The sequence below is a fragment of the Ptychodera flava genome, chromosome 5 (genome assembly GCF_041260155.1).
Source record: "Ptychodera flava strain L36383 chromosome 5, AS_Pfla_20210202, whole genome shotgun sequence".
In the NCBI taxonomy this organism is placed as follows: Eukaryota; Metazoa; Hemichordata; class Enteropneusta; family Ptychoderidae; genus Ptychodera; species Ptychodera flava.
The window spans coordinates 41,107,628-41,389,834 of record NC_091932.1 but is presented as its reverse complement, the minus strand read 5'-3'; the positions used below and the strand labels follow the sequence as shown (position 1 = coordinate 41,389,834).

Sequence of the window (282,207 nt, the reverse complement as noted above, 5' to 3'; positions counted from 1 at the left end):
ATGACAAAGTTTTTTAACTTGCTGTTCACCTCTCACTCCAGATAGAAAACACATTATTACGGCGAGTTCCACTGTTTAGAGTTACATGCAGTAAATTCGACATTGTTACAGTATCACGTGCAACTTTCAAGTCATTCAAAGCTGTAAACTGTGCAGATTTTTTTTTGTCTTGATAGTTATTACTACATCAGTTGGAAACAAATCAGTTTATTTTTAGCACAATCTGTCTGTAAAACATTGTAAGTTCACTTTCCAAAACTTATAATATTTGGTTGTCAAACAACTACTGTCGATTTTGACAGTACCGTGCATGGATGGCATGGTTTCTTTACCCGGCAGTCCAAGGTAATTGTTTAGAGATAAACACTTTGCCTAATACCTAATAAGGGTGAACAGTTGATATTAGGGAAGGATAGCCAGAAAAAGTGGGAATAAACAACGTTTCACAATATTGATGAAAGCAGCTGCTTTTCCCAAGTGTTCAGTGTTAAATGTTTCGCCTGGTTATGGCAAAGAAATTCCTTCAGCAAAAGAATTTTTTTAAATTAACACAGTAAATGGTTCATAGATATAAATAAAAATACCCATTTTAGCATATTAGTGAAAGCTCATTCTATTTTGAAATTTAGCAGATAGTTGTATTCTTTCAATAGGTACAGTGCAGATTTTTATGACAATATCAAGTCATGGATGATGATGATGATGATCTTGATGATCTTGATGATGATGATGCTGAGGTCAAGGTGACCTCCCCTTCCAAGGCATTGTGTACTGAGTAGAGTGGTAAACCTATACTTCCAATTTTACAACTCTCCATGAGCATATGGAAAATTCCAATGTTTTATTATCCAAGTTGTTAGCCATCCTGAATAGGATATCTGACAGAGCAGACTTTGAAAGTACAGGGGGAACCCAGTGGGATGCTGAGGGGGAAAGCGTCAGAGGGGCTGTTCCCTATACTGTATTGCATGGAAAATTTTGAGAACTTGACAAATGCAATGGTTCAGTCTGGTGCAGGCTGAAAGGTGTTTTCAATGTGTATTTTAATGAGTAAAACTGTTAGAGCACCCCTCTCGCATTGAAAATTTTGAGAAATTGATGTGTGAAATGGTGCAATCTGAGAGGTGTTACATTCATTTTGTACCAAAAATTGAGTAACCCTCCTTCTTTCTCTCCACATTTTGAGCAACCTCCTTTGTAGCTTTCAATTTTTTGAGTGACCCCACTCCCATTCCTCCGACCCCGGGTCATAAATAATGACAGCTCCCTTAGTACCTGTTGATTCTGATAGGCAATGTTACACAGACTCCCCTTTCTATATATCCACAATCAACAAAAGCTAATAACATTATGTGGAACACTTTGTATATGTTGATTGGCTAAATGAGTATCAGCTGAATGTACTGACAACTTGGGCCTGTACTGACAACAATTGTCTGATACATTCTGAAAAAAATTTGATTTCTTGTGAGATTCACAGTGACAGGGCAAAGGCAAGTCTGATGTTATATATATTGTTGTACCAACGTATAACCCTTGAGAATATATGTTATTTACATGACATTCAAAGTTGTTTAAGCCAGCTGCTGGCTATATTGATGACCTAGTAGTAAAAATTTCCCAGCTATTTCCGGTGCTGCTTCACCTACTGTAATTTAATTGGCTGTAATGTTGTGCATTGAATTGAATTAAAGCTGGTGTTGTCAGGCTCTACAAACATCTAAACTACAATCAAGCTAAAGAGAAAAAAACGTTTTCTAAGGTCCACGACTCAAGTACTCGGGATGTTTTATGTTCATGTTTTGTACATTTTCTATTCCTTCGGTAATTTTGGAAGGTCTGGTGTTCAGCTTATCACCACAGCCTGTATCTCAATGGCGATTTTTGTCATCACATGCAAACAAATTTGTCTTTCCCATTTTTCAAGGCATAAGAATACATACAATTGTTCCAATATGTGGTTAAATTTTCAAAGTTTTTCTCACCTAGGATACCCCTCCATGCCACCCTCCCTCAAACTAGCAAGCTCGGCACCTTTTTGTCTCCCTGTGCCACCTTTACAAAATATCTTTAAAAATCCTCAAGCTAGATAAGGTTACACTTTTTTGACAGGTGAGGGGAAGTAACCTAGTTTGTCATTTTTTTCCATTTTTTTTCACAGATCAGTTTTGCTTTTTTTTACGAAAAGAGGTGACAAGTGTTTTGCCATTTGCAGAAAATTGACATGTGTAGTGTGCCACCACCTCTGTGGACCAAATATATCAATTATATTTTGGAAGGGAGACTTCAAGATTATTGTTAGTTGGCAGGGGACTAAATTTTTGATTTTATGACTGGGTGTTTTTCAAAAAATCATTGAATCTACAGTGGCTCCGTACAAGTATTCGTGAATGAAGCCTTATATACTTAAAAATAAACTTGGAATTGGTCCTAAACCAGCAGTTCTGATATATCACACTGGCTAACAGTTATACAACATGGAGAGAAAATGAAAACAGTATTAAATTTGTACAAAATTTGTATGAATTTCACCATGATGACTTGCTTGTTGGCACTTTTAGAGATGCTTATGAAATCAGCCACAGAATCCAATCATCAGTGAAAAGATACAGGTTTGGAACTACCTTTAATATGAAAATTAAAACATTTCCATGGCATTTTGCATTGTATTGTAAAGCTGGTAATAAAGACAGAGTTTATTTTCAGTCTTTTAATTTTTTTCTCATAATGTACACATAGACAGTACAATGCAGGATTATTGTTAGAGTTTTCACTAGATCTGTTTCTTCTCTTCATTAATATATAGTTTTGTATACAGACGAAATAATATATGTCGATATTTGTGAATTGCCACAGTGGATGATTCTGATATCTTCAAACTCATGAGTCATAAGATTTGTAAAGTTATGCTCTAAGCATTATTCAAAAATAATTATATTCTCATGATCATCATTTAGGTATGATGTAAATCAACTGACTACAACATTAAACTGAGTTTAATAAGTAAATGAACTTCTAATTTTCAGAACTAGGGAGCCACTTCAGATTTGATTATTTTCGACAACATCAGTAGAAAGATCTTCATTTTGTCAACCATAAGTAGAATTTTACAGACAGTGAGAGCTGATCTTCAGAAATCATAAGTAGATCTTTGATGCACCATTGCAAAAAGGGCAGAGTCTGATTAATTTGCAGGATTTGAAAAAAACACGACCAGCGGAGTTTGTCATATAGTAACAAAATTGCACTTGGTAAATCATTTGCAATTAACTCAAAGTTCTCAATAAGCACTACACTGCAAACTACATCTATAGATTTGACTGTTGATTTTAATAGGCAACCGTACACAGGACAGATTTTTGGTTTCTTCATGTTGTTTGATGGATGTCTGAAGTGATGTGATTTGTAACAGAGACATCCATGGACGAACTTTGACCTCCAAACATTTGAGTCCTGCAAGAAACAATAATAATAGTGATATAAACAAAATATTTTTCAAGAAAATCTATTTTTTTATCTGTGCTTGTTTCAATTGATTTCTGCCAAATCTTTGCAGAATTCACTTATTTCACAAACGTATCCATATAAATATCATTTTGAACAAATTGATAAAACTTATGATGGATTCTCTAGGGCTATAACTCTTTTGTGTTGACTTAATTCTACAAAATTTAGATAAAAACCAGCGAATTAACTGAAGACAATTCATTGTAATCCATGTTGGCAATGATACATTTAAACTTTAACTGATCATTGAAGCCGGGACATTTTCGATTCATAGACCCATATAGGACAATATCGTTGTTGCCTTCAATAACATCAACAAGTCATTGACAATGACATAGTCCCCACTTGTAATAGGAGTATTAGTCTTGAGGGGGCAGGGAAATGAGGTCATTAAGAAGTATCACTAAAGTGTATATGTTCAGATCTATGGACACATAGGTCTATGTCATTGTTCCCAATTTGAAACAAGAGGCATGTCTAAGTTCTGGTTCTAAATCGGGAAAAAAGATCAAACCTCTAGCTGTATTGGCCAGCCAAGAAATACATATGTGCATAATAAATGAGGTACAAGATGTGACATCTTAAGGTCTATTATCCTATCAAAATTGAAGCGTAAAGAACTTGTGATTACTGAGTTATGCATATATATGCATATTCAAGGTCTAAGGTCATCAAGGTCACGTGACATTTTGAAAAAAAACATTGTATTGCTAATTAATCCATATATGCCAAAATTCAGACCTCTAGCTCTATTGGCTTGCCCACAATTATATATGGGCATAATTAACGAGGTAAGGCATGTGTTGTCATAAGGTCTCCCATCCTACTGAATATAAAGGACATAGCACTTGTGGTTACTTATTTATTGACATAATCGTGTATTTTAGGTAAAAGGTTATCGAGGTCACATGACATTTTGTCAAAAATTTCTATCCTATAGTCTATCCCTATATACTAAAAATCATCATTTACCTCTATTGGCTTGTTCAAAATTAGATATGCACATAATGAATCAGGTACAATATGTGGCGTCATGAGGTGTCCCATCATACCAAATGTGAAGGGTGTAGCACTTGTGGTTCCTGAGTTATGGACAAATATGTATATTTGGGGTCAAAGGTCACCGAGGTCACGTGACATTTTGTCAAAAAAATTGTATTGCTAAGTTATCCCTACATACCAAAAATCAGACCTCTAGCTCTATTGGCTCGCTCAAAATTAGATATGCACATAATTAATGAGGAACAATATGTGGCGTCATAAGGTGTCCCATCATACCATATATGAAGGGTGTAGCACTTGTGGTTACTGAGTTATGGACAAATATGTATATTTGAGGTTATAGGTCACCAAGGTCACGTGACATTTTGTCAAAAAAATTGTATTGCTAAGTTATGCCTATATACCAAAAATCAGACCTCTAGCTCTATTCGCTCACTCAAAATTAGATATGTGCATAATTAATGAGGTACAATATGTGGCGTCATAAGTTGTCCCATCATACCAAATATGAAGGGTGTAGCATTTGTGGTTACTGAGTTTTGGACAAATATGTATATTTGAGGTCAAAGGTCATTGAGGTCACATTACATTTTTTCAAAATAATTGTATTGCTAAGTTATCCCTATATACCAAAAATCAGACCTCTAGCTCTTTTGGCTCGCTCAAAATTACATATGCGCATAATTAACGAGGTACAATATGTGGCGTCATAAGGTGTCCCATCATACCAAATATGAAGAGTGTAGCACTTGTGGTTACTGAGTTATGCACAAATATGTATATTTGAGGTCAAAGGTCATTGAGATCACTTGACATTTTGTCAAAAAAATTGTATTGCTAAGTTATCCCTACATACCAAAAATCAGACCTCTGGCTCTATTGGCTCGCTCAAAATTAGATATGCACATAATTAATGAGGTACAATATGTGGTGTCATAAGGTGTCCCCATCACACCAAATATGAAGGGTGTAGCATTAGTGATTACTGAGTTATGGACAAATATGTATATTTGAGGTTAAAGGTCACCAAGGTCACGTGACATTTTGTCAAAAAAATTGTATTGCTAAGTTATCCATATATACCAAAAATCAGACCTCTAGCTCTATTGGCTCGCTCAAAATTAGATATGCACATAATTAATGAGGTACAATATGTGGCGTCATAGGGTGTCCCATCATACCATATATGAAAGGTTTACCACTTGTGGTTACTGAGTTATGGACAAATATGTATATTCGAGGTCAAAGGTCACCAAGGTCACATGACATTTTGTCAAAGTGTCTGAGATATCTGCGTGAACGGATGGACTCACGGACTGACATGACCCAATCTATGAGCCCCCTGGACTTTATCTGTGGGGACTAAAAACTGTGTCACTGCATCCTTTTTGCAATATGAATACGATGAGAAACTAAATTTTTATTTATCTTGGCCTTATACATGGGAGCCTATGTACTGCCTTATAGATGGGGTCTATGGACTGCCTTATACATGGGAGTCTATGGACTGCCTTATACATGGGAGTCTATGGACTGCCTTATACATGGGAGTCTATGGTCTGCCTTATACATGGGAGTCTATGGACTGCCTTATACATAGGAGTCTATGGTCTGCCTTATACATGGGAGTCTATGGTCTGCCTTATACATGGGAGTCTATGGAGGTGAAAACTAAAAAGTCCTCTACCACGGCCAAATTTGATCGCATTGTGAAACAAATCGACGTGCATCTGTATGAGGTATGGTACTATCCTTGTACCAAGTTTGAACGAAATCGCTCAAGGCGTCTCTGAGATATCTGCGTGAACGGACGGACGCACGGACGGACGCACGGACATGACCAAACCTATAAGTCCCCCCAGACGGTGTCCGTGGGGACTAATAAACCATTTATTTTATTTACTCCGATCAGTAAGAGCATGAAGAAAGGAGAGAAAATGATAGAGAAAACAGTGTGAAAATCTCAGTAATACTTTATGGGTCGCCTGTGCTTATACATGGGAATCTATGGCTGCCTTATACATGGGGGTCTATGGAGGTGAAAACTAAAAAGTCCTCTAACATGGCCAAATTTGATTGCATTGTGAAACAAATCGACGTGCATCTGTATGAGGTAGGGTACTATCCTTGAACCAAGTTTGAACAAAATCGCTCCAGGCGTCTATGAGATATCTGCGTGAACGGACGGACGCACAGACGCACGCACGCACGCACACACGGACGCACGGACGGACGCACGGACATGACCAAACCTATAAGTCCCGGACGGTGTCCGTGGGGACTAATAAAGTACATTAAGTTCAGGAAATGCGAAGTTGAGAAAAACATATTGATGTGGTAATATTCTACCTTCATTATTGCATAATGATATAATTTCTAAATACAAAAACTGAATGTAATTTAAAGGAGATAGTGGAAATAAAACTCTGTCTTCATTCAAAACAGATTGTTTAGCCTTGTTTATTTTTCTTGCTGTCCTGTTAATGACTCAACAATAAGGGTTACACAAACAGACTGTCTAACAGATGTTACAATAAGGTAATGTCCCTTTAAGACAATAATCCTCTAGAAAAGGCAGCTCAATATCTGAGTAGGACTGTTTAAACTTTCTATATCTGCTGGGATAAACCATACTACATTGCCACTACATACTTGTTTAAGATTGTCAGTGGGGCTGGCCTTTTACTTGTCAGGTGATTGTATTTGGCGGATGAAATTCAAAGTGTGAGTTTAAGTTATCTTGAGTTTGAATTGTTGACAAAAGCGTTTAAATGCCTTTAACACTTGTTAGAATAACAAAAAGGAAACTTGCATGTAGGTTGATATTCTAGACTTTCGCGCAGCCGCTTCGCTGTTGCTGCGCCACAAGCATTGGGGTTGTGACTAAGTATTGCGTCGCGAAGAGATTTTTCTCCACTTGATGTAGCAGTATCAGTTGATGATAGATACTTCATGACAGACAAAAACAACAAACAATGTGTCTGACTGGGATGGACTGGTTGAAGAACAAACTGACAAAGATGGACACTGTATTAGAAAGTATAAGATGGCAAGTATATCAAATCAATTTGTAAATATGGTGTACGGTGTGGTGAATTAATGGGACCATGGAACATAGTTCATGATAACCAGGGGATGCTGTTTGCATCAATTTGTAACAATAGCCACATACAGGTACCCAATGCAGATGATTGTGCAGTTCCTGTACAAATTTGGAATTCCAGGGAAAGGAGATGGTCAGCTGTTTGGACCATGTGGCGTATGTCTTGACTCAAACAGATATGTTTATGTTAGTGATTACAGTCATCGCATTCAGAAATTTGACTGCAGTGGAAGATTCATATGTCGTGTTGATAGAAAAGAAGATGGATTGAAATTCCCTAGAGGATTGATGATAACTGACAGTGTTCCAATGAAGATACTTGTTGCAGACAAAGACAACCACTGTGTTAAAACCTTTGTACTCTGAAGACATTTTGCCACCTCGAGACCCTCGTGAAAACGCCGGTCTTCTCATGGTTCAGGCTGTAACAAAAGGAACAATGATGTAAAATGAGAAAAAATTTACTTTGAATCACAATCAAGGAAATTTTCACACATATACACGTGCAGTAGCATTGAAATGCAGACTTATAAACCTCAAACCATATAAGATCAGTCTCCTTATATAAAGCTGCAATATAATGTGAGTTCAAAAGATTTTCTTGTATTGTACCGTGGAAATACAGAACTTGTCAAATATTTATTGAATATGCAATTTTTGCAAGTTGTGATATGACAAATTTTGCGTGTGGCAATTCCAACCCTCACTTGAGATAAGACTCTGTGACATGGAGTTGCACGGTTGACATTAAGTTCATTCAGCATTATATTACCAAGCCCTGTTCATCGCATTTTGATTGGACGAGCTGAACCACGTGACTGCCCACAAATACACAGTAATGGTTTGTTTACATGCCCAAGAATATGAATAATATCGTAAACATAGTAACTTTACAGCTAAAACAAAATTGTGATTTGTACAAAGATCATAATCAATCACAAAATAAAATGGAGCACTTGTGGGCCAAGTTTTAGACACTTTTTCAAAAAAATTTCCGGATTGGCAAAACATTTGCAGTGCGCACTATGGGCCCCGTTGTCATTCGCACAGTAAATTTTCATAAATTTTGACTGTTTTTTGGGCAAGAGGAAAGCCAAAATTAACGGGCTCGGCAAGCCTCTCCCATTAATTTTTGGCTATCCTCTCGCCCTTGCCATAAATAAACATTAATGGTTAGCGCGTCGTCGGTTATTTCTATATTATTATAACATTGCATGCACGCTCACTTATTCGAAGGAATATACAATGTTTGTAGAGATTTCTGTACTATTAGATGTAACCAAGATCATCTTATGTCTCTAATAATAGAGACATATTTGTTTTTATGGTGTTCACTGTTAGATTTTTCATCAGGTACAATGTTGAACAGTTGGGATCGATGGCAATGATATTTTAAACACACCCCTAAAAATTCTTGCCACTGTTTGGTGGAATAATACCAGATTGATAATGTGTCTTATCTTATTGAGCTCTGGGTGCATGAAGTATTAGAATTAGAAACACAAAGAGTCAAAAAGAAAATCAGTGTTTCAACAAATGTCTTGAGAGTATGAGGAAAGAAAACGGAGTACAGAAAGAGACAGGGTTTGTGGGCAGTTTATCCAAAGCTGAGGGACCAATGTAACTGAATGATCTTTCTCACATTCCCGGCTACTAGGAGTGCGGGATCGACGGTGTGGGACAAATCATCCCAGTGTGTATAAATGCACATATATGAAAACAGTATATTATTACATGAACTCTGATTGGATAGTAAATGGCCTTTTGCTTTGTGCGCAAAATGTTATCACATGACGCGATGATAGAGTTGAACACGGACCAGAACTACAAAGTAAGCAGTCACAGTGTGGTGACAGACAACAGCGTTTTCACGATTTTGGATAATGTTGTACATCAGTGGTGACAGAATCACAACAGATGGTCAAATTTTCCAAATATCAAGTGAACATAGGTCACTTGGAACATATCACCAATATTCCTGATTGATATCTTGTCCGCAGCAGAAGTTGAAATATCGGCACTGAAACTCGCAACAGAGTTCGTGTTAGGACGCAGAGTAATACATGGCCATAAAGTAGGATAGTCACTGAAAATGTTAAAATAATCAATGTTTCCAGTGTGAATTTAACGCATTTTGTGGTCATTTGAGAAAAAGAATCTCACACACCAAGGGCCTGGGATCAGATTTCTTACACTCGTTGGGGATATTTTGTCTCACATTCGCCTACTGTTGGAGCTTTTTTCTCCACCAATATAAACATTGGTTAAATTTACCACATTGTGTAATAATAAACACACAGATGGCTAAAGAAAAGCTTTTGCATATATTTTCTACCACACAACTTCATACATGTAACAGAAAAGCTGTGGCTGTTCTTCCGCTAAATGTCCACATTACTTGCTTGCTTCAACTGATATGAAAACAGACTGCTTAAAATGACACCATTATCCACATCTATATCTCGGACAACACGTGATGGCTTGTCCATTGAAAGTAGATGCATTTAAAGTAGACTGTCGGTTTTCTGCTCAAGAAACAACAAATTTTCCCTACAGTTAATTTCCCGATAGACACAGCATTACAAAAGAAGCCCTCATGTGAACTGAGGGGAAAAAATTTAGCTGGCATAATTGTATAAATTTCTAAAAATTTCCATTTCACCTTGGTGGTTAGCTGATTCTCTTGCACATGGTTATGAAAAATAAAACCCACAAATCATTCATTTGAAAATGGTTTTAATGATTTAATAATTTGAAATTTATCAACCTTTCCAGGCATATTGCATTCTATTGAAAAACTGTTTATCATGACAAAATATTAACTTTCACTGTACTATGTTCTCAATACATAAAACACAATACCAATGCAAGGCTGTATAATCTTTACTTAATATATTTTTACTCTCTTCAAAATATTTACATGATCTTCACTTTGTACACAGAGTTATTAATTTTGCCACTTTCAAACTCTTTTGACAAAAAATTTTCTACAATAAATGATGAATCAAATTTTGTTGAACACCATTTAGATGTGATCAAAAATTCTGACAGCTATGACAGTAATTAGGCAAAACAAATAGTATGCCAATTTACATCCACTACTCTGGGATGGAGCAAATTAATTATTATCAGATGTATCCAATTATTTGAAGAGAAGTTTCATGTAGCATTTCAAGAAGATTAAGGTCAGTGTGAATTAACCCTTTGAGCGCTGTGGTAGTTTTCTCCCACCTAAATTTTAGTGCAAAATTTTACCAATTTTTATGAATTTTTCTGTAATTTTTTGAAAATTTTTGACCAAATGGACATCACATTTAATTTGCTACAGTTTTTTTCTCAAAATTATGGCAAAAATCTGAGAAAAATTGACTGGGATTTATTTTATAAAGGGGACAAAAATAGACTTTGGCGCTCAAAGGGTTAAAACAAATCCCCTTCCCGAATTTATCCAGCTCGGACTATGTAAAATTCTGGTCACTATCAAATGTGTGTGTTTTAAGTAGTTTTCAAGAAGAAAACTACAAGATGTTCAATGGTACAACATTACAGTGTCAAAAAATTTTTGAGTACAGTTTAAAGTAGTATTTCAAGAGAAATTGCACAACAGTGTATAATTACATTACAAGTCATTATTCAATGTATCTGGTACAGTTTCATGTAGAAAGTAGAATTTCAAGATGTCCATCAATATACAGTTAAAAATAGTGGTAATTATCAAATGTATTCATTTTAAACTCAACCTACACTTATCTTAAAGTAGCTTTCCAAGAAAATGTAAAACAGTATGAAATTTAAATACTGGTCATTATCAAATATAAAAATTTAAAAATGTTTTTGATGTCCATGCATCTTGTAAAACAGAGACATTCCTTGATTGATCTACAAGACCACCGATAAGATCTCTGGAGCTGAACAACTTATAGATGTGTTGTCCTTTAGTTGGTCAAAACTTTAAGAAGAGATTGGGAGTGTGTTCAGTGCACTTGGTTTGTTTATGTACACACAAAACCTGTCTTAGAGATAACACTCACAGAGAGGTCATCTGTCCATGATGGTCAGTTCCAGGCAGTCCTGTTGGATTTTACATGTTACAGACTGACACTCTAGAGAGCAGCCAACTTGTAAATAGTCTAATTTAGTGGAAACATCAGTATATCCTATATGAAGGTCAACATTTCTGACTGAATTGCACACATCATTGATACTGACAGCAACAGATTGCTTTCACATTTTTTAGGTTTCCACATGAATGTTGCTCCAGAAATGAAATATCGCAGTTTTACAGAATTATGATACTTATGTCTGCGAGTACAACAAGTACTTTTCCATATTTATCCTGGAAGTAATACCACATCCATCCATCCCTCTGCTGAACGGAAACCTCCACTAACAGGTAACTCTCTATTCTTGAGGTGACCATTATACGCAGGTTGGACTGTTTACATACAATTTATAGGTGTAAGCATTGTTATTAGAAAACCATGTAACTCTAGAAGGGACTTCATTCATTGTTGTTTGATGGATGTTTGAAGTCAGTATGTGATGCTTGCAGTGATGTTCCTGCTTGAACTGTAACCTGCAAACACTTGCATCCTGCAATAAAGAAAATATAAGTGAAATTGCAGATGATTTTGGAAAGTGTTTTTATTCATATCACTACAGCACAATAAGTGAGGTTGCCTACAAGTCTCCTTGATTTGTGCACTCAGATATGAACATCAAAACAATGCTGTCAGAATGTTGATATATGGAAAAAGCTGTTCTATGTACCAAAGAAATAAAAGTGATCTCACGGTATAGAGCAAGGTGAATTGTTGGTAAAATCACATACTGTGTAGAGGTGATAATGGTAATGATACTTCAGTAAAAGATGGGACAGTACAAACCAATTATGGCTTTGATGTATTTATGGTGAATCATCAGAATAGCAACTGAAGTGAGTAAACAAGTCACACACTCTGGTCTGAAGTTCAGCAACAATGTAAACCAAAACAAACAACAATGAATTGTAGTTCCCTTGCATTACACAATTCCTTACACTATTGTGGAAATGCTGAAGAAAACAGGACAACATACTATTACTATGAAGTATCGGGAGTTGGATTGGGCTAAGACACATTCACCTGTGAAACAAATTAGCAACAATGGCCTTCTGATGACTGGTATTCGGCAGGTCCATTGCGAAAGGAGATCAACAGCTTGTATATGAGAACACTGTACATTCTCTACAAATTGTAATACAGTATCCACAACATCCTATACAAATTGTTACACTGTATTTGCCATATCCAGTACAAAATGTAACACTGTATTTGCCACATGTACAAATTGTAACATTGTATTTGCTGTATCATGTACAAATTGTACACTGAAATTATCCAGCGTGAAGCAAACAGTCTGCACGATAACCCGGCTTTTGAGGTGTGGCCGGTACCATTGATTTGATTGGGTATTGTAGGGTGATTGGCATGTGCAACATCATGTCAGAAACCATTTCTTTCATGGGTGGGTTCAATCACTAAGGTATAAATAACAATTGATATTTGTTATCACATGAAGATATTTTACAATAATTTGATATTATTTGTAATTTATTTAATTACCAGATATGAACTGAAAATGCTCACGTGTTTCATACAGTTATGTGTAAATTTGAACCTTTGCCACATGTTTGCAACTTCATTGAAAGTATTATGATCAACATAATGAACAATAATCACCGCCGATTAATTCTCAAAGGTCATGAAGTATACAAATATGTAATTAGCTGAAATAAAAATATTAAAGTTCTTTGACTGCTTTTATTGTATCACATTTTATATAGCAAGTGTAATTACTGTTGGCCATGTCCTTCAAGCCATATATGCCGAGCTGTGAAAGCTCATTAGATATGCAAATTATAAATTAGCTGACATGAAAATGTGAAATGACTTTCAATATTATTTTAACCAGGTATAATCATCAATGTTGTCATGTTTTGCCAACTTTGATCAAGTAAATCCCGGTATACATCCCTAATAAGCAAAGTTCATTAACCCTTTCACCACCATGGTTTGTCCCAAATCCATTGTTTTCTATGGTAAAGTTGGACCTGTATACAGGGAACTGGGGGTGAAAGGGTTAAATATGTAAATTAGGAATTAGCTTAAGTAAAAATGCTTAATGATTGTCAATAATGTTGTATCATACTATGTGTAATATGTGTAGCAAATTTTGTCAACTTTGTCAATTCAGTCAATTCAGATATATATCTCTAATTAGGAAAGTCCATTAAACATGCAAAGTAGGAATTGGCTGAAGAGAAAATGCTTAATGACTTTCAATAATATTGTATTACAGTGTCTGAAATGTACATAGCAAGTTACATCAATTTTGATCGAGTCAATTCAGATGAATATCCCTAAGTATGAAAATTCATTTAATATGAAAATTAGGAATTGGCTGAAGTAAAAATGTCTTTGACTTTCAATAATGTTATATCACAGTATCTTTGATGTATATAGCAAGTTTCAATGACTAAAATCAAGTTAAATTGTGTTGCTAAGTTATCCCTATATACCAAAAATCAGACCTCTAGCTCTATTGGTTGGCTCAGAATTAGATATGTGCATAATTAATTAGGTACAGGATGTGATGTCATAAGGTCTCCCATCATACCAAATATGAAGGGTGTAGCACTTTGGGTTACTTAGTTATGGCCATATATGTATATTTGAGGTCAAAGGTCATCAGGGTCACATGACATTTTGTCCAAAAATTGTATGCTAAGTTATCCTATATACCAAAAATCAGACCTCTAGCTCTATTGGCTGGCTCAGAATTAGATATGTGCATAATCAATGAGGTACAGAATGTGATGTCATAAGGTCTCCCATCATACCAAACATGAAGGGTGTAGCACTTGTGGTTACTTAGTTATGGCCATATATGCATATTTGAGGTCAAAGGTCATCAAGGTCACATGACATTTTGTCAAAAAAATTGTATTGCTAAGTCATCCCTATATACCAAAAATCAGACCTCTAACTCTATTGGCTGGCTCAGAATTAGATATGTGCATAATTAATTAGGTACAGGATGTGATGTCATAAGGTCTCCCATCATACCAAATATGAAGGGTGTAGCACTTGGGGTTACTGAGTTATGGACATATACTCATATTTAAGGTCAAAGGTCATCGAGATCACATGACATTTTGTCAAAAAATTTGTATTGCTAAGTTGTCCCTATATACCAAAAATCAGACCTCTAGCTCTATTGGCTAGCTCAGAATTAGAAATGCACATAATAAATGAGTTGCAGGAAGATGCCAAGGTCAAAGGTCAAGTGGAATCCCCAAAATTGTGGAGAGCAATTTGGTCCCCTACTGGCCATTGTCCAATAGAAGCTGGCTGTCTTGGACTTTAACATACGCCAGAATAAGCCATTGCCATAGCTTAGCTGCATAGGTATAGGGGAGGTCAAAGGTCATAGAAAAATCAGAAAAATAATACTTTAAAAATCTTCAAAATTGGCAAGACCTGTGACTTTGATATTTGGCATGAAGGAGCAAGGCTATAAGGTCTAACCAGGGTTAGGTTGGTAGCGGGTCGAGTTGACTGGGGTCGAGTTGGTTAGGGGTCGAGATGTCCAGAAACCATGGTCATCATGCTTCCCATAGACTACCATGTATCACAAAAATTAAAACTGTGATAACTTCATTAATATGCAAGCCACGCCCACCAAAACCTTTTCAGTTCTAGCCATTTGAATTCTGAAGATGTCTACTGAATTTGACTGAAATACGTTCAGCCGTTTTTGAGATAATGGGGATACAGACACACGGACACACACACAGACACACAGACAGACATGGCTAAACCATATGCTCACGTGTGTGAACACGTGAGCAAAAAATAACTATTTTCTTGATGATTTGAAGACGTTGAGAACCTCAGTATGCACGTGTTCTATGACAGTTAAATTTCCCACCCTGCGCATAAATGGTTGACACTTCGACGAGAGTTGACCGCTGTCGATGCTATAACATCAAAACATTGAACAAGAAACTCACACGGTTCTTAAAGTTACGGATCAAATTTAAAGCTAATTATCTTTCTAGAGTAGAAATGAAGAAAGGTACAAAATGGCTTTGCTGGAACGAAACTAGATTGAAAGGTCTAAATATAGCGATCACAAAACTTCCCGACCGGTCCAACTACCCGTCGACTGCATGCCGTATTGTCAAGATTCGATGTCTAAACACCAAAGAGCTGCTGTTTAGCCCCTGCTGATGTGTACCAGCCCCCAAAGAGTACTGCCACGTTTATAGAAAGCTACAAACTATATGCGTCTGTTTTTACTCACAATGACTGAATCCTGTCTCAAAGCTGTCATCAATATAATTTCCTGACGGGCAGTGTGTGGATACCGGGATACGATCATCGTTGCATGGGCATACCACAGATGATTGTTGACACTCGCTGGAAAATCGACCTCTAGGACTATTATTTTGTTTGGTTTTACAGAGAGTAATGGGCTGTGGTACAGAGATATCGACTAATTACACACATTGGAAGGTAAATTGCCTGTCGGGCAGTGACGGGCGCAGTATGACCCTTTGATCGAACACTTGCAACACTGCCTGCGATCACAGACGTAACGTAGACCAGTTGTGAGATCGACAGAAATTTTAGTTGTCAGGATTTTTTCAACAAATACGGGCTACCAAAAGTTACCTCTGAATGCAGTTGTAATTAGCAACCTCTACTACAGAAAATGTACTCATACGCTGACGAGTTATTCCGTATTGTGCAAGTTTCAGAAGTTTCGTGTATTTCGAGTGGCTCGCCGGTGGAATGAGCATGCACAAGCGAGTAATACACGACAGCTCATTATGCATGACCTCATTATGTCTAGCCTCTCAACCAATAGGCGCAGCTTTGAGATGTCATGTGATACTATTCATGAGCATTTGTTTACAACATATGCGATTTTCCCGCCACGTCGTTAGCCTGGGTTTTCTTGATTATCTACGCCTATTTTACCTTATTAAGGCATAGCTGATGAGTCATACTTTGAGGGCAATAATAATCAGCTAAGCTGCATTCAAGAAAGTGGTAAGGGATTGGCTAGTACCGCGCTTCGCGCCCTTAAAACTGGGATTTGACATGTGTCAATCAATGGTTTTCACTGCAAGTTACTCGAAATCGTGTCAATCAGAGCAATTACCGACGAGGGGGCAAGCCCCCGATGAGTAATATGAAGCTGTATGTTGCCAGGAGTAAACCATTGCCGATTGGAGAGGTTTGCATTAGTCTGACGGTACTTAGGTGGAACATAATCGGCTTGAAAATTTTAGGGTTTTTCATTGTTTCGCTAAAAAGTTAACAGTGCTGAGAACACATTTTAATGAACCACAGTAACGATTAATCATTTTTAAACAATTAGTAATACCTAAAGGCCTTATTTTTCATACTAGATTGTCTACATGATTTTTAGACCAAAAATTACAAAGTTTCAAAGAGAGGTCCTGTCAACCCTATAGAAAATGTACCCTCCATTTCTTCGTGCAGTGAGGTCACCAGCCGAGCGGGAGGGACTTTAGCACCCGTTTACTGTATTGTGGAAGCTATGCTAAAAGTGACACTTGTAGCCTTTTTCAAGCAGCGTCGTCCTCAACAGCAGGATTATGCCAAAAAATTGACAAAATTTTCATATTTTGCCGTATATTCACACACGTGAATTCGCTCCATTTCTGCCGACGATCGCGTGCCTAGTGAACCAGAGACTTTATTTTACGTTTACATTGACAATGGGGTGCGTTTAATCGGCATAGTTTGGCGATTGTGTCTTTAGACCAAAAATTACAAATTTTGAAAGTTAAGTTCGTTCAAATCAAGTCATTTTAGCTATCCGATTGAAAAGTGATGAAATTATATTTTAAAATATGTATATTGCCAAAATATTTGTCGACAATATTCTTCAGTCCTATAGCCGACACTTACCATCTCAAAAACAGTGAAAATATATCTCAGTTATTAGAAAACCACGTCTTTATTTTGGCGATATTGCTTGCTTTTGTTTACTTTCAATGACGCCACTGAAAGACGCCATTCTTGCCTAGATTACCCGTCATGCAATGGTACCGAAAAGCCCGGTCATCGTGCAGACTGAAACTTTTTACAAAGAATTTGCTATACACATCAACTGCAATAATGTAACATTTCATTGTTTTGTTTACATTTTACATTGTATTCAATCAATGTTTACTGTGTAACAGAGTATCCTGTTAACCTAATATATAACTGGAAAACTGGCTTATCCAAACCTATAACATAGAATTTGTTACATGAACAAACTGAAACAATGTATTTACCCAAATGCAAATTCTAACAATTACTTAGTTCACATTGGCAACCCAACTGAAATTAGGGCGGACACAAAATAATTGTCCTTTTGGGATTAAATTTGGTCCGCGTCCGCACTTACCGGTATCAGAATTAGGGCCGACGTAACTTTACCTTCCTTGTGATCTCTGACCCGTCAAAGTTCAAAATGGCGCATTTGAATAATGGCACGCTGTTTCTACTGTTCATGATTTTCCTGCGTTGTTACGCACTAGAAGGGCAAATATGACTACCACTCACCCTTTTAATCATCGGAGAGATCTTCACTATTTATTGGATGAGCGTATGGTATATATAAGACGCGGTGGAGAAATAACCAGTGCGCCGCATTTTTGACATGCCTCTCTAGTCTATTACGTGCACTGTGGAATCGAATGACATGGTCTCGTTTGCAGAACAAAGGTTGGTGGGAAGTTCTGCGTACATGGGATGATATTAAAATGTAAAGACTGGATTGAAAACTTTCAATAGGTGTAAACTTTAGTTTCAAACGTCGTTTGTTTTGTGCGAATAGGGTGACTAGTTCAACCTCGATCCATGGCGGAGGCCTGGTCAACTGGGACCAGGGCCGACGCAACGTGTCCACACAGGCAATTTGCGTCGGACCAAATTTTGCGTCGGCCCTGCACCCCCCCCCCCCCCCCCCTTCTCACCGGGACCAAACTGTGTCGGCCAAAGGCCGACGCAGCGTGTCCACATTGGTTTTTTACGTCGGCCCCGGCCCAGGTCCGGCCCTACACCGACGCAAAGTGGTCAGTCTGAACGGGGTAAATGAAATCTGTGTATTTGAAAAACCTGTACTTACTCTATATGTAACTTGGAAACTTTATTTGCTAATCATATGGTTGATTGGGAAACTAGCTCAATCAGTAGAAGCCCTCTTTTTTCATTAGGTTGCCACATTGATCCATAAACTTCATTCAGGACAACTTCAGCTCTGTTGAAAAGCAGATCATTTAAATCTAAGACAAGATGAAATGTACTTTATTGCCATTTCTCGTTCAACTACATTCCTGCCAGATTTTGGTCTGATGTAACACTCTCTCTTTCGTAAATCAATCTGAAAGATTCATGAAGACTGAGGATGTCCATTGTAAAACACTTTCTTCACAACCATCTCAATTCAGTTTAAAAAATTTGCATGAAGATAACTCATGCCTTCCTCCCTGGCACTGTCAAAATGTGAAGTGCACATTGTTATAACTGCCATTGTACGCAATATACACAGGGTCTACAGGCAACAAGTAAGCTTGGCACAAGCTAATTCCAATTTTTTCTGTTAATGTAAAACTTTATTCTTCTGTCTGCACACTTTGTTTTATATGTTGTATGGTTGAAGCTGGTTTTAATGGTTTATTGCATTTGGGTTTCTTCATGATACAAATAAATGATTTCAAAATGATGTACTAGTGACTGCTTTTGAACAGTAATCATGAATTCAACAAGAACACGGGAAATGGTTTGCTAGAGAAGATTTACAGAAGTCATACCTGCAAGATATGGTTTCCATGTATTTAACGCAATCATAGCATACAGAAATGCTGGCTGCATATACCATTATACAGGTCATCTTGGATTTTTTAAGCAGCAGAACCTGCAGGAAATACAAAGCATATTAGAGTGTGTATACTTATGATCCTGCTTCACATTACGTTTACAACAAAAGATGAAAAATTGAGAAAACTGCATTGCCTCCAGTGTTTCCTCAGATTCCCTGCTAATTTGGTCTGGGACACATGGTTTCCCATTCTGTGGCAGGAGCAATAACAATGAAAAAGTGATGATGGCTTTTGTTGCAGATATTAAAATTTGAGATGCCTTGCTGAAATTTAAGCTCAGCTTCATAATTCATGAATTCAGTATTTTGCAGCACAATAGCATTCAATAGAGCAATAGAAAGATGGAGCAAAATCAGTAATAATGATGAGAAAAAATGAAAACCATCAAATGCTTTCGCTTAATATATTTTCTAAGAATCTTGGTACTTCAGCATACGAGTATCAGAGATTTCTCAAACTGTGAAATTTTGTTGAATGAGTTCCATTGCAGAAACAATTTTTACAATACAAGATTACAAAAATAAACTGATTTCAATACTCCTTCCAAGCAGTCTCCTGTCTGTTGTACATATGTCTGGTATATGCCTTGATCAACTTCATGCTTTCTATCATTTTCCTTTATGTATTTTCTTTCACCTTTTACTGCAATTTCATTCATTTATGATTTGCCCACAGGTTCGATATATGGAGACAATGCAGTTATAACTGATTACCAAAATGCTATCGGTTAGTCAAAATGACTTTAATCAAGTCATGTTAAACTAGCAATATTTTGGTTGCTTGCACTCTCCTACAAGTACTTGAAGGTTCAATACTGTTTATTTGAAGCACAGCTGCTAGTTCTCATTGTAAAATTATCTTGTCGTCCCCCATTTAAGAGCAATCAATAAACATCAGAAGCAAACTTCTTCTTAGAAATGTAATATCGAGATTTTAATAGAAGCTGGAAACAATGCGAACTACTGTCACATTCTTGGAAAATTTTTATATCCTAGATTATATTCAGAACAATATTGGCAAATGAACCATTTAAACTTGCACGATAATATATATACAGCTATACAGCTTTAGGGACATTTATGGAGATTTATATTCACATCTAACATTACATGCCACACTAACTTAGAATGAAAAATACCATTATAAAAATGTACATTACCTTTAGTAGTTATACCTGGTACCTGGCCTCATGAATTTTAAATCAATGTCTGTGACATGAGTATTGTTCACTGGTGTGAATTAAGTCCATTTATCTCTTCTTGAAATGACTGCTTCACTTTTTAAGGACCTCGGTTAGTGCCTTACGGCAAGCTCCCTCAGCATTAGGAAGTTTATATTTACAGCATCCATTAGCATATTTAATGCAGTATACATACAGCATTTCATGGGTGTTCTTTCTACATTTACCAGATAACAGTAAAGTATGGCTAAAGCTACTCTAACACACAAACATTTCTGTGCATATGTACATGATTCATTAACAGACAGGGTTGCCACAGCATATCATATTACACAGGCCATTCTGCGTGAGTAAACAGGATTCTATTTGGGGTCACATTTTCAATTCAATGTTAATTTAAATTTACTGTCAAAACAAAAGATATTCTAAAAGCATCAGTGCCCTTTCATTAAATATTGCAGAAATAAGCAAATGAAGATGGATTTGAAATATTTGTCACATTAGAAAGGCAATGTTATAAATGATATGCGGGGAAAAAAACGTGTGTGGTTTGAGGTTTTAGGAAAGTGGAACCAGATTCTTCAGGTGTATTCCATATCAATGGTTATATGGCCCTCTACGTTCTTCGTAATTCAGATCACTTGACTGCATTCAAAGAAAATTGCAGTCCTTTTCACATATTAAAATACATGCTTTTTGAAGAGAAAAAATGGGTAGCACTTTCTGTCTTACGAAAAAATCCAGGTAGCACTATGTATCTTTCATCTTGCACCAATGTTTACATGTAACAAAGCTTGAAACCCACTATTACGTGTCACCGAATTCACTTTTACCAGAGTACAAATTGTACTGGCGCAAAAATTGGCTTTGGAATGCATGTGGGACTTCAACAAAAAATCCACATTTTATGCAACAGCAAACTGTTATTACCATATGGCTTTCGAGAAAAGTATATTTCAAGAAACCTCTTTGACAATTTAATTGTATGGAAAAGATAGCCTTACAAGTCTATTCAACAGAGTATTAAATTTTTATGATATGACAGCATTTTGAGTTCTTCACGTACAAAGGAGTGGAGATAACAAACATCAAATTTGTAGGGTCTCATTTTTCTGAACCAAGAGTTGATCTTTCAAACTTCTGAGGCCGAGGAGACAAAAAATGTACCATGTTCAGCTACGGCAGCATAATAGGTTTATCATATATGTTTATAGCCAAAGGCATGAATAACAAGATGGATGTTAACCTTGTCATTAATGACAGCAATCACAACTATGCTTAGGAGGCACACTTTGAATTAATTGGAAGGACGTCATTATTACATTCAATTAAGAGGCAAAGTATATGGCAAAACGGCTTTATTCATATTTCACACAAAAGCCAGAAGTTGGAGACAAGTAAAAATAGACATAACATCAAGTGTGTGGCAGTTTATACATGTACTATTGGAAAGGATTCTCAATGCATTTATTTTATGTTCCCTCTAAGTTCATGAAAAAGTAACTCTTTATTTTATGATAACAGACAACATGTTCATGTTACATACAGAACAATTAAAATTCAACACTGGTTTATCTTTTTTTCAGGGCAAAGCCCTACTGGCCTAATCTGTGATGAAATTATTGAAATATCAGGGAGATTAAATGTGACAACAATTTAGACAACACATGTCTCAATGTACCAAGGTCATGAGATGAAACTAAGTTCGGTCTAACTTGCATATGAATTTTCTATCTGTTAACTACAATACATTTACCACCTTTCTGAAAGAAAAATGTTGACATGATTTAAGATTTTTATAAGATTTGAACTCTTGACCTAGACACTTTTAACCTAAGTGAGAAATAAGATTATACAATCAGTGGTAAGTATTACTTAATGTTATAAAAGATTACAAACACTAAATGGTCACTTGAGGGGTTCAACTTGACAGTTATCGCCATATTATCTAAAATGTAACATTTAAATATCCTACAAAAACAAAAATTTTTCTTAGATAAAAATACATGTAAAATTTGTGATCTTCTCGTTTTTCAACTCATTAGGACTACCATACATATGAAGTACACATTTCACCTCAACTTTACATCTTTAAGTTAAAATATGCTCACAAGACAAATTTGTCAACAAACATATCTACTTTTATGCATTTCTAATCAACGTTATAAAATGTCGGATACATTCAAACAGCAAAAGGATTTTATCTCTCACTTGTTCAGTTTATGATGGTCGATGTTACAATGTGGTTCAGAGCTATTAGTAAAGCTGTAAAGAATCAGCTTGCCATGAAATGTTTTGGATGGATGAAAAAGCTGTAAGATATTTTCCGTGTCATCGTTGAGACACTGTCCACAGATGGAAATTTACAGGTTTGGAGGCAGTTATTCAGGGTGTTAAAAACCTTTCAGCTTACTTTAGAATCGGTAAGGGTGACTCCTGCCCACACCATGTTTCATGGCTGGTGATTTGAAACGAGAAGGCCCACCACTGGCTCCACCGGTTGAAGTGCCACCACTGCCCCATCCTTGGTTGCCACCACCTACAGAAAAACATGATATCATGAATTTAGTTTGTATGTCTGAAGTGGCTCTCACTCTTACATCTTTCAAACACATTATTTCAATACCAAAATTTTATGTTACACTTTGCCATTATGCACAAAACACGTACTAAAAGACAATTTTTTAAAAGTAAACAATATACATCTCACCTTTTGTTATTCGACATACACAAAAGTTGCTTATTAGTTTTTCATGGTAGTAAAGTAGATTATTTTATTATACTGACACCTAGAAAGAAGACATCCAAGCCCCATTAGCTACAATAAGGAGGGCGCACAGTGCTTTCTTGTAGCACTATATAAACTTGTGAACACTGGACAGATAGTGCCACTCCAATTTTTGAAGCTCAAGCTCTTTAATGACTTCTACCGGTAGTTGTAGTTCCTGCGAAAACACAGTGTGTACTCACAGGAACTACAGTAATGACTGTTTAACACTGGATGACTGTTTAACACTGAGGACTTACCAAAACCTGATCCATAATTTCCACTGTTATCCCCTCCTGTACCACTGTAGTCTTCGTAATATCCTTCATTACCACTGAAAGACAACAACAACACATCAATACAGCCCTGCATGTGTCATTTATCATCATGATTTACAGGACAATGGGACCAAAGAAAGTACAAATTTATTGTCTGATAAAAAGGTCTGGTTTTCCTGGACCTTTCCTGACTGGATTTACTCCATGAATAAAGCCAAAATGAGAGTTACTCACCCACTGGTGTCACCATATGACTGATCATAGGACTGGCCATAACTCTGATTGCCATAGGATTCATCATATCCCTGAAAACAATGAAATATTCGTCAATCTTCGTCTAATTACAGCAGTTATTTTTTATTCTTATAAAATATCGAACATTTTGAATGATTTATCAAAAATCATTGATGACAATATGGCCATGCGTCAAATCTGGAATTTAAATGGACTCAGGCAATGAAAATAACAACATGCAGACATACCGTATACCTAAGACTATGTGTATCATTGCACGCATACTTATCCATATGCATACCACATCATCAAAGTTGGAGAGCAACATTTGATTTTAGAATTTACCCAATATCACAGGGTGAAATGTTTGGATGCATATATTTTATCATATCACGTTACTTGTAAAATCTTCTTACATATACTGAAAAATACTTAATTGAGATCCTTCCATAATCTTTTGTATAAGATTTAATTTACTGATGTAACCTACTGAAATTTTACTGCAAGGATTATTACAAACAAATGAACCAGTTTTTTACTTACATAAGATTCTTGATCCATCATCTGTTGGTTTCTTGCACCACCTGTGTTATCAAACTGTTGAGGGCCACGCTGTCCCCCTCCCATACCACCTCCCATACCACTTCCTCCTCCCATACCACCACCGCCTCCCATTCCCATACCTCCTCCCATACCCATGCCCCCTCTGCCAGATCCAAAGCCTTGTCCCCTTGGTCCTGATTGTGCTTGACCCCTCATGGCCATGCCTCCTCTTTGGCCTTGCATGCCTCCTCGGCCCATCATTCCACCCCTTCCTCTCATACCCTGACCACCAGGGCCACCTCGTCCTCGACCTCTTCCACTCGGTGGTGCATCTAGTGTACCATTGATGACTGCTAGCTCTCGTAACTGTTCTTGCCTGATTTCATCATTATTGTCCTTCAAGAGGAAAATCAAAGTTATTTCAGACTTTTTATATTTAAGAATTTTTGGGTCATCACTAGGGACGTGATAGTTACGTGACATGTGATAGTTCTACTACCGTACTTTGTGAAGCTGAAATAAGGTTACCAAAAATGGAATTCAATAGTTTTGATCTTGTGCACGTACGTTCATTTGCTACAGAGAACAATGGTTACAATAAGACCTCGTATGTATAACACTCAGAACACTGAATAATATCAAAGTTCCTGCTCAGACTTCTCCATAAGGACTTAGATGGTAAGACCATACAGTGTTTTCCAGAAAAGAAAAAAATAATAACCTGACACATTGAGAGAAGTCAATGAAAGTTATCCTTCCTATGTAAATTGCCCACAGGTGTTTTTACTCTTTGGGAAAACTGAGGGGCTTCACATTTACATAACAATGTATAATTAGCATATCCCTTTGATGTGAAAGGATACTCTTTTATATGTTTATTCAAATATGAACAGATTGCTTAAAAATAGCGCCAATGGCACTTGATCACAACTGGCACATTGTGAAACTACTCTATCTCTGGGTACACCTGTACATGAAATACTGAATGGGTAGGTGCTGCGGGTTTGGAGTTTGTCAGTAAATGCACACAGAAAACAAAGTCCCGAAGTAGCGAATTCCAGCCATTTTCAAACCACACTGTTTGTCAGTGGGGTAAGCAATATTCGCAAAAATCACATTTCCAGGCTAATAGACTATGTTTTACGAAATCACACGTCCTTATTACAAAATAAAACAATCTTTGTCTAACTGCTGCTCCGTTTGGCTCCATTTTTCGGAATCGGAACCTTGGAATTAGTCTGAATATCTCTACCAAATATCAATGCAGTCTGTTCAGCGGTTTTTGACTTTTTGTCGTTTACGGAAAATGGACACTGTCCACCACCGGTTGAAGCTAACCCTATATCACAACTTCCAGATGTGATAATGACCTATGGTCATTATGTTAAAAAAAAACCCGCCAATGGCGCTTGGACATAATGACTGCCTAGTATTATCGGCATTTATCAACAACCACACTCACTGTGAATTAGACAGACCACGAAGTCAATGAGCAACATATAGCTGAAAGACTATTTTTCACATTGCGATTTTAAGCTCATTTTTATGAGAAAAGAGACATGTATATGTATATGGAGAAAAAGCAGAAGACATATTTGTAAATTGTGTTATGTAGGTCATTTCCCCCACACTCATCATGACCTGAGTTCAATTAGTCTAGAACATTCTCAAGGTCACTGCCCTTAATGACCTCACAACCTTGAATTCAATTAGTCATGTTTGGAATGTTCTGGAAAGTTGATTAGTTGTGTAAGGAGATAATTTTAGAACAGTAATTAGCATGTCAATAAAAGTTCTAGATTGTTCTTATATGCCTTTATAAAAGGGACGTGCACAGCTTCCAGTCAGACTTTTGGGATCGTGTCTCTTGTGTGTTACTAAACTCCAGCAGTAGTCATTCTCAAGACTTTTCAAGACCTTCACTGTCAACGCTGGATTTATACTGTGGTCTTTGTGCAGCTTCAAGCCTGCAAGCCAAAGGACTGTTCATTCATCCGACTGACTGTTACAACTCTGAGACTGGAGCTTTGCCGTCCCAGCTGAGATAAGTAGTCTGTACACTTTTAAAGCTTGTACTCTATCCCTGACTTAGCAATTAGTTTTATTTTCGTAATAAATTTTGTTTAAACGTTAACTGCTGAGTTCACCCTTTTGTTCGTTTTCTCTGCACGTAACAAATTGGGGGCTCGTCCGGGAGACGAACATTTTGAGCCGTTTGACAACATTTTGCCAGCCTTTTTAAAACTACTGTATACTGTGAACTCAGCGAAATTTAATCATGGCGGAATTTAAACCAGAGGAAATGGATGACCTTGATCAGGACACATTTGATTCCCTCAGAAAAGACAACCTCATAACACTGGCCAATTTCCTTAAAGTAGATGTCAAAAGATCTATGCGCAAGCGAGAAATACAGTTCAAGATTGCAAAACATTTAGTTAATTCAGGCCATTTTGAGGAGTCTGCCTTAAAAGATTATGAACCTGAGTCTTCCTTTGAACTCAGAAAATTAGAATTAGAAATGCAGACAAATTTGGAGATCAAGAAACTAGAATTACAAATAGAAAAAGAAAAAATACAAATGCAGTTAGAAATGGAAGAAAGACAGAGAGAGAAAGATAGGCAGGAAAGATTAGAAATGAAACGTTTAGAGCTTGGACAGTCAGGAAAATCCTTCCCTTCACACGGTTTTGACATCACTAAGCATTTCAGGTTAGTCCCCCCTTTCCAAGAAAAGGATGTTGATAAATATTTCCTTCATTTTGAGAAAATTGCTCAGAGTCTGAATTGGCCTAAGGAGTCCTGGTCTATGCTTTTGCAGAGTGCTTTGGTGGGTAAAGCCAGAGAAATTTACATTCAGTTGTCAGTAGAGCAGGCTTCAAATTATGATTCTGTGAAGGAATTAATTCTCAAGGGCTATGAGTTGGTGCCTGAAGCTTACCGTCAGAAATTTAGGGATTGTGAGAAGGCGAAAGACCAAACTTATGTTGAATTTGCTCGAACAAAAGAACAACTGTTTGATCGTTGGTGTTCTTCTGAAAAGGTCAGTCAGAATTATGACAAATTACGACAACTTGTTTTGATTGAGGAATTTAAGAGGTGCATTCGGAGTGACATCAAGACGTTTATCAATGAACAAAAGGCAGATACATTGGAGGTTGCTGCACGTTTGGCCGATGATTACTCATTGACTCACAAATCTTCATTTCTCAGCAAACCATCCCAGTCCTTTTCCTACAGAAACAATGCAGGTAAATTTAACTCCTCCTTTTCATCCAAGAATTTTTCAAAGGAGAGTAGAAAATCAAATGACATCAGTTCACAGAGTTAAAGTAACACTTGCACATCATCAGATCCCAAGTCTCAATACCCATCTGGCAAACAGTTTGGTACACTTTCTTGTAATTATTGTAAGAAAGACGGCCATTTAATGTCAGAGTGTTTCAAATTGAAAAGAAAACGTGAAGGTCAAAGTGGTCAAAGTGGATCTAAGCCAACCGGCTTTATTTCTTCATCAACTCAATTAGAGTCTAATAATGTGTGCAACACATTTTCTGAGGTTAAACCCCTCTTATCCCCAATTAATGAGGTCAAGGTCAATTCTTCTCAAGATAGCATTATGGGTATTTTCGAACCATTTATTCATGATGGTTTTATATCACTTTCTAGTGATTTTTCTTCCGCTACCCCTGTCAAAATTTTAAGAGATACCGGGGCTTCCCAGTCTCTTTTGTTGGCAGATACCCTGCCGTTTTCTGAAAAGTCATTTTCAGGTTCTAAAGTTCTTATTAAGGGGGTAGATTGTAATGACTACATTCCTGTTCCTCTCCATAATGTCTATTTGTCTTCGGACTTTGTTTCTGGACCTGTGGCTTTAGGTATTAGGCCTTTTTTGCCTTTTGAAGGGATTCACCTTCTTCTTGGAAACGACCTTGCTGGGGACAAGGTCATTACTAATCCACTTGTGACTGATAATCCTAGTTTAGATCAGGATCCAGAGCCAATTGAACAAGAGATACCCGATTTATTTCCTTCATGTGCCATTACTCGAGCCATGTCAAAGAAAACTTCCGAGAATCAAAATACTCTCAAAAATAATGTCACAGATGTTGACTTAAATGACACCTTTCTCAGTCAGGTGTTTGACACGGATCATTCCGTTATCCCTCGTGGATTTGAAACTTCCAGTAAAACTTCTGCTGACCAAAGTCAGACATTTTCTAGATCAAATCTCATTGCAGAACAACACAAAGACCCAGATATTTTGTCTTTGTTTGACAGGGTAGATGATGAAGGTAAAACTTCAGATAGCTCTGTTTCCTATTATACAAAGTCTGGTATTCTCATGCGTAAATGGAGACCTCCAGATGTTTTGGTTGATGACGATTGGGCTATAAAACATCAAATTGTGGTTCCAAAGCCCTACCGTGCTGAAATATTGCGCCTGGCCCATGAAACGCCCTGGGCTGGTCACTTAGGAGTCAGGAAAACTTATCATAAAATTCTCAGTCACTTTTATTGGCCTAATCTCAGGCAGGATGTAGCACATTTCTGTAAAACTTGTCACACATGTCAAATGGTAGGAAAGCCAAATCAGACCATTCCAAAGGCCCCTTTACAGCCAATTCCTGCATTTCAAGAACCATTTAGTAGGATACTAATAGACTGTGTTGGGCCCCTACCAAAAACAAGATCAGGAAATGAGTACATGTTGACAATTATGTGTACATCAACTCGGTTCCCAGAAGCCATACCACTGAGAAACATAAAGACAAAGACTATAGTGAGAGCTTTAGTCAAATTTTTTCACTTTATTTGGCCTCCCTAATGTGTCCAGTCCGATCAAGGCTCCAACTTTATGTCTGGTATTTTTCAACAAGTAATGGATCAGCTAGGCATTAAACAGTATAGGTCATCCGCCTATCATCCAGAAAGTCAGGGTGCTCTTGAGCGATTTCATCAAACTTTGAAAAACATGATTAGGACCTACTGTTTTGACACAGAGAAGCAGTGGGATGAAGGAATTCATTTTCTGCTCTTTGCTGTTAGAGAGTCAATTCAAGAGTCTCTTGGTTTTAGCCCATTTGAGCTTGTATTTGGACATACAGTCCGTGGCCCACTTAAGCTCGTTAAAGAGAAATTCCTATCAGACGATGATGATTGTCTGAATATTTTGCAATATGTGTCAGATTTTCGTACAAAACTCTCTAAAGCATGTGAATTAGCCAGAGAAAATCTTGAGTCATCTCAGCAGTCAATGAAAACCAGATATGATAAAAGCACCTCAAAACGGAAGTTTGAACCAGGTCAAAAAGTTCTTGTTCTACTTCCAATTCCTGGCAAACCACTCCATGCTCGTTACTTTGGGCCATACCTAATTGATAAGAAATTGAGTGATTTAAATTACATCATAATAACACCTGACAGGCGAAAACAAAAACAGCTATGTCACATAAATATGCTTAAGCCATATTTGGATAGGGATAATCCTACTATAACTCAGCCTGTCAGTGCAGTCAGTTCAAACCATTATGAAGATAGTGATACTGAAACTGACTTGAGTGAAAATACTCTAAACTCAAAGCTGGGCTCGGTCAAGCTTCAGAACTCAGAAATCCTGGAGAAGCTGGAGTCTACAAAGTTGGCACACCTCCAGCCAGAACAACAACAACAGGTGAAAGAACTGCTCCATGAATATAAACACCTGTTTCAAGATGTTCCAACGAGGACAAACGTCATCTATCACGACGTTGATGTTGGGGACAGTAAGCCTGTAAACAACATCCATACAGACTGAATCCAACAAAAGCGAAATATCTCCAGGAAGAAGTCAAATACCTGCTGGACAATGACTTTATTGAACCCAGTAAAAGTAACTGGAGTTCGCCGTGCATACTTGTTCCCAAATCAGACCACAGTTATCGTATGTGCACGGACTTTAGGAAGGTCAACACTTTAACAAAGACAGACACTTTCCATCCCGAGGATTGATGACTGCATCGACCGAGTGGGAAAAGCCAAGTATGTGACGAAATTTGACCTACTGAAGGGATTTTGGCAAGTCCCTCTGACGGATCGTGCTCGTGAAATATCCGCCTTTGTTACACCAGACGGATTGTTCCAGTACAAGGTGATGCCATTCGGAATGAAGAACTCTCCGGCAACGTTCCAACGGATGATCAACGACGTCATATCCGGGCTAGACGGGTGTGCAGCCTACGTTGACGACGTCGTCCTGTATAGTGACACCTGGGAGGAACACATCAAGCTCATGCGGAAGTTCTTTGAGAGACTGAGCAAAGCAATGTTGACTGTCAACCTTGCCAAATCTGAGTTTGGTTGGGCAAGGGTAACTTACCTCGGACATACTGTAGGACAGGGTGATGTAAAACCTGTTGATGCCAAAATCAGTTGCCATTTCAAGTTTTTTTTTTGTTTTTTTTTTTTTTTTTTTTTTTTTTTTTTTTTTTTTTTTTTTTTTTTTTTTTTTTTTTTTTTTTTTTTTTTTTTTTTTTTTTTTTTTTTTTTTTTTTTTTTTTTTTTTTTTTTTTTTTTTTTTTTTTTTTTTTTTTTTTTTTTTTTTTTTTTTTTTTTTTTTTTTTTTTTTTTTTTTTTTTTTTTTTTTTTTTTTTTTTTTTTTTTTTTTTTTTTTTTTTTTTTTTTTTTTTTTTTTTTTTTTTTTTCTTTTTTTTTTTTTTTTTTTTTTTTTTTTTTTTTTTTTTTTTTTTTTTTTTTTTTTTTTTTTTTTTTTTTTTTTTTTTTTTTTTTTTTTTTTTTTTTTTTTTTTTTTTTTTTTTTTTTTTTTTTTTTTTTTTTTTTTTTTTTTTTTTTTTTTTTTTTTTTTTTTTTTTTTCATTTTATTATTTAATTAATAAAACCTGTTGATGCCAAAATCAGTGCCATTTCAAGTTTTCCATACCAAACTGCAAACGACAACTGATGCGCTTTCTCGGTATGGCTGGTTACTACAGAAAATTCTGTCCAAATTTCTCCACAATTACTGAGCCTTTGACTAACTTACTTAAAAAGAAAGTAAAGTTTGTTTGGTCAGAGCAATGCCAACAGGCATTTGATACACTTAAAGCCATACTGCAAAGTGCCCCAGTGTTGTCTGCACCAGATTTCACTTTGCCATTCAAATTAGCTGTAGATGCTAGTGATACGGCTGCTGGTGCCGTTTTATTGCAAGAGGATAGTCATGGTGTAGATCATCCTGTTTGCTATTTTTCACGCAAATTTAACAAATCCCAGAGAAACTACTCTACAATTGAAAAAGAGTGTTTATCTTTGATATTAGCTTTACAGCATTTTGAAGTTTATGTTACTTCTTCAAATCAGCCAATAGTGGTTTATATTGATCACAACCCTCTTGTTTTTCTGCAGAAATTTAAAGGCAAAAATCAGAGATTGCTAAGATGGAGTTTAATGTTACAGGAGTTTAATCTTGATATTAGACATATCAAAGGCAGAGACAATTTAATTGCAGACTGTCTCTCTCGTATTTAGAGTTTATTGTTGTTCACTTTCAAGAAATTTTACTTTAGAAAAAAAAAAAAACATTTGAGTACTTAAATCTTTTTCAAGATTACATTTGTAAAAGAAAGATTTTTCTTTGAAAATTTTCTTTTTTTGAAGAGGGGGTGTGTTATGTAGGTCATTTCCCCCACACTCATCATGACCTGAGTTCAATTAGTCTAGAACATTCTCAAGGTCACTGCCCTTAATGACCTCACAACCTTGAATTCAATTAGTCATGTTTGGAATGTTCTGGAAAGTTGATTAGTTGTGTAAGAGAGATAATTTTAGAACAGTAATTAGCATGTCAATAAAAGTTCTAGATTGTTCTTATATGCCTTTATAAAAGGGACGTGCACTGCTTCCAGTCAGACTTTTGGGATCGTGTCTCTTGTGTGTTACTAAACTCCAGCAGTAGTCATTCTCAAGACTTTTCAAGACCTTCACTGTCAACGCTGGATTTATACTGTGGTCTTTGTGCAGCTTCAAGCCTGCAAGCCAAAGGACTGTTCATTCATCCGACTGACTGTTACAACTCTGAGACTGGAGCTTTGCCGTCCCAGCTGAGATAAGTAGTCTGTACACTTTTAAAGCTTGTACTCTATCCCTGACTTAGCATTAGTTTTATTTTCGTAATAAATTTTGTTTAAACGTTAACTGCTGAGTTCACCCTTTTGTTCGTTTTCTCTGCACGTAACAATTGTTTGTTAAGTGACAATCATATATGCATCTCTTGAAATTTTGTGGTTATAAGGTATAACAGTAGTGTAAGAATAATGCTAAGTTAATGCTTTTGATGCCCAAAAGACCATAGAAATCTCTTATACTTCGAATCAGCCATCCTGCATGTTTCTAACATTCATCAAAACCTCATTTCTGTTCAATAACTCATAAAACAGTCCACATTGCAGGATTGGTGTACATTCCAAAACTACATATATGAAAGACCCCTAAAATCAATTAGATAAAAAGGGGGGTTAGAAATTTCCCAAAACTATCTAACCGGCGCTCCGTTTGGCTCCATTTTTCGGAATTGGAACCTTGGAACCAGTCTATGTATCGGTATCAAATATCAACGCAGTCTGTTCAGCAGTTTTTGACTTTTTGTCGTTTACGGAAATGGACGACATCAAACACCAGTTGAAACCACCTCTATATCACAACTTCCAGTTGTGATAAAAACAGAGGAGTTACTAATCTCTAAGAATCCTCATGGAAAACCATGCCACTCATGAACTTTTCAAGCTATAGTAAACTGAGTACTTACTGGTACAAGGTATTTCTTGATTTCATCAAGTGCATAGCCCATCCTGGTATGTGCTTCACCAGGCAAGGCGTAGACTTCAACCATCACATGCAAATCCTCATTCAAATGAGCATACTTGGATGAACTGTCTTTCCGGAGTTCATCCTCCTGTTGGTTGACATAGTAACAGTGCATTACACACCCTAATCTCACTTTGAATTTATGAACACTTTACAGGTACAGAACTTTTTTACATATATGAATTTTGGGAGTACTTTCCTATGCAATGTTCCTTTTCCGAAAAGAAGACCTGGATTTTGAGATAACCAACCTTCTGCAATTTTGTTTTCAATGAAGCAGCAAGAACACTTTCAATCTGTTAAAGAGTTGACGTTTTTCAAAATTTCCATAACTTCAAGCATTTATACTTGTACAAAGATTCTACAAAAAACTTAATTCCTATACTGCATTTTCTGTTGCAGGTATGATTCAAACACTTTTCAGTGCGTGTGCCTTTCCCTATCAACATGGACAAGACATAGACAACATGGAAGACACCAACAATGTGCCTTGAAGTATGATTGCCTTCTGATGGGTGATGTTTCTGTGATATCCGTCAACATAATATGAAATAGATATGAAAGATTAAATTCAGTGTGATACCCATTGAAAGGCAATCTAAGTTTTAACAATAATTATCTATAAAACAATCTCTCACTCTGTGAATTTAAATCAGTTTCAAGTTATTTATTCTAGCTCAGTTGCTATTGGATTTTATTATGTCATAAACTTACTTTGCTCTTGTCCCTCATAGAACCTTTACCCAAAATAGTAATTCTTGATCCGGTATCTTCTTGTAACCTTTTCAGTGAGTTTCCTCTTGGACCAAGAATCTTTCCTACAAAGTTAAACTGCAAAAGACAAAGAAAAAAAAGTATTAATGAGGAAGATAAGGGTTTCTTCCTTAAAAAGGCTGTTAAAACCGATGTACTCTCCAAAAACTAAAAGCTCTCACGATCTTAACATGTTCACCTCCAATTGCTAGTAAACAGGTCCACAATCACCATTGACAACAATAGGTTTGGGCCACACCATGGTGGTGAAAGGGTTAAGCAAGTACACATACCTTAGGATGGTCTCTGACAGGAAGCAAGATCTTTTCAACAAGTTTCATTGGCTTGTCTTTAGTCAACTCCAAAAACTTTGATTTTGCCTTCTCTGGGTCTTTTGCGTCTTGCACTCTTGTCATTTCTGTGGAATAAATGAAATGTCACAATCAACTGCATTACTACTGGTAATCATGAAAGTTTTGGTGCAAGGCTGACAGCTAATTAAGAATTACAAGCTAATGTTAGATTAAAAATCAGGCCAAGTTGTCATGGGAACTGGTTAACTTCAACACGGAACAATCCAGTTACTTATGTAATCTCACTTCATAAATCTGGTAGCAAAACATAAAAAATATGGAAGACAGACTTCAAGGAAGCCCTTACCCCACCTTGATTTCCCAAAGTGTCTTTTGCAGGAAGGACAGTGTGTGATGTTTATATGCACTGCATTAGTTCCAAATTCCCGAGTGGGTAGGTGCCCCCCCCCCCTCCAAAAGTAATGCCCCTCAATATTTCAGGAGGGCTCTAACATAGAAGAAAGTCTTGACAGGGTGTGGAAGGAGATGGCGGCTTCTCGCATTACAGGAAAGTCTTGCCAAGACAGGATGTGGAGGGCAAGTAATTTCCTATTTCCGCCGCTGTCATAATTGCTGCAATAATTGTAGTCCTATGGCCCAGTGGGCATAGCCAGTGCTGGTCTGATAGTGATAGGACTTCAATTACTTTAGCTACTAATATTGTGCGGTGATATGTTGTAGTTGAACATTGTGCATGCACCTCGACTTTCATAGTTGCATATACATTACATGCACAGCAACTTCACAACGAATTGAAATACTGGCTACATATGTCAATGGTGCTCTAACGACATGTTGATCTACGCTGCTTCTGAAACACTGCAATGCCAGTCCACAGTACAAGCAGTGGATTTCTGATACATGCAAGTTAGTTGCTATTAAAATCTGGATAGCACTATGATGGAAACTGTTTGTAGGAACACGGAGTAAACTAAAAAACTCGACATCTTTGAACTTTATCATCACAGCACGCTCCATAAATATCGGATGAATAAATCGCGTAAACAGTAAATTGTTGGCACGTGGTCGCCATCTTGCGTACGCCATTTTACATTTTGTTAGGTTAGAATCATCACAGAAGACCTTCATGGTAGTATTGACGCGAATTTTGAGTTTTCCCCCTTACTTTCATCATTACTAGTTCCGGTTGTACAGCACTGGGTACTGCTTCAAAAGTATAAAGTCTTTGATTTCACAGGAAATACGACCGTGTGCAATGAGACAAAGAACGCAGTGCTTTACCTTCTGTGACTAGCTTTGACGCATTTGTGTAGCCCGCTTTGTCTAATTCCTCTTTCTCCTTGAACAACTCTTCCAGATACTTTGAATCGTCTGCCATTCTTGTAATTATGTGAATTTCTCCCTTATAAGACGATATATTACAGACGGTTACCGTAGTTCGCTAAACTGTCCACGAGTTGGGGCTTGATAGGTAGTCCTGCACGCACAACTGAGCTCACAAGCCGGTCTGACTTATGATCCCGCTTTATTCAATTTGTCCATCCGCTCAGTACAACTTGAAAATGTAGTTCGATATCACATGTAAACATATAATTTAAAATCTTTTTCTTTAAAGAAGATTCTGGTCCATCAAAAGAAAATACAGATAAGGGCAAACTGTTTTCATAATGATATATTTATTTCATCCATCTGAACTTGATCTTTGCTAATTTTAAACCACGATAGAACATGGATTCATTAAATCAATGCGCGATGATGACACGAGCTGTCAACATGGTCACCGGGGGGGGGGGGGGGGTGTACTCCCATAGAAAAGGTATACGGGTATGTGCCGCCCAAATGGGTCACTTTTTCACGAAAATATCCCTAAACAAAGGTCGATTTTCATCTGGAAAATCTCTAGACATTCGTTGATAACAAAGCAATTAGGCCATATCCCCTGCTTTAAGAAAACCGTCACATCTAAAAGAATAGAAGTGAAAATTCCCAAAATTTGTCAAAGAAATCCCTAGCGATGGGTCATATTTTTGTTATATTCATGGATGATGTTTTCAACTTGGTTACTTCGGCGGCACAACCCCATATGAAAATATCAAAGTACCCCCCCCCCCGAGTAGTACTCTCAGCTTTAGTAGCTTTATGATATAGTCCTTATTTCAACAGTAATACCAAAGAGGTGTCAGCAATTTTTCGAGCAAATAACATCATAGACAACATTAAAAATCATTTTACTTAAAGTTCCTTATAGTTTTATATGCATACACTGTATCACAGGCGCGTGGAGTGTTCAGTGTAGAGTCAACGTAAAAAAAATGATGTTTCTGATTGCAAGGCAGAATGACGTACAAAATACTGAAAAAGAAGTACGGCAGAAAACAGATAAGCTCAAAGAATAATTGTGCTGGCCCAAGACAGAAAAGTTGAAAAGTTACTTCCACAGCAATCCAACGAAGAGTATTATTGATTGAAATTCTGGATGGATTTTTGGCGTGGTATGCAAGACACTCACAGCTAGTAAAAAATAAAGACTATATGTTGTGCCGTAGCAAAGCTGGAATCTGTAGGCCCCTACTGATGATAAGCTTACCGGACTGTTATTCCAAAAAAAAAAAAAGAGTTGAACGAAAAATTTCCTCGATTATTAATTGTAAAAACAAATATTATCGTGAGGCTGATACATGTCCATGGTCGTCGGTATTTCATCTATGACGTTTGTAACTCAATATTCATAAAGAAGAAATAGTATGTTTGTAATGTTCTAAGTGATTCTTACCTGTGAAATCAGAGATTATGGACAGATTAAGTCAGAAATAAAGTCAAATAAATAAACAAAAAGGTCTTTTTAACTCCTGTCAAACATAATCTGAGTGCGTAGTAAAATATCTGGAAATGTCTCTAAATATAAAATCCATAAAAAATCTTGTAAAAATATATTTCAGTATCACAAGTACATCGACCGAAGAACACCTCTTCCCCATTTCTCGTTATAAGCTTAGGGACCGTCGATAATAAAAGCTGACGCACAAGAAACGTAATTCCTTCGTTTTACTTGAAACCCCCTCCCTCCCCCTCAAAACGAAAGTTCTTATGCGAAATCAATTTCGTATTATGATGCCGTTTCTGACAAACCCACACGCACCTCTCCGACCCGCACGCTCATTAAAAAATTACGGAAGTACACATTAATTAATAAACCTCCCTTTTACGCGTTTCACTTTTTAAGACACAGAACATTTTAATGCATTTCGCACGTAGGAAAATATTTCACGTACATGTTTCACGTTGAAAAAGCATACAGGTTTTTATTTCAAATTTATGTCTTTTCGTTGTCTTTTCTGTCTCCGTATTTTGTGGTCATTCTGTTCTCGATGAACGCGAAGGTAGTATTGCGTTCTCGCTGCAAAGTTGCACTTCGAAAACAATAGACGAAAATCCTTATGCGATTTTGACGCACACAAAACGAAATGAGCTTTTACCCCCTCCCCCCTAAACGAAAGAATTACGCGTCAGCTTTTATTATCGACGGCCCCTAATATGCTTCGCTATTTTCTGCGAGTGTTATCTAGCTAGTAAGGCACTTTCATTTCTCTTTAGACTTCAATTTGCCATGAGGCAGCGAATACCAAGGTGTGTGTTATTGGCAATGAGCCCTTCCTTGACTTACAATTACATTCTGGTATTTTTTATGAGAAGGAGAGTTTCAAAGTAGTTTCCACAAGAAAATGTATCTTAGTGAAAATGAAAGATTTCAAGAATTTGAAAGAGAGTCGTTGCTGCAATTCAGTGAATATGGTTGGAATCTGCCAACAATGGAGAACAAGTAGAAAACATCACATGTGGTGAACTCACAAATGAACAAAAAGCAGAGACGATCTGGGAGAAATATCTTTAAATCTTTTGAAACTGTACAAAACAATCACATACGAAAGCAAGAACTTTACTCTGGTGACGATGATGCACATATTGAAAAGTAACTGGAGCACAATTTCCGAAGAACTATAGGCCTACTTTCCAAGTTTACTACTTTGACGTATGGGTGCATAACAAAGACACATGTAAAATGTTAGTGTAACACTTTTTATAAATATGAACATTGTTGATAAGAAATATTATCAGATTATATTTTTCTGTCATTATTGTACATGTAACATAAGCACAAAATTGAGGCTGCACTGGATTCCAGAATGGTGCACATGTTCAGACTCTAAGGCAAATTTGCGCAATTAGTAGCACAGGTCGTAGGAAAAAAACGCGCGGTGTACTGCTCAAATAAACGGTCAACAACGTTTACACACACACACACACACACACACACACACACACACATAAGCTTATATGAGGTAAGTTTACGTTTCTAGCTTTATCAGATTCCTACGTTATGATATAAACATTATTTTTGGTCATTATTGAAAGGAACAAAAGAAAGATCCTGCACAAACTGTAATACTTGATCAAGAATCAAACCTTTTACATGAAAAAGACAAAGTTAAAAATATTCTTGTAAAGTACTGGCAACGTTTAGGAGAACGAAGCAATCAAAATGGTACTTCAAGCGATAATTTGTACCAAGAATCAAAGAATTTTGTGGAAAAGGTAACCTCATCTGTAGGTAATAACACAGATACAATACAAGTGAAACCATCAGTTGCATAATTAGAAATCTTAAAAATAATTTGGCATGTGGTCCAGATGAAATAACACATGAAATCATTACATGTGTAAAGGTGGTGGGCAGGTGATAATTGACTTATTGATTGCACTTTTTAATCTTTGTACAGTTTAGAAATTGTTCCAATAGAATTGGGGGAAAAATCATTATATCACTACATAAAAGGGTGACACAAGAAATCTAAATAACTATAGAGGTATTTCATTGAGCTCAGTTATCGGAAAAATGTACAATAGAATCATAGAAAAAAAGGTAACAAATTAGTTGAATCAATGGATATTCGAACAATTGACCAAATTTTCATTTTAAAAGGATTAACAACGATTAGAAAACATGAAAATAAACACACCTATCTCATTTCTTTTAGGCTTCAGGAAAGCTTATGACAGCGTTTGGAGATATGGATTATGGTAGCATTGTGGAATAACGGAATCAAAGGATATTGTGTGATATCAATAATAGAGTATATATAATAATTATATACACAACATGTAGTAACTTTCGCCGTACACTGAAAATGGGTAATAGTGTCACTTGTATATTTTTGCATAGATTGTGAACTAAATAGAGGCTTCCAGAGGGTTGTTTACATAAGCAGATTGCACTGTGTAAAGTATTATTTTTTTAATCAAAATCATAATTATTAATAATCATAATTATAATAACAATGGGGTTTCCAGAAGGTATTTACAGAAAATAGACGACTTTATTGTAAGAAAGCAAGATTTTATTATTCTGTAACATTCATATTAATAATTATCAATATTCATGATTAATTTTTGATCATAACTGGAAAAATCAACACAAATAATGTCTAATTAGCCTGTGCATAAAAGTAAGATTACACATGTAATCGCATACTATGTTGTAGGTAGGCCTAACTGTGAGTAGAAAAAAATAAAATTAACATTTCTTTTTCCTTATGCTGAAAAATGTCGTATCCCGTGACTTTGATTGTTTTGTTGTAAATTAAAGCCGGTCAAAGCGACATGGACATCTTATCAAACTTTAAGTATTGTCATTTACTGTCAGGTAGGAACCTAAAGCTTTCCATATTATATACTTTACTTTACTTTACTTTACTTTATTGCTCAACAACACACTCAAGGAGTGTGGTAAGGCAAAAATTACAAAACTCAGCAAACACTGGATGAAGCTGCTGCTGGGGGAGGAACTAACGTACACGAAATAAATTTGGCAAGATGTAGTTTATCTTCGTGAGTAAAGATATACATGAACTTTTCTCAGTCATTCAAATCAAGAAAGCCAGGATTATACAAACTTATGGATGAAAATAGACTATCTCGATAAGCTCTGTATTTTGGACATTCTATTACAAAGTTTAAAATATGTGAGCCGTTTTGAATGCAAAGATCAATAAGTTGTCTCCCAAAGGAATTGATAGTACAACTATCATTATCCATTGAAATTCTATCGTGTACAGAGTCAGGAATATAATCATTAGGTGTAGGACAGTGATTTATGTCATGTTGAATATAATCTTGCAAATTGCCTGTCCTAGCATTAGAGTTTCCTACTAAAATTATGTCTCCCAAACTAGAAAATTCAAGAATCTCAGAATGAATAGTTTCAAAATAATCGTTATTTACATGCATTACAGACCCTTGTGGAGGTAAATATACACAACACCTACTAGTACTAAATGAGAAAAAATCCTTATCAAGTTCTACTCTGAGTAAGTCTGAAATTTTTGATTTTATCTTATGAATACCTGTCTTAAGGCACGACTTAAATACAACAGCAGATCCCCCAGCAGCACGTTTACTACGTTAATGTTGTAAACTTCTATCAGATCCAAAATAACTATCATCGCGCCGAAAATAAAGGATATCATGAAAAAGGGTAGGCCCACACAAAAATGACTGAAAATAACTGTCGGTGTGCCATTTCTTACTTCATGTCCGCTTAAATTGTTTTATTTTTTTCTACCTTCCTTGACTAGATTTCTTTTCATAGGCTCTCTGTTGGAATCCCCCCCCCCTCCCTCAATCTTCCAGTCGCCCCCATAGGATATTAAATGGTCTACCTCTCACCCAGTGCCTCTTACCGATGGACTATTTACATGTTGAACCGCAGCGGATGGATATATTGAATAGAGTACTTGTACGTCGGCTGGCCAAGCGGAGAATCAGTTTCCGTTGGACTAGCGTGAGTGTGCTTGGCTCCGTAAATCTTGGCAAAGTTTATCGTACTTAAGACAGCATCGACCCTATCACAACCGTTAAGAATGGCCGACGAGTCAAAGTATCTCGAAGAGTTATACAAAGAGAAAGTGGAATTAGATAAAGTTGGCCACACAAATGCGTCGAAACTAGTCTCAGAAGGTAAAGCATGTTCCTTTGTTTACGGTGGTAGTGTAGATTTAGTGACTTTAATATTTCCGGGAAAATCAAACACGTAGTGATCCAGAAAAACTGCCCCTTGCAACACAGTTGGCATTTTTCATGATCAAAGACGGAAGGAAAGAAAGATTTGCGAAATTTAACACTTTAGAACGTAACGCGGATTATAAACAAACAAAATTAATTTGAAATGGCGGATGCAAGATGGCGGCCACGTGTCAACATAAACAGTCAACGCGACTCCACACGACCCATACCTTTGAATTTATTGAAAGTATCCCAACCTTCTATCGAACGTATCTTTAGGACCTTACATAATAAATGTAGCACATGTTCCTTGTTGCTACAAACGGTCTACACATGACATCAACACTTTCATCAGTTGCTGCAGTCATGCTGCAGTGCAGTAGCTCGAGGATTTGCTTGGTGTTTGTGGATTTTGACGGCAAAACCATCCGACCAGCAACCTTTTGCCGAACGTCGAACTACTGTACTGCAGTACTGTACTGCAGATCAGGGTTGTCCGGCTAGCATGGATATGCATATCTGCATCCGTAGGGGTACTACACCCATGATGAATCAAGAGACCTTAGGTAGCTGTAGTTTGCTGTGGTTTGCAGCAAGCCCTGACAGTGGAGCGGAATGGGGTCATTCAGGGTCATGTCCACAACAGTTAATCTGCTGCTGCCTGCTGTCAGTATACCATGAGACTGAACTATTTCTTGGTTAAACTTCAAAAACAAAATTACCAATGAACAAAATTTCAGCAATTTATACCCGCATGATACCATACTAATAAATTCTCATCAATTTTCTCCAACTACTTCCTGAAATAAATTAAAACATTCCTGCACTTGGCTGGATGAAACTGGGCACAACTAGAGATGACTGAACACAATAGGTGCCTGCACTTTATAACAAGTGTAAAGATTTTGAGGTTTTCCTTGTAACTAGCTGCAAACTTCTAGCTCTACAGTGAGGTGGTTGGTGATTTTTGCCTTTGCGACCTCGCTCACCAGTAGCTACAATGCCAAAGGGCCTGTAGACTGGAAAATAGGCGCAGCATCAGTGTAGCGCACTCAAGATACCAAATATATTTGTTCTACTGTTTATCATTGCACCTATCCATCAAAAAAGAACACATCAGAATCGTCAACAGTAACCTTTTCGTTTTGGACGCTAAAAATCACCTGCAACATCGACACAGCAATCGCACTCGACAAAGATCACTGACAAAACAAAACATTACGCGTATATCCGCTTTGCGTTGAACACATCCTGTATCTGCATATTGTACAAATGGGTGCACTACACTGATGTCATGCTTATTTTCCAGTCTATAGGGTCTTTGGCATTGTAGTGCTACTAGTGACCCAAAAATACTGAGCGCCTCATCGTAGAGCTACAACTTGCCAGCTACCTTGTGACAAATGACATGAAATCAGTGGAGAATCAAGCAGATTTTGGCCTGTTGACAGAGTATTGTGCATGGGATTTAGGTTTGAATGAAAATAAATTAGCATCACAGATTGATGAATTGTCTATAATTTTCAGTGAAACTATGTATTTTCCTTTACAAGAAAATCATTCAGCAAGCATTAAGAATATATTTGATGGAAAGATTGAGGTCACCATATAACATTGATGCTCAGCGTGGTGCAAAAAATTTACAAATGTACTATACTAGCTCTAAGATTGTCGTATTGGTCCCAGATCAGCTGAATGCAGCTGTTGATGGGTACTGAAGTGGTCAAAAACATTGACAGTCTTATATTTTATTTAAAACTACAGTCTTAAATGTTGAGAGACCAGCTACAGTGTAGACGTCAGATCTGTTTCAACTAGAGGCACATTTGTCTCTGTATGAGTGTAAATTTAATTAAAATCTTGTTTACACACTTCATTTTAATAATCCATCAGTGATACATGTATGAACAATAACATGAGATTTAAATGGTGCAGTTCAGAATTGCACTGTATCACTCACACACAGCAATGTTATGTTGTATTGCTTTGAAGGCAGTGTCATTTGTTATCTACTCTGAAATTCTTACTCAGCATTGCAGCAATGTAATCTTGTACATAGTCTTGCTTCAAAGGCAATATCGCTTGTTATCCACACTGAAATTCTGATTCCCGGCATTGCAGTAGTATTTTTGTGGTGTTGTAGTCAGATGACTTTTATGAATGAACCTCATCAAGCTAGCCCAGTGTTGAGAATAAGTTGTTCATCCTAGATGTGGTCAAACATCTGGGAAGGTATTTATTGGTATTGCAAGCTTTCATTGGCATATAATGTACAGCCTAAATTACACTTAAATTTCTCTCTACAATTATCTGTGTTAGTGCAACCAATAAAGACACTGTATTTATTCCTCAGAGATCAAGAGGGTCCAGGAAGGAAAAGACCCAGAGAAGGCAAAATCCAAGTATTTGGAGTTGACAAAAGAAAAGGCTCTAAAACTTGTTGAAAAGATCTTGATTCCTGTCAAAGAATTTCCAAAGGTAAGTGTACATGTTTAACCCTTTTCCTGCCGAGCGCCCTTGTCCGTTATTCTCCCAAGTCAGTAGAAAACCGCCCCATAATATGTGCCTGCAAAGATTGGCTCTCCTGCATGTTATCCTGCCAGGCATTTTGGCAGAAATCGCCCATTTTCAGGGTAGTTTTAGCCGTACTTATACGTGTTAGACTTCGATAATTTCTACATGCCCGTAGACAGGGGAAGGAGCTCAAGGGTTGCTGCAGAAAAAAATTGAGGTCACCGGCTTTGTTTGCCCCTGGGAGTGCGTCATTTTATTGCCGTTTCATGTTTATTTTTTCGGAAATAAACTCCTTCAGTATTACGCACGTCCGCTAGGCACAAACATCACCTCACTCGTCTGTTAGTCAGAGACCCTGAGGGTCGTGCTAGGGGTGCAGAAGCACCGTCAAACCTGTCCTGTTTCCCCAGGGTAGGGTCAATTGAATACGTACCTTAAACGACTTGGTAGTGTAGCACAAAAACTACGTTTTTGCCGTTGTATTAACGACATGGCTGAGCCATTGAAGCACAGCTCAACGTACTTTAGCCAGCTCAGTTGGGAGTTGGCTTACGAGTGTTACCGTTCATTACTGACTTAATCGAGTGGTCCTCAGTCAGGTACGGGTTTGTACCGACATGGCTTGGGCTGCAGCTAACCAGTGATAACCAGTCACTACACCCAAGTCTTCAGTTCACTTTTGCGATGCACGGGTGCAACGCAATATGCTTCCATTGTTCTAGCCATCGACGCGACGTGTCCACATGCCTGGCAGCCATATTGTACTGCTAGCTGGTTTGCATAACAAAAGCAGTCCCTGCTAACTGCAGGCGGTATCCCCGTAGCATATTGACCTTATGTCACCTTTTGAATTCTCTGTACGCAAACAGCGTACGTAGTTACTAATGCGTCGGCAAGAGGATACGTTTGCCTGCAAACCAGAGCCAATACTTCGGACGATGGAATAAATAAAAATCCAAAGCTAGTCCATTGAATGGCAGGCCAAGGCGGTGAAGGACGTTGCCTGGCTTGAACTTGCAGAGCTGAAGCCCAGCTTAGTACGTCGGACACCAGTTTGTAATGGTATTTCCGAGTCGTTCATATCCGTTCCATCGGAGGAACAAGTCGAGCCGTCCCGTCAAAAATACGTTCTCATTTTCAGTCACGCACAACTGAATAAGTGACTTTCGTCTCGCACCATCGGCATATCTGCCAAGTCGTTTGCAAGAGGTAGCCTTCTAGATTAGCATTGCCGAGTTGGTCAAGTTCGGCAGCAATCTCTATAGTGCCAGGCAGCCAAGTACGTCCAACTCTGCCAGAAAACGTCACCATGCTATCCTGCCAAGTCCGCTAAAAAGCGGTAAAAAAAAACCAGCCCCCCTCGGGTGTGGGGGACTGGCGGACAGGTTTCTGCACCTTTCCCTGTCTATCGACTCCCTGCGAACCCATTTCGAGGGGAAAAGGCGTTCCTTGTCAGAAAACCTCTCCTCGGATGACCCCTAAACGCACAGGGGATAGCAAAACGTAGTGCCGTCGACTTGGCAGGAAAGGGGTACCCAAAAAGGGCCCGATTTCCACCGGGTTGGGAGAATAACGGTCACCAGTGCTTAGATTCTGGCTACACCGAATTTCAAGCGGATTTTCACCGACTTGGCAGGAAAAGGGTTAAGATTGCAAACCTTTTTTGTTTTATGATAATGTTAAAGACCACAATAACATTGACAGCTAAATGTTTATGGTCTCCAAATGTGACTGATTTGTTGTACAAAATGAATGGGGAATCATGAAGGGTTTTTCATCTTACAAGGCTTGATGAAAACAATGCTTACTGACAACAAATTATGATATCAGAGTAGTTATAAAATTTCATTGTGTTTCTTGAAAAAAATGTGGAATGATGTGAGGGCAAATGGTTTCAATCGGCAGAAAAACCCTGATATTACTGTCATAATTTTGAAAGTAGACTTACTTAAAGGCACTCTTTGTGATCCCAGGGATCGCCTTTGTTCTAGTCTGTAAGAGATTATGGAAGTGTAATACACTTTGTTTTCCATTGCAATTGTAATCTGGTGGGTAAATTTTTCTGATGAGACAATCTGGTGCCAACACAGGCCTTTAAGATTAGATATTGAAGGTTTTTGTACACATGTGAAGTAAGTTGTTGAATCACAGGGGAATGAGACTTAAGGTTATCATTGGATATTCTGCTGCCATCATGTTTTCAGAATGTATGCAGCACTCATTTGATCAATGAGACAAACTGCTCTGACGTTCTGATGAATAAAGATAAACCATAAATACAACACAGAGATTTCATTGTCAACTCAGGGCCAGACTTATGCTTCTGTAGACTTACACAAAGATGATTGCTCACAGTGTTACTAATGATTAACCCTTTTCCTGCCGAGCGCCCCTGTCCGTTATCCTGCCAAGTCGGTCAAAACCGGCCCCCTTTCCGTGTCTACAGAAGATAGGCTCTCCTGCACGCTTTCCTGCCAGGCATTTGGCGGGAAAATACCGCATTTTCGGGGTACGATTACCGACCATATACGTGTTAGACTTCAAAAATTTTTGCATGCCCGTATAGAGGGGCAACCGCTGATGAGGTTGTGTCCAGAAAATGACGAGGTCACGGGCGTTGTTTGCCCCGGGGGACGTGCACTTTTATGCCCTTTTCTAGCTTACTTTCGCGGAAGTAAAGCTCGTTCGCCGGCACGCACGGCCACACCGGGGAAACGTCACCTCTCTCGTGGGTTAGTAGAAGACCCAGGGGTTAGTACTATGGGTGCGGGAGCACCCTCAAACCTGTCCTGTTTCCCCTGGGTTGTGTCACTTGGCCACGTACTTTGAACGACTTGGAAGAGTCGCACATTGCAGTCTGCTTTGACGTAGTGTCAACGACATAGTTCCGCCATTGAAGGAAGGCGTGTACGTAGTTTGGCCAGTTCAGTGAACACTTAGCTCGTTAGTGTTACCGTTTCCTAACACGTTAGTTGTGCAGTTGTTACTAAGGTGCAGTTTTGTACCACCTTAGCTCTGGACAGTGCAACTGCTCTATGCACTAACCCCAACGACAGATGGTTGGTACAACGTCTACGTCGCACGAGCACAGCCTCCGTTGGGCTGTGCCCCTCCCACGTGATACAACGCACGTTCATCCATTACTATAGCGTCCTTACGGATCTGCCAAAAACGAAAGTGGGGGTAAAAACAAAACAAACGAAAATATGCGATCCATAGATAGTATTTTATTCGGAATAATTTACATTATGCCGAACAATAAATCTCGGAGTCTGTCTCGACGTCCGAGTGCATGGTCCGTGTTTCAAAATTACAATCGGGATGGCAGATCCGTGTTTCAAAAATTATAATAGGGGGAATTGTACAAAATAATCCGTCTAAACAAAACAAAACAAAACGAAAATATGCGATCCATAGATAGTATTTTATTCGGGAATAATTTACATTATGCCGAATAATAAATCTCAGAGTCTGTCTCGACGTCCGAGTGCATGGTCCGTGTTACAAAGATTACAATCGGGGGATTGTACAAAATAATCCGTGTTTCAATTTACAATCAGCGGGATCGTAAAGCACAAACAAACGGCACAACCGTGCTCAAAATGTGATCATGGTCCGTGTTCAGAATACAGTCAAGCCACTGTTAGGCGAAGCTGTCCCCTGTCCGTTATTTACGTCGGGTTCTCTTGCTGATGGGTGTCGTCGGGGCTGTGTGAGTAGAGGTCTGCACGCCAATGCTCCTCTTACCTCGTAGCATCATGCGATGATGAAAAGCCGCAAAACACTCGCCCTCGTGAAGATGAACCCCGCACAGACTACATCCTTTGGACGTCTCAGACAGTCGTCCGCTCGCAGTGGTCTTACCCTCTCTGCTACATACTTTACAGCATTTCTGCCGCCCCTCCAAACGGCTGACAACGTGCATCGGCTGATTTTGTGGATTGATGTACGAGGCAAGAGAAACAGTGGCCTCGACCTCTCTCACACTGGGCTGCGATCGCCCACAATAACCGCCAATGAGTTGTTTCCGACACGCAGATGAAACATCTTATGGGTCAGCTTACTATCAGGGTGTACATGCTTGAAGCATATATATGCATTTACCAGGGCAACATCAATCAGGTAACATGCCAGATATGTCCACCATCTGTGGTTCTTGCGCCCAATGTGAAAGTACTTGCGCTTCTGGTTGGCTCGGTCGACGCCTCCCATGTACCGGCGATAATTATACAGCGACAGAGGCACTTGTCGCCGCTCGTCTCCCTCCCCCACTGGCACGCACTCCAAGGGTGGATAGACCGTATTCAAGATCAGCACCTGAGCGTTACTATCCTGATAAGCAGTGATGTTAAGACGAGAGTCCGTTCTGGTCGTGGCTTTCATATCCCCAACAGACAGAGGAAGGCGCTTCCTCTTACCCGGCGGAATTAATTGAGGGGGCATGGTGCGACGATTACGGCGGTTGAAACTCCCGACCATGTAGATCCCGGTCTCCATCAGCTCTCTAGCAGTAACGACCGTGCTAAACAGGCTATCACAGAATAGGCTGTGATTATATCCACAGAATGGCTGGACCAGCTCCATCGTAATTCTTTTCACCACACCTCGCTCCTGCCGTCTCCCATCAGTCCGATCCCGATATTTCACACCTAGGTACGGTGCAAAGTTAGCTATGTATGCAGTGGTGGAGTCGCACAGCTGCCATATCTTGAAACCGTCTCGATCAGGCTCTATGCGGTAATCTCTGCTTAAATTTAGAACGGCCCTTAAATCGCACCATGCCCTCGTCGATGGAGATCTCTCTACCCATCTTATAATTATTTACGCACCCAGTGTTCTCCCAGAAATTTCTGAAACAGGATTGGCTAATTTGCATAACAATAACTATGTAAATTTTATGTTAATTATGCAATACACACATCACTCCATGGCATCAGAAAAAATCCCACAATAAAAGGATAAAGTAAGATCTTTCATGCACTTTAAGCACTTCATATATTACATCCATATTTTCATTCAAAGTCTTCCAGTTCTTTCTAGAATAACATTCAAAATCACACGTTTTATGTGAATCCTCTGTAAATACCGGTACATGTTTGTCTGTAGCCAGATTGCTGCTATTCTAAAACCACGGACGTCTTTTTAACTCTTTAAGTGCCCCATAGTATATGTAGAAATGCCAGGGGTCTATGGAACACTCAACTAATATTCACCACGGCACAAACAGGGGCTCTTGGTATGCAGACACGGTCTTTTCATCCCAGACAACCTATATATATTCCAAGAGGGCAATAACTAAATTTTCAGAATTTCCCCTAAAATATGTAAATTAGCTCAAAATATGCAAATTAGCTCTATTTGCATAAATTTGCAAATAAGGACAAAGTTGTAATTGAAAGGCTTTCAAACAAATTGGGAGCAGTTTTTTCATGTTTATTTATAACAACCATTTATTATTCACCCATGTATTGATGAACCTTTCAAACTTTTCACCAAAAATATGTAGATTAGATGGGAATATGCAAATTAGCATTCTTTTTGTATAAATTAGTTTCATAGGAAGCGTTTCAAACAGAAATGATGCACAATTGCCGTTTTTCTCTATCACAACCATTTGTTATCTGACGCATGTATTGAACTTTTGGACTCTTTCCAAACTATGTGATTAGTCAAGAATATGCAAATTAGCAATATTTGCATAAATTTGCATCATAAATAGGGAGCTTCTAATTAGAACGCACCTTGGGGACAGACATTTGGCCTCTCAAACTTTACAATTCTCTTCTGATATACCACATGTGGGGTTCATTTTAAAGCTCTTGGTGAAAGAAAACTTTCACTGGCTTGGTTTTCAAAATTCAAAAATTTTTATTTTTCTCCATAGAGTAAACACAGAGATGGCGGCCATTTTGAATTTCTAATATCTGTAAATCTTGGGTAATTTGTTTCTCTTGTACCAAAATTTGCACAGTGACCCCTATTTTTATTCTTGATTTTGAAAGGGAATGATTGAAAGATTCCTTGTGCCAGGAAAGTTAGAGCAAAAGTTTAAGTCTTTCACTTTCGAGGTGCATACTACCTTTATGGAGACATCATGGTTCAGTGGTTAACGTACTGGACTCACGATTGGAAGATGGTGAATTCGAGACCGGCTAGGGTAATGGACTCACATTTTGAGGATGGTGAGTTCATGACTGGCTAGCATACTGTGCTCATGATTTGAGGATGGTGAGTTCAAGACTTGAGCATAGCCATGATGGTGTGTCCTAGAGCTTTACTTCACTTCTCATTGCTTCTCCCCTATAAATATCCCTATGTATATCATGGGCCATTAGAAATATTGCAGTGCCAGTAATTTCTGTAGCTGTTCTGTATCCCACAAGCCTTCAACAAATTTGATGATCCAAGGTGGAGGTAATGATCATCCAATAAAGTAACCACACATTCCCAAATTATTGAACATATGAAATTCAGACTTTTCAACATCCATACCGGTCTTGAACTCACACTTATGACAAAATCTATTCTGAAAACTGAACAGTACATTTACTATTTCACGTCTGTTTTTATTTGACAATATATTCTGGTATATGCATAATACAATGTCATTGATAAATATAATAAATATTCATTACAAAATTTTTGTTGACTTGGTCATTTATATTATTTCAATAAATATCAGGAAAGTTGTAAAATTTGTAAATATCTAAATCATAATAAAGTAAAATAATAAGCAATGATCCAATGAAAAGTGATAACTGAACAATTTCTTTGATTTGTTCTCTTGAAATATTTGATATATAAAATCAATGCTACTTGACAATTGAAAATCAAAAAGATTCTGAACTTTGTGTGCATTGCAGCTGTTATGAGAAATTGGCTTCAAGCAAAAATACAGTAATCATATAATAGCAAGGCTAACCATGACTCTCCACAAGGAAAGATTTTTTCTGCATTTCACATGTAATGATGCAGGGCTATCTCAAATCCTTGTTAGAAGGACACAATGGCCAATTCTTGTATATTTTCTATAGATCAAGAGCACATACATCAAATTCTGTGTCATCACATCTTTCAAACACTGTCAATTATATGGCCAGGTAAATCAAAGTACACAAGTATACCGTACTAATGCAATTCATCCAACAAACAGAAGCAAGTTGTCCTCTCAATAGTTTCTAACAACCCATGGCAAAAAGTTTACTTATTTCTTTCATATTAAAATAACCAATATACACTGCCTGACAATGCTGATTGCCTTATTTCATTTCTTTCTCTCCATACTTTTTGCCAAGTTTGAAAGAAGTAGGAAAAAAGCCTGTTAAAATATGATTTTAGCCAGGAAAAAATTGAGACAAAATGGCTTCCGGCGACATATATTAGATTGTATCATGAAAAATTCTGTGTGTATAGGTAAATCATGGCATGTAAATTGTACATGTACTTTTGTTGGTTTGAAAGAGATGGTCCAGGCATCCCTGAGTAATGGCATTGGACATGAAAAAATTGGTATAAATAATGGATGCCTGGTAGTCATATAGTGGATTGTATCGTGAATTACAATATCATACCAGTATATTGATGGTGCAAATACAGAGATCTGATTATTCGGATTAGATTTGAAAAACATCCATTGAATGGATGAAAAAATAAATAATAAATAGATATACTATAAATACTTTGATGCATAAGTGAAGTGACATATTTGCTGATGAAGCTGTATTGTTTTCTCCATTCTTAGAAATTGTACTTACAATTACAGTGAAATGGTTTTACACAGGGACCACTAGAAAAATGAGTCATAGGTCTAGGACAAGCTGGGAAAAAAATCTGGTCATGACTTATTCTGTAAATCAGTCTGTCTAAATGTTAACTGAAAAATATGAAACTGCTATTGCCCAATAGGAAGCCTCGCTATAAATAAAAAATGCATTTTCTAAATGACTGTTTGTACATTTTTGAGTGTGTGATTGTCAAACAACAAATACAAATTGTCACCAGTTTCATCCTGAAGGAGTGGTAACAATGAAATGTAAATGTACAAACGCCCCTACAGATGGATTTTGCAACAATTTAACATGAATCAGACAATATATGTTTCACTGAAAGAACATGGCAAGAGCAGAAACATGACTGGTAACCACAGGCAAATTTAATACAGAATATCAATGTAGATACTAGATGATGTCATCACATGCACAATATTCTGATAAAAATGCTTGAAGGTATAGTGTGGAGGCACACATTGCCAGAACTAATACCATGAAAATTCAAGATGCAGCAATGTATGTGGAATATTGGAATGTAAAAGGAAAATTCATATGTTCACTTTTCTAGAAGAGCATATGCTTTTGAAAGAAAAGAAAAACAGGAACTGGGTCACAAAATGGAGATTGCTACAACAAACAAGTATAGCATAAATTTACATTATTTCACTGCAATGAGTGTATGACAGAAAATACTGGCATATCCATTAAATGACTGATAACTGCAAATCAGTCAGAAATAACCAACATAACTGTGATGAGAATTGGTGATCAATGAACGTGGTGTTTGTCAATGCTGATCAAAAAGTGACACATGTGTAAGGTCAATAAACTCACAAATTTCCATGACTTTTGAAGTCATTCAAATTTTTCTGCTCAACAAACATCAAACATAGGGATAGTACTGATGTGTGTTAAATTTATATCAGGATGAATAATTAGACAAGGAAATTTCTGAAAGATGATGATTTCATTTTGTTTTTAATTATGGTTTTTCAGCTGTTGCATATAAATTTCAGACCAGGCTCACTAGATCAATTTTCACGAAGATCCTTGGACCTAAATTGATTTTTCAAGATCTTTCAAAGATTGTATGAACCCTGTACATGTGATGACACATATTATGGCATGTCAATGATCTATGATGGTCAATTATCCATGACAATTATGACGTGGAATGCAGTCTCTGTGCAGTCCATTATTACAATTAGTGCAAACAGTCCTTGATCGATGCCGGATGCCAGTAGGACGATTGGAGCATACGCAGCAATCTCGCTCTCTGTGACCTGGCAGTCTTCTCAGTTGACCCATGTTGTTGTTGTTGTTATTGTCATTGTTATGTTCTTCATCATCACCATTACGAGTTGCCATGTGCTCTACTACTAACGCTTCAATCACCTCCTTGTAGAACTCTTCACGGGTAAATATGTGCTGATCAGTTGTGTTTTGCTTGTAGATAATGTACGCATTCAGCATCATTCTGTGAAGAATGTTAAATACCATCTTCTTCCAGTATTTCATGGATTTGCGTTCATCATTGTAAGCAAAGAGCATCATGTCACTGATGTCTACACCACACATGTACTTGTTGTATGTTGTAACGATGACAGGTTTAGGAGGGTTGTTATGATCTGGGTCATTCTGAGCTGGCTCATGAGTTGACAACATCAGTACTGGTTTGGGTTTGATAGCTTTTCACGGTAGGCAGCACATAAGACCTCACCCTGTCTGGCATACACTGTTTCACCAACCTGGGGACGGGCATTTCTTATCATAGAAGGAATGAATCTTCTATTATGGCGAAGCGTTCCAGTCAGGTAGGTTTCCATGTCGAGCAGGTCTCGTGCGAGTGGAACACTAGTATAGAAGTTGTCGACCACTACATGATGAGATTTCCTCAATAACCGAGCTTCTCTGAGTAAATCAATGACAACATCATAGCCTAATCCATTTTCTCCACCTCGGTCTCGCCTGGCACCACCATATGCACGGAGTTGTAAATTATACCAGTTGACGCCTCACATACTACCCATAATTTCATGCCAACCTGTGATGATGTTTGTTTGGCATAAACTGGATAAGGTCACATCGATTTCTACTACCAACCATGCTTTCATCAATACTCAACATTTCCCTTGGTTTGTAGTGTTGTTTGAACTTTCTGTTACAGTGGTCAATCAAGTTCTGGAATTTATTTCGTGGATCGTGTCCAACTTCACCTCTGTCAGGAATTGCACGATTGTCAACAATGGAAAAACTTCAGCAAAAGTTGGAATCTGTTTCTTGAAAAAATCTTCCGGATCCAAGGTGTTGATTGAGAGCGGTACTTTACCTCCCAGTAGTCGGCAATTCGATTTTTCTGAATCAGACCCATGTCCAAAATTATTGCAACAAATGCTTTGATTTCACTGACCGTCGTCGTACCACCAGCACGTATCCATCGCCAGACTCTGGATGCGTGGCCCAATGCTCCCTGATCGCGCTCGATAAAACTGGCAGCATAACGATTGGTTTCGATTACAAATGATCTGACAAGTTCAATTGTAAAGAATAGCTCAAAGTAGGCAAGAGGGCTGGCATCTCTCGATGGTGGACGGACGGGGCCCGTAGCTTCTTGGAAAATTACATGGTCACGAGCTGGCTCAGGCGGAAACACACGAAACCATGGATTGGGAGGCCTTCGATCAAATTCCTCACCTTCTGAATCAGTATCGCTGGGTGCCTGTAAATCTAAGGCGTCACTGACATCGCTTTCCGAAGACATTCTTATCGATGAAAAAAGAAAAACTGCACCGGCGAAGCAGACTACAAAATGTCAGCAAACCGTCGCCATGTTCTCTGAGTGACGTCGTATCAACCCGTGACCCCTATGACCTCTCAGGTAAATTACATATCTGCGCACGTTCCAAGCCCCAAAAAATCACAAAAACGTAAATTTAGATGAACTTTGCGTTTATGAAGGGAATTTCGCCGTTTTAGACGAGGAAATCCGACATTTTCACAAAACTGCACTTCATTACAAGGACGTTGCAAAGGTCGGCCGATCGATCGGCCCGTGGCAATTTGCATAACAACAGTGGGCCGATCGATCGGCCCGGGGGCACTCAAAGTGTTAACGTCCATGGCAAACAGTCACACGGACAAGATCATACGGGACTGAATATTGCACTTACAATTCTGAGTCAGAGGAGCATGCCTGCTGAGAAATATGTTGACTTTAAAACTCAATTCATAATAAAGAGAAGCCCGAAAATATTGATACCGGGTATTTTCAAGAACAAGATTTGAAATTGCATCGACTTCTACTTCGACAAACGTACGAAACTTTGACAACTGCGTAGCGTCGGCCGCGGCCATGCATTGTGTGGAGCACACTTGAACACACGCGACCTTTGAACCTATACTGTATACCCTAACCGTACGTACATAGCTGCTGTATTCAGATGATCACACGAATGATTATTTTAGCTCATGTAGTTCCTTTTTATTTCATTTCATGCTGCCTTGAATATTGTAAAACGGGTCATGGGTTTTGAAACTGGATCAAGTGCAATTGTTTCATAAAGTCAATCGAACAAATCCATGCAAGTTACGAATGCGTGACACGAGGTCACACACATGGCTTCAACGTCATGTTGACGTACTGCTACACAGATCTCGAAATGGCTAACTCGGACACACAACGATCTGAACACGCGGCAGTACCATACATTTTTGCATCTGATTTTTGTCTCAATCAATCGTACGATTTCAGCCACTTCTGATCGAAATCACTTTTCCTGACCTTCAGATTCTTACCAGTGCGAGACATTGGTGGCAACGGCAGTTCAACCAGTTGCCTATAGTATAGATGTTTTGACCATGGATCTACCTCCATGCTTTGATTGAGTGCCCGCTGGCAAAGATGCAACACCGAGCCTTTCGTTGAGTATACTCGATGTCCGTTGTATAAAATGGCCGTTATCTGTACGATCGGCAGCGTAACACATTTCATGCTTTTTTAATTTTAAGTTTCATCCGTCTTAGCCGATGTTCATTTGCAATACGGCCGGCCTATTTATTCTCCTCGCGGACAAGCGCGACTTTGGGTGCTTTGCACCCGATAATCCTGCCTTATTGTGTGTAAAACACCTAAAGCATCGACATGAAAGGAGAACAGTCTAACCATTTCACACATTTTGGCGATGGAATAAACCTTTTAATCATCTGGCACGTCGTGTTATCGCCACATTAGAACCGTTTCACACTTGATACGCTCGCTGAAATAAAAGTGACAAAATCGCCGCCGAGAAACAATAGGTCTTCAGCCACATTTAAAGAGAATAAGCGGACATGAAACAGGGTCGGCATGAAAAATAAAGGATCGGGCGAAAAAATAAAGGATCGGGCGAAAAAAATAAAGGATCGGGGCCGATCCTGTTAAACGGCCTGGGGAGAACACTGACGCACCGGTCAACTATGGGCTCCATCCATGGATTGATTTTATACAGGGGATCCTCCTGACACCGACGTCGGCGGCGTGCCTCATCAGGATCACGACGTGGATCGTTCTCTGGGTCTGCCAGATGAAAGTATCGCATAAGCTGCTGAAAGCGACTGCGGGTAATCACAGTAGAAATACCCTGGTTTCTCAGAAAGGGATCGCTAGACCAATAATCCTCCACTGATGATTTACGGTCGATACCCATACAGACTAAGACGCCAATGAACGCCTGCACCTCTCAGTAGTCAGCGTTACGCCAGTATTTATCTATTTTCCTAGCGATATGTCGCTGGTGGAATTTGGCGTATTTATTAGTCTCGTCCTTGGCCAATCTGATCAGTGTAGCTGGAATAAACTTAAAAAAGTAATCGAGCTCACGGGCGTGGCTGGCAAGGTGAAAGTCGGTCCTCTCTCATGGTCAAAATCGGTCTCCTCAAATATATTAGCATCGGTAGTCTCCGACATACGCCAGACAGGAGGTGTGTCGTCCTCCGCCAACACAGCAGCAGCGTCATCATCGTCGTCAGAGCTTGCCTCACCTACGTACTGCCTGTCATAAAAGTCATCGTCCTCTGCCGCATCCTCGTCAACCTCCGAGTCGGACTCAGCGGTGATATCACCGTCGTCTGGGCGTCTGGGCCTGAACTCGCCCGTAGCGGCATCAAGGATCATATCTGGCTCAAAATCAGGTGGGCTATCCTGATAACGAACCCTCCGCACTATCTTTTTCGGCGGGGACATCGCAGCACACGAAACTATGGCAGGAGCGGGCTCGGCAGCCTCTGCTGATGACGAGGACTCAAGCTCTTTCGCACTGGGCACAGGAACCTCTCCTGACGCAGGATGAGGGCTCATAGTAGCAACAGGTGGTGTCTCTCCCGGAGCAGCCGGGGGAGAACCAATGGCATCAGCCGTCTCATTACTCACTGTCTCACTAGCAGCAGCAGACGTAGTCTGTGCAGGTGAAGTATCTCCCACAAGAGCAGATGTAGTCTCTGCAGGTGAAGTAGTCTCTCCCGGAGCAGCCGGGTGAGAACCACTGGCAACCGGTGACCCGTCATCATCCTCATCGGCAGAACGATCGGTCTTACGTTTACGCTTACCACTGGTTTTTCAGCCGGAGATGGCTTCGCCTTACGGGAGCGTTTCTTGCCCGACTTCTTAGAACGTTTACTAGGGACATCACAACGATCGCTACCACTACCGCCCGAGACTCTGCATCTTTGAGCTTCAGTCGTCTGCTCGCCTTCAGAAAACTTTTGCGGTCCGTCAAGCTCATGTCTGGAACAGTGTCGACAGACTAGCAGGTCCCTCCCTTTTAAAGCCACAGGGAAACAAAGCCCTGGACATGATTGGACGCAGGGGTGTTAATATATGCATCCACCTGTTATTATAATGGACCTACGGCAATCAGTCCACCAACCGGCGCTGACATTCCTACCCGTCATGTAAATTGCCTGCCCGCACCATTTGATATGCTAATAATACTCATTTGCGATGCAAATCAATCGAGCACTTAGCATAACATAGTCAATGTCATTAGCATCTCACTTGACATTCCGTCCAGCTGGGTACGTGGCATGCGCACCTGCCACCCAAGGACGTTGCCCCAAGCCCATGTTTAGTACGGGTGGGAAACCCGTATCTTTAACCTCATGTCCCTTCTAAGTACGCCTGCGCAGGGCGTATTGTCATCCAAGTCGGTGACAAGCCAACCCGACAGATTGCCCATTAAGCAGTAATGGACTGGCCGTCTCGTTCTTGTACGGCAATGAACAGTGCTTCAGCGGCTTGTTTAGGTCATAACCGTCGCCTGCCGAGCGGCTTACCCAACTAAGGCGGTCAAAGATGAAGGATGCCAAAATTGTCAACGGCTGTCTCGGCCTCGTCCGTTGGGCAAACATGGCTCCTTCAAATAACGTGGCCAGCACGTCTACGTCATCAGCGGTGATGACGACCCGTCATTGACGCCCGAGTGCGTAAAACTCGGAATATACCGACAGGTACCTCTACCTGAGTCGGTCATACTACGGTATAAACCAAACACAGGTCTGCCAACTCCCGTTAGACTCGGCCGTTAGCCGAACTTCACAGGGACAACATATAGGCGTAACAAGTCGGTGAACAACGGTTCACGCACCTAACCGCAGCCGCCAAGTCGGTGAACAATGATATCAAATTTTGAGGCCATGTTCCTGAATGGCAAGGCTGAGGCGGTGTGTTTCGTTGCACGGCTTGAACGTCTAGAGCCAAGTGCAGCCGACAACGTCCGACATCTGAGTGGGTAGTCTTTTCGAGAAGGTAACAAGTCGGTTAAAAGCGGTGGTTACCCTTCACAAATGTCGCTCAAGTCCGTTCGGATCAGTTCCATGTCAGGGACTAATCAAGCCGAGTCCGTCAAATCCGTCCGCACTTCCCGTCAATCAGGACCAAGTCCGTGATTTTCGTCTCGCACCATTGGCACAAAAATTGCACCGCCAGCTGAGGCGGTCTTAGGCGGTTGCCTTACAGATTAGCGTTGCCGAGACGGTCAATTTCGGCCGCAATCTATGTAGTGCCTCAGAGCCAAGTTACCCCAAACTCCGCTAGAATACGTCAACGTGCTAACCTGCCAAGTACGCTACTCGTCCCCCCAAAAAACCAGTCCCCCACCGGGGTGGGGGACTGGCTGGGTAGCTTCCGCACCTTTCCCTGTCGTTGGACTCTCTGTGAACCCATTTCGAGAGCAAACGCCGTTCCTCCCCAAAACCTGTCCTCGAACGACCCCTAGCGCGAGCAAGGGTTTGCTACACGTAGTTCCGTCGACTAGGCAGGAAAGGGGGTACCAAAAAGTAGCCCGATTTCCACCGCCTTGGCAGGATAACGGCCGTGGCTGCTCAGATTCTAGCTACACCGAATTTCAAGCGGATTTTCACCGACTTGGCAGGAAAAGGGTTAAAGTAATGCCGCTGTAAATCTGTAAAATATAAAAAATGTTGCTGCTGATTTTCTGATGTAATATGCAGCCTTGAAGTTTGGTCTGACATGACGATAGTTAAACAAATTGTGCAGTTGTTTTTTGGACATCGCACTTTGCAAATTTGTTTTAAATTTGTAAAATATTCAGTAAGAAGACTATTATAAAAAAAGTAATCTTATCAAATGTTCAAAAAAGAAAACAAATAAAATATCCATGATAAAACCATTTGTCATGACTTTGCCTTTATATGTAGTTCATTATATTCCTGTCAAGAAATTGCTGTCCCTACAACATACCAGAAATAGGCCGCCAATCTTACTCATTAATGGTATTCTTCTTTCTCTTTTGCAGTTTAATTTCGTAGGAAAGATTATTGGACCAAGAGGAAACACTCTTAAAAGATTACAAGAAGATACTGGAACAAGAATAATGATTTTGGGTAAAGGTTCTATGAGGGATAAGAACAAAGTAAGTTTATGACATAATCAACTCAAACATCAACTGCAAAGCTAGAGTAAATAACTTGAAAATAAACATTTCCTACCACCAGGAAAGCTAACTTGAAGGCTCAGTTTCAGATTTTTAGCTCCGCTGTCAGCGACGCGGAGCTTATCAAATAGGTTGATTATCCGTCGTCGTCCGTCGTCGTCCGTCAACAATTGCCTTCTCCTCTGAAACCACAAGTCCAATTGCTTTGAAATTTTATATGCAGTTCACTTGGGGTGACCTCACTTCAGTTTGTTCAAATCATGGTGAAATTTGCATATTTGTATTTTTGGGGCATTTTTTGGTGTTTTGGTAAAAAAATCTTCTTCTCTGAAACCGCTTGTCCGATTGCTTTGAAATTTGATATGCAGTTTGCTTAGGGTGACTTAAATCAGATTTGTTCAAATGGTGGTGAAATTTGCATATTTTATATTTTAAGGCAATTTTTGTCATTTTGGGTAAAAAATCTTTAAAATCTTCTTCTTCAAAACTACTGGTCAGATAGCTTTTATATTTGGTACATATGTCCCTAGGGATGATCTATTTCAGATTTGTTCAAATTGTGCAGAAATATGCAAATTTGCATTTTTAAGGCAATTTTTGCCATTTTTGGTCAAAAAATGTATTTCTCAAAAATTACTGGTCTGATAGTTTTGAAATTTGGTATACAGGTTTCTATAGATGAACTAAGTAATATATATTGAATTTCTGATGAAATCTGTAATTTTGTATTTTTGGGGCAATTTTTGCCAGTTTTGGTCAAAAAATGTGTATTTCCAAAACTACTCATCTGATAGCTTTGAAATTTGGTATAGAGGTTTCTACAGATGAACTAAATGATATTTATAGAGGTTTCTACAGATGAACTAAATGATATTTATAGAAATAATGATGACATCTGCAATTTTGAATTTTTGGGGCAATTTTTCCCATTTTTGGTCAAAAAATGCGTTTCTCAAAAAGTACTGGTCTAACAGCTTTGAAATTTGGTATACAGGTTTCTATATATGAACTAAGTGTGATATTTTGAAATTATGATGAAATCTGCAATTTTTATTTTGGGGGGCAATTGTTGCCATTTTTGGTCAGAATATTTTATTCTCAAAAAACTACTCATCAGATAGCTTTGGTTGACATGTTCTTAGGGATGATCCAATGTGATATATTCAAAGTATGATGAAATCTTCAATTTTGTATTTTTGCAGCTTATTTTAGCCACTTTTTTCTGGCCAGTGCATTGAGTTATCAAAGATTTCCACCTTCTTCATCAACATGTGTCAAAAATAGTTATTCTGTACATAAACACAGCGGAGCTATATCGGCCGCTAGGTCGCTTGTTTTATATGTAAACCATTTGAAGTCTTACATGTCAAGGAAGTAACATATATTGAAGAGTGTGCCTGAACTCTACCCAAAACAGAAAATGGCATACATTGCTAAATTCAGACAGTATGTGCCTTGAAATTGAAAGACTTAAACATTCGCTAAGACTTTCCAAAGAAAACTTTAACCCTTTCACCCCCAGTTCCCTGTATACAGGTCCAACTTTACCATAGAAAACAATGGATTTGGGACAAACCATGGTGGTGAAAGGGTTAAATAATTCCCAGTTGTAGTCAAGAATAAAAATCAGGGGTCACCATGCAAAAGTTGGTACTAGAGAATCAAATTACCCAATATTTACCAAGCACCCTATGTTACCTGTACCTCTACGGGGCAATGTATGAAATTTTTGATTTTCACAAAACTTATCGGGTGAAATCTTTATTTTCTCCGTGCACTGCAAAATGAGTCCATACAAGAGGCAGATCAAAACAATATTGTAACAGTTTCGAGTTCAAATTTCTGTACCCTAGGTGTATTCTATCATAATCTGTGAGCTATAAAAATGTTAAAAAATCTGTGCCTTGAAGGTTTAAATATATTGAAAGTAAGGTAAAAAATGTGTATTCATAGCGTTGATCATGATTTTAGGTTTGTTAAGTACTGAATATAGCTTCATGCGCACAACATCAGACAACGTTGCCTAAAGTTTAGACAAATTTTGTTGTTGCATGTGCTGCATGTTGTTGCAGCTTGTAGTGTGAGTCATAAATTTATATGAATTAGCACAACTTTTAGTAGCCATTGCAACACTAGCTGGGGGTATTTTCATCATTTATGTGGAAAATGCAGACAAATATTTATTTATACATATTAATGAAAGAGAATAGTCACATCATTTGCAATCAGAGCTATTCATAGTTATTTTGTCACCCAACAGGAAGAGGAACTAAGGAAAGAGTCTTCGTCAAAGTACGCACATTTGAATGAAGATTTGCATGTGATGGTTGAAATCTTTGCCTTGCCTGGTGAAGCACATACCAGAATGGGCTATGCACTTGACGAAATCAAGAAATACCTCACACCAGTAAGTAAACTGTTCTCTGCTGTGTGAAAAGATCAGGTGGTTTGGTTATTGTCATGGCGATTGAAATTTCAGTGGACTGATATTTTTGTTACAGGAGTAACGACTTAAATGTGTGTGACTTTTCTCTTGCTAGGATAATAATGATGAGATCAGGCAAGAACAGTTACGAGAGCTAGCAGCTATCAATGGTACACTAGATGCACCACCTAATATGAGAGGTCGTGGAAGAGGCGGCCCTGGTCAGGGTATGAGAGGAAGAGGCGGCATGATGGGCCGAGGAGGCATGCAAGGCCAAAGAGGAGGGATGGCAATGAGGGGTCAAGCACAATCAGGACCAAGGGGACAAGGCTTTGGATCTGGCAGAGGGGGCATGGGTATGGGAGGAGGTATGGGAGGTAGGGGAGGTGGTATGGGCGGCATGGGGGGAGGAACTGGTATGAGAGGGGGTAGTAGTATGGGAGGTGGTGGCAGTGGCATGGGGGGAGGCATGGGAATGGGAGGTGGTGGTGGCGGTGGCATGGGAGGAGGAACTGGTTTTGGAGGTGGTATGGGGATGGGAGGGGGACAAAGTGGTGCTCAACAGTATGATAACACAGGTGGAGCTATGAACCAACAGATGGCAGATCAAGAATCTTATGTAAGTAACAAATATTTTACAGTTTGTAATGTATCCTTTGATAGTACAGTATCTACAAATATATCAACAGTTACCATATTGGTGAAATTATGTTATCTCGAGAAATCAGGACTTAAACTAAATATTGAAAGCATAGCAAAGCGTTGAAAGATGTTGAGTGATACATAAAATCGTATTTGAAAGGTTACTGTGTGATCTTCATGCAGTATTTCATGGTACCATATATGTACACTGGTTTCGGGGATTGTGTTTTACATGGAGAAGAACTGGAATCACTCAAGATTGCATTTGATAATTGACAGTCTTGTTCTTAATGAGTTTGCAAAATCATTGGAAAAGTTTGTTTGAAGTGAAAAAATGTTACTGTAGTGAGATGACAAGTGACGAATATTTCATTGTTTTCAGGGATATGATGAATCCTATGGCAATCAGAGTTATGGCCAGTCCTATGATCAGTCATATGGTGACACCAGTGGGTGAGTAACTCTCATTTTGGCTTTATTCATGAAGTAAATCCAGTCAGGAAAGGTCCAGGAAAACCAGACTTTTTTATCAGGCAATAAATTTGTACTTTCTTTGGTCCCATTGTCCTGTAAATCATGATGATAAACGACACATGCAGGGCTGTATTGATGTGTTGTTGTTGTCTTTCAGTGGTAATGAAGGATATTACGAAGACTACAGTGGTACAGGAGGGGATAACAGTGGAAATTATGGATCAGGTTTTGGTAAGTCCCCAGTGTTAAACAGTCATTACTGTAGTTCCTGTGAGTACACATTGTGTTTTCACAGGAACTAAAACTAGAAGTCATTGAGAGTTTGAGCTTCAAAAATTGGAGTGGAACTATCTGTCTAGTGTTCACAAGTTTATATAGTGCTACAAGAATCCACGTGTCACCATAATTGTAGCTAGTATCGAAAAACCTAAGTACAAATGTTGTGCACAGCGAATAACAAAGAGTGAAGTATAAATTGTTGGAATAAGTTTGGTTGGTGGATAGGATTATAAGCAAGCCTTTAAAGGCTTTATTCATAATGTTGTATGACTTTGATTGAACTTGCAAAATTATACCATGGTTCTGTCAAAATCAAATTTAGAGATTGGATTTGTTATATAATTGTCAGAGAAGAGACCACAACATTTGCTGAAATGAGACCCTCTAGCCTTTAAATTGGGTAATTATTCCAGCCAATTTATGTGTATAAGAGATGTCATTCCTGTCAAAATAGTGTTACCTTATTAAGATGTGCAACGTTTTCCATGATTGTTTTTTCAATGGTATCACACAATTTGTACCTAATTGCGAGGTGTGACGTTAATTGTTGGTATTAAAATAATGTGTTTCCAAGATCTTAAAGTTACTGTAGTGCCACTTTAGACGAATACGAACTAAATTTGTGATATCGTGTTCTTCTGTAGGTGGTGGCAACCAAGGATGGGGCAGTGGTGGTACTTCAACCGGTGGAGTCAGTGCACGTGGTGGGCCTTCTCGTTTCAAATCGCCAGCCATGAAACATGGTGTGGGCAGGAGTCACCCTTACCAATTCTAAAGTAAGCTGAAAGGTTTTTAACACCCTGAATAAACTGCCTTCAAACCTGTAAATCTCCATCTGTGGACAGTGTCTCAACAATGACATGGACAATATCTTATAGCTTTATCATCCATCCAAAACATTTCACAGTTTACTAGTTCTCTTCACCTTTGCTGACAGCCCTGAACCAGAAAAATAACTCGTACTGTCATAGACCAAGCAAGCGAGATATAAACCCATTGATGTTTGAATTTATTGGATATTTGATAACTCTGACAAGCTCTACCTAAAAGTGATGTTTATTGAAGTATTAGTTGTGTGAATAAATTTTAAAAAGAAGTATGTTCAGCTGAATGGTGTATCTCATATTCTCTGTAGTCTCCATAATTTGAAAAATGGAATGATCACAAAATCATTTGTGCATTTTTAAAAGAAACTTTTCAGCATTTAGGATGTCAAATTTGTTAGTTGTATGGTTATATTTGTCAAGTTTAATCCATAAAATGGCAGTAGAGAGTATGTAATCTTTTATAACTTTTAAAATACCTACCACTGATGTGTATTATCTTGTTCTTCATTTGGGTTTAAAAGTGTAGTAGTCAAGAGTACAAACATAAATCTTAAATCTTTTCAATGTTTTTCATTTCAGACAGGTGGTTAATGCGCAGTAGCTTAATGGGTTACAAACACTTAGTTTGATATAATAACCATGATAAAAAAAGTGAAAATTGCATTGTTAAAAATCGTTGACATCAAGATTAATATTTCTTAATTATGAATCTTATGATAATCAGAAATTGAGTCTGTGCATTCAACCCCTCGAAAAAATGCAAACTTTTTGTTGATTTTTTTTATTGTTCAATGTGCAACATGAATATGTCATGTATTATTATACAGAATTACTTCTTTGTATATCAAAAACTTCATGAATTTAGAAAGAACGAAAAGCAGATACATTTAATATCTTTTGCAGTAGTACTTAGTATAAACTGCTACACACTTGATGTTTTCTTTTTATCCTGTGATAATCATCTTGCTTTTGCTGGAAAGTTGAATAAAGTCTTTTTGCAATATTAATATTTTTGCCTCTAAACTGAATGTAATAATTTATCATGAAAATCTTGTTTAACTTGTTTAGCCAAGTCTGCTTTCTTACTTGTGGTTATTTCCATGACCTGGTTACTTTACATAATTTTTAGCTCCCATCTTATCATGCCTTGACAATCAGACGGTGTCTGATAGGTGGAAAATTCAGTGTCTGTATATCTGTGTGTGCGTATGGCAGGCTTTCCCTCCATTACATAAAGCTAAATTACACCATGGGATAATAAGCTCCTGTTGTTAAAATAGAATGCAAATCTCAAAAATAGCATAGAGGGAGTGAAGTGACCCACCTGTAATTGTTGTTTAAAATTGTTCAAATAATTATCATCAATAATAATATAGTTGAATTTCAATTTTGAGATTAAAACAAAACTTTGCAAGATTATATTCTTTAAATTATTTGATGTAATTTTTAATAGCAAATTAGCAATAATATACTGGAGAATGTTAAAGTTTTTGTGTAAATTTTCCTTCCTGGAATCACCTGCTCAATTGCTTTCAAATATGATGTGCAGTTTCCCAAGGATTGTTTGACATGTGCTCCTTTCTAACTCATGACAAATCTGCCAAAAGTTTTCACATGCTGTTAAAATGTATTTTAAGCTTTATCTCCCAGCAGAACAGGCTGTGTAAAACATACTTACTATTTTGAGTGTGAATGTAAGAAAATACAGTTCAAGTCAATCACCAGATTCTGATTTTAATGCCCTCTTTCATTAATAAAATTGTTTTCTTGCTATGTCTGTATCTTAGCTAGGTAGAATGCATGCCTTATTAGTCCCCACGGACACCGTCCGGGGGACTTATAGGTTTGGTCATGTCCGTGCGTCCGTGTGTGCGTGCGTGCGTGCGTGCGTCTGTGCGTCCGTCCGTTCACCCAGATATCTCAGAGACGCCTGGAGCGATTTTGTTCAAACTTAGTACAAGGATAGTACCCTACCTCATACAGATGCACGTCGATTTATTTCACAATGCGATCAAATTTGGCCGTGTTAGAGGACTTTTTAGTTTTCACCTCCATAGACTCCCATGTATAAGGCAGTCCATAGACTCCCATGTATAAGGAAGTCCATAGACTCCCATGTATAAGGCAGTCCATAGACTCCCATGTATAAGGCAGTCCATAGACTCCCATGTATAAGGCCAAGAAAAATAAAAATTTAGTTTCTCATCGTATTCATATTGCAAAAAGGATGCAGTGACACAGTTTTTAGTCCCCACAGATACAGTCCAGGGGGCTTATAGATTGGGTCATGTCCGTCCATGAGTCCATCCGTTCACGCAGATATCTCAGACACTTTGACAAAATGTCACATGACCTTGGTGACCTTTGACCTCAAATATACATATTTGTGCATAACTCAGTAACCACATGTGCTACACCCTTCATATATGGTATGATGGGACAGCTTATGACGCCACATATTGTACCTCATTAATTATGCGCATATCTAATTTTGAGCGAGCAAATAGAGCTAGAGGTCTGATTTTTGGTATATAGGGATAACTTATCAAGACAATTTTTTTTACAAAATGTCATGTGACTTCTAAAACCTTTGACCTCAAATATACATATTTGTCCATAACTCAGTAACCACAAGTGCTACACCCTTCATATTTGGTATGATGGGACACCTTATGACGCCACATATTGTACCTCATTAATTATGCGCATATCTAAACTTAAGCGAGCCAATAGAGCTAGAGGTCTGATTTTTGGTATATAGGGATAACTTAGCAATACAATTTTTTTGACAAAATGTCACGTGACTTCGGTGACCTTTGACCTCAAATATACATATTTGTGCATAACTCAGTAACAACAAGTGCTACACCCTTCATATATGGTATGATGGGACACCTTATGACGCCACATATTGTACCTCATTAATTATGTGCATATCTAATTTTGAGCGAGCCAATAGAGCTAGATGTCTGATTTTTGGTATATAGGGATAACTTATCAAGACAATTTTTTTTACAAAATGTCACGTGACTTCGGTGACCTTTGACCTCAAATATACATATTTGTCCATAACGCAGGAACCACAAGTGGTACACCCTTCATATTTGGTATGATGGGACACCTTATGACGCCACATATTGTACCTCATTAATTATGTGCATATCTAATTTTGAGCAAGCCAATAGAGCTAGATGTATGATTTTTGGTATATAGGGATAGACTATAGGAGAGAAATTATTTGACAAAATGTCATGTGACCTTGATAACCTTTTACCTAGAATACACGATTATGTCAATAAATAAGTAACCACAAGTGCTATGTCCTTTATATTTAGTAGGATGGGAGACCTTATGACAACACATGCTTTACCTCATTAATTATGCACATATATAATTGTGGGCAAGCCAATAGAGCTTTAGGCAATACAATTTTTTTTTCAAAATGTCACGTGACCTTTATGACCTTTGACTTGATTATGCATATATATGCATAACTCAGTAACCACAAGTTCTTTACACTTCAATTTTGATAGGATAATAGACCTTAAGATGTCACATCTTGTAACTCATTTATTATGCCACTATGTATTTCTTGGCTGGCCAATACAGCTATAGGTCTGATCTTTTTTCCCGATTTGGAACCATAACTTAGACATGCCTCTTGTTTCAAATTGGGAACAATGACATAGACCTATGTGTCCATAGATCTGAACATATACACTACAGTGATACTTCTTAATGACCACATTTCCCTGCCCCATCAAGACTAATACTCCTATTACAAGTGGGGACTATGTCATTGTCAATGACTTGTTTCAGCAGCATCAGTTTGAAATACCAATTTTTAGGTATAGAAAAATTTGTGGCTCTACTTAAATTCTTTTGATATTTTAACTTCTTTCCATTATCTTCACTTCTTATATACTCCCATTAAGAAGTCAAAAATTCTTACTGATTGATGAATATTTCATTACTGTTGGATACGTTTTGAAGGCTGTTTGCCAATTAAACATCAAATTTAACTGTTTTAAGTCCTCGTTTAACAAAGTCTGTCCTGCGTGTCTGTGTGCGTCTACACTGATATCTCTGACATGCCCTACCAGCTTTCTTGTAAAATTAGTACAAGGATAATACACTACACCATACATATGCAAGTTGATTAGTTTCATAATATGATCCAATATGGCCACCTGGCGGCCATTTTGTTACCATTTTTTTAGCTCCGCTCTCAGCGACGCGGAGCTTATCAAATAGGTTGATTTTCCGTCGTCGTCGTTGCCTTCTCCTCTGAAACCGCAAGTCCAATTGCTTTGAAATTTTATATGCAGTTCACTTGGGGTGACCTCACTTAAGTTTGTTCAAATCGTGGTGAAATTTGCATATTTGTATTTTTGGGGCATTTTTTGGTGTTTTTGGTAAAAAAATCTTCTTCTCTGAAACCGCTTGTCCGATTACTTTGAAATTTGATATGCAGTTTACTTAGGGTGACTTCAGTCAGATTTGTTCAAATCGTGGTGAAATTTGCATATTTGTATTTTTAAGGCAATTTTTGTCATTTTTGGTAAAAAAATCTTTAAAAATCTTCTTCTTCAAAACTACCAGTCAGATAGCTTTGAAATTTGGTACATATGTCCCTAGGGATGATCTATTTCAGATTTGTTCAAATTGTGAAGAAATATGCAAATTTGCATTTTTAAGGCAATTTTTGCCATTTTTGGTCAAAAAATGTATTTCTCAAAAGTACTGGTCTAACAGCTTTGAAATTTGGTATACAGGTTCTATAGATGCACCAAGTAATATATATTGAATTTCTGATGAAATCTGTAATTTTGTATTTTTGGGGCAATTTTTGCCATTTTTGGTCAAAAAATGTGTATTTCCAAAACTACTCATCTGATAGCTTTGAAATTTGGTATAGAGGTTCCTACACATGAACTAAATGATATGTATTGAAATTATGATGAAATCTGCAATTTTGTATTTTTGGGGCAATTTTTGCCATTTTTGGTCAAAAAATGTGTATTTCCAAAAGTACTCATCTGATAGCTTTGCAATTTAGTATACAGGTTCCTACAGATCACCTTAATGATATTTGTAGAAATTATGATGAAATCTGCAATTTTGTAATTTTGGGCAATTTTTGCCATTTTTGGTCAAAAAACGTGTTTCTCAAAAAGTACTGGTATGATAGCTTTGAAATTTGGTATACAGGTTCCAACAGATGAGCTAAGTAATATATATTTAATTTCTCCTGAAATCTGTTGTTTTGTTTTTTTGGGGCAATTTTTGCAATTTTAGGTCAAAAAATGTGTATTTCAAAAACTGCTCATCTGATAGCTTTGAAATTTGGTATACAGGTTTCCATAGATGAACTAAATAATATTTATTGAAATGATGATGAAATCTGCAATTTTGAATTTTAGGGCAATTTTTCCCATTTTTGGTCAAAATATGTGTTTCTCAAAAAGTACTGGTCTAACAGCTTTGAAATTTGGTATACAGGTTTCTATAGATAAACTAAATTTGACCTTTTGAAATTATGATGATTGGTCAGAAAATTTTATTCTCAAAACACTACTCATCAGATAGCTTTGGTTGACATGTTCCTAGGGATGATCCGATGTGATATATTCAAAGTATGATGAAATCTTCAATTGTGTATTTGTGCAGCTTATTTTAGCCACTTTTTTCTGGCCACTGCATTGAGCTATCAAAGATTTCCTCCTTCTTCATCAACATGTGTCAAAAATAGTTATTCTCTACATAAACTCAGCGGAGCTATATCGGCCGCTAGGTCGCTTGTTCATGTCTAAAGCCATAACTAAAACATGCCTCAAGTGATTTCTTTCAAACTTGGCACAAAGACAATACACTGTGACTTACATATGCACATAGAAGTATTTTGAGGTACGATCCAATATGGCTGCAAGGTGGCCATTTTGTTCAATTTTTATGTCTCAAGCCATTACACAGACATGTAATGACTGTTTTCTTTCAAATTTGCCACAAGGACAACACACCATGACGTAAATATGAATGTCTAATATTTTCAGCAATATCATCCACTGATTCTGATTTTTCCGTGTCCAAATCCATGCCTGGACGGATTTAATTTGAACATGGCTAAAGGACAACATATTTAATATGACTCTTTTTTGACACAATCTAATATGACTGCTACGTGGCCATTTTGTTCTAACTTTTTCATACGTACTCTGTTAATATATAGCCACATCTATTGGGCTAATGTGCAGCATCTTGGAAGCTGTTATCCAATTGGTTGGTTGAATCTTACTGTTATCATTGAATTATACACAATAGACTGCCCAAGTTGCTGTGAATAGTGACAATTGACCAATCAGATATAACCTTCCGAGCCAGCTACACATCAGCAGGATCTATTACCCAATTATTACACAAATTTGGCCAAACTAATTCCATTCGTACTCAGTACATCAACAGTTCACATACACATCAATACAAGTTTAATTCTTTCTTGGCTATTCTCCGGATATGCTTTTATCAATCTTAACCCTTTCACCACCATGGTTTGTCCCAAATCCATTGTTTTCTATGGTAAAATTGGACCTGTATACAGGGAACTGGGGTGAAAGGGTTAAACCCAATTTCCTCAATGTTTTCTAACTTTATTAACCAAACAGGGACTGTCATTTTACAATGACGTGTTTTGATTGAAAGAGGTGCCAGGTTTCTTCAGATGTGCTGCATTGCAATACTGAAGTTTGCTGCACACAGCTATATTAACCTGGCAGACATGTAGATCTTCTTGTGAAAGTTAACATGATGAAACAATCTTTAAAACAGTAAATATACATAGCAAATCAGATTTTGAACCATTGACAAAACAGTAGATATATTGGGAATAATAATCGGTAAATGGTTAAAAGTAGTTGTACTTTTTTGTCACAAATACTAGTGTAATTATTGCCCCAATGTAAAAACTGTTAAATCACGGTCCGGGATAGAGGGACGTGGTTAAATGCTAGTACATGTAAATGTATTTTTCTAACATTTTTCTACCTATTTTATGGGTCAATAATGATGTATTTTAACTCTCTGAGAAGAAAGTGATAACTTTTTTGGATGTAATCTTGGAGTGTTAAGAATGATGTAGATCATAGCATGTCGCATAGTGATGGATACAGAACAAACTTGAAGATCCAATACACATGTCCTAAAACCAGAAAAGTGATGCCCTTGAGTATTACCTGCATATCATTTATAACATTGCCTTTCTAATGTGACCAACATTCAAATTTCTTCTTTTATAATATGGCATTGATACATTTGAAATATTAAAATATTCTTTCAGTTACAATGATAAAATTGCAACTTAATAGAATCCTGTTTACTCCCACAGAATGGCCTATGTAATATGATATGCTGTGGTAACCCTGTCTCTTGATGAATCATGTATCTGTTAAGAACTGATGTTTGTTTAAAAGTAGGTCTAGCAATATTTTATGGTTTTCTGGTAATGTGTAGAAAGACTGCACTCGTAATGGTTTATGTATATTGCATTAAAATGCTGATGGATGTCGTAAATGTAAACCTCCTAATACTGAGGGAGCTTGCCGCAAGGCACTATAAACCGAGGTCCTTAAAAAGTGAAGCAGTCATTTCAAGAAGAGCTAAATGGACTTAATTCACACCAGTGAACAATACTCATGTCACAGACATTGATTTAAAATTCATGAGGCCAGGTACCAGGTATAACTACTAAAGGTAATGTACATTTTTATAATGGTATTTTTCATTCTAAGATGTGAACTATAATCTTCATAATGTTCTTATAAATAGTTGTTCAATAATATGTGTGAGATGGTTTTCTTCACCAAATTTACACATGAATACAATGCATGACGTAAAATCTTTCAAGTAGGAGGTAGTAGTTTGTAGTTGCATTCAAATTATACTACTGTGTCCAGCCACTTAGATTTTAATTGTACATTAATGTGCAGGAATTTGCTGCTGATGTACATTGATTGATTGTAATGGGAAAAATATAATAATAATAGAAGCAGATGTGTATAAAACAACTTGTATTGGACATCTACATGTTCATGGACCAATAATGCTATACGCTATAGGCTGTAGCTGATATCACTGTCAATGACAAATCGATATATGTAATAAACTGCTTCGCCTCCCCATGACAAAGTTAAGTTAGTATGTGCCTTGAAATTGAAAGACTTAAAACTTTTGCTCAAACTTGCCCCTTTGAATTTAAGATCAAGCATAAATCATGGGGCAGCATGCAAATTTTGTTACAGGAGAAACAAATTGCTGTACATTTTCAGACATTTGAAACTCAAGATGGTTGCCATCCCCGTGTTAATTCAATGATGAAAAGTTTTCAATTTCAAAACTAAGATGGGGAAATTTTTCTGACTTCAAAACCTTTAAAATTAGTCTTCACGAGAAGTAGACCAGAAAAGAATAGAACAAAGTTGAGTCTGAATATCTGTCCCTGAGGCACATTCTACCTTAAATCTCATGTGAAAAAGGAAATAAGTGAAAAATGTAAAATGTAAAGGCTTCGGTATTTTCTTAATATTTCCATTACTACTATAATACAATGGATAGATTTCAAGAATGGTAAAGCACATGGCTTTTTAAATCATTTATTAGTCATTAAAACATATATTGTAATAACTTGGTGTATCAATCATTAAAATATTATAACATTTTCAGCAAAGCAGGTTTAGAGATCTTTCTATGATTTTTTGAAGTCCTCAATATTACAATGTTGGAAATATTTTGCTGAGTAATTACATGTAATTTATGCTTTTTAACCACATTTTTTGGAAATTCTAATCTCAAAAAGTCACAGTTCTGTACTATCTTGACACTTTTAGATAGCTGACATACTGATTTGAAGTTATAATTCTCGCCAGTCATAATGAAGCAGCAGAAGAGCAATTTATTTATGTTCACTTATCTTCTATTTTTGTTCACTTAAATGATGTATCTGTAATAGGAGTGACATTAAAGACCAAAATCTATCATGCCAGTTGTACATTTATTGCTCCAACCACACCACACAGAATAAAGTACTGGCAGACCAAATTGGAAGGGTAAATAATGGAAATATTAAGGCAATGCAGTTTTTCTTTTATTTAATTTTTTTTACTGGAACTGTGAATTGGGAACATGATGACCATGAGTATCAGGATTCTAATACTCAGTGCATTTTCTGCAGGTTCTATTGCTTTGGAAATTGAGATAGCATGTATTGTGATGTGTGAAGTCAACAGTTATGTGTACTGTGAGATTAGTGAAATACGGAAATCATAACTTGCAATGTGCCAGATGTAAGTATTATCAGTTTCTTGGAAAAATCTTGTCTTTGTTCTTTCAAAATTGTGACAGGTGACAGAAGGGCCGTGAGTAGAAATGTAGTAACAAGTAATCCAAAATATTTGGATCATTTTGCAAAAGCATAAATGCACAAAAGTATAATACAAAATCTGTAGAAAGTAGTTCTGCTCAATCCGGAAAATATTGTTGGCAGTGAGGATTTTATTATTTATGTTACAACCCTATGCTTGTAAATCTATTTGTTTTGGTCCGAATATACTTCACAGGGACATGTAAGTGCTATTATCATCCATGTTCAGTGTATTAGAGATTGTTGTAGAATACTAGTAAGCACTCCATAAGAACATCTCCAATTACGTAAATAGATTCAAAAAAGAGAGTTGGCCATATCGTGAAGGAATACATAAGTTGTCCGATATGTATGAAATACGAGTGATGTATATTATTGTACCCTCCAACAGAACTGAAGTTGTAAATAGAGTTGAAGGACATGAAGAAGCAACTGAGTAAGAGGCTTTCAGTAATGATGCTATTTTGACAAGCACTCATGAGGTAAGCAAATACAGAGATACAATACAGTGAGAAAGTGCAATTTGTCAATCTAAACAAGAAGGCTAATAATGTGACTATTTGCATCTATAAAAAGATGGTGCAGTTGTTGATATAACAATACAATGTTACAATTTGTATATATGACAAACAATGTTACAATTTGTTTTTGACATGATATACAATGTTATAATTTGTACATGACATACAGTGTTGCATTTTTTGAAATGATAGGTCTAATACAATGTTTCATGTTGTATCTGATTTGGCAAGTGCAATGTTGCAAATTGCACATGTGGCAAATACAATGTTACAATTTGTATATGATATTGGGTGATGTGGCAAATACAATGTTATAATTTATATATGATATGACAACTGCAACGTTACAAATTGTATATTTGTAGATGATATGGCAAATACAGTGCTAGTATATGTAAATTGTGTGAGAAATGTCATGTAGGTGATGACTTTGGTGTATGGCTACCTTAGTGGAGTCAGGTAGAGTCAATAAAACCTCTGATGAATTGTTGTAAACAAACAGAAATTTTACAACTTGTCCTTTTCTTGCAGGGTGAAAATGTTTACAGGTTACAGTTCATCCAGGAACATTACTCCAAGCATCGCATTTACTTCAAACATCCATCAAATATGAAATGAACTTTTTCTGGAGTTGCACTTTTTCCTGACATCAATGTGGGGATCACTCCTGTTTGAGTGGTATGCACACATGTTCTACAGTTTGACTCTTTTTCTTTCCATGTAGACTTTTTGACTGTGGAACTTTAGATGAAATGTAGACTTCCAACCTCCTTTTAGCACAACTTTTGACTCCACATTTAGCACTTTTTTTAAAAGAAAAATTGCAGTGCTTTATTGTTTGAACTGCTCAGGGTACAAATTCAGAGCTGAGTGCCACTCCTGGTGCGTAAACGTATTACAACTAACCAGTAACTATCATTTGAGTGATTAGAACTCGTTGTGCATGGTGGCTTGAGAATCATGAAGAACATAACTACTGGTTAACTTTTCCAGATATCTATAATTGGTTTACTGCTCCAGATATCTATTGTAATCTACTTTTGTTGAATGCGCCGACATAACCAGTTGCACTTGTATCAAATATTGAAATTCTACTTTCTACTCAAAAAGGTACTAATAAAATGCATATCTGATAATTATTTTTCTTTCATTTCATACTGTTGTCAGTGTAGAACTTGTCCATTTTAGTAAGGCTCCTTTGTATTAATACAATGTAAATATTTAATTGAAACCATCAGAAATTGATGTAAAGCGTCTTTCCTCGCCAATTATTTGCCAAATTAACAGTGATTGTCGAAGCCTTGTTGAATACTTCAGTTCATGATTTAATCATGCTAGAAGCAAATCTTTAAAAATTTTATGCAAGGGGAATTTGAACAGCAGTTACTCTGGAAATTCCCAAAAGCACATATATGAAAGATTGCTGTCTATAGAAGTAATTTTACTGAAAGAGCATTTTAGTGGAGATCCATAATGGTTATGTTTGGTTTTGAATGGAATGTATGGAAAAAATTGGAGTAGCTGAGAGTGAAAATTTTGTTTTGAGATTTTAGACTAAACTAAATATTTTTAGTAATAAAGAGTTGCAAACCCTATATTTTTAATGAACCGATGATTTGATTCTGTCCTTTTTTACAGAGAACACCACATTAACCCGTCAAGCCTTTTAGCAAAATGCCTAGTGAGACAGGGAGTCATTGGCCAGATAACAAATAAATTGGCGATCAACTTCACTGGTTGGGTACAGCAACTGCAAGCACCAAAATCAGCGGGTAATCTCAATCGGTGTCAATTGTGAATTATTCTTCATTCGATTCAGTTTATTTTCTAAGATACACCATGAGAGAAATGGTTTGTACCACTGTGCGATGTTTACGCAGCCTGTAGTATCAGTATCAATTTTATGGCCAGAGTTGGGCTTCCTGCTGACTTTTGTATTACAATCGCTGTACCAGACCACTGAAGTTGACCACCAATTTACTTGTTATCTGGCCAAATGACTCTCTGTTTTACAAGGCATTTTGCTAAATGGCTTGACGCGTTAATGTGGCGTTCTCTGCCTTGTTTTAACTTCAATGGGTAGTGTCTATTATCTCATATGTCCATGCACTGCAAACTTGATAACTCAGTGTTTATGCACCTCTCAAAGTTTTCCACCAGTGGGGAAGTGCAGGCTTAGCTTAGCAGAGAAATCAACATTTTTTCGAAGCCATTTCAAATTCCCATCCACAGGCTGCAAAAATATGCCAGATATCCAAGAATGGAAGAATATAGAGGCTGCATGTAGATAACTCTGGACTTGTTATCAGTCAAAATTCTGGACACAGTGTGTATCTTGCCAAGACTATCAGTTCCCCATCAGCCGAGCCATCAAGTGGCGGTACTTTGCCAATTGAAAACACAGTTTCTCTAAAAACTTTATTTTCACTTTAATACTTGCCATTGTATGTTATAATAGATCCAGTCAGTAAAAATAATGGTTACGGTACATGTATTTGGACTTGCAGTTAAATGTACACCCTAACACAGTACTATAAATTACCCATGATCCTCTTTGATTTGTACCATTGAAGGTTGCCTTTTTAACGATTTCTTTCCTTCTAAATTTCAACAGCAATATGAGGCATCTAAATAAGTATTTAATTATATCAAATATTAAAGAGTATGTAAAAATATTAAAGAAAAAATGGCAAATTTATCATAAAAACCCAAAATGCCATGGTCTTCAGGAACTATGAATGTTGAGCTTTTATAAATGCAAAATATAGCCAACTGAAGTGGTCATCCACCATTAAAGGTATTCGGTCACCTGTTTTTAATAGCCAATCATAAATTTTACTTGGGTGGCCGCTTTTTAAAAAGGGCGCCCCAAACGACCAGCCATGGCATACTTAGCAGCGTTGTCCGCATGTCCTTTGACATATCGAATATGGAGGACCGAAAGCCACAGGTGTTAGGGGGTTGTACGCTAAGTCCCGCCCCTTTACCATATATGGACTATGCAAATTTACGGTGACCGTGTACCTTTAACAAAAGTTAATATGCAGATTTCCTAAACAGGTGCAGGTCAGTCTCTCTGATTTCCCTTCTACTATTATTCTGTATGGCTTACGACAAAACTCTCATATGATTTTACAAATACGCCTACCCCTTTATCAAGAGATATTGTTTAAGATAAGAAATGAGTAAGTGCTCAAAATTTCTACTACTACTAGTCTGTAAATTTGTCTACACATTGAAGACAGGCCTGATTTCACTGAGAAATCTCTAATGGTACAAAATCAGAGTAAATCATGGAATTTCTCAAGTACTGTGCCAAACTACTTTAAACCAACTTGACCTAATTGTGAAATACAAACTTTGGAGGACAGGGGTTACCAGTCAGCAAGGACTGAGATGACGTTGATTCTGATCTGATGGACAGACCTTTCCCAATAAGGATTTTGTCTGCTCATGATTATGTTCTTAAGATTCCACATGATGAGAATGAGAAACTATTGCATTACCTGACCTATGAGATTATGTCTTGATGACCATACACTTTGAAGAAGTGTTGTCTGCTTGGCTAACTTGACTGCAAGACTGATACACACTAGGCTTATGACAAGCAGCAATACAATAAAAGACTCTCTAGAGGGTATGTTTACATTTATCATAAAAGGCACCCTTAGTTAGCCAAGCGCTGTTCTGCAGCTATCATAAGATTGGACCAGAATTCTTCAGGTGTGCCTGAAGTGGCCTGCCATTGTCAAATGTATTCCTCAATTCAAATTTCAAAAATTCAAAATTGGCAAAGATATCTGGAATATGGAAAGTTTAAAATTGTTAAGAAATTGAATTAAAAAAAACAACGTAAAGTTGGCGTCATCCTCATCCTCATCCTCAGCCTCAGGTGACCTTTCTAGCTGACGCTGAATATGACGCTACTCAGCGTCAGCTTCAGCGTCGTATCCGAAGATTGCCGAAGTTGCGCTACCCGATGACGGTTAAATGATAAAATTCGCCCAAAACTTAAGAAAATAACAACTCCATTCTTTCTCAACTTTCTTTTGAATCGTAAAACTGGTTCGTAGGTAATATTTTATCGTTAGAATATCTAATACAGACTAGTTCTTTGGAATGTTCGTAATTTTCAGTCCATGGATCCGCGGATGTGTTTGTTGGTATCCTCTCAACTCTTGCGTTAAGATTTTCCAAAAATTGGTGCAAAAAAGTATACGTGGTCCGAAATGTGTAAAAATCGCCACCATGAGAGGCAATATAAAAGCCCTAATTATTCAGAGGACATATAAACAATTAACTCGTATAACTATTACTTGAGGCCTGAAAAGTCAACGTATTAAACATACAACCTTTGAACTTTAAGGAAATTAAGGGCTAAGAATATTGCGTTAACTACATCGTGAGAAACGGATATTAAGAGGAGAGGTTACTAAATATTATGAAATACATACCCCACTGTGTTTTGATTAACATTTACAGTGATATGAAACTTGGAGCACATTTTTAAAGTCGTTTTTACACTTATTGTTCCATCAGACGCATTCGGGAATAATCGGATCTGACGCCGGTGAAGCTGACGCTGTAGCGTCATCCTCATCCTCATTTTCGCGTGACCCCTGAGGCTGAGGATGAGGATGAGGATGACGCCAACTTTACGTTGGTATTAAAAAAAGCCTTCCGGCAAACAAGGTCAGAGGGCATAAACAGAGAATTGTGGATAACCTAATTTTATTATCTCATTCACTGGCGAGTAAATTGGAAGAGACCCAGAAACTTTTACAAATTCATATCCATGGCTTATTGGACACATTGTTACATTATTTAGATGTTCCATCATATCATGCATGACATTGGTTGCATGATAACCAGACTGTCATGTACATGTAACAGAAATTTGGAAAAGCAAACAGCACTTCTACAAGTGTAGTCAAAATAACATGTAAACTTTACCAATAACTGTATCAATATCGGTTGATTTAATTCAAGAGTGGTATATGGTAATAGGTAAAGAAATAAGATATTGTAGGGCTTGTGATTCCTACACTGATTTTCAAATGAGAAACCGCTCATTGCAGACAGGGATACACATCCCAAAGACTCTTGGGGACTTTCAAAAAGTTCTATGGTCGATATAACGACATTGTGGCCAAATATGACACCTCAGTCACTCAAATGATTAGCGACAGCATTCCCGGCTTTGACTTATTAAAGTGATTCATATACTGTATCATTTCATACAATATTTAGACAATTTTGGGACCAATCCGGATGGGTGTAGCATGCTACGCTTACCCATTCCGGACACCTGGTACCACCACTAACTGTCAGTGGTTCAGGATGGTCCTACTTAAATTTGTAAATCACCAATGTCCCATGGACCTGGTAATGTATTAACTTGAATGGAAATGATTGGACCAGTTTAATGTCTTATTACACATGAAAATTACACAAATTTTGCAGATTTTTGAGAAAAATGCCAAATTATATGGAAGTGCACAACTAAATCAACAAGTCAGACATATGTGTAGTAATTTACCTGTCGGGAAGCCCTTAATTATCGTCTACTGAACCTTGCTTGTTCAGGTTCTATTTATTAAAACACCGGAACCCAAAATGTTTGATGATGCAAAAATGATTTATTCAATTACCTGGTGACCAAAACAAAGTATCAAGAGAATTTGACATGCACTATATATAACATTACAAACTGGGTAAGTTTTGTATTTGTAATTCATGATTCAAATTGTATATTGAATGCAGTAGTTTGCTACAATGAAATTTGCATCTCATCATAGCAAAGCAACATTGACAAGCAGACTGATGCCTTCTTTAAGGGATCCATAACATTTTAAAGTTTTACCATTTATCAACAATAAAGTCTTTTAACTACTTGTATCAGAGAAATTTCCAAATAATTGATAATAAATATCTTAATTTGGTGAAAATATTTGTAAAATAATATATGTAAAATACAACTTTAATCTTTGGAATAAGTAAGCACTATGTAGCTGATACGCTTGTCATGAATGTTATTTTCAGTAATAATGTTCCACAACTAATCATTGGCATCATGTCTTTCATGGTGACAAAGATCATTTTACTGGTAATATCTGGTACATTGTAGGTTACAGTCGATTTAGAAATATTATGACATCTCAACATGTAATGACAGTTTCAATGGAAATCAAAATGTACTCTTTACAAGGAGGGAAAATTTCAAACATGTTGCAATGTTGATGTAAACTTAATTACAAATTTCAGCAGATACAAAAACCCAATCAGGTTATGGGTGGAGGCCGGTTTCTTAGAAGTCGAAAGCATTTCAATATTATAATACAGATTGACCATGGACTTGCACATATAAATGATAAGATTAGAAGATCTGAAAGATGTATAACTTGATAATATCAGATAGGCATGTCAGCTGGGAGGATAAACAAGTTTTGGAATTGGATTTCAGTTTGCTAAATGTTTGTCAGAATTCTGGTCCAATTGGAATTGGCGTCATAGCCAGGGTGGGGAGGTTGCATGCTCCATGGAGTTCCCTTTCTGGGATAACCATATCCGTTCCACTCTTCAACATTTGACAGGTAGTAGTCTCAGAGCTAATGCTGTTGCTTCTTTGGAATTTTTCATTCTTTGGTAGGAGTGGCTTCAGCAGTTTCCTTTAATAAATAATATAACAACATAAGGCAAGGGTTCAACAGTTGTAACAATAAATAAAATACACCAAATACATGTTTTGGTGGTTACAGCCGATTTTACTACACAGGTTTCAGTTGGTTGTCCATCATATCAATCATGTAAACTGGAATGCACTACTGTACAGGTTAATCCGATACTCTGATTTTTGAAGGGTGAACACTGACCAGATCAGCTGGACAAGGACAGGTTAAACAACAGGGTAAAACTTGCTGTACTATCAGGCAGACTGTTGTATTTTTTAATGAAATGGGCAATTTTAAGGATTATTTTACATAATGAAGAAACTGGGAAAATAAGAAAAATACACCCCAACCCCCTTGGAATGGCTTTGTATACTTTCTCAGTGGAAAATGTAAAATTGACGTATCATATTCAATCTTTAAAGTCAAGTGATTCAAAATTCCTCAACACATGTAAGGACCCTAGACAATTACTATTATAACTAAACAAGTTTCCATTCTGTACAAATGAGAAAAGACTCTTAGAGTCTTTATGGACATTTTTAGTGAAGGGCCCACATTCTTGTGGAGATCAGTTGTTTGATGTTTGTTACAAGTTATGCTGGAATATGTTGTGTTGTTAAGTTGTTAGTGACAAATGAACCATGCTGGAACACATGGCTCAACAGGATAAGGGTTATGTACACATTTTATGAAACAGCTGTTACAGACAGCTGTTTTGCAGGACTTACCAGATTGACTCCGTTGCAATGACGTAACACTTGGGTTTCGGAAAACCATTGAAAGTAGATGCAGCACACAAGGTGTAGGCCCCCATGTCTGCAACAGAAAAAAGTATTGTCTCTCACATCTCAGCTTCATGAATATTGTCACACATTCAGGTGCTTTCACAAGAAATTTTATTCCAATGATTTACATTTGTAAGATCTTTGATATTTATTGTTAATTCTCTTAAAATTATAATGCCTAAAGCTGCTGTATTATGACAGTGATGTCACTTTCAACCTGACAACTTTACTGCAGTGCAGTAACTGCAAAAAACCCACGCATGTCAGCAATTTTACCTGCTATGCAATTCACAAAACCAAGGAGTTGTGCTACAACCTACCTTCAAATACAATCCAATCGCCTACGTCAAGTTCTGGCAACATGCAGTGTTCCATGATACGATCTAAGCCATCACATGAAGGACCCCACACACTGGAGGAGTACCTGGGTACCCCTGGATCAACTTTCTGTACTCAGAAAATGGAAAATATGATGATTTTAAGAGCAGCATGGTATAAGGGGGTGATGAATGCTTAGCTTGTGGAAAATAGAGATAACAAGTCATCGTTGATGACACAGTCCCCACTTGTTAATGGGTACTTTGATTACATGTCCTCAGAGAGGATAGAGTCCTCTTCTTTAGGTCTGTGATAAAAATACTTTTGAATAAATTCGCTTGATACATGTCTGAGTTGTAGTTCAGGACATGAAAAAATCGTAATAAAATGGCCACATGTCGGCCATATTGGATCGTATCACAAAGCAAATCGATGTGCATATGTATGACAGAGGTCAATGTCCTTGTACCAAGTTTGAATAAAATCCGTTGAGATATGCCTGAGTTATGGCTCTGTACATGAAAAAATCGTAACAAAATGGCCGCACGGCAGCCATATTGGATCATATCACATGAAAAATAGTGACAATGTCACTGGTCGCTCCCATATAGTTATCAAAACAAGCTAAAATCAAGCTAAAAGATTTTTTTTATCACAAATAGAAACAATTCCCCCAATAAATAAAATTATACAAATTTCACCAGAATTCGATCAATATCTTACTGACGTCACCCGTAAAACCTCTACACTAAGTTTCAACTCAATCGGACGTGTGGTTTCAGAGTTAAAAAAAATTTTTGATCAAAAATGAAAAAAATAGCCAAAAAATGCAAATATGCAAATTTCACCACGATTTGCCCGATTTGAGAAAGGTCACTCCTATGCACTTCCATACCAAGTTTCAATCAATCAGACTTGTGGTTTCAGAGAAGAAGATTTTTTGACCAAAATGGGAGAAAATTACAAAAAAATTCATGAAAAATAGCAAGTCCAAGATACTGACCCAAGATGTGCACAATCATTTCAGGTCAGCCCAAAGTACTTACATGCTAATTTTTCATCTAATCTGCTCAGTGGCTATTGAGATTTTCAATAAAATGTAAACTTGTAAACATATATACATATGGCTATGGGAGCTAACAAACGACCAATGGTCGACAGAGCTCTGCTGTGTTATGAAGAGAGCAACGTTTTGTGACATATGTATTGATGAAGAAGGTTGAGATCTTTGATAGCTCATTTCAGGATGGCCTGACCTAAAATGGCAAAATTAGCTGCAAAAATACAAAATTGATGATTTCATCATAATTATGTATAAAAATGTATACCAAATATCAAAGCTATCACATGAGTAACTTTTGAGAAACAAATATTTTGACCAAAACGGCAAAAACTGACCCAAAAATACAAAATTGAAGATTTCATCAAATTTCACTATATCACACTAAGAGAACCCCCAGGAACCTGTATACCAAATATCAAAGGCATCAGACAAGTAGTTTTTGAGAAACACATTTTTTGACCAAAAATGGCAAAAATTGCACCAAAAATACAAAATTGCAGATTTCATCATATATTCTGTATATCATATTTAGTTTATCTGTAGGAACCTGTATACCAAATATCAAAGCTGTCAGACGAGCGGTTTTGATGAAATAAATTTTTGACCAAAAATGACAAAAAATTCCTTAAAAATACAGATTTGCTTATTTCATCATAATTTGAACAAATCCAAGTTGGGCTATCCCTAGGGACCTGTATACCAAATATCAAAGCTGTCAGACGAGCGGTTTTGATGAAATAAATTTTTGACCAAAAATGACAAAAAAATTCCTTAAAAATACAAATTGGCTTATTTCATTACAATTTGAACAAATCCAAGTTGGGCTATCCCTAGGGACCTGTATACCAAATATCAAAGCTGTCAGACGAGCGGTTTTGATGAAATAAATTTTTGACCAAAAATGACAAAAAATTCCTTAAAAATACAGATTTGCTTATTTCATCACAATTTGAACAAATCCAAGTTGGGCTATCCCTAGGGACCTGTATACCAAATATCAAAGCTGTCAGACAAGCGGTTTTGATGAAATAAATTTTTGACCAAAAATGACAAAAAAATTCCTTAAAAATACAGATTTGCATATTTCATCACAATTTGAACAAATCCAAGTTGGGTTATCCCTAGGGACCTGTATACCAAATATCAAAGCTGTCTGACCAGTGGTTATGAAGACGGAGATTTTTTACCAAAAACGCCTTTTTTGGCACTAATTTGCATATTTTTGGCAATGACAACTTCATTTGAACAAAATCTCATCTACAGCCAATCATCCATGTACACACCAAATATCAAGATGAAATGTGCAGCGGTTTTGGAGTTTTTGATGTTGACGGACAGACATACAGACATACAGACATACATACATACAAACATTTTCCTAGCCTATAAGAATAGCTTCCATTGCCATATATACATATGGCTATGGCTATGGGAGCTAAAAATTGACGTACCAACTTAGAATAAAATCAGTTGAAACATGCCTGAGTAATGGCTCTGTACATGAAAAAATCGTAATAAAATGGCTGCCTGGCGGCCATATTGAATCGTATCACAAAATAAATCGACGTGAATATGTATGACATAGGTCAATGTCCTTGTACAAAGTTTGAATAAAATCGGTTGAGATATGCCTGAATTATATATAGCTATGTACATGAAAAAATCGTAACAAAATGGCCGCCTGGCGGCCATATTGGATCGTATCACAAAACAAATTGATGTGCATATCTATGACATTGGTCAATGTCCTTGTACCAGCTTTGAATAAATCAGTTGAAACATGTCTGAGTTATGGCTCTGTACATGAAAAAATCATAATAAAATGGCCGCCTGGCAGCCATATTGGATCGTATCAAAAAACAAATTGACGTGCATCTGTATGACATATGAAGTAATCCTTGTACCAAATTTGAATGAAATCGCTCCAGGCATCTCTGAGATATCTGCGTGAACGGACGGACGGACGGACGGACGCACAGACGGACGCACACACGCACGCACGCACGGACATGACCAAACCTATAAGTCCCCCCGGACGGTGTCCGTGGGGACTAATAAAGCTACCATTCTATATATCTAATTTTGCGAATTAGGTGGTATACCATCATGAAAATTCACAAAAATCATTTTGAAAAGTAAATCAATTTGTAGTGCAACAATATACACAAATATAAACTGACAGCTGACAAGCAAGGAGAACATTCTTTGTAGTATTATCTGTCGGTATGCTGTACTATGCTGAGAGACAATGAGATCAACTGAAAGCCTTGTAGGATTCTGTTATCATAACAGGTTTTCATGGTGCAATGCAACTTTCTTTGGAAAATCTACTGTATGAGAATTGCCAACAAACCTTGATAAGTGAGGGTATGACAGTGGCATGGTCAAACAGGAGGCAGTTGAAGGAACCGTATACACCATCGTTGCAGTAATACATGAAAGCTGGCTCATCACTCTGACTTGGTGCAACTGTGTTGGACACTAAATCTGTACAGAATATAAATGAAATCATGTATTAAATGCATTTAATTACAGTACACCACGCATCTATTGCTTCAATACAATCAACGTACAACTAAAGTCTAATTTTGAAGCACACTTTGAGGGTTGGTTGCTAGGAATTGTCTACAAAATTAAAACCATAGGACAACTTTCTATGGGATTTTCTTGAAATGTTGTTCAAGTGGCTTGGAAAGTGTACAGCGTCATAGTACTTCACCGATCTACAAGTTAGCTTGTCATCAGTACTTATTCTTCATCATATATAATTCTAAGTCCAACAGATTAGCATTCATCAACGTAAAGAGAATGAAACGAGTATTGTCTAAGTATGACTATATCTGGCGCAGTCATAATGAACACATGCATGTGGAGCATACTCATATACCTTGAATTGGGCACTACATGTTCAGCATTCCTAACACACACATATTTGGCAAGGTGTCAACATTTCTTCCAGATACAGTAAACAACCACAGAGGGGATAAATAAGTCAATGACCTCGGGTCAGGAGACCCTTACCTTCTGCTCCAGGAACGCAGAAAGTTTTGATGTCGCGAGCAACGGCACGTTTTGCAATAACATTTACGGTGAGTGTGAAGGCAGAAGCTACAAAGTAACGTCCTGGTTCAGCAATAATACGAACACCGCAGCTTTTGGGGAAGTACTCCTCCAGAGCCTGGTTGATGCACACTGCCATCTAGTGATGAAAGAGAAGAAGGAATTACCATCTTATAGGTTTCAAGAATGGCTGGATCTTGTCATTTCTTGTCAATCTTACTTTTCAGGTTCCTGGGTAAACAAACTTACTATCTCTAAAAAAACATCTAACACTTACAAGTTGACTTAATTTGTATGGACATATTTAATCATACGAACAAGGTGTCAAGTTGAACAAGACGGTACACAGTTAATCATAATATATTATAATTACATCAACGATGTTTCAAAGGATGCAAAATTTGTAAAATATTCCGAGCCAGTTTTCTTGCCTGTAATGCAAAGCCTTGCAGCCGCGTTAAGTGTTTACACAACATTGAAAACAAGATTTTTATAAATTTTTTCACCTCTTCAAATGTGATTGCAGCAGATACTTGGCCAGGGTAACCACCGCCAATGTCCAAGAGTTCAAAGTTGAAACCAAGCTGTTGACCATAGTCAAAGACCATTCTAGAAGACTGGATGGCTTCAGAGAATGCTGTAGCCTCTCTGCAACCACTCCCAACATGGAAGCTGAAAAACGCAGATTTCAATCAGTCAGAGCTGGTACATATCTACTGTAACACATGTTACATATCTGGTGCAAATCCAGTACCATGCTGTCAGATTGTGTGTAAAGATTTGGCTCAGAACATATGAGGATCTGGTGAAGTTCGTTTCATTGGTTCATCAATGAGGGCAAGTTGTCATCATAGCCAATCTAAGAAAAAAGTTTGTCTATTTGAACTTTGTATGTCCAGAAATTTTTTGACTCTAAATCCTTAACTGTTGCATTTTTAATCCTCTTTCTCCCAAGTGGTATTTATTTCTATGGTTTGTCTATGGAGCCCGGTAGTAATAGTATTAATGAGTACAACACAAATACTTGGCAATAGCTGCTGTTGGTTTGGATGAAAAGGGAAAAGGTGACATTGTGAGAGGCTCCTTTTGCAACATGATATGAGATATGTACAATGGGAAAACAGACGGACTTTGTAAGGGGTATTGTACTTCACTGAACTTAACATTACAATCAACTGCAGTGAACATCGCCAAAGGATGACGCAGCCTAACAATTACTATCAATAAGGAAAGGAAACTAGGAAAAATTACCTGACGCCCACAACATTGAGCCCAAGTTCCTTTGCAACTTTGAGGAGATGGGGTGTATGATGAGGGTGGCATCCATACTTCAAGCCAAGCTGACATTGTGCAGTGGAATCATCAGTAAGGATGCGTAACACCAACCTGAAATCAATCACATTCCAGTGTCAGATCATCACGTCATCACGACATTTTTCTCTTTCATGCGAGGAAACTATCTGGAGTTAATTTCCGCTGTTCATATGTACACCACAAGGTACCATTGAAAAGTAACACATAGCTCTTCCTGAATGGCTTTAACTGCTGTCACATTTATGGAAAGCTGACATCAAGTGAATATGTCCAGTTGATTAAGGGAAATTGAAATAGCAGAAACACCATATGCCACACAATGCTTGAAATGTCAAAGTTCTAATAATACATTGCCGATAAAAACGGCCTGTCATCGGTCTAAGTACCTTCTAATTGGGAAATGTAGAGAGATCTGACTCAAGGAGTACAAACAGTATTTATCAGTTTTTTATCAGCAAATTATTTATTTTGGAGGTAACTTCAATTTGTCAATTCTTGATGCTCTTCTGGCTATTGTTGTGTTACGTAATATAGCTTTAAGATGTGGGAAAGGGCTAATAATTGACAAGCACACCTTTTTTGGGCAAATCCAACATGTAATCACTGTTGAGGTAATAGATATATATGCTTACTTAGCATCAGGGTAGAGACGTTTCACTTTTTGGAGTTCCATTTCATTGTCAAATGTCATGAGACTGACATCTCTCTCAGCAGCAAACTTCAAATGAGAGTTTGGCTTGCACGGATTAGCATACACGATGCGGCTTGGTTCTACTCCCATGTCAGTCATTGTCTGGATTTCCTTCTGTGAAGCCAAAAAAGTGATAATTTCAAACCCGTTTCTTTGTATTGATGTGACAACCAAAATGTTAATGAAAAACAAGAATAATGCACAGGTTTCATAGGCAGTGCCTGGAAGGCTTGTCTGATGGAAATGAACCAATTTAGAGTACAGTGAAACCTGTCTATTAAGGACACCTTCAGGAATGGAAAAAGTGTCCTTAATATAGAGGTGTCCGTAATAGACAAGTGAAATTCTATTCAAAGTGTAACTTTCCGTTTGATAAACCTGTCCTTAATAGAGAGGTGTCCGTAAGTACAGGTTTCACTGTACATCTAGAAGGAAAAGTACACTGCACGGAATATACTACGCAAGTTCAGATTTTGAAATATTTCTCTGTTAAGACTTAACATTAAGTTAAACAATTTACTTCAGCTATCTGAGGATTACTGTCACTAGCTAAACACAAATTTATTTTTTTTAAAGTCAATTTCTGTCACCATAAAAAATATAATACAGACTATTTTTTTCATATTTTCCCCACTATTTTGATCAAAAACTGTAGGCTATGAAAAGTTATCCATTTGCTCCAAAGTTATCATCTTTAGTTACAAAAAAATGGAAAAATCTTGCACTAGAATTTTTGAGGGAATAATTATAGCACTCAAAGGGTTAAACAATGCAAACAAACTATTTGCAATGGACGTTTTATGAAACAATGTGAACAGAGAAAACTACTAGATCAATAACAACAGATTAAAACCCGCAGTTGGTCTTATTCTGAAAAAAAAGTCTGCTTGATATTAAATTCATTCACCTAAAATAAGGAGACAGAGAAGAAATGACAAGTGAATGTGCATACTCAAAGTTTTGACAATGTCCATACACACAGCTGCTTAGAATGTTTTTTCTTTCAAATTTCATCCCTTTTCCTCCATTTTTTTGGAAACTATATTTAAAGGCAGATTAAGACAACCCTCTGCAGAAGAACATATCAAAGATCAACTCACCTTGCTCGCGCAGTCAAAACCAGTTCCCAAACCAGCGAGAACTTGAAGAACTGCAGGAGTCTCATTGCATTTCACAGCTATTTAGAAGAAAGACAAATAACTCATGTAGAACACTGAAATCACTTTTTAAGGTGAACCTGTATATAAGTGAAAATTACAATGTAGCATTAAATTAGCCTCCTGCTCAAAAACATGGAAAATTTTAAGGCCAGATTTTCCCAATTTTCATAAAACACATGGCAGTCAAAGAAATGATGAACCAATCCTCATCAGTTCACAGGAAGCCTATTTGATCTTCCATGAAATGTATCAGTTTGTTGTCTATTGTCTGATACAATCTGAGAGTACTGACTTGCAATCAGTTGATCTAGAAGAGGTATCTAAGAAACAAACCTAATGCCCCAAAATATGATAAATTTCATGGCTTTATGATTTCAAGTGTCAAATTCATGGGCAGTCATAATTATACTGTTTAATCTTGATTCTGAGTTTAGAGTGAATTGTTAACTATCCTCTTTAAAGACAAAAAGCTTGCACAATCCGCACATCTTTTTACTTCCTTTTTTCAAATGATAATCTGTAGACTACCAAGAGTGGTTAGAAATCCATAAATTGTTAACACACAATGGTAATATTGCAAATTAAAAGGAAAAGTTACCATAGAAAGGTTCCACTCGAGGCAGCAATACCCTCCACTTTTCATACTTTCGTACGATATCCCCAAGGTCCAATACAAAGAAGGCATCATCAGTTTCCTGTAAACATGGACATATTTCACGATGATTTATTCATACTGACTGACAAACTCTTGTTTATCAGAAGTGGAAGTCTTACAAACACGAGTTTACTGATTCTTTTCTCACTTGTGAGTATAGGCCATAAAATGACAACCTCTACCAAAGGTGGTACATTTTGGATCAACAATAACACACCACCTATTCGTATATTCATCTTTGGTATTCATAGGCCCTTCACACACCTCTTATTCAGTTAAAGAAGTATTGTGCTCAATCTTGTTATTTTTAACAGTTGCTGCGTTAATGTCCTCAAATAAACAAATATAGTGATATGCCAAAGTGGAACTTGGGAAATGACACGGAAATTGAGTCTGGTGCAGCACCTGGCCCCTTTCCAATATGGAAACAAGAACATCATTTGCATATCACAAGCTGTGTTGAATAAATATTGCACTTTGGAAATTTATTATGGCTAAATTGGGAAGTAGAAAATTGTTTTATAGTGTGAATCATACGTTGAACTCAACAGCTTCCCTCTTCATGCCTAAGGCATTATATCAGTTTGTCATATATCATTTTCACAATTAACAAGTTTCCAAAAAAAATAGCCTATAGCAGGTACAAATTGGGGGCTTCTCTCATTTTACAAATACAACAAACTCAAATGTATGCATACACACATATAACATTGTAAAAACAATTTTGTTTCTGAACTTAAAGTTTTTATGTTCTTTCACATGAAATTTAGTGTTTTCGAAACTAGAGGGTCAGTATCGGTAATTTTTTTTTTTTCTTTATCTTTGTTTTTAACTACAGTTTCTTGTTCTACTCCCAAAGCATGTTGAGATGCACAGTATTCAGCTTGCCAACCGAATTTGCACACACGTAGATTGCACTATCACTGTTGAATTCTTGTCAGGACCAGACTTCAATGTATAATCAATGACAGTGTGCATATAGGCACTGTGTTGGCAAACTAAATAGTAACTGTTGAACATGCTTTAGGGAAAATAATGACTTGCAATTGACGTATGAAACAAAAATAGTGGAAAAAGTAAAAGGTTACAGCTACTGGCCCTTTTAATTTCAGTAGTGTCAAATGACCCTAAACACAAACTTTATGTTGTCCTCATTAGATACCTTGCATAAGACAATTCTTGCTGTTTGTCTTACCTCCATTGTATGGATGGCCACCTTGTTAGCCACAATATCCCGAACTGAAGTGCAATCACTGGTAACATCAACACCAATATTTTGTCCAATCATATTCTTCATTTTGAGTATTTTAGATGGAAACAAAAATAAGTGGGGACCCTGTCCAGGAATCTAAGAAATACGCAGTAAGCTGGAAAACAAACCAGTATGTTCATTAGAAATATTCTAGGGACAGCTTTAATTGATTTAAAAGCAGCGAACCATACCAGTGTTCATGAAATAGGTTATTTGGAGAGGGGTAGCGGATACAGACATTTCCTAGAGCAAGAAGATTTAACTTTGCACACTTTGCGAAGATCATACATCTGAATCAATTAAAACTTTTAGTTACACTGTTGCAGTTATAAGTAATAAATTGCAAACATGCAAATGATGGGAAACTATTATTGATAAACTATGTCAATGTAATGAAACTACTTACACAGCAAACTCAAAGAGTTGGGTTTTCAGCAAATATCAGCTAGGATCCCAAGGTGCTTCAAAGTTGCAGTCTAGCTGCTCACGGTAGAGGCACAGCCCTTCAGGATGCTTGATGTATAGTTTACTGCAGTGCCCACCCTGGAAAGAAAATGTAAATTTCTTGAAAACCGCATGCTATAGAGTTCTTTGAACTTTGTCAATATGCCCAAATATTCCACATTTTTAATTTTCCCATGTTATACCGATACCAAACTGCGGTCTTAACCCTGCCAAGTTCATATGTCATCTCCAGGTAAAGTAGGTTAAAAACAGTGAGGTATACCAGATCCATTATGATGAATCGAACAGAACTTGAATATCTGTAGGCCCCCTGAATACTTAGTAGATCCTGTTGATTGATTTAACAAACCAAACCTGTCGTAACATGGAATCAAGTAGCTAAAGTACCCCTAAATTTGGCTCAATACCACATTTTACCGACTTGACAGAGTAGAAAGTATTACTGTCTGGCAGGATTAGGGTTAAAGTGAGTTTTTCGATGCATAGCACTGGAAAAAACAGCATATGAAATTCTGCCTTCTTGATAATGTGATCTTTATTCCCTGCTTCAAGAATCCAGACATTTTTAGGTAAGGTGCCCCCTCCTACGTCACATTCCATTGCCTCTTTTAGGCCTCTGCCACGAACTTGAAATTCTGATTCAGAGGGAAGTTATATCCAGGAAGTACATGTCTGACTACTACTTATGGGAAACCCTGTAGCAACCAGACATTTGTGAGACCATGGCAAGTAATTTTTGCAAAATATTAATAAAGTCTTGTATGATTTCATCAGTTGCACTTGTTTGTAATCTCATGGAGAATGGTTTGAAATTCCTTCTCCCAAGTCCACGCAAACGTATTATGCAACAAATCCAAAATACCGTAAATCTACAAGTTTTAGAATGTTACAGTTCCATAATACTTTTTCTTCTAGATTGGAAAGAAAGATAGCCATCTCCTTACATAATTATTCTAAATGCAAGTTACATACTGCATGCTTGTGTTTACCGTAACGATAACAGAGTAGATACAACTCCCAAGTCTTCGATGTAGTACTATTACAGTGGTTATCAGAGAAGCTATGTATGTAATAATGTATTTAATTTGTGTCCACGCCCCCGCCGGGCGAGCACGTTTTGGTTTTGGCTGTAAGCTAGACTCTTTCACGGTATTTCTCTCGGTTGTGAAATAGTCTCAACATCTTGACAAACAGAGTCCCCTCGTTCAGAAAATACTGATGATGTAAATGGGCCTTCACAGTGGCTGAAACATGCTTGGATAAGCGCCAACCCCATGCGAAAGAAGCCTGCACATGCCCGTTCGAAAAAATGGCGTCATGACAGACTCGACAGCGGTAACAGCTTGTCTTGAAAGCTAAGGCGAATTATGGATGATAAAGCTGGATTATGGTAATCGTGCAATGTAATACTCCAAATTTATAATTCACAATTCAAACGTGGCAACAGGACCCCTCTGCTGGTCCACTGATAATGCCAAACATTTCAAGAAGCCATACGAGTATGAAACGGAAAGCCATACAACAAACGACATTCCAATGAATATATCCATTTAAATGAGTCTTTGTCGAAAAAATGCCAAACAAGCCCGTTGATACACTGAATTTGAAGTTTCGGTTACATACAAGTATTAAATATCGTGCGACATTCTCGAGACCGTACAAAAATGAGTATGTCTGCGGTCATGCTTTCAATGAACATGCAGTCGCCACATTTTCCAAAATTTTCAATGGCAATTATAGCCATGTTATACATCATTCAAACTCACCTGGACAGGTAATTCCCGCACTTGGTAGCTCCTTCTGCTTTTCGGGGGAATTTTGGCGAAATTTAAAAGCGAATAATCTTCAAATTCTTTCTGAAAAGATAGTCAGCTATAGTCGCAGTTACACATTGCCGCGGCGCGTAAATGACAGCGTGGTAACGAGAAATATCATGTAGCGCCGATTAGTAAGACAGCTCACTCAGGCGATAAATATTCGTAATACGCGGCATCGCTGTGTGGGAAGAAGACGATTTTAACATTTATTTCAGAATGTATGCTCACCAAAATAATATTTTTATTCATATTAAAAAATCAAGTACTTTGAAAAAATTCAGGTTCATGTGTGTAAAATATATATACCTCGTAATATCAAAACTACTTTTTTACATTGCCAAGTCCGCGGCAGCTATAAATAGCAGCCGTAGCCAACGCCTGTTTTATTTCTGGCGGAGGGATATGTTTCTGTCTACATCTCAAGATGTGGGCAACGGAAAACGACGTGAAACCACGAGATTTGATTTTCTATTGCGTAGTAGTACGTCACAGTTATTTGCGCGCCAAGCTGGGGTCAAGGGTTAATAAAATTATGCATGCGACCGGGGGTCATGTTAGTTTTCAGTAAAAGTGAATAACAATCGTATTTTACACCATATTTTGTTTCCCAGCATCTCTCAACCGCACAGTGGATCGACGTTTCGCAAAAACGTTATAATAATTCCTTACAGAATTTGTTTTGTTTACATCTATATGCAAATTACACAAAATGTTTGCCTACAACCGCCTTTCCCCTACCATACATTCAGCCAGCCTTTCTACACGCGCTTGAGCATGCCGACATCACATGTACACTAAGTATGCCACGCTCCTATTGGTCTAAAGAGACCACCGTCTCTAACGTGATTGGTCAATCCTCTCACACACCCACAAGATACGCGTGAAACTGTTATGAGAGCAATGTGTGTACAAAAACACACCCGATGGATCATGCATCACGCAAATAAAATACTGACATTTCGTTTCTCACAGTATAAACGAGTCACAGCTTCTTTTTATTTCGTGAAGACTACATGGATTTTGTGCCACTATCACCACCACAGACCCCTCCTGAACCTATCTGTGTAAGTATATTTGTCATTTTATCGTAGAACAGCCTCAATCAATGCGTACAATACATTCAATCATTCTTGCGAATTTCTTGTGGCCGAGAGCTTTTGATCAGCTGTATGTGTATGCAGGGCTGCAGTTTAGCCTGGTCCTTTGTTGCTAACATTTTGTCTCGCAGACATCGCAGAAGGAAAATTTGTTTTCTCGTCACTACACGTATGTTTTTGTTATTTTTGACGGCTACTTTGGGCACATGATAACAGAGATGGGGCAGTATGCTAAAGGCAATGCAAGTACGGAAGTGCGTACCTCACAAACAGCTGTTGTGTAAAAGCATCTTCACTGTACACCTTGGTACCTATGTTGTACGATTAGGAAGGGGCGTCTCACCTCAGTAGCCATCATGTGATGATGCAGAAATAATAAGTCAAATAATCAAGACCAACTTTCTTTTCTGTCTGTTTTTATGTAATTTTGTGTGCTACTAGAATTAAAAACCCTTTCCCTTTCTTATATCGATAAACTACTATTATGATTCTGATCAACTCAACACTCTTGAGTCTGAGATAACAACATTATATCTCGCCCCTCGCCATGGTCCCCGATGAAATGACTGACATTTTAGCCAATCAAAATGAAAATTGCGAAAATGATAATATCTATCGAATGTTATCCATATAGCAACAATTAGGAAAGCTTTAATTTTTCAGAGTTTTTTTTTATTTTAGACTTCAATTAACTGTAATTCCCTCAGTTTTACTCTTCGCTGATTTAGTTTTGTACACTTCAGGTGCGCGGATGTCCACATTTCTCACTTACTCTCAAAGGGGGGGGGGGATCCAAAAGCAATTGTACTTTCGTGTTTTTTTCCTCCTTTTGCAACAAAGTCCATTATTTTTCGGTTTGTGTGTTCAGAGACGATTCATCGCCTGCGTAAGCAAAAGCAGTCATTTAAAAAGTGCAAATTGTCGCAAACAGCGGTCATTTAAAATGTACAAATTGTCGCGGAAAAGTATTGTTTAAAACAAATCCAAAATGTTTCATCGGGCCTCTGCATGTTAACATTGCGTTCAGTTTAACCTGACCTTCAACTTCAAAAAGTGAAAGATGAACTTGGAAAACGCAATGAATGGTTGTGACATGTTACCAAGGTACCGCCACACCTGCAACTGCGCACGTAGCATAGGACCGCGTCGCATCCCATTCAGTGATTGGATGAAAGAGAACTTCAGTTCCTAAAGTCGTGGCAGAGAAGTATTTTCCGGCAGTGCGTTATACTTTCTCTTTGCACTTGTGATAAATTTAAAAAATATATTAGTGAATGAATGAAAAAGTAAACAAACATTTTCGGAACTTTTGTGTATGTTCATTGAAAATATTTTTATGGTCATGTTTTCTTTGTTTTTTCCTACTTTTTACGCGTTCATTGTATTCGAACGACCTGTGGGTTTTGTTTTCTAAATATCGAAAAAGACATTTTCATTTCGCAAAACATCGTTAATTAATGCATTTTTCGTATGTTTGACAGGAAAACCCCCCAAAATACTTGTATTACTCACTCAAATAGTAAACGAAAAGATTGTGGTTTGATTTTCCATGCTCAAGGGGAAGTTGGTAGGACATGCATCCATCACATGCATTGTGAGGTGAACCAATTTGACCTTTGGAATCTACATGTTACTATTGTCATGAAGGACTGGTCGAGTGACATCATCGCATATGCTAATAAGTTGAATATGCTAAACACTATTTCAGGGTTTCAGGAAGTCGGAGAGGATGATTTCCGCACGTAGGCAGAGTACTTGTCCTTAGAATTTGGGTGTTTCTCTGCAACTGTTAACATTTTCAGTTGTCGGGAGAAAATTGAAAGGTTAAAACTAAACCAAAAGAAGTATATTGCAGAGAAAATAATTTGGTGTGAATTTTTTCCCACTTTGCAACCTTACATCACAGCATACATGTACATGTGTCCTAGATTTATTTGAACCAATAGTGTAATAACAAAGAGAAGCGGACATTGATAACAAATGGTACTTATAAAAAGTGAAGATGAGAAAATTGCTGGAATTCTAACCGAACTGAAAACTTAGTCTTCGAAGGCAAGAGGGAGAAAAGGCTATTTTTTCAATTGGGCATGATCTTAATGAAATTGTTGTGAGATTGTACGACATCATCTAATGGTACAAACTATGCCTTTGAAATATTGTTTTCTAAAAAATTAGAAAAACAATTTTGGGAACAAATGAATGATGAAATAGAAAGTAAAATTGTGTAATACAGTGCGTCACTTGTTTTCTATTTATTGAAAGGTGTGTGTGTAATCCATGGGTTTTTCCCTTTTTTACAAAAATATTCCTATTGTATGAACGTTCCTTTGTTATTTTTGTGTTGGAGTAAGTATCATGCACTCAGAGTGTGATCACATAGATGATTCAAATATTGAAGCCGTCAGCAGTACAGTTCTAGAGGTTATCCACCCATTGCATGCACCCAAATATATCAGTGACCTCCAGAAAGTTGATTTCATCAGCCCAATGATCATGCTTTGGGGGAGTGATCAGGGCTGTGGTTGTGTACAGCTCCAGGATTGGTTGAAATGAGAAAGGACTTTAATCATGCAGGAAGGGAGTGACTGAATAGGCATTTGTGATTGGATAATCAGTAGGCCAGGGTGAGCACACTACTGAATATTAATGAGTCATGAATCATCAGGCGAGCTGGAGCTAGTGATGGAATTATTGCTGCAGTCTTTCTTATAATCAAAGTGTGAAGAAAAAAATTGCTGTCTGCTGTTTCTAGAACTGAGATGTTCATTTTTAATCTGTTTATGAACAGTTCCAGATACTAATAATGAATATTTTTTTGTACTTGCATAAAAGCTGCATTGTGGAAGTCATAGTGAAGGCCTTACCTTTAGCCAGTGACCGATATATCTCAAGGTGATTTGAGTCATACAAAATAAGTACAGCATTGTAACCACGACTACCAATTGTGTGTGTGTTTAGTTGTGTGTTATCATTTACACATAATACTTGAATGTTCATGAGACAGTCTTTGTTGTTGATTTACTTCTAACGAAGATATTTTGACTTAGTTTTAAGATTTCTTTCAAGTTTTGTTTTTTTGGTATCATAACATAGATATGTCGGTAGCATTATTTTCTAATAAAAATCATATCATATATTTATCCTTCAGGAAGAGGAAGTTATTACTGAATCGGAAGTGATCAGTCAAGTCTGTCCCAAACGACCCAAAATGGACAAATCAGATTATGATGCAGTGAATACTTTACTGTCAATGAGACAGTGGTCACCACAGCGATCTGATACCAGTTCTCTGCCGCCATCACCGGGTTCCCAGGCACCACTGTCACCTGTGTCCCAAAATGGAGACGACACCATGGACAGTCTACCACTCCCTCAACAGAATAATAGAAAGAGAAAAAGATCAGTTTGTATCAATGTAAGACATCATTTTAAGTTTTTTCAATGAATTTGCTTTTGTCTGTCATTGTTATGGATTCTTAAAAGATAGAGAGTCATTTTGGAAAAGGTGGAAAAAAAATACAGAGAGCAGTAGGTGTTTTAGGTTGTCCAATGGAGCAAAGACGTAGACATGCAGACTTTAGACAAGCAGAAACAAGAAAAGTTACCGACAAATATTGAAAAGCTTTGTCATTTTGACTTTCACCACGATATTTCCCTTTTCTGTAAAGAATCGTGAACACAGACTGCCAAGATGGTATATTTAAATATCCTTATCTAAAGGCTAAGGCAATTCAATCCTGTACATAGCTATGTTCTACTGAGTTTATAAATAACTGTGCTTATCTAACCACAGACATTTACATAAGACACCTCTTTTATTTCAACCTGCTCTTTGTATTGCCAGCATACTTTTATGTAATTGAATCTGTTTACGAAACTTTTTGATTTGCACATTTATGTTCAGAAGTGTTGTAAGCTAATTTTTAGGGTTTGATGATTTCAACACCAAAGTTTGTCATGAATTATTGCTTTTGTGATTGCATTACTGCATCAGCTGAAAACAAAAGAATGAAATCCCACTGTAATCCTGACGGTAACTTGGAACAAAATAAAAAATTTAGAGCAATCACAGCAACCAGTGACAATTTGTAGAGCTAATAATCACAAAGTACATGTATCTAATATTTTCGTATTTTTCTTTCTAATTTACAGTCGCCAGAAACTCCTCCAATGACACCACCACCAACTAAAGTGACCCATCAGCTGATATTACCGGGAACAGTGCCAGTTACAACCAATGTTATTCCTCATCTTAGTAATTTACAGATTCCACATCGAGGTCCGTCATCGTTGTCATTGCCTAGTAAAGACAGACCACTGTTACTTCCGTCAAGGAGCAGTAATACACACAGTGCTGTAACAGGAACACCATTTACTTCAACTGCTGTCAATAATTGCAATGTTGTTTCAGCAACACCACTGATGCTATCATCAACTGTTGTTAACAATACGTCAACGTTAAAACTACAACTGCCTTCTCTTAACAAGACTGTACCTTCAAAGAATGGACCAGCATTGTCATTGCCAAGTACGCCAAAGTTCTCACCAAGTGCCAGTACTCAAAGTACTTTACTCGTCAACCGTGGCTGCGTTCCTGTTGGTTCCAAAGCTGCAAAGGTGCCCGTTATTAGCCATGCCAAGAGTTCAACCACTTCAAAATGCATCAATACTTCAGCTGCAATTTCAAAAATCTCTACCAGTGAAACTACAAAGCCTGCAAAAATTCCTAGACTCAGTGTTGAGCAACCGAATACGCAGAGAAACCAACCAAAGATGAGTCCTCTTGCGCCAAAAAGTTCCCCAAATACATCACATATGCAGCCTATTGCACCAGCCATGGTACCAATCACAAGAACAGTTCAGGGATTGCCAATGACAGTTTCACAAATCTCCACTCAAAACACTCCAATCATTTGCCAAACAGTCACAGCAAATGTTCCTTGTGGACAAATCACACAGCCAGTGACAAGTCCCAGACATACGGATATTTTGCCAAAGCCAGTCATGATGACAGGCGCAATTATTCCGCCGGGATCTGTCATGGTGATTGTAAACCCAACAAAACAAGACAACAACGGTTCTCAGATCAAGTTAGCCCAGATGCCGACCACAACACCAGTAATAGTTCCCAGCATTCCTCAAAACCAAAGCGCAGCAATCAGCCATCCTGAATTCTCCAGAAGAAGAAGCCATGTCTGTTCTTATGACAATTGTGGCAAAACATACTTCAAGAGTTCCCATTTGAAGGCACACGTGAGAACCCATACAGGTAGGAACTGTTATCTGCTTTATTATCAGTACAGATGTCATTTTAGAAGATAAAGTAGCTAGTTTCTCATCGAAAATTGTTTATTCTAGCAACAGTTAAAATGATAACCAGCTCTCTCTGAATGCATTGGTAACTCTGTAACTTTGAATGAATTGAATACTTTGACCATTTCACAACCATGGTTTGGCCCAAAACAGTTGATATCAGTGGTGAGTGTGGAACTGTTTATAGGAAATTTTGGGTGAACAGGTTAAGTATTGCATGAAAGGAGAGACTAACGGTATGTTTGTTTTCTTTTTAAATAGGTGAAAAACCTTTCAAGTGTACGTGGGAGGACTGTGATAAAAATTTTGCCAGGTCAGATGAATTGTCCAGACACAAACGCACACATACCGGTGAGAAGAAGTTCGTCTGTCCACTGTGTGATCGCCGTTTCATGCGCAGTGACCATCTCACCAAGCATGCGCGCCGTCACATGACCACCAAGAAAGTGCCTAATTGGCTGATGGAAGTGAGCAAATTGAGCAACATGGCCAATCAGCGTATAGTGCCAGCTCCACAGAATACCTTGAACACCAATCAGTGCTGAACTCTTTGTCAGTAGTACTTGTTGTAAATATAAGTTTTGTCAGAACTGGTTTATCTACATATTCAAACATCAGACTCTTTGATAGTCATCTCCAGTAAGTTTTTTGTTTTCTAGACCACATTTTCTATGGTCAAGTCAGATTTACTACTTAATATTTTGATGTCCAAGTTGCATGTCAGTTTCTTATCTGTAATATATCAAAACAATCCCATGTAGCAAATTGATTATCAAGGTCATTATATGAAAGCAGTTATGATTTCCACTTGTAAAGTATCATGTAGCAATTTTAAAAGACAGTTTTGTAAAGTACTGTACGCACACTTATGCATGTAACATATCACATACCTCATGTATATATATTTACAAACTTTTCAGAACAAAAAAGTAAACCTTTCCACTGTCTTCTTTACATATACAAAATAGAACAAGTAAATTTTCAGCCAATCTGAAATGAGACTATGTAGATATCTGTGAAACCAATCAGGAAGAATAGTGAGACTGAGTGGTTACATCTATCAACCAATCAGGAATGAGATCGCTATGTGTGATTCATTTTGCTATTTAGAAAGAAAATACCATCAAATAAGTAGTAACTATGAATAAGATTTTCTAAATATCAACTCAATACATCAACACACTTTTATAAGATAGTTACAGCTTTGTATCATTCAATATCAGTGTAAGAATTTTGGTATTCTTTTGCTAAACATCAACTATGGCTTGTAAAATCTTTTTCATTGTATATTTTCCATCATACATATCCAATGCAAGAGAGAGATCAAGATTGCTTTAACCAAGATTTCAGTGCTGAAACTTTCATCAGAAAAGCTCTTGCAAGAATTATTTGTATGTTTCTGTAAAAACACTGAATATTTTTATAACTTTTCAGATTCTGAAGCCTTTTACATTGCACTTTTTTGTTAATGTGCAATCATGTTTTGAAACTGTTGCAGCTTCATTTGCCGTCTGTGCAGTCAGTCCACATTTATAACTTTTGTACCAAATATTTCAAATTTGAAGGTTTTATAACTGTCAGTGTCATCACCATCAACTTTTTGCAGTTACATAAATCAGGCAGGAATATGATTAGTAGCTCATGCCAAGAGGTATTATTATCTACTATCATCACGTGATATTTGTATGTCTTGCAGACAAGCAGATAGTATTTTCTGAAGGCTAGTCCCATGACTTTGTACACATGCCAATAGTCCTGAGGTAGTTGTGGAAGAAAGGTCGTGAGGAATTCACCATAGACACTGTCATCTTAAATGTACTGACAAATTGTGTGTGCATTTCATGCAAAAAGTGGAATTTCAAGAATGATCATGAAAGCTGTTTGTGTTATTTTATACTGATATATCCATGACAACGAAATCAGGGACAGGAAAAAATACTGTGGATCTTTGTGTTTGAAGGTGGTGGAATGAAATGATCATGATGTACAAATGGAATCATTTGTATGAATTATGGTTTTTGAAAAAGTCTCACGATGATATGAAAGAATTCCTTTATCATAATGTAAGTTTGGCAGATTAGGAGATGTCTTGACTGGAAGGTTGTTCATGTGAAAAAGTCTTGAGAGAGTACAAAACGATTATGGCAGGTGTTTTGAAAGTGTACTTTTGATGAAGAGCAACTGTTATTTTGTAAATTTAGTTGTATACTTATACATGCTGTATTTTGTTGGTCATATCAGTTGGAACTTCAAAGTTTAGAAACCTATTGTGCAATTTATCATATAGATCAGGATAGGTCTGTAAATGCATTTTTTTGTGGACAGCAAATTTTTCTTTGAAGGATTTTGCCTGTAACTCTTCTTCTGAAACTGGTTAAAGCCAGAGTAGGCAACTGATATTGTCGACATGTTGAATATCATTTTGTAAACTTTTGTAGATTTATTGTTGATATATTTATACCATCACTTGTTATTTTTCACCATTCAACATAAATAAATAAATATCGTCATACTTATTGTAATACTTGTTTGATTTGCCGTTTTTTTTTAAAGGTCTCTTGCAATTACAAGTATACAAATATGAATGTTGGCCTCTACTAATGACTCATGATCTCCTGATTTTCATACTTACATTCCATGATAAACGTTGCAAAAATGAATAATAATATGCCATTGTTGTAATTATTCTCAGTCAACAAAATTACAAATTCTCGTCTTCCAACCTACAACTCTCAGGTATTCAGTTTTCCCATATAACTTTTAGTCCGTGGGCTGGAGGGGCCCACCGTGCACCCCCCCCATAACCTACTACATGGGTATTTTTTTGTTCTTTGGGATCTGCTGAACTAGAAAAAAGATGTTAACATTGGATATTTTGGGATGCACTACCTGTCTGCACTGGTTTTTGATTTGTATGTACCGCAAAAAATGGCGAAAAATGGGTAGGGGTAAGGGGTACTATATCCTCCCCTAAATTGAGTAAACTAGCATGAAATAGCACAAACCTTACATTTTTGGAAAGCTCAGATACTGCTCTTTCTGAGGAATACCAACTTTAGCAAAATTAATTTGTGTACATAGAATAGGACGACTTTAAAATGAATTTTTTTGACAATTTTGAAATTTTTTACCCAAAATACCATGTAACAATTGTGATCTACTTTTTATTAAGCAAAATTTTCACAACTTTTTGTGTTTAAATTATTTATTCCGACATATTAAACAAGAAAAAAGTGTTAACATCAGATATTTAACTATACACTACTTCTCTGGAGTCAATTTTGAATTGCGTGTATCTGTATTGGGTGTGCAAAAGCTAGGGGTAGGGGTACAACATTCTTTCCTTGATGAAGTAAACTGGCTTGAAATGCCATATACCTTATAGTTTTAGAAAGCTTAGATACTGGTCTTTCTAAAATGCATAAGTTTTTAGTAAAAAAATATGACGTCATAGAATTGGATAACTTTAAATCGATTTTTTCTGGTAATTCAGCAATTTTAACCGGAAGAAAATACGATAACTATTGTTTCCTCCCAATGAAGCAAATCAAACAGATTTATGGATGTTATTTACTAATTGCAATGTGCTGAAGAAGAAATAAATGTCAAAATTGGGTATTTACAATCCATTATTGTCCCTGCTCACTCAAATTGCAAGTTTTGCTACATTGGTATATCGTGAATGGCATTGTATGGGCATTTTATTGTTATGCAATGAACTAATGCACAGCCTTAAAAAGAAGATTTTAAAACGCACACACATAGTCATATTGCCATTTTCTCCTTAAGTAAATAGATTGTTGATGACTGTCTATTTTTATAATTTACTTTTTAAATATTTTCTATGAAATAATTTTGATAAGACGTATTTGGAAAATTGTGTATGCCTCCTTGTCTTACTAATACAGCAAGCATTACTAACAATCTATTAGGCCGTGGGCTCTAGGGGGTGTCTACGTGCACCTCCCTTCCCCCCCCCCCCCCCCCCCCCCCCGACCGCACAGGATAACAAACCTGTATTTTTCAGAAGCCTTGGGATCCCTAGAATAAGAAATAGGATTTTAACAGACAAAATATAGGGACTCAATAGCTGTTACGGTCATGTTTTGAAGGGTGCCGCAAAATCACGATTTTATGACCCACATGGATTTTTGTCAAACCTGTCTTCATGTACGTCATCTGCTGAGCTTACTGTTTAACATGACCTGGCTTATGGGGTATCATTAGAAAGGTGATGTACTCTTCTTGATAATGTTATATAGCAATATGCAATATCTTCTATAGTTTTTATGAAATAGGGCCATAATTTACCCCATACCCCAAAGTTTATGTCGCAAATTACTGTCAAAACTAATCTAAATTCTACCATTATTTACCTAGACATAATAAAAAGGGTAATGCTGTGTATTAACTTTGTGTTATTTGCTACAGGTACATGTTAGAAACCTGAAATAAACTTTTGACAGAAAAAATATTGGGATCCTGTAGCTGTAACAGTCATATTTTGAAGGGTTCCGCAAAATCACAGTATTACTGAATCACATTCGTTTTTGTTAAACCTGTCTTCTTGTAAGTCTTCTACTGAGCTTATTTTGAACATAAAGAGGCATATGCGATATCATTTGAAAGTTAATTTACTTTTCTTCAAAATGATATATTGCAATATGCAATATCTTCTATAGTTTTCATGAAATGAGACCAAAACTTACCCCATACCCCAAAGTTTTATGTCACAAGTTACAGTCAAAACTAATGTCAAATTCTACCAATTATTTTCCTAGACACTTTACAAAAGGCAATGCTTTGTGTAAAATATATTTTATTTGGTACAAGGACATGTCAAAAATATGAGTTAGACTTTTAACAGACAAAATATTGGGGTTGAATGACTGTTACTTGCATGTTTTGAAGGGTACCGTGAAGGCAGAGTATTACCGATTCGCATATGTTTTTGTTAAATGTGTCGTCTTGTAAGTCATCTGCTGAGCTTACTTCTTACCATAACCTAACTTATGGGCTGCAATTAGAAAGACAATTTATTTGGCTTTAAAATGACATATTGCAATATACAATATCTTCTATAGTTTTCATGAAATGAGACCAAACTTACCCCATACCTCAAAGTTTTATGTCGTAAATTACTGTCAAAACTAATCTTAAATTCTACCAATTATTTACCTAGACATTATACAAAAGGCAATGCTTTGTATCAAATTGTTTTATTTGATACAGGTACATGTTAGAAACTTGAAATAAACTTTTAACACAAAAATATCCGGATGCTGTAGCTGTAACAGTTATATTTTGAATGGTACTGCAAAATCACAGTATTGCCAACTCGCATACATTTTCGTTAAACCTGTCTTCTTTAAGTCGTCTACTGAGCTTATTTTTATTATAACGTGGCAAGTTGGGCATCATTAGAAAGTTAATTTACTCTTCTTTAAAATGATATATTGCAATATGCAATATCTTTTACAGTTTTCATGAAATAGCACCACAACTTACCCCACACCCCAAAGTTTTATGTTCCAAATTACAGTCAAAACTCATCTCAAATTCTGCCAACTATTTACCGGGACATAATACAAAGGGCAATAATTTGTATTAAATTTAGTTTATTTGGTACAGGTTCATGTTAGAAACTTGAAACGAACTTTTAACAGAAAAATATTGTGATGCTGTAACTGTAACAGTAATATTTTGAAGGGTACCACAAAATCATGGTATTGCCAACTCGCATACATTTTTGTTTAACCTGTCTTATTGTAAGTCATCTGCTGAGCTTTTTTTTAAACATAAGTTGGCTATTGGGGTATCATTAAAAGGTTTTTTTCCTTTGATATAACATATTGTTATATACAATATCTTCTTTAGTGTTCAGGAAATAAGACCAAAACTTACCTCATACCCCTAAGTTTATATTGCAATTACTGTCACTACTGATTTCAAATTCTACCAAGCTTTTACCTAGACATATTACAAAAGACAGTGATTTGTATGAAATTTGTTTTATTTGCTACATAGACATGTCACAAATATGAGATAGACTTTTAACAGACAAAATACTGGGATTGAATGGTTGCTGCTGTCATGTTTTGAAGGGTACCGTAAAGTCACAGTCTTGCCCACTCGTATGTGTTTTTGTTAAATGTGTTATCTTGTAAATCATCTGATGAGCTTACTTTTTACTCTAACCTATCTTATGGGCTATCATTGGAAAGATAATTTTTGCCAGAAAGCGACCGACATATTGTAATATGCAATATCTTCAATAGTTTTCATGAAATAGGACCAACACTTACCCCATATCCCAAATTCGCAAACTGCAAAGTTTTAGAACAGATGTAGTTTGCAAATCAAACTATGGGCTGGGGTGATGAGATGTTTGCTATTTCATTACAACTTAAGATGATATTACAATATTACAATGCATATTACAATATGTCAGTCGCTTTCTGGCAAAAAATTATATCAAAGGAAAAAAACTTTTTAATGATACCCGAATAGCCAACTTATGTTAAAAAATAAGCTCAGAAGATGACTTACAATAAGACAGGCTAAACAAAAATGTATGCGAGTTGGCAATACCATGATTTTGTGGTACCCTTCAAAATTTACTGTTACAGCTACATCATCACAAGATTTTTTCTGTTAAAAGTTCGTTTCAAGTTTCTAACATGAACCTGTACCAAATAAACTAAATTTAATACAAATTATTGCCCTTTGTATTATGTCCCGGTAAATAGTTGGCAGAATTTGAGATGAGTTTTGACTGTAATTTGGAACATAAAACTTTGGGTGTGGGGTAAGTTGTGGTGCTATTTCATGAAAACTGTAAAAGATATTGCATATTGCAATATATCATTTAAAGAAGAGTAAATTAACTTTCTAATGATGCCCAACTTGCCACGTTATAATAAAAAATAAGCTCAGTAGACGACTTAAAGAAGACAGGTTTAACGAAAATGTATGCGAGTTGACAATACTGTGATTATGCAGTACCATTCAAAATATGACTGTTACAGCTACAGCATCCCGATATTTTTTGTGTTAAAAGTTTATTTCAAGTTTCTAACATGTACCTGTATCAAATAAAACAATTTGATACAAAGCATTGCCTTTTGTATAATGTCTAGGTAAATAATTGGTAGAATTTAAGATTAGTTTCGACAGTAATTTACGACATAAAACTTTGGGGTATGGGGTAAGTTTTGGTCTCATTTCATGAAAACTATAGAAGATATTGCATATTGCAATATATCATTTTGAAGAAAAGTAAATTAACTTTCAAATGATATCGCATATGCCTCTTTATGTTCAAATAAGCTCAGTAGAAGACTTACAAGAAGACAGGTTTAACAAAAACGAATGTGATTCAGTAATACTGTGATTTTGCGGAACCCTTCAAAATATGACTGTTACAGCTACAGGATCCCAATATTTTTTCTGTCAAAAGTTTATTTCAGGTTTCTAACATGTACCTGTAGCAAATAACACAAAGTTAATACACAGCATTACCCTTTTTATTATGTCTAGGTAAATAATTGGTAGAATTTAGATTAGTTTTGACAGTAATTTGCGACATAAACTTTGGGGTATGGGGTAAATTATGGCCCTATTTCATGAAAACTATAGAAGATATTGCATATTGCTATATAACTTATCAAGAAGAGTACATCACCTTTCTAATGATACCCCATAAGCCAGGTCATGTTAAACAGTAAGCTCAGCAGATGACGTACATGAAGACAGGTTTGACAAAAATCCATGTGGGTCATAAAATCGTGATTTTGCGGCACCCTTCAAAACATGACCGTAACAGCTATTGAGTCCCTATATTTGTCTGTTAAAATCCTATTTCTTATTCTAGGGATCCCAGGCTTCTGAAAAATACAGGTTTGTTATCCTGTGCGGTCGGGGGGGGGGGGAAGGGAGGTGCACGTAGACACCCCCTAGAGCCCACGGCCTAATAGATTGTTAGTAATGCTTGCTGTATTAGTAAGACAAGGAGGCATACACAATTTTCCAAATACGTCTTATCAAAATTATTCATAGAAAATATTTAAAAAGTAAATTATAAAAATAGACAGTCATCAACAATCTATTTACTTTAAGGAGAAAATGGCAATATGACTATGTGTGTGCGTTTTAAAATCTTCTTTTTAAGGCTGTGCATTAGTTCATTGCATAACAATAAAATGCCCATTCACGATATACCAATGTAGCAAAACTTGCAATTTGAGTGAGCAGGGACAATAATGGATTGTAAATACCCAATTTTGACATTTATTTTCTTCTTCAGCACATTGCAATTAGTAAATAACATCCATAAATCTGTTTGATTTGCTTCATTGGGAGGAAACAATAGTTATCGTATTTTTCTTCCGGTTAAAATTGCTGAATTACCAGAAAAAATCGATTTAAAGTTATCCAATTCTATGACGTCATATTTTTTTACTAAAAACTTATGCATTTTAGAAAGGCCAGTATCTAAGCTTTCTAAAACTATAAGGTATATGGCATTTCATGCCAGTTTACTTCATCAAGGAAAGAATGTTGTACCCCTACCCCTAGCTTTTGCACACCCAATACAGATACACGCAATTCAAAATTGACGCCAGAGAAGTAGTGTATAGTTAAATATCTGATGTTAACACTTTTTTTCTTGTTTAATATGTCGGAATGAATAATTTAAACACAAAAAGTTGTGAAAATTTTGCTTAATAAAAAGTAGATCACAATTGTTACATGGTATTTTGGGTAAAAAATTTCAAAATTGTCAAAAAAATTCATTTTAAAGTCGTCCTATTCTATGTACACAAATTAATTTTGCTAAAGTTGGTATTCCTCAGAAAGAGCAGTATCTGAGCTTTCCAAAAATGTAAGGTTTGTGCTATTTATGCTAGTTTACTCAATTTAGGGGAGGATATAGTACCCCTTACCCCTACCCATTTTTCGCCATTTTTTGCGGTACATACAAATCAAAAACCAGTGCAGACAGGTAGTGCATCCCAAAATATCCAATGTTAACATCTTTTTTCTAGTTCAGCAGATCCCAAAGAACAAAAAATACCCATGTAGTAGGTTTATGGGGGGGTGCACGGTGGGCCCCTCCAGCCCACGGACTATTTGTCCTGCTACCTGTTTAACAGAATTGTATATCTATAAATCATCAGATATCCAAAGATTTAATATGGATTAACCCTTTCCTCATAATGGTTTGGCCCAACCCATTGTTGTCAATGTTGACTGTTGACCTGTTTACAGTGATTTGGGGTTGAACAGGTTATGCAAACCTCTTCAGCTTGCGACACAAATTCAAACTTGTGATTAGAAATCACAGATACGCCCTCACATAAAACTTGATTCTTTTGTCAAAAGTATGAAGACAATATAACAGATTTGGAGTGATAGGATGTTGGAATTGACCAAAAATTGATAAATGAAAACCACCAGACAACTATAATCACTTTATCAGCTGTCTATTTGCTGTGTACATTGTCAATACTTGCTACAGAAAGGATACACACAGCACATGTTAGTGAGTGAAGCTATCAACAACGAAACAAGTCTGAAGATTGAGGGTGTATTTGCCCAAAGTTAACGCATTGTGTTTGATACCTTGAAATGTGTCCGCCGAGCCACACATCTGGTCCCCTAGGTCCCTGTAGATGATACCCAGCCACATATCTGCTTCCTTAGGTCCCTGTAGACAACAAACTCATCTTCGCTGATAATATTCACGGTAAATTATGATTCTTCTTTGAAGGGCGCCCTCAACGGTCATATTGGGCACAAACAAGTGCTCCAGACCCGAGAATATTTCAACCTAGAATTTTGCTCCAAAATGAAGGCAAACTAGGACATGGGTGTTTTGGTTAATCAAACATGTTAAGCTGGTGCACAGGCCAATCATTTTATTATGCAAGCCTAGGAAAACTTATCGTCCGTTTTCATGGGTCCGTTACTTCGACAACAGTCTCCCACTAACTATCTGATTTCTGATTGTAGGGAGCATCCAGCTGCCCGGAAAAGAGACCTTGGCAAGTGAAGATGGGGAAATCTATATTGTTCTCTGCATATTAAAAATTGCAGAAGCAAACTGTCTAATGTATACCCATGGATGAACCACCATGGGTGTGAAATTTTGGTCTTTAAATCAGAAAGGAGTAAATTGTTTGATTAGAATTATCACAGAAATATTTTGAATTTAAGGTAGAAGCACCTCGGGGACAGATATTCATACTCTCAAAATTCAACAATTCTTTTCTGATCTACCATAATTTCCCTCCCCCATAGAGTTAACACACGAATGGCAGCCATTTTGAATTTCAAATATTGCAAAATCTTAGGGAATTTGTTTCGCTAGTTCCAAACTTTGCACAGTGACCCCCAATTTTTATTGTTTTATATTTTTTGGTAGGAGAATGGTTGAAAGTTTCATTTAGGAAAGTTTCAGCAAAATTGTAAATCTTTCACTTTTGAGGTGCATACTATCTTAATGTGCCAAATGATTTAAAATTTTATAAACTTGTTGAAAAAACAAACAAATAAAAAATGACATCAATAAAAAATCCACAGCTTATCTCTTTATTTGTCTCCATTCAGCTACACTTATAAAATTGCATTCATTTACAAATATCTGTATTAGTATGGTATGCTTGATTATTTAATGAATTTTAAACCAGATGATTTCAATGTGAAGTAATTACTTTGCTATAGTTCTGTATGAATATTTCATAAATACATCAACTGAAAGTCACTTTGTTGATTTTCTCTGTCTGTTTGCCACTTTTAAAAGAAAATTGTAAATAGGTGGTGATATTTGAACAAACCACCATTCAAGCTATGGTTCAAAAACACATGAAATTACAACAAACATACTGAAGCAGAACTTTCAACTTTGACCATTTGGCTACTTTGCTTTATGTAAATATTCCGCATTAAATACAACAACTTGCAATGTACAACAAAAATGCCTACGAAATTAAAGGTTTGTATCTGCATGAATTTTTACTCTCAATTCTGAGAAAGCTGTCAGCCTTCCTTTTAAACAACCACTCTTTTTAGGGATACACATCCAACAATATACATCTAAAGTAGCTGAAAAAATTTTCATGTAAGCCCTCATTAAAAACAAAAATATCCAATATCTTCTACCTTTTGTGGGAAAAAACTAATAGCATTGGTATAGCTGTACCACTGCATCGTCTTTGATGTCAAATAAAATAAAATAAAAATACCTCACGAAAAATCAAGTTATTTCTTCAGGGTCTGTCTGCAGATTAAATATCACGTGCTGTAATATTTAGATATTTCTACAAAATGTTCAGTCATTTTGCAACTAATTTAATTTGCACTTGTTCATAAAATATAAATTCCCAGTGGTCATACATATGTTAAGTTGTGAAACTTTGTACTTTCTCAAGCGTTTCGTGATTCAGAACATCGACAAATATATGTACATACACATATACATTTCTTAACAGACATGTTTCAGTATATCTAAGGAACAGCAGATCAAGTCTTACCATACAGGGAAAATCAATAGTTCTTTTACCGGTTCCATGATGCAGTGCGCGCCAGGGTATACAAAGCGTACGTTACGCATAGAACTTTTTAGCCGTAGGGTACACGCAGGGTACGTTACTCATAGAACTCTATGACAGATTACACCCTGACCTATATTTTCGTTGCTGATGGTTAGAATATACACGGGGCATTATTTGGCATTGCAAATTTGTGTCATTCTTCTATAACAATCCGTTGTACAACACAAATCAGCATGTTTTCGCTGTTTTGAGCTTATATACGATGTTTGATAAAGTCACTGCAATGCATTGTGGGATAACCGGGAAAAGGTCTATTAGTCTTATGGTGCCCTTTATGACAAGTGAAGTAGAATCAGACCCTTTAGCGTAATGTTTAGTTGTAATATGGCAGGCCAGGCCAAGTATTCTTCAATCTCGTCTGTCTTTTTAATCGTTTGAAAGTTACAAAGCTATGAAGACTAATGAAACCATCTTAGTTATGATACTTGCATTTGCATATGTATAAAATATTGATGACAAAAATAGCATTATTAATCATGTCCTCTTTATTGATAATATTTTGAGCTAGTTGGATATTGAAAATCTTTTATCCACTTTCAACATTGCACTGAGCAACTTGCAATTAGACAATTAGATCAGCTGTTTATCACTTATGGTTATTTTAAAGCTAATAATATTGTGTGTGCATGTGTGTAAGATTGGTTTGAAAAGTTGTGATCTTACATTCAGTCCCAATAATTTCAACATTTCAATTTTTTCTACCATTTTGTTGTACCATTTTGTTGCATGTTTCAACCAAACTGCATCGTGTTGAAATACCTAGTATTTGGGATGTCATAGCCAGTGCATGCCAACACTGTTACAATACAGTTAATGATTGAATCTACTCAGATAAAGACTAGACAATGTCAAATGAAGAACATCAATGCCAATCACACACATGCAGACTGCATCAATATTGAGTAGATCAAGCAGGTGTTGTTGGTACAAAGAATGAAAATGAAGGAAAAAATAATTGCAAAACTGACATTTAACGGAACATTAAGGAGGGCACAGATTTAATTTACGAGGGTAGAGGAAATTAAATGTCAAAGTTGAATCATAAAAGATGTTTGAGAAAAGTGACAAATTCAATTCATCACACTTACACATTAAACTTTTAAGCTGTGAAGTATATTGACATGAAGTTTGAACTGCTAATGTCTGAAGACAGATATCATGCCTGACTCACATAGTGCAATAAATTTCTAGACCACAGAGTCTAGCATTGACATACAAAACCAAAACAAAGATCATACGATAATTGAATGCCATGTCTTGTCAATTTCGTTCAGCGATCAAAATTTCAAACCCTACTGTTTGGCACAACCCATTGTTTTTGCAGGTAGGATTGGACCCATACAATATTGTATAAAACAGTTATAATATTGAACATCGATACAAGAGATAAAATGACCTGGAAGGTTTTTAACCGACTGATTTAGTATGTACACCATATGTCTTGATATGCAACTCAAAACAGCTGTATATGTTTGTTTTCAAAATGAACTTCAGAAATATGCAGTTATCATTGTGAATACACACAGTCACTGGCCAAGGGAATATTTACTTTTGGACATTGAGAATGATAGATTTCTTGGCTTTGATGATACAGAGTAGATGGTTTGGTTGAAGCTGGCATGTCTAGATTTCCATGTCAACAATCAGCAAAGATTGATGAAAATGCTTTCATATCTGTCATGAATATTTATTATATATATATTTGAGTAAAGTCAATGCTTGATTTTTTCAGCTTGGTGGCTAAAGAAAGCCTCAGTGACTGACACTACTGTTATACAGATAATTGGTCAAGTTAATAGTGACCTGGGTGAAAGGGTTGGCTGAGCGTAGGATCTGGGTTGAAGAGGGCTGATTTAAGAAGAATGGGTTATAGGGATAAGTGATAGTAAAATGTTACAGTGGATGAACGATGGGATCTGGGTTGAAGAGGGCTGATTTAAGAAGAATGGGTTATAGGGATAAGTGATAGTAAAATGTTACATTGGACCAAAGGTAGGATCTGGTTTGAAGAGGGCTGATTTATGAAGAATTGGTAGTAGGGATAAGTGATAGTAAAATGTTAGCGTGGACCAACGGTGGGATCTGGGTTGAAGAGGGCTGATTGATTGGGATTGGCCATAGGGGTGATGGGCTGAATGTTAGCAACGGTTAAAGTAGACCAAGAGGAAGGCTCTGAGTTGAAGCGCGTTGGTTGATGGGAAGGGGGCTGTAGATGTGAATGGATGAGTGATATTGAGGGGTTGTGGCAGACCAAGAAGTGGAATCTGAGTCCCAGTGTTGATATGACTGGTCATGGAGCTGAAGAGGGTTGGTTTGGGAAGGTTGTCAGTTGTACATATGATACTATGGGTTTCAGAGGTGAGGTCTACTTTGCAGGTACCCTGATAACTGGGATAAAATGGGTTTATTGGGTTGTGGTCATTTATTGGGTTGTGGTCATACAGGTCAAGAAGGATAAGTGACAGGTTTGAAACAGAAGTTTGTTAGAAATGCTACATGTATTATGAAGAAGTAAGAAGCTGGAGATGATTTTCGAAGTTCAGTTCTGTACTTCAGTCGTGAATTTTCATCCTTTAGTTCTATTTCAAAATACTTTAAAAAAATAATGAAATACTTTAGCATGTATTCTTCCACTTTCCAGGACACCAACCATCATGGATGGTATTTTTCAGCATTTCCCAAAAGTGTCCACATACAAAAACATACTGTCAGTGTGCAGACTTCATACAAAAAAATGTATGGATACAAACAAGTCTTGAGATTTTTAACATAGATTAGTACAAATTTACATAAAATTTATCACCATATAATATTTCTGAAAATTTCATGAAATTGTTAAAGAATTAGAGGTTGCCATGTCTACCAAAAGTTAGCTACATTTTATGACATTTCAGGCTGTGTACATAATCTCTACTTTTCATTTTGCCTGGTTTCTCAAATTTATGACTGTTACAGAAAAAAAATCACTGAGAAATTTAAATAGTATGTATTTTAACACTTTTGTACAAGTCTGTGATAACAGGTAGAGTTGTTTAATAGAGAAGGATTCTTTTTTCAACGGCTTTCCGACAGATGGGACACTCTGTCATTCTGTCTCCACACATCTGGCATGTACCATGTCCGCATAGGAATATCATATTCTTCAGTCGATCCAAGCAAACAGGACACATGGTCTGAAAACAACAAAAGGTTGCATGAAAGTGAGGCAGCATACAAAAATTTTAGAGAAATGTAAAATTTGGGTCAGTTTTATTTTTTTGTCAAAAAAGTTACCATCATTTAATTATACTGTACATGAAATCAAGATGGAACTATATTTATGTCTGCATCAAAAACATATTTAAGGATTCATGCACATTTTGAATTTTATGGAAGAGTTGAGGTCATATTTGATAAAATTATTGAGCTATTTTCATTGTATAGTTAATATAACACATATTTAGTTCAATGTAACTTTTCAAAGCAAATCAATAGAATCATTTTACTGTCTGTCAAGATTTTACGAAATGAAATGTCCTCCCAAAGGACAGGGATTCCATTTTGTTTAATTAAGCTCATTCCTTTATAAAATATGACTGAAAATATTCAGGACAATGATATATTTTAATATGGCCACTTTTGCTAGAAAATATCGACATTTTGACAGTCCAAAAACATCTTTTAAAAACACAATTAGGAAGCTCACCTGATCTTTGATGTCTTGAAGTTGTTGTTGTAATTTTTGTACATCATTGGCGTTGTTGGGTCGATTCTGGTTGGCGTTCTGCGTTTGAGTATCCTTCGGATGTTGTTGTTGAGTCATATTTACATTAGATGGTCCAACTTGTTGGATATTAACACTGGGAGCTGAGAAGTGGAACACAAGAAGAAATAAAGTCATGACAATTATGGAATCTAAAGGTTATGAAGCAACAGGAGAGGATTAAACTTATTTGGTTTGAAGAGAAGGCATCTTACGAAATAATATCTTCAAAAAAGTTTGCAACCTGGGAGAAACCTAAGATACAAATGCTCAAATCATAAATATATTCATCATTTGAAAATCAGTTGTGACCCACTTTGCAAAGTGACACATATTCATGAATTGATTTTGTGCATGCAGGCTGACTGGGAGGTGAGCATTTTTGCTCCCTGTTGGCTATATCCAGACTTGTCCACATATTCATAGTGTCTCTGATGTTAAAGGTCACTCTGATGTCAAAGGTCACTCTGATGGTAAAGGTCACTTTGACATATTCATACAAACTGCCAGACAAACACCTACCCACATAATAAACAGATACACTGTCACATGCATGTGTCATGGATACATCCACTGATGAAGAACGACATTCATGAACAATAACACGTACACAGAGATATTTGTAAATCCTAAACACAAGCAGTTATACATCTATGAAAGACTGACTTTCCAATGTCTAGAACATCTCCATAGTTTTGGAATGATATCCTAAAACCTACATGTAGCATTGTGCTCTGATTTTCTGTCAAAACCATAAAACTGTTCATGTGACTGTGAAAGGATTCAAGTCTAGAAAAATTTTGTAACTCATATCCCAACGTGACTCATTTAGGCAGAGCTACATAGTGTGCATATGATCAGTATCCAGGAGACTGAACTGTGTATGATAATTGGAAATGGTATATAAGAATGGAGTAACTCCAATGGCATTCATAGCAATTTACTGGATAGACATGTTTAGTGAGTGACTGCAAGGGGATGCAAGTGATATATTTTTGTCTAGAATGTTGTCCTTTAGCAGTCAAATTATGGTCAAATTTATGGCTTAACAGAAAGTCAGTGCATGATGCTAGATGTACATTTATGGGTGCCATACCAAAACTATGAAGAGGTTCTGGACAAAACTTTCCATGACATTGTATGGCACATTCACAAGCAAATGAACACTCTACTCTAAAACATTAAAGTTTACACATTTAATGACTGGCTCCTACCTTTGCCACCACAGCAAACAATAAACGGTACAATTTTGTCAATGTGCGCTCTGCATTGAACACATTTCTTCATCAAGATAGAACAGCCTGAAATCAACAAGAATGATGAAACAATGAATTTCTTCTTAATGAAAGAACTAGTGATGGCAAAACAGTGAACATGAATAATCAAAACCTTCACAAGTTTCCTCAAAAGGAACATGTATACAAATAATAATAATGAAATCTATTTTTTTTTCCTATGAACTATTTTGATGGGTAGCATTATCTGGAGTCCTCTATCGTTCTGCCAATAAATACTTTTGTTTTCAGGAATGCACAAACTACCAGTACTACATTTTAGTTGAAAAGAAAATTTGCCCGCTCTAAGCAATTGGTTTGTCAAAATTTTGACCACACTATCTGTTCAGACAGGCATTGTCTGCTTTTCCTATTTTTGTTGCAAAATGTCTGTATATAAAATATCTGTAAACTTATATAATTACTTATGTAATGTCTGTAAACTTATAGATTGGGGCAATGGTTCTTCAGGTGTGCTGAAAGCTAATACTTACTAGAACATGCACACATATGACCACACGGTTGGAACAGGTGGAATAACGTTGACGCTTTCTTGTCAGAGCAAACAACACACTCTTCAATCTATTTAGAAAACAGAAAGTTAATATGGAAATCAAAAATTACAAAATATCCCTGAGTTGCTTTTGAATGGATACAAAAATGCAAGTCCCACTGCTTGAACTGCTATATATAAACACCACTATGAAAATCTTTACTGGTTCCTCTGTGTAGTTGCATCACTTATAATTTTTGTAAATGCTTTTAAATTGGAGCTTTGTGAAATGGAGATCTGGTTGTTGAAAGTTATCACCAGAAGTCTTCATGACATTCATCATGATGTACCACAAAAATATATTTTTAAATATTTAGTTCAAAAGTTGTTAGCAGTAATAGATTTTATCAGTACTATATTTTTATTTGTAATTTAATCACTTGAAACTGTACTGAAATAATATTTTATTCCTATGATATAGGCTGCAACTATAAACATGGCATTGTGACTTAGTCATGTGACTATCATGTGATGATCTCATGACACTCATGACACTTACCTTAGTTCTTGACTGAACTGGTTCCTTACAAAGCAAACATTTCTTGACTCTTGGGGAACACAGTGAGCATGTGGCTACATGACCACATGGTCCAAATAAAGTATCTCTCTTCATGTCAGAACACACCATGCATTCCTCATAGGCTGACTGGTCGTGTTGGTTGTGGATGTTTGCTGTGTTTGGCGCCACCATTGGTTCACTGGGATCACATGATGTGAAGAGAAAGACATTTTGAGAAAATTAGAAATATTGTTACTGTGCCTAAATTTACAGATTTGCCAGTTTTAGATAAGGTAAAATCATATCTAATATGACTTTGTGAAGTGAAAATAAATAACTAGGTAAATTTCAAATGATTTGTCATGAGATGTAAACCATCAAAATATTTCCTGTTAATTGTGATGCAACGTAATCTTTATCAGAATCTTACAATTTAGTTTGTTCTGTGCAGGATTTAACAATTAATTGGAACACATTAAATATATCACAAAAATTCTAAAATAACTTATTTTAAAATCCATTGGTGGCACCATCTTAGTTTGAGATAACACAGAAGTCATTCTCTTGTACTTCAGGGAAATTTGAAAATTATATTTCTGACTAGAATTGGGAGGAAACGAGTCATGTAGTAAACAGTCCTGCATTTGTCTGTGTGTCCTCTACACTCAGATCTTTCACCACTAGGATGTACTTCACTTACCTTCGTTTTTCCTTGTGACATTTTGCCAAGGCTTTACAAAGATTTGGATCTGGACAGAGATCCAAAGGTGACTGTCCTTTTTTGTTTTTAACGTTGAGATCTGCGCCGTGAGCTGCCAGAAAACATGCAATGGAAGCACTGCTCTTCTTGTCTGCTCCTTGTGTACCAAGACCCATCAACAACTGTCAATATTAAAAATATTTTAAAAGTTTCATGCTTGTTCATTTAAAAATCCGATTGCAATTTCATCCCTGTCAGTATCAATGATTTCATAAAGTCTAGCAAATCTTTCAGTCATATGCTCTTGTTGGATTAAAAGCAATTACAATTTGCAGGTGATAAAAATCAAATAAGATACATTTTTATTTTGATCCAGTAAAAAATTAAGGTGGTATCCTTGGGATTTTGAAATGCAAATAATCTGAACAATTTTCTTCATTTTCAAAACACCTCTTTACAAGTATTCCAAACTTTGGAGAACACCTACCTGATTTTCATCATAAACATTGGAAAAATGGGATAAAAGCAGAATTCAAAACACTTTTACATCTTGCTTATATCCCCATCTTTTCAGTTTTAAGTGAAAATCAGGCAGGTTTTCTCTTTTAATTTGCACTGGTGCAGCATTTTTACCTATTTTTACAGTGTTTTTACCCGTTTTTAAGGTGCTTTTATTGTTCCAAATTGTGGACATTTGAGTGGTAAAAATTTCAAAAACTTCAGAAACTTTGGACTACATATGTTTTCTATATGCAAGTAACTTATTGCAACACATTTTGTTTCTTTGTTTTCACATACTGTAACTTACCTTGCCCACATCTTGCATATCTTGCAGCTGTCTGAGTTGTGACAAGGTATGATGTCGCAAAGCTTCATGCAGCGGAGTATCCCCATCTTTGTCCGGGATGTCCAACTTACAAGTTTCCCTGACCAACAACTGTCAACCAATATATCAAATAAATGAAGACTTTTGTCAAAAAATGAAATGAGATCTTCAAAACACTTCCTCAAACAGCTGTGACAATACTAAGAAGAAAACAGACTTTCAACCAAGATCAAAAGATCACTGGCTTTGTTGCTATTTCGTGCCTGACATGAAGATGAGATACAGCGCCACCTAGAGTCCAAATGGAGTGCAGGCCCACTATCCAATCTGACAGACCAAACAGTATGTCAGCAAGTGGGACTTTGAGAAGATCACTTCAACAACAACAAGGGTCTTTCTTGCAATTTGATTATCTATTCCTTTATTAAAATCTGAGTTTAATCATCTAAAAGACATTATGCCTTTCCTTACCCTGACAATTTGTGTGTGTTGTCTTTCAACTGCTAAATGTAATGGAGTCTGTTGGTTGACATTTTGTAGATCCATGTTTGCATGGCCCTGTTAAAAAAATGTGAGGATACAATATACATAGGACAATTAAAAAATTGAAGTAACATCACGGCAACATTAAAATTTACCTGTAAAACATGACATTATTTGTTTGAATTCAATCCCCACAACATTTTTATATTCCCCTCAAAAACTACTTTAAGTGGGGAAATAGACCCCTCAACTGTAGCATCCTATATGAAATACTGCACACACAACCTCGTGTCAAAAACTGTAAGTAGAGTACAAACTTCTACAACCTATCATGTGTACAATTGTACGAATGTTTAATAACAAATAACTTTCTTGCATAAATAATACTTCAGGATGAGTGGTAGAGCAATTCAATAAATCACTCAACACTGACATATTGAGGTACGACTGCTTCTATGGATGATTTTGTAGTATATTTGTCAGGTTTAGTTCTTCAGACATCTGGTTGGCAATATTTATGTTGACAAAAGAGTACAGAGTGTGTTCTAAGAATGTTTGTAGGTACATATCAATAGATAAGCCTATGCATGTGATTACCTTGTCAGACCCAACAACAGCCTATGGACAAAGCACTGGTTCCTCACGTAATATAGATACAATTATTCTTACAACAACAATCTCGATATTACTTACGTCTCGATGACCACCAAAGTAACACAAGTCTCATTTGTTTGACAAATGGATTTCACATTTGATTTGATTCAATTCCTAACTCTAGGTCTGTTTCTATGGTAGTAGATGCAATATGAAATTATTTTTATCAAGAGTGTCCAAGGATCATCTCAGTTTGTCACAGAATTTTAGAAAACAAAATTTGTTTGTAGATGGGGACTGGGGTTTTGAGCTAAGCTTCAATTTTGCACTAAATTTTGACAGAAATATTTGAAAGAATATACTGCAAATGTACAACAGGGCCAATTTTCTCAGTACCAATGCTTTCAGTGTAACCGATATAAAACCCTTACTTAATATAAGTAAATTTTGTCACCTTGATTGCATGGCAAATTATACTGTAAAATATTAACAATTTCATGATTTCCTAGTGTCATCTTGCTTTCATCCATGACATGACATTCTAGTAACACGGTCTGTTTCAAAAACACACAGACCACGGGGCCCAATATTAGCTCACATCATTCTCTGTCAAAATATCATTAGACTGTGAGAAAAGAAAGAGAACTACAGAGGATACTGCCAGATACTACAGCAGAGACTCAACACCAATCTCACATACTCTCATCCAGTGAAACATTTTTATATACACTCAAACAAAATACAAGTTGCATAGTCATAAATATTTTTGATAAGAAAGGAAAAGCTAAAAGAGAAAACAAAATTATGTAACTTTTTGACATTATTTTACAGTAAATATTTTGTTTATCATAAAAATCCGTCCATTACGTCATTGACTACTCATCATTAACTCTCTTGACATCATTGCATGGTCATGTGTTAGGTATTATTCATGTTTTATATCCAAACTGTTATATTGTGTTCTCTCTGACATCAACTCTCGATCTGCACAGTTGTACTTTCACTTTGTTCTTGACAAGGGAATTCTATTTTCTGAGTTTTTGGACAATCTGAGACAGCCCCATACCAGTAGGTTCCTAGTCTCATTAAGCTTTATGACAGCAAATTAAAATATTTACAAAGTTTTCCTTTCTCAACATCAGCAAGTTGAGATCATAATGTGAGATCCTGTCAGAATATTCACATCTCTTTTGTTGAAGATAATGAAATTTGAACTCTTTCTTGGAGTATTATTGTCAAAGGTCAGGAAGTGTAGATTCCCACTATTTATTTTATTTATGACTGAACTGTGATATCATTGTGTGTAATGTTTCTATGTCGGCTGCCAATTACAATAAAATTTTATTGATTTAAGAAAGGAAAACCTAGACTTTATGAGATATTACTTGTGAATACGTCGGTGAGAGACCGTTTGCGTCTCTATGAAATGGTTTCTCAGACTAATGTGGGTGGGGCTGTTCAGACAGTCTTATGAGGGCGCTCTACATTACTAAAGTCTCCAGCTCACATGCACACAATCACCTTAACTCATGAGGGCACCCTTTATCAGCCTAATAGGTTGTGTTAGAAGAACAGCTAGTTATCAGAAACTTTTTCAGTAATATACTACTTGAAAAAATGAACATTAAATGTCTTACAATAACTCAACTTCTAATTACAATATGGTCAGACTGGGACATCAAACATTTATAAGCACTATACTCTGCTGATACAGTGTGTGCTGTGAAACTCTATTTTATGTAGGAAATCTGGTTTTTATAAGTTAAAGCATAAACAAATTGATAAACCAGTGATTTAAATATATTCGATGATGAAAATCATTCTATTTTTTAATCTATTTTTTAACAGATTTTCATCTATCATGGAAATAAAACATATGATTGTCATATGCTTGTAAACCCAAAATTTGGAGTGCGATGTAATAAAAACATAATAACCAAAACAAGGGACTCTGTATCCTCTAAGTGGGAGACCATATACCCAATGTCAGGAGGGCAAATGGTCACCAGCTGAAGGGCAATTAACTCCTTGTTTGGGCTATAATGTACACTATTCATTTCATTCTTAGACAATTTGCATAACCTGACTGAATATCATGAGGGTATCAATACTAATCAAGAATTTATGTCTTGTAAACAAATTGAAATGGAAAAAGGACAGATATGAAGACATGTTTTTGATCATCCCCATAACTATCAACTTTTCAAAAATATGTAAGTTTACCTGGATTGCAGATAAACTGTGGTGAATTACGTGGTCTTGTCAAGGAAATAGCTATCGTTCAAAGTGTGAAAGAACTTTTGACTTATTGGGCACATATCAACTTTAGAAATGGATAAATACCAGTATCTGGCCTTATGAGAATGACACAGACTATAACAGTTTTAATTTGTTATTTCACAGTTCTGTTGCAGAACTAGAGTCAGTGACACTGAAATTGAGACAATAAACATACAAAATGATTAAAATGCTTAAAAAAGTAAATTTCACTATAATTCCTGATGCAATTTAATTGTTTTGTGGGTCTTTTGGAATGTTTAATGAGACTTAAATGTCAGACAATGAAGATCAGCCTATGTTTCTGATGTCCATTATGTAAGAAGTAGGAAGAATTTGTTGCGTGGCAAAGAAACAAACAGCAAATATGGGACACTTGAATTAATGAAAATTCAGATGTAAGTTCAACAAAATCAAATCCAGGACACCTAATCTCTACTGTCCTATAGATTCAGACTATTTTTCAGTAAAAAAATATACCTGACAGAATAGGATGATTCCAGTGAAAAACATCTATTCAATTGTACTGAATCTTTGCAGTGGATGGTCAGATAACATCTCCATTGTATAATTGACTTAAGTTGTGCCAGCAATGTTGTGAGAGTCATTGTATAATATTTGAAGTGATGTGTGACAAGGGTCAGGAAATAGCTATTGTTAGGCCAAGCGAATGTGGACTGACATGCATAATGTTACACAATGTAGATATTGTTTTACAAACATGAAATCAAACACCCCATCACAGAAGTGAACTATTCCTTGCTGGAGGCAAAAAGGCCTTCACTCTGAAATTGTCATTGCATGTACTTTGTACAATTCTGATGAGGATCGACGACTGAAATATTCACTAAGCATTTACAACCCAAACTGTTCATCAAATGATGATACAAGTACAAATAAAGAATCTTGATTGTCCAAAATATTTGCAAACATCTACAAACTAATAAAACTAAAATCTGCACATATGCAGCAAAATGAACTAATCCGTTCAGGTACTTGCATGGTATTATAATGTCATCGCTTCTTTCTGACCACCATGCTTTTAAATTTGAGTCATTTTGACAAAAATCAACACAACACAATGATGTACGTCGTAGTGAAGTTACAATCTTAATGTATAGACCATAGACAATCAATATCACACAATTATTTACTTCTGTTTTATTCATACATCATACGTGAACCATAACAACCAAAATCACACAAACTGGTCTTTCCCATCAGTGTAAAAGTTATGAGTATCAAATCCTCAATATCTTTGTAACTATGGAAGAATATTCCAAAATCTCCATCGTATCAGCAATCTTGGACCAAAACACTTCACTGGAAATGGTGTGATGAACACAGATGTTCAGTTTTCAACATGTAAATGGAACATCAGTAAACCAAAGACAGACACACAGACATCAAAATGGCTACACTGGTGCCATTGGTTGTGGCTAATATCCTCATGTGTCTCCCCCTTCCCCAAAAAGGGATTGTTCCGGATTCTTGCCATTTTGCAAAAGAGATGTGGTTATGTCATTTTTTTCTTTTTTCCCCTAACCACGTCACTATGAAGTTTTATCACAGTCTGCCAATTATGTTCCCTTGCTGTACAAATGTTGGGTGTGGAGGAAATGCAGCTCCACAAACAGCATCCATTCATTTCAATTGTGCGACTGCCGTTTGTTTGGCAATACTGTTCTCCATGTTGATGATTTCACTGGACACACCATAGATTGAAAAACCAAGTATATAACATGCATGTCTTGAAGTAATGCATGTGACAACCAGAAACATATTGAACATTTTTGGCCTTAGATTTTAGAGCTTCTATCTAGATTTTTGCGATTTTTGTGTCTGCTAGAATTTGAATAACTCTCCATGCAGATCTCAAAGTTCAATACATATCATCAGGATAGTAATGTGGGGCAAAAATCACAATCTTCTCAAATTATTCTGAGAATTGTTTTGTTCCTGATAAGAATGTATTTCTTTTCCTCTCACTGACATTTTACACTTTTATACATTTATATTATGATGCTCAAAACCTTGCACTATGTGCGACATAATGTCTCTACTTTAAAGCATTAATAATTTTTCTGAGATAGTGAACATGTCAAAAATAACATAAATAGCCATCAGCTGCAAACAAGTCTCTATCATAATCATGTGACTGCAACTCATATCACCTGACTATCATGTGACAGAAATTGTAACTTATATACCTGCTATAATGCAGCACCTAGAAGAAAGACAATCTCATGATCATGTGACTAGAGACTATAATCATGTGACTTCCATGTAATGTAAATCTTACCTGGTGCACTAATAGTTCTGCAACTTCAACATGATTGTTGAGAGCAGCTAAGTGAAGGGCTGTGTATCCGTCATCTTTCTTTTCATCCACAATCCATGGCCTTGGAAGATGCGCCAATAAAATCCGCATTGCGCTGTCAAGATGGAGAAAAAAAATAAAAGTTGTGAGTAATCTTGGATGGCTTCCACATACAGCAATAATCATCCTAGTATTTACAGAATGATGAAATAATCCCATTGTCTACAACAAAAGGATTGTTCCATTCATTGTACACATGGGGGGCAAACATAGTAAGACAATACTGAGGCCTACATAAGGTTAAGCTATAGTTAAGTCTAGACACACTAACATATACATATCATGTAAGAGCAACTACTAGGACCCCTGCTGCAATTGTGCTGCTGAGATAATCTTAGGAGGATTTGCAAATATTGAAAATATTTGAAATCCTCTTATTTTGATCACCAGAAATAGACTCCGTCTACTCTTGGTGCAGTTAACGAGGTAAGTGAAATGATAACACACTGTGTTTGAATAGAATCTGTCTTTTACAACACATGACATGTTGTTAAGACAGTCCAGACACAGTTGATCAGTCATTTCGATGGGACGGGCTGTTTGTAATTAGTTGTGTTACGCACAGTGTGCCCACTAGGGGTTTCCAGATCTCATAATCAGGGACACCAGGAAGGACATATATGGTATGGATATTCCAGGGTCAGGTCATCCCTTTGTGAGGCACAAATCATGGGATCTTCTCTGTAAGCTGGACATCTTCGCTTAATAATTTAATGAACTCAACCGCATGAACAATGTCACTCTGTTCTCTCTTAAATGTAAGCAGCTGACTGATACATTGTTGAAGCTAGCTGCAGAAAGAACTAAAACTCTGTCATGTGCAGCCTTTTAAAAACTTTCTGTAAATAAACTTTAACACATAGTTTCTTTTGTTTCCAAATATCACTTGGAAAAAGCTGATCATCCATTTTATCAGCAGAAGACATCTTCTGAACACGAACACTATTTCCCAGGCAGAATTCATGGAGTATGAAACGATTGTCAATATGATAATGGTAACCATAGCAACTGTGTTACAGGGTGAGTTGAAAAGTAGGTCTTGCATGTAATATGTATTACAGCGGTTTCAGATTTGAGAGAATCATAATTTCTAAATAAAATTTGCAGTCCAAATCTTGAAAATGACCTGTGGTGATCTAAACATACCATGGTACTTTTCCACAGTTTTTCCATTTTATCTTTTCTGATGAAGTCTCCACATTGAGTGACCCGTAGAAATACTCTTGGGCAGGTCATAGAGGTCAAAGGTCAGATATGGTGAGTGCTGATTATCACCAAAATGTGTCCAAAAATGCACATAAAGGTTCTTGTCTTGGAATGAAATTTCTTTCTAACATTAGTTTTGCTTATTAACAATCAGAATTACAGAAGCATCGAACAGCTATAGATTGATACCGTAAAGGCATAAACTAGAATTTCTGAACACAAGGCTGAGCGACAATGCCAGAAAATTTGGGATATGTCTTCCGTTAAATTGATAGTGAAAACTTTTAATGCAAAGATTTCAAGTTCTCTGTGGTGATTTACCCACTTGAAGTTTGTTTAAAAACGAACTATGAAACAGGATTTAAGTTGATAAGGGAACGTTGAATCAACCACTCACAATAAGGGGATGCTGAATCAACCAATCAAAGTTAGGGAACGTTCGCTAAATCAACCAATCACAAACTATCAAAAGATTGTCTGCAGACTACAGTTTTCACAATATTCAAACATCTACAATGGAATATCACACTGTGCTAGCTATAACACAGCACACAATAAAATATGTTACAAATGGCACAGTCATTATTTATTCTCATTCTAGTATCTATTTTATTCATTACAGATTTCTTGATAAAATGAAAATCATGATAACACTGGTAAAGATGTTTTGCAGACCAATAATATTTGCACATTACAAAGTAAATAGTTTTTTGTTCTCTATCAATTTACAGCTAGGGCCAGTGTAGATGTAACTTTTGATGATTTTGCACTATTTTTGTAATTAATGTCTACTGCAGATCCTGATCTACTCACCAAAACCTGTTGAGACACAGTGTTGACTTTTTCAACTCAGCCTGTACATGTTTAAGCTGCATAATTATTGTTGACAAATGAATTCTGGTACACACTAGGATTTAAATATAATATTATATACAGTGACAGTGCATAGAAGCTGGATTGGCACGCTAAATAGTGTTTTCAATATTCTTTGGGGAATAGAACAAGAACTTGCAATTGACATAAAGGACAAAAAAGGTGGGAGAAAATCATCCAAAGTTTTATTTTGTTAAGTCCATGCATGGGTCTTGGCTGACATTAACTCAAGATTGGTATACATTTTCACAGCCATGTATATGTTCGTACTTAGTTTCCTGAACAACTGAAAGGAAACAATGATAGAAGTTATTACTGATAGAATCAAATCCCCAGGGGTCTGCATTTTGGGCTTAGGTAAAGAAACAATTAATATTCATAGATGCTAGAAATAGTTGTTATCGACAAAGAATCTGTCTGTCTGTTAAAACTGCACTATAATTGGGTGCAACAAAAATGATTCTAAATACATAGATCCTAAATTTTTATGTGGTTGATGAGACAGCCAGACAGACTGACAGACAGAACTTTGGACAGCACTGTTTTTTATCTATACACTTTGATTCAAACGGGATTAAATGATGAATTTAAAAGATTGACCCTACAGCAATTGAAACCCAACATATCATTTATTTAAAGGCAAAGACAGAGTGAAATATTTAATACCAGAAACTGTATCAATATTGAGAGTATATATGATACATTAGAAAAACATAAAATTGATGTATACCCATGACACATTTGGGAGATGGGAGATATATTTCTGATCAAATCTTTAAGAAACAAGAGAAACTGCAGAATATGCATGACTTTACATCACTCACAGTCAGAGGTCATAGGTCAGATATGACTGGAATGTAAATTATCCAAACTCTGTATATTCAAATTCTTGGAAGAGTCACATTGTCTTTCTGCAGAGATGGGCTATTCCATTTGAAATTTCGGGTGGGTTTTGAACAGATGGAGTGTTTGAATGAAATGTCATTTGAATGTTTACTCACTGAATAAATATAGAGAATTGTTGGTTTATCTGGTCTAAGGCATTCTAAATCTCACAATGTGAACATGTTACTCTACAAATTGAAATTCTGCTCATGTGTAAATGTCATAGATCTCCGTACCATCCTTCAATTTTCAGAGTTTGGTTTTGTCCTATTGGGATGTCTACCAAGATTTCTCTCAAGATACCCTGTGATTGGTCTGATTTTTAAGTTTCATTTTTTGGCCAATCTGTACTCGTGTTAAAAAAGGTGCATAAATCCCAACAGATGGTATACATTCAGACAAGTTTGTGGGTTTGCCGATGACTTTCAGTGGTGTTTTTGGAACTGCATGTATAGAGTGACTCTGAGATGGGAAGACATACAGTAAAAGCATGACAACAAATTTACCAATGTGTGAGTGTATATAGTTTTAGTATTTCCAGTGCTCAGTGCTGTCAGACCCATATATTAAGGGATTGTGAGAGAGTTTAGTTTAAAAATCTTGATACCACGAGAATAACCAGAATAGTCTCATAGAAATGTAGCATCACTCAGTATCAGTTTGGTTGATTCTTATTTCTCTTCTCCACAAATTTTGTCTATCTCTCTTTTGGATGACTTCTGAATTAATGAATAATTATTAACTATACTAATTTTTGAAAAGTGACACAGTAATCAATGGTCTCCCAGTAAAAACTGAACCCTTCCTCTATTATTCTCTATGTCAACGCCCTATGCATCCTTGATATATGACATATGATACGGCTAAACCAAAGTATCTATCCTATAAGTCATGTACAAGGATTAAAGCCAAGCTTTGAAGAAACTGACCGCCAGTACAGCAGGTGTTTATGATGGGATCACATTGCAGAAATATTAAAGATGTACATCTTACAGATTTGTTGGTGAAATCATACAGTTGCTACTCTACTTTCAACATAAATCATCTTAAGAGAGGTCATCGTCTTGCAAATACAATACAATCTACTGAAATTCATTCTGTGTCCGTGGCATCCTGATGATGCCAATAACATTAAACAAAGCTTCAAAGAATCAAATCAACACTTTGATGACACTAACAGATGAGCAATCACTCCACTGTACACAGTTGGACAATACACCAGGCTTCTGCAAATAAAATACCTACCGTAAGTATTGACTTGAATTTGACTGACACTCTGACGATAGCCAGACTTTTTTTTCAAAAGTTTTCAAGTGAGGAGAAATTACTTCAGATAAAATGTATCCTTTTCCATCATTCTAACCTCATGCCATGTACAAAATCATAACTGTTTCAGAACGTGAAAATAATTACGTCCAGACATTGAGTCTTTGACCTCAGATTAGATTCAGTAAGGTTATGAAGCAACTCTACCAATCATTCAACACCAGCCAAGCAATGATCATTTGCTATCTATAAGACATTAGTCTTTAATCCTGAAGAAACACATGGAATTTGTATTCAGTGGTTGACATTACAGACTATTTGCTAAACATGTAGACAGTATCAATGTGTAAGATCATTGAAAGAATTAAGATACATTTCACATTCCTGCGGCTTAGGTTTCCATGTCTGAACATCTAGCAAGGGCAATGTCTCAAAGACGTCAGGACTTCAATTGCCATTTAACACTAGAATTATATTTACATTGTAAAAGGACAAGAGAAGAACTATACAGTACAAACAGTGTCTTGGTCACGCAGAATTGGGAATTCAAGCCGATGTAGACGTAATATATTGTTTTATAGATCAGCACTGTTTTACTGGTGGGGGTTACTGCAATGTTGTGTAATGCAAGTCAGGATAACAGACACAAAATATTAGGGATGCTTTCCATTTGAAATAACAATATTTCCTAACAATTTTACAAACAACTCAATACATGACTAGAATTGGAATGTAAACAATAACAGTGAATTTAACACACACATGGACACCGTAATGACAAACTAGTTGTTTTTCTTTAGCACAATGTTTTGGATTATAAAACACGAACTTGAAATTGAAATTGAAAAACAAAAGAAATATAGTGAAAAAAATCATCAAAAGTTACACCTATTTTATTAAATGAGCTGATTTCATTTACTGGTAATCTTGTCATTTTTTGTTTTTTAAATATCAGACATCCATGGACTGAGTCAATCTTTGTATTATATGTATTTATTGCAACAATCAACCATCTTGGACCAGTGTATGCAATTCAGTATTAATCAAGAAACATAACTGCATGCACAGCCAGGCATGTACTAACAGCTATGATACAGTTTAAGGAATTTGATTTCATGAGTTTGGCAGACTTTTTCCCAATAAAATGTTACTGAACTGTTAGTAAGTTTTGTTTTTGTTTTGTGTTTTTGCTTTAATAACATTGTTTGTATTGCTAGGTTGTTAAAGGGGCACACCTTCTAACTTTAATCTCTTTAACAAATAAATTAATTGAACAAAACTTTCTCAGGAGTAAAATGAACTTGATACATTTTACATGGTCAATGTCAAAACTTTTGATGCAAGAACCAAGGATTGATAACTTTATCTGGAGTAAGTGTCTCAATGTCTGCTGGTGAAACTCCATGGCAGACTCTGACATTTGTAACATATACTTTGCACAGAAGTGAGATCTGATCTCTTTCTTCCACATGGTATCTATGTCACAGAAGACGTGAAGGTCACGGGGTCATCTTGGGCTTGGCCATTATTCTCAAGTACAGTCTGTATTCATGCAGTGTTTTGGTGTCTGAACTGTCCAGTATGCATGCAGCTCTGAGTTTGACATCAATGCCATAGTTTTGACTTTGAAGCCCTCCTTTGGAAATCAAAACTGTAAGGTGTTTAAGGGCTACACACCAGACTAGAATCAGAATGATGAAAATCAAAAACTGAAAACCTAAAACAAGGAGACAGTGCATAGTGGCTTATCAATGTTGACTGTAGATTGACCCAACGACTTTTGAAAATTCCTGCTTTAGGATATCCACACAAACCTATCAAATATAATCTCTGACACCATGGTAACAGACACTAGTAACACAACCAACATTGGATTTCTTTTAAATTGTTTAACTGTGTAAGTCACACTTGGTGAGGTCACAAATCAAATTGACCAATCAGATTGCTTGTCTTAATAACAGAATTGAAAATTTCTCTGAAAGAAACTCTTTTGATTGGTTCTCCAAAATTATGATTGTAGCAAACAAGGATTAGTCTAGAACTTGAACTCTGATGTATGGATGAAGGCAAAAAGACGGACTCTGATGGACTCTTTCACAATTTACTGATCGTATTAAAACTTAGATAAATTTTGACAGGATAATACATGTTTATGTTCTTTTTTAACTGAGAGATTTTCAATTCTATATCAGTTCATAAAATATCTTTTGAAAAGTGACTCAGCAACTACAGATTTTAGAAGATTAATGCCCCATATGTTATACATAGACTGGGTGAAAACTAAAACAGAAAAATTAAAGTAGTTCTGTAGAATAATATATTTGCCAAACAAAGAAACTCAATATTCTGCATGAGTTGGGTCAAAAATATGTTGTCAATTCAGCTTGTATCATAAAATTAGCAAAGCTGTGAAATCTAAGACCAGGATTGACATCATTACAGAGTGGTTTTACATTTGATATCAACATCACAGTAAACTTAGAAGAGCAAAAGTTCAAGCCCTTTCTGGTTGCTAAGAGAAAATGACCCGACAGAAGTGTGTCTGACTCTTCAAGAAGACCGCCCTTCCTCGTCTCAATTACATGATATCTTTCTATGCCGGTCAATGGCGCAATATACCTACATTCATCTCTGCAACTGTAATTTTGGTTCTTGGAAATATTATTCAAATGAAAAACCGAAATATTGCGCAGATGTTTGTGTGTCATAGGGCAGAAAATAGAATTGACATAATAATTATCTTGTCACATGAAGAGCTTAACTTAAATAGAGTCAGATATATTCATAACGTAAAACAGAAAATAGAATTGATGTAATAATTTTTAAAGACAGAATTTTAAATTACTTCTTGACTATACACTTTATATTTTCTTTCTGTTGTGTACTGGTTTGCTATTTTCAAATGCTCGACAGTGTAGTTTCAAAGTCTGCATAAACACTTTTATCAACTTTTATCAATGCCCATAATTAAGACACAGATGTCTGACTATCATTTAACTCTGAGAAGATTCAGTCGGTGTTGGAATGTGAATATCCAGCGACTGCTTAGATCTGCAATCTTGTGATTCATCTGTTGTCATTTTATTTGCGTCAATGCAAACTTCTGAATCTGATGACTCAGCTTGCTTAGAATCTCGGCAACCATTGCTGTGATCTATGCAATACTTTGCAATATCTATGCAATACTATGCAATATCTATGCAATATCTATGCAATATCTATGCAATATGCAATATCTATGCAATATCTATGCAATATCTCACTCCAACTGTGATCTATGCAATATCTATGCAATATCTATGCAATATCTCACTCCAACTGTGATCTATACAATATCTATGCAATATCTATGCAATATCTCACTCCAACTGTGATCTATGCAATATCTATGCAATATCTATGCAATATCTATGCAATATCTCACTCCAACTGTGATCTATGCAATATCTATGTAATATCTATGCAATATCTATGCAATATCTCACTCCAACTGTGATCTATGCAATATCTATGCAATATCTATGCAATATCTCACTCCAACTGTGATCTATGCAATATCTTATTCCAACTATGCTCTGAAAACCAACTCTAAAAGTTACAAATTATGGTTGAAAATGACAAGGCACATATCTCCACTTTAAACTCCAGGAATTACAAGTTATAAGGCCAAAAGTGTCAATCAGATACTACCTCCACTTTCAATGAAGTCTTTACGAAAGTACACAGTCAAGTTTTGAGCCTTGCTACATAATTTGATACATTTTCAGTGTAATATTGTACTCTAAGCTCTGCCAACTATGTGTAAGAAAACTTGATACAATACTGTAGTACACTTGGACACAAAAGTTTTGAGCAATTCCTGATATTATAAACAGCATCTTAGGAAGAATGTGCCTCCGGGACAGATATTTAGACTCTTAACTTTTTACAGTTTGTTTCTTATCTACTGCTTCTGGGCGCTCATTTTGAAGCTCTTGGAGTAAAGTTTTCACTCTCTTAGTTTTGTATAAAATCAAAAATTTCATTGATTAACTGAACAGAGATTGCATTCTATTCTAAAGCCAGTCAAAGTACATTCTTGGCTAGTTTCCCTAATTGATTTGACTTTGGCTTGCCCTAGGTTGACCTTTGACCCAACACTGTAGTCTAGGGTCATTTTTAAATAGGCCTGTGCTCTTCATTTAGTACCACACTGAAGAAACCTGAACCAATTTTATAAGAATTGATGATAGGTTTACAAATGAATTGTGTGGTTAAATGACTGCAAAAAGTACTCCACTCATCTTGTACTCACAGAGTTCAAGAATTTATTGAAATACAGGTTATCATGAAATTATGCTGGAAAATTACTTGTTCACTTTGCTATATTTTGTCAACACAAATCATCAACTGTGGATATGACATGAAATAATCACTGACCAAGGATACTTTTCTTTACAATAAATGCATATTGAGTAATAAAAATGAAATTTCAATCTATGGATCTTTATCATACTTTGTATAAGTGAAGCATGGTCCACAAACATTGAATATTTTCTCAAGTTTTGATGATTTGTGAAATTATCGGTTGAATGATCATAAAGATGTGTCATTTTTCCATTATTAATTTTTCCACCAAGAAGTACCGATGACGTCTATTTGATATTTAACCTGATATGCAGGTCTATTTACGTGCACTGTTCATGTTTGATGACTGCAATAATGAACAGAAAGAAGAAAAGTGTGTTTGATACTCCAAATACAATAATACCCAAATTAATCGGAGTTGTCAAGCTGGAATGTTTGGAGTCAAAACTATACACCACATTTAAACCACAACCAAAAGGTGGTAAAATTTTCCAACGGAAGCAGTAACAGCACTTCAAAATTGTTAGACATTATCTGTACAATCCCAAATGATACTGTTTCTATGACAATGGGTACTTTGTGAGCAAATCATTTCAAAAGCATTGTAGCAATTGTCCTTCATAGTCCTCTTAAGAGATAATCCTTATTACAATATGAGAATATTATATCATAACCAAGTGGGTAACAGCCGACGACATTTTCAAATTCTCACATGTCAAACAATATCAGATGAAATGACTGATTACGACTATGGGTGTACAGCAAAAAACAACTTAACTTGGATGTTCATAATGCTAAATCATGACATATATCGACATCAAATTTGCTGAACAACATTACACATTACTGTTGTTTTCGTGTATTTGAATAACATGCCACATGAGGTCACAGTCAAAGTTCAATGCTTGTATTTACGGAATAATATGAGATAATTAAACTTTGCCTTCCTTTGACAGAGACACTGTGTTTCAGGGCTTCTCTGTAATCAAACGCCAAATCAAATTGCTGTCATCTGCAATCAATCCATAATGTACATGACGTGGAATTTACAATCACACATCACTCTAAGATTATGAGGGATTAACTTTTTTCAAAATAAAAAAATCTGCTGTGTTTGAAACAGCTGTTAGTTTTTCCATTTTACACACTCTTAAATAATTTGTGCTTTTTCCTTGGATAACGCCTCTGCATTCCTATCTTGCATTCTCCTCTGGCACAAACCTCCCTCTCAACATGCCAGTCATGAATAAAACAGATTTACTTATTTTTTAAATTTATATAATAGTACAGCCGACGTGTTGGCAAAAATGACAAGAAATATTCAATAACTGATTTCATCATATTGTGATTGCGATGAGATAACACTGAATCAGTAAAACCTGAGAACATTTAGCAAAAAATAATTAATGGTAAAGGTTGAATTTTCAGTACAGCAGCAATTCATTCATTATTCTACTCCCACACAAGAGCTGACTGACGTTCAATGCCTGGCTAAGTCTGACCACCTGAGGGCGCTTTATATGTCACATTAATGTGATCTACTATCCCTACAGAGGACTTGGTTGGGTCAGACTGAGGCTATGCCTGGCCTGCCATGCTGATATGTAATTTCAAAAGAATAAGCTGTGTGGCTGAATTCATTTCTGTCTGACCAGTTTGCATGGTCAACTGGACAGAACAAATAATCTGATAGTAAAATTTCCAAGGCAGGATAAAATGTTCCCTTTTCCTGTCGATTTTCACTCCGGTTTACCAGCGGCTACAAATATTCATTCATCGCTGAATTTTCATTCAGCTCTACATAGGGCTGTACCATCATTCTATAGGGAGGTTTCAATTCAAAACTGCTCCCTTCGAAGTGTGCAGTACTCCATCTTACCACAGTTTATTGCGTGATTAAATATAAGAGAACACTTTACACAGCTGCATTGTCCTCTATTGGATAATGGTTCTTTCCGATCCTTATGTAAAATAGTACTTATTACCGACATGAAAAGAAGGTGGACAATAGGAGTGCAAGTCTATAAATAGCAACCAATCATAGAAATGTCAGCTCATTAGAGAAGGCAAAGCAGAATCCCTCTATGGAAATATCTATTTTAGCACACCTTAGCTGCTATTTTTGTGTCTAATGAATGGCAGCTAGTGTGTCATTGGCAAACACTCTGTATGTCCTATTTATACTGTGCTCTGTCTAAATATGGTGAAAAACCCAATAGAGGTGTACAGAATGGATGGCTGGTGCTCATGCATAGTTTAAATGCCTCTTACAGCTTGACAACAAGTAAGTAAGAATGAAATAATGTTTAATTAAGAAGGTCAAATTCATTTGCTTACTGGCTGACTGGTCTGTATTATTGAAATCACAGTTTGGTTTGTGTTAGTGTGAGTGCAGTGTCGCGTTGCTCATCACCCTAAACCCTACCAGGCAGGTTTCTTTCAAAACGCTGCATCAACTATACTATGACATTTTGCATTTTTGGGAACCTAGAAGGAGATTTTAGTTTCTGTGTATGCATGCGAGACTCTAATCAGTTGGTGTCAACTGGGGGTTGGCTGGAATTTACTGTCGGCATTCTTTGAATTGTTATTCTGTGCAGGATAGTCTGCTGTCATCATAAGTCATATTCACAAACCAAATACTCCATTCTTGCTTTTTATCCCTCTGTTTCCTTTTTTATAGCATCCCAGGCACATAAATCAGATCCCATCTTATTTTAAATTTTAACAATCTGACAAGCACCATTTCCCCAACCTTTTTCTCTGTAATGGAATCACCCACAGCCCTCCACACAATAAGGTCATACAAAGCATGTAGAATATTGGTACTTCTGTGTTGTCCAAACACAAAAATGGAATCTCACGGCAGCAGTTAATGAAATGCTGAGGCCAACATATGTGGTTCAAATACTGATACCATCTGTGCTATATATCATTAAATTTTAGAGTGTCTTTCAAATGCAATATTTCCGGTTAAAGCTTCAGAGCTGGTTTCACAACTCTGGTTTATACATGATTGGTTTGTGGTTTACGGCAAATGCACCTTATACTATTCCAGGCCATCCATATCCATTTCTGCCCGATTCTTTTTTCCTTCAGAAGACATTTGCAACCCGACCAGTGTAAACCTAGGGGTCTGGACTAGTGACGTACATGCCCTGAATACCAACTATGCCTGGAATTTTAACAGACTTCCAGCCTGCCCTTTTTCGGGATGATCAGCTGGTGTGGACGAGCTGCTGGCATGTTACTTTCATCCGACATACCTTCACTCAGTATTTCAAACACTATCCAGTACAGCTCAGCTTCATTTATCACTTCGTGTTCACAACACCTAACATATCTACCTTATTCCTAAACATTCCCAACTCCACGGCACATGATTTTTTTTTTCCTGCAGTTCTGTTAACACTCAGCTGCATTCTTTTATTTAACTTACACCCTACCATCAAGTCACTTTCCCTTTTGCTTTTTTTCGCCCTTCCTCACACGGCTAGACAGATGACACACTCAGCCATGTGCCTCGCTGGATTAGCGGTAAGTATATACCCTTCATTCATTCATTTCCTTTTGTTGCAGTATTTTGCATGTAAGCTGGCCCCCTCTAACAGGAGATCACGTCAGCTGTTTCATTCTCAGTCTATATTCCATCGCCGGTTTCATAGACATCAAACACTTTAAATGCAGGGCATCTTTCTTCCATCATTATAATTCAACGCAAGGGGATCTCCAATGAATTATTCAAAAAACATATATCAAGATAATTTTTAATCCTGACATGACAGGTTTTACAAATGAACCAATGTGTCTTAAATGAAAAAAGTCCAACTGGAAAGACTGCAGACTTTGCTGGGTGTTTCTAAAGTATTTATGATATTTACCTCAACGCTGATTCATTGTTATATCACTTGTCTATATCCTTCCATCTTGTAAAAATAGACGACCAAATACTCATGAGCGGAATGACTTTTTACTTTCATGTCAGTGACAGGTTACCCATTAGCAATAGTGGTATAATCATGGACGCCATAACCACAGGCCAACTGAAACACAGACAGCTACTACTTGATGATGTCAGTTTTTTAAAAAGATTTAACAAAGCAGCCTGAACCGTAAAATGCAAAGGAAATGTAAAGATACACTGTAGTCGGTGATCTTCACTTAATTATACACGTATATTATGTAAGCTTGCATATTCTGAGAAGTGTAGGCTTCCATTTGCAAGTGAAATGCTAATGCTTTGTAGAGAATAAGATAGTCCTAGCCAGAATCGAATTTCTAGATTTTCACTATTGCCTGTAGGAGATACGACATTGCTTATTCATTTAGAATAGTTTTTGACTAAAAAAAAATATTGTGAATATACCAAGTGTGCTGGGATCTCCCTTTCCAAGGTTAAATTACAGTTTATAGCAGTGGCAGTCATATTGAAATGTACGGTTCAAAAAATGGGCCATGGACTTGAAGCCAGTTTCCTTCCTGTAAGGATCATTAGAGTTTGTAACGTGATAATAACTATGGCATATCTGTCTGACATGTACTTACATTACTAGTAGTTTTAAAGAAGCTCACACAAGATGATCTTCCATTAGGGACAAGATAGCCTCTGATCAAGTCACAAAAGTTACATTTTTGAAATCAAACTGACTGAAGAAAGTGGTTCAAAAATATATAGTCTTGTATCACCTGGTCCGATTTTTTAAATTTTTACCAATTTTCTGTGATCAGGAACAGAATCTTGTCGTGAAATTGAAATCTATCAATTCCTGAACAGTAAGTTGACCTTCACAAACTTGCTGTGGTTTACCGCATAGTTCCGGTGCCTCATAATTTCTGTGTCACACATTCTCCACCAGTCCTACTTGGGGTGACAAAATTTCCCAAATTTTTTCCCAGTTTTTCCCTACTTATTAACTCAAGGATTTCAGCTGTGTGTCCATTGGTCTGTGGAAAATGACATATCTTATCAGTTAATTTTGCCCATACATAGCATTCTACATCACATAACCTCAAGACTGGTATGTGAAATATGCCACTCCAGCTGTCCAAGCCATCTCATATTAGGTGGAGGACAAGCGTAGTCACTTCCATATTCCGGCACAATGTATCCGGCTTGTCAATGTCGGAAAAAAGGACTTTCCATTCTTCTCTTCCAAAGGGTTTACCAGAGTAAGTACAACAGAGTATTTATAATCAGAGTGCATCAGGTTTTTTTACGGATTACAGATTTTACTGAAGGGAATGTACAAAAGCCACAGTGTTGATTCTCATCCAATGTCTTCCCAGCCTGTGTGTTCCATTGGCCTCACAATTCTCTCAATGAAAAAGTCGTAAATTGTAACATGACTGGCAATTGTCAGCGCTTAATTCTAAACCACATGGTGGAAATTAATTTTGAAAATTAATAAGCTGTTTAACAGAGACCTCTGATTACAAAGTAGCTCAACGTTAGATGTAAATTCTCAGCATTTGGATACAATTTATTCCCACTGAGAGTTATATACATGAATGTTAAAACATTGAAAGCAAGCAACCATGAAGTAGATTTGACCATAATTGTCAGCATGAATTGAAATATGTCTGTGGTTCTATTGGTATGATGAGTGTATTGTGATAAATTCTATGTTCAAGGTGTGCGTAATAGGTTATGTAAGAGTTAAATCTAGCCATCCCCACAGTGAATAGTCAAGCCATCCCCAAAGTGAATAGACCGCAAGAATTCATTGTTTCACTAATATAAAACTCTGTGTGTGTATGTGCGTGTGTGTGTGCATGCTATGAATCCAATTCAAGAACCATGTTTTCAGGCTCTAACTCCGAGAGTCCAAAACATGTTGTGTTTGATAAGTCAGGAAATATAAAGTTAAATATTCGTTTGATCCATCTGAAAGTGTCTGATGGAATGTGGATTTTGAAAGATAGGAAACAATTGTGCTGTACTTTCTTCAAATTGATGTTTAGACACTGCTTGTACTGTAAAGCTATCTTTACCGTGTCATGGTTGAAGCATTGCAGAGTTAAAAAAAAGGCTCTTTCTCTGAACACACAAAATCCTCAATGATTTGCTTGTTCAGTTGGGAAGCCATCTTGAAATCAAGAGTGGTCAAATTCTTGAGACTTTGTACGTTTGACCCCAGAGTACGGGGTCAGTATTACTCACAGCATTGAAATGTTCCAAATTTAAAACTTGCTCTTCTGAGAATCAGACGGGACTTTTTGTCAGTAGAAAATTTTAAATAATGTTATCGTGATATGACAAACAGAAGCTGTTTACAGAGATTACATCACTGTTGGGAAATAATCAGCCACATTTTAGAACAGTGTGGAATGCTAGAATGGCCTGAATTTTTGGAAGGCAGCCATCTTGAATTAAAATGTTCACCATCTCTCCATACAAACTGTATGGTACAAATGGTACCGACAATTGAAATTCTACATTATTACATGAAATGCCATCCTGACTTACACAGTTCCTACACTGTGTAAGCTGTGAGAATTTAGAATAACTTATAGTCCTTGGTGCTCCTGGAAAGCATATCAGTTGGAGCAACATATGAAATGTTCTTCATCATTTGAACTCGATGGCTTCATGAAAGAATACCTTGCAAAAAATCCTCTGCTTGTATATTTCTGACACTTTGTGAAGATCCAAAAAGAAATTGAACATGATCTGATATTTGTCATATTACATAATTGACTTGAAAAACTTTGAATAAAATTTGGAGAAGAAATGTTTGCCCACTGTCAGGTATAAAACATCGTACTGTTTCCATGAATAATTTCTGTGTCCCATTCTCGTTCAGAGACTCACCTCTCAAATGTTGAGCCATTATGATTCACCATAAAATGATTCAAATGGTGATTATTTTCCACGACTTTGAATTTAATTTTCAACGGCAATTCTTTTTATGAAGTTCAGCTTTCTGCTAGTCTGTAAAGCTTACAATGGAGTCGCTGGCATTTTCTACCAAATTTTTTTTCAAAATGCCATTTATATAAAGACTCAGTGGGTGAAATGCCACGAAAAGTTTAAAGGGGGTACAAGAGTGAGGTGGAGCTCCAAGTGTCAATCTTGGTCACAGAATGATCCATCAATCTGGATCTGAAGTCAAATGTGAGGTCACATGCTATCAAAGGGTCACAGGTCGTGTAAGGTCACAGGAGCTGTACTTGTCAGCTCCTTTCAAAATGGTCTTTGGTACAGAATAGCTTGGAATGTACCTTCTGCCTGCAATTCTTGTAGTAAGCTTGTGTATGAAAAACCAGATAAAATATTTCATCCTGGCTCCCTTTCCAAACATAACTTGGTACAGTATGGTTGAATCTATCTACAAAGAACAGGGGTTGGAAGACACAGTTTCATGAAGAAATACGATTATTTCCAAATGTTTTCAATTCCTCTGATATTGAGTCTTGCATGAATCTTGATGAAGATAAAATACTCTCCATTTTGAAGAATAGTTACAAGTTTGTTTGAATACAGTGAACACAAGCAGCTTATTAAATGACTCAAGCTTCTACGACCTACAAGTTTCATCGTCTAGAATTTCCATATACATGCATAATACATCTCCCTTATTGCATGTATTGAGAATGCATTTCATTGTTTCAAGCTGTTCAAGGCTGACGCAGTCATTTGCATCAAATATTTATAAATTATCCGGGATTTAGGGAAAGTCCATTTCCCAACATAAATGTCAATGATGCAATCTGGATCTTTCTTTCCTTTCACGGACAAAAAATTCTTGTCTCAAGTTTCTTTGCATGTGAAATAAAGCAAGAGATATTTGAGATATGAACTGTGTCAGATGTCGCAACTCCTTTCCTCGATGGTTCATGAGAAATTAATTACAAAGCTGGATATTTTTCCTGTACCCCAAAAAAAGTATTCCAACTGAAAAACAGACTGGAATGAATATGTAATTATTAAAAACATTTCACAAGGTTTTGATTAGGAAATATTCAAATGATGATAGTTGTAGCGTCCTCAATTATGTTGAAAATGAATTAATTGTGTGGTTAATTCCTGCCCAGTGAGGTTCATCAATTGTATCTTTTATTAACGAACTAATCTCTTATTTTCCTGAGCAGCAGATTAAAAATGCAATTTTTAATGATGATTTCATGTTGTCATGGTGACAACTTTGAGATGGGGCAAGGGAGAAAGGGACCTTACATTCGTGATACCGCAGTGATCTCGGTTATATTGGGACAGATATTGGTTGAATTTGATAGGAATTGGTCACATAGGGAATACGGGTTGAAAATGATATCATTTGTCATAAGTCACTGACTTATATTGAAGCTCCATAGAGAAATATAATTTTGTACGAATGGTTCCTGTTAATCTAACCTTGATTCATCGGAAATCCCCCTTCATGACGATTCCTGTTGTAGAAATATCATGTTGCTTCATAATATTGGGCTCACTTTGTACAATGGTCAACCTGTGATGTTGTGAACCTCAACCTTCAACCCAGTGACCCATGTGTATACTAACTAGTCAAAAATGAGGCTGACTTCAACCATTCCAGGCTGTAAAAACTTTGAATAATCTTATGTCTTTTACTTCAGATGCTTCTACTTTGTTTCAAACCCCTGTTAAAATTATTTCAGTATTGCTTTCACCCCAGCCAATGCACTTTGTTACACAGTCAAGTAGACCTATCAGGCACTGCTAAAATTTTAATGCCATTATCAACCAACCTAACCACTGCCCAAATCATCAATCAACCTAACAACTGCTCACACCATCAACAAACCTTACCACACAATCAACCGACCAAACCACCGCCCACATCATCAACCAACCTAACCACTGCTTACACCACCATCAACCAACCTTACCACTGCTCACACATTCAACCAACCTAACCACTGCTCACACCACCATCAACCAACCTAACCACTGCACACACAATCAACAAACCTAACCACTGCTCACACATTCAACCAACCTAACCACTGCTCACACAATCAACCAACCTAACCACTGCTCACATCATCAACCGACCAAACCACTGTTCACATTATCAACCAACCTAACCACTGCTCACACAATCAACCAACCTTACCACTGCTCACACCATCAACCAACCTAACCACTGCTCACATCATCAACCAACCTAACCACTGCTCACATAATCAACCAACCTAACCACTGCTCACACCATCAACCAACCTAACCACTGCTCACTTCAGCAACCGACCTAACCACTGCTCACTTCATCAACCAACCTTACCACTGCTCACACCTTCAACCAAACCAACCTAACCACTGCTCACACAATCAACCTCACAAGCTCACACCTCCAAATTGCCTACACCATAACATACACTAATACTAATAACACTAATAACACACTAGAAGTACCATTACCCAAATTACTCATGCCTGGACCAAGCAAACCATTCCTAAACCTACTGACTTTACTATTATCCAAACCAATATCCCACCACTGCCACCAGTGTAACATTGACTGACACTAATGTTGTGTACTATACTATTTATACCACCCATCAGACACATGTACCAGTTACCTTACCCACAATACACATGTACCAGTTACCCTACCAATCATACACATGTACTAGTTACCCTACCCATCATGAACTAGTTACCCTTCCCATCACACACATGTACTAGTTGCCCTATCCATCATGTACTAGTTACACTACCCATCATACAGATGTACTAGTTACCCTACCAATCATACACATGAACTAGTTACCTTCCAATCACACATATGTACTAGTTACCCTACCCATCATGTACTAGTTACCCTACCCATCATACACATGTACTAGTTACCCTACCCATCAGACACATGTACCAGTTACCCTACCCATCATACACATGTACTAGTTACCCTACCCATCATGTACTAGTTACCCTACCCATCATACACATGTACTAGTTACCCTACCCATCATGTACTAGTTACCCTACCCATCATACACATGTACTAGTTACCCTATCCATCATGAACTAGTTACCTTTCCCATCATACACATGTACTAGTTACCCTACCAATCATACACGTGTGCTAGTTACACTACCCATCATACACATGCGCTACTTACCTTTCCCATCATACACATGTATTAGTTACCCTACTCATCATGTACAAATTACCCTACCCGTCATACAAGAGCAACAGCTCCCAACATGCAAGCATTTCTACATCAGGTTTTATCAGGAATCCATACTATCATAATGCATGGAACTTGTCAGCTGTCTCTTCAGACATGGTCCACCACACAGACTTTGCAGTTTCCACAGATGTCTGTATAAATTACATAAATCTATCTGTCAAGTGCCTACACCATCAGTCACACCCATATCATCACTGCTACCACCACTATCAACACTGACTTTTGTCTTAAACACCAAACTAATCCACTTCTGTATTTCCTACATCACATCACATTCTCGTTAATTTCATCATTGCTGAGACGTTAATTCCCTGAAAAAATATTCATCAATTTTTCCAATGATGAACATTACAACATTCATCATTGACCTTCAATTTCTCAACCAATACCGAAACAAGGATCACTTTTTATAGATGTTATATCTGTTAAGCCAGATATGTGCTATCCCAGAGTTCTGTTCATAGTTTGTCTTTGACAATGAAGAATAAGTACTTCACCTAAAAGATCAAGTTTTCCTCAAAACCTGCGACTGACAAAACTAGCCACATTTATTCCCTCATTATGCAGTTCCATTAGACGACGGACTCAAAGTCCATATCTATAATGAAACTGGAGAGAATTATTATCTCATGGTTAACTCTAAATAATTACTATGGTTGGTTTATACTGGATATTAGCATAGGACACTGAGTAGATGATAGCTGGGTACATGATATCGGAGAAAGGAGCAGTATGAGGTTGGCTAATTGTATATATACTATAAAAAATTCAGCTAGTGGAGTCAAAGTCACCACAATATCACTTTGCTAAAATCACTGTAAGGTTGTATTTGGGATAATTTTGCCACTTCTCTGTGCGACGCTTTTCAGAATTAACATTTGTGCAAACAAAAGCAACACTCCCTATGGTTTAAAAAATAGTTCGGGGATATGATCAGATTGCAGTGTTCATGTCTATATGTTGGACACACAATGAAATCATTTCTAAAGATATCCTTAACATCGAATGTACACAATGTTGTATTAGATATGATCTACACATAGGTGATGATGAAATCACAATTGAATTATGACACAAAGCAAGTTTTGAACAAAATGAACTGATTACTTGTAAAAGTAAGGATATAAAATTATAAAGCATTAAAATAAAAAAACCTTATTTTTTGATGATAAAACCAAGGAATTACAATACAAGCATTGCAATGAGGTAATTATTTATGGCACATCTGCTTGAAATATAAACATGTTTAAAAATTGACAGATTGTCCTCCATCTTTAACAGAGTGACGATATCTTAGTGAAAGCAAAACTGCAGGAAGAAAGGCTGACAGGTACTATGAATATGTATATTTATGAATTATGAATATGAAAATCAATAATTTCCCATTTTAGATGAATTTAGGCCCTAAATTTATGAGATGTTAGAGCTAGAAATGAACTCATGTCATTATCATTAACCTGAATAGATGGCTTTTGTCGGTGATTATGGTCTGTGAATGATCAAGATCCACTTAATATTTGCATGGGTATGTGAGAGCGTGACTCTGCTGCTCTATTAATAGACTTTTAGAAGTCACAGGAGAAACTGAACTACATCAAACGGAAGATCAAATATACACTTGTACGTCAGAAAGTATTAAGAAATGTACTGGACACGATGGAAATTTATTACTGCACATTATTCACTGATATGTGAAGTCTCATTGTTGGGGCAACTGTGGGAAACGAGTTTGTAATTACAAGTATTGTTCAATTTGTAGTCAGACTATAATGAATGAGTTAACATATGATACCCATAAGAGATAGGGAATTTTCTGCTGGACAGATCTCAATGTATCGAAATTTAGTCCTATAAAATCTTTGAAATGTGAAAGGCATTTTGTCAGAGACACCCACAAGATATTAAATGGCAGTTCCAATAATTTGAAACAATTTTTGCTCAGTTGTGAAAATGTGACATGAGTAATGTACAGATTATAGTTATTCTGTCTGCTTTCTGCTCTGAATCATCTTATTTTCTGTTCAACAATGGAAGAAAATACCTATCATTTGTAAATTGTCTGTTTGTGAAAGTATTGATGACAAACGTCTTCTGAGACTATACGCATTTTTATGTGTATGATGCCTTCTAAGATCAGAATTTTTTTGATATCCTAAAGGACAGAAGTGTCAGTGATTGTCAAAAACTATAAAAAAACTGCAGGTAATGTATCTAGAAATCCAATTCACATATCCATAGAATGTGTCGTGTGAGTTTGCCAATTGTAACTAGACCACCTATAATACATTCTTCATACATTCTTCAGATACAGTCCTTGAGGAATTTGAGTTACACGATTGCTTATACATATATGCTTTTTTTAATTCAAGCCAATGAATATTATTTCCATACTAATGTTTATTTTTAAAAATTGTTCATTTTGATACAGAAATTTGTTCATTAAAAAATTTACAACAAATACAAAGACTAATTTCAGAACTTATTAAAATTCTGATTCGTAACTGTAATGTAACTTGTACAAACTTGACCTAACTTTGATTTTTCATTTATGAGAGATATTTCTGATAATGGTGATTTATTTTAATTGTTCATATCTTCATTATTATATTTTGTTGACCGCTGACTAGTGTATCTTTTCAATTAAATCTCGCACTTAAATTAGAATTTACAAGTTCAAAATTCCTACTTTCTACTCATGTAGAGTATTAAACAAAAAATATGATATCCTCTTAATTGAAGCAAGTTGATCAAATATGAAAATCAAATCAAAAATGAAAGATTTGTATGATTGTCTGTGTTAAATTTCTGTGATGAATTTCAGTGCTATTTTGTGATGTAAATATTCTATGATGGTACAATGGTTGTACAATCAGCCATTACCCATGAAAGGAGAAAAACATACGGTTGTGATAAAGATATGTTTAAAGGTGTTTTGGAATATTAAAATTTATGTGACTATTGAACTTGCGATTGCTGAAGCAATTGAGCGTGGGAAATCATTGTTATGAACAGGAAGGCAGGTTTTGATTGGAGCATCTAAATCAATCCACATCTCCAAGGAAAATTGTAAACATGGAAACTAGCATTTCCGATCATTTCCAAAACATCCTGGAATGGTCAATAGTGTTAGAATCACGTGTAAACAGAACAACATTCTCTTTCTATAAATTACAGGATATTAAGAGGCAGCCTTTTCAAGAGTTGTAAGACTGCTGGAGAGGATTCTCTGCCATTTATGACGACTGCCGTTGATGGTCCTGATTTGACAGATTCACAGGAATTGCCTAAAGCTTTCCCATTCATAGGTAAGATGAAATTTTTATAATTTTTCATTTTATTAATGGAAGTTTTTCAGTCATTTTATCAAACTTTCATAGTTTTCCTGCACAGGTCATATTTTTTTCTGTTAATTCTGAAATACCCTGTCATTCTTAAAGATTATAACACTCTTATGACTAACCTGTCTTCATGATAAAACCCTTGATACGGTAGATTTTGAATTGCTTTGTATGTTTGCAAGCCTGATGATGTTTACAGACCAAAAATTGCACAGAAACTTGAAAACGCTGATACAGAACTTTACCTGGGAAAGATATTGGAAGGATTTATGGCATGTATTATCAAAGTCAGATCACAAGAATGAACTTACACCCTTCTACAAGTGCTTCATTATCTCTTGATCTTGAATAGTTGAACTCTAAAAGTAGGCCATTCTTTGTCAATATGTCACTTGCTGGCTGCGTTACTTTAACACTTCTGATCACATTGAATAAATTCACGGACACATTTTTCAACAGTGTGAATGCCACTTGTGTCATACTAACCTTTTGCTCAATGACATGTGACACAAAAATCACATATTTGTGACATTTCCATCATTTTGTAAGTCCTATATCTGATCAAACCAAGATACTACAAGTTTATTTGGACCTCACAGAAAACTTTGGGCAAATCACTTTCTTATATGCATTGATGGTCTAAAAAACTAGTACAATTTCTACTTCTGTGTAAAACTTTTCCTCAAACTGAAATTTTTGTACAATTCTGTTTTGATCAGCTTTTCACTTTGTACTGAGTGTCATGCTTATCTTTGGGAGAACTTTCTGGAAAGCAACGTGCATTTATTTAGTTTACCTGTAATATTTCCTACTTTGATGTGCTCTAGTAAGCAAAGGTTTTTGAATTACAATGAATCCGTCACATTTGAGATTTTACTGAAGAAATTGCTAGATCTCTGTTCCCAAAGCTACGTACTGAAAATGCAAATTGGTAATGTTAAAGTTTATCAAAATAGCATTAACAATCTGTAGTAACTACCACTGTGCAAAATAATATGGCGCAAACACACTCGTTGTCGTTAGAAGTTATTTCATTTTAAATTTGGAAAAAAAGATTTTGATTTAAGAAGTGAAACAGTCATGACAAACAGAAACTGACAAAGCAGAGGAAAATTAGGCTGATGATGCAATACGCTATCACCCCTACTTTGCTAGTGGTATAGTCTATGTTGATCAGGTAGTGAGTTGGATCGGTTGAACATACATTGGTACACATGTATGTACATCCATTCATACCTACATTCATTCATTTAGCTGGTTTTACACTATCAGCAAGTTCAACTTCAAGTTTATCTGTTTCGTCTTTTTGTCTTCATATTCCAGATACCATACGCAACCACACGGAAAACATTCCACATGAGGTGAGTTGACTTTCCCAGATGGATTTATATGCTATGATTTTCATGATACTTGTTCCTTTTTTAGAATTTTATCTTTCCATGTCCCTCAATACACATAAAAGACTTGATTAGTCGGCGTGAAAGAAGAAAAAAACATGATGGAGTGTTTGAAGATGTATTAGAAAATGTCAGGGAAAGGTTTTTTGTCATAGCTATCAGTGAAATCCACAATACTGACGACATCAAACCCAAGCATTGTAATTTACCACCGCCCACTCATTTTGACCACAAAGTCTGTGTTGCAAATAAAACTGATCTCAAAATGGCAAAATCATTTTCTGCATTTCTCTCTGACGCAACTCCTTCTACCTATGTTATTTTATTATCACTGAATTTATAAAATGAAATGAAATTTTCATGAAGGATTTTCTATTCGGAGACTGTCTCAAAGATGCGAGGAATTAGCTGTGTAACTGACAGTATGTGGATTCAACAGACCTCAAACTGAATGAAATATCACATCCTAGTATCTATGCAGCTATTTCAAACTTCAACAACACAAAATATATCGATGTACACAAGACTAGGAATATCATAATATCAATTGTTTCATTTCCAGAAAACGATATTACTGTAACAGTACATTTTTGTACAATTCAGAAACACAAAGTGCAAAACACACATTAAATGAATAAACTCGTGCTCAACAGAATGTTTTGTAATAGTTTAGAGAATTCTTAACACAAAAAAAACCACTGTACCTCAAATGTCTTTGGAAATGCATTGCCTATAGCACTACTAGCGTTCATTGCAGATAATCTCTTTTAGAAAGTTCTTGTACAGGGAATGACTGAGCTAAAGCAAAGTTAGAACATCAAAAAGGACAAAAAGTACAACTGGTATCAAATAGGTTGAGTGGCTGTTTCCCAGCAAGTCATGTGGAGAGACACCGTACTCTTATCATAGACTCATACTACAGTGTTTGCACAGGACTTGACTGTACTATTTTTAATCTGCCGCTGAGCTATATCAAGCCACAAGTAAGCTATATATAGCAGCAGTTTGTCATTAAAAGTGGAAAATTAACTTGGCTGTATGGCTGGAAAGGTCACCCCATTCTAAAGAATCGATCTATTTCCAGTCACTTTGGGAGGAACACCGGCCGTTGGATAGTGGTGATTTATGATTACCTTTGTGAAATTATCACCATTTGTGTCGTTACATTGTGCATGTTGCCAATGTTCACATAGCTTAAAACTACAAAAAAATTACAAGTTTATTCAACATTTTGTGATTCCGAAAATGCACAACTAAAAACAAATTCTGATATTTTAACCAAAAAAATAGGGATGTTCCCATAAAGTTGTTTTAAATTAATTAGGAAGTATTCTTGGATTTCAAAAGATACATGAACACCAGTACTGTGAGAAATGAAAACTGGATAAGTTATAATAGTAATATGCTGGAATAACGAAATTACCGCATGTCACTAGATCAGCTTTATATACTGAGATTGGTTGATAAAGCTGTATGGCCGTAATAATCCACTCTAATTCTTCACAATCTATTAATATTCAATTAACACAACGCACATATCTGTAGCCAGTCACTGTGAACAGTTAAGTCCAAATTTGAAGTAATAAAATGTCTGAAATTCCATGAAGAGTTTTAGTGTGATTTGGTATAATCTGCAGTGCAGCAAATGTTCAATAAGTGGCTAGCCATAACTGTAGGATTACACAGAGAATTGCCATCTCACATGAATACCAAAAAATAATACTTAAAATCTAAAAAAAAGGTTTACAGTGCTTTATAATTTGACTTGCAGACCAATAACCTATAATTTGATAGTTGGATTCATAACATTATGTATGAAATATTATTGTATGTCATATTTCTGAAGAAGATATAAAATTTGAATTGTTTGAAAAATCATTTTGTAAAATTTACTTAATGATAGCTTAAACAGTCAAGAATGCAAGTTGCTTTCAATTTTTTATAAAGATAGTTCATGAATAGTTTGCTTCACGTTTTATGGCTGTGTAAAAATGGCACTTGTAAACCAGTGTTATCGGCAGCATTTTGGGGTAAAGTACGAGGGGTATATTTTTTTGAGTTGAAAATTACAGTAATAAATGTGTGTCATAACAAAACTGTTTGAAATCACATGAATTGATTATGGTTTGATGACTCAATGTGCAGGGGATAGTCTGCAGACCAAGAAAGCTTCAAAATTGCGACAAGGATATAGCTCATTCTTCAATCTGATAAAAGGAACCACAGGACAACCACCATACCCTTTTTATTTCTGACAAATTGTTCAAAGTCAGACCAGTAATGCCCATTGGTTCATTGTTTCGACATTTCCACTCATGGCATACACAACTTTGAGAACCAACATCGTCATCTGGTTCATCCAAATTACCAGACTTTGCCAAATTTCAAACAAAAATATTGACAACATCATCATCATTTGCCGACTGCAAACTTAAAGTCAGAGTGTAATATGATCTTGAATTGGCAACTCTACTAAAAATAATGAACTCAGCACGAATGAAATGACAAGAAATGAAACTGGAAGACAAGAAAATACGCACAAGAGAAAATACCACTGGCACTAAGAAATTAGTTTCAACAAAAAGTGACCAACAGATGTGACAACAAGACACAGAGATATTAGCAAGCTGTTTGTCAAATGGACAACAGCTGTAATTTTTGATTACATTTTCCTTTCATTTTTCCCTCCAGAAAACAAGTGTTTTTATTTTCTTCTTCCTAAAGTTGTGGAAATACAAAGTATAACCTTTTCAACTAAACAGGGTGTGTAAAAAATTTTATTTCTGACAAATGAAATCTAGCGTAGACATTGATACACAATAACACTCAACATTTACGAATGTACAAAGCTGTACTGATATGTTAAACACAAGACACATGGAGATGATTTTTGAAAGAATAAGAAACAGTATTTCACAGATAGAACAAACTACTGGAATATAAACCAAAATTCATAGCTAACGGAGCTAGGTAAAAAACAAAAATACTTGTGAAAACCTGAAAATTTCTCGGCATTTTTGGAAAAATCAAGTAGGGTCAACTACGAAAATTAATTCCAAAAGCTACGAATATTAATTCCATGCGGTGAAGTTTAGACAAAGACGAGATAATTAAAATCATCGTCCCTACACTTTGTTAGCGTGGGCTTTTCATGGATGACAGCCAGGTTTTCTTTTGACAAATTTTGTCCAAATTTCAAATGTACATTGATGAAGCAATGCTTTAGATTGAGTGAAGCGTGATTCCCTACAAAAGTCACTCTGAGCCAGATGGTGGCACCGTTTAACTATTTGATAAATGACTACCTCTACTAGATTAGGCTATTTCTGTCTGTCTAATTAAACAAATCTATATTCTTCTGGCTAGATATTCCCATTGGGTCCAGTCACTGTTCTCTTATCCACCTGTACTCATTTTAGCTGCACTTCATCTCTTCTTGCAATACAGCTGGCATTTTAATAAGTTTAACATTCACTCGTAACATCCAAAAATAATCCTTCTATTTTATTTACTATCTTTACCAAGATAAATCTTTGCTCAAGAAAAGTTTCATGATATTTTGAGATTCTGCTTATTGTATGTGAGCAGTTGTATTTCCCCTCCAAAATTTTACTGCAACATTTTAGTAATTGTTATGAATTTTTCTGTTATATTTTTGATAATTTTGGACTAAATGGTCATCACATATCATTGGCTCAAGTTTTTTATCAAAATTTTGGCAGAATTCTGAAAAAAATTGACTGGTATATTTAATAAAGGCGACAAAAATTGACTTTGGCGCGCAAAGGATTAAAGTAGAGTCCATCATACACAATATTTTTCAGCCTTTTATATCACAGTGAACAAATTTTAAAACATTTTTCTACAAAAGATTTTAAAATTTATCTTGCAATTTTCTTTTCTTCATCTTTCTTACCGCTCCACCCCTATGTATGAATGCAAAAATCCAAGGAGACTATTTACAACAATGGGATCATTCCAAAGCATGACAATGCTAGAGTTGAAAGTGGCAGGCCTAAAAACTCGATAGCTGTAGAACTTGTGACCGACCACAATCAGACTAAAATTTTGGATGATATTTTCCAAAGCTCAATGGTCACCTCCTTCTTATGATTCCAAGCTGTGAAATTTATAAGACAGGGTAAATGATATTCTACCACGGAATTCTTTCAGAAAAGTGAAAAGAATAATTGATGGTGACTGCTCAGAGGTTAGAAGAGTAATTTTTAAAAGATTTTAAATACCAAGCAAGAAATGACTGACCAATTCTCCTGTCTGTATCTGTAGCTAGTATTGAACCCTGAAAGTTATACCTCATTTAGTGTTTTGTTTTCTTTGCATCGAGATGCTCATCTTGTTGGCCCGGGGAAAAAATGCTAAACCTTGTTTTATAATATTATTAGAAACGCCAGACACCTTTCGTAGAATTAGAATCAAGACTTAATGAATGTTTTTGCAATTTATCCGTGTAGAAAGCAAGAGGCTACTGGAATTCCAATTACGCCAAATCAGCCTAGGTGAATGTTAATGAAACAGACTTGTTAAATAATGACTGTGCTGGCCTTGTTTCAGTCATTACGGATATTATGGAAATACCATCATTTCTGTCTGCAATCAAGTATTCCTTGCAGTCTATACAACGCACAATACGTATCAACCCATCATGATACACTTCCCTGGTCTGTGCTGCCTTGCAATCCCACGATAATATTGCCAGTCTGCCCCGTGAAAGATTTTTAGCAGAAAAGGTTAAAATTGTTATTTTTAAAAAATAATTTTTATCTAGAATTTTAAAATATGCCTCAGCACATTGATATTATATATAAAAAAAATATTGGTAACAATATTTGTGTTTTATCTGTGAATTCAACTTGTGTGAAAGTATTTTCCGAAATAGCCTTCTGGATGCAATACTCTTGCAATGTTAGATGAATACCATTCATGTTATCCATGAAGTATCTGGGATTTCTACTCGGCAACTTGTTATGTTTATTACAAACCACATGAACTAGTTCACAAAATGCTAGTGAGAAAAAACTCTTACGATAAAAATTTTTTACAACATATTGAATCAATCAGTCAAACATCGTCCCATCAAACAACATTCTCACTTGCAATGCTTCTGGCCGTAGGGATAAAATATAGAATTCATAAAAAAAATGAAAAACTGTTCGTAAATTTTTTACAGCATGTTGTAACTTGACAAAGCTATGGATAGGTATCAACACAGCTATAGATGAATTATACCAACCCTGGTATGTTTAAATGAATAAATCTAATTGAGATCAAATTGTCATCTTAAACACTAAATTTCCTGTCTTACAATGGCACAGGAAATCCCTCTCCATGTATCAGGGATAGACCAAATATCTTTGGATGGAAGGACACGCAATCAAAAACTGATCCGGAGATATATATGTCTTCATCTTGCCTAAACACTGTGCAAACGAACTTTGACCTTTCAAAGTCACGGTGTAAATCAATTGCGCTGCAGACAGCAGTTTCAGTCCCATTTGTTTCAGGATAGCTAGTGACAAGAATACGAGTGGTGCATATATATATGGAGAGTGGGCAATAACTCTCCATAGAAGGTAGCTCATTACGGTATGGCTTGTGTGGACTATTGCTGTGCAGTGTACGATGCCAGCACTGCAATGTAACGCTGAAAGTATTCACCAGAGACTGATGGCAGACATCACACATACAGGAGGAACGTGCTCCTCAACACTGCCAAACTTCTACTTGCAGGTCAGCTCTCCTTCAGTCAAGACTCGGCAGTACAGATGGATGGCTGTAGAATGTTAACGGTGCGGTGCGACTCGATCCAGACAGGATCCCAGGTCAGCCAACATCATAGTATACTGAGAATGATTCAAGGCTGCGTCTACACTTGATATCAAACCCTTGGACACAATGCAGCGGTAAAGTGGCTGAGTAGTTTGTCTGTTCAGGAGAGTTTTCTGAATTTAAACCGTGAGTAGTCTGTAGTCTGAGGTAGGTCAGTTTAATAGACTTATAATAGCTACTCATACTATATTCATTCATTTCAATGGCTTTCTCATTAGCTATACTACAGCTATCTTCTACATCTCAGCATCATCACTTTCTTTCTATTTACATTTAAACAGATGTATCTTCCCATTTATATTTGTTGCATCTAAATTGCACGTATTTGGCTAGTTTGTTCTTTCTCTCATATTTTTTTTGCATAGTGCACTTCAAAATAGAATAATGTGTTGCACTTCAAATTAGATGTTCAGTAAATTTGAGCAAAATGTTATTGTTGTAAAACTGTGTGTTAAAATTAATTTCATGAATTTAACACCTGGTGTGATCAGGATTGAGCATGAAAAAGGCATCAATTGACTAAAATCAAATTACAATTATCAGTTGGGACACGTGGCTTACGGCTATGATATCATGACTTGTTCTTTGTCATACTGTTGAAATTCCATTTCACTTGCAAATAACGACTGCGGACTGGATCTGTGAAACTTTCAGAAAAATAATGATCCAGGCCAGCTGGATTGTAGCAGGGAGATTGATCATAGCATAATATCAAATCCTTCACTATAATTGTAAGATGTTCTGTCATTGAATAGTTTTATTAAATGCTCACCTGCTAATGGGAGTGTTAAAATACTTGATTGACATGCATTAAGTGACCTGTGTCATCACCATGACAACAAGTTAAGGAGAAAAAAAGGAGCTGAACATATCCAGTCTTTGACTTTGTCAATGTTGAATTTTGTCAATTTTTGAATTTTATCAATGTATTGTCATTTTGTGAGCACAATTCTTAGGATGGTCAACAACATTAACAATTTATGTATAATTAGGAGATGTGCTCCCCTCAAAATAATGAGAAGAAAATAAAATTTCTTAAAATGTGACCGAACTCATCTGCTTTGCTTAGAAATCAATTATAATCTGAGGATCTAAAATGTGAGGAGTTCAACAATCAAGGAAAGTTATTGTCTATTGACGTATATGCTTACACAGGAGCAGCGATTGCACTGACTGCTGTGATTCATCTTTTCTATTGAATGGTGGCAAGGGATGTGCCCATGGCATTATGACTGTTCTTTATTTTCAAAATGAATAAAATATATCATCAAATCATGAATGCATTAAAATTAAATAAACTGAATACAGGAACATGTTCTAATCAGTGAGAATGACGACTTTACAATCAACAGAACAACCCTGAAAAACTTCTAATATTTCCACAAAATACAAAGATATAAATGCCATGATTTTATTGTAGCCATTTCAAAATTTTTGAATTAAGCTAGTTTGAAAATGGTAAATCTGTGAGAATCAGAGTGGCATTGCTGGTATCAGATAGTGATTTAAAATATTGAACATGAACCTTGAGGGTTAGGCTCTCTTATATTTTATTTGAAAACAATTATTGAATTTCTATTACTTTGTGCATATTCAATGGTCTGCATTTCACAAAAATGAGAATTTTACCTTGAGGAACTTGTGTTTTCCTCTTGGAAATCGAAATAAATAGTTAAAGAACGCTGCTTGTTTAGTTGAGATGCTCCCTGAATTGGGTACAATGTGAAATTTAAAGTCAACTCGAGATACATTGTGACTTCTCTTGTTGCCATAGTAATTAAAGCTCAGGTGACAAACCTGGTATAATTTGCTCAATGATCTCCCCTATTTATCAGATAATTAAATTCCTAACTAGCTCCAAAACAGAATTGGATTTTATGGAGAGAAACTCGGGAAGGTAAGGCTGAGACTGATATTTATGAGGGACAAGATAGTAAATGGATTACTGTGCATTCATGTATGATAATAATGATGGGTAGAATCCTTTCATCAGCATTAATTGATTGCCAGACATTTTCACTGAAATACTTCAACATATTCCTTTCCGCTTCTCCTATTCATAACTAATTATTTTGTAATTGAAATTCCTTTCTTTTCTGCTTTTAATCTCTTGTTCTTTGAAAACTTCACTTTTGCATTCTCTATGTCACCATTCCTGTCTGTCCGTCCACTGGATAGATGGACACACAGACTTAGAGACAAAAACATACAGATCTAAAGCATCACACCTCTTTTCAATCCTTGTCTATCTATCAATTCCATCTGTCTTCACTCAAAGAAAAGAACTTTGTCGTCGCTAACCAACCAATCTCTCTCTCTCTCTCTCTCTCTCTCTCTCTCTCTCTCTCTCTCTCTCTCTCCATCCATTTATTACTTTCATACTCTATCATTCTGCTGATTCCTTGACAAACCACTGACTCATCTTGACATATACTGGTACTGATATTTTACAGAACATACAGCAATTTCCATTTTTAAATAGCAATATTAAAAATCACTCCCTCAGTGTATTTCTGGGTCCTTTGTCAACCTTTTTGAACATCCTGTTTTCCATTGTTTGGACAAACTAATTTTGTTATAATAAGAAATAATTATTAATTTTATTCATTTGGGTGCTGTATGAGTGGGCAAGCTGCCTGCTCAATGACCTTCCTGTTTGCTTGTCAATGCATGTCTGTTGATGTAAATGCCAGCTAGTCTATTTTACCCTTTGCTGTCTGTCTGTTCATTTGTGTCTTTACCTTTGTGTTTGGTTCTTTGTTTGTCTCTGTCACTCAGTTTTCAAAATGGAATGGTGTAATTTTCAAGTTTCAAAATTTGATTATTCATTATCACATCATCATTTCTGATTCTAAATCTTTATCATGTTTCCACATCCCTCCCTCCTCATTCCCCCTCTCTCTCTCTCTCTCTCTCTCTCTCTCTCTCTCTCTCTCTCTCTCTCAGCAGTAATATGTCTGAATAGAATTCCATTAATCATCATTTCATCAATAACTATCTTCTTAAACTTGTTTCCACCCATCGTTATTCTTCTTTCAGATAAGATGAGTATATACATGTGAACCAGATCTCAAAATTCAATCACCCATTGAAATCATTACGTGTTTCATTCATATACTTATAGCAAAAAGCAGTTATCCACTTCAGTGTAACAAGTTAGCTAGCAACCATCCTGGCAACAGATTTTCAGCATCTTCCATTTTTTCTGGTCTGTAGCCTGTATGGGCTACTTTTGAAACCTGCTGAGATAATGAATTTAGCAATTTTTTTCAAAATTGAAAACTTCAATTGCTTTGTAGTTTGAGTCTTATATCATATTATTTCATTCACTTCTTGTAAAACTTGCAACTTACAGTTGAATTCGAGTTCAAAATATTTGATAAATTTACAGAAATTTCTTTCAAAGCTCTTGAAACTAGCTTGTCATGGAAGTTGCTTTCCTTTTAAAAAGTGAAATCATGATTTGACTAATGCCAGGATAACAGATTCAAATTGACAAATAATGAATGTCAAATTTGCTTTTCATAAAGCACACTTCAATCACTTTGTTTACGGTGGAATGGTGTAAAAAACTGTTGGAACAGCACAGATTACTTTTGTCAATTTCACTTCATGTAACACCTGCTACAACTGCTAAAAGTCAATGCAAAATGACTTTTACATTTTCCAATTACACTACAATGATACTGTCCCTCAGGGCTTGACATACATACATTTTATATAAATATCCATGGTTTTTTATACATTATTCCATTTTCCAATTCTACCGACCTTTCCTCTTTGATATGAAAAAGTCTTACAAACTATTTTCAGAGAACTTCTATTTTCAGTCCCATCTGTTTGTTAATTGGTGATGAGTCAGCTGTAATCAACAGACTGGAAATCCTGACATCCTGTCCATCGGTCCTTGTCTATCTGTCACTGTGTCTGTCTGTCCACTTGTTGCAGTATCAGTCTATTACTGTCTGTCTGGATCTATCTCACTGTCTATTTATTAGTCTGCAACATGCATCTGTTACAACAGATTGGCATCTCTGTCTGCCTGTCTCACAGTCTGTCTGTCTCTTAGTCTATTACATCTGTTACATCAGTCTCACATTGGCATCTCTTTGTGTGTGTGTGTGTGTGTGTCTGTGTCTGTCTGTCTTTTGGTCTATAACACCTGTTAAAGTATGTCTCACATTGGCATCTTTTGTATCTGTCTCTCTGTCTATCTATCTCTCTCTCTCTATCTCTCCGTGTATGTGTCATTTGGTCTATAACACATCTGTTACAATATCAGTCTCACATTGGCATCTCTTTTTATCTGTCTGTCTGTCTATCTCCTCCTGTCTGTCTATCTCTGTCTGTCTGTGTATCTGTCTGTCTTTCGGTCTATTACACATATCTGTACAACATCAGTCTATTACACATATCTGTACAACATCAGTCTATTACACATATCTGTACAACATCAGTCTATTACACATATCTGTACAACATCAGTCTATTACACATATCTGTACAACATCAGTCTATTACACATATCTGTACAACATCAGTCTATTACACATATCTGTACAACATCAGTCTATTACACATATCTGTACAACATCAGTCTATTACACATATCTGTACAACATCAGTCTATTACACATATCTGTAACATCAGTCTATTACACATATCTGTACAACATCAGTCTATTACACATATCTGTACAACATCAGTCTATTACACATATCTGTACAACATCAGTCTATTACACATATCTGTACAACATCAGTCTATTACACATATCTGTACAACATCAGTCTATTACACATATCTGTACAACATCAGTCTCACTGTCACCTGTCTGTGTCTCTGTTTCACTGTCTGTCATTCTATCAAAAGTCTACAACATACATCTGCCTTTCTGCCAATCTGTTTATCATGCAATGACTCCATCTGTCTGTCAGTGTATGAGTCAGCGTATCATCATTTCTGTCTGTCTATTTGCTATATATATGTCTCCCTATCAGTCAGCCTATGTGTCTACCAGTCAATCATCAGGTGACCTGCTGACAAGTTGTTCATCATTTTTTACATTTCCGTTTTTAACATAGATCATTTCTCCTCATGGACATGCCTCATGTTTCTTTCAGTTCCATATTGTCAGTCTATCCATTACCCTCATATCTTTCTCTCTCACAGGACCACGCTATCACATAAATTCATCATTACCGTACTCAAATTTATCACATTTCTGATCATTTATTGTCTATTTCCAGTTTTACTTTTAGATTCATTTCATTTTTTCAATTTTTCTAATACAACAAAATTAACATTGTGTTTTCTCTGGTATTCTTTGATATGTAATTTCACAATTCCTGATCAAAATTCGATCTGTGATATTTTTGGAAATTCTGCCTCTTTGAAAATTGTACAGTTTATATACAAAAGAATATCCTAAAATATATGGTTGGCCTTTGCCATGCTGTGTCCTGATGGATTCATTCATAACAATTTTCGATTCAGTTTTACAATGCCGTATGTTAGATGTGTGTCACTGTACATCCGGTGTGGAAAATACAAATATGAATTTGCATAAAAATAACAGTCGGGAAATATATGAATGAACTGGCTGCCACGGGTTCATGAATATTCATCACCGATCATACCATAACGTAATATTCAGTTACAACACGTGTACACTGATACAACTGGGAATTTATGCTTCATAAACGCTGAATTTTTTAATGATATTTTTCAAAGTGAATTAACTTATAGAAAAGGACTTGGCTGGAATGATATATTTCATTTTGAATGTTAATTGAGTCTGTGTGACGATGAAGTATAAAATCTGATTGCTGTTTGTAAGGTTATATCAAATTATGACATCAATGGCTATGAATAAAAGAGGGTACTTTCACAGCACGGGTCGGCCTGTGATAAATCGTTACTCTGTAAATCAAGTATATCAATGAAGCATAACAATCATGAAAACTGTGATCACTAAATCAATATCCTTCAACAATTCCTGAAATTGTACGGTAATTTGAAATAGCCCTGCCACTTGCAGCCAAAATAAAAATATTTCATGTCATTATCTCAATTATACACAGATCAGACTTCATTGGAACTATCACAGAAACACAATATCTTTAAAGTGGAATTCACTATATTATTTTACTCCTGTTAAAAATAATCAACTATTTTTTATGACAAAACACTTGTTTGTGTATTGTTCATTTTGTCATTCAATTTTTTTCCTGTACTTTATTAATTAATATGAAATGTCCATGATAAAAGAATACAGAACGCCACACAGAGAAAGACCGGAGAGTATAAACTATTGTTTCTGACAGTGACATGAAATGTAATTTTCAACAACTGTTCACTTGAGATTTTCCAGTGGGTGAAAGTATTGCAGCTTGAACTATTGAAACTCCTCCGTAGTCGACAGTGAAGCCTACGTTGGAGCAGTGATGACGTGTATCAGAGCAGAAGCGTAGCTATGTGGGCGGATGTAATGACATCATCAATCCAACGGCTACATTCACAATGTTGTTCCAACTCAGCTGAAACAGACGTATTTAAATATCTCTTGCGTCTAAATATAAAGAGGTCAGCGATATCATGTGTAGAGGTGTCACAAACCAAGCTACAACTGCTCTCAGCATATTTTTTTTAGATTTTAAAGGTATGGGTATGAATCTGCCTCTAGATAGTTATTTGCAAATTTTTTGAATGAACATTTTCACGATTGGACGGACATGCAGTACTGATGTATTTTACGAAGGTGGAAAATCTGAAGTCAACCAAATTAAGATGGTTATCTACGGATCAAAGAAATCTACGGAGGAGCGCTCATCCATAGATCACAATCAATGGAAAATTACAGCCAGCTGTCAGAAGAAGATTCCATGGAACTGAGAAGTATCGGAATTGCAAATTTGGGAATGGTACATTATCCCGTTTACAGAACATACTTCCTTATCACTCCATACCTGCTTCGGAATCTGTATGGAATGTAATGAAGTATGTATTGTTAGTCGGGAAGGAGTCTTCCTTGCTTCCCAAGATGGAGTTTAGCCGGGACTATGGAAACCGCAAATCATCAGAAAATTGGAAATTCATTAAAAATCTTGCAAAAATATAAAATAACACAATTATGTAGATCGTTAAGTTTGGTCCTGGGTAGGTATGTTCCAGAGAAATTGATATTATAATTATACAAAACTATTAAAAATGAAAAATTGACAAATGGAAATCGACAACATATGGGAAGTTCAAATTATTAAATACCATCAAAGTCACAGACATCATTGGGGAGAGCCTGTTGAATTTATTATGAACACAGGAAGTCAGATTGTAAGTGGGTGGGAAGCAGTTTGTGGGCTCTGATGTCAGAATAGACGGGGAAAAAAATGGATAGAAGGCAATATGTAAATTACAAACTTAAATTGGCTAAAGAGGTTTTGTGTAGGCGTTTTTTCCAGCAAATGGCAGTACGTTAGGGAAACATGCAGTATCACATGTAGACAGTACGATATCTACTGGTATGTGTGTACACTGTGCTGGTGTAACATGTGTCTGTGCGTAGTGACGCTGCATTTCATTCAATATTCTAAATTTATGAATGAAATAGAGAGAGACTGTAAACAACTGCCGATGACTCTACAACTATACTCTGGAGTTTTAATCTCGTAAGTACAAATTAATTTTTAACCGTAATATTATACCCCAATCTCAGTAGCTTGAGTCCATATGAAATATGCTATCACTGATATTTATCACTCTATTCTTTGATAATAATTAGTTTATGTAAAGATAATTAGTCAGGGTCTATAAATTATTGAAATGATATCAGTAATACATAATCACATCTTTTTTTGAGCGCTCGGTTTTATGACCGGAAATATTATTGACTGTCTGCATTGTTTTAAAATTACATTACAGGTCCCACTCACCATTATATTCCTTTCATTTTGCTTTCCCAAACATCTTGACACAAACCACCAGAGATGTCTGGTGGTAATATTTAATGGAAACTTTAAATTACATTGCTTTTGAAATTCATCATCACATCTTCATACAAATTTAATTTAAATTAATTTTGATGGCGTATTCAAAGGTTCATTCATTGTAACAGAATTAATTTTCGTGTGGATTTTCTTCATTCAATGAAATGAAAATTAATTAAATCCCTATATAAGTGCTATTTAGTGATATTTTGACAAAAATCTTGAGAACTAAAATCTCCATACTAAGTGTTGGGTCTGATCATTTTTCAATTACAAAGTTTCACCTGCATATAAAATGTCTAGTGCGGTAAACTTTACAATGGTGGAACAAATCATTTGGGGAATAGAATCACTTATAAATAGATACACAGAAAGTTATTTTTACGCCACTCGAAATATCAACCATACCTATATTCGTTGCTTCAATATTGATAAATAGCAATTTAAATAAATATATATCTGTACATACATGCGTAAATTTTTCACACAATTATAGCCATATACACAAGTAACATATTTGTGTCGGTACCTGTAAACACATCCACACAAACAGACACATATAAACACATACACAAACACATACACACATGTATAGAAATACTTATGCACAAACCTAATGACAAATTTACAGCTAAATAAAAATTTCCATCTGCATAAACTCCTATTGGTCAGTCCTGTACTCTCTTATCGCCATCAAAATTATTTCTACTGAGCAAGTCTGGTACGCAATTTGAATAATTACCCACTCATACATTAATAATATCATCCCGTGGAATAGTTATACAGGATTTCTGTTTATTGGAATAACACCTTGTGACATCAGTACCACCTGGGGTTCCCCTTAATAACTAAATTGACTCTATGCAAATGAGTATGGTTGTCATGGTTACAGGGAGTCATGTGATCGTAATTGAAAACGTCAGCATAAATGCAACCATATGGCTGGCTGTATCTCAGTTGTTCAACGGCTGTCTGTATCTTTGAGTAAATTTAGGAATGTCCAGAAATTTCTTTGTTCTATATACCCGATGCAAGTTCATTATCTTGGGTCAGACAAGAACTTTTTCTAGTCAGTGATGAACCAATTTTTACAGACTTTTTGACATGTACCACAATAATCATCACCATGTTGATATGGAATAATCAGATCAAAATGTGCAGCAGATAAATATTAAGATGGAAGAAACTCAGAACTTGGTTTTCATGTTCATAAAACCTAGCATTTCTGCATATTTTCATTAAACTACTCAACTTCAAGGTTGGTGAAGCCCTGTTACTTGAGATTGCATTGTAATTGACGTTGTTAAATTATGGTTGGAAGGGGGATAGTGCCAGAAAAGAAGGAACCATTTGGATCGTGGGGGAGGGGGGATGAGGTGTGATGAAAGTGAGGTTGACCAAGGTTAATAGGGGAGGGAGGGGGGTTGTGTGAGGATAAGGAGTCTGATCAAACTTTTTAGGGGAGTGGATACGTACAGGGTATGATGAAAGAATGTTGATCTGATGAACTGATGGGAGAGAAAGGTGATACGATATGAAGAAAAGGAAACTATCTTGGAGAAAAGGGAAGTTGTCACAAATTGTTGGAGAGGGAGGAATTTATGGGCAGTGAGCATTCTCTGTCTGTGCACCTCCTCTATGGACAGTTAGTTCACTGTTTCAAGCACAATTTACAGACTAAGACCTTTTTACTCAGAACCATTATTAATTTATTGGAAGGGTCACTGTGTATTTGTAACCATTCATACTTCATCTGCTTTTCACTTTGTACAATTTTCATGATTTTTAACCATTTTAACAATGTAAATTGTTTTTTCCCCAAATTTTGACTGTTTTTATACCATAAGTTTCTTCTCTTTTGCTTTTCCGGAATTTTACTAAATTAAATGTGTAAAACACACTGAGACACAAGTGTAGTGCATTTTAAAGACATAAATTTATTATTAAATATTATAATTAGGGTATGAAGAAAGATGGCCAACCAACTTGATAGGGGAGGGAGGGCATGTATGAAGAAGGGATGGCTGACCCAACTTGCTAGGGGAGGGAGGCGATAGGGTATAAAGACAAGGAAACTGACTACAGCATGTGTTCTGACATAATAGATTTTCATAACAATATTTCATCAATATTACTTACAAAGCTAAATGCAAATAAATCTCTGACATTGATCTGGCAACCATAACTTTCATATTAATCACATCTTTCACCAAAAATGATCTTATATTTCTCAAGAAATAAATTGTTCAGCTATTGGTATACGACTCAAGAATTGGCTAATTGTAATACAATGCTGTTCGTTAGACGATACCCGTATCTGTCAGACATCCCTTGACTTCAAATCAGTGTCTAATGGACACAAATGAGGTGATTACTCCACACATCCCAAGGCCATTACCAGACATACAAATGATATCGGTGATGGCAAATGATCAAATGAACCATCCACAAAAGGCCACTTGGATTCGTCCCAGAATCAAACCCTTCTTTCAAAATTAAAATGACATAGTTTCAAAGGAAAACTGATTTACATTCAAACTCATGACAATGTAAATTTCACTACAAACTCAAAATGACGTAGTTTAAACTCAAACGGACATGGTTTCAAATGAAAGTGACTTGCTTTCAAACTCAAAACTATGCAGTTTTGAACTCAAAATGATGCAGTTTTAAGTTTGAAACAAGTTCTACACACACGACTACACCTAAACATACTAACTTCCATCAAATGGTTAGGGTCTGTTGGCAAGGCATCATATGTGAATAAAACTGGTATGAATATCTGACTGAATATAATTTCAATCACTGAAGTAAATAGGGGCCACCCACTCATCCAAACATAAAAGGGTGGATGTTTAAACAAACAATTTGATTATTCATTCTTTGCAACTGCTTTGTGTTCTGCTGTCAACTCACATGTATCCAATACTATGAATTATGATAATTGTACCTGCTGAACAGTTATGTATGTTATGGCTTACACGAAAGTATTCGGTGCAACCAATCAGCATGCTGGGCACATAGGGAGTTCAGGGTATCTTTGAAACATGCCATTTGATTGGTGGAATCCCAGTCATGACATGGAAAATATTCACTTTGATTCACTCTCATATTGTCTAGATTCCCATGTCAAAGACACGGTAATGATAGAAATAGTATAGTCAAAGCAGTATTTTACCATTTCTTGTCATTTTTGTATCATAAAATAAGAATGAGAAGGTATTTGAGAAGATCAAATTTATCTGGCCATTGGGTAATCATAGAAGGGCTGAGTAAAATCCAATTCCAAACAAAACATGTGGTCACTTGATGTCACCAGGTTTGCAGTTTTATAAGGGCAGGACATGATCTATAGAACATATTTATTACATGTAACAAATAAAATTCAGACATATGGTATACCAGCCATTTTCAACTGGGTTGGACATGTTTGTCCATTATGTTTGCATTGGCTTGTTTAAAGACCAAGCTAGATTCAGTCTGTGTCATAGAAACCTGTCATACTGGAACCATCTGTTTCTGCAAGAAATTTTCCGTTTATTTTTGGTGAAGTTTTCCTTACGAAACAAGTGTCTCTCTACATAATGACATCATGTAGCATTGCATAAAACTGTAAAGGACACTTCCAAGCCTGACTGGTTGCTAGTTATGCTGGTTATATTTTGAAAAGAATACTGCCAAGTCTGATTGGTAGCTAGTTAGGCTTTTCATATTTTGAAAAAGACAACTTCCAAGTTTAACTGGTCACTAGTTAAGCTGCTTATATTTTAGAAAGAATGGCTGCTAACAGAGCCAGTTGCTGGTTAAGCTGGGTTTGTTATAGTTGGTAAAAATATCATCTGCGGTTTTTTAGTTATTATAACATACCACATTATTCTGAGTCTAGATTTACCAGGACCCACTATGTTAAAACAATTGACATGAGGATATTTTGTAAAGTATTTCCCTAAAGAGATCATGAAAAAGTGTCTGTCATGTGACCATGAATGAAGTATCATCTGTTTCTTTGAAGTGATGTTGGGTGCTCAGAGCACGATGATGGATGGACATCCAATAAAACAGTGAGATTTTGCATTCCTACAGTGCAGAAACTTGAAAAGTTCATTGACAACAAAAAATTCATGAGTTAAACTAAGGATGTCATTCATTATGCTGAGAACATTCTTGCTTCTGTTCATGAAAAAACCGGTACCACTTTGAATGTTGGAAAAAACTTGCTCGGTAAACTTATTGATCATTGGAGCATGTACACTGCAGCAGACAGAACATAAGTATGTGGAGTGTTATGACAGACCTAATATACCTTGTCTTTACTGCGGTTATAGCACCTTTTCTATCACCCCTTGTGGCCGTGCATTCAAGAAACACGTTGCTATTTCCCTCAGTCTGCATCCTCAGGTAACAGCAATGTATTTCTGATAGTGCATGACCCTTCCCATGATACATGGGTGCTATGGCTGTCATTACTGGGTAATAGGATTTCACTTGATACAAAGGTTGTACATGACTATGGTGGTCACGGATGCCACCAACTAATTGCAACCTGTACACTACCACATGAGCCAATTGAACGCCAACAGACTCACTTGTTGTCTCTTTGACTTAATACAATTTTATTGATTAAATGTATCAGTATAGGGCTGACTCAAAAAAATTATAAGATCTTTCCAAATTGACCCGAAGAAAAGAAATATTAAGTTTGAGGGCACACTGTAAATATGGTGGACAAGTACAGATCACCAATGTTGCTAGGGAATAGTGAGCATGCTCAGATACCATTATCAGGTGTAATTATAGATCACAGTGATCGCAAAATATCCTAGTGTCCAACAACACAATATCTGTTTGTGTTGTGAATGTATTCCAATAAAAATGGCATTTTCAACCTGTGTCAATCTAACCCATATCTACAGGGATATTGAACACGGTGACATTTGTTAGAAAATTACAGAGACAAAGTTGAAACCAGAAACCATACTGCAGATTTGAGCTGCCATCTCTATGTCACGACACTCACCTTGGAAGCCCTATTAAATCCACGTGCTATTTTGGAACACCTATTTCAAAAACCTTGATGATGATCATGTGCGTTCCTAAGATTTAAAAAAGTTGATTACTATGGAAACAAATCTTCAGTCTGGATACAAGAAGTAACATGAATTTTACATACCATTTTTGTCTACCTATAGCCACAAGTGTCGGAACCCAAGATTTTTGTCTTTTTGTTACTGAAATTTATTTGTCAAGCTTCCATTTCAACTTTCACCTGATGCTCTTCCTATGACACATGCTACTTACATTAATGTCATGCTACTCATAATAATGCCCTGCTACTTGTAATAATGTCATGCCACTCATTATAATGTACTGCCACTCATTATAATGTCATGCTACTCATAATAATGTCATGCTACTCGTAATAATGTCATGCTACTGTAATAATGTCATGCTACTGTAATAATGTCATGCTAGTGTAATAATGTCATGCTACTGTAATAATGTCATGGTAGTGTAATAATGTCATGCTACTCTAATAATGTCATGCTACTGTAATAATGTCATGGTAGTGTAATAATGTCATTGTAATGTAATAATGTCATGCTACTGTAATAATGTCATGCTACCGTAATAATGTCATGCTACTGTAATAATGTCATGCTACTGTAATAATGTCATGGTAATGTAATAATGTCATGCTACTCTAATAATGTCATGCTACTGTAATAATGTCATGCTAGTGTAATAATGTCATGCTACTGTAATAATGTCATGGTAATGTAATAATGTCATGCTACTGTAATAATGTCATGCTACTGTAATAATGTCATGCTACTGTAATAATGTCATGCTACTGTAATAATGTCATGCTACTGTAATAATGTCATGGTAATGTAATAATGTCATGCTACTGTAATAATGTCATGTTACTTGTAATAATGTCATGCTACTCATAATAATGTCATGGTAATGTAATAATGTCATGCTACTGTAATAATGTCATGGTAACGTAATAATGTCATGCTACTGCAGTAATGTCATGCTACTCATAATAATGTATTGGTGCTGTAATAATTTCATGCTAGTGTGATAATGTCATGCTAGTGTAATAATGTTATGGTAGTGTAATAATGTCATGGTAGTGTAGTAATGTCATGCTAGTGTAATAATGTCATGCTAGTGTAATAATGTCATGCTACTGTAATAATGTCATGGTAATGTAATAATGTCATGCTACTGTAATAATGTCATGGTAATGTAATAATGTCATGGTAGTGTAATAATGTCATGCTACTCTAATAATGTCATGCTACCCTAATAATGTCATGCTATCACAATGTCACCTTGATTGTTACATTGATGCATTTGTCAAGGGATGTGGCAGAAATGTTGTGCCTTCGTATTGCACTGACGCAATTTATAAATAAATGTGGAATGATTATTTATTTTCCATATCAAGTAAATAACTAGAACATAGTTTACTCATGCAGTATGTATGCAAGTCCATCATGATTTTCATTGTGTAATGTAAAGTAATATCATGGCAAAGACAAATATTCAAATAGGGAAGCTAGAGCAACTCTTTCCAAATTTCCTGATGGGTTGGTGACTGGAAAACCAATTTCCCCCAACCTAGGAACCCGCTGGTATTGCGGTGCCCTAAAAGTAAAGACTAAAATCTAAACACCAAGACAGATGCCACACTTTCCACCTTTGCCTCCATCAACTTTGAAATGTTCTGATCATCAGTAGTTGTGTGGACAAGAATGGTATTATATGTAACTCACTCTTTGACCAAAGTCTATACAACATACAGTTCTTTAACCCTTTCACCACCATAGTTTGACCCGAATCTATTGTTTTCTATGGTAAAGTTGGACCTGTACACAGGGAACTGGGGGTGAAAGGGTTAAAGTTTCACTGAATCTGTCAAATTTTAGTCTGCCATTTTCTAGATTTTGTCATTATTCTCTTTGCTTCTTTCACAAAAAACAATGATTGTCACTATGTGTTCTTATCTTGGCCTAATTATTTGAGAAACACCATGTCTTTGCTTTGTGTAATAATGATGTTTTTATAGCAAGGTCTCTTTCATTAATACAAGCAAATGCAGATGTGACCAACTGTGCTTTCATCAATCAGCTTTAATTCAACGATGACGTTGGACCTAAAATGAAGGTGTTCACCAATGTGGCATGGTTAACACCATTGTTTTCAATGGTGAGGTTGGACCTACGTACAGGGAAATGGTGTTCACCACTGTGCCGTGGTTTGAGCCCATTGTTTTCAATGGTGAGGTTGGACCTATGTACAGGGAAATGAAGGTGTTCACCACTGTGCTGTGGAGTAGTGCTGTTGTTTCAATGTTGAGGTTGTACCTACATTAGTATACACAAGAAATAAACGTGTTCACCAATTTCCTATTATTTTGATCACTGCTTAATTTTAAGATGGTAACATTTGGAAAAGGCTTTCATCACTGTACAGGGTGTAAACTTTGCTTTCAGTTGTAATGTCAGCTCTGACCTGTGCACCAGGAACTTTAACCCTTTCACCACCATGGTTTGGCCCTAACCCATTGTTATCGATGGTGAGTGTGGACCTCTTTACCAGGAATTGGGGGTGAACAGGTTAAAGGAGAAAGTTTTTATCAGCTTTATTTCTGAGCAAAATGACTAACTTTCAAATTAGAATAAGGGACTAAAATCACATTAACAGTCAATGTCAACAACCACTAATGTGAGAACCAGGGATTGAGAACTGCGTCTTTAATCGGCATGATACTGAAGGATAAAATAAACGCATACATTAATACTGAAATCATCACGACTGGGTAACTAAATTCCCTTCAAAAATCTGGGAAAGTCTATATTACCTCAATTATAGGTAGGAAGTCCACATATTTGCTATCTATATATTGATCAAGTTTCTCTTCCAGAGTGATGAAATGCAGAACAGAAACCAATCCAAACGCTTACTACATTACAATGCTGTTTATATATTTCAATTTAACGTTGTGCGGAACATTCAGTTTTCGTCATTCATAATTCCAGAAAACATTCCAAAACACTTATTTGTATGTAATCTGTATCTTTTATGAATTTCTCATCCAAAAACTTTAAGAATGATAAAGTTTGTTGCATGAAATTAATGTCCTTGAATTTGAGCTTGGAGCTGACTAAAATCCTTTTTGAAAATTTTAGAAACTACTGTTAGTGTTCCCTTTAAGTTTCTGGAAAAATTCTGCCAAATGTAATTGACTATAATTTACTATATTCCTTTATATACAAGGATGTGTCAAAATTCTGCACAGTGCAGTGGAGTTATATTTCTTACGTTACTGTGAACTTTTAAGAGTGGACAAGAAGTCAGTTAATTTAAACATTTGATTTTATCCTCATAATGTTTGACAGCACATTAATGACCCAATTGAAAAGAGTTGTAATTGAGATTTTCTGTATGTTCAGCAAGTGACAAAGAGACAGAAAAACTTTCTAATTTGAAATTCTTGATCTGTTATTGTATTATTTACTTCTTGGCATGTACAGTGTTCCACATCTACACAACAGATTCATTTTTAAATCTGTGATTAAAATCTTGAAAAAATTCAGCGTTTTTCTTAAAAAAATGAATTGCGGCTTTCAGTAGTTTTTCTATCCGATTCAAACTTGTAACTTATGGTACCTACTCACTTTACAACCAAGTAAGGGTCCAAAAACCACTCAGCTATAATAAGAAGGTGAAATAATATTTACAATAAAAAGGGATTGGCACAATACTTTTTGGGATTGTAAAATTTTACATAGAAATTGAATTTGAAATTTGAAATTGAATATTTAACTATTTACTGTACCGTGATATTCATTTGGATTGTCAATGGGTGTTTCGATTTGACATTTGTTAGAATATTTTACACAAAACCGATACATATGTTCCCGTACAGATTCAATTCTTGTCAAATAAAGCATCCCATTAGATTTTTGTCTAAGATAAGGGCCAAGACCTTTGAAAGAGTGGAAAACTGTGTGAATACCCATCATCCAAATGTTGGACACAATCTGTTACTGATGAACACATTAAAATGCATGAACACCTGGTTTCTACAATTCAGCCATCTGCTCGTCTGTGATATCTATCCATTATGAAATTTGAGAACTGTCAATAATTATGACGTCCAATAATTTGTTCACATCTATGCAAGAATGATGTAATATTATGATTATTACAAAAAAACTCACTTTGTACACAATCTACTTGATGCCGTGGAAAGGAGTCTACATGTATAGGAATCAGAGGGATATTACTGTACATCATGCACTGAACAAATGATCAAGATAGCCAGAAATTGAATATCACGACTGTCATTCAGGAATTCTGTTTAAAGAAAATCGTGGCTCTTACAGGTCAGTTATTTACAATCATCTGTTCAATAGCCACTTCATAGTGATCAAAACTTAGAATTAACCTGTCGATCAGTGACTTCCAAATATGAATTTGTCATCCATTTCAAAAACATCCAGTAGACCACAGTTACATTGATTTTATTGAAAGTCTCTCTCTCTCTCTCTCATTTTCTCTCTCTCTCATTTTCTCTCTCTCTCTCTCTCTCTCTCTCTCTCTCTCTCTCTCTCGTTCTCTCTCTCTCTCTCTCTCTCTCTCTCTCTCTCTCTCTCTCTCTCTCTCTCTCTCTCTCTCTCTCTCTCCTCTCTCTCTCTCTCTCTCTCTCTCTCTCTCTCTCTCTCTCTCTCTCTCTGATCTTATGTACAAATCGGCGCTTACATATGAACATAACAACACAGCCTCACACTTTTATGCTAATGCACAAAATATCATGTACAAAAACTGATAAAAAAAACAAAACAATTGTTAACAATGTGTGTTTTTATGTTCTGATTTTAAAACAATCAGAATTTGCACAGCAGTAATGACCTAAATTTTGACCTACAAGAGTAGGACCTTGAGGCTGTTCTGCTGTGTGGGTTTGAAAACCTGAAAAATCCCACCTTTTTTTTTTGGTTTGATCTGCCCACTCAAAAATTTGGATATACTCTGACATTTGAAAGATCTGTACTTGATGAATTACCAATGTGTACTGTGCTTGAGTTACATCAGACTCAGAGATGACCTACTTTGCTAGGAAGGTAGATACGGAAAAAGGAAATCAGAAATTTTTTCAAAGAAAGATAAATTTGTAGAGTTCACATTTTTCATAAAATGCTTTCTTTCAAAGTCAAACTAACATTGATGGCTCTCCATTTATCATATTGATCGATACAGTCTATAAACTTCAATCACAAAATATCTTTATTTGACAATATGGGTGTATCCTGTTTATAGAAAAAAAAAAACACCAGGCGATCAATTTTTCACTAAATTTTAAATTCTTTGTACAGCTGTAGCCACGTCGCACAAAATTTATGGCATTTAAGCTGTTGAACACTTTGACAATCAGTCATACACAGATTAAATTTCCCTCATGTACAAAACCTGACAGGAGGATTATATATTTTCTGATACTCACATAGTGAATGAAAAAACTTGGCTCAGCAAGAGTATACACTCTCAATTCATATATATATATATATATATATATATATATATATATATATATATATATATATATATATATATATATATATATATATATATATATATATATATATATATATATATATATATATATATTTGGTCTTGCCTTTCACATTTCTTATGTAAACTTTTAACGATTGACATTTTTAACCTTTCGAGTGCCAAAGTCAAATTTTGTCACCTTTATCATATGAACACCAGTCAATATTTTCCAAATTTTTTGCTAAAATTTTGATAAAAATCTGTAGCCAATGAAATATAATGTCCATTTGGTCCAAAATTATGAAAAAATTACATAAAAATTCATAAAATCGGTAAAATGTTGCATCAAAATTTTTGGCGGGAAAAATTACAGCGCTCAAAGGGTTAAGCATTTGGTATTCGCATTACTTCCATCCTTAAACATATGTCATCATATCACATGAATCATTATCTTTCATACAGCATGAAGAACTCTAAAGTCATAAATCATAAGACTATGGCTTTCTTTGCATTGTAACGCTTTCTACAGCTATTAACTTGGACATGAAAGTAACCAATAACTGGTTTATGAAAATGGAAATAAGATAGCTGAGATCATCAGCTGGAACATTCAGAATATTTTTTTGAACATACTGTGAGATATGGATGATGTTCTCTCAGTCGGAGTGGTGTTTGTTGTCCATGTTTACTTTAAATGTGATCTTTCCAAGAAAATGGTCTGGGATCCAAGAATGGTTATGAGACAGCCACCATCTGGAAATTTGTTTACAGAATATTTTACCTCAACCAAGTGCGAACTATGTATCAGTGTTAACCTGGGGGGAATAGGCACTTTGCAGTAAAAGGGATTAGGGTTATTGCTAACAGCATTCAAAGACTGTTAAACGCTGAACACATGCCTAGCCATCAGTCAGCCAATCCAAAATGGAGAGTGACAATAACCTGATGGCAAATGTCAAGAAGTAACGTCTTGAACTCACTAACTTATCACTTTGGTTATTGAAGCACTCTTTATAAAGGCGGGGATTTGGTTTACACTTCTGATGTCCGCGTCTTCATCAGTTGAACAGGTGCTGTACATTGGGAGTTGAATTGAATGAGAATTTTCTGACTTTATGGTATAATACTGGCCATATCAGACTGTGTTGGAGGATGAACTTTAAGAAGAGGGTGTCTTCATGTTCAAAAGCAAGATGGTGTTTTGTGTGTTGTTAGATTGGCCGATGTAAAGTGTGGCATGTTTTAGTAGTTTGCATAATGTAGACAATTTGGAACCATTAATAGATATAAGTTGTTACGTATTCTCATGTTAGGGTAGGATGGCACATTCACATCCACATGTAACCAAGGCTAACAGTCTTTAACAGTGAAATTCAACATTGCACGCAAAAAGGTGATACAAATTTACAATTTTTTTTGCTGACTTTATAAGTAATGTCCACGATTTGAAAGAGAGACAGTGTCCGATCCCTGAGCTGCTATATTGGGACTGATACCTGACATCATTCAGCATCAGAAAATAATAAATGATGTATGTACATTGTCGTCACTGGGAGGTCTGCCGTATTCTTTTGACAAAAACATTAACAATTTTCTAACAATTTCATTGTTCAATTTCACACATGAAGCCCGGAAGTTGTATCTAGATTTGCAATTAACCACAAAGTACACACTTGATTGAAAATGGCGATATTTGTTTGACATTTGGCAATTAAAATATCATCACTAAAATTAAAATGTCTACTCCCACCATGCAGAATGCTAACGTTTCAATGTATTATATTCTTCAAAAGCTTTCTAATAAATTATCTGACTTGTACGGTAGTTGCAAATAAAGCAATTCCATTGTTATTGAATATCATCTATGATCCAAACGTCACAGTACAAGCGACTGTTTACTGTTTCAAAAGCAAAGTCCAAGACAATATCTATCTTAATAAGAGAGAACTTCCAGGACAGATATCACGACTCATAATTTTACAATTATTTTCTGAGTACCACTTTTGGTAGCTCATTTTCAATTCTTGGAGTAACAAAATACTTCATCATCTTCATTTTTAGAAAATCGAAACGTTTTATTTTTCCTAAATACAGTTAAACACACAAATGGCTGCCATTTTGTATTTCAAATATCTGTAAATGTTAGGCAATTTTCTTCTCTAGTATCAAACTTTGCACAGTGTCCCCTGATTTTATATCCTTGATTTGGTAAGAGAATGGTTGAAAGTTTCATTGATGACAGTTTGGGCAAACAAAAGTTGAAGTCTTTCACTTTTGAGGCACATATTATGCTACTTTAAATCATGTGTCTGTATGATGTAAGATGTTTCAAAATCTCTTCAGTTTACTGAAATACTGTACCAGGGTATTACTATCAGGATACACTAATCCGAACACACTTGTTATGACCATGACGTTGACAACAGTAACCAATGTAACACCTTGGTCAATCAACACAGATTTATCCAAATTATTACATGTTTGGGGGAAAATATCTGAAAAGTCTTGCACAATATAAATTGTTCAATGTATTTATCCCAGAAATAAAAAACATAAGAACCTAATCCCAATGACATATTCCATTGCTTAAAGTTGAACTAAATAAATTGGCAACCTGTGGAGTCAGACATGGAACAAAGCAAGTCAAATCAGTGATAGATATCTGATGCACCTTATGGTGCTTTTACAATGTTGTGACATAAAGGGTTTCAAATATATGATAATTTAAATAATATGACAAGGAATTCTACGCACAACAGGCAGTTATATTAACCCACGTACTGACAGAATTGGCATGCATGATTTCACCTTCAAACCAAAAGCGATTTGTTTATTCCATTGTATGTTGATTGCCCAGTTCTGTCTGAATTATGTGTATGTTTGCATGTATCTATGACTCCATGTGTTTTTTTAGAAGTTAGAATTACATTGCTGTATGGGTTACAAGAATTCGTTCCATTATTGTTGACATGCAAGTCACAAATATACACTTACAGCAAAATACTGCAAAATTTGTTGACCTAAAATGATTGATTACGGTGTTGCAGAGTCATGTGAAACTCTATGTTTACTGTAAAGTCATTATTGTTTATACGCTACGACACACCAACATGGCCATACATGATATCAACAATTTTCCACATTTTGTTCAAACAACCGTTGGAAGATTTGCACCCCTTACAGGCTAGACACACGCAGCGCCACCTGGTTACCGCATAGACTAGACCAAGACGCAATTTGTCTAAATGTCCTTGCCTTGTAAGTTCATACCGGTAGTTGACTGGCAGTACATAGAGAAACATCGACTCATTGTCTTTAATACACAGGGAATGACTTTTCCAATTCCATTTACTGTACATCATGTTACCATCATCGGATTTCATTAAATGTCATTGACAGTTTACCAATGACTGCCTGGGTACAACTAGAGTTTACGAAACTATCCCAGGCTGATGCCTAAAAAGTACAATACATGTAAAATTTATCGTGACAAACCATTTGCGCAATAGGGCTGTCCTGGCTGATCACAATTTCAGGTTTGTTGCTAAATATAGCATTGGGCACACTACATAGACTGCTACTCACAGAAATTCAGAAAAATTTTGTCTTTTTGGTCCAGTCTTTTACTGCCACTGTTTGTCTGATAATTTTAGTTTAATTCCTATCAACCAACATTGATTCCTCATCAATGTTGAGGAAGAATCAATTTTGCCATTGATATAAATGCATAATTTCTGAAAATCTTGTAAAACGTACAGCACAAATGTTTATTTTTGCATAATGATAGAAGTATGACTTCACTAGAAAACTGCCATATTGGGTACAGCTTGTTGAGCATCTCAGAGCTTTCACGTCATTTGAAATTCTGAACACCAACTATTGATAAAGGTTAGTCACAGAGGTCAGTTGGAATTTTTTTTGTGAAGAATGCTTGTCAGAAAATGGAAAATACTCAAATATATCGTGAAGTCACTAGTGAAGGAACAGTTCAATGAATTGTACGCTTGTCTCAGGTACCTTTAATTCAGCCCGAGATTTTCAAACCATTTTGTTTATAAGATAAACGAATTTTTGAAATATTAATCTGTCAAAGACCTATTAAACAGTCATAATACTTTATTAAAGATCAGTTGTTGAGAAATTTGAAAAGATGAGAAAGATGTTTCATTCTGCGGGCAAACGTTAACAAAAATATCACTGATTCCAGGTGTAACTGAAACCTAGCAGGTAAATGACTGTACACAAACGTTGACATGTTGTTTGAAAAATGCAACAAATATTTCAAATAATATTTATCATTTATAAAACATCCTTCTCAAATTCAACATAGACAAATTTGTACCTGTATGAATTTCTAAATTTTAATGATGAGAGCAACTCACTGATAAAATTACAAACGGTTATGTCTTATTGCGGGTAAAACAAATTGTGAAATCTTATTTCAACATTCTTGATGGAAAAGGTTGAAGACTGAAGAAGGTTCCTCGGCATCTTGATCCACGTTTTGATAAAATGACGTGACAAAGATTTATGATCAAAGAAAGTGTTGTCAACTGTAACAGTTCAGGAAATTACCTGATACCCATGACATTTCATTGTACAAAGGAATGCCGTCACTGCGGGCTAGATAAATCTTGGGTACAACTTGCATATCATTATATTTGCATATAATTAGCATATGAAAGTTTTTCTGTTTAATTATTTATAGACGTCACTGTTGGACACTGTGCTTCTTTTGTCAAGTTGCTCATAGAATGCATAGAACCTGACAGCAAGGACACTGGCAAGTGACAAATATCAAAACCTATAGAAATTTGTGGCTTCCTTCAATAATGAAGTTTACAGGCAAATCACTACAGACTTGGATTTCGTTGAACAAAATTATTAGAAGCTCAGTGCCTTAAGGACACATGACAGTGATTGGACAAAATGGCCGACAAAGTACCATGGCAACAAGATGAGAATTGCACGCGTCATGAAAGCCGACTGGTGACCAAAATACAACCCTGTCATGTCTCACGAACCTTTTCAATAATTAAACGAACTCATCGTGATCAAGAAAAGTGCCTGTGTACAGTAGTACAGTAACTTTTACTAAATTGTACCACATTCAATAGTATTAACACTTTGCTATCTAGTGTTCTGAAGGACAATAGATAAGAAAGTACAAAAAACAAATGTCAAGTATAGTTATCCTCTAGTAACTATTGTTCACCTTGGCATTTGATAAAAAATATATAAACCTCCAGGCATATTACCTTGAAGTGATGTCAGGTGTTCTGAAAAGGGTGAGCACACTCTGTTTCAGAGATATGAATTCAACAGCTTTGTGGATTCATAGATTTACACCTATTAAAATCTACCTCAGGAAAAGCCACATTATATTCAACTCTTTTCTTTTCCACAAACTACAAAGGAAAAATTTTGTGCACATATTTTGATAAATGTCTGACGATACTTTAATTATTGACTTGACTTGAAGCAGGTTCATAGCAACTCTGGAAATTTCTAATTAGCTTGCAAGTAGCTTATCTCTTAAAAACCTTTTTCATTTGGGGACATGTATTGCATTCTTGAACACAAAATTACTAAAACATAGATACAGGAAATATTACAAGACATTTTAGAATGGAAATGATACTTATCTGTGGGACAAATATCAATGTTATAGCATGTACATGTTACACGGTCATCTTTGTCTGAAATATAATAATGGTTCATGAATTTTTTATTTCTAGTTCATCAAGTAGGATTAAAGATTATCTCCTGGCCAGATTTACAACAATCTTGCCTAACCTCCTTCCCTACTTTATTTAAACATACCTACTTAAAGGTGCTTTCTATCTTACCTATGTTTTTACACCAGCAGTTTTGCAATCCATTATTCTAAATTTGTTGAAATACTGTCTACACTTTCAGTTAATACTCCCTAGGTTAAAGAAATTGTATACTCTACACGTGTTACAATTCTCACCACTTGTAAATTTTACTCCCTAAGTACAAGAATATTTTTTTCCCCATATTGCAAAAATTCTATCAAGATTATCAGGTCTTACTTCCTAAGACATTCTCACAAAAGCCCTCCACTATCCATTCCCGACTACAAGACTACTCAGCCCCCTCAAAACCCCCTCATAAGCCTTACAGACAACCACATCCTTCTCTTAGCCCTCCTCTGCAATTTTTTTCCGAGTTGTTTAGTCAAATAAAAATACAAAATGTTCCACTAGTAGATGCTCAGCTTTGCCCCTCCCCTCTCTCTCTCTCTCTCTCTCTCTCTCTCTCTCTCTCTCTCTCTCTCAAAAGTATAACCAACCAAAGAGACACCACTGGCAAATACCCTTTCTTCACACACAAACAGCTTTGTTGTCTGCATGTTCCTGTCCCCATAAATATATAATATATGAATTATTCAGGCAACAATTAAATAAAAATACCGTCAATGACGCTGTACCTTCTCTAATGTGTGGCTAGGTCAGGTAATTGGTTGTTGGCATGGAGTTGTTGGTAAATACAGTAGTTGATGATGTAGGGGCATGAGGTGGGATATGGACCCAAAGAACCCAAAAGATGATTAAATACATCAATCAAAAAAATTCTAAGCTACAGTATAAACTGCCTAAAGATAGTTCAATGTGGAAAAAAGTTAAACAATTCAGAAATAAGAATTAACAGTCCAAAATAGTAATGACGCACTTCCTTACTGACCTGAGTGCATGTGAAATACACAACCTGGCATCTGTAAATTAAATGTATACCAAGTGATCATTTCCAGTCACTTTTAACTGTTTTTAATGGATTTTCCAAAGAGTCCTGTGGAAATGATGAAAAACGCCTATCTGGTCTTGTGTTTGTATAACCTCATGGCTGATAATTGTCATAGTATTGAAAAAAAATTGAAAGTGAAGAAATTACTGTTTTAATAGGCATATTTTCCTTGAAATACATGACCGTGTAAAGAATATATGCTTAAAGTGTTTAAGAGTAAATTTCTTTTCAAAAATAATTTAATTTGTGACCAAAGGATTTTTATTCTTTGAGTTTACAAATTCAAACATTGCAATTTGTTCAATCATCTTGTGCAGTGCAAAATTTATAAAATGACTGAAAAACAAAAAAAAATGGCAGAATTACAGTCTTTGTGATGTAAAATTATGGGTTGACATACGATAACTGTTAATCTGTTTGAAGTACTAATATACTATAATTTAAAAAAGAAAAATTCATGCAGAAACGGTAAAATATATTGTCAGCAATGTAGTGTTAATTTTGACTTTACATCAAAATATGCCTTTGCTGGATACCAAATGTATAGGGCGAAATATCAGCCATGTTCAGCAAAATCCACACAACAGCATTGATCCTTTTCTAATTTGATTTGATTTGCTTATGTTATCCTTGTATGACAGTCAGTACAATATGGAACTTGAACACAACACAGTGAATAAGTATGCTGTAAATGAAATGGTGTGGCTGCATGCAGCAATAGGAGTGCCTTTGTCTCTCACCCCTCATTTCCAACCTGTCCCATCCCTGAAAAAATAGTTTGGTCTTATATTTATAATGTTAATAATTTCTGTATTTGTTAAAATGTGCGTATCTCAAAAGTTTTGATCATAAACATTTTCATTGTTTTTTATAGCTGACCAATCAGTTAACCTGTTTATTTTGAATATTTGCACATTTTTCCTCAGTATTTGACATTTTCTGAATACCTTCTTATTCAGTTTGTCATTTTCTAAAAGTTTAAATGCTCCATTGTGTGGTCAAGCTTTCCACAAGCATCAAATGTGGTACTTCATATAGGAGGGTCTGCCTCTAGAGGGCGGGCATCATGAACACTCCTGTGTTTGTTGGTTAATTCCTCCACGTAAACTTCTGATTGTACTGTAAACATTGAACATGGCCGACGTCCGATTTTCCTGTCTAAAACTTTCACTCATTTTCGTTCATATGACTCTGAAACTCCACGAAACGATTGGGAAGAAAGGGTTATCTTGAAATATTGAGGTACTCGCCGATATTTTGCAAAATTAAATGAGAAAAAATGCAAGGAAAATGCCGACAGGCTTACACAATGACAGTTTTCAGACTCGGAGGCATTTGATCATCTGCAGATTATGCAACAGGCCCAGATCACGTGAGCCCATGAGGGGATATCCACGCAACTCAGTACCAAACACTAGCGCTCACAGAGTGAGCAAACACAAAGTGAGTACCCCTAACGTCAGCTCAGTAGTCTGTAATAGATTGTAGTCAACTAAGAAACCTTGGAGAAAGGCTTAACACTGTGGCTATGCCGCTAAGTCCCTTTTGATTTTTGTCATAGCTCAAAATCGTTCTCCCACACCTCAACCTGAGCCATGACAACCCCCACCAGTTTATGATATGACCCATCACAATGGCATGACGGCAACGGATCTTGACAGACGGAAGTCTTGACAGACGGAAGTTCTTGACAGCAGCATATTGGTTTTCAACTCTAATACCTTCTCTGTCTATAAATAGACACGAGAAGGTAAAAACCAGTGAATTGATACTCATTTTCAGTGATTAAACCCTTTTATGTCATTATAGCTTGCTCCAATCCAATTGTTTTCAATGATGAACCCCACCGATACAAAGAAGAATGGGGCGAAAAAATAAACATTCAACTAATATGAAAACAGACTGTAGACACTGCAAATGAAATCACCTGCATGAAATGCTGTCTTTCATACTGATTTCCACATCCTTTGGTTTCATATATTAAACATTTCCCATGTGAGAATGTTTGAGACAAATAACACAGATTCAATGGTATGGACTCATCAAAAAACAACAGACATTGACATTCAATGAGTGATCACAAGGTTTCAGTGTTACGTATTTCCCTGTACAGCGAAAAGTCATCCTGGATACATGTTGCCTTTGTCTTTCCATCTGAGTTATGCCATTCTGTGATTTCAAACTGTTTTTTTCAATTTATCCATTCAATACATTTTAGGATAACGAATCATATTCCTGCCCCAAAATTAATCAGAACGTGGTATCATCAAAATGCCATGACAACTGAGACATTTAAGCAATCAGTAAATTCATCTGTTATTTATCCCAATATAGAACACTGATTCATGACACAGTTGACGGTGTATCTCAATTTTTCATAAACTAACACTACTTCAATCTGTGTGAGACAAAAATGCTTACTCTTTGATATTATTCAATTAATTTTTAATAATTGAGGATGAAGGTGCCTTTTAAAAACTGCTATCAATGAAATATGAAAAATCTAAGCTTATTTTATTGAGTTCTGAGGTATTTTTGATAACCTCAAATCACTGTTGTCCCGTTTGCAACAGAAGAACAATGGAATTTCGATTTTACACAAATTGTCTTTTTCTTGTTGATACTTTCATGTCTTTTTGTTATTTATTTATTGAATGAATGAATCAACGTCAAAACACTTTTGAAAGAATGTTAGCTCAATTACGATGCAAAGAACACCACAAACAGGCATCATAAGTCACGAATAAATTATTACAAATCAACTATTTTACATTCTTGTTAAAACTGATTGTCACTGAACATTTTACAAACTAGAGATTGGCAAGTTTGGAATCCATAGGATAATAATTAGAGTCTTTGTTGCCAACAATTTACTGTCAACACTAGATACAAATCAATCGAATGGCATACATACATGGGAAGGATTCATAAAGTAACGTGACATGATGTTTCATTCATCCACATTTCAATCAATTACACCCACTGATTAAACTGTAACAGTGTTGTAAATACTTCCGTTATCAGTTGACCTCCCCCACAACACAAACTCCTACATGTGTAGTTTTATCCTACATCCTTATTGATTTGATATCTGCTTTGTAATCTCTGTATTTTCCACAGCCCTGTGTCTCCCACACCTGATTTGCATGACTTTCCTTTGATAATTAAATAATCCTCTACATTTACAACTCTTCTCATTATAAATCAATTACAACTTTATTCTGATTCTGATTCTGATTGGCATTTTATTCATCTTTTTTTTTTTGAAGAAATTTTGAAGTCCATAACAGATGTGCCCTGTTTTGTTCATATATTCAACCTTTCTCTTGTATCAGTTATATTGTTAGTGACAACTTATACCAGTTAAGGTTATCATAATTTCTGCATACAAATAGTATGTGTCTATTGTTATCAATGAAATCTACCTTGTTCTTTTTCAGTTCGTTATTCATGTCTTCCCAAAAGCTCTTCAGCTTTACAATGGAAACCATACTATAAGCTTCTTTGTTTCTCATGTCATGTCCAAATGCATGACAACAAAGCCTACATGATTGTATGCCTGTCACCCTGCCTCTGTTGTGGATGAATGAATAGATGGATAGATGGATGGATGGTGGATGTGTGTGTGTGTGTGTGTGTCTGTCTGTCTGTCTGTCTGTGTGTATCTATGTATCTCTATATGTACATATGTAAATGTATCTATATACACACGTATCTATATTTGTACGTATGTATGTGAGTACACAAATACATATTTACATATGTATATACATGGAAGTATGTACATACATACGTACATATGTTTGTGCATACAAACTACAAATGTATATATCTATGTATGTACCGTTACTTCTAATGTTTTGTTCTGATTGTATCAATATTTGTATTAAACTTTCATGTTTGCATGAATACACAAAAATATACACGCTATACACACTTTCACTGATCTCATCCTCTAATTCAGTGTCGCTTTTCCGTGGTAAAAACGAACGCATCAAGAAACATTTAGCAGGTGGCAACTCAACTGATCTGTCGATGTATAAATGGTGGCTATATTGCACCGACATAGCTCAGAGTTACTTTACTTAACAGCAATGTTTGTAGTTACATTGTTACGATGTTTATGAAGGAGAGACAGTGAGAGAGAAATGGGAGCGGACAGAGACAGATAGATAGATAGAGAACATTGTGTCAAATTGAGCATTCAAAGCTGTGACTTTACATTGTGGGTGTACTACAGCCTGTGGCTATGTGACTGTGACGTCCAAACTAAGCAGGACTGACAGTAATTATTCGGGAGAAGTTCTACAAAATATGTCTCACTGCTACTTTATTTGCTTGTCACACAATTGTAAAATATAAATTGTATGAGAAAGATAAATCTATACATTCTTGTTTTGTTTAACTGTTACAATGAAGTGCTCAAAATCTGCCGTAAATCAGTGGAAAAGGTAGACAGGAATACATAACAAAATGCTTTACTATCATGATCTCATGGGTAAATGTTATTTTGTATATTGTAGGATTTTAGCCACAAAGCACTAGATGGGGTAATGAATTCAAATATACTAGCCTGATAAGGTGTAAGAGGTATTTGGACAGCATAATTCAATGCATTTTGTAAGTGTTTAACAGTTCTCTATCTGGTGACAATCACAGTTTTCAATCAAGCTTGTCTGACAGTGTGTGGCATTCTTTATGAGAGTTCATTCTGTTTTACTGGTTTGCAATCAGGCATCTAGGTTTATAGCGCTCTGGACACTTTCACGCCTACTGCCCTGAACATTGTGATAATGTCTTGTAACTAGATGTAGCCAGGTTGCGTGTACTTTGTATGAGCACACAGTCCTATGAGACAGGGTTTCAACCTTTCACTGCCAAGTTTTAGGTAGAGCCTAATCTGTTTCAATGCAAATACTGGATTTTTTTACCCTGCTCACCCCTAATTCCCTGTGAATAGGTCCGCATTCTCCATTGATAACAATGTGTTTTGACTAAACCATGGTAGTAAAAGGGGTTAATGGAAAACAGGTGTGAAAGGCTTAAAAACTGAGTCACTAGAACATCCAAGCCATCTAAATGGAATGAGAGGACATTACTCTGTCTGCCTGTCTGATGACCTCATCTAATTAAGATACTATCTTTTTCAACTGCGGCATGGAATATTTTAAAGTGTCTCCCATCACAGTAAAACACTAAATTAATATCTAGACTGCAATTCTCTGAGATATCAAACAATATAGACCACAATTCTCTGAGTTATCAAACACTAGACTGCAATTCTCTGACTTATCAAACACTACACTGTAATTTTCTGAGTTATCAAACACTAGACTGTAATTCTCTGAGTTATCAAACACTAGACTGCAATTCTCTGAGTTATCCAACACTAGACTGCAATTCTCTGAGTTATCCAACACTAGACTGCAATTCTCTGAGTTATCCAACACTAGACTGCGATTCTCTGAGTTATCAAACACTAGACTGTAATTCTCTGAGTTATCAAACACTAGACTGCAATTCTCTGAGTTATCAATAGACTGCGATTCATTGAGTTATCAAACACTAGACTGCGATTCTCTGAGTTATCCAACACTAGACTGCAATTCTCTGAGTTATCCAACACTAGACTGCAATTCTCTGAGTTATCCAACACTAGACTGCAATTCTCTGAGTTATCAAACACTAGACTGTAATTCTCTGAGTTATCCAACACTAGACTGCAATTCTCTGAGTTATCAAACACTAGACTGCAATTCTCTGAGTTATCAATAGACTGCAATTCTCTGAGTTATCCAACACTAGACTGCAATTCTCTGAGTTATCCAACACTAGACTGCAATTCTCTGAGTTATCCAACACTAGACTGCAATTCTCTGAGTTATCAAACACTAGACTGCAATTCTCTGAGTTATCAATAGACTGCGATTCTCTGAGTTATCCAACACTAGACTGCAATTCTCTGAGTTATCCAACACTAGACTGCAATTCTCTGAATATCCAACAATATAGACCACAATTCTCTGAGTTATCAAACACTAGACTGCAATTCTCTGACTTATCAAACACTACACTGTAATTTTCTGAGTTATCAAACACTAGACTGTAATTCTCTGAGTTATCAAACACTAGACTGCAATTCTCTGAGTTATCAATAGACTGCGATTCATTGAGTTATCAAACACTAGACTGTAATTCTCTGAGTTATCAAACACTAGACTGCAATTCTCTGAGTTATCAAACAATCTCAAAATTCAGGCCGTGCATTGTAAAGTGTTTACACCCATTCTTTCATAGGATATTTACTTAGCTTTTTTACGATAAGTTTTTACGATAAGTTTCTATTAAAACATTGTAGATTTCTTTTTAATATTCATTGCAATATGCCTGAATATTTAGAAACTAAATGCATTTCCTGAAGTAGTGCTGAAATGGCTAAATATTGTTTGTCATAGGCCATACCAGTACATGTATGTTTGCAAAATGTTACGTGTTTAACGATCAGAAGTATGATTTTTTTTAATATGGCTAAGGTTATTTTTTTCGGGGACAGATAGTTGGACTCTCAAATTTCTACAATTCTTTTCATATCTAGTAGGGGCCAGTTAAAGCTCTTGGAGAAATAAAAACTTTCGCTGTCTTAATTTTTCGAAAATCATACGAATTGCGGCCATTTTGAATTTCAAATATTGTAACATGTTGGGTAATTTGTTTCCTAGTTCACAACGATGCACAGTGACTCCCAATTTTTGTTCTTGATTTGGTAAGAGAATGGTTGAAAGTTTCATTCAGAAAAGTTTGAGCAAAAGTTTAAGTCTTTCACTTTCGAGGTGCGTACTACTGTAATTTATACTATAAGGAAATTCAAGCCCACATTGGCCAGAGTAAATAGGGACACAGACTTCAAGTCACATTAATTACCAGTAACCTAGGGGGTCTGTACAGTTAGGTTTAGGGATGGAGTATATAACTGCTGAAGCCAGAAGGAGATCCAATTTATTTTGTGTCCAAAGGTTTGTCCACTAGGTAGTGTCCACTTGTCATCAGCTCATGCTTTGATTCTAAGCTGTATAAGCTGAATCAAGGTCACCCCTAGAATTCCCTGTGCATGGTTCAATCCATAACTGGGAAGATTAAAGACAATGATGCCAGATGAAATTATATCCCGGAAAAACACAATAATCTGTATAGGTTTATTATCACAAGTGGGTTAATAAAATATGGCGGCAATGATTGACCCACTAGTTTAGTTGGAAATTGAGACATGGCTGAATGATCATCTCGAATATTTGACACATTTTCTAATGCTTTAAGTGAGTCACAATACAACTCTGTTGAATAAGTGATACTGATCTGAAAGTCGTGCTGGGCAGCCTTCAACCCACTGTGCCACTGTGGGTGGATGAAGTGACTCCATGCCACCTGTTGTAGAGTGTGGGCTTGCACAAACCGGAAGAGATTTTGCCGTCTGACATTTAATCTCATCCAGTGTGTTGCTTTGCGAGTAGGTTTGATGAAATGAAATGTACACAAAAGACAGACTATCATGTACATGATTTGATAGTTGGCTAGATAATGTCTTAATGAGTCACTAGAGTTGACATATCTGGCTAAACAAAAGCCCACCTTGTCCTTTGCATTGCTATCAATGGGGCTTCCTACATTGACTGGGTCTTCCCGCATTGAACTCTGATGATTAATGTTTATTCCGCAATACTGAAGAGGAAAACAGCCAACTTGTTTTGATAAAATACCACCGGATGGAGTTGTACAAGACAGTTTACGACACAGCTACAGGTTAAAAAGTTGTAGGCCTAGAAAACTTCTTAATGAAGACAAATTGTACCATATACTGTTAACTGTTGTAAATCAGAAAAAATGTTCTCTTTTCACTTTATGATAGATCATGTTAAGTCTTGTTTGAGTCAAAGTCATGGATCTAGTTGTAACTTCATTTACAGAATGATAGGTAAAATTGAATTTTTAATTGTGTAACATGAATTTCAATGATTAATGTTATATGATATTCCCACTCTCTCTCTCTCTCTCTCTCTCTCTCTCTCTCTCTCTCTCTCTCTCTCTCAAATCACTTTCAATTTTCCATAAATCTGTAAGCAGACACTCACAGAGGGCACATCAGATATACATGCAATGTCCAGATAATCAGCCTTAACATTCCAGAGTTATTATTAGTGTTTCATATTGACATAGAGGGCATACTAACACTTGTGTCTTCTCATTCCACTTGTACCATGCATTACATCGTCACTGATCAACATCTGCCTCCAGTTCCTTATTTCCGTTTCACTGGTTGTTTTGAATATTTTTCCTTTTGTACCTACGTGTATTTTTGAAATGTCCTTCTGAATATAATTTAGACAAGATGAAGGCTGACTGTACTACTGAGTCAAATGTCAAACACACATGGACAAAACAACTGTGAGACGCTCATCAATAACAAGTCAATTGAGTTTAACAAATACAAAAGTTCAAAGCATCCAAATGATGTCTGTTCAAACTCAAAAGGAAAGAATCTATGGACATCTATAATCTGATGTCCCAGATCTGAAATATAAAAGCCATAATTTTTCTGTTTCCTCATAAATTTTTGAGAAATAATTTTGCTTGCATGTACATGACGTAATTTTGAAGTCACTGAGTATAGGCCCACTGTGGCTAAGGGTTTGTATTTGTTGTACAAATACAATACAACTATTATGATAAACTTTGAAACATGGACAATTAAATAATGATAGTTATCATTATCACCACTGCCATCATTACCATTATTAGTAAAAAACACTGTTATTGTTGTTATTAAAACTTTTACATTATTAACCGAAGAGTGCGCTAATTTTTCCCACCAAAATTTTACTGCCACATTTTACAAATTTTTATGAATCGTTCTGAAAGTTTTTGATAATTTTGAACCAAAGGGACATCATATTTCATAGGCTACAGTTTTTTTATCAAAATTTTGGCAAAAATCTGCGAAAAATTGACCAGAGTATATTTTATAAAGGCAACAAAAATTGACGTTGGCGCTCAAAGGGTTAACCTTTTCTAGCAACAGCAAAGAAACAGAAAAAAGTAGCTTACTTTGGATGTCAGAGTCACATTGCCACATATATCATGACAGAGCTTGACATGACTGAAACAGAAAACAGCTATTCTCAATCTTTCTATATCCTGTGTTAGTTTTACCTGTATGGTTTTCTTACATCCTTGCTTTGTGGATTTATACAATATCTGCAATTTCTTTAATGGAAGAATAATAATAGAGATGTACAGTTTGCAATATATTTGCCAATATTCTCTGTGGTGCTTTCGTTTCCGTGTTTAATACCCATACTAAATATTAAAACTTCGGAATATCAGTGCCGTAAATGCAGAAAAAATAAATTCCAAATCAACAGTTAATTATGCAATGTAAAAAGAATTGTTATACAACATGAAAATATGATTGTGTAGATCTGCGTGCAATACTTCAAACTTTCTCGAACTATTGTGAAGTACTTAATGCATACAGCTTGCATCACTACATCATGCCACATTTTTTAGAACACTATTGCAGTATTTTGCTGTGATGATGCGCGTAAAATTGTTTAAAATTTGTGCTAAGGTTATCTGTCTTAAGGTTTTCATCCCAAAGGCCAAATGACCCTCTTCACCTCTTGCACAGCGGCATTTGGTAAAACGTTGTTTTCCATAAAAGTGTAGGTAGAGACAAAAGAATTATGAAATAAAATTCTCAAAGAGACAAACAATGTGCCACGCGGTCAAGCTGCAGACGTGGTCCTGTTCTGATATTCACCATACATCATATGATCTGATAGTAGCCATCGTTCTCAATAAAAAGCTGAAAACTTTTATCATGATGAAGCCATACTCCACAATCCTGCAGATATATTTCACATTGCCTTGTCTCTTCAGAATAATTATTGATCCACTTTTCATCAGGTGTACTATTTGAATTACGATATTTATAACAGCACCAGATGAGACTTTAAAATAATCAATGTCTTTAAAATTGTAAAAAAAATAATCAACATCTATTGAGCTCCTTCATATTAAAACAGTTCACAGATCATTAAAATGTTTTTCATCAATTCTTAGAAAAAATTCGCTGAAAAGACCAAGTCATACTAAATTGTAGAATTTAAATTTAATACTCCATGTACGGTGGTTGCTGTAATACATAATTCAGAGGAAGTTACAGTTAAGGATTAAACATTTCTATAATTCATTTACAAGCCTCTGATTTTATCAATGTTGGATGCAAACCAGAAAACAGTACAATGGAGAAGAGAAAAACAAGATGGCCAGACAATGATATATTTTTAAAGTCTTTTAAGGGAGGCTTTCAAATACATTTTTGACCGAGTATTGTGATATGATGTGTCAACAAGTATGTATTGGTTTACTTAGAAAATTGATATACCTTCTCATTGTTGCAATAAATTGGTTTTCTTCTATTTTATGGGTTTTTTTCATAAGATGAAGATGCCAATATATGTGATCATATAGCAATATTATCCATTCATTATCTAGATATAGGATAATATAACTGCTTTCGTAGAATTAGAGCTGATCATAATTGACAAGATACAGAGTAATTTGTTGAAAAACACCTTCATGGAATTGCACTAAACTATTATGGTTTTATAGTTTTGTTTATGGCGTTTGTCAGAAATGAAATTAATTTGAAATCTGAGGATAACAACCAAGAAAAGACATACATTTTATATGATAATTGTAAGCAATTTGGGTATCAGAAATGGACTTTCTCAGCAAATCAACATTGTAATAATTTGAAAGGAGAGATTTCCTATACAAAACAAACGGCATGATCACAGTTGGGTTTTACACTGATGTGGCCTTTGTGAAAGTTCTTGCAAACTCTGGGATTATCATCATGTACTACGGTGTGTGTGGGTTTGGTAATGAAGGCCAATGTGTAGGTGAGTTGATTCTGTAGGTGGGATATTAGCTGTTACCTACAATTCATTGGATTTCCAGTTCAGTACAAACTACCTCATTCCACATTCACATGGATTCTCTGACATTTCACATCTACATTTACTATAACACGGTGTTCCATCCAGTGATGACAAGACAAGACCTCCATCCTCTCAGGTGAGATTGATTTCGATTTTCTTCTACCACAAAACTATTTCCTTCTCTCTTTCCAACATTGATGTCCTATAAATGTGGTCGAAAATGTCCCTTAGGAACAATTTTGATTCACTCAAGTGACATACAGAGGAAGTTGAAAAAGATGCAATCGATAAAATTGCAGCTAAATCATCTTCTCCATCTGTTTTGATACACATATAAACAAGAGATTCTTGTGAATACTTTTCTAGCTGAAGTTAATTTTATGCTGCGATCTATCACGACTTCTTGAATGTATATCATCTCCCCTAGCTAATGTCATAATTGTCTCATCGAAATTAACAAAATAAGCACAACAAATTTGTATGTTTTGCAACACTGTACAATTAGCTACATTCAATAATTTGATACATTTCACAATTTGTAACATTTGAATGCTACAATGTAGCCAATGTATACAGTTTGTATTCCTTATAGAGGTAGCAACATTCAGTAATTTGGTACATTTCATAATTTGTAACATTTCAATACAGTTTGAGGTTCCTTACAGAGGTAGCAACATTCAGTAATTTGGTACATTTCATACTTTGTAACATTTCAAATACAGTTTGTAGTTCCTTACAGCTGTACAGAGGTAGCAACATTCAGTAATTTGGTACATTTCATACTTTGTAACATTTCAAAGCTACAATGTAACTAACTACAAGAATACCTAAAGTTAGCATTATGATGTAACAAATAACCACGTTTCATACATTTGTACGGGACTTTGGTCACTTTATCTACACTCATCTCTGACATTGCATTTGAACTCTATCAGACAGTTGCCATGTGCTCATTGCAACAGGTTGGCAGTCTATCCACAAACTGTATTCAACTTTCAAGAAATGTACTTTCAACTAAGAGAGTGAGATGGTACTTCATTATATCAATGAAAATTACAAACACTGTGCAAATCGTGCAGAAGTTATCAGAAGACAGTATAGATATCAATCCTTTAAAATTAAATTCTTGCAGTCTTTTCAAGATTCTGAAATGGTCTTTGTTTACTGAGTGTGTTGGATAGTGCAAGCAACTTTATCAAGCATTATATTGCCCCGATCATTTAATCATCTCACTGTCTTGTCCTTCGATTCTCTTACCATGGATAATTGCTGTGCAATCCGCCATTTTAATTAAACATTGTCACTGCAGTCATTGCCATAATTCAGATTAAGTTTTTCAGTTCTTCCATTTATTGGTCCATTACAAAGGTTGTTACCCATTTACAACCCCACAGTCTTGTGTTCTTTTTTCAAACATTATTGAGCAATGAAGTGATAAATGTAAGTAATGTGAAAAAATAAGCATAATATCTTTTCAAGTTGATTGGTGATCAATCTTTCTTAAACAACTGTAACAATATCAGGAGTTTGAATACATAATATAACTGGTCAAAACAATACATAACTAGCTACAAAGCACAGCTGGCTACAATATGCTTAATAATAAAACATAGTAACTTGCTACCAATATTTTGCTACATGCTATAGCATTTTACTGGGAATGACTGCTGCCATTGTATAACTGGTTATAACTAGCTGGCTACAACCTATAATTAGCTGTGAGTTATACCTTATACAAATTTAACTTGCAATCATTATATGACAGTAGAATATTGCCTTACCTCTCTGCAAAAAATAACTGTCATACACACATGTAACTGTGACCTCCAGACCAAACACAATACTCAAGTTTGATTCTAAAGTTTGATGTCATTTCTTTTAAATTTCTGATTAGCACTCTTACCATTGTTCAATATTACATAGATCATTATACATGATTTAATAAACTAGTAAAAAGGCAAGTACTTGCTAAAATTTCCGGTGCACTCCATGTGCTAATGATTTTTATCAGGAATTGTCACCTATACTGTTCCTGATTGTGAATTTTTTCACACAATGTATCATAGTCAGCTCACAACCCTTTGATATTGCATTATTTGGTAGATCTCAATTGGTGATTTCTAATAACGTACAGAATGTATTGACTGTATCATGTAAACAGCATTTTGCTTGTTTCTATCAAACTATGCAGAGTTAAATTATTCAGTGCCATAAAATTATTGTGAAAAGTTAGTATTTCATGGAAAAAGCAAGACTTATTTTGTGGTCTGTTTTTATTATGTATTGTGATACAATTAACAAGATACATGGTATGAAAGTATGAAGTGATAGTAAACTTAGATCAAATAAATTTGATCACATGGTACTATATTGCTGATTACTGTTACAATTTCCTTACATGATCATCATTGTTTAGTTGGATTTGTCCTCCATTTACTGAAATAAAACCAAGCAATTTTTGTAATGTTATGCATTATAATATTATGATTCTGCAGCTTGTCTGTGCTGAAGGATAATTCTCTAACGTTTTCAGCAATTCTGTTGCCCCTAAGTTCTCGATGCTAATCCATTTGAAACAGTGTCATCAGCACTGTTCAAAGGTAGATATCATGAAGTATGCCCTCACAGGTCTATACAGAAATTTTGATGTTGTGTCCTCATTGTCGCATTTCTACAGAAACCAAAAGACTCTTCCGGTCTACTTTAACCAATATATATATATGTATATGTGTCAGGGCAAGAATTATAATAATGTTAGAAAGTTAAATTGATCTGAACATGTGTAAATGAGTGTGTCCATTGAAAGAATCCACTTTGCATGAGAAACTGTATAGGTTTCATTTTAATATGTGACCAGTATGCTTGTCTATATATGTCTAGACGGGATATGTCTATCACTGTGTGTGACATGTCTTGTTTTCCTGTCTGACTGGTTGTGTCTGTGTCCCCACCTATGTGCATGTCTATCACTGCGTGTGACATGTCTTGTTTTCCTATTTGACGGGCTGTGTGTCTGTGTCCCTACCTACCTATGTCTATCACTGTATGTGACGTCTTGTTTTCCTATTTGACTGTCTGTGTCCCTCCATATGTACATGTCTATCACTGTATTTGACTGTCTGTGTCCCTCCATATGTACATGTCTATCACTGTGTGTGACATGTCTTGTTTTCCTATTTGACTGTGTCCCTCCATATGTACATGTCTATCACTGTATTTGACTGTCTGTGTCCCTCCATATGTACATGTCTATCACTGTATTTGACTGTCTGTGTCCCTCCATATGTACATGTCTATCACTGTATTTGACTGTCTGTGTCCCTCCATATGTACATGTCTATCACTGTGTGTGACATGTTATGTTTTCCTATTTGACAGGCTGTGTCCCCACCTATGTGCATGTCTATCACTGTGTGTGACATGTCTTGTTTTACTATTTGATGGGCTGTGTGTCTGTGTCCCTATGTTCATGTAAATCACTGTATGTGACATGTCTTGTTTTCCTATTTGACTGTCTGTGTCCCTCCATATGTACATGTCTATCACTTTGTGTGACATGTCTTGTTTTCCTATTTGACATGCTGTCTGTGTCCCCACCTATGTGCATGTCTATCACTTTGTGTGACATGTCTTGTTTTCCTATTTGACTATCTGTGTCCCTCCATATGTACATGTCTATCACTGTGTGTGACATGTCTTGTTTTACTATTTGATGCATGATGGGCTGTGTCCCCACCTATGTACATGTCTATCACTGTGTGTGACATGTCGTGCTCCTATTTGAATGGCTGCATGTCTGTGTCCCTACCTATGTATATGTCTCTACCTATGTACATGTCTCTACCTATGTACATGTCTCTACCTATGTACATGTCTATGACTGGTGTAACATCCCTCAAGCTGTTTTCCGATATGACTTGTCATATGTATTTCAATCTGTTAGAATTTATTTATTATTTTCTAAGAGTAACCATACACATAATATAAAATCAATAAAAAGAAAAGCTTGTATGATTTCACCCATACATAATACAGAATAAAACATTTATAAAAACACTATGGTTCTTGTTTAGCAAGCTTATAGGGTAAAGTAGATGAAGTATTGTAGGTGAGTGTATGGTTTCGGAACTTCATATGATTTCTGTTGTCACCTGACATGACTGCATTGTCAATCATGGGCTCTGTAAAAAGAAGCTTGGAACCCTAGGTAAATTTACTGGTTTTTAACAAAAGTACCTGTAACAATGTGTTACTCGTAGTGTTAATGATTGAATATGCTAAATATTGGTTTGTGCACAAGCAATCCTAATTCTAAAGTTTTTCATTAACAGTGAAAAAAAGGTAATACAATTTGTCATCTTGTCAAAACAAACGGTCTAAGTTGTAGATATTACAAGGGAGACTAAATGCTCAAAAATGAAATGATCCAAAATTAAACATGGCTATCATGACTGGTGCTAACACACTGTGATGTGCATTTACCCTTATGGTATTTTTCAGAAAGTTAATTCATAAATGGGAGTACTTTATCTACGGACTCTCTTACTCTTCACTAGTATCAAAATAAGGCTAAAAGTCTTTAAATTCTGTTACTATAGCAATCATCCTGGACATTTCTTGAACAAAGAAATTTATTCCCAATCAATATTTTGATCTTCAAATAAGTTAACAATAAAGTGGGTGGTTTACGAAATATGATTACTGGATGATCACATCCAGTCAGTTAATGCTGTCTATGGTTTGAATGTATGCAAGTTTTTTTTATGTATGCCTAGAAACTATAATTCTCCAGATACAATGACATTTATTATATAGCTCCACACATACAGCCCTCCTTCCACATTTACTACCAGTACACTGACTGTTTACCCAATGCACTACAGCTTTCTACTGTATTGTTGGTAGTTAGTCAAAATCTAATTTATGACAAAACCAAATTACTTTGACCTGTACATGTATATATTTACTTACCTGATATGTACATACCTACAAAGGTACCAAAAATGTATATACATAATGTACCTAACATGTACATATCTAATGTACCTAAAACGTACATTGCTGAATACACTATGTTCATATACGTTAAAATGTAGCAGAATATGAATGCATATCTGTGTCTATCAAAACTTGTAAATTTACATGATTGTGCTAATGTGGATATGCTTGTGTTAACAATGCATTCTTTTGCAATGCCTGATTCAGAACATGAATTTGCAAGGTGTTGAAATGCTAGTACAAGTTTGAAAGTGTTGACATCTAAGAGGTGTTGCTGTGTACTTCAAAGAAGGAAACCCATTAAACTAAAATGAGGAAATTATGTTATTTTCTAATTCTTCATAGAAATTTAATCTTGTAGCATTTGAACAATTTGTGTCGATCTGCTCATGATCATCCTCTTACTGTTCTGTGTTTGACGTAAACCGTGTAAGCAATACTTTTAAAGGAGACTTGAGTTTCAAACAGAGAATCCTAAAATGCTATTGCAAGAACCATGTCTTCTTTGCATTGTGCACTTCCAGTGCCTTCAACGTAACAACTTCATGCTCAGCATTACAGGAAGTTCTGGAAAGTTTTCAGCAACTTTCAGAATTTGTCAATGAGATTTATTTCATGTGAAATGATAAAGTTGGTTGACTTCCAGAATTCAAAGTCTGGATTTGTGAGTTTTGTGTTTTGTCGGTAGATGGTAGATCTTTCTGAGTGAAACATTGAACATATGGGTGTGATATTCAAATAAAGTTTGTAAATAACGTTTTCATGTTTGTAAAATTGGACTTGCAACTTGGTTATAAAAACAGAAATTAGCACAGGAAGGGAGTGTCCCATCATATAAATAACAAAATCACGGAGTTCACCTAAATTTGGTCACGACTTACTTGCAATGTATTTGTTACATTGTTGCCTTGTAGGCAATAAGCACCAGCAAGTGTATAGGATCAAGTGCTGGTCTTGTCCTATTGTAAAAAACTTTTATTGTTTGACAGACAGAGCGTGGCAGGCTTGCAAAACTGCAGGAATCCCGAGACACCGCAGCAGCTTGATAAAACACTGCTGTCCTTAAACAGTGACGACACAACAGCTCTGTAACTTCCCCTTCCCTTACAATATTTATGTATCTCAACCATAGAAAAGATGCTGTGTGCCTGTGTTATAGTTCATCAGAAGTAACATTGGAGTTTATTCACCATTTGCACTTCTACGTCACGGAAAACATTATACTGTATTACTAAGGGTTCCTGAAAATCCAACATGTAAAAACTTGATACAATATCTCTGGTTTTACGTGACAGCCAGCCATAAGCGGACGTCCTCCAGGAAAGTTTGAATGAGGGTGGTCCTGGAAACAAGTTCTTTAAGTAAATATCATAAATACGACATCATTCTCCTCAGGTTACTCTGAGATGATTGTTGTTAAATCGTGATAGATCTGTTGGTAACAACCCAATCAGTGCGCTCATCTCCCTTGGGCAGAAAATGTATAAGCCTATGAAAATGCTGCAATCAAAATGTTAAATAAACCTATAAAGACTCGTTCTATTGGCTGATTGTCATGTTGTGTGCACTTTACGAAGTTATCAGCATCTTCATATTTAAATTGGAATCACTAAAATATATATTATAATACTATGCAAGAAGGGAAGGGATATTTCTGTTAATTTTATATCTTATTTTCATAATCCTGTTGGAAATTTAGTTGCAGAGACAATTGCTATAATTTTTACAAAATTTTTGAGTTTCACACATGCTTTGCAGGAACAACTAAGGTCAAATATTTTTGAAATGAAATATTACAATATAATGCTTTCATACAAAAATCAGACATCACCCTACTTTTTCCTGGGAAATAATAACTCTCCAAAGACCTGCATAAAAGTGATGAAGGCATCAGCCCTTGACATGCATGTACAGACATAATATTGAATAGCATAGGCTCTGTAGATATGCTTTTTTCTCACGTGATACTGAACATCATGTGAGAGTGACATAACTAACCTGTGTTGTTGCTGATAACACCATCTAAAAAGAGAGTACCAGTATAAACAAGCACACATATTTACTAGCAGTACAAAGTTTATTTGCATTTCTTTTCAGTGAAATTCTGCCAAACATGTCCCATTCATGACGCTTGTGTGTACAACAATTTCTACCAAATTTGATCAAATTTCAACACTTATTAAAAGCGTATTTACCGTCCACTTAAAAGACTTTTCAAGGAGCAAGGAAGTCAGCAAGTTACATGTTATTATCCCTTACAATAAAGTTACTGTTCGCACTGGCAGTCAAAAAGGAAGCCTACAGCACTTAACTTTAAATCTTTATCACTGGTACTCAAAAGATCTGGAAACTTGGGTTCGTTGTTCGGTTAATGACCCAATGGAAATGGCTAAACAGAGATATCATTAACCTAGAATACTGAATTAACTCTGGAACTGAAAGTACAGCGGACCTCTGTACTATTCTCTGTCATTTTGTTTGCAGTTTCAAAAACCTACAAAAATGTAAATATCTGGATTGTTCTACCTTGAGAGCGAAGGTATATGGCTTCTAAATGCAAACAGTACCTTTAATAGCTGTACAAAAAATAAACTCCAGTTGAACTTTGATAAGCATTATATGGCAACATGAGCGTTACATTGTACTTTTCTCTGGAAAGCCAACAACATTTAAAATACAAACAAGATCAACTTTGCCAAAATGGTTAATTTAGTAGAACACACGCCAAACATGGCGATGAAATTTAGAAAATTGGGCCAGATGTCGTACACTGTTGCAGAACCTGTTCCTGTTGGTTGGTTTGAAGTAAACCATAAATTGAACAATGTCACTGAGTCTAGGCCAAGTGATAATGCCACAGAGTCTAGGCCAAGTGATTTCAATTTATCTAATATAGTTTCAGAATTGGGACGCCAAAAGGTAACAGATCTGCCTTTGTTGATCTTGAAGGGTTTCTTCAATTTTCTGGTCATTACTGATGGACTTGTGAGGGCAATGAGGGTGGTCTGTTATACCTTGAACATAATTGACAGAGAGATTTTAAAGCCTGTGAGTAAAGCAGAGGTGAAACGAATATCATAATATATGTTCATGTATCTTTGAGCATCAAACAGTTCTGTCTTGATGTGGTTGGGGCTAACACTGGGATTAATACATCCGTCCAAACACAGAAAATGTGCAGGTAATACTTTGAAGTTTTATTAACTGTTTCTGTTTTATAAATTGACACTTTTATCTTGATACCTTGTGAAATTGAAATCGTTATTTTCTGTGAAACTTTATGTTGACGTAAGATATAAATTTGCTCCGACATTGAGGATACAGCTATCATTTAATACTTAGCTAGTTTAATCATTAAACATACATTTCCAGTTCAAATCTGACAACTTTTTCCTTAGTTTTAGATACAATGTATGTACAAATGAGTATTGTATACACATGTATATACATTGTATGTACAAATAAATGTATACTTTTATAGCTTATGTGTACAAATGAGTACTTTGTATACATTTGTATGTACACAATGTATGTACAAATGAGTACATCGTATTTATCTGTCTATACACTGTATGTACAATTGAGTACAATGTATATACACAGTATGCACACATACAAACACTGACATTTGACTTAAAGTTTAACTTTGTGCTCTGTTTGTTCATTGTATCTGGTAAGTATGTTGTCTACAAATACTACATTCTGCTGAAATAAGAATCACAGGTGGAGTAGATATAAGCCTAGAGTGCTGATATCTACACGTGTATTTAATATTTACATAAATTAGCATAAATTGACCTGGACTGGTACGCATGGTGTCATCTCACATATGATATCCTGTATTTTTTAAATGCTACTGATCAGTGATATAGATGTTTTGTTTCTTTAATTTTAATGAAACTGCATTATCACTCATCTCAATTTATCCTCCATTATCAAAAACTCTCTTTTAACTGAATGCTTTCACAGAAGATCTAAACTGTTTATCGAATCAGAAGTTTAGCTGGGTATCTTCTTGTGTTGTTATGAGAGCATTTATTTGATCATTTTGTATGAAACACAAAGTAAATTACCGCAGGTCAGTATTTCTTCCACAATTCAGTAACATTTGGATTGGGTATATGTATCATGACTTTTCCTCCAGAGAAAATGGATGGTGACACCAATTTCACATCACCTCTGTTGGTCTAATATTTGTGGTATTGAAACACTTGGCTGGATTCAGTGTGGTAGGGTTTCTATCTACACGGTACAGTACTTCAGGTGACAGGATGTGATAGTCACATGGTCCACTTTGAATTCTAGCTTTCATTTTGCAATCTTTCAAGACTAATTGAACCATTGAACCACTGACGCATACATCAGAGTCTTCGTCATAAGCGGTAAGCCCCTTAATGTTCCCCGAGTTGCACGGTTATTTCATGGGGGTTCCCCTCAGTGTATCAACAAAATGTCAAGGTGTTTCCAAAGTCATTCAAATAGGTTTCACAATGCTTGCACAGTATATCTTGATACACTTGATACAATTAATATAATATGAACAAATTAAAACTGTAACATACCAAATTTTTAACCATGGATCTTAATGTAATTTTGACTGACATCTCAACATCTTACAACAAATTTGCTTTGAAATGTATGATTTAAAATATATAAAACAGTAAGTCATGAACACGAATATTATTCTGCATTGCACAGACCATTGGCAGCAGCAAGGGCTTTTTTGTGCACTGTTTAACATTATCGCGTAACAAGTTTAACATTATCGCTTCAGTTTCTTAGAGGAGATTTCACCCCTTCATCAAATGACATTGGTATTGCACACTCGGACCTCTGTACAAGGAAAAGGGAGTGGGGTACAACCTCATTCAAAAGAATTCAAATCTTTTAGTCGGAATACATGTTTTGCTTATGATTATTTTGTAAGGACTACCATCACCATTGCTTACTGATACATTACCATGGAATAGGAATTTTAACCCTTTTAGTGCTGTAATTTTTCCCATTAAAATTTTAGTGCAACATTTTACCAATTCTTATGAATTGTCTATGTTTTTGATACTATTGAACCAAATGGACATCACATTTCATTGGCTACAGTTTTTTTATCAGAGTTTTGGCAAAAATCTAAAAAAAATTAGCTGGGGTATATTTAGTAAAGGTGACAAAAACTAACTTTGGTGGTCAAAGGTTAATAAGAGTTGATGATCAATACAAAGAATCTTTTTCTTGTAGTCATCGAAGCTTAGTTAAAGTTCGTACAACTGTGTTGACATTGAAAGTAAGATGGTTGGAACACACTGAAGAACAGACTGTGTGGGCAGTATTGCCACAAGTTGCTACCCACATCATGGGATTTGCCATTTGCAAAATCGGAAGTATGAGACAATTAAATAAACACAAATTTCAGCCATATTTACACGGCCACGTCTTCCTTTAACACCAACCTACTGGAAATAATTGTTTGAATACAGTTCTTAGCTTATCAAATATCATGCCTTGGTACATGGGGATTTAATAAAATGCTTTTCAGAATGAAATTGCAACCACAGTAAGATTTCCATACATCTGGTCACCTTGTTACTAAACAAGATATATTTATTAGGTTTTAGGATATAATTCCACAGATAATTCTACAGATAATTCTACAGATACATTTTGTATCATAAACAACAGTAACTTTTCAAAACAGGCATACCAAATGAATATACACATAATGCTTCAAAACAAATCAACAGTATGAGTTTTTGCAAAGTAAGTTAGATGCAGGCTATTTGAATTAAACTGTATCCACTTAATTTCCAAGCTGCTGGATAAACTAAACAGAATGTCGATACTCAGACAAAAATCACCAATAATGTAACAATTGTCGCAATTAGAAAGACAATTCATATGTGAAATTGGTGTACACTTTAAATTTCGAACAACGTTCACAATAACATTCAAACTCAACAGCTAGTCTGAATTCTCAAAAGGTCAGTTTTCACGTCACTAAAAATGCATGAAATAAATTTTGTTGGATGGTCACTTTGGTCCAACCTTCTAGCACAGTCCATTCTCTGTGATTTGATTTCATGGTATACCTTTTGCAAATATATTACGAAACAAATTCAGGAATTTTTAATCCAAAACCAAAACCCTGTTGTTGACAGCAACATGTTTCTGAATCTCAAGAAATTTCTCACAGAATAACTGCATGAAATTGTTGTACAGAAATTACTGACTCACTTCTAACATAATCAGCAAGACAGATGGGAAGCGATAAAGTATCTGACAAGCAAAATTTGAACAACTATTTCCTCAACTTATTTATCACCAAAGCGATACAATCAAAGATTTTAGTTTTACTTTGTTATAATAAAATGATATCTGCACATCACCATTCTCAAATTTACTCTATTTGTATCTCTTCATGCCTTTATTTCTTTGAACATTTACATGTTGACAGGTGCTATATGTGGTACAAGAATGTTGAACAAATGACCAGTTTGACTTTGAGATTACAATGAATAGATACCATAGACATATCTTGAATTAGGGCACTTGTACTCAGTATCAAGGACAGAATTTTTCAAGGCAAAGGACTTTAATATCCACATTATGAAGGATATTTCAGTTGTTTCAAACTATATAACCAGTGGACATATTTCATTTTTGAAGTTGAAAAAGATGAGAAAACAAACAGGAAATGTTATTTTTTTTAAACACGGACAACTGTAATCAGCTTTCTGAAATGTAGTGTACATTTACTTTAATGTCTTCAACTAGAAATATGAAATGAGGAGCAAACAACTTTACAAGAAGCCTTACATATTTTGTCAATTCAAGAAGGTAAAGTCCACAATAATGGGAATATGATATACAGATACTTTAGTGTGGTGCACATCAAAATTATTAATTGCATTAGAAATCCTCTCTCATAAAGCTGACAATCTCACCAACAGTAATTATTACTCTTATAGATTTAGGAGACAAAATTCCATGCTGAAAAATCAAAGATCCTTCAAAAAGAAAAATTCAGAATTGTGCTGGTAAATTCAAGGTTACACTGTATTAAAATAATTTGCGTCATAGTAGGTTTTTTCTTGGTCAGTAGAGAACTCAAACACAAGTGTCACATTTCCACCATCAATTCTAAATCTTTCAGATTATTTCTTACCTATTGGTTGCATATTATATTCCACTACATCTTTCAGAAGTCCTGGTTTTCACAAACTTGAACATGAAGGATAATAACAATGCTAATGCGTAAGAAGTACACATTATGGACGGAAAAAAGCTGTATTTGGCATTTGATACAATGATTGAACAGTAATGAAGAAAATTGGTTGGTGTCTGCTTTCAGACATAGTCAGTTAGGTTCCGTAGTTGAGCATGTTGTTTGTCTTTCCAAAACAGCAAGACAGGGTTTACAGTACATCACGCCAAAAGCGGTATGTGACAATAACTGACAATTTTTGTTGAATGGATGACAGTTGTGACATAGAAAATGATAGTGAAGACACTGAGATCAGCTGGTTTATTCGGCTATTGGTCCATTATCACTGTCAATTTCAAAACAGAAACAGAAACACGAGGAATACACATTTGTAGTTGTGTGTTGATTTTAACTTAGTCTTAAAATGCCAGCGTAACACTGGAGGACTAGTTTTCTCAATCGTGAGCTGGAAATGGTACATCCATGAATTTGGATTAAACTGTATCTTTTGCCTCAAAATATCTTCAATGTTGAACTGGTAAGGGTTTTCTTTTTCATTTGTCTTTACAAATGATGTTACTTGATCTGTCTACTCAGTTGGCCCATTCAAATGCAAACTTATATACTTCATTCATCTGACATTGAAACAGAATTGAAACTTATGATTTGACAACTCAGCAAATCAAGGATGTTAATGTTGTGCCATGGATTTGTGAAAATACACTGTCCGTTGCGTACCACTGGTAAAAGTATTGGCTAAATAGTTACCATAAAAACAACAGATGTGGACAAATACAACTGAACTTAACAAATCCATATACTGTAACAAAAGTCATAGCTATATCAGAGAACACCCTTTGAAACTGATTGCATGCCAGGATGTCACCCAATGTTTGCTGTGAACATTAAATCATTGTCATGGATACTCTTGTCTATGTTCCAACAACGTACTTTATTATTGTGCACAGAAGGTCTAGAATTTTGGAACTATTGGCTTGTTTTGGAACTATTGGCTTGTCAATGCATTGCTGATGCCATAAATTTTTCTCATGACTGAGTTGTTAAAACCAGGTGATCTTGTCGACAGTTTGAATTGTTCACGTATAAATTTCTTATCACTGTCTTCAAGTAATTCAAATGTACGTCTTGTTCTGTTTGCATCATTTTAACAGTTCAGAAACTGAATCTGACGATCAAGACTTTCCATCCCAGTTTAAGACATTATGCATTTCAACAGTATATACCAGTATATACATTGAAAAAAATGCAAAAAGTTATCGCAGTTCATATTACTTGCATTGACCACTGTTTTCACAAGATTCTACATTTTAGCACTATCTGTCAGCAACACAGTGAGAATAAACAGAACAAATTCAAAAGGAATAGCTTACAGGGATATGTTACTGGCTGTTGGGAACAGTGAAAAAACATCGGTCTACCAGAAATCTATCGTCCATGAACTACACACGTTGGATTATTTGTCGTATGTCAAACAAAACAGGACTGTTTTTCACAGTGTGGAAAATGCACATGCAATCATAAATAGGGTAACCTTCCATTCTAAATAACAAAGATATTTGGCTTGTTTGTACTTAAACATCTCTAAGTGCATGTGCTTCACAGGCAGACTGATCTACGATATTTAACAAAACTTCAAATGCTTTCTGTCCACATAGAGTGACATTATATGTTAACAGGTGACAAATATAGTTTAGTTGTGGAGTTCAAGCTCAGTCACCAAGGGTACTGGTGAGTTGTTATTCCACAGACATTTTGTAAATGGAAACGAAATGAATATGGGAATACTAAGGTTGAATATGTAAGCTTGACATCTCTAATGTGTCATGCACTACATAGAAACAGATATATGCTATATTTAGCAAAATGTACAGTGTGTAAACCATCAAATAGCTACATAATCTGAGCACTACAATGTGCTTTCAAAACAGGATGGAATACATCTTACTCTCTGATTTTCTATGTCCTTGAAAAACACCTTTGAGAAGGAGACTATTTTTCATGAATACGACCACTTTAACCTTCCCATAATTGTACTTTACTCCCACTCTTCCAATTTCTTTGCATGTTTTTTAACAAAAATAGGATCTACTCTTTGTACTTTTTTGTTTTTGAGTACAAAATATAACCCTGAGCTGTTTGCCTTAATAGTACACCTTTTATTGTTCTGCTTCTAAGCTACATCATTCTGTGAAGTAAACACAGTGTTGCAGGAAATTTTACCACACCAATGGCACATAGACATCGCTTGCCAGATATTCTGATACAACCACTTGAAATTATAAAACTACAAAGCTACGGAATAATTTTCCACATTTCAAAAAAAAGGATCAACTTGTAAGTGGCAGGCATGAGGTTTTTGAAATATCCCAATCTGATAACCTATTGTTGATTTTGACAATGTTAAAAATCTAGAAATAAACAAGCATACCATTAAAACTCTGAAATTGAATTTGATGAGAGTTTTAAACCACCATTAGGTTGATGTGATGGCACAGATGAAATTAGTCTGATAAAACGTGAATTCTGTATCTTCAATTGCTTCTTGTTGAATCTTAAATATGACAATATATTTTATGTCACAATGCAATGGCTGAAGAATTTGATGAGCAGCGTTTCTCAAAAGGTTTGTGAAAATATAGGTGAATGGTTTGGAACCTTGCAATGTTGCTGTGAGGCCCTAATGTGATTGCCTTGATATACATTGAGGGGAAGACCTCACAGGGGAAACCTGGTATATTTACCATTTACTGCCATTTAAAAAACGATGATACTGCGTTGTACATACAGTATTGAAACTGACTCAAGATATCAACATCAGAATACAAAATTATAGTTCCCAATAGCTAGAAAAACAAACATTTTTGTTTTAGGGCAAAACAATTACCACAGCTCTAAATATCCCGACCAATGCAGAAACATTGTAACGGATCCATGTTGCTAAATTTATATACATGTACTCTCAATGTAGTCATTCTGTAGCAATCAGACAACGACTGAGAGATGTCACCGTGATTGTCAAAATCACAGATAACGCCTTGAATTTAGCAATGCTATAAGAAATGCTGATACTTTGAAATTCTTGAAATGATCAGAATCATTCAACTTGAAAACCACACAGTGTGGGAAATTACTATTTGAAAAAAGAAATCATTACAACTGCTTTGTACATTTTATCAAATCTATGGTTACAAGCAACCTGTGAAACATCAACGTAAAATGAATATTGAAAAATAAGAACAATGCAACAAGTTTTTTTAAGCAGACAACTCAACATATTTTGTAAGATGATACAGAACTCATTTGAAGCCTCTAAATTCCCTGATTTTAAGGATTCACTCAAAGTCATAAAATTCATCACAGCCATCAATTGTAAACACTGACAAACAGAACATTTCATTCTTGATGTGTACAAAAATGAGTGTGTTTGAGGAAGACATAACATTTGCAGGTTCTCTGTTTCTCATACAATTTACCTAAATTTTTAACCTTAATAATCCATACTCTTGTTGCAATATAAAATTATTTTTCCATAAACTTAATGATCAGAGAAAATAATATGGTAGAAATCAAAACGACATTTGTCAAAGTAGAGCAAACATGAATAATAGTTATTCAATGGACTAAGTACAAAATTTGATTTTATGTAACTTTGACGATATCTAAAAAATGCATTTTCATCTAAACCTACCGGCACACCACATTATATTTTCAATTTCATCCAAGCTATCACATATCATGTCAATTTCTTTTCACTATGCAAATGAAGGATTTGTTAGGATGTAGATGTTAGCATGCAGTAGTATGCATTAACACTTTCATTGAGTTTCATAAACTCTCCTTCACATTCAGGATACTGCTCCTTCTAAAATCATTCTTTCACAGATTCTGTAACTGTAAATTTTTCAACTTTTTAACTCTCAGGAACCTATTAGTCTTTTTTGCCTTGAGGAATAAGTGGAGAGAAAATATTGTTTTGCATAAAAAATAGTATCAGACAGTTTTATGTTTGAATTCAGCTTGGTTTGTGATGTTTTACATGTGATGATTAGATCACAGATAACCTTGATTTGAAATCTTGATTGGATATGTTGTATTTCCAATTTGGAAAAGGGAAAAGTGAAAAAGACTTTACCATGCACTAAAACAAGTTTTAATGCTGATCAATGAGTTTTACTCTGATTGCTGACTAGCTCCAATTTCCATCTTTCCTTGTCACTAGAAATATTACTGACACAGTGTAATCAGCACAAATGTATCATTTGCATTCACATAGATATCACTTTAATACTGAATAGAAACATACTTATCATCTTTCATCGAACAGGATCAAAAATAATACCAATGATACCATTGCTACATTTAGTAACCTTCCGTTGGTAAAAAAATATACTCCATACCAACCACTGAAGATGTAAGGAAAATTGGTTGAAGGAGACAGGAGAAACTGTGGAAGATTAGACGACAAAAATACGATCTAGAATTTTCTAAAGCCATGTTTAAGTCATTTGTTCAGTAAAATGTATATCTCTATACCTCTGATTTTAAAATAGACCTATCAGCGAACTAGTAGAATAGTCAATGCGTAGAGCAGAAAATAGACCATAGATAAACAATGGCAAGATGAATTTCCCACTTTTATTTGTGAGGACTATCATATATTGTACAGAAATGACTTTGAATTGTTTTAATCGACATATTCAAGTAAACATGTGTATCTACGTACTATGACAACATTTTCATTCAGATCTGAAGCTATATAGCCTTTGGTAATTAAGTATTTTTGTTTTCTGATTTATATGTTGTTTCCTGATTTTGCAACAACTGTCAATCCTGCAATGGTCATTTTCAAAGTCTTTCCTCAGTTCATCTTGAGAACTACTAACATACTGCTTCAGCTGTTACACTGCGGTACTGTCTTCACTAATTCATGTTTGCAACACCATTCAGGCTAAAAAGTATGATGGCTTTTCATAAATATACAACACTGCAGACTCACTTTGTAAACCGTGATGGCAGCTGCAAAACAATTCAAATCTCTTCACAAGCCATGGCCATTATCATTGGCATAGCTGAGAAATTAACAGGTCATGTTTGACTTTGCCAAACTTGGGTTGATATCCTTTGATACTGCAACGGTATCATGTTCTCCTGTTAATTCTAGAAAAACATCTCAGGTAAGCATTTTCAACCATAAGACAGGGTTACAGACATCATATCAAGGTATGTTGGTCACGCACAAGAGTGTGTAATTTCTGATACACACGTAGTACATGCTTGTACATGCAATATAGTTTATCAAATGGAGCAAGCACAATAATCAACTTGTGACATGTTATTCCAACAAACAGTAAAATATGAAAAACAGTTTCACACTCTTCTACAGGTAACCTTCATATTGAACTGAAAATAAGTTGTTTTATAAATCTAAAGCACTGAAACTTTTACACTTTGTTCATTTTGATGACATCTTATGTTGTCTTCAATTATCTTATGTTGGTCTTCAACATTTTCATGACAAAAATACATGGCCTTACTCTGTACAGATTTTGTAACAGTGTAACACACAGAGATTTTATTGTCACAAATTCCTTGTCTACCTCAAACAACAACACTGAAAATGATGCAGGTGTAGAGTAAGGGCTCATACATTTACATTAAGACAGCCTGGAAGAAATTTTACAGAAATCATACCTTTCTACTTATAAAATGAAAAGTTTAGCACTATGCCACATTTTTATCTCAGAAGACCTTGCCTGAAGAAGTCAGTTTGGCCTGTTTGAGAGTTGACTTGTATAACGTATCTCTGAGATTTCATAAACATATCTGTCAAAATATTGAAAGCAATTACGTACTATTTCCTCATTGCTTGAGACAGAAATCAGTCACAAAACCTCGATCACTAGTTTTCTTGAAGTTATCTACCAGATGACATATATCAGATACAATTCAAAGATAAATGTGAAGTGTTGCTTTTAATGTAAAGGAAGACTATGAATTTTCTCAAGGTCATGATTATTAAATCTCATGTCACAAGGATATTCGATTTTAAGGCTAATAACAAAGAACAAGTTAACAACATTTATCTGTGACCAGACACTTTGAATTAGGATGGTTACAGAACTGGGACAATTGAAACCCAAATTATCTTGATCAGCAAATTGGGCGTTTCTTGACAGCTAGACATTGGACAAACGCGACATGTGATTGGATCCAGCCAAAATGACTGGCTGCAAAGTTCCACAAGCAGCAATGCATTATGATTATCAGCATATATGAGGAGACCCTGGACAGGTATTGAGTAGAACAGAACAGGTGTGGTGTTGCAGGCCAGAAAAGCCAAGCCGTCCTCTGATACAAGCACACAACCAGACCTGACAGGCTTGATCTTTGGCTACAAAGTAACAAGTTGTCATACAAGCTGAACCAAACCAGTATTACTTGCTACACAGTAACAACTACACAATGGCCACTACAGGTAACAATACTTAATTCTATGTATATCAGAGCTTCCTATCAAAGCTAGTCATCCTTGTCCCTTTGTTTCTTTGAACAAATAGGTAAAAATTTTGACTTTGAGGTGGTTATTACACAATATAATGAGTAGCTGATGACATTTTACATTCCAAATGAAGGTTTAAACATGAAAAGGCGAAGAAAAAGCAACTACAAGAGCTTTGGAAAACCACTGGATGCACTACTGATTTGTAAAGTATGTTGTGAAATGAAAGAAAGTCTTGAAATTGTAGCTATGTATATCAAAGACTTTTAGTGAATTATTTTTGATGGATTTTTTATTTTAATACTAATTCACACCAACATGAGTTAAGACAGTTACAATCTACAGCTGTGGCACCGTATGAAGCCATACATCAAGCGAAAAGACCAGTGAGTCATTTTCTGCCTAGACCATGTTTAAAATTATCCGGTTTTTGCTAGTCTTCGAATGACGCAATATTTTCCCCCTCGTTCTACGTCCCGTAATGAGTAACATTAGTCATTTTAACACTTGATTGAATCATCATATTTCTTTTTTAATGCCATGTATGACTATCACCCATTCATTTTTTTTTTATGTCGTTTTTTACACAATGGACTTTATTGTATTTAGTGATATTTTTGGTGACAAACACAAATAAATACATGTTGGACAAAATTCTTCACAGCAGTGCAACATATCCTATTGGAGTGATACCTTCTAAAATGAGGACTTCACATCCTCTGAGCCTTTCATATCATTCCATACACCAAAGATGAACGGGACATTGTACAATCTAGCCTGAATTTTCTGGCAGTTGAGGTACCGGTATATACGGTAGTCATTCGATATTGCAGTGGAGATATAGCTAGCATTCAAGGTTGTTCAGGGGTTAAAATGGATGTCAAAATGCACAAAGAACCAGTATTTCTAACAGAAGGATCAATGTTTTATCATCCGTAAACAGCTGATTGTTACATCTTCATGGCTGTGTTCAATTTCAAACGATACCACCTTATACCATTCCTAGAAACAGTGAATAATACATAATATTGAGACTTTCTTTCAATTTTAATGTACAAACATATTTCTGAGTGTTGATAATGCCAAGCAACCTACTTAAAAATTTATCAACCATCATGATTATTTTGAAGTTCAAAGCAGTTAGAAAGGCTAGTTGCCAAATCTTTAGGTTTTGGATCGATGTTGTCAACTTGAAAAAAGGTGTCGCAGGACAGCACTGGTGAATGTTTTGTATGATTCATGAACAGTCAATTTTCTCCCAACAGTTTGACTTGTTATCCATAAAATTAGAACTCACATTAGATCTCCGATAACAATCAATAACGAGCAATCAAATCAAGATGTGTCCAAATTTTAAAAACCAACAACGTGTTCAAATTTTGACTGTATGTGGATAAAAGCGTGAAATATGTTTCATTACCCATTTCTTTCATCATTATCAGCAGACAAAAGACTGATTCAGGTAAACTTCATCATTCCCACATTACATCTCACAAAATGATATCAGAAGTTAAGAATGATATCAGAGGTTACTTGATATATATATTTTGACTTAGATCAATGTGAAAGATTGTTAAATATCCACATGATTTTTGATATTCCGTAACACCATGGTGTATACCCTTTCCTGATTCTGTATTTTCACACTGGTGGCCACATTGAAAAATGCCTCACTATGCAGGAGTGGTCTGTAAATGTTGAAATGACAAAGCATATTACTTTGATGATGATGATGATGATGGGTTCCAAATTTTGTGATGTCTGTTTATCTGACATATCTACGGGTTATGTAATTTGGAATTTTGTTGCCTTGAATCGCTGCATCCATAAACAGATTTTCATGCACTGGACAAAATGAAGGAAAGCACCACAGTAAAATATTTCAGTCAATGAGTAAACATTTTACAAAGTGGTTTTAAAAATGCACAGGAGTATCAGCTACATACAAATATAGAAAAACAAATAAAGATACCACAAGTTCATAAATTGATACAAAAATAAAATGAACAAAGAAGAGTAAATTAAGTATTGTCAGTGATATATGAGTGGTATCAGAATTATAAGTATACACTCTAGAAATGCGACATTTGTTGCAGCTACTGTTTAATACAATAGCTTTGTTCAGTGTTTGGTTACATGGTCAGACAAATAGGTTGGTACTTTTGGCTGACATATTCGGTGACAAGATTTTTGAAGTGTTGATGGTGTTTTTACTGGCTAGTTGGCCTGATAGGTGAACTGTCTGCAGATATGATGTGATGTGACTTTTGAAGGCAACATTGAATATAAACTGTAAAATTTATGATATGTTGAAGAAAAATTTTCTGCATAAGATAACAATAAGAAAAGACAATGTAACAGTGGTCTACCAGTGAGAAAACAGTCGCACAGATACATCACCTGACATGAGTTGCCCTTGTTGACAAAACCTAAATGTTCGGCAAAGGTAAGCTGCATGATATGACCAGTTGTGTTTTATGTCCTGTCTTAAACCCACATCTGTAGCAGAAGTTGTCATGTTAATATTTTGTACAGAGAAAGATTTTCTATAATTGGGTTGTTGTTGGCATGTATCAAAGAGCCTACATTGTTATTTGAGATACTGCGTTAAATGTAAAACCACAGCATTAACCGCAGCTTAGCGCTGACCATAGCAGTCTAACCAACCATACCTAATATTCTACAGGAGGTATTTGACCAGAATGTCAAATAGGTCTACCGACATCAAAACTAATTCATGCAAATGCCCTAAGCTGTTGACTTTTAGCAGCCTGTTTTGTCTTCCATTGGGTGGTTACAATTTTGTGATTTTCATGTTGCTATTGAGTTGCTTACGCATTACTTTGTGAAAAGAGGTTGGGATGATGGGGCTGACTGATTTAATCGCTGACTTCTTTGCTTGGTGAGTAGATACTGTAGGTTGTGACTTTGAATTTGATTGAAGACTTTGCCAAATATCAAGTACGCTACCATGACAACTAATTTGCCTCATGGAATACAAAATCATGTTGTCTTTATCTGTACCCAAGCTCCCAAAACAATGTAGGTGTCTGCTGCACTCTACGAAATGCTACCATTCCTGTTCATCTTCCAGTAACTCTCACAATTTCAACATGTCTTCCTACAAATATCTTGTTGTCAAACTACTCTTACGTCAATTCAAAAAATCAAAACAGCTGAAATGTTGTCTTCTTTGAACAAAATAAAGACAGAAAAAACAGGGATCAAAAGACAGCTTGCTGTTCAAAATTTCTTATAAATACTGGTATTAGCATGTTTACCAAAAAAGCAAAGAAAACACAAGTTCATCTCTACATTGCTGTCAATGATAGAAAAAAAAATGAAATAATCACATTGAAAATATCATTCTAAGAATGTTTTACTGTGTACTTTGATGATAATTTCTCTCAGTAGTACCAAATTTTGTTATATGCGATGACATTTTCACTATTTCAAATATATGGGCATATGTAGTTAGATCGAAAGCAAATCATTTTGTGGTTGTACAGCTATCATTCTACATGTGTGATTATTAAGTTACATCAGGACAAACTCAGACTGCACTTGAAATAAATTATATTTTGTGAAATCTTCCAGACTACGTTTCTTGAAACAATACAATGAAGTATAAGGTGACATGCATCAAACAACTTGAATAAGGGAAAGGAAAACGGCTTTTGACGCAAAGTTAACAACAATGCTCTTTATTAAAAACTGTATAAATCCTTTTCTTAAAGAATTGATTGTGTTAGGGAACGTATTCATGACACTATACCCACATTACAAAACGGTTTGACATAAAGCCAGCAATTACCACTAAGTAGTGAATCTTTACACCATTTTCCCTCACAGCTGATATTACCTTTAGGCGAAAAAAAACCAAAACATTAAAATCTGATAAAGTAACTTGAACAGAATGAAAGCCAGAATGCACCGCTCAAGGAACTGCTGTGTTTATCACAACAAGAATTAAATATTGATCTTAAATGACAATGTCACAAAATACATCCAGAAAAAAAAAATTTTCTTCATTTTTCTCGCATGAAAGTGACAAGTGTCAAGGAAAAACTGTACACCATCCCACTCACTTGTAATAAATGGCTTTACGCTCAACTCTAGTAAGGCGTCTTCAATAAAGTTCTTTGTTTGCCATTTCTAATCAAATCTACCCACCCGCCAGCTAAATACAAACACAGAAATAAAGCACAATATAATTACATACACTAATATTCATAGGCACTTCTCAGTCGTTTTAAGGAAATAGCTTTTTTTTTTTGTAATACATTAAGCACTGTTTATAAATGATTTGATTGAAAACCAACCCATCCATCGATGGCAAACACAGCATTTTCTTGAAGGTGTCTAATATGACAGCAGAATTGCTCTGTCAGTTAACAAAGCTTTCCTTTATCCTTACAATTTTTAAACATTAATATTAACATGATGTCATCATTGTCCAAATGCTACAAGTATTAATGAAATTACAGAAAGCTGCAAAATTACATTTTGTTGTGAACTGGAGATATAACCATGTAAAGATTTGAAGAGATATATTATCATACCTTAAAACATTGAGCTGTTATGATGAAAGGCAGACACATACATTTGGATGGCTAAGATAATAAGTAAATGGTTAGGTTACAGCCAGAGTTTCAAAATGGATTATTTTTTATTAGAACCTAGAGCTTTTCATGAAAGATATTCTTTAATAATCTTAAAATCAATCTCTGTGCTTCCTCAGACAAGATACAAATGAAGAAGTCTATATAATTGATGTGGCTTTTTATCCCCAAGCACTGTGGGTTGTGGAGCTGTAAAAGCCAAAACAGTACATATGTTCTAATTTATGGTCTCTATCGGGGTGATGGGTAGTAAAGCTAAGTCCAAGGGCACTGTTGGGTATATCTTGAATTTGCAGTGGTATATTGCCTTATTTCAAGGATCATTTTAGGGTGATGGGGAGTAACTTGGCTTGTATCATCGGCACTGCTGAGTATTTGGTTTTAAGTGGTTTTCTTACATCTTTAGCACTGTGGAATGATGGGCCCCGAGTGTTTCAACCTATTACATGGGCACTGTGGGGTGATGGGTACTGAGTGTTACAGCCTATTAAATTGGCACTGTGGGGAGATTGGTCTGGAATGTTACAGGTTATTTCATTGACACTGAGGGGTGATGAGTTCCAAATGCTGCAGTTTATTTCATGGGCACTGTGAGGCGATGGGTCCTGAGTGTTATATCTATTTCATGGGCACTGTGAGGCAATGGGTCCTGAGTGTTATATCTATTTCATGGGCACTGTGAGGCGATGGGTCCTGAGTGTTATATCTATTTCATGGGCACTGTGAGGCGATGGGTCCTGAGTGTTATATCTATTTCATGGGCACTGTGAGGCGATGGGTCCTGAGTGTTATATCTATTTCATGGGCACTGTGAGGCGATGGGTCCTGAGTGTTATATCTATTTCATGGGCACTGTGAGGCGATGGGTCCTGAGTGTTATATCTATTTCATGGGCACTGTGACGCGATGGGTCCTGAGTGTTATATCTATTTCATGGCCACTGTGAGGCGATGGGTCCTGAGTGTTATATCTATTTCATGGGCACTGTGAGGCGATGGGTCCTGAGTGTTATATCTATTTCATGGGCACTGTGAGGCGATGGGTCCTGAGTGTTATATCTATTTCATTTGCACTGTGAGGCGATGGGTCCTGAGTGTTATATCTATTTCATTTGCACTGTGAGGCGATGGGTCCTGAGTGTTACATCATATTTCATGGGCACTGTGAGGCAATGGGTCCTGAGTGTTATATCTATTTCATGGGCACTGTGAGGCAATGGGTCCTGAGTGTTATATCTATTTCATGGGCACTGTGAGGCGATGGGTCCTGAGTGTTATATCTATTTCATGGGCACTGTGAGGCGATGGGTCCTGAGTGTTATATCTATTTCATGGGCACTGTGAGGCGATGGGTCCTGAGTGTTATATCTATTTCATGGGCACTGTGAGGCGATGGGTCCTGAGTGTTATATCTATTTCATGGGCACTGTGAGGCGATGGGTCCTGAGTGTTATATCTATTTCATGGGCACTGTGAGGCGATGGGTCCTGAGTGTTATATCTATTTCATGGGCACTGTGAGGCGATGGGTCCTGAGTGTTATATCTATTTCATGGGCACTGTGAGGCGATGGGTCCTGAGTGTTATATCTATTTCATGGGCACTGCGAGGCGATGGGTCCAGAGTGTTATATCTATTTCATGGCACTGTGAGGCGATGGGTTCTGAGTGTTATATCTATTTCATGGCACTGTGAGGCGATGGGTCCAGAGTGTTATATCTATTTCATGGGCACTGTGAGGCGATGGGTCCTGAGTGTTATATCTATTTCATGGGCACTGTGAGGCGATGGGTCCAGAGTGTTATATCTATTTCATGGGCACTGTGAGGCGATGGGTCCTGAGTGTTATATCTATTTCATGGGCACTGTGAGGTGATGGGTCCTGAGTGTTATATCTATTTCGTGGGCACTGTGAGGCGATGGGTCCTGAGTGTTATATCTATTTCATGGGCACTGTGAGGCGATGGTCCTGAGTGTTATATCTATTTCATGGGCACTGTGAGGCGATGGGTCCTGAGTGTTATATCTATTTCATGGGCACTGTGAGGCGATGGGTCCTGAGTGTTATATCTATTTCATGGGCACTGTGAGGCGATGGGTCCTGAGTGTTAATCTATTTCATGGGCACTGTGAGGCGATGGGTCCTGAGTGTTATATCTATTTCATGGGCACTGTGAGGCGATGGGTCCTGAGTGTTATATCTATTTCATGGGCACTGTGAGGCGATGGGTCCTGAGTGTTATATCTATTTCATGGGCACTGTGAGGCGATGGGTTCTGAGTGTTATATCTATTTCATGGGCACTGTGAGGCAATGGGTCCTGAGTGTTATATCTATTTCATGGGCACTGTGAGGCAATGGGTCCTGAGTGTTATATCTATTTCATGGGCACTGTGAGGCGATGGGTCCTGAGTGTTATATCTATTTCATGGGCACTGTGAGGCGATGGGTCCTGAGTGTTATATCTATTTCATGGGCACTGTGAGGCGATGGGTCCTGAGTGTTACATCTATTTCATGGGCATTGTGAGGCGATGGGTCCTGAGTGTTATATCTATTTCATGGGCATGTGAGGCGATGGGTCCTGAGTGTTATATCTATTTCATGGGCACTGTGAGGCAATGGGTCCTGAGTGTTATATCTATTTCATGGGTACACAGAGGCGATGGGTCCTGAGTGTTATATCTATTTCATGGGCACTGTGAGGCGATGGGTCCTGAGTGTTATATCTATTTCATGGGCACTGTGAGGCGATGGGTCCTGAGTGTTATATCTATTTCATGCGCACTGTGAGGCGATGGGTCCTGAGTGTTATATCTATTTCATGGGCAATGTGAGGCGATGGTCCTGAGTGTTATATCTATTTCATGGGCACTGTGAGGCAATGGGTCCTGAGTGTTATATCTATTTCATGGGCACTGTGAGGCGATGGGTCCTGAGTGTTATATCTATTTCATGCGCACTGTGAGGCGATGGTCCTGAGTGTTATATCTATTTCATGGGCACTGTGAGGCGATGGGTCCTGAGTGTTATCTATTTCATGGGCACTGTGAGGCGATGGGTCCTGAGTGTTATATCTATTTCATGGGCACTGTGAGGCGATGGGTCCTGAGTGTTATATCTATTTCATGGGCACTGTGAGGCGAAGGGTCCTGTGTGTTATATCTATTTGATGGGCACTGTGATGCGATGGGTCCTGAGTGTTATATCTATTTCATGGGCACTGTGACGCGATGGGTCCTGAGTGTTCTATCTATTTCATGGGCACTGTGAGGCGATGGGTCCTGAGTGTTATATCTATTTCATGGGCACTGTGAGGCGATGGGTTCTGAGTGTTATATCTATTTCATGGGCAATGTGAGGCGATGGGTCCAGAGTGTTATATCTAGTTCATGGGCACCGTGAGGCAATGGGTCCAGAGTGTTATATCTATTTCATGGGCACTGTGAGGCGATGGGTCCTGAGTGTTATATCTATTTCATGGGCACTGTGAGGCGATGGGTCCTGAGTGTTATATCTATTTCATGGGCACTGTGAGGCGATGGGTCCTGAGTGTTATATCTATTTCATGGGCACTGTGAGGCGATGGGTCCTGAGTGTTATATCTATTTCATGGGCACTGTGAGGCGATGGGTCCTGAGTGTTATATCTATTTCATGGGCATTGTGAGGCAATGGGTCCTGAGTGTTATATCTATTTCATGGGTATCGTGGGGAGATGGGTACATTAAAATGATCATGAAATTTGCATATTTGTACTTTTTCCTTAGCAATTTCCTGAATTTTGCTCAAAATATCTTCTTTTGCACCACTTGTTTGACATCTGTCAAATTTGCTCAAGTGCCAAGGGATGACTTCCATTAGATTTGTACAAATGATAGTGAGCCTTGCATACAAAAATTTTGTGAATTTCTTTTTAGGTCAAAACATCACTGTCTTGATAACTGCCAGGCTTATAGGGATGACCTCATTCACATATGTACAACTGATGACAAAAATTTGCAAATGTAGATTTTTGGGGCAGTTTTCTAAGTTTTGGTCAAAACATCCATTCCTCTGTAACAGGCCACCTGATAACTTTTGAATTTGGTGTTTCAATTTCTAGGGATGGTTCAATAATTCAGAGACTACAAAGTGGTGACAGCAATGTGCACACGGAAATTTTTTCGGCCAATTTCTCACTTTTTGTCAAAACATTTCTCAAAATAAAATATCTGATGTACAGAAGCGTACTCAGTTCAAAGAAGCTTTTAAAAGTGAAACACTTCAGAAGATATTGTGTGTAATATTTCTCACATAACTTTTTATTGAGCGAGTATTTACTTGTGAAACTGAGCGAAGTGAACAGTGTCACTTGATTGGCCAAGGGAATGCTTCAGAAATTGCGAATCAAAGTCATCAATCAAAAATGATAATGGATTTGTGCATAAATATTGCGGCAATGGTTCATCAAAACATGCACAGACAGACAGTATAGGTACAGGTAGATTGTACAATAGAGCAAAAAAGTAACTCATCAACACAAAGGATATTCTTTTTTGGTATTTACACTGTAGTGCAAATATGCCATGCAATACCACATGACAAATAGATAGTGGTAAGTTGTTATTATTTTACCTAAGCTTTTCTTTTTGCTTGTTGTGTAGTGTCTGGAAGACTGACTTTGCATCGGTGATTTGCACCTGTTTCAGTCACCTAATCCTATGTAGTCTCTTATTTATTGTTGACTGTGGATAAATCTTCATCAATAAATATATAAATTAGTATAATAATAATTATTAATTATTATTTTTATTGACTGAAGATCAAGAAACACTCTTTGGTAGCTCAGCATTTAAAATTTGTGGCTATGAAGTGCATGTCCACGTCCAGCATTTTACGATCCATTTCTTTTTATCAACTTAATCTATGAATAATTGAGGTCACAGAGTCATCAGACTCTAGAATCCAGACTGTGGTGGCGCTCTACTTTTCTTCAAGTGACTGATCTCAAAAAGAGGTCCCTAGATCTGAATTATTCCAGTATATAAAAGCTGTAATCTCTTCTTCTGACATGGTTTAACTGATATCAGTACCAGGCATTGATGACAACATGCGATGGAATAAATCTCTAGGGTCCACTTCTTGGCAGAGTGGTAAACCAGACGACTGTGACAATTCTTTGGTAGATTTCACTGAACAAGGATTTATTGATGAATCAAATTATACAGGGAGACACCTTCATTGAAATTAATGTGACTGATTGCAAAGGACTGGCGTCAATTACAGTTTCTGAAAGTACAAACTGTCAGCTGTCTTATTTTTTCTAAATCATGGTGAGGGAAATACGTCACGTTCTATAAAGAACTCTGGTGATGATATTTAAACGGGCTCTGCAAGCAAAAGAAAGTCTGGAAATTGGAATATAGGAAATTTAGATTCAATATGAAAAATCACAAGGACCTATTGTATGTATGTATGTATGTATGAACAGAGTCGGTGACAGATAAGGACTACATTAGGGGAACAAAATTTATGAGAAAGACATAAAGACATGTACAGATGAAACGGGTTTCGTTACAGACTTTGGAGGCAAGAGAAGACATTTGAGCCAGGAACTATGGGAAATAGAGACACTTGTGCATGGAATTCTGGGAAATGTGTTTTTTAACATAACACCAAAAATTTTCAAACACCACACTTATAGGTATATTCAGCTCAAGAATGTACACTTATCAGTGTAATTAGTATATTTAGCCAGAGTTATCACTTTACGGAAGACACTTGAAGATATACAAGGATGGGAGTAACAAAGCATGGAATTCAATGACAAAAACTTTTGAGCTGAGGGCTGAAAAATCTGAATGCAGCTGTTTCTAAATACCAATCAACACTATCAATTGCTCTGTGTTGTTATATCAATACGGCCTCTTGATTATACAATTGACAGGTCAACATAATGAGTGTTACCAAATTAGAATAGGACATGTTTTGTCGTCTTTGCAACGCTGTATTTTTGTTATTGTTGACTAAGTTGAACTCATCTCTTTCAAATGAATTTGCAACACTATAACTTCTTAATTGTTGACTTCAGTTTAACTTCACTGTTTCCAATGTACTGGCAATGCTTTCACTCCTTTATTGACTACAGTCAAACTAAAACTGTTTGTTTCTAATGAATTTGCTACACTTTAACCTCTTTATTTTTGACTTAGTTGATCTTAAACTCTTTCAATTGAATTTACAACCCTACAACTTCTTTATGTGTAAACTTGATTGTTTCCAATGAATTTGCAACACGTTTACCTTATATTTGGCCTGTTCAGATTGACGACTTTGCGTCGCCTAGGGCCGGACCTGGGCCGGGGCCGACGTAAAAAACCAATGTGGACACGCTGCGTCGGCCTTGGGCCGACACAGTTTGGTCCCGGTGAGAAGGGGGGGTTCAGGGCCGACGCAAAATTTGGTCCGACGCAAATCGCCTGTGTGGACACGTTGCGTCGGCCCTGGTCCCAGTTGACCAGCCTCCGCCATGGATCGAAGTTGAACTAGTCACCCTATTCGCACAAAACAAACGACGTTTGAAACTAAAGTTTACACCTATCGAAAGTTTTCAATCCAGTCTTTACATTTTAATATCATCCCATGTACGCAGAACTTCCCACCAACCTTTGTTCCGCAAACAAGACCATGTCATTCGATTCCACAGTGCACGCAATAGACTAGAGAGGCATGTCAAAAATGCCGCGCACTGGTTATTTCTCCACCGCGGTCTTATATATACCATATGCTCATCCAATAAATAGTGAAGATCTCTCCCATGATTAAAAAGGGTGAGTGGTAGTCATATTTGCCCTTCTTGTGCGTAAAACGCAGGAAAATCATGAACAGTAGAAACAGCGTGCCATTATTCAAATGCGCCATTTTGAACTTTGACAGGTCAGAGGTCACAAAGGAAGGTAAAGTTACGTCGGCCCTAATTCTGGTACCGGTAAGTGTGGACACGGACCAAATTTAATCCCAAAAGGACAATTATTTTGCGTCGGCCCAAATTTCAGTTGGATTGCCAATGTGAACAAGATAATTGTCTACACTGTTTTCAATGAATTTGCTACACTTTACAAGTAACCTCTTCATTGTTGACTTTGTTAAACTCAACTCTTTCAAATGAATTTACAACCGTATAACTTCTTTATTGTAAACCTCAGTTTAACTTGACTGTTTCTGATCAATTTGCAAACAATACATCCCTTTATTGACTTCAGTTGAAAAAAACTGTTTCTAGTAAATTTGCAACATGTTACGTCTTCATTATTGCCTTGACTTAAACTCAACAGTTTCTGATGAGTTTGGAACTCATTAACCCCTTTATTGTTGACTTTAATTTAACTGTTTCCCATGAATTATGGGTGATCTTTCTAATACTGAGCTAATGTCAGTTGGAGAGACTGCATTGAGAATTCTGATGGCATTTTGAGATACACAGAAAAAAAGGGAAAAAATTATCATAAGTGTTAAGTTCAAAGTAATTTTTGTATAATATATGTTACCTGAATATTAAATTCTTGGGAAAAAACAAAGAAAAAGTAAACTCTGAAATGTATCAATTCTTGAGAGCCGTGACATAATACATAGAGATGTTTCAAAGTGTCTGACAGCACCTATGAGTATAAATGCTGGACTGAAACAAAATATGAAAGGTTCCTCTGAAATTGGTATTCCTGGAAAGATGTTTAGCAACTCTGTTTGAAATTGCTACAACTTATCTTACATGACTGACTTAGATGTTATTTTTTTGTAATTTGTTACCAAATATTCAGCATATCAATTTCTGATATTAAACAGTTCACAGATGATTAACTTATTGTTTTGCCATTTCATAGCCACTGATTTGATAATTTTTTCTGTTGTATATCAGAATCATAATCATACTCTTTACTACTAAACTTCTTGTTTGTTGACTTGTAAATACAAAAACACATTAAATGTCGGCTATTTGTGCAGTATTTATGAAGCAGGTTGAAGGTCTATTAATTGACACAATCTCATTTAATCAGCCATTCCCATCATCTTTAATCATTTATTTAATTAGAAATTACGATTGTTCACTTTGAATATTTCATCAAAAACTTGATGAGGCATGATATTTTTATTGGGACCTAGATATTTTATCCATGGAAGCATAGACACCATCAACTCAAGGACACTGATGGTATTTTTAACCACAGTCAAAGGCCAATCGAGGTCAAATGGCTGAGATGGGATGGGTCCGGTACAGATTCCTACCAAGAGACCGTGTCCATGCCGGAGAGTGATGCAAGGCTGGAGTCTGATCATGAGACGGCAGAAATTTTATGATGATGAAGTGATCAAAAGAGTCATGTTGGTGTCGCATAGGAGTGTGGTCAGCACACGACTGCCACAGACTAGCTATTTGCAGAATGTTAAATGTCTTGCCATCTGTTCCCAATCCTTCAAAACCCGGCCTACATCAATTCAGGGTCCTCCTTCTCAAGGCTTCATTTTGGCACTGTGGTACTAATTGTTGTGAGACAGCTCAATGCTTCATTTTGATTCTATAATAGTAATTTTGGTGGCTGGGTGACACATGTTGTGAGTTTGAATCCGATCGAAAATTTACTGAATATTAAAATAGACAGACATAATTATTACAGTCATTAAAATTGACAGACACATATACAGAGAGCAGGAATTGGTCCATTTAAAAATTTATGATATTGATATGAAATACTAAAATTCAAAGAGTAGTCACTTCAATTATTATAAATGAGAACGATATGCCATACTATGAACACACAAACTTTTCCACCCAGATATCAATTAATATTTTTTGAATAAGTGTAAAAAGTGATGCGAAAAAAACGCAAAGTTTGCAAATATCTGTAAGTTCATACATGGATACAGAAAACTATGACTGCAAAATTAGTCACTTTTAAAATTATACACAGTAATAAAGGTTTTGTGAACTCTAACATAAAATTCAAACTCACTAACTTTGAGACATTGATCAATGTCTGTCTTTTTATAGATTATCCAATCATACCATGTTGTGGGTTTATTTTTACCCATGAAATCTAAGAATCAGCTAAGTTAGGGCTGTATTTTAAACTAAAATTAAATACATAATATCACGACATAGCCACATCAGACCATCAATAAAAGCCAACAAGATCTCTTTCTTAGACAGTGTTGTCAATTTTGGCAAGATTCTGCATCAAATAGGTGACAACAACATAGTCATTGATAAATTTAAAATCTTTCTCCAAATCCTCTCTATGAACACTGTGAAACGATAATGACCACAAGGTAATTAGGCTTTCTTTCTGGAGTTTTGATGCTCCTTCATTGAAGCTCTATACACATATTGTGTATGCTGAGCATTTACTCCTTACAAAAAAAGTGCACTGTCTTGAACTTAAAATGAAGGATAGATGCAAGAGAAGACAGATGCAAGACTACAAATTTTAAAATATCTTTAAAACAATAATAGATACTGTACAAAGATTTAAATGGGACAGTTTGTGAATGTATAATACTTTGGGTGAACTCACTGTGACTGGAAACTACATCATGGAATAATTTTGAATATGTAAATATACCATTTGAACAGATGTAAATTGGTCTTAACTGGGTAAAACTGACCTAGATAAACAATACCATATTCTAGATTATCGATCATGAGACTTATAAGATACTACTTACAGAATGCACGGCTACATGCCAAGTCAATTAATTATGCAAATTAGTTGACCCACAAGAGGTTGGGGGCATGATAGGTCTTTAATATATTTTTCACAGACAAAAGGACACAGCTTTAATAATAGAAAATTAATGACAACAGTTGAGGGCAGACAGTATTGAATTAACTCACAAATCATAAGAAGAGTTCAACCTATTCTTCAGATGTGATTATAAGCTAAGTATAGTACCAAGCACATTTGAGATGACAGAGTGGTCTCTGCTTTAGAAAAACCACACCTAAAGCTTCTTTACATCCAATCTTAATGTTACCAATGCACTTGTTGTAAACTTGATATCCACATTTTGTGGCTGAATTCACACTTGGCCACAAACAACCTGTGGTCCTGGCTGTAATCAGTGGAATACTGGTGAAAAAAATACTGATTTTGAAAGACAAAGAGAGGAGTTAAAAAGAAATAGTCACAACCTAAACTTTTTTAGAACTGTGAAAATTTTCAGTCACAATATATAGGACAGTTAATACTCCATGGCACTAACTTTATTTTATTCTGTTGGTAAAGTTGTTCTGATTTTGACATCGTAACATTGGAAAGCACTGTGTTCAACTTGTTAACACAGCTTGAACATGTGCATATCCCGTGAGGAATTGTCTGTGAGGCAAGCACTTTTTTTATTTCACAATACTTTACAGAGAAGAAAAAGAAAGTGGACATAAATAACAGAAAAATGCTACCAGCCATAAGTTACAGTCACTGTCATTTTAATTTCTTTTCAAAGGAATATAGTGTGAAAGTCTTCAAATACACTCAATTTTTAGTTTGTCTCTGAAAAATCCACTAAAAAAGGGTAAATGAGTTTAACAATGGTATTATAGGACATAATATTATTTGCCTTCCAAGATTGTATCTGTTTTTGGGAGAAGTATATAGACACATCTAATTTTTTTTCAGAATTTCCACTTTTTCTCATTTCTTCACAAGAATTGGCAAGTCTTGATTATTTCAGGCCATTTTCACTTCAGATGTATTTTCAATTTTTCAATGTGAACGACACACACACACAGACAGTGGATGAAGAAAGTATGTGTGTATGTGTGCATGTGTGTGTATGTGTGTGACACACAGACAGATAGATATAGAGAGAAGGGGAGATAGAAGGAGACTCAGAGAGCCTTACAGAGAATGTGTGTGCAATCTTACCTCTGTCTCTAATGGTATTGGCAATGATCCAAGAGAAAAGTATGTTTCAATTCAGTAAAACATGTGTCGTGTAATTTCATAACGCAGTCTGACACTTTGTAGCTAGGAGAATTTAAGGATCATACACAAATCAAAAATCAGTGAAGTCACTTCATTACTGATAGAGTTACACAGAAACTGGACGGGAAAACCTAAAGCTTGATGAACTGCAAATACTTGAAGTAGTGTGGAAATTTGCCAAAGATTTGGTAATATTAATCATAAGTGCCTTTTTTGAACTCCAAATTTTTATAAACATATATCTAGTGTCATTTAATAGAGCTACAGGGTGAAATCATTGATTCCCGATATAAGCCTCAGAAATGGTTACCAAGTAACTATTGCTAGGCAACTGCATCACCATGGAAGCGCTGATGCATTTTCCTGTATCACTGTTATGTCTGTGACACAAAAGTTTCTGTATGTCTATTGTTCTATATATCTAGTGTTCTATATGTGTAACATTAAACTTGTAACTCCTAATATCAACTCTTGGTTGTTGTTTTCCCAAAAGTACATCTTTCATCCATGAATTTGACTTTGTTGTATACATTGTGTGAGAAATGTTTATTGTTTGTGCTGTGCTGTTTTGTAGTTGTCATCAGCTATAAGAACTTTATTTTTGATGCTTGGTGGGCATCAACATTTTTATTTTTGTAAATGCAGCTTGTACATAAGCAGTGTCCAATGGCGTTGTTCAAAACTGATTTAATCCAGACTGATTTCGACAACAAATTCTTTTGTCAGCAATAACATTGCAACTCGTACACAAGGCATTGTATTGGCAAGGCTAATACATATTTAAATGTATACAGTCACCTGTAATCTAAATATGTCCAGATATGGTCAAAGGGCGTTCCTTGATATTCAAATGCCCATGTGAGGGCACTGTTTTTTAAAAGCAGCCACCCACTTAAAATCTGTGATTGGTTAGATTTTCTGTTTTCATGGTAACTGTGGCAAAATTGGAACAGGTGGCAGTATACCTTTAAGCAGATTCTGGTATGATATAATGAGTGTTATATCATACCAGAATACTGAGGGCACAAATACAGCAATCTGATTGGTCAAGATGTGAAAATAACCTCGCTATATTTCTGGTATAATAAGGTTGGAAAATGAGTAAGCTCTCAACTAGTGAAACACTGCCTTTTTTCGCATTTCATGCCAGCTTATATATTCACGTCAGCAACAACAGGTATACCACTCAGTTTTGACCAGTTCATGCCATATATGCACTTGCTATTGCTCAGCATGTATGTCATAAACTGGTCAACACTACATGGTATACCATTGCTGGGTGTGGTTTATAGCTTAACTATTTCCAGATGAATATCTGGAGACGAGTCATTATCAGTGGAGAATATCAAATTCCTTAGATTGTGCATATTTATACACAAAAGGAAGACCATATTTTCTTTCTGAAAATGTTCCCTGGGCTCCTATAATTGCTTAAACTTGTGACAAAATCGTATATTCTGACAAATGTGAAAAGATTCCTTCAATATCTGATTACGCAAACTACAATGCCAAATTGCCAATAAGTCTAATCTTAATTATAAGAATAGTTCTGTGGAGAAATTGTCTAAATGGTTTTCTCAAAAGTTGTACTGGCATTCTGAAAACAGCTGATCAGCCAATTCAGGATGTCTCCCCAGAATAACACTGACAAAGGATTATAATATAAGTTTCTAAAACAGACCAGGTGAAAGTTCCTATTCCCAAAATGGCTGTAGAAAATCTTGAGGGAATTTCATAAACTGTCAAGGACAGATATTTGGACAAACAATTTTTACAATTCTTAGTTGGCCTGCTGGTGTGCTCTCATTTTGAAGCTGTGAAGCTACTGAAGATGTCACAATCTTTTTTTGTTTTTTTTAAAATCAAACTACTTTTTACTCAATAGATTGAACCAGTTACCCAAAATTAGTTTTATTGATGATCATGGAAGCAAGAGGTTTCCCTTGGAAAAATGTAAGAAAAAGTGTGTATCTTTGTGTTTGAGGCATTGATTATCTTCATAAACAGACAATCTTTGCCAGACCTTGGACAGGGTGTCTACACTGTATTTCTCATTAGCCCCCTACAGCTTTGTTTTCAACAAGTTGTACTACTCTAACTCTCCCAGTCTTTGGATTGGCAATCAGTAAAAGCATTTTTAGATGACCACTGGGACATTCATTTGAAATTTCAGCCTGGGTATCTTTCCTCATGTTTTTCTAGTTTTTTGTTACAATTATGGTTATATTCCCTTGACCTTTTGTTTCTGGTTCTTACTTGCATCAAGTAATCAAAGCATGACAAAAATGACTTTGGACCAAACCACTGTATGAATGGAACAAACTATTTTATGTCAGAGTAATTGCCCCTCTTTGTGAAGTGGAAAGTTTAAAGATACAAAACTCCCACGAATCAAGTATGTAGGTGTGAACGAGTCCAAAATTTTTAGTTTTCACCAGTAAACAACACTGACTCTTTTAACCTTCCTTGCAACTAGTAGTATTTGAAATCTTACACTGAAAAAAAAAGCAAAATTTAGATAGATCCAATTCCATAAAAAAGAGCATTTCCTTTGTCAAAGCAGAGTCCCCAAAGAAATGGGAAAACTTGATGGATGTCATCTGTTACTTGTCACCATCTACACCAACAATTACATCTCTGCGTGATGCGTTTTACAATTTTGGTTTGTGAGAACTGTTAAAGTCAAGAGCTTTCATGTACATTTTAATCATCATCGTAATATTTTTATTGCGATGTCCGACTACAATTTCATTGTCAGTGAATTTTAAACTTGCAAGTCACTGTTTTCTATGCAACTTCATAACATGACAAGATGCGTTCATAACATGGATTTATGGAAATAAAATACAATACCACATGCGTGACTTGGTGGTAACTCTAAATAAAACTTTATTGGCCGAGGCAAACGTTGCATGCAGTATTCCACGCTCATTATTTAAAAATCTCACAGAGAAGTATTTCAAGAATTTATAAAATTCATAACACCATGAACATGCCTTGACTTTTATATGGTCCAAAATGGACATGATGGATTTTTTATTAATTTGAATGTCTGAGAAGTAAAATTTAGAGACTAGCTTCTCAGGGTAACGTTGCAGAGAGATTTGAGTAGTTCCTGATGGATGCATTTAATTGTTATCACAGCTTAAATTTCATTAAGATGCTTAAATCCAGTCAATGTATATTATTTACTTCTCATCTTTCTGGTTATATCTTTCCTTCAAGATTTCACATGAAGAAGGACATGATCTTATGACTTTCCATCACAATATTTGTTCCTTATGTCAGTAATTTGACTACTGAAGGCATTCAAATTTTGATGATAGATTAATGATGTATGTTGAGTGAGAAGATGTCTATTTAAGCGTTTGTTTTCTTTTCCATTGCTGACACAACACAAAGAATGTCACTTGTGAACAGCTTTTACCAAATCATATTGACCTCCACAAATTTCACTATTAAGATGATCAGCTCCAGTAGAAGTTTTGATAAATTTTCCCTCATTTTTGTCAGTATTATATGGTTTCTTGTTCTCCTTCCAAGATCAAGTTGTAATGTGTTGTCAACACAACGTACTGTCCTATATTACTGTTGACAAAAAATTTTAGTTCAACTAGAATTCTTTTTTAATAATGGGATTGCATGGTGACCATGTTGTTTTGTGTTTGGAAGTCTTGAATTCTTCATATTTTGATGTACTTTGGGAGAAATTTAAGGAAACATACTTATTTTCCGGAACAAAAAGTAATGAGAATATCCTCAAAAATAACAGCTTTTGTTACTTAAACAAAGTCGAAGGATGATAAAAATTTCATGTGAGCAGAAAAGTGGAACAAAGTTAACAATGAAAAGGCAGAAAACGCAAATGATTTAGCAAGTATTCAAGTCTCTGATATAACACATGAGGGGCAAGTTTTTATTTGACTGACATTCTAAACAATTCAGATAAAACCAACATATCAAGTTATCACTACTCACATTAGCTCAAGATAGCTAGTCTCCTTGTTCATATATTCTCCATTCAATAACTTTTACTTTCCTGAAAGTTTGGTCCCATTAATAATATTATTTTTCAACAAGATGAAAACTATCATTGTGACATTGTTTTGGTCTTATACAAGGTATTTGCTGCTGAATTCACTGCAGATATGCATTTCCTAAACTTTTTTATTAAAATGAAATATCATGAGACTTGCATTGAAATCAGCACGCATGTATTTTAATCTGGCATTCGAAGTCTGGTGTTGGTCTCTGGAACATGAGATAGTCGTAATGATTTAAGTTTCACTCACAGCTATATAATAAACAAACACAGCAGTAAACAGCAGATACCACTTATTTACTCCTTTTTTGACCAAACTGGATTACAGTGAGTGAAACCACATTCCAAGAACCCTATCCACTAACATAATGGTAACCCCTGACCTTTGACCTTGACCTTTCACATATCCCCAACCTTGAAGAGCAGTTTCTCAACAGAGATTGAGACCTGGTCCATCACAAAATGATAAATCCGGTCAAAGAAATCACCAGATAACATCAGGCCAAGCAAGTGTCAGATACACTAGTTGTTATGATGAAATTTCTTCCCAAATATCCATCACACAAAGATTTTTAATCAAACTCTTCATTTTTCAAAGAAATGGAAGGGCTATTCTACAACTTGGAACAGTAATAATAAATTACAGTGAACATAGTTGTAATGGTTGGAATGGCTGTAATTTCTAGCATAGCTAGCCTGTCTTACATACTTCTAATTCCCCAAGTCTGCCGGGGCAAGATCACTCACACGTCTATGGACTCCCTAGCTTGCTCATTCTTAGCTACTTTCTTGGGGATTCTTCTGGTGTAATATCTGATTTCACACAACCATGTATGTGTCATACTGACTGTGTTTTGTAAAAACACTCAAGTAATAATTGATTTTATGAGTCACTGAGCCAGTCCTTCAGGAATTACGACACTGGTCAACCTCAAATTCTACTTTTATTTTCCAAACTGATTCTCCTGTTGACTGCACTGATACAGTTTTTGAACATCAACAGGCTCAGAGATGTCACAAAGAAGATGCAACCCAGAGATACAGAGGGATATAAGGATGATAATTCACCGAGTTATGGGGTCAACATCTCTATATTTTTTCACCCAAGTGGTGGTGGTTCTACCCTGGCCAATCCCACTTCTATCTTGCAGCACAAGAGGGGTAGGGTCAGCCCAGATATATAAGCTGACACCGGCAATTCAATGTCACTCCAATGCAACTCTATTATCTACATACGCTGTATCAAGCCACTTCGTATCCACTTTCAACTTTTGATAAGGACTGCAACTCATCTCTGGTCTTCAAGAGTACAATCTACCGAGGTAATTGCTTCAGTTAACTTTCTGTTTATGTTTTTATTTTTTCATGGTGCATGTTCTCAGCATGAGCACACCAGACCGACCGGCTGAGCATATAAGTTGTCGTATTACCACCTGATCTACACATGACCTTTTGATCAATTACCTCAGTCTATGGTCCAGTCTTCCCGATCAATCCCCATCTATATATATATATCACAACTTTGCTTTACCTTTGTGTTCAGTGTATCATAAAATATTGCTCATCCTGAGAAGTGAAAGTCGTTTATGTATCAATGATGTGTCACTATTACCAGCACTGGATGATTCAGCTTGCATGACACACCAGCTAATTCATGTCAATACTAAAATCCCTGACAGAGATTGTATACCATTTAGACCCTGGCATCATAACAATCTGATTCACATCATTGCAAAACATTTCTCTTAGCTCAGTCATTCTGACTTTTTCAACATATTTCGACTGTCCACTTCATTTCTATGTCACTCTGTTCTCATAAAAACTATACACACACTATTCTATTTTCAGTTCTCTTTAAAGTTCCTCTTCCTGGTTTCAAAGGTTCACACATCTGAAATCTTATTCAACTTTTTCCTCTATTCATAATTCCTTTCTTCAATAATGAATTAAATCTGTCGCAGTAATTCCCTCCCCTTTGATTTTTTCATTGCACAGCCACACACCATAAAACAGTGATCTATGCATATGAAAACTATTAGCGGTATTTGAAGACAGACACTTATTTACATATTTTGACAGCGTTCGTTGCAGCAGTGTTGACAGGTTTGTGTAAAATCGAACTAATACGGTGTAAACAATCACAGATAGAAACAAAACTCACACTCAAAATAAAAATTAGTCAAAGTCATTGTAACAGTGAATGCAGTAAGATGGCATTCGGCAGAACATGATAAAGAAAACGCTATATACTCTCTATAAGTTTTAAAAACGGCCATAATTTCTCACTTTTATAGCATGATAAACTGCCTAGAGTTCAGTCTTTAATTTCAGCCATAAAAAAGTTGGACACGGATATTTTTAACAACTGATGACATCGCTATGACACGTCATCTTTCATTAATGTCCAACAATATTCTATGTAAAAAAAAGAAAAATTTCACAAAGTCGTTTTTTTATATTTGACTCAGATGCAAAAGATTCCAAACAAAACATCTACAGGTCTCTGTTCAAGTTTATACTTTTAAAATTTATAAACTTTGTTTTATTGTGATCCCTCTTCCCAGGCAACAACTTTTTTCTTGAATACTGAAGTCTCTAAATTTTCTTCAAAAGTACATCAAAATAAATTCAGCATTGCCGATGTCTGGTGACCAGTGAAATGTTTGGTGGATATCCCTAGACTGAGAGAGGCCCTCTGTTGGAATTTCCTGCATTGCAAACTGACTGGACTGAAAAAGTACGATGGCAGGTGGCAAACAACTCAACGTCTTTGCACTTTCATTTGCTTCAGAGGGAAACCCACCGACAAAAACTGAACTTTCACCTCTAGGGATATAAAAAATTCTTCTTTGGAAAATTTTGTGGGGTTTGTTGCAGACTGTGTGACAGTACAAAAACCTGATACTTGTCCGATGGACGTTGAGTTGATGTCTCTCTATAATTCGAGTCTTTTATGAAACTGTGATGTTCCCATTTGGTATGTTGATTATTTGATTATGCATGTACTTAAAAATTCAGTATTCTCCCAAAACAATTATCCAAAAATTAACATTGAAAGAGCCAGACATGTTAAAAAAGGTATGAAAAAAATATTTTTTTCACAATTGGTTCGATGGATTTTAAATAACAGCTTCCTCAGTGCTCCTATACTTCAGGGTAAAGAAACATTGTTGAGGTTGCATTATTTTGAAGTGCAAAACAGCCAAATTTGTTTCAACAAGGAAGATATTTTATGTTTTTATTCACTATCCTTGTTTCCATTCTCTTCCTTTCCCTTGATTTCCTTTCGACTGCATTTCATTATTTTTTTTAAAACTGCCTTGCACCACAAATGAAATAATGTCAGAGCATTTCTATGGAGCTATTGCAATACTGAGTGACTTAGAAACCACAAAGGTATATCATAATATATGTTATGTTATGGTTGTCCAAATATGTAAGTCCAGTGAAAACCAAGTTGGTATGTTTTCAATTTTGTCAGGACAGCCAATCATGTGTTGTGTCATAGATGACATTCAATACGCATTTAATGGCACAGAGATATCTTACCAGTTTACGAGTAGTGTTCATGACAAAATTCGGACATTGCTGCTGCATATATATAATATCAAGAAACTCACGCAATTCTGCTTTCTGATATTGCTTAAAAAATAAACTTGTATCCTGGGTAATATTTCTCGAATCCGATATGAAATCAGAAACTTTCTGTGACTGGTCTGTTATAATTTATAACACATGACACCAATGGCTGTAATTGGACAAACCCTCCCTTCCTAATTCACTGCACTTTGAATTTCATTTCAAACTTACGTTCTTAAACAAATGTGACAATATCTGTCTTAAGACAGAATGACTCTCAAGGCAAAGTGTAAGTAAATTCTGATCACATATTGTATAATTCCTGACCATACAACAGTTTGGAGTCACAGTGTAACTTTATGAAAAGAATGTCAGCCATCTTTTGTTTAAGAAAATCAACTGCCCCCCAACGTTTCTAGCATACAAGTATGATATTTTATTAGTATTTATTATAGGTCACCATTCGGAAACCAAAACTTATAGATTACCGTACTTTAAACCATGCTTTCAAAAATTGGCTTTGTACGTTTATGCTACATCAATACTGCAACAGTTGATAACTGTGTTGTTTATGAAGTAAACCATTTCGTTTATATAAAACATAAAGGTAAGTCCGCAAAAAAACCAGGATTGATTCAAATAATAAGTTGTCATTTGCCACTTGGAATTTGAATGTTTGTCTATTTTTTACAGGTTGACATTTTGTTAAAAAATGTAGGTAACTCATTTTTTGTCTCTTAAACTTGATGGAAAAGGTCAAGTGTTTTAAAAGTTGAGTAGAAAAAGAAAGTTTAAGACAGCCTCATTAAAAGACATTTTGCCATGACCTTAAACTTTTATGACTGCTAACATATCCATTAAAGGTCATAGGTCAGTCAGTGGACATCAAATGTGAATTATATTCAATTCGCAACATTGGATCTTAAACTTTTTAAATGAAATGTATTGCTGTAAAATCCGTTCTGGTTTTTTCTCATTGTTGTCTTGGAAAGAGTCCGGTCAAGCTGGTTTGTTTATAAATCTGCCCCTATTTGAGATCAATTTCTTGATTTTAAGAGTGCTTCATATCCAATTTTAGAAAGCCTATATATTTTTAGAATGAACTTCGAATATCATAATAACATATGAATATGTCTGTCATATGTTATTGTCTTTTTGTTGTGAAAAATATTAAACCTGTGTTCTATCTCAGTTGCATAGTTTATCCTGTATTTTCCATTTGCTCCAAATATATATCTTTCATTTGTTTCTCAGTATTCCAGTTACATAATCCAGCTTGGCTCCATTGCATGATATCTTTAATTCCGGCAACTGTTCTAACTCTACTTCTCATTTGATGAAAAGAAAATTGACAGATCCAGCACAGTTTCAGTCTTTAGTAAGAGTTGAAATTGAATACTTTTTGATTTGTTGAATTCCTATAATGAGTTGACAGTTTGAACAGACAATAAACCAATGTTTTCAATGCCATTAAAAGTGGTTATGAAGAACTTAAATGAATCTAGAAACATAAAGAAAATTATCCTGAAAGACAACATTTATATTCAACTATAGCTAACCGTAACATTTAATAGCAATAGTTATAATTCTGATGAGTTTGTTCACAAAGTGTTTATTCTTGTAACTCCGTAGGTTGTGAATTCAAACACAGTAGAAAATTACTGAACTGTTTGCTCAAATCTCTCAGCAACAGAATATTATGGTATGAAATATCACAACTCTCTTATAAGATGCCTATAGTTAGCTTAAATGCATGTGATAGAAAATCTAGTTATTATAACTCACAAAGAACGGTAAAAATTTCATTTTCAGATTGACAGAGGGTAATGAACAACAAAATACAGAAGACTTATGAATAACTTACAAAGGCAATCTCATTTCGTGTTTTCCAGAAACTTCAGAAAATGACTCCTGGAAATCAGAAGGAGCATGGAAGGTCTGTGACTGCCGAGAAAGGAGACCCGTGCGCATGGAAAGTGAGATGCTGTGCTAAAGCTGGTATATCGGAACCAAATCATACGTAGAATGGATTTGGTCCCCTTCAACCAGCTGTTGCATAGTATTAAATGCATCAACTGGGTCAAGACATCACGCCATATGCAGTAGAGCTAATCAGATCTCACTGTCTGATTCTAGAAACACAGTAGGCAAAAACGCACTCAGATAAAGACACCTTGACAGACAGACTGACAAATACAAATAGAAATGGAGTGACACAGAGACAGACAGACAGAAAGACTGACAGAAACAGACAGGCTGACACAGGTATGGACAGAATGACAGACAGACACTCAGACTGACGTACACAGACTGAAAGACATACAGGCAGATAGAGACAGATAGACAGACAGACAGACAAGGGATGAAGAGTGACAAGAGGATATAAAAACAGGTACATAAACGAACACACACAGATATATAGGGACAATGATTTGGAAGAAGATCAACAGAGATACTTGGCCTGGGAGACGGAAAAATGCAAACGGAGATACTGTGGAATGCATGGAATGGATGTGCATGACAAGATCTATTCTGAAGAAGAGAGTAAGCCCTTACTTTTTCTCCTTATTTTGAGTCATAGCTATAATTTACACATTTCTAGCATTTACTGACATATTATCTCATGTTTTGGCCGTGAGACTGGCAGACTTTGAATCAGAATACAATCAAAGTTGAAATCTTTCTGAAGTGTCACAGCACTCGCATGCTCAATGCTGAGACCGGAGCTGCAGTCACCTTATGTATTTTCATAACATACATTCAATTTCAGATGGTATTGAAACCACTACCAATGAACACTGGACTTGTTTATAATCTCGGCAACCAGTCTTGGTTCAAAGATCTCATCTGAATAAGAGATAGAAACTCCATACGTAGAATAATTTTAAATTTCAAACTGTTGAAACTGCATACATTATCCTCTGTTTCATCTTTCCATCAACTATCACTTTCATATATTGTATCAATATCAGTAAGAGCATTGCTCTTTTCCATTTTTTTTTTTGGTGGTGAAATAAAAACCCTTCATTCAAAAACAAAAATATTAAGTGTATGCGTCATTCTATGATTACGGTACCGTAACTTTGCAAGTTACCGGTAGCCACCAGCTATGTCAGACATATTTGACAAATACCATCATTTCCTGTCCGCCTTGATATCGCTTCAAGGTATGTCATAATTATACTTTTCTATGTCATGACAGACTGTTGTCTACCCGTTCACATATTTCTGATGATACAACTCTGATTCATTTGCACACAATTTCCTGACAAGGACAAATAACAGAGATCTGACAACAAACACCGCCTATTGCTGGTTGTATTTGTCATTTCAAAATATCAAAATACCAACCCAGATCACTGACTTCAGCTTAGTCATACCATGGGGGAGGGTAAAAAAATTCACTTCCTGTTTTTAATTTCAATAGCCAAGCTATGACTTTTCAAAACAGCAGATAATTGTGTATCATGTGTTATTTGGATGATATGGGTATATGGTATCATGTAGGTTTAACAAACAATGTGTATGTTACAACCACAACGAAACTATACAACCAAAAGTATACAGGTATGTTTTTTCACATGCAAGAAGCATGGATGGTTTAAATTTCCATGGCATATTGTTCTAATTTTACAAAAATTCAACTCAAGTGATAAAAGTTACAATACTCTGTAAATTTGGAATACATTAAAACTCTTGTGTCTAAGTACCTTTTCCACTTCAGATACTATGACTCTTTCAAAGACTGAAATCATATAATTGGTTAGTTTCTGAACAATATTAGCATTGCCAGAACAACAAGAAAAATTATATCACTTATTAGGATAGATGGTTTTCAGGTAAGATATTCTGTAAATAAAAGTCCTAAACACTTTTGTAATATTTCCTACATGGCAGCTTTAAAGCAATTACTTTAAAAATTACAAGGTTGGCAGTCAGCCATATTTTAGTCACCATTTACTGTTACAGTTCCCATATCCTCTGGAATTCATATTTCAGTGAAATGATGATTATTTGGAAATGAATATAGTGAGTGTCATTTGACAAATAAATTGACCTATTTAGTTCTCATGTTATCAACAGAGCTAAATGTGGTATTACTGACTCAGAAAGATACACCTTCACAAATCCTGTACTGTAACTGATTTGAATGATAGACAACTTAAATACAGCAAAAAAACAATGTCTTCAGCAGATATATTCTTCTACAGGTTTGCACATGTACTTCCACACACATTCATATAGAAATGTAACATAGACATATCCCAAAAAACTTCACGTTAACTTACTATTATTCATAACAGGCACAGACGTCCATGAACAACACACATAATTGAACTTCTCAAACATATTTATTTTTTACACACAGCCCTGCTTTTCCTGTTCTATTTTCGTGATCAGGTTGTCACTTCCTATTACTTTCTACAAGAAGTACATTTCAATCCCACTGCACATACTGCTATACCTCTGAAAAAAAACCCCTCCACACGTCAACAAAGGTACAAACACATGTACATGTGTACAAGCAAACACACACGGTGGCGCATCATGGCATGTACATTCAAACTGGTATAGTCATCAAAGTTTTAAGTTTCAATTGACAGACAAGACTGTCATACATCTGTTTAATGTTCCCCGTGTAAAGTTTGATGAACTAATGATGAGTTCTATCAGAAAAAGCACAGTCCCTGATGGCGTCTTGTAACACTTTGGACCATGAACATAATATGTTTTTAAATTCCTTGACAATAAAAGGATCAATGAAAAACACAGACTTTTTTGATAAATATCTCTGCAAGACCCAAGATGAAAACTGAACAAAAACTGTTGAACTACATCCACTTTTGTGTTTTCATTGATGAGTAACTCTACCAATACACCTCCATGAATCCCTAGGAAATTTTTTGTCTAGTCAACCAAACCCTAAGTAGAGCTGTTAATACTGCCATTTCTGTCAAATTCATGTAACCTGTTCCGGATTTATAGAGCTATGAATCACTCTACAAGGAGAGCCAGGTCATCTGGTACATTCACTTCATTATATACGGCATTAAATCACATCTTTGAAGGTTATGCTGGATGTCACGGCACCTGCCCTCATGACCATTACACAGCGCCCTCACATGACCAAATTGCATGGCACTTACACTCACGACCTGCACTGAGATTGAGAATCTCTGCTCCAATCTTTGTCACAAAGTTCAAGTCACCGTGATCTATGAATGCTGCCCTCACTGGTATTGTTCATAAATTTGCTGCAATAGCTACTCATCAAAAAGTCCACCAATCAGATCTATTAATGCTGCCCTCAGAGTCAGCAACTGCCAAAAATAAACTTCATCATTGATAAAAGATATACACTTACCTCATTTCCATGGACACAGTCGGGGTGTCTTGGAGTGTGTCATTGATGTACAGGATTCAGTGATGACATCATTAGCAATTCAACTTGTCCATTTTACATGTACAACAGTGAAGACTATTCACACACAAGACTTACATGTGTACATCTTGAGACTGAGTGTATGCACTTCTTATGACAGAAGATGTGCCCATCCACTCTTTAAACTCTCACTGTTCTTGAAATGCAAACTTCACCACAGTAAAGTATGCCAACTTTGAATTCAGGCTTAAAATTGCATAACTGCTATGACAAAAATTTACATCTATACCGTTTTATACTGACAAGGAAGGATGTTGATGAGTTGACAAGGGATTATGGATCCTATAAAGATATTTGCTTCTTCAGGACATTCTAATATACCTCTTTGCAGAAAGGTCTGTTGGAAGACATTACTTTGGATTTACAAGATCTGATGTTTGAAAGATTCTCAATCTGATTCTGAAAAAGTTTTACTGAATGCAATTATCCATTGCACTATGTACGAGAAACTGAATCTGATTCTGATTTGAATGATGTTGAAAGGCAGAAGAGGAAGACTTGGATAACACTTGACCACAGAATTAAAACAGTGAAATTTACAATGGTCAGAGTGTCGATATAAAACAATTGTTCTGCCATCATGAAATATTTGAAAAGTAGACTTGACAACTGTTAATGACTGTATTGAAATATTTGTTGTGCTTTCATTAAATTTCTGAAAACAAATCAAGTAACACATTACCCAAGCTGAAAGAAAATAACTTCATACAACATTTATTCAACTGCAACTAGGAATCAACACACACCATGATCTACAAGGAGATATGTGTGTGACAAAGCATTGTGAAGATTTGTACTACCATACTAAGGACTGTTCTCCATGTTGCATTGATCCCTAAAGTTGATGATGGTGATACCATCAGTTTAACCCTTTCAATACTGCATTTTGGTCCAACCCAATTACCTGAATATTTCCTCATCAGTCAGGGTTGAACCATATGCATGTTCATGGGTGTAACAGGGTCACAGACCAACTGTCAGCTTGTATCTCTAGCATAATAACTAACAGCGTAGTTTACATTCAAAATCATGTAAATTGGTCTAGCCAACCATGGACTTCATGCCTGGCTGTACCAAAATGACATGAAAATTGTTTGGGTCGGGCTGGGTAGGTTGCTCTTACATATCATGTGTATAATATGACTTTAATATCTATAAGACTTCTCTCCCAGTAATTACAATTCAGTATTTATCAAACTCCTTTTCCCAATAATCACCAATATACTTGAATGAAAATACAGCAATTAATGAGATTAGGGGGTTTTGATAAACACTTGGCGAAAAATATTTCCCTATGAATAGTGATGCTCAATAGTACAAATACAGCACATAGTACTGTAGAGATTTGTCCATACCTTGGGTTACCTCGCAATGCAGCATGGTGTAAAGCATTGAAACCATTGTTATTGGCAATACAAATGTCAGCATTGTGTTCCAGAAGAAGTGTCAACATGTCATCTCGCTTCTTGCTGATGGCGTCATGCAATGGTGTATCGCCCTCAGAGTCCTGAAATGGAGAGGATCAAATTGGTTCAGGGTGACCGAGATTTGAGCAATGTGCCTGCAAGCACACCAGAGTTCCCAGAATCAATTTAGAGCATTCCAGAAATTTATCAATTTATTCCTGCGTATGAACCTTACTTTGTACACCTGTTGTACCTTGCCAACAATGGGGGTGCTCAACACCTGAGACTATAGGCAGCAACACAGAAACACAAAATGACCATGATAAAAACAAAACCATGTTCAGAAACACAGATAGAATTCTATTTATTCTTGTGCACACATTTATCCACACGTATCTGTTTGTACTACAATAGCTTAGCATCTTTAGGGCCATAGAAAACCACAGAAGTCAAAGTGTACATTTACTCCGGAGAGGCCCACTGAGATAGGTAAACAGCAAAGGGAAATGTAAACTGTCATTTTTAACGTTCACAAATGGATACTCCACCACTGAGGTTCAGAAATTCAAGTCAATTGGCCATTTCCTATGACCCTGCTTGACCTTACATCCTGGTATTTAATATGAATCTTCCAGTTGATTGGGACAGAAATTTATATTTACTTGACCTGGTAAATTATTTTCAAGCAAAGATTTGTATTTTCCCCTTTGTCTAGATGCAAACTGGTGATTTTCGACTACAAAATACCATGATGTAGGGTCATGAAATGGCCCAGTCCAGTCAAAGCAAAACAGTCAATGTGGCTCTTACTTAGAGAATACAAATGAGGAAGTTTATGTTCTATGAACAGGCAATGCATGCCGCATTTACAGCATTCATCAGTTGGTGGAGTTTGTTTGGATAAGTTAGGAGTGTTTCTACAGAACAACTTGGACATTGCTCAAACACTTTGCTCACAGGACAGTTTAAGGTATCCCTTACATTAGCAGTGATAGCATGTTCCATTGTGGATTTCAAAATAATAAACCAAAAAAGGAACAATCACTATCTATTCACTGGATACCTTCATTACTTTAAATTCTGTCTTTTACTCTGTGTGTATATGTGTGTGTATATCTTTCAATTTCCTCCAAAAGATATAGGTCAATTTAACAGCCATACCTGTAAACTTGGATGGCATCCAAGATCAATTAGTGTCTTCACTACGCCGATATGTCCCTTGTTAACACCGATATGCAAAGCGGTTTGACGGCGTTTATTACGTGCATTCAAATCAGAGCCTGCTCGGTGTAGCAGCTCTATGACACCAGCTTCATCACCAAACGCTGCATGATGTACAGCTCGGTCACCGTCTTTGTCCTGAAAGTATAAAACTTGTTTTGTAAAAATTTCAACCAAACACACAAATCATTGCTTGTGAAAATATTGCTTGTGGAAAAGAACAGGTGTTTTTGATATTTCCATCGGATTTCTATATTTTACAGAGGTAAATAAACAACGGTAATGATGAATATGAAAATATAGCAGAAAAGAACATTGCAGATGTAATTACAATAGCTTTTCAATCTCTGCTGTTGAGTGTTATGCACAGCATTCATCAGGTTGGGTGTATAAACTTTGTTCAAATGCATGTCTTTGTAAGTCAAAGCAATGGTTCTCAGGGCTATGGATGATTAAACCTATTGGTATTGCTGTTTTGATTATTGTATGCAAATTCTCACTATCTATATGCCAATGTTACGCCGTTGAAACACTGTCCATGAATAATATCCCACCCACTGTTTTAGAGATGTTCATTTGAAATAATTATTGTTCAAAGGATTGACAACCTGTTTCAGTAATTTATGGTTTTCAGGAAAGTCTGAATTTTAATTTTGATGCCTGCGATTAACAATGACAATTTCGTTTGTCATGTGCATGGTTGCAAAGTCCACATGCTATTTCATCAACTATTTATTTATTATTCTAATCTTTACATCTTCATACAAGGTGATGTACGTATTCTTGTTGAATTCAGAATCCAATATGGTTTCCATGCAGCCTTTTTGTCACGTTTCCATTCAACAGTCATCCACAGTTACATCGTAAACTTTACAAATTTCTTCAGATTTAGCACATGGACAAACACAAACACAAAGTATTCCTTATTTTAATTCTCTGATTACTGGCATATCTTACCTCCATTTCTAAATCTACACTATTTCTGATTAATATCTTGACAACATCAATATGGCCATTCTGGCTTGCAGCTTGCAATGCCGTATGGCCAGCAAATATTCCATTCACCTGAAAAAGTGTCAGAAAAAAGATATTTAATTTTCTATTTGCCAGCAGAATGAACAGAAAACGAAACTCAATATTTCTACAAACAAGGAGTTAGACATCATTCTAACACCTGCCTTGATATGGCAACCAGACCCGCTTCATGATTTGAATTATGACATCTGATGTAAGATTGAACACCATTTACAACTATGGCAGTGAAATAAGAGCTCGTTTCATGACCCCTTTGTGACTTTGTATCCTCAGACTGGTATTTTTGATGGTATGGAGTATTAAAATATCAAGAGTTTGCTATGTAGAGAAAGTATACTGATAATGCTGTACAGAATTCAGTTAATACAGCTGACTCTACAGAGTCTGAAAAGGTTAGAACCTGTAACTTTTGATGAATTTATGTTACGTTTTTAAAATTAACTAGTTTCTTTGTATTCCCCTAGACAGTAGGTGTTTCAAATGATGTCAACACAGCTTCTATACACGTAAAGTGAAATGCTTACATTTGAATTATTATCTGGATAACAATTTATTCATCAACAATAATAATACAGTCTACACACGTACAGGCTGATCGACAAGCTGATGTATCTCAATATGCTTTGGGGACAAAACAAAAAGCTGTAAGGTCATATAGAGATAATGAAAACAGAGAGTTATAAGGCTTTACCCTTTTACCACCACATTTGGAGAAAATGGATCTCTACAGGTGATAAGCTGGTTGAATCTCAATAAGGCGCATGGATTGGAGCATGGCGGAGAGTACTTACATCTGCATCTGGTCGGCTCAAAATCTCTTCAATCTTTGCTGCATCACCATTGGCAGATGCTTTCACTAACTCTTCATTGACGTCACCAGATACATGAGTTTCAAACAATTTCTTCAAAAGAGCTGACAGACGTTCTGACAAAACAAAGAAATTATAACAATTATAAGGACCATTTTGATCATTATCACATAAACATCTACAGTATTTTGGGAGTGGAAAAAGCTGATGATCACTTTCAACAAACTAGAGCGAAATTTGTGTTGCTGTGATATTCACCATGATTTTAACAATCATATAATGCTAGATATTGGTCAATGCTTGTAAGATGCAATTGTTTACCATTCGCTGCATTAGCACTGGATATCTTTCCAGATTTAATATTATTTGTGATAGACATTTGATTAGCAATACCATATTAGACATGATATTGACTGCAACATACAGTATACACAAACAACAAGGACTGGTTTATGCTAACTCTGAGCTGTGGGGGCGCTGTACACAAGGGTTACACCACAGTTACAGGTGAACATAATTTGAGCTTTCATAGACATTTTACCTGATGAGCTGCCGAGAGCTGTTCCATCAGACGCAACTTTTGTCACACAGCGGCTGGATTGTATGTCCAAGACGTTCCACAGACTTCAACTTTCAAGTCATTGTCATGATAGATTTGCTGAACTCTGCCTATCTTTCCCAAAGTCTGCAGAATAAACATCAAAACAAGATATGAAATTGATCTCAAACATACAATGGAGAGGCCAAAGAACAGGTATGGTCCCTGATTCTGATTGCTTCCACTGAAAGTATTGACACTTGGCATTAATAGTGAAATGATAGCTGAGGGAATGCAAAAGTGGCATAACCACAATTCAAAGGTCTTGGCAAAATTCAAATGCTTCAGATTTTGAAATGATTGAAATTTTGAAATGTCAAACTCACAGGGAGCATAGCTTCCGCCCATTCTCCATGTCCACGTTGAAGAACTTTGATTCTTTCCAAATCACTGCAGATTTGTACAAGGTCACCGACTTGAAATGTCGTACTTGATGAGTTGTCACTGGTCATGGTCGATGAACTGCTGTTTGTGCGTACTTTGGTCAACACTGCCGGATTAAACGTCCATCTAAAAATACAAACGGGAATGACAGCAAAACTTGTAAAAACTGTTTATCTGAATTCCAGACTTAGCCATCATCAAACCGAACAGGGATGAAGATGAAAAGGTGTGGTTACTGTTGCAAATTTCTAATGCTGAATCTTGCAAACGGCTACACACCAGCAAACGTCTATATAATGAAAGAATCTCAAAACAAAACATCTTGTTTCCAAGAAAAGTATAACCACTATGCTACACTTCTCCAAGGCTGTCACTGTGGCGTGCAAAACGCTACTGCCAAAATTCCACCAATATCAATACCATAAAATAGGATGGACCTTGTGCGAGATGCAAGTTTACTTTGGACATAGCCAGGCAAACTAACACAAACAAGATGATACTTTTTTCAAAGCTATTTACGACATGGCATTTCAGTGCTTACCTATTACCACTCGGATATGATACCACTATGTCATGGTCTTCATCAATTCCTACAACAGTTCCTGTTGTTCCAAGACTCTGAAAAAAAAAATGATATGCTCACATAAGATTTGAAAAATGTTTGAAAGTGTTGTTGAATACAATTGTTCCATTAGTTTACTTTTGTTTTACCCAAAGTTAGAGTGTCTACTGTGGAGAAGGCTCCTCAATTTACAGGCGTTACAGTTTGCAGACAATTTTCAAGAAGACAGAGGGCAGTAGAAGAAGGAGAATGGGTAAACCCTGTGCTGCAACAGACAAGTTCTGATTCCTCAGTAATTGTCCAAAAATTTTGACAACTCTTGGAAGCTACGCGTGCAGGTAAAAAAATAAGGTTCTCTTGGACAACAGTCACTGTTGTTGTATTATAACATTGACCACAAACTGCGGTGATAAACACAATGAACAAAGACAAAGTTGTCTGATTTTTTTGTCAGCAGCAACACATGTCATGCGTGCATTGCTGTACTTGGTAACAAACCTAAAATCATGATCAGCACTATATAGCACCACCACAGGTGAGATGGAGTAATCAGAGAGACAAATAACATGCTTTATAGTATCATTCAAGAAGAAGCTACTTTTAGATGATAAGTTTTGACTTTCAATTATATCATATAAAACTCATTTACTGTCAATGGATACATGTATGCTTTCCAAAACAGAAAATAAAATCAACATATTTTCTGCATTCTCGATTTTGTGTTGGTGAGTATTTAAAACTGCATGCATGTATCTTAAATGAGATATGCTTTATCTGTATCTGGAGTCTTATTTAGGAAACGAGGAAATTCTTCAAATTTTCATGTGAGAAAGGAATCATAGAGAAGATTCTGTGACAGTAGGACATGGTCTAAAAGACAGTTCACACTGAAAGGGTCTCTTGTGGAATTTATTGTTTTATATTGTGACTCAAAATTTCATTAATGAATGCTACTTTTGCCAAACTGATGCAGAGTCTAGATTTTTCCAGCTGATGCTGAAAACTAAGGATACTCCTTAGATGTTTAGTAAACATATGCTGAGATATACATATTTGTATAAATGAGTTGAATTGGTTACATACTTCATACATGCCGTCAGTCCAACCACCATGACCATGTTGCAGAGACTGAACTATTTCAAGATCCAGGTCTACATTCACTTGATCACCAATTGCCAGTCCACCTGGTCCAGACCGACCACCAGAACTCTGCTCACCTGAAATCACAGAAAACAAGGCAGTATTGCTGAAGGCAATGAGTACTTGGGCCGTGATAGAGTAATTTTGAGGACAATATATACTACTATTCAAATATGGTCTCGAATTTCCTCCTGTCAATTAGGGATTAACTGGTTATTAAACGAAGCAATGGCATGACAACGGCAAAATATGTCTAGCAACTTTTGTGGAGTTTGAGGCAGGGGTTCTTTATTTATACTGGAAATTGCTTAAACTCCTTAAATATTCAAATTACAGCAAATTTCTTTTGTTCTCGATGGTAGATGTCTAATATTTAGATGGGCATATTTAGATTTCTACCCTATAGTTATCCCTATATACCGAAAATCGGACATCCAGCTCTATTGGCTTGCTCAGAATTAGATATGCACATAATTAATGAGGTACAATATGTGGTGTCATAAGGTGTCCAATCATACCAAATATGAAGGGTGTAGCAGTTGTGGTTACTGAGTTGTGGACAAATATATATGAGGTCAAAGGTCATTGAGGTCACGTGACATTTTGTCAAAATAATTGTATTGCTAAGTTATTCCTGTATACCAAAAATCAGACCTCTAGCTCTATTGGCTCGCTCGAAATTAGATATGTGCATAATTAATGAGGTACAATATGTGGCGTCATAAGGTGTCTTATCATACCAAATATGAAGGATGTAGCACTTGTGGTTACTGAGTTGTGGACAAATATATATATTTGAGGTCAAAGGTCATTGAGGTCACGTCACATTTGTCATAATAATTGTATTGCTAAGTTATTCCTATATACCAAAAATCAGACCTCTAGCTCTATTGGCTCGCTCAAAATAAGATATGCACATAATTAATGAGTACAATATATGGTGTCATAAGGTGTCCTATCATACCAAATATGAAGGGTGTAGCACTTGTGGTTACTGAGTTGTGGACAAATATGTATTTGAGGTCAAAGGTCATTGAGCTGGATACTTGACTTCCCGGAGAAGGCGAGCTGTCACGTTCAAGCTCAGGATTATTTCACGATCAAATTTCAGTAAATTTACCTTACCTAGATGAAATTTTGTCTATAGGCTGAAATTTCGCCGAAGTTTGACAAAATTACATCGATTTTTCAGGTTCATATCCGACATTTTTGAGTTTTGAGTGCAGACAGAAATAAGATTTGAGGCAACATGGCTGCGACCCCATGTTGACCCCTAGCCCTGCGTACGATGCTATGTGCTACAGTTAACACACAGCATCGTACGCAGGGCCCAGGGCTAGCGAGAGAGTTGCCGACATCGACGGTTATTTACGAGAAGTGAATAAAGGAGTGTCATTTTTGGAAGCGATCGAGTAGCTGAGGTTGGCTGGGATACGACTTGGGCCCAAGAACGCTGAATTTCGGCAGTAATTTGGCTTTTTATGTGAAGTCCCAAAATGGATTCGAAGTCACCGACCCTACGTACGGGTCTTTTCAGGGCTGTGGTGAGCGGGGCGATTAGCTGTAGCGGAACACACAGCATCGTACGCAGGGCTAGTTGACCCCAAGTGAAAATGTGTTCGCGATCAAATCTTCCTATATTTTTTTCAGAATTTTCGACAAAATCATTGCTTCTTAAATCTTTTGTAAAATATAAAATACTAAAATAAAAATGCGATGTGCCATGTCTCCAGATTTCTAAAATATCGTTCGTTGACCGTTCGACGGAATACTCATTTCGCAAACTTGTGACGCAGTTGAAATTCAATACTGACCGCCAAATAATCTTAATGAGACGAGATCATTCTAGACATCCTCCATGAACGTTAGAGTTCAGCTCGCTTAGAGTATCATAACATTCTTCGGCCTTCGTTTAGATCGACCCTAATCTCTCCCATTTAGGAAACAAGCGACCTAGCGGCCGATATAGCTCCGCTGTGTTTATGTAGAGAATAACTATTTTTGACACATGTTGATGAAGAAGGTGGAAATCTTTGATAGCTCAATGCAGTGGCCAGAAAAAAGTGGCTAAAAGCTGCAAAAAACACAACTGAAGATTTCATCATACTTTGAATATATCACATCAGATCATCCCCCAAGAACATGTCAACCAAAGCTATCGGATGAGTAGTTTTTTGAGAATAAAATTTTCTGACCAAAAATGGCAACAATTGCCCCAAAAATAAAAATCGCAGATTTCATCATAATTTCAAAAGATCAAATTAAGTTCATCTATAGAAACCTGTATACCAAATTTCAAAGCTGTTAGACCAGTACTTTTTGAGAAACACATTTTTTGACCAAAAATGGAAAAAATTGCCCCAAAAATACAAAATTGCAGATTTCATCATAATTTCAATAAATAAAATTTAGTTCATCTACAGAAACCTGTATACCAAATTTCAAAGCTGTCGGATGAGTAGTTTTGGAAATACACATTTTTTGACCAAAAATGGCAAATATTGCCCAAAAAATATAAAATTACAGATTTAATCAGAAATTCAATATATATTACTTAGCTCATCTGCAGAAACCTTTACACCAATTTTCAAAGCTATCAGACCAGTACTTTTTGAGAAACACATTTTTTGACCAAAAATTGCAAAAATCGCCCCAAAATTACAAAATTGCAATTTTCATCATAATTTCAATAAATATCATTAAGGTGATCTGTAGGAACCTGTATACCAAATTTCAAAGCTATCAGATGAGTAGTTTTTGAAATACACATTTTTTGACCAAAAATGGCAAAAATTGCCCCAAAAATACAAAATTAGAGATCTCATCAGAAATTCAATATATATAACTTAGTTCATATGTAGAAACCTGTATACCAAATTTCAAAGCTATCAGATGAGTAGTTTTGGAAATACACATTTTTTGACCAAAAATGGCAAAATTTGCCCAAAAAATACAAAATCACAGATCTCATCAGAAATTCAATATATATTACTTAGTTCATCAATACAAACCTGTACACCAAATTTCAAAACTATCAGTTGAGTACTTTATGAGAAATACATTTTTGACCAAAAATGGCAAAAATTGCCTTAAAAATGCAAATTTGCATATTTCTGCACAATTTGAACAAATCTGAAATAAATCATCCCTAGGGACATATGTACCAAATATCAAAGCTATCTGACTGTTAGTTTTGAAGAAGAAGATTTTTAAAGATTTTTTTACCAAAAATGACAAAAATTGCCTTAAAAATACAAATATGCAAATTTCACCACAATTTGGACAAATCTGACTGAAGTCACCCTAAGTAAACTGCGTATCAAATTTCAAAGCAATCGGACAAGCGGTTTCAGAGAAGAAGATTTTTTTACCAAAAACACCAAAAAATGCCCCAAAAATACAAATATGCAAATTTCACCACGATTTGAACAAACTTAAGTGAGGTTACCCCAAGTGAACTGCATATAAAATTTCAAAGCAATCAGACTTGCGGTTTCAGAGGAGAAGGCAATTGTTGACGGACGACGACGGACGACGGACGACGGACGACGACGACGACGGACGACGACGGACGACGACGGAAAATCAACCTATTTGATAAGCTCTGCGTCGCTGACAGCGGAGCTAATAAATACACAAGCTACCTTGACAAAACTTCGTGCACCATCCAGGACCAACGCACTACAAATCTGTCTTGACGTCATCATCTCCTTACATGGTAATCGGCATACCGTATTTTTTAGCAAAGGAGACACAGAATACGTCGGAGTACTCAGTTTCAAAAAGTATTACATTGTGTGATGTTGTCAAAAAAAAGGTAATGTTACTGCAGTGGTATAAATTACAAAACACAAAAGTTCAAATCAGTTTATTTTGGACTGGCTATACCCAATATTTTATATTGTTTCTTATGCCAGATTTGACCACGTGCTTACTGGCGACCCCTTTACATGCAAATTTTGTGTCAAATGGTGTGTTCTCCTGGAAAAACAAACGTACGATTTCTATATGAAGGAGGCGAAATTTGCCCTCAAAACTCGAAACCACCCCTTTATAGGGGTGTACCTAGCTATTTTGAAGGAGCTTCTCGAATCTGCAGCTCTATTTCGAAATGATGGTCTGGTTTTTCTCAGCTCAAGGATAAGTGTTCTCCATCGCTGTGGGCATTACTATTCTCAGCTGGGGGTACAGTTTCCAGTCGTAATGTTTTTCATTGTGTCCGGGATATAAAACATTTCCTTTTCACACCTTTTACTTGGATTAACACTAGTCCACATCTTGTCAGCGATTAAACATGTTTCAAGTTTAAATGTTAAATTCTGGTCTCGGGCCCTCTTGTTCGACCAAACTGAAATTACCCCTCCCACTTTGGCTGGTCCAGTGGGTGTAGCAAGGGTCGTGCCATCGCCTAGGAAACGGAGGGTGCATTAATTGTTGCATTTCGATGCACATTTTGATTATATTCAGAAGATTTTGTGGCAAAAACTCAGATAGAGAAGCATTAATATTCACATCTCACTTATTCAAGACTGGCCGAGAGCAGCACTTCCATTCAGTTAACATCATTACGCCATTTATTATGCCAGAAAGATGAAGCCAAGACATTTTGCCCTCCCTGGTCTCAGCCAGAAATGGTTATACCTTACAGAGTTTTTTCCCACGGAATGAAAACAAATGTACTTGGGCTGAGGCCCAAGTACAATAAATTTGCATTCAGAAAATCAAATGTATAGCCAGTGTTGATTTCAACAAGCACAGGGATAACATATAATTTTAAGTTAAGAGGTATGCTTTTACCCCTTTCACCACCATGGTTTGGCCCAAGCCCATTGTTATCAATGGTGAGTATAGACCTGTTTATGGGGAGTTGGGGATGAACAGGTCAAGGTACATTTTTTGGAACATAGGCTCCAATATGCAAACATTCAGTGTATAACTTTGGATTATACTCTCCACATTTGAAATTTGGAGTGACCTGATCAGTGCTCTTTGTTAGCAAAGACAAAGTTGATCTTTGCCACTTTATTGTAAGCACTTTGTGTGTAAGACAAAACAGAAGTCAGGGTTAATCAAACAAGTCAAATTTTATACTCATTATGTCACAGTAACTATGTACCAAATATCTTTGAAATGTACAAATAGTTCCCTGATACTTAGATTACCTAGCCATTGTCTATGGTAGGAAGAGGAAAGTGAACCAATGTGATAAAATCACAGTGTTTCACGAACAAAAGACTTAAGTTAGAATACACTTCAGGAACAGACATTCAGCCTCTCAAACTTTTACAATATTTCTTCGGCTAACCACTTGCAGGGATTCGTTTTGCAGCTTATGGAATATATAAAGTTTTGTGAAAATCAGGAATTTTATTTTTCCCAACAGAGATAATACAGTGATGGCAGCTTTTTTGAATTTCAACTATGAGTAAATATTGGGAACTTTGTTTCTCCAGTACCAAAATTTGCACTGTGACCCCCTATTATTATTCCTGATTTTGAAAGAAAATGGTTTAAAGTTTGCCTGAGGAAAGTTTGAGCAAAACTTTAAGTCTTTCATGTTTGAGGTGTATACTACCTTAACACTTTCACCGCGGGAGGGCGCATTCTGCGCCAACGGCCAGACTGCGGGAGGCGCGTAAACGCGCCAAGAACGTACGCGTTTATATGCGTTCGATATACGTTGGCTTTGTTTGATTTACATCATGTTTGTTGACTATTTCCTCAAGCCTAGCGTAGTATACGAGGTAGAGGTCAAACCTAAATGAGCATGCGCGCCAAATTTGTAAACAAATGCCGCCATATTCGGTCATTTCTCGGCCGTGATTTGTAAGGATCGTGTGATCGGTTGTTGTTTTCTCTCAGAGGGTATTTAAAAATGGCGATGGGAGCACAGTTTAACACCTACAAAGCCCTTGAGCATGTTTTTCTAGACACTAATAGTGGAATTGTCACTGGTCTTGAAACTGAACTAGACGAGATGGCGGAAGTCAAATTTCAAATTACAACTCTAATACAGAACTTGAATATGTTCCCAAACCAGTTGAGCAAACACAGAGATCGCAAGCAAGACACTGACAGGCAGGTAGGCAATCTGAGCATGTGACAAAGTGCGACAAAGGACCGGTGACTGACATCCCAAACGTTGATGGGGTATCCTGTGGATGTTGTACGACATCAATCTATCACATCGGACTGGCTACCAGTATATAAGCTTATATAGAACATAGCTCTCTTTTGAATGTCAGATGATACCTGTTGTTCGAAGATGAACTTGTAATAAATATGCATATTAATCTCATTTACGTGGAATATGTTTTAGCGTATGTGTTCCTCCTACTGAATTAGAGTTGATAAAACGTAAGTGGTAATTTTTAAAGTGTTACGCTGAGAAAAATGCATTTATATATTGAAATAACAAAAAATGCAACATTTTTTGATTTTTTTTTGTAAAATCCAATATGGCCGCCGTGATCACGTGATCTTTAAGGCAGGTCACATGACCTTTTGTGCATTTTTATGATGCTCTGTCATATTGCAATACTCACTAAAAAAATTGTCCCGAATACTCAAATAATTACAGAGATATAGCACATCCATGTAAATCAATATTTATAAGGCCATATACCCATAGAAAACTACGCACAGGAATGCACGTATAAAAATTAATTACGCAGTGAAAGTGTTAAAAAGGCTAGACTAAGGAAATGTGCCCATACAGGACGGTTCTAGAAATTAACATAATCCTAGCTGTGGAAGTGTGGGCCGCTGATGAAAACTGGGACAAGTATCCTTCAGGTGCACGGAGACTTACAATAAATCATTTTCAGATTTGAAAAATGCCTGATAATCTTCAGAATGAAGCCATGAGTTGGTGGAAACACAGTGAAATGATATTCAGAGAAATCACTCATCCTGACATGATATGAAAGCTAGCCGGTTATAGACCAAGTCTCATTTCTGGTAGCTGTCTTGACATTTATTAACCAATTATCAGGACATCCATTCATTTCAGTAATGTACACATCAGTTACGGTTTACATGCAATCATGAGTAAACACTGTCACCAACCAGGACAGAGATGAGATATCATTCTTATCAGACCAAACCCCTGTATCACTATCAAGATGCTGAATACATCAATGGCCAAGAGTCTGGTCAACACAGGTCGGCACTATAAATGATGATGACACCTTCAAACACAAGCGACCTAGCGGCCGATATAGCTCCGCTGTGTTTATGTAGAGAATAACTATTTTTTACACATGTTGATGAGGAAGGTGGAAATCTTTGAAAGCTCAATGCAGAGGCCAGAAAAAAGTGGCTAAAATAAGCTGCAAAAATACCCAATTGAAGATTTCATCATACTTTGAATATATCACATCGGATCATCCCTAAGAACATGTCAACCAAAGCTATCTAATGAGTAGTTTTTTTGAGAATAAAATTTTCTGACCAAAAATGGCAACAATTGCCCCAAAAAATGAAATTCCAGATTTCATCATAATTTCAAGAGATCAAATTTAGTTCATAACTTCATCTATGGAAACCTGTATACCAAATTTCAAAGCTGTTAGACCAGTACTTTTTTGAGAAACACATTTTTTGACCAAAAATGGGAAAAATTGCCCCAAAAATTCAAAATTGCAGATTTCATCTTTATTTTTTAATAAATATCATTTCGGATCATCTATAGAAACCTGTATACCAAATTTCAAAGCTATCGGATGAGTAGTTTTGGAAATACACGTTTTGACCAAAAAATAGCAAAAATTGCCCCCGAAATACAAAATTACAGATTTCATCAGAAATTCATTATATATTACTGAACTCATCTGTAGAAACCTGTATACCAAATTTCAAAGCTATCAGACCAGTAATTTTTGAGAAACACATTTTTTGACCAAAAATGGCAAAAATTGCCCCAAAAATACAAAATTGCAGATTTCATCACAATTTCAATAAATATCATGTAGTTTATCTGTAGGAACCTGTATACCAAATTTCAAAGCTATCAGATAAATAGTTTTGGAAATACACATTTTTTGACCAAAAATGGCAAAAATTGCCCCAAAAATACAAAATTGCAGATTTCATCAAAAATTCAATATATTACTTAGTTCATCTATAGAAACGTGTATACCAAATTTCAAAACTATTAGACCAGTACTTTTTGAGAAATACATTTTTTGACCAAAAATGGCAAAAATTGCCTTAAAAATGCAAATTTGCATATTTCTGCACAATTTGAACAAATCTGAAATAGATCATCCCTAGGGACATATGTACCAAATATCAAAGCTATCTGACTGGTAGTTTTGAAGAAGAAGATTTTTAAAGATTTTTTTTACCAAAAATGACAAAAATTGCCTTAAAAATACAAATATGCAAATTTCACACGATTTGAAAAAATCTGACTGAAGTCACCCTAAGTAAACTGCATATTAAATTTCAAAGCAATCGGACAAGCGGTTTCAGAGAAGAAGATTTTTTTACCAAAACACCAAAAATTGCCCCAAAAATACAAATATGTAAATTTCACCACGATTTGAACAAACTTAAGTGTGGTCACCCCAAGTGAACTGCACATAAAATTTCAAAGCAATTGGACTTGCAGTTTCAGAGGAGAAGGCAATTGTTGACGGACGACGACGACGACGACGGACGACGGACGACGGACGACGACGGACGACGACGGAAAATCAACCTATTTGATAAGCTCCGCGTCGCTGACAGCGGAGCTAATAAAGCCACTGGTCAACTACTCTTAACAAGATACTTAACCACTGCTGCAGCTTCTGAAATTTGTCAGTATTACTGTGAATGAACCAAGTTTCTTGTTTTATATTTTTGTTAAAGCCCCTGTAGCTGTAATTCTTTGAAATTTGTCGACCTGAAAAAGGCTTTCTATTTTCTCTGGTTTTCTTTAAATTCTATAGTCTTTTACCACTGAAAGATTGGACAAGTAAATTTAAATTTTAACCATTATTTTGATTTACCGCCATTTCTAAAAACCGGTAATATTAAAAAGAAAACAAAGCATATGATGTCCCAGTGGAAAACATTCAGTACTATGCATTTTATTGGACTCTTTGTTGTTTCTGTGAAGATTCCAATGCATATATGCACTGCGTACTGTGTTTTTGCTTTATTTGCATGAGGGCGCCATTTTACATTTGGGCAAAACATTTATTATTTATATTGCTCAAAATTGCACATGTAGTTCCAGTGGACAGTTTATTCTACCTGTATAAACACCCTTCAATTAGTGCATTCTCATGAACTTGTTTTACTTTGAAAGTAAAATCACAAAAATAATGCTAAAAGATACAGTATTTAGATCAATACATTCAGAATCTTTTAAAACGTGAATTGCATTTTGACCACTTGTAATACATAGGTATTCATCTCCAGACAGTATCAACAGTTCACTGAAGTAAAACCCTAACATCTCCTCACCCAAGAGAAACCAGTTAACATGTATCAGGACTACATTCCTACAGATTTTGACTCCACTGAAATTCCCAGTAATTTCACTGGACAGATGTTTTCTTTGTTACCATCCGACTATACCAAAGTTTAGTCTGTGAGTTTATACCCAAGTTCAGTCTGTGAGTTTTACTTTCTGATAGTGAGTATTATTTTGATTGAATCCTATAACAAACATAATACATCATGACTATTGTGTTCATGAACTTAGAAAATCTATGAGCAATGGGGTTACAGTTACTTTCCCTGTAAGCTTTGATCCGGAGAAAACTCAAAATATTACTCCTCTGGCTCTTAATCCTTTAGTGCCCCCACCCCCAGCCAATCTATTACAAGTTGTAGAGGTATAACTCTGCCACAACAACCTTAGTTTTTGTATCAAAATTCAGTGGTTAAAGGTTAAAGCATTGTGAATAGCTTTATTTTGTCTACCATATAAGAGTGATGTGTAAAACAGACCTGATATGGCAGCATAGTCACAGAGTTCAGAATTTTTGAAAGTAATGATGGACAATTCATGCACAACAACATGCTTTTCACCCTTACACCACTGTTTCTCTGTGTAGAGGCCAAACTTTGCCACATGAAACAATGGAGTTGGGCCAAACCATATTGGTAGAGGGGTCGATTGTACATGTAGTGCTGTTTTTATCAGCACTAAGTCCAACCATGGTTTCAGTAACTCACCTAGTACCGGCAGATGATCTCTGTAAAACGTTCCCCCTTTGGCGTCATTGACAACTTTCAAATCAGACTGAAATTAAAAAACAGAGACATCTAGCATTGCTGTAACTCTTTACAAAACATGTCAAAACAAATGCATCTTGCAAAACTAACAGTAGATTTAAACAAAAAGACCATACACAATTTGGATTTCTTATAATATGAGGAATGAATGAAAAATTGTATAATGTATCACAAATTTTTTTTTCAAACTGTATTACTGACCATTCCTTCAAAGCCAACCCTGTACAAATTCTTGGCGCAATTATCCCAGATGACATAAGCTGCACTTCTTGGACTTGCTGCACTCCAGTCTTGTATTTCTGTAATTTTTCCACGGCGACCATTTCCGCCATCTTGATCTTCCCACTGCCAGTCAACGCCTCGCACAACACGAGCACCGGGAAAGATACCGCGTGCCGTAATCTTTTTGCTTTTTCTTCTAGGTTCCAATGGTACTCTGTAATCAATGCATAAAATGTTAGTGACGTACTAAGGGTCAGAAAACAAATTCTACTGACAATATTTTCATTCATGTTCTAATTTGTTTACTTAATTAATTTATTTACAAATTCATTTTTTCAAAATTCAAAATGCATTACGTTCAAGGAGAAACCTAAGTTGGAAAAAGCTGTAAGATGCAATTTGATGACAAAGCACAACCTTCACTAAATCTGATTCTATTGCCAAAATATATGTATGTCACAGACTATGCTCTACAACAGCAAATGGAATTTCTAATATCCTTGAGTCAAATTGAAGACTCAAATAAAGTTGCAGGCATCAGAAATACTGTATTTCAATACACAGGAAAATGAAATGTTAACAATTATTATACTTCAACGAGAATCTTCTTTATCATACTCAAATGTACATACATGATATTCATTTAGATGGCCATTAAAGGAACCATTGATAGACACTTAGATGGCTTCAATTCCAAAAACTTACTTTGAAAATATCACACTTTGCACATACTTTTCAAGCGTTTTGTACTTTACCCTATAGAGATCATTGAATTCAGAGATGCCTTACCTATCACCTCCAGGCACGTTGATCCTATAGAATCGATGACGCAAATGGTGTTTATCACCATGGTAACAGGCTGAACATAAATCATAGTTTGGGCATTCTGCACATTTCCAACGTATGCCAAAGATTGGTTGCATACGACATGTATCACACATGGTGCCATCATGTTTAACACCTGCAAAAAAAAAGAAAAAATTAGTTCATCACTACTTAATTACCAATGTATAGTACATGGTTTATTCACATTAAAAATTATCAATTTGGATATTTTTCATGCTCGGGTAGAACAGAGCCTTTTAAGTTGGTAAGTTTGCTGTAGTATAGTCTATATATAACACTCCCTTCATTTTCTTCATCACTTTATTATTTGAAGAATAGCACTTGATAATCAGGAAAGACGTGTTTCTTCATTGGGTACTTACATTGAAAACACTAAACGACAACTGTAATAAACGTTTCTTAAAACCGTCTAATGATAGAAAAAATGATAAACCATAACTTGGAAAGACACTAACTCTGAATGTTCAAATGAAAAACCAGCAATGCAGCCATAACTATGACCTTATGCACGTATTGAATGAAAGTACACATTTAGTCTACTCTTCATATCCTTCATTCACATATTGAAAACAGAATTTAGCTGAAAATGAGTCATGACAAGATGTATTTTCATGTCCAAGGTTTGGCCATTAGCAATAGCACAGTACTGAAGTTTGTATCCTGAAATATTAAAACTGAGCTATATGATTTGCTTATTTTTGATCAAACTTTTCGATATATCTTGGGTATCTTTACAACAATAGAGCAAAGTTTGCCAGAGTCAGTCACAATCGTATGAATGTAATCTTTGTACATGTACCTTCACCTGAACAGATATAATTAAATATACAGCTGCTATGGAAAGGCCAACAAATTACATAAACAGGGTATAGGCATCCTTAGTGAGTGCCCTTTGGAACGGCTATTATTGCTGGCGTAACAACAGTGATTTTTATCACAAATGTTATTCCCTGTGATGTAATACAGTGAAAACGTACTGAACTTGCATCACAATTTGATGACATGGTTTCATTGTAAGTAATTTACAAAGGTGACATTATGAGATGGCACTCCTTTATATCCAAACAAAGTAATTCCTGTACCAGCTACTGACTCTGGGCATTCCTACTTCTTCAATGAAGAACCCCTACTTGCAAACCACAGAGTGACCTTAAGTAACCTCTGATGACCACCCTTTAGATATCAAATAATTTTTGTTTGTTTTGAAACTCACTTATTGTAGTAAGCAATTGTAAAGCCATGACCTGAGTTGTGGCATACCATAGACTGTCACTTCACAGATAAAATGGAGTAAAATTTTGAGGCCTCTCCATGTATTTACTCTCTCATTGTGTATTTTATGATTATCTCACAATTTAATAGAAACAAGCATCACTGTGCAAGTGTAAATAATTAAATGAAAGTTGTGAGGTTACTTGTGACATAGACAGTGGCAAGTTTTCCCTTGTTTATGCCTGTGACCATAAGTTGATTATACGGCAGTAGTTTAAATGCAAAGTAATGTCATTCAAAGAGGTCGTTTTGACCTTGGGAACTTTTGTTCATTGCCGTCTGTTATGTACAATTACTTTATACTGTGACGTTATCGATCTAAACTGCATAAGGCTTTCATGAAAGGCGTACAATTGCTGTGGCGGGATTTCACCTTTAAAGGGACGGTTTGGCGTACCTGTGAGCTAAATGATGGTCCTATCCGGACTAAGTCAGACGTCCCAGGCAGAACGTCGGTTCCGACGTAAACAAAACTAGTACTACAACGTCAAAGACGACTACAAGGTCAGTTCAGAGTGCGGAAGTCGGGGATTCTTACCTGTTGGAGCACTGTCGTAAGTTCTCAAATCATAGGCTCCAGCACATCGATAGTTCGCGGCAGTTCCGTTGTCCCAAACGACTACAACTTCCTCGGCTGACTCAAAATTCCTTACCGTGCCAACGTGACCCTCACCTCCGTCTTGCTTTCCCCATTTCCAGTCCGGCCCGCGAACTACACGGGCTCCAACTCCTTCGAGCATATTCACGCGAACCGGTCTAGTGGTGTTTGCCTCCATAATTCTCTAAAAATATAGGGACCAACACATCAAGGGCAAATCATCACACAACTTCAACTGAAGACACAAACGGGGTCAGTCTATTTCAGTAGCTTAGCTCAGCTAGTCGCTAGACCAAAGGATACTCAACAAACATATACCAAACAAACATACATAGTCATGTGACAAAGACATAAACGAGATTCAGCCCATTTTATTTCCACTACCTCATATTTGATATATAAATGTCAAATACCATTAAACTATGTAAAATTATAGGATAAATTAACAAAATCTAAAGAAAATGGAGCTAAATCGCAAAAATGAACGAGTCAGTTTTCCAGGTTCGCAGCGAGATTTTGCGAGACTAAGACATAAGATGGCGACGAGTGGGAGACGACGGAACGCAAAAAACTCCAAACGAAGATCAGATGCTTTGCTCTTTTTATCAAACATTAATCTCGATGGCTCGATCGCAGTAGGCAGTATGGGTATTAAGGACAAAGCATCACTTTCCAGGGAGGAGAGTGAAGATTCAAATGTTGCGGGGACGGAGGACGATGTTGTGAATTTTGGTGATGCAGAACAATCAGGCGAGAGGACTGAAATTCAGCATGTACAGAAACGACAACTGCAAAGAACTCGCTCGCACTCTGACCAGGCATCCCCAGACAACAAACTGAGCGCATCGCCGCGTAAAAACAGGTGGAATTTTTATTTCGATGGATATTTCGAGGAGAGTGCTGTCTGTCGCAGTGACCCTTGTTATTTACCCGCCATGGTTTAGATGCAAATGAGGGGGAGGGGGCACTTACCTGGGGGGGGGGGGCACAACGGTAATCTGTTCGTCATTTAAAATTTACTATTGCCCTATATTCTAGCCCTTTCTCTATCATTTTATGTTTATAGACCAGTTCTAGTTGAATTTTGAGGCGTTACAGTATTTCAGGGTTCGTCTGGTATAAATCGCATACTTTCAAGTATTCATAGAACTTCCATGACAATCACTGGACATGACTGTGCAAGAACCGTTCGTTGCATATCTATAAATGTATTTTTTGAATACAAGAGAAGTCGGCCAGTTGCGAGCTCGGCCAGTGGGAGAACTCGACCAGTTGGAGAAGTCGGCCAGTGGGCGAACTCGGCCAGTACAGTATGCACCCAATTAGAATATATGATCTATAATAGTGTTTCTTTTTATGGTTACACTTGAAGTTCGTTAAAAAGTCATGGGAGATGGTGAAACAAATTAGTTACGAGTAGTCAAGCAAAGGATTTTAATGAAAAAATGGCATAATGTTTGCCTGAACTTTACGGCACGCGCGCAATCTGCAGAAACACTGAGGCAGACCGTGTTTTGCAGGGTGGACGTGGGACCTCTTTGCGTTGTTTTCTGAAGGTTCGTAGTAGTATTAAACCGACAAAATAACAAAAACTATGGTTGTAGGAAGTTAAAACTGGCATGTGCCGATTACGTATTCAACTGTGAAGAGAATGCGTAAGTTGCGAGTGGCCGACTTCTCCTTGCCGACTTTTCCAACTGGCTGAGTTGGTCGACGCCGGCGCTGACCGAGTTAGCAACTGGCCGACTTCTCTGGTTACCTATTTTTTGAATGGTGACTTGTAATATTTGCCAACATTTTCAAATCGATAAATGAATTCAAATGACCAAAACAGCAGTCTTTAAACTCTTTCACTACAAGTCTTTGGTGTATACTCCTTGCTTTCAACAGGATTGGTAGCAATAGTAACAGCTTTCTACAAATAAGATCAGGGATATCCAAGCAACGTTTTGGAAGTCATTCTTCCGGCTCCTTAGACATTTCAACAAGCAGCCTAATAACCTCAATTTAAAAGAAATACATAAATTTGAAGGGAAAATTATTGTAGTTGTTTACAACATTTTATTACTACTTGAAAGTGTGTGTTCTGACTGATATCACCCTAAAATATATCTGAGTAATTTCCAGTGATGAACAGAAAATCAAAACCCTGAATCGTATGCCTCGACCAAACCTAAACTGTGGGATATTACTTAACTCAAATAATGTAACGGTCATCATACAAGTCCTCTTTAAGAAAATTATTTTTAGAAATGTAGCCATATTTCACACCATGCGATCAAATTCAAAATGCAGAAAAAGCAAAGAGCTGATAATATCATTATTCATCTCCACCAGGGACAATACAAGGCATGCTGAAATATTTGTCATGCTGTCCTACTGCATGATCATGTACCGTATGTCGTCATTGGTAATTTCATCAGTGTGTAAACAATAATACTAACTTTCCTGCATGAGATTAAAAAACTTCTTCATGTCTCGTCTACACTTGTACCATACAATATGTGAACAGCACCATGTAAATAATGAGATGTGCATCTTTAATACAAAAAAACTTGTAATCAAAACAAACTTCTAGTTCTACTGTAGGCCTCTACTTGTAGCTAGATAAAGAGCAGGTGTAGCTAGTCTATGGTTTTGCATGACAGTACCAGATTCCTGTAAGTTGTAGAAAACATACCAATCCAAGTAGCACTACATTCAAAACCAAAATGGTAACATACTTCTAAGGATTTGGGAAACCTATAATTTTAACATGGAAGAGCATGGGCAGAGAACAATACATTACTTTGGTCTCCAGTTAATTCTTAGATATCAAGAACAGAACACAACTCTGGTTTTCGCTTACATTTTCATTCTTCCCTGTCTAGGATGATCACATCCTCAATGAGACAGACACTCTTGTCAGTTGGAAGAAGTTACTGTTATGTTCTTTGCGTAGCCTTTCATGTTTTTACTTGCATTTTCCCCAAATCTGTGGTGTATGCTGTAGTTCTGTAGCTATTCTAACAGCTGTAGCAAGTCTATGGCTCCAAATCCAATATGTTTGACATAGAATAAGATGTGTGTATACCGAAGTAACATACCTATAATGTGACTGTTTGATATTACTAAATTTTTGATGAGTTCAACTACTAACACATTACAAAACATTTGCTGACACTAGCATGCCTTTCTACCGTACACCAGGGCCAATACCTTTAATGCTGGTGAACAGACCAGCAGTGGTCACAGAAGGAAATTATTCCAACAATTATCCAATGAACCACAAAGTCCAAGCCCACCCAATGCTAATATCCGGTATCAAGCAATGAGAAAAAGGTCTAGCTCTTACACAGATCAGTCTAATCAAGCGTCATCACCCTGCCAACGACACGATGTGCCCATAAGCAGATCCTTTAGAGATGGTACAGTTAAGAACAAACGGTAATTTCACTTGCCGTCCTGTCATTGTCTTACAACAAATCTAGTTTCTTCTTTCTCCATCTCATCTCATATTCTGCCTTTTAATTTGATTTCAGTGATGTTAATATCCTTCCTCTGACATCTTTGGTTTTTCTCGTTGCTTCTTTTCTTTTTAAAATTAAATATTCCTATTTTCCTGCCAGACCACTTTTCTATGACAGTTCCCCTGAAAGTATGACCTTGACCTTAATCTGCCATTTCCTTTGTTAAATTATAGATGACTGCTCAACCAAATACATAGCTTCTATGCCTGTTATGTAATCTAGTGCTTTAGTCACACATAAATCATAACACTTAAATGCTTATTTCTGTAAAAGTCCTAAATTATAACCCTAGTACCCATCCAAGAATCTCTGTCAGTTTAGTAGGTAGCAGATCTTGAAGTACTTAACTGTATGTAGGTAACTAGTTAGGAAAACAATAAACTCTTAATATTTTTCCAATCATTGTTGTACATGTAGTGTAGTTGTACAATGTCCAGAATTGACAGTCTTGTAAGAGGAAGAACAAAAAGCTTACAAAAACAACAAGAAATTGACTGAAACACCACATATACTGAGTTTAACCCATAAAGTAGCTTTGTCGTTTTGTGACATCTTTTAAATATGGCAGTTCAATGCCAGTCAATATTTGATGTCGCACTTACTAACGAATTACGTTTTCAAAAAGAAGTTCGCATTTTGTGGTGGCCCACTGAATTGTGATTTATGAAGATCAAATTTTTATCACCAACACTCATGTTATCTAGCTAGGGAGTATGGACACAGTCTAAACTAAGTTAGAATACACCCTTGCACAATGTGTTGAATTACACCTTCGTATAGACTCCCTAGAATAGTATTAATCTGTATGACAACACATGTTTTGAACACATCTCTTCATAATCAGATTTCCAAGGGTTGCACCCTGAAACCTCTTTTCCCTCAAATTTGCTTAATCTGTCAATGATTCCAGGGTTAAATATAGACTGTTGGCATCGAAATATATTTAGTGGAAATCGAAATATATATTTAAATAAAATTGCTACATACAGACAATGCAACTTTACACCCACAACTGTGATATTTATCCTCTGCAATTTGATTCGGCAATGTTTTGATGCTTAAGTATTGCACTAGGGCCGTATCCATATCGTTGTCTTGAATTAAAAATGTTTGACACCGCGTGAAAATATTTTATTATGCAAAGTCAGCATGTACTCATCAATGTTGCACTTTTTGGCACTTGATGCACAAGGAAATAATTGCGATGTCATTCATGCAGAGTTTAATTCATGTTCACATGCTCGTATGCACATGGCACCAACACGCCTTGTAGCCCTGCTCAAGACTGTTTTGGGATCAAAATCATGCTTGAATATTATCAGGCTAGAATATTGCCATACATAAAACACAGTAAAAACTTAACTCTGTCATCGATATAAAGCTAATCTGCTACAACCCCATAGCCTTAGATGTTGACATCTTTCAAATAAATATCTGAGGACAATTGTACATATTTGGAGTACACTTTGAATTTTTCATAGAATCATCCTTAGACTTTTCAAAAACAAATGTGTGAATTCAAGACGATGAAATTTCAAGAAACAAGGTGGTTTGGAAATAATTTAAGTTTTGTCAATGATTGTAAAATTTCAAAATTCTGTTTTGGTCAGTCTTAGTTTTGCGCAATCAAAACACAAGGACAAAGTTGTCTTTATTATATGTGAAAAAGGGAAATTTTAAACCAATATAATCTTTCTGAAATATGATACAGTGTAGACAAAGAGAATAGTTCTTTTGTTGTAAGCATGCTTTTATTGTAAACTACACTGCATGTATCAGCATGCCAGTGTTAGAGTAAAACAGCTATTGAGAGATCTTCAACTCATGCACATGTTGTTCAGTTTAGCTCACTTTACATGTATTACAGGTAAACCAAATAAATAGTTCCCTAGTTCTGAAAAGGCACAAGTTGGTACATTGTAAACTCTCAGAAATCATTGTGCAAAAGTTGAGGACCCTGTCTGCAATAGGTTTGATCAAGCACAGAAACCATTTTAAATCATACTTTCTGACCTGTGTATGGCAGTGTCATTCCTATCTGTTTGCAAACTCCTTACTTCTTGCCCCAAATGGAAATTCTGACCCAAGCATAACATCCTGTTCTAAAGAAAGGATGAATTGATGGCATCTAAAGTGTGGGTAGAGATCCAGAAAGCTCACGTAGATCATGCCCTTGGCCACTCTAAAATATCACCCTTGAAAAGTGTGAAGTGAAAGAATAGTGTATTCTCAGCATAGCCATGCTGATATGATCACAGACAAGTAAATACTCTTCATATGACCATTGCCAAACTTTGCAGACCTACTATGCTTACTGTACGCTAACATATCATAGCATCATCTGCTTTCATTTTACATGTAAATATTTGATTTTACAACAAAGTTATGTTTTATAAAGTTAACTAATACTGTATGTGAATGTCGAATTATTCATGTAAACACATCAAAACAACTCATTATCAGTGTGGTTACTGGTACTTAAAAATTGGTGTATAGAACCAAATTAGGTGGCAGCTTGATTTTACAGCCTCTAAGTTGGTTATATAAGGTTACAATTAAGTACAGCAGAGAAAAGGCAATCTATTATGGTCCTTTACCTCTCAGAATAAAATAAGATTGCTATGTCTTCTTTGTTGTACTTGATGGACCATACCAATATTTTTGTAAGTTCAATTTTTTTCACCACTACAATTTAATTTATTCATGTGTAAAGTAAAGTTTGTGTTGGTGTAGCACCAAATGGAGTTGTTTTGATGGTTTTATTTTCAACTGACCCAAAATGATATTATTTCACTTTTCCACAGGATTCTTTTGGTTTCCCAGCGGAAAACTCCATTTGCTCTTTTCTCTGTACAACCATACAGCAAACACAGTCAGCAAGGTCTTTTAAAGTAAGTATAAATGTACAGTCCATTTTATTACCAGTAATGCTTCATGAGTGTGTACAGGCCACGTTTGTGAATGGTTGTAACAAAGACTGGCATAGCTGTGGTATTTTACTACTATGTATAAGTGTAATCAGCTGTGCTAGAAATACCACAGACTGGTCTAATGTGCATGAATTCTGTTGATATTAAATATTTATGAGACATGATGTCACAACCAGACATGAAAGAACTCTGTCATGTGGTATTTCATCTTATTTACCACTATTCATCGTGCCTCACCAATATTTAATAGAATTCGTGCCAATTACATCAGTCTGTGGTATTTGTGTATTATGCAAAGTAAGTCATGACACCTGTGTCTGTGGATGATGCCATTTCTTTAACAGTCATCCTGCCAATATGTCTTCTCATTTGCATAAAATGCTCTGAAAAATCAGGGACATTTGAGCAGATTACACCAGGCTGTGGTTTTATGATTATGTTCATAGAATCTCACACACGCCCATCTGTCTCACATGGGAAAATCACAGCCAGGATGCCAGGTAGCTGTAAGCCTTCACAAGCCCATGAAGCAAGCAATCACCGTTCAGATAATATTTACTAGCAGTACTACCTCCCTTGTACTCATCCAAACCATGTTTTGAAGCTTTGTCATATTATAGAGTGCATGAGTTTTGACTTAAACAATAACCATTTGTAATGAATCATAATTGTTTGATTTCAACACCTAAACAATACACAAACACATAACATGCAATATTAATATATGTTGTGTCAAACATTAGATGATCACAGAACAACTGCCATTTATATAGTTTTCCATGCCAAGTGTGTAACATTTTTATAATGAACAAAATGTCTGTGCGTTTTTGACAAAGATGTAATGTACATCAAAGGCAATCGCTGTCATCAGGAGGTCAAGAAAATTACTAGACCAATTTTAACTTTATTATCTTTTGAGTAGATAATTTCCTGGTGAACAAGGAGATTTCACATTCTATTTAGATCTCAGTGTCAGCTCAAAAATACAGATACCATACCCTCTCTGTCGTCGGGTTTATCTTACACGAAGGAGAAATAGATAAAAAATTTAGTAGAGAAACTGAGACTGTCAGTACAAAACAGAGTCAGTTGAAATTATGCGTATATGCATGTATTGGCAGTTATAAGAATGAAAGAATACTATTTAAAGCTATCCATACACATAGGTGTACACTGTACTATAGATGCATTTGATAGTAGATTAAATGTTATACTCCAATTGTTTTCCAAATTTAGAGTGGAAGCGTTACACCATGTGGAAGCAACAGGCACTACAAGGTCCCGTAAAATATCTGGAACCAAGATACTGAGTCTGTCTGATGAGGATTTCTTGGCACATGTTGGTACAGAGGTCAATGATGGTCTTGGTAAAGTAAGTATACAGACAGGGAAGAACGAGAATTTTGTGAAATTGTCACCTGATCCATAATTGTAACTTTACTGTAAAGAGGTCCATCACTGCTCTGACAGTAACTGATAGAATGTATTAATGTTTGAGAAGAGGTGTAAAGGGGCCACAGAGATGGAGCTGTTGTTCAATTCAACTTTGCAAATGTATACAGTCTACTTAAAAGATGAACAGATTTCAGATTTCCTCAGCTTGTCAAAATTTGTAATGAAAGTACAAACAGAGTCAGATGAAGTAATGTGTACGTGCATGTATTAGCAGATATAAGAATGAAAGAAGACTATATTAAAGCTATCCATACACATGGATGTACACTGTACTGAACCATACAGTATTGAAGTCTTGATATCAATTTAAGAAATGAAGGTAGTTTCAGTCTGTCAGCACCAGTGGCTACATGCCATGTGAAGAATTCTTGCATCACAAAGAACTCTCTACTTCAGTGCTGCATTATATCGGCATAGAGAGCACATTTTTATGATACAATAGGGATGGCTTTCATTGATGACATGATCACTTTCAAATCATTGTCAAATCATCATAATAGGTGATGCAACCATGTCAAATTATCACTTTGGTGATACAGTTGGTGTTTAATCAATGTCAAGTATGATTTAATCATCATCAAATGTGATACAATCCTTATCACATTATCTTAAAAGTTGATGCAGTCATTGATTGATTTTCTGAGACGATAGTCATTGTCACATAATTTTCCACAATGATGCAATCATTTTCAAATCATTCTCAAATATGATTGAGAGTCCATGTCTTTTCAAGCATCATCTCTCTAATAAAGAGTTAACTGAACCATAGCACATGTCATTGAAAACTCATTAGCATGAGAAAAAAGTCAGTCAAATGAATCTTTGAAAAAGAAATGTTTTCTCATTTTCATAGGCAATATCATACAGTCATTTCCTTGTGCCAACGATGAGTAAAACTATGGCACGTCAGCGTGCATTCATAGAACACATGGGATACTCATCACTTCCACAGTCTCCGGATTCTCCAGTCAGTAAAAAACAACACCCTCTGAGGTCTGTGTCTTTTGATCCAAGACTCATGGTTGGAAACAACAATGATAAAGGTGATTATAATGTGTTTGTGTTATCGTATGATTTTATGCATACTTCATCTGAAAGCTTTGTGTGTATCAACATAAGTTATATGGAATTTGCATCCTAAAATTTATCTATTATTTAATGGAGTTGGTGTCACTATGATCACTAATAGGTGCAGGGTCCATACACTCCTGGAAAATCCTGGAATTTTAAATCATCGTGGAACGTCCTGGAAATTTTGAAAATAAAACTGAGTCTTGGAAAGTCCTTGAATATCGAGATAATCCACTCATAATTTTCATAAATGACAAGATTGTGATGTTGTAGAAATGATATATGAAATGATATATAAAAATGATAAATAATAGAAATGATGTCTGGAAAATGGCATTTTGGACCTCAAAAAATTTTGAAAAATTGCTGAAAAATTCCTTGAAGTATTTGAATTTTAAATGACTTTCAGTGTATGGTATCTTGTTCTCGTAGGTCAATCCCAGTGAAAATGTCTAATGTGATAGAATCTGTTTTATTGGCAAATCAGATCCAGGTTAATATGCGTAGATATTAATAATGATATGAATTGCCAATTAGAATTAATAATTTGACAGTATGCGTTCCAACAAAGAGTATATCATAGTGAATTCAGTTCAGCATACTTCAAAACGTTAACGTATATTCTACAAAAGCCAGACCAGTTTTCTACGTTTTTTTTTAAGGCAAAAAGTGGTAGAATAGCTGTGTTCAGCCATGATATAGATACAACTAACTGTCTTTTGTGTTACTCTTTCAAAACTTTCCAGAAGTAACTGAGACTCATGCTTATCATGACACAGCCAGCCTTGTTAAGTGGGATATTATCTTTCCTTACCTACCCCAAAATGGTGCATGGATGTGCTCTAATCTTTGGTCCCACTGTTTTCAGAAATTCAGCATTTTACTGTCAAAGATATCAATCTTTTGTAAAAGATACTCATGAACAAGAAGTTTATTGTTTTTCTTTCCAGCTACTTATAATGTTATTTATGAAGCCTGCATTTTATAAGACAATATACATCAAATTTAGAAAGTACTTCTGAATAAGGGTAATTAAAACTTTTATATGCTTTCAGAAAATGCTCTTGGTGACATCCATTACCACTATGATCCCAATGAACTGGATGATCCGGAGCTGAGATCTGGAAAACATAAAACAATGTTGACGTTCAGTTCTTACAGGGTAAGTGAACAACAGATTTAAAGTATAGACAAAATTTTAGACAGAATCTTACCATGCAGTTTTCCATGATTGTTTATACAGCTCTCTTTGTTAGCTCCCATAGCCATATGTATATATGGCAATGGAAGCTATTCTTATAGGCTAGGGAAATGTCTGTATGTCTGTATGTCTGTATGTCTGTATGTCTGTCCGTCAACATCAAAAACTCCAAAACCGCTGCACATTTCATCCTGATATTTGGTGTGTACATGGATGAGGGCTGTAGATGAGATTTTGTTCAAATGAAGTTGTCATTGCCAAAAATATGCAAATTAAGTGAAAAAATGTAAAAACAGTCAAATTGAAAATCTCAATAACCACTGAGCAGATTACATGAAAAATTAGCATGTAAGTACTTTTGGCTGACCTGAAATAATTGTGCTTTTTTTGATTTTTTGATATTGTTGAAAATATACAAATTAGTGCCAAAAAAGGCGTTTTTGGTAAAAAATCTCCTTCTTCATAACCGCTGGTCAGACAGCTTTGATATTTGGTATACAGGTCCCTATGGATAACCCAACTTGGATTTGTTCAAATTGTGATGAAATATGCAAATCTGTATTTTTAAGGAATTTTTTTGTCATTTTTGGTCAAAAATTTATTTCATCAAAACCGCTCGTCCGACAGCTTTGATATTTGGTATACAGGTCCCTAGGGATAACCCAATTTGGATTTGTTCAAATTGTGATGAAATATGCAAATCTGTATTTTTAAGGAATTTTTTTGTCATTTTTGGTCAAAAATTTATTTCATCAAAACCACTCATCTGACAGCTTTGATATTTGGTATACAGGTTCCTACAGATAAACTAAATATGATATATAGAATATATGATGAAATCTGCAATTTTGTATTTTTGTGCAATTTTTGACATTTTTGGTCAAAAAATCTGTTTCTCAAAAACTACTTGTCTGATGCCTTTGACATTTGGTATACAGGTTCCTTGGGGTTCTCCAAGTGTGATGTAGTGAAATTTGATGAAATCTTCAATTTTTGTATTTTTGGGTCAATTTTTGCCGTTTTTGGTCAAAATATTTGTTTCTCAAAAGTTACTCATGTGATAGCTTTGATATTTGGTATACATTTTTATACATAATTATGATGAAATCATCAATTTTGTATTTTTGCTGCTAATTTTGCCATTTTAGGTCAGGCCATCCTAAAATGAGCTATCAAAGATCTCAACTATCTTCATCAATACATATGTCACAAAAAGTTGCTCTCTACATAACACAGCAGAGCTCTGTCGACTATTGGGTCGCTTGTTTTTTTCAAAACCGCTGGTCAGACAGCTTTAATATTTTGTTAACAGGTCCCTAGGATGACCTTAGTGAGATGATTTCATACAGTCAGGAAATACTTAATTTTGTATCCATGTCTATAGTAGCTTCAGGGACATTGGCCCTATGTTTAAGATAATGTTGTGATTCAGTAAGCATTTGAAATGGTAAACTGTATTTGGTGTTGAAATGCGGTAAAAAATAATGAGAAAACATAGCTGAGGTGATTTCAGCAGGTTTGGTTTCCAACAAATATATTCAAAGTTTTTTTCAATGTTAAAGAGTGATGGAGGGGGGGGGGGGGTCCTGGCAGATTTTGAAAAAAATCCAAACAAATGTCAATAAAAAAATCAGCCACAGAAGGTTTGTCAAAAAGAAAAGGTGAGATAGTGGGAAAAAAGAATGTACAGTGTATCGGATAAAAAGATGTTCCTCATCAATCTTCCAGACAACCCCCTTTTATCAAATGGTACACCCTGATGTATTTTTGTGTGCCATTAAACATGCAGTGTATTTAGTTTAAGATGTCAATCAAGTTAGGTAAGGATTTGAAAGGAATAGTCAAGTTCACCACAGTTTAACTTTATCTCTTGTGTCATCCTCCTTGTGTAATTGGTTAAGTTTGTAAGTTGCTCCAGATGTGGATGTACCAGCTGTTCTGGAAGAAAACAATGTTTACTTTTCCCTATAGGGTTTCTGAGTTAATGATTGCATGTTGAAATCTCTCCATGTATCTGGTGCATGGGCAAAATGTAAATATTGGTTGCATGTTATGTATTTCAGTCTATGTCAAATATTGTAAATGAAAAATCAAGAACAGTTTGCTGTGTGCTTGTAAAAGATAACATGTATGTCAATACATATTAAAACTGCCTTGCAGTTTGATTGTCTTAAAAATTATCACAGAATTAGAAAACGAAAAGAAACTAATCAAATTGCTGTAACATATTCACCCTCAGTGTCTGTAGGCCTATACTTAACTATTTTATCATTACATTCAGCTTTTTGTTATATCTTTATCACTCTCCATGGGCCTTAGGCACACTTGGGGTCAATGTCATCACTCTGTGCCAGTCTGTGAATGTCAGTCTGTCTGTATTTTTTAGGCCCATGTTTCATACAATTGGTGGTTTGTTTTGATAACTTTATTTGGTATATAGGGATAACCTAGCAATACAATTTTTTTGACAAAATGTGACATGACTTCGGTGACCTTTGACCTCAAATATACATATTTGTCCATAACTCAGTAACCACAAGTGCTACACCTTCATGTATGGTATGATGGGACACCTTATGATGCCACATATTGTACCTCATTAATTATGTGCATATCTAATTTTGAGCAAGCCAATAGAGCCAGAGGTCTGATTTTTGATATATAGGGATAACTATAGGAGAGAATTTTTTTTGACAAAATGTAATGTGACCTCGGTGACCTTTGCCCTCAAATATACATATTTGTCCATAACTCAGTAACCACAAGTGCTACACCCTTCATATCTGGTATGATTGGACACCTTATGATGCCACATATTGTAGCTCATTAATTATGCACATATCTCATTCTGAGCAAGCCAATAGAGCTGGATGTCTGATTTTTGGTATAAAGGGATAACTATAGGAGAGAATTTCTTGACTAAATGTCATGCGACCTTGATGACCTTTTACCTAAAATATATGTTTATGTCAATAAATAAGTAATCACAAGTGCTATGTCCTTTGTATTTAGTAGGATGGGAGACCTTATGACAACACACGCTTTACCTCATTAATTTTGCACACATCTAATTCTGGGCAAGTGCATAGAGCTAGAGGTCTGATTTTTTGGCATATAGGGATTAATTAGCAATATAATTTTTTTTCAAAATGTCATGTAACCTCAATGACCTTTGACCTTGATTATACATATATATGCATATCTCAATAACCACAAGTTCTATACCCTCCATTTTGATAGGATATTAGACCTTAAGATGTCACATCTTGTACCTCATTTATTATGCGCATATGTATTTCTTGGCTGTCCAATACTGCTAGAGGTCCAGGTATGTAAGCGGTCTGAAATCACCAAAGTGCGCCTGCAATCTGCGCCGGCGCATTTCAAACTGCGCCCCCATTTTGCGCCGGTATATTGCGCCGCCCAAACTGCGCCCTTACTCTGCGCCAAACACTTTCGAGTGTCACAACATCGAGTAGTCGCACTTGCGTAGCACTAGCAGGACGCTTTAGCAGTGTAGACTGTGGATATTAATATCCGTGCCCTAAAAATGCAGCTAGAAAAATGATATGACATGTTTTCACGGAGTCTCGGAGGTACGAGACCATGTTATGTTTGTATGGGACGGATTACACTCACTTGGCGGTATCGTGGCTTGGCCTCAGCAGCAGACAAAATTTGTGAATTTTGCATCTCCATAAAGGCCAGGGACTTGATACCCGGGATCAAGTTAATCCCGTTCACCTTTGACATCCCCGGACGGGAACGAATGTTTATGTCTGTGTAAATTACGGCCACGATTAGTGTCCACAGGAGGTTGTACACAGGCCAATGTAATGACATGTAAACAACAGATTATACGACACTGAATATAACGGCGAGACCAGTATACATGTACAGAGAAACAACGTTTCATGAAGCCCACAATGCTTGTAGCAATAACAGGTGTACTTCAACAGAAATGACAAAGGTACAGTCAATCCACGACGCCGCTGCAACTGGCGTTATTACGTTCCGAATTCGGCTTACCCGGGGCTCTGGCTGCAACTGTACAATTATTGCAGCTAAACGATAGCGTAGACGTCGTGCCATTGCCAAGATACTCTGCTGTTTCCGATCGTTTTGTCTACAGAACTACTAAAAACTCTCTCAATTCGACAAGAAAAATAATTACGGTTTGAAATCGGTGCATTAATTTATATTTATAAAAATAATAAAATGTGACATCACCGATCATAAGAAACGTGGTGTTGAAGAACATATATTTTTTGAACAGAAGACTACGGCGTCCATTTTCTGTAAGTATACATGTAATCTAACTTTAGCAAACTTGCGAGTCAAACATCCGAAGAGTAACGTCAATATTTTTGGTTTTGTTCTACTCATGTTATAAAATAAGTCAAATTTCGGGAAAGTATCTGTACATTTTCGATATCTGTGCAGCGCAAATGTGTAAACCGACTCTGCATTTATCCATCCTAAAGACCATGATCAGTTCGCGACTGCAGAACCCCCCCCTCTCTCTCTCTCTCTCTCTCTCTCTCTCTCTCTCTCTCTCTCTCTCTCCCAAAAAAGTTTAGCCATTTGATGTTTTATTTTGCCGACATTTATTTAACGGTTCACGATCACAGCTCAATGTTGATGTCGATTTTGATTTACGAAGTTTCTTCGTAACTAGAGACATGTCACGGCCTGGAGCTAGTTATCACTATAAAAACATTCTGTGTAAACGTTTTTGCTTCCGAATGGAGGTGACAGGTGACTTCGTGTGTAAAATATTGAATGGCAATATGAATTTCACCGTTAAGAAAGTCTATGACTTTCAAACTAGTCGCACAAACAACATAAACATGGCGGAGCAACGATACCGACATATTTTTTTTCTCGACCTCTGATGAGAGCGACTCGGTGAAATTTTCCAACCTGGTAGGCCTATTGGTTAGTATTTGGCTTTGCCCCGTGTGCTGGGTTATGTACTCGTAAACTAATTATACAAAAGTTGTATTCACTGTAAATCAATAAGCCTTTCGAACACGAAAGATATTCGGATATCTGAACCTCAACATCGGTTACGCAGCTCGAAAGTTATCCTCCGAAACAGGACAGGAACATTGGTCAAAGCCGGATTTCGTATGGTATATAGATATGGAAACACGCAGCTCTTTGTTAGAAAGCATGCAATGCATGATGCTCCCTAGCTTGGTCCTTGGATTGTTGCTTTCCGTCTCGCCCCTACACACCATCAATTGTCTAACAATCACAGGATTCAGTCACATGTGTCTTCAAATTTTGATACATTAATTCTACCAATCATCAAGCACGGAACACATCAAAAAACAATGATCGCGGCTACGGGTTCAAGGACGTTCGAATTCACGGGGAGAAACACCACGGATTTGTCGCAGAATTGTTATAACTAGCTTTATCTGTTTATGGAGAATATGGGCGATCAGTGTATGGTCGCACATCGAATCGACGCCAAGATAAAATATGATGTCCGAAAAGTTTAGCTTTGTTTTATTCAACTGAGACATCGCCTTTGTTATCCCCAAACATCCTCGGGTTTTGTTTTCGGGCAGACTGCAACATGAATATCTTCCCAATGCATAGAGTACGCGTGCCGTGCAATCATAGACCCATGTGCTTTGGCAAACGCTCGGGCCAATTTTTTTGGACGTTGGTTAGAAACTAATGACAATATATAGGTGAAGATGTTACATCTGTCAAAGAGTATTGAAGATTAAATTACTTTCATCGATCGATAAAGAAGAGAAAGAATGAGTCCGTGAATATCGAATCATAGACGGGAGAATCGAGGGTTTATGATCAATTGGAAACAAAAATATTTCGATTAATTGACTAACACAACCAAAAAGGAAATTTTATTCAACTTTGAAAAAAGTCACCACCTTTCGTTGGCATAGGATTCCATGGCAATGGACCAACACATGATGTCGTTTAGGTCCTCAAAAATCTTCTAAAACGGCACGATGATAGTAACTAAAATGAATGAACAATTAAAAGCCCGTATTTAAATGACACGATATCAGTTGCGTTTCAATTTTTTTCCTTTCTGTAAGAAACTCCACGATGATGTTTTGGAATCAAATGGGAAATGCCATATTCTCGGTGCTCCGATTGATCCATCAATTGAGGTAAATTTCACTGCCATGATCCGCCCATGGATGTAAAAAAATAGATGATCCGCCTCAGTAAATATCTGAAGTTTCTACAGGAAATCTCTCGTCCGTTCACGGATCTTTTTCCGTTTTTCATTTTAGTTTCAAGTTGTTTGTAGGGTAAGGAAGCTAGAAATCCATCAAAACATCGCTTCAGGGTCTATGATCAAAGCATGAGCGTGTTTGTCATCAGCTGTCAGCAGGTCGTTTTCCGAACCGCGACATGGACTCGGAAACCCGCCATAGTGTCACAGAACGCTAGACCTAGATTGTATGTAATTGTGTGCTATCATTTGTTCCGTTTCAAGGTTAATTGACTCTGAATAATCTAATCACGGTCGTGACTCCCGTTTTTGACATAACTATATAAATAACCATCGGGATTGAGTGTTCACGGCGTTCCCTTTCACTTTGACCACCACTTCGAATCAGTCTGTGAATCGTGCGTCCCAGCCCGATCAGTCTCTCGCTGATTTTTAAAACCTGGTAAATAATGTTCTTCGTAGTCTGATATAATATTCTATTCTCCATTATGTAAAGATGAATGTCTCATTCATATTTTTATTTAGACGAATATATCAACTTCTTGGTGTTTGGAAATAAGAGTGTTGCAATAATTTCCATCGGGGACTTCAATGATGAATTCACTCAGCAGTTCGCTCATGATACACAGCACTGTACTTCCATGGAGATTGTATCGCTGTTTTAGCAATGACTTTGATCGTAAGTTTTCATTCGACCAAAGTGATGAAATAAATGCTGACAAGCACTAACTATGTACAGTCCGAGTTCACTTCACATTCTCACTATCGATCGCACTTTCATGTGAGCACGTACACTTCAAGCCCTCACATTCGCTCTCCTAACTTTAGCCTCGCACTTGTCGATTTCCGGTACCCTTACATACCTTACGTCAGGAAGTCAGTCGTAAGGACGGTCGCATTTGCTGTTTGCACGTTAAATGAGAGTCTCAGACCCGGTCTCAAATTCACTCGCAAATGTACATCACAGAGCGAAATGGGAGTCTCAAGTTCAGTCGCAAACGTGATCGCACTTTGACTCTTCTATGAACTGAGAGTCTCAGAATCAGTCGCATTCCTTATCATTTGGGGTCGTCATGAATTGGAAGTAGCAATTATTGGACGATTCAAAGGTCGCAGAATTAGAGCAAGAATTACGGTCCACGAGGTTCCGATCAAACAAGGGAATGAGTATGGAGTGTCCGGTTTATGGCTGCACTGCCTATTCAGACACTGAGACAGCTAGGACACTCTCGCCATATACTGAGTATAGAGTTACCATACGAAACTTATAATGGCAGAGATATTTGGCCATCGAAATAGTTTGAGAGTAAAATTTAGCGTCTTTTTTTTAACTTTGAAAGTATTTACCGACAAGGTTCGGGTGGAAATTACAAACAGATTCAAAGGTCGATTTACGATGCAAATAACACTCGACTGGCCGAGTTACCTTCCCTCTCGGGTGATGTTATTACATATACTTCACATACGTGTCGGAAAAAATTACTCCCATCCTCCGCATTTTAGTGACACATTTCACCATATTTCCCACGAAAAACATGAATATTTCTTTGAAATCGCCTGACTAAACCAAAATAGACTATTAATACCGTGGTTGACATTGAAACTTCGCAATGGCGCAGAGTAAGGGCGCATTTTGGGCGGCGCAATATACCGGCGCAAAATGGGGGCGCAGTTTGAAATGCGCCGGCGCAGTTTGCAGGCGCACTTTGGTGATTTCAGACCGCTTACATAGCTCAGAGGTCTGATCTTTTTTCCCGATTTAGAACCATAACTTAGACATGCCTCATGTGTTTCAATTGGGAACAACGACATAGACCTATGTGCCCATAGATCTCAACATATACACTCCAGTGATACTTCTTAATGACCACATTTCCCTGCCCCATCAAGACTAATACTCCTATTACAAGTGGGGACTGTCATTGTCAATGACTTGTTTAGTTAATGGTTGTATCACAGTATTCGATATTTCTAATTCTGTATTTTTTTCCATTTTATGTTATGAATAAATACATTAAACATATTTCACTGTCTCCAGTACACTACATTTAAGTATTTTCACTTCATGCACTTTATCCCTTTCACACATGTTCAAATATCTGACCAGAGAACAAACACTAAATAGTCCAGGATGGGAGCTACAGTGTCATTGACGCTATTTTTGATCAACTTGTCAAGTGCAAACCCTGATGACAATACTGGGCTTACATGTAATAACAACCAGTTTTGATCAGTTTAGAAAAGTGAAAAGTCCAGACGTAAGATTTTAGAATCAGTTGAGAGAAAACAACTTGACATTCTACCATGTGTGTGATATCATCAGCTTGCCAATAGAACAGATATGGGCGTGAGTAAAATAAGAATTTACACAAATGAAGGATAGAGCTGGCCAAGGATTTCTTCACATTTTCAGTTTATGAAGTAACACGGTGATTATACAACAACTATAAAACACCAGTGTCAATGGAAGTGATGTCACTGATTTATTTTTTTCATGAACTATAATAAAATTCAATGATACACCCTTTTGAAGCATTACATTCTGCCATCACACAATAAATTATTCATTTAGAGCAATTCATGTATAGTACAAATCATGTCCCATAAACTTTCTAAATATATCATACTCACCTAGGACAAGTCTTTTGTAGTGGAAATTAACACAGCTATGCAACGTACTACAATGGCATCTAGTTTGTTTTGTTCTGTGCAAGGACATTCACACTACTGTAAGTATTAAGCCAATACCTCAGGGCTAATTGCTTTGTTGTATCGACTCCAACACGCAAACAACAATATAAAAGTTCTATTGGTCTGTAGGTTGTTGCTATTCCTCAAGCATCTTTGATCATATTTTACACTTACAGGTTTCCGTCATTGATTATACCAAACCATCTGAACTGAAAAAAGAACTGAATGACAAGTTCCGGGAGAAATTTCCCCATGTACAGATCACTTTGAGTAAGTTACGAAGGTAAGCTGCAGACCGAATGGTTGAGTATATTGTAAAAGTTAAAAGAAACATGTTTTAAATGCAGTTCGAAAAGAAATGAATTTGTATATTGAGAAGTATTGAAAACAAAAGTAGAGAAAAATCCATCAAGAGTTACAGCCAATGGCCTTAAATTACTAGTAACCTAGAGTCTGGTTATATAAAAAGCGCCCTCTCTGGCCATGTTATTTTAATGTGTGTTATTTGGTACAACCCTATCTGCAGCATAAAGAGAGAGTTGAAGAAGATTGCAATGGTACAGAACACGCTTGAACCAGCAACACTAGCCATGGCGTATGTCTACTATGAAAAGTTAGTGCTTCAGAAAAAGATTAACAAGGAAAACAGAAAACTATGTGCTGGTAAGCTCTTGCCTTATATGAAAACCAAATATATTTTGATTACGTAGCCAGTTGTGAGTAAAAATACCGTGTTGGAAAGAGTATGTTTGGGATGTCTTTGGATAATTCCTTCATCAATGTCAAAATTATTGTCAGATGCTTATAATTAGGGTTTATCTTGAAATATCCAGATGTTGTGTTCTTTATTCACTATATGCTCTGTTTGCACACTTTGTGTCCCTGAATAATGCAGTAGTTAACCTTTCCTCCTGACTGTTTATGATTTTTTAGTCCCCTCTACATTGAATCCAGAAGGGGACTCATCATTTGTAGATTATCAATGTATCATTTCTAACATTACACTAAATTTAGACTGATGGTACAATTTTCAACAATCTTCTCCCCGTCAATCAATGACTGTGTTTGTATGAAGAGGCATACCACATAGTGATTTATTGTCTACCATGATGTACAGTAAATCTTTTCATTTCCTTCATGGATACTAGGTGCTTGTTTATTGTTGGCTGCCAAACTATCAGATATCAAAGGTGTAGAACTTCAACATCTCATCAAGGTAAGAAAAGATAAAACAGCTGCAGCAATTTAATGTAAGAATATTTTACTCATCTGATACAGATACTAAGATTAAAATTTCAATTCATGTAGACAGAGCACTTCAACTCTATTGCAATGAAAAGGGCATACACACTTACAAAATGCTGCAAATCATTTATTTATGGTCAAAGATAGTCCCTGTGTTGTTAGATTGAAAAGAAATCTTTGCAAACATAATCATACAAGCTGTGTCTTTAACTGTGGTGATTAGCTTAACACTGTAGAGAGACAGATTGTAGTGGAACAAAACTTGTGGATACATTATCAAAAGCCACAGTAAATTCCCTGGGAAACATCTCACACAGAGGAAGATATGCAAATTGATAGGAAAGATAGCCTAGATGCCAAGTATAGAATTAATCTTGGTATTTTGAGTAAACTGACAAGACATGTAAGATGAGCATCTCCCCTCAATATTGTGGTGAGTGATCATTCTGTACATATTATTGCAGGAAATTGAAGACACATTCCGAGTGAAGACCAAAGATTTATTCATTATGAGTTCCGATGTTTGGTTGCACTTCAATTCACATTACATCTGCCAGCCTATGAAGTACTGCCACACTACAAAAGAATCATACACCACACCTGACAGTAATAGTATGTCACCATGCAACATTACAGTGTGAAAAATACATCCCTTTGTTCACAATGGAATAGCCCAACCTGCCATTGAAAGCAATTGTGTGTTGTTCCAAGATCCTGTGAACAAAGGGGTGATAAGAAAATTCTGAAGGGATGCAGTCATATAGAGAAAAAAGAATTAATGTTCCTATTTTAAGAGGTCTACATGCTGGAACATAAAACCATTTCTTTTCTAATTCAACATGATAAGATTTAGGGTTAACCTCAAAACAAAATATCTTCAATCATAGCCCCTACACCCCCACTTTCAACCATAATCCTTACTTCCCTCTTTTCAAAAATAGGTGCAGCTGTACTGTAGAATTCAATAGGGTTGTTCCAAATATTTTGAGGGGAAGTTGCAAGGGTGTCTGTCGTTATCATTAACTTTCCTACATGACTGATTGCATCCCTCAAATACACAACCTATTTAATATCAAAATTCCAGTGTCAAATCACAAGAACTCTATCAACATTTGATCATCAAACTCAGCTTTGATAAATTCTGTGCTGTACCGTAAGACATCCTATCTCCTTTGACATACAAGTTCAAAATTTTAGAAAAATCTTGTGGGAAGATAGAATAAGGTCGTTGGATTCAATCGGAAGTTTATTTTTATGTGTTCATTACCATCGAAAATAAGTGAGTTTCTTGTGTTTTAATTTTGTTGGTCTTTAACAGGTTGTGATTGGTCAAATCTGTTTGTTGCTAGTGACATACTGTGATTCTGATTACTTCTGTAATGTACATATTGTAATAAAGTACTACCATGAAACGTCAAATTAAGGTGCAATTTCTAGTTTTAAAAAAATGTATAACTTGTATATAATAGATGCGGTTTAAAACTTCTAATAAAAGGGTTTTTAGTTTGCAAGAACAGATATGGAGGATTGCTGATTTGACATGGTAACGCATCCGTGTGCTGTTTAAAAAAAGACATCACATGAGTATTTGAGTTGGTGTTTTTGAAATCAAGAGGTATTAGTACATACTTGGAACATGAGAGCACAACTTTGTCAATTTACTTATTCTTGTCTACCAGGATTTGGATTTTTCCACTGAATACTATATTAGTGTTCTTCAAACGACATGGAAGGTATACACACATGCAGGCACACACTCTGATTGATATAGAGATACAAGATGCACACATATACACATGGAGATCTTTTAGACACACAAATATACAAATGCTACACATATGCTAGTGTACATATATGCGCATTCACATTCAGATACTCATAGATACAAAAACGAGACAAAGCCAGACCAACTCCAAAGTATGCTTGGGTTGTAGGAGTACACACTATATAGTTTGGAGAGGGTTACATAAAATAGTTGATCATTATCACACAACTTTATAGTAGATACTTGATATCATTTTTGGTAGTTTGATGTGAACTTTTCTGACGCATCAGTCTTCAGTACATTTTATAGTTACACAATCATTTGATAGGTATCTCAAGAATTTGTATGTATTCAATTACCGTTTATAGTATTATCTGTGCATTAGACATATCATAGAGATGGTAGCTTGTTAGTTTACTCTGGACTTCTGATAGTAACTGTGAATTCTAGGGGTTGAAAACAATCTGCACAAAGGCAGATTCAAAATTCTACCGATCGGTACAATTGAAACTGCAGACGCACAGAGAACACTTTTGCATTTTTGGACAAAAGTTACCCATAAGGCATTGCAGCAGTGCAGTATCATACATAACTCATAATAAATGGGTTCAATATATTTACAAGTTCATTCATCATGTATCTTGGTGTTTTGCTATTCAGCCATCATGTTAGTTTTTATAAAAACCTATCGTTTCCTAATAGAACGAAAATGTTATTCATTTATTTTCCTTTATCTCTCTTTTTCTTTCCTAATGTTAAAGGTTCCTTATTGCCTCCATGTTTTTTTCTATGTACAAAGGTCATACGGTTATTTTTTTGTCCGCATAGTTTCTCCCATGTCAGGAGGGATGGAATAAAACAAATTTTATGAGACAAATTTATGTGCACTGTTATCTGTTTGTAGTTAATGTTGACTGAGAGCGTCAGATGAGCAGATTGCAGTTCAAAGTTTTGCATACCTCCATAAATTCAGCGTGAACTTTTCATGTAATTTACATTATCAAGGATACATATGCACTCACTGATGTCAAAACTATTTATGTTCAGCCAAATGTTGTAATAATAATGAAAAGAAAATTCCTGACGGTGATTTAATCCCTAAAGAGGCAGTCAAAGTGCGCCCTCTAAGTTATGTTGATGCAACAATATCAAGAAAGTTTACAAACGTCATGTGTTGGTGTTGGGCTGATGCAAAGAAATCTTCAGGTATTCCAAACTTACTCATAAGAGATGAGAAGTGTTTGAAGGTAGAAGGGGGCGAAATCTCATTGAAATTGTCATGTTCTGTAAGGTCAACCTTTAGAATGAGGTCAAAGTTCAGAATGGCCAATATGATCTGGATAGGTATGTCCATGATTTGTCTGTAAAAATCATCAAAAAGTGAAGCCTACCTGTCTCGTCAGCTGTAGAACAGACACTGAGTTTGGGTGATCATCATTTGTTTCTGCCAAGACCAGAGCATCTGTTATGTTTTTCTAACAAATTGTAGTTCACTGGCTCACCCACTAGAAGGCACAGTATTCTGCAACATTACAGGTATCACTATAATATATTCTGCATGGCTGGCTTTTTTTGCTGTAAAATTGACATGATGCGACACAAAACTGATTCCACAACAAGTTTACAAGGACCTTTTGATTGACAATGTGCCAATTTATTGTTGAGCTTGTTACTGAGACAACTAAATGCCACAAAAAAATTGATGATGATTGCGATAACACAATCTAGATCTCATATAGAAATTTATATTTTCATAAATCAGTATATCCTGCACAGTTGCTTGAAAGAAAATTGTTCTTTTGATTGTTCGCATTCAAGTGTTCTCAGCTTTACCGGCAATTCACTTGCATTCAAAGAAGAAAAACAGTTTTT

At 36.2% G+C, this 282,207-nt stretch overlaps 5 protein-coding genes, 1 long non-coding RNA gene and 1 pseudogene across 8 annotated transcripts; 4 read left to right on the top strand and 3 right to left on the bottom strand.

Annotated features, from left to right (window-relative positions):
• Positions 1-22,082: 22,082 nt before the first annotated feature.
• On the bottom strand, positions 22,083-35,994 carry LOC139133967 (KH domain-containing, RNA-binding, signal transduction-associated protein 2-like). Its single transcript, XM_070700791.1, has 8 exons — positions 35,751-35,994; positions 34,449-34,573; positions 34,117-34,233; positions 33,344-33,490; positions 24,562-24,957; positions 24,019-24,089; positions 23,767-23,840; positions 22,083-23,278 (listed from the first exon to the last, which is right to left on the bottom strand). The coding sequence occupies exons 1-8, from the start codon at positions 35,845-35,847 to the stop codon at positions 23,154-23,156; spliced, it is 1,152 nt and encodes a 383-aa protein (XP_070556892.1). The 5' UTR covers positions 35,848-35,994; the 3' UTR covers positions 22,083-23,153.
• Positions 35,995-41,257: 5,263 nt separating this feature from the next.
• On the top strand, positions 41,258-76,807 carry LOC139133966 (KH domain-containing, RNA-binding, signal transduction-associated protein 2-like). Of its 3 annotated transcripts, XR_011552687.1 has the most exons (12): positions 41,258-41,483; positions 43,882-44,006; positions 59,602-59,718; positions 62,000-62,146; positions 62,280-62,783; positions 63,189-63,259; positions 63,438-63,511; positions 64,204-64,335; positions 73,610-73,721; positions 74,190-74,280; positions 74,851-74,997; positions 76,552-76,807. XR_011552687.1 is itself a non-coding variant. In XM_070700790.1 (8 exons), the coding sequence occupies exons 1-8, from the start codon at positions 41,387-41,389 to the stop codon at positions 64,332-64,334; spliced, it is 1,266 nt and encodes a 421-aa protein (XP_070556891.1). In that variant the 5' UTR covers positions 41,258-41,386; the 3' UTR covers positions 64,335-65,393. The 3 variants fall into 3 exon arrangements, 1 of the variants encoding a protein (XP_070556891.1); XR_011552686.1 differs by lacking the exon at positions 76,552-76,807 and having other exon boundaries at positions 74,851-75,931; XM_070700790.1 differs by lacking the exons at positions 73,610-73,721; positions 74,190-74,280; positions 74,851-74,997; positions 76,552-76,807 and having other exon boundaries at positions 64,204-65,393.
• Positions 76,808-79,938: 3,131 nt separating this feature from the next.
• Positions 79,939-93,697, bottom strand: LOC139133965 (ornithine decarboxylase-like). Its single transcript, XM_070700789.1, has 13 exons — positions 93,520-93,697; positions 91,695-91,831; positions 91,232-91,403; positions 89,980-90,076; positions 89,322-89,398; positions 88,163-88,335; positions 87,468-87,602; positions 86,723-86,888; positions 86,178-86,355; positions 85,510-85,643; positions 82,096-82,222; positions 81,719-81,806; positions 79,939-80,987 (listed from the first exon to the last, which is right to left on the bottom strand). The coding sequence occupies exons 3-13, from the start codon at positions 91,331-91,333 to the stop codon at positions 80,798-80,800; spliced, it is 1,467 nt and encodes a 488-aa protein (XP_070556890.1). The 5' UTR covers positions 91,334-91,403; positions 91,695-91,831; positions 93,520-93,697; the 3' UTR covers positions 79,939-80,797.
• Positions 93,698-94,477: 780 nt separating this feature from the next.
• On the top strand, positions 94,478-102,502 carry LOC139133964 (Krueppel-like factor 10). Its single transcript, XM_070700788.1, has 4 exons — positions 94,478-94,634; positions 97,816-98,082; positions 98,820-99,936; positions 100,242-102,502. The coding sequence occupies exons 1-4, from the start codon at positions 94,584-94,586 to the stop codon at positions 100,523-100,525; spliced, it is 1,719 nt and encodes a 572-aa protein (XP_070556889.1). The 5' UTR covers positions 94,478-94,583; the 3' UTR covers positions 100,526-102,502.
• Positions 102,503-114,350: 11,848 nt separating this feature from the next.
• Positions 114,351-258,562, bottom strand: LOC139133963 (E3 ubiquitin-protein ligase MIB1-like). Its single transcript, XM_070700787.1, is given in 22 exon segments — positions 114,351-114,768; positions 115,281-115,441; positions 116,552-116,638; positions 117,106-117,193; positions 117,664-117,862; positions 118,364-118,545; positions 119,172-119,300; positions 119,661-119,747; positions 124,846-124,978; positions 239,275-239,426; positions 240,487-240,684; positions 241,504-241,611; positions 242,373-242,506; positions 242,932-242,977; positions 242,980-243,075; positions 243,315-243,498; positions 243,914-243,990; positions 245,018-245,151; positions 255,248-255,314; positions 255,509-255,743; positions 256,319-256,490; positions 258,186-258,562. Coding segments are annotated over 22 exon segments (3,048 nt in total). The 5' UTR covers positions 258,424-258,562; the 3' UTR covers positions 114,351-114,627.
• Positions 136,655-154,557, top strand: LOC139132620 (uncharacterized). The gene is made up of 4 exons (XR_011552378.1): positions 136,655-137,037; positions 146,830-146,960; positions 148,317-148,354; positions 154,139-154,557. It is a non-coding gene; the product is annotated as an uncharacterized lncRNA (long non-coding RNA).
• Positions 258,563-258,764: 202 nt separating the features above from the next.
• On the top strand, positions 258,765-281,212 carry LOC139133962 (CDK5 and ABL1 enzyme substrate 1-like; annotated as a pseudogene).
• The last annotated feature ends 995 nt before the right edge of the window (positions 281,213-282,207 follow it).

Coding starts and splice junctions, on each gene's coding strand:
- LOC139133965 (XM_070700789.1), bottom strand. CDS start 91,333: ATGAAGAATATGATTGGACAAAATATTGGTGTTGATGTTACCAGTGAT. Junction 87,603..88,162: donor CGTCTCTACCCTGATGCTAA/GTAAGCATATAT, acceptor GATTGATTTCAG/GTTGGTGTTACGCATCCTTA. Junction 81,807..82,095: donor CGATTGGATTGTATTTGAAG/GTAGGTTGTAGC, acceptor TTTCTGTTGCAG/ACATGGGGGCCTACACCTTG.
- LOC139133964 (XM_070700788.1), top strand. CDS start 94,584: ATGGATTTTGTGCCACTATCACCACCACAGACCCCTCCTGAACCTATC. Junction 94,635..97,815: donor CCCCTCCTGAACCTATCTGT/GTAAGTATATTT, acceptor TTTATCCTTCAG/GAAGAGGAAGTTATTACTGA. Junction 99,937..100,241: donor ACACGTGAGAACCCATACAG/GTAGGAACTGTT, acceptor CTTTTTAAATAG/GTGAAAAACCTTTCAAGTGT.
- LOC139133966 (XM_070700790.1), top strand. CDS start 41,387: ATGGCCGACGAGTCAAAGTATCTCGAAGAGTTATACAAAGAGAAAGTG. Junction 44,007..59,601: donor CTGTCAAAGAATTTCCAAAG/GTAAGTGTACAT, acceptor TCTCTTTTGCAG/TTTAATTTCGTAGGAAAGAT. Junction 63,260..63,437: donor TCATATGGTGACACCAGTGG/GTGAGTAACTCT, acceptor GTTGTCTTTCAG/TGGTAATGAAGGATATTACG.
- LOC139133967 (XM_070700791.1), bottom strand. CDS start 35,847: ATGGCAGACGATTCAAAGTATCTGGAAGAGTTGTTCAAGGAGAAAGAG. Junction 34,234..34,448: donor CTGTCAGAGACCATCCTAAG/GTATGTGTACTT, acceptor TGTCTTTTGCAG/TTTAACTTTGTAGGAAAGAT. Junction 24,090..24,561: donor TGATGGATCAAGAATCTTAT/GTAAGTAAAAAA, acceptor CATTGTTTTCAG/GGATATGATGAATCCTATGG.